Source organism: Festucalex cinctus, chromosome 8, assembly GCF_051991245.1.
Source record: "Festucalex cinctus isolate MCC-2025b chromosome 8, RoL_Fcin_1.0, whole genome shotgun sequence".
Lineage (NCBI taxonomy): Eukaryota > Metazoa > Chordata > Actinopteri > Syngnathiformes > Syngnathidae > Festucalex > Festucalex cinctus.
This window is the reverse complement of record NC_135418.1, coordinates 22,097,957-22,386,314: the sequence shown is the minus strand read 5'-3', so window position 1 is coordinate 22,386,314 and position 288,358 is coordinate 22,097,957. Positions and strand designations below refer to the sequence as shown.

Here is a 288,358-nt window from a genome sequence, read left to right as displayed (position 1 = left end):
AGGCGAGAGAGTGGTGCCTTTTAAAAAGCGCGCTGGACAAAATACAAATATTTGAAAATGTATTTCATGGCAATTATGTCAGGTTTCATGGCCTTGGCACAGCACTGAGGCGCAGCCTGGATGCCTTAATTTGTATAGAAATTGTAATCATTTGTTCATTTCAAGGTGAAAATTGCATTTTTTAATTTAAATTGTATCCTGCGTGATAGGCTATTATCTAGAAAAATTGTCTGTGTGTATGGCGCTCTGTGCCCCGCCGTCACGCCTGTTTGGAGCTCACTTCTCCTCAGAAAGGGCTTATACATGCGAATCTCCTGACTGAATGCTCCCAACTCACTCACTGGCGCGCTCATTTCCATTTGGGTTATTAATATTAATTAGCTGGAGAGCACGGAGGCTGCCATTTTGAATGGAGAGATTTTTATCTTTGCGCCGATTTGCTAGATTCACAACTTTACTTGGACTTTTTCTTTTCTGCTTTAGGGGGTGCTTATATGTAACATAACCACGGGCCATAAAATTAGGTACACCTGCACATTCTAGCTCATGTTCCTCTGAGGTGAGCAGGGCTTGACTGGCCATCCAGGGCAGATGCATACAGGGCAGATGCCAACCTCTTTTGGATGTGATGATGTTTAATTAATATTTTTCTCTATTTTACACCCAAGAGATAATATTTGTCAACTGTGGGCGTGAAGCCCTATGAGACTACTTTGTAACGGCTAAATAAATAAACATTATATTGCTGTATTGCTGTATCAATACTTAGGCCCACTGAATATATATATATATATATATATATATATATATATATATATATATATATATATATATATATATATATATATATTAGGGGTGTGAATTGCAGAGTACCTGGCGATTCGATCCGTATCACGATTCGATTCGATACCGATTAATCCCGATATGAATTTACAAGTCGATTGCTGCGACTGTTTACTCAAATTTAGAACATATATATAAAATAAATAAAAATATAAATATTTGTATGAAAATGTATTATTTATTGATCTGAAACGTCAGTCAGTGAGCCACTGTATTTAACAAACAGGTTGGAACCTTTTTCACGTTTGAACAGCATTGAAATTAAATGTTAAGGCTTCATGTTCCATTAATATAACATTGTTCCATGCTTAAAGTGTGAAAGTTAGACGTTTTGTTGAATATTTTTCCATCCAAAAAGGATGTTAAAAAATCGATTCGGCTGCCTATTGAATCGATTCAAGAATTGCGTGCTGTAGTGTTGCGATATATTGCCGAATCGATTTTTTAACACCCCTAATATATATATATATATATATATATATATATATATATATATATAACAGCTGTTCCTTATGTTATTGCAACTTAATTAAGTGTCTGTTGTCAACAGTGTTATTGTCCATATAAAGTGTCCAAATTCCACCCAAGTTAAGCATCATAACAACAATAAAGCCTATGTGCGAAATGAAATGGCATTAATCTGCGACAATGCCTCACTCTAAGCTCCCGCTTTATTTTTCCCTCCTCCCCACTTTTTACTTTTTACACGACAGATTATCTATGTGTAATACTTGAGAGGGTTAACCTTGAAATTCAAAACAGCCCGAATGTTTCCCGAAATAAGATTTACTTGGCCGTATGCAAAGGAGCAGCAAGCAGATATATATATGCGCGTCTGCGCCGGATCCTCGGAGGTGACGAGCACAAAGCCGAGGCTCAGGTACATGGCATATGCTGGCATAATTACAGGATTTGTGGGGGATTATTATACTGTAAGTGCTTTCATGGCGACAGCTGGGAGCTTTTTTTTTTTTTTTTTTTTTTTTTTGCCCCCCCTGCGACACGTAATCTCGGAGAATAAAACCAAGACCCCGGAGCATCTCTTAATCATTTCTTAGCATACCTGCACACGGCTGGAGACTCTCACTTGGGAAACGAGAATAGAATCAGCAACTACGAGAGGTCCGTTTGGGGCAAAACAGAAACACTTTTCGTGGAAATACAAATGTAGCTACATGACACTGAGCCAAAGTTTTTATTTGTCTACTTCCTGGTTCATGCTATTAGAAAACCATACAGTAATGGTATCAGTAAAAAGTCATGTCAGAATGAAACATTTTTTGCCACATTTTTTTTTTTGGTCCAATTTAATGGACATTGTGCTGCTCTGTTTGGTTTGTGCCTTGGGCAACCTGGAGGAGTAATCGTACAGACACAGAAAAACAAAATAACTAAGATGCTGAACTACTAGTCATGTTTAGCAAAAGATAAAGAATATATGTTACATATTTACAGGGTGTTCCAAAATGTTTGAGTCCATTTCGTAGGCCAATAATTTTGACAATTTTCGTTGGAATGACCTCAAATTTTCACATCTTGTGTAGAAATGTTTCAAGTTTTTGTGTGTGACATCGCGCTTACGCAAAACACAGGAAAGGAAGTTCTGAATGTGCTAAAAAACGCTTGGGCTGTAATTCCAAAACCTGACACTTGGTGTTGAACATTTATGAAAATCTGTCATAGAACCAACAAATATTTGTACTTTTCTTTGTAAATTTAACCAATAAAACTTGTGACCTTCAACATAAAGTGTATTTAGTTTCATTAAGATCCATCAAGTAGTTTCCCGAGATATTGGCATTTAGAATGGGGTCATCCATTTTGGAACACCCTGTATATATATATATGTTATACTGCCCCATGTGGTCAAGAGTAGCATAAATGAAAGAAAGTGTGGTAAATTGTGGGGTTAAAAAAACAACAAAAAACTGTATATAATTATGTCTTTACTGTATGTTATACAGTGCCTAATTGAAAAACATTCAAAAATAATGTTTGTTTTGGTTTTGTTTTATTTTTATTTTTTTGTTTGTCTCAGATTAACGCTATTTCCTCCTGATGTTCTGAGTTGTGAGCATGGTCACAGGACAAACTAAACTCATATGTCAAGGCGCCAGTGTATTTGATTTCTTTGACTATATTGAAGTGAGTTTGGCAAGACCACACCAGTCGCGGTGAGCTAATACTTTTGCACAGTGCTATTTTAATTATTTCTTTATTTTCATGTTCTTGCACTTCCTTCCCCGGGTGGTTTGTGTCCTCCACGGCATGGCTGTCAAGCAGGCGGCAGGTTACTTATCAAGCAGGGCCAGGTTCAGGGGCCCCAAATGAGATGAGAATCACATCTTTCCCCCTTGCACGGATCATTTCAGAGTGACTATGACCGCGCTGAGTCTCCGAGCGATAGAGCCCTCCTGGCCTCTCTGCCGAGGCTCAGGACTTTTTTTTTTTTTTTTTTTTTTCCTCCCCCATTTCCATCCCTGTGATGTAAACAAACCCATTACCGTCAGGGGCAGCGCACGGGGCCCCCGGACCTGAGGACGCAGCCCGCAGCTAAGCTACCGTGGCACTGAACCCCCCCAGCACGTCCCCTACCTTCTTCTATGACCGTATGTCCGCGTCAAGGCGGTAGAGGAGGAGTCAGGATGCCCGGGCACTTTTATCTAAAACCTCCCCAGAAGAGAAGCGAGGGGAAAAGGGCTCTTGTTGATCCTCGGCTCCTGTAGTCAATCAATTATTGGATCAAAGCGGGCGGCGGGCCAAAGCTCTCCGGCGCGGTGATGCCTGAGCCGCCACCTCGTCCACTTGGAGTGACAGGAGCTCGGCGGAGTTGGGGGGGGGGTGGACAAAACTCCACGGCTAATCTGCTCAGGCTAACTTTGAGGGGAAGGGATGAAGGCTGACGCAGGCGACAAACAATGCGCGGAATATACTCAAGGCTGATATGTCACAAGCAGCTCGTTTCTGTAAAGCTTGTCCTCATTCGGGTCACGGGTGAGCTCGCGCTATCCGTGCTGTTACACCCTGGATTGGTCGCCAGTCAATCGTAGGCCTCAAACAGGCATTCACGCTCACATGGACAATTTCAAGTACTGTACAGTGATTGAGTCGATCGAGAGAAAGCCTATGACAGAGTATCCAGAGAGGAACTGTAACCTCATTTGTTGATTGATTGAATTTTTATTTTTTATTTTATTTTTCTTCTTCTTCTTCTTCTTCTTCTTCTTCTCATTATTATTATTATTATTATTATTATTATTATTATTATTATTATTATTATTATTATTATTATTATTATTAATTCAATCTCTGGTCTAATAACCTTATTTATTGATTGATGTAATTTTTATTTTTCATTTTATTTATTATTATTATTATTATTATTATTATTATTAATTCAATATCTGGTGTAATAACCTTATTTATTGATTTATTTATTTTTTATTTTTCATTTTATTTATTATTATCATTATTATTATTATTATTATTATTATTATTATTAATTCACTCTCTGGTGTAATAACCTTATTTATTGTTTGATTTAATAATAATAATAATAATAATAATAATAATAATAATAATAATAATAATAATAATAATAATAATAATCATCATTATTATTATTATTCTTATTATTATTATTAATTCAATCTCTGGTGTAATAACCTTATTTAATGTTTGATTCAATTTTTATTTTTCATTTTTATTATTATTATTATTATCCATCCATCCATTTTCTTGACCGCTTATTCCTCACAAGGGTCGCGGGGGCTGCTGGCGCCTATCTCAGCTGGCTCTGGGCAGTAGGCGGGGGACACCCTGGACTGGTTGCCAACCAATTATTATTATTATTATTATTATTATTATTATTATTATTATTATTATTATTATTATTAATAATTCAATCTCTGGTGTAATAACCTTATTTATTGATTGATTGAATTATTTTTTATTTTATTATCTGTTCTCATTGCTGCTGGACATGTAAATTTCCCAGAGGGAGCCATCCCAAAGGGATCAATAAAGTCAAGTCTAAGTCTATGATGTTCTCAGATGAGATTGTGATCTACAGTGAAAGCAGGAAGCAGGTGGAGGAACATTTACAAAGGTCGGAGGCATATGCTGGAAAGCAGAGGAATGAAGAATAGCGCGAGTAAATATAAATATGCGTGAATGAGAAGGCCAGCGGCTATCACATGACCAAACCCAGAAAACAGGTGAGCTGTGATTGGTCCTTACCTGAGCCCTGAGCAGCTGCTATGTCATTTTCAGTCAATAGCAACAAGCAAAATCGCTGCCACCTGAGATGGATAAAAATGGGTGGATTATGCTGCTTTATTCATATTCCACAAACGCAATTTTAATCCCATTGCCGAGTTTAGACTAGTAGAACATAATATTAATTTTAACTTGACCACTCTTTTAAAATTTTATTTGACTTTCCATTCTAGCATTATTCTAATAAAGATGAAATGTTCTTTAAAAATATGTTTTTTTCAGAACCTTACAACTTTATAATTCTAACACTATGATTTATGTTTTAATGAAATTATGACTTCTTGTCAAATTATGCTTTTTTTCCATTGTTACATTAATCTTGCAAATTTTTGTCGCATTAGTTTCATTTTTTGAAAGATTTTTACTTGACAAATATGATTAGTTTTGTTGACAAAATTATATGTTTTATCATAATATAAAAACGTGATTTTTAAATTATTAATCTTTTTTTTTTAATTATTTTTTATATTATACAAGGTAACAAACTGTCGTATATGACTACTTTCCCCCAGAATATTACAACTGTTCTTGCAAATTTACATTTGTAATATTAAATTGTCATCTTTTAAAATTGCAACCTTTTTCCCCCATACGATGATATTTTCATGAAAATCACAGTTTTATTTTGGGATAATTGCACTTTTGTTTTTTTGGAAGAAAAAAAACAAAAAAAACAACAACTCTTAATTCTTGTAAAAAAAAAAAAATGCACTTTTTAATCATAGTGTATTATGATTTTTTTCCACCACATTACCATTTTATGTGTGTGATTTTACAATTACATTTTTATAAACTTAATACTTGCATTAACCTGTTGGCTCGGGCAAAGACCGCATGGGCAGGAATGCAGGTCCAGATGGTAGCCCTCGTGAATGTTATGGAAGTTATTCAAAATATGAACACTTGCAATGATTGATTGATTGATTGACCTGTTTGTCCTTTGCTCTCAACTGTTACTAATAACATAATGAATAGTATTTGGAGCAAATGTGTTATTTTGAAAGTGTGTTTCGAACTGGGAGCCCTTCACAGCACTCAAGTACCTCTCTTCCAAAACGGTTGGTGACCCCTGCTCTCAGGAAATGTAACTGAATTTTCAGTTGATGAGCAACAGAGGTTTATTTAAATACGTATTTCTTCTATTAGATTTCTCATCTCATATAAATTGCTGTTCATTCTTGTGATTGCCTTTGCTCTATTCCATTCAAAGTGCAAATGAACAATAACACTCTTTGAATTATTTCCCGCCATGTAAACATCTCTCACCCGGCAATCACGACCTGATTTGCCGTTTCGACTAATCAACACACGATTCTAATCACGATAATTAGATAACATACAGCTAAGCGCTCTTAAAGGATGATATGCGATGCGGGCAACAAGCAGCGGTGGCGATAAAATAAACACTAAGTGAGCTCAGATGTTGTACATGCAACATAAGACGTGTCGCGTTGACAGCCCAGCAGACAGATTTGTAGACAACATTCTTGTGGTTACACGCTGACTGACTTCCTACAGCTGCAAGCCACCGCGGAAGATGTTCTTGAACACACACCAAAACGCTGCGTGCGCTACATTTCCTTGTCGTCATTCATTTCGGTGAGTCACAAAATCACACACAATCCTCTGTTTTTTTCCATAAAGTGGAGCGCTGCGGCTAATTATACGACGTAACGATAATGGCAATATCGTGATATTAAAACTGCCACAATGTTGTCGTCATCATACTCACGATATTTAAAAGCTACACATCTGTTGAAACAAAAAAAGTCAGGTTGATTTCTATTTGTGCAGTTCTTGCACCATCTGGCTAATTTTTTAGTGCAGTTTATTTTTCATTAGGGATGTTTTGGCCCTTCTTTGTTTAAAATCACTAATTGTCAGATGAATGGGGATTGTAATATGCTTGTGAAGCGAGTCAATATGTGGAGGAACTGGTGAGTAAGTGCCTCAATATTAAATGTTATTAGAGAAAAGCAAACAATATATATTAGTACGAGCTAACTTTTTTCACAATATTGCGACCTTTTTTAAATATCACCAACCTCCCCACAATATCGTGATAATTATTGTATCATGAGCTTCATTTCGTGATAATATCATATCGTGATATTTGGATATCGTTACATCCCTAGTGGCTAATATATGTATAAATTTGGTTTTATGGCTTAATTTAGCTGTAGTTTGGAAATTACGGTAGAAATATTGCTCCATTTTCTGTTGGAATGGGTGATCGGTCGTAGTATATAAAATGCATCATTTAAGTGCATTTAAAAAAATAATATAAAATGACCATTTCATCGTTTTGAAGCAGACAGAAGAAAACAACATTTTGCAACAATTTGCAATTTAATTTGAATTGGGATCTTTATTTGATAACAGTTACGCCAGTGTTACAATAAACACACCCACAGGCTGAAGGTAGTAAATACCAATACAAGTTTTCCCACTAGTCTAATATTCATAGAGCAGAATAAATTATACCATGATAATATACACACGCGCACACACACATGCCGAACAGAAAGAGCAGGAACTCAGAAGCAACTAAACTGGTTAATTCAGCTCATTGGGGGAGGAATAAGACGCTTTAAATATCCAAATGTTTATTGAGTGTTAGAAATGAGTTTGATACACTAAAGACGACTCTAAATCTTTTTTTCTTGTCTTTTTCTTTTTTTTTTTTTTGAAGTATTCACAAGTTCACAGGTGATTCAGTGCGTATGAATCCAACGCCGCTCGGGTTTTGTTTGTTTGTTTTGTTGAGCGGAGGGTGCGTAAACATGAACATGGTCCAGTCCTGTCTGGCCAGCAGGTAAAAAGATCCGCCGAAGTGCTCCCGTTGGGGTCCATACGGAGCAGTACTTGGTCCTTTGGTTTTGGACCACATCTCCAGGGGAATTCATTCCAAAGTGTTTACACATTCTCCTTCCCGAAGCGGGATTGAAACGCAATTCAATACAAAGTCCAACAAAACCAACAGAAAGTCAACAAACGCCAAGGTGAAAGGTAAAGTTTTGTTTTAGTGTAAAACATAGTCTTTCGAAAAACAAAGAGACTGTACACGTTTGAAAAGTTTGACCCAAATAAAAGGAAATAAAATGACACGTGAGGAGAAACTGGATTTTCTTTTCATATTATGATGACATCAGGATGTATGAACATTCATTCATAAAAACAGCAAGTTAGTTATCCTAAGGGCTCGTCATATTATACTTACAGTTTTTAACTGATTTTTTTTTTTGTAATATTAAAAAAAAAAAAATCCATGATGTTCCAGTTGTATTTTAGTAAAATTGTGATTATTTATTATTATTTATAATTAGTTATTTATTATTTGTTTTGTACAATTACGTCTTTTTATTGTAATATTCCACTTTTGAATTGAATTTTTTTTTTTCAATTTTCGTTCTCAAATCCTTTTTAATGAGGTCAAAGTTGCAATGTAACGAGAAAAAAACTACAATCTTACAAAAATAAAATACGAAAAACACAAATAATTCCAAACTTCATGGACAGAAAAGTCGGAAGAGTCCAAGAAAACTTCATCGCAATGCTTCCGTAAATTATCATTATTTGCGTAATTTCAATGTTTTTTTTTCTCATGTTAAAATTTCATTTTTTTTTTTTGTTAAATTGCAAATTTATTTTCATGAAATTTTACTCTGATCCAAAATAGCAATTTCCCCCGTCTTTAATTACAGTAAATTACAACTTATTTTTCTGGTTGTATTTTTATGTAAAAATTACAACTTAAATTTTTGTTAAATATTGTCTTTATTTGAAATTTGACATTCATCAGTGTTTTCTCATGAAGAACAAAAAGAACTCGTTAAATAATTGAAATTTTTCTCGTAATATTCCACCATGATTGTTGTAAAAATGCAACTTTTTTTCTTCAGTCATTGCAACTTGACTTTGTTACTTCGTTGAATCGTAATTGTCAATTTCATCATCATAAAATGAGGTTGTGTAGTTTTTTCACAGTAAAAAGTGTTGGAATGCTTTTCAGTTGGAATGTTTTGGAAGGAATGCTTGTTTTGTGTGGGGCCAAGTGAAGGTGCCTAATTTCATACTAGCACGATTTAATCTGCTTTGAACGATGGCGGACGGGATTAAGACTAATGTGGTCAGGCTTCCATATTTCTAAACAAAATACATTCATGTCCCCAATTGTTCCCCCCCCCAAACAAAGCCACTCTTCCCTATGGACCACGGCTAAGGATGGAATGGAGGTTGGGGGAGTTTGAGAAGGATGATGGGGGGCTATTGGCCGCCGAAACACTGCTTAAAATTCCCTGCAGATTCCCTCCAGCCAGACTTCCCACAGAGTAACCAAGTGCTTTTAGAATGTCAAGATGGATATGAAGTCAGCAAGGTCAATTCGCCCCCATCTAAAAAAAAAATAAAATAAAATGGAACTCAGGGAGAAGTAGAGCAGGTTGGGGGGGGGCAAAACAATCCTCCTCCTCCTCATGGTGGAATCAAATAACATATTAACAACAATCATACAGCAACAATTATATTAACAAGATGAAAAAAAAGCAGAGAAAGTGGTTGAAATGGTATCGTTAACTACTATCCACATCAAAGTCAGTCAGCCCAGCGGCATGTTCATCCTCGGGGTGGTGGTGGTGGGGGGCTTCAGTAGGCCTGACCCGTCTCCACCTGCAGCAGTCCCAGCACGGCCGAGTGGTCGCCCAGCTTCATCCTCCTCTGGGTGGACAAACTCACGTTCTTCGCCAGGTAGTCCACGGCGGCTACGCACAAACACCACAACAAACTTTCAATGCACTCACTGGACCAGCAACCGTCTTCAAGGAATCAATCTTCAATCAATCGTCGCAAAATTTTAAATATAACGTTTCATCTAGATTCTGTAAAATAAGTTTCAATTTCATTTATTATTATTATTTATTTATTTATTTATTTTTTTTATAATTTTGTGGAGACTTAATGCTTGTAAATATATGACTCTTTCACCTAATTCCAGTGCACCTTTTTCCTTTGCATACATTTTTTCTTACAATTTCTTAAAATTATAATTAAAACTTTTTCAAAAAATTTTGGACAATGTTGTACTAGTTTTTACTGCTTTGTATCATTATGACTTATTTCTCATCAATGAACAAAATGTAGGTAATGTAAGTCCTCAAAATAGTACTTTTTTTCTTAAAATAAATTCAGATTTTAATTTTGTAAAATTATGATAATTTTTTCGCAGTTTTGTAAGATATACACATTTTATTACATTTTGTAAAATGTATTTTTTCTTTACTATTTTGTAACATTACTCGTAACAGTAACTCTAAACCTACAACTTTTTTAAAACTCAAAATATTGTAACTTTTTTCTTGTAAATTTTTATTTTATTTCCATAATATTGTGACTACTGAGTACTGTAAAATTTCAAAGTAATTATGGTAAATTAATTCTAATACTAATTCTTGTTTTTGCAATATTTTGTAAAAAGCTAAATGTCTTTTTTTTTTTATACGGTTTTGTAAACTGACGACTTAATTCTTGTGAATATACATCTTTTTTCCTCACCTTTTTTTTCTTGAATTTTATTATTTTATTTTCATATTTTCATAAATTATGAAAAAAAATGTTTTTTCACAAAATGGTCAAACCAAAATTTTGGCAAAATGTTGTAAAATTTGAAACATGTACTGACTTTCTTGCATACTTTTTCTAATAATTTAACAACTTTTGTCTTTTAATGTTTTAAAATGATGCTTTTTTTCCCTTCAATATAACAAATTTATTCTTGTAATTTTACAACTTTTTTTTAAAATCAGATTTTCCATCCATCCATTTTCTTGACCGCTTATTCCTCACAAGGGCCACGGTAAATCAGATTTTGTTTTATGGAAATGTACAACTTTATTTGGCTAAATTGTAATTTTTCCCTTCATTTTACGACTTAATCTAAAATTTTCTCATAACATTCTAATTTTGATTTTGGAAATGTTGATATCAGAACTTTATTGTCATTATATTCCAACTTTTTTTCTGGCACTTTTTGTCTGTAGATCTCCACAAACATATCTGTGATTGACGGACGACTATTTTGATACGTATATGCTAGCCATGTGAGTCATGTGACATATGTGAAGCTCTATTCACTTTCAGTGATTAATGTGAAATAAAGTGTCACAAAACAGAGTGAAAGATACTATTTTTAAAAAATGAATGTTGGCACGCTGCTGGCACAGAGCATGTGCCACCGCCTGGTAGAGCCTCCGTGCTGTCACTCAGCCCTCCCCCCCCACCCCCCACCTCCATGAATGTGCGAGCGCGCGTGCCAGTCTTCATTACACTTGGCATCTGCGATTTCATGCCCTCCACACTCGGCGCGGCCGATCATTTTCATCATCCGACGGCGGCTCCCCTTCCATTCATTAGCCGTCCACTGCGCTCAATCAGCGTCTTAATTAAGCCGCCATCAGCCCGCATCCGCCTGACGCCACGTGATGCGTCCGTGACGCAATGTGCGAGCGCCGAGAGGAAGTATAAACAAATGGCGCTCGGGGAGGCGTGCTGTTTTTTTTTTTTTTTACCTTGCTGAATGGCCGCGACAGCATCAGTCAATTATGCTAATCTAATAAAGCTAACTCTTTCCTGCCCCCAGGCTGTGCGTGTGTAAGATGGAGGCGAGAGGAAGAGGTGGGCAAGAGGACATGGCGGCCCCGAGGGCGTGCCGCTCTTTGAAGTGGCCCTCTTGCTCTTTCCCATCCAAGTGGAGAGGGATGTGACTCAGGCATCATGTGGGGCGGGGGCGGCGTTGGGGGGTCTTTATCAAGAGCACGTGTCTCGGACTCCATCGGCTAAGGTGCAAAGGTCAAGATGGTCTCTGGCATTTTCTCTTGTGTTCTATCATTATTTGGATTTTCTGAAAGGCATTTTCCAAGAATGGGGCACATATAAATATGTAATAAACCCCAGGCATTATTTATATTACACTTATTAGATATGCTTAAACGTCTTTGTAATATTTTAGAAGTGTACTTGAAGATCTTTAAAAAAAAAAAAATGCGATCAAAATGCACATAGTGTGTACTTAAATAGGGAATTTCGATATTGCGGATGTTTACTAAAGTAAATAGAGATGAGAATTTTCTTTTTTTGCATTTTTAAAATTAAATGTGATAGTTGTTGCTTTTTAAATCATCATACTAATTTTATATATTTTTGATAATGTATATTATATGTCTGCGATTGGCTGGCAACCAGTCCAGGATGTACCCCGCCTACTGCCCATAGCCAGCTGGGATAGGCTCCAGCACCCCCATGAACCTTGTGAGGAATAAGCAGTCAAGAAAGTGGATGGATGGATATATTATATGTATTTGTAAAAAAATATATATTTTAATTTCTTATAAAAACAATTTTTTGAGTTTTAGCATTTATTAATCGTTTATAATATTTAGTACATTTTGTATTTTTCTATTTGTTATATTATCTCTGCACTTTTAGTATATAATAAGGTAAGCTAGTATTTTATTTACTAATATTTAATAAATTATGTATTTCTATTTTAATATCTTATTTTGTATTTTTTAGTATTTTATTTTATATGTTCAATACAATTAAAATGGAAGTAATTTTAGCATTCAGTACTTTTAAAAATGTCATTTTTTTTTAGTGTTTAGCTGTTTTTATAAAGTGATATTTTGCATTCTTTTTATTTTTAGCGTATTTAATACATATTTTGTATTTAGCATTTTTAAAGCATTCAAGGTGTATTTGAGTATTTCTATTATTAATTATTAAAATAATTTTCTATTTTGTAATTTTAATATTTTTTAAATTATTTTTGATTATTGTATTTTGTATTTTTTAGCATAATGTTTAATATTTGGTTTTATTGTTAGTGTTTTTTTTGGGTCATTTTTATATTGTACGTATTATTTAATGTACCATTTGCACACTTCAAGAACCAAGACAAGGGCAGACAAAATTCTCTGACCCTCCATATCCTGGCCACCACCTCTTCTACCTCCTTCCCTCATGTCGGTGCTATTGAATTATGCACACAAAAGCCAGCGTTAGCATTAGCATTATTTAGCTTTTCTTTTTATTATTTTAGTATATGTTTTTTGGTATGATATTTACCATTTTTATAATTTTTGTATTTAACTTTGTAGTTTTAGCACCATACATAGCATTTGTTTTTCATATTTTAGGTCCTTGTTGCATATTTAAGATATTTGTAGTCTTTTCATTGGCCAGCAAATCAGAATGTCTTTGGTCGAGGTCACTTACTCTGGCCGTACTGGCTGTACTGGTAGCCGGCGGCGGCGGCGACGGGGTCCACGCTGTAGCTGGTGGCGCTGTAGGTGGGCGGGCAGTATGACTGCGACGAGGCCAGGCTGTCCACGCCCTTGATGGGGTCCGAGCGCTGGCTGCAGCTGGCCGAGATGGGGTTGGAGGCGTCCAGGCTGCCGTGCAGCGGCGAGATGGAGAAGTCGTGCTGCGGCTGCGAGGGCACCGCGCTCCCGTTGCTCAGGATGCTCATCACCTGGAGGGGGCGCCAAAAACAACCCTCACGTCAAAAGACAGATTTGTGTGAATTACTGTTAGCATTATTTTAAGAACTGATAAACCTAGTAATCTACTAAATTGATTATGATTCAGTTCTAATAATTGCTAGTAATTTGGACTCTTTCACACAAGTGCAGTGTGAAAAGGGTTTTAGGGCCTATCTCAGCTGACTTTGAGCGAGATGCAGGGCACTGGTCACTAGCCAATCACACGGCAATACTGTAGAAAGTCGCCATTGAAGCAGCCCATCTTTTTCTTCAGGACGGGTCGGTGGGCGGAGTTACTCGAACAAGAGCGACTGTTCCCATTAGCTGGCACTGTCATTGAGTGTTCCGATGAGGGACATTAGGGTCCCGGGGTGATAATAGACCCGCCGCCCCGCGCCAGACGGCCCCCGTACCGCGGCCCGAGGCCCGAGCCGGAGCCGACGGCACAACAAGCGCCGAGGGAGTCCCTAATCCCTCGCCCCCGAGCCCGCCGCCTCATGAATAGTAATGGACTTGGAACTGGTAAATGATCCCCTCAGATCCCCGCGCGGAGTCGGAAAGAGGCCCGCTGATACTGCAGGTTAGAGCTCGGCCCCGCAATACGAGCGAGCGTGCATTATTCCCACTGCATAAAGCTTCCAATTCAATATTCTAGATTATTGTAATAGCATGTGGCATTCGCCAGAGGAAGCGCTCGGAATGTGTTCAAATGGAAGAGATTACCGCCAGTTGTGCTTCACTCAATCACCTTGTTATGGATGCACAAGGAAAGAGGCGGGATGGGTTGGTGTGGGGGTGGTAGTGGTAATCGCCGCTTGTATAAAATTTTACTAAATAAATACAAAAAACATGTTAAATAATTAGCAAAAATAATAAAATAAGAAATGCTGGATATACTATATTAATTTAAAAAACAAAAAAAACAATAGCGGGGCGTTACAGTAAACACTAAAGCAGTAGAGGTAGAAATAATGTTAAAAAAAATAATAATTATGTTAAAAATCTATAAAAACTACAAAAAATATTTAATACAATGTAAAAATACTAGATAATCGAAAATGCACAAAAATACGAACCATTATCCTCTCGTGACACTAAATAAAGTACTAAAAATAGGGAGAAAGCTTGGAAAATTACAAAACTTAATTAAGCAAAATATTATATCAAAATGAAAATAAATAAATACATAAATAAATAAATAAATAAATACATAATTAAATAAAATGAGGAAACTGGGTTTGGTTTAAAGTAAAGTGGTTTAAAGTATATTAAATACTAAAATATATATATATATATATATATATATATATATATATATATATATATATATATATCATTTAAAAATAGCAATTAATTTCCTGCAATTTCAAGGAAAAAAATATCTATTGGGATATATAGGTTTGTTAAAATTATCTATCATTATTTTTTGGGGGAAATTTTATGTCTCACAAATACGAGTGGTAATGGTACAGTATCAGTACTGGTGACTATTCAAGAGTTGAGTACTCATACTAGTATTGGTCTGAAAGAAATATCAAACATCTCCAATATATATGCACATACAGTAGACACATTTATACACATACACATGTCATGCATTATATACACAAAAACATGTTAAATGTAGCAAAAAAATGAAAACAAAGTTTGAAAAAAAAACAGACTAAAATGCATATTAAAATGAAATAAAATCCAAGAAAAATCCTCAACACAATGCGTAACAGACAATGTTTGTATAGGAAAAGGAAAGAAGATGTTTAAAAAAAAAAAAAAAAAAAAAAAAAAAAGAGGTGATGGAAACCCCCAGACTTGTTGTCCCACACATGCTTCCCTCCTATAGCGAGCAGGCCTTCCTCACAACATCAGGTTCATGTTGAGTTTGGCTACGCTACGCCGACCTCCGACCCCTCGGCTGCTAAACCAATTAGGCCCTCGCGGAGGCCGTCGCCACGCAGACATGTGCGATCGAGCGAGCCAGCGCGGGAGGAATCGAGCCTTCCTATACATTCATCACATCCTTCGCGTCTCCGAAGCGCTCGCTCAAATTCCTGCATTCGTTTCCACGTGTTGGTCGTATGAAAGGAAGAGTCCCGTTATGAGACGCTTTGACAAAGTGTCCTGCAGGGTGAGTCCACTTTAGCTTTTAATTGAAGCTCGATTGCATCGCCTCTCTGATGAAGCGCAATGGCCAACAATCGCTGCAATTAATATTCACGCTCATAAAAGTTCTTCAAAAGAAAATGGATGCCTTATCTCAAGAAATGGCCGATGTCACACTTTTTTTTTGGTTTTTTTTGTTGCTATTTTAGTGAATCATGATGGGTCAGACAGTGCCGTCAGGACTTCTCCAAAAGAAAAAATTTGCCTTTAATCGTTTTATTTTTGCTGAAGCAGCAAAGATAAGCACTTTTTTTTTTTTTTTTTTTTTTACAGCACCCTTGTGCTAATTTTGGTTTAAAATACTAAGAAGGGGTATAGTTTTATGTTACTATGCTCTAACAAGAATTTAGTAGGATTTCCACCAAAAAGTAATCTGAACTATATCTTCTTTACTTGAAAGAGCTCTTTTATCAGCACAAAAATATTCACTCTTTCACTCCCAGCCATTTTCACAGAAACAATCCCGTTCGCTCCCGGCTGTTTTACTGGATTTTGACTGATTTTGCAAGGCCCACAGAATATTGTGTTCTATTGATATCAAAAGAAAGATTAAAGTCTCTTCTTTCATCTGGAAAAAAAAGTATGTTTCTATCTGTTTCCGTTTTGCAGCAATTAGCATTAGAAGAGAGCTAAGTTTCATCAGTTTTCACAAATCTATTCAAAATTGAAAGTAATTTAGCAGTTGAGAGGCTGCATCAAAGCCTTCTGTATGCTCTAGCATTAAAAAAACAAAAAAAACGTATAAATACGTCTTTGGGACACTCAAAACATTGTTTTTTTTAAACGTATTTACACGTTATTGGGAGCAAATGACCACCATTTCTAAAATTTTCTGGAATCCAAAAAAATAAAAAAAAATAAAAAAAATAAAAAAATAAAAAAATAAAAAATTTAGAGTAGTTATACCCACTTCAAGTAACTTTTTAATAAAATTGTAGCCAAGTATTGAGAGTTTGGGTTGCAAACTCACATCATGAAAATGCTTTTCGGCAGACATATATGTCAAATATTTCAACCTTTACCAAATCAACTTCTTGATATGTTTTGTTCACGTGCCACATTTTATGTATTCATTCATTTATTTATTTTTTGTCATCCTCTTCACACCGCCAAGCTCCTTCCTCTTCCTCAGCTGCTCGTTTTGTTGTTGGTGCAAATGCGAGAGCTGCTTGGGGAGATAATGCGAGCCAGGACTTTAGTTTAAAGGACAATGCTCCGGGCTGTTCCCTCTAACCCCTCCCTCCCCTACAGATAGATTACTTTAAAAATAATAACAAAAAAAAAAAGTAATTAATTCTCTCAAGTTGCGAGCCCCGCAGCCTGCGGAGAATTGTAAATTGATACAATGTGCATCCTTTCAGATAAATAAATGGCATACATAAAGAGCGCCTTTCATAGCTGCCTTCTCATGCCTGAAACAGTCACATCGTTTTTTTGTTTGTTTGTTTTTCAGTCTGTGTGGATGTTTGACGAGTTTCTCTTTGTGCATTGTTGTTTTGTGCCGTGTGGAAATTAACGCAAAAATAAACACATGCATTAATAACCCTTTCCGCAGTGAAATGTGTCGTTTTTGTCACGCCTGCAGCAGCGAGTGCATGTGAAGGTGTGAACGAAGGAGGGTAAGGGTGCTCGAGACGCGAAGAGAACGTGATATTGAAAAGAAACGTGCACATTTATTCTAGAGTGAAATCTACAGTTTTTTTTTTTTTTCAAGCACCTGCGGCAGTGAGTGTAAAAAAATAATAATAATATGCAAGAGTGGAAATATGAGGGAGAAGGAGGACGGGGCTGCTCGAGACACGAATAGAACATAATACCAAAATGAAAGATATGCAATGATACTATTTAAAGTTAAATCTGCAGCATTTCTTTCTCATATTCTAACACCTGCAGCAGTGTGCGAGTTAAAAAAAGGAAATGAGAAAATGAGATGCGAATGGAAAAAAGGTTTTCAAAAGAAAGACACTTTTTTCAAATACAATTCTGGAGTGGAATCTGCTGCTTTTTCCCCCCTTTGGAACATTGAGTGTTAAAAAGACGGGAAAGTAGCAATGCAAAAGGTCAATAGAAAGAAGGAATGGGTACTCGAGACGTGAAGAGAAATTGATATTGAAATGAAAAACTTCTGAATTCTGGAGTGAAATCTGCTGCGTATCCATCCACCCGTTCACAGCAGTGTGTGTGAAAAGGGGAAAGTGGAAATGTGAAGGTCTGCAGAAGGAGGGCAGGGGTGCTCGAGACGTGAATAGAAAGTGATATTGAAAAGAAAGACATGCAATAACACGATTGGAAATATCATTCTGGACTGAAATCTGCAGCTTTTCCTACCAATCAAACACCTGCAGCGGTGTGTTATAAAAAGGAGAGCAGAGAAGTGAATGTCTATAGTAGAAGGGAGCAGTGCCCGAGATGCGAATAGAATGTGATACTGAAACGAAAGACGTGCATTAATGTAATGCAAAACAGATTTATGGAGAAAATATTTAGCTTTTTTTTTTTTTAGCACCTACAGTAGACTGTAAAAGAAGGGAGGGAGGGAGGAAATGCGAAGGCCTATAGGAGGAGCAAGTGGGTACTCGAGATGCGAAGAGAAAGTGATATGAACTCATTTGCTCCCAATAACGTGTAAATATGCTTTTTTAAAATGTCTTAAGTGTCCCAAAGACGTATTTATCCGTTTTTTTATTTATTTTTATTTTTTTATGCTAAGTACACAGAAGGCTTTGATGCAGCCTCTCAACTGCAAAGAACGGTTGCAGAAATGGTAGTTATTACACAAACGGCCAGCAGGTGGCAGCAGAGCAAAGGAGATCAACCAAGGCCATGTAGAAAAAAAAGCTAAATTACTTACAATTTTAAATACATTTGTGAAAACTGATGAAACTTAGCTCTCTTCTAATGCTAATTGCTGCAAAACGGGAACAGATAGAAACATACTTTTTTTTCCTGATGAAAGAAAAGATTTTAATATTTCCATGCTTTTATAGCAATTGAACACAATATTCTGCGGGCCTTGCAAAATCAGTCAATATTCAGTAAAACAGCCGGGAGAGAACGGGATTTCTTCTGTGAAAATGGGATTGAATGAGTTAAAATGGAAAAACTTGCATTAATATGGTTGAAAATAGAATTCTAAAGTGAAATCTGTTGCCTTCCCTCCCATTCCCAAGTGAGTTTTAAAAGGAAGGAAAGTGGAAATGCAAAAGGCCTATAGAAGGAGGGCATGGATACTCGAGACGTGAAGAGAAAGTAATATTGAACTGAAAATTTCCTCAACTTATCAACTCATCTGAACGCCTGCACCAGTGTTTGTGAAATAGGTAAATAATAATAGGAAAGTGGAAATGTAAAGGCCTATGGAAGGAGCGCAGGGGTGCTCGAGATGCGAATGAAAATGATACTGAAATGAATGACTTGCAATAATACTTTTTAAAATTAAATCCTCGGGTGAAATCTGCAACTCATCCTCCCGTTTTAACACCCGCAGCAAGTGTGTGTAAACAAAAACGTGAAAGAATGGCGATAGAGGGAGGGCGGAGGTGCTCGAGACGTGAAGAGAATCTGATATTTGATTGGAAAAACTTGGAATAATACTGTTAAGAAGTGAATTCTGGAGGGAAACCTTCAACTTATCTTCCCTGCTGAACACGTGCCAGTGTACGAAAAACGAAAGAGGCAGCACAGGGGTGCTCGAGAAGTGAATAGAAATTGATGTGGAAAGATAAAACGGGCATTAATACAGTTAAAAAATATAATTCTGCAGATTTTTATTTTATTTTATTTTTTTTAATAACCGAATGTATGTAGAAAATGGAAGACGATAAATGTGAAGACAGCAGGAGTGCTCGAATAGAAAGCGATATTGAGTGCGAGGGAAGTGGAGGCTTTTTTTTGGGGGGGGGAGTACAAAGACTCCTGTAGGACTGCGCTGGCCTGAGGGCTCGCCTGCCTGGAGAGCTGATAGCGAGAGCCCCTCTGTTCCATCCAGCACAGCCGCAGCTCCACAAATACTCTTAATCTGCGCAAGACTGGATTAGTTCCTCTGTCACCGATAGCTGCGGCGCTCTGCCCAAATGAAATGCCCCCGAGACGTACCTTTAAGTTAGGCAGAGGTCAAAGGGGCCCAGACGGGAGGTGGGGGAAATAAAATGAGCGCTGGCAAAACGGGCGCGAGTTTATCTGAACGCCGCAGAATGTAGCATCTTTAGCAGATGGAGAACGATTAGTGGAGATCGGCGCGGATGACGCTTGAGTTGCAGATCAATATTGGGAAGGGCCCGGCCTCGGGGCGCGATTACAGCCGTGGCTCATCCTGGAAGTGTCTGACTTTGACAAGAGACAGCGAACTATATTCCTAAATGCGCACAAACAATCGGGAAAAGTGACATTATGGGATACATTGACCTTTCACACTCAAAATGTCCGACATTTGTATCAGTTTTTCTCATTGGGAAGCGTCAATGTTGCATTTTCGCACGCAGAAAAAGTAGAAAAAGCTTTTTAGAGTCCAATAATGAGCGCGATGTGGTAAATTTGTGTCATGCATTTTCAATACTAGACTTTAAAAACCTGATAATAATGTTAATAATAATAATAATAATAATAATAATAATAATAATAATAATAATAATAATAATAATATCTGCAGTTGGATGGCAACCAGTTCAGGGTGTACCCCGCCTACTGCCCCAAGCCAGCTGGGATAGGCTCCAGCACCCCCGCACCCCCGACCCTTGTGAGGAATAAGCAGTTAAGAAAATGGATGGATGGATGGATAATAATAATAATAATAATAATAATAATAATAATAATAATAATAATAATACATATTTTCTTTTTTTTATTTTGCAACATCTTGGACATTTTAAATCAGTATCATTATATTAATTAAAAGGAAAAATATAATTATTTTAAAATTATATTATAGTTTATTAAATGTGATTAAAATGTTAAATGTTTTATATATATATATATATATATATAAATTATATTCATATACATTTCAGATGACGTTCCATTATATGGTTCCTTGTTCTATAATATATATATTTATTTAAAAAAAGATTGCAATATATATTTATTTAATAATGTTGAAATCATGTTTGTTTGGTTTTTTTTTATGTAAAGTCATGTACTGTAAAATGTATATATGGGCATCCACTTTGTCTAAAGGACCGTTAATGTCGTGGGGTCAATCAGTGGAGCCGAGAGTTCAAACTAAACATGGTGATGCAGCATCTAGCTGATGTGCTGCAAGGAAATCAGCCCTGATTGTAAATGCTTTTAAAACTAGGTTAAAAACTTTTCTTCCCCAAACCCCTCCATACCTTTCATCTTTTAAACAGTTTTAAATCAATTTCACCGTATGTTTTTTTTTTATTTATAATTAATCATGCTAATTTTAGAAACCAATTTTTATTTCTTGACTTTACTTTTAAATATTTTGAAAGTCTTCTGTTATTATGTGTTTAAATGGTGTAAGTGTACGCTCTTTTAGCAATTTTACTAAGCTAATTTTCGTTTTCTCTGCTTTGCCTTTGAATGTCATTCGCTGTTGTGTTTGTGTTCCCTATTTGTGTGAAGCATATTGAGTTGCTTTAAAGTTACCAAATATGGTTCCTTTCTTGTTTATACAATGTCCAAAAGCTAGGCAGACTCACAAACCTTAAATACGATGCCCAATCGACCTTATCTAATAACTCCAACTATCTAGGAATCAAACCCCCCCCCACCCCCCCCACCCCCACCCTCTCACATGAGATGAGGGGGGCAGCCCAGCGGGCAGTCAGGCCCCTCATATGAGCAGACAAAATGACTATTTAAAAATAACAGCGATTGCATAAATTGAATTAAAGCGTTTTGGTCACGGTGGAGGTGGCGGCGGTGCGCGGGGGTGGGGGTTGGGTGGGGGGGGGCGCGACGGTGGCAGGCAGCAGATGATGGGCTTTGGCCCGCATGCCACCGCCTTAATTGACCGCGGCACATTAATAACAAGTGAAAAGTGTCTTCCACGAGGAATGAGAGGTAGTGGCATGGGGGTCTTTGAAGAATGCGGTGCTGGGGTGGGGTGCTAATTGTGTTCAATTAAGTGGCTGATTGGCACTGACAGAAAGTGGGCATTGACACAGAGGCGCAGATGAGGATGATTAGCAGACGCTGGAACAAGCTGTCACTCTTCACAACGCCTTTCCTGTGCTGTGTGCCTCACTGCCTCAGCTCTTCCACCTCTCCTCTCTCTCTCCCACCCGCACAAAAAAATAGGCAAATAGTAAAACTGATAATCATTCATAATCATCTTACTTCCATTTAAGTTAGCTTGGAGTCAAATTATGTATATTCTAGCGGTGTCAAAATTAATGCGTTAATTTTGACTTAATATAAAGTTCCTTTCATACAACTATTTTTTTTTAAACCACCAATTAGTGACTGCCCCTTACTTGGAAAGCCTTATTGGGGTAATTCCAGTCGCAACACAACAGACACATCCACGTCAAATTTTAGCAGTAATAAATTTAATAATAATGCACATATTTGTGGAGACTGGGGTCAAGTTATATTTTACAATTTAAAAAATGTGCAGAATTTCACCAGTTACTTCACATTAAAGATTAAATAGCTCTTAATATGAAAAGAAAAATGCACTGAGCGGTCACCGTCTAACAAATGCAATTATGCCATCTAGTGGCAGAATAATGAGCTCAACACAAATCAATATCACACTCGGTTTTTTTACAGTACAGTACATCTTTATAATTTTAATTCAATTTTACAAATTATTATGAAATTACTGTATCAATGACAAAAAGATGCAGCCATATTTCTATTAAACTTTTTTTTCCACTTTTATATTAACAAGAATATGAAACTTAGAAAAAAACGTAATTGTATATTTAAAACATATAAAATTTGCGATTAACTCATTCACTCCCAGCTATTTTCACTGAAGCAACTGGATTTTGACTGATTTTGCAAGGCCCACAGAATATTGTGTTTTATTGCTATAAAAAAATGGAACCTACCAAAAGAAAAACAAGAGTTTATTATTTAAAAAAAAAAAGGTATATTGTTATCTGTTTCCGTTTTGCAGCAATTAGCATTAGAGTATAGCTTTCTTTTTTCTTTTTTTTTGTTCACAAAACTGTCTAAAACTGGCAAAAACAGCTTGTTGCAGCATGACCCTGGCTGATCTCTTATACTCTGTTGCCACCTGCTGACCTTTTTTTGCAATAGCTACCATTGCTTTAAGTGACCTCTTCAAGTCAGAAGCTGCGTCAAAACATTCTGTGTGCTCTAGCATTAAAAAATAACCAAACAAACATAAATAACTTTTTGGTAGGGAAGGACAAAGTATTAAAAAACGTATTTACACGTTTTTGGGTTTGAATGAGTTAACTATTGAAGTCATGCAATTAATTACGATTAAAAACTGTACTCAGCTGACGGTATAAATGACATTTTCATTTAATCATATTTGACTAAAACAGGAAGAAATGTAGCTGCATTTAAAAAAAATACAATAAAAAATTATTTGTTTTGAAAATGTTTTTTGTTATTAGTAAATAGTATTAATGAATAATTAAATAATAAATAAAGAGAATGGTTTTCTAGTAGGTAGTAGCTGTTTCTTAATACAAATTATTATACACGAATGCACATACCGACCTGACCCCAAAACATTAAAATCAACCCCAGCCCACATTTTCATCAACTGTTCTCGTAATGCCGTAACATGTGAGCGAGCACAGCTGTCCACTAACCTCTTAAACACACCGCAGTACCAGCTATAAAGTCTCCGCCCCGCGCTAACCAGAGGTTAATACGTCGTCTATTGGACTGCAATTGGAGAATGTGAGTGGAGCAGTCGTCTATTCTTTGCTAGTGATATGCTTGAGTAACTATGGGATGGATTCAGCCACTGGGAACAAGAGAGGCCCCCTTTCAAAAGTGCCGGCACGCACACACACATGCACACAGACTTCTAAATTAAACGGCAGATTTTCTGATTCCAGGAGAGTGGTTTTGGCGTGTGTGTGTGTGAAAGTGAAGCGGATGGAGAAAAGGTTGGAGGAAGACGAGGAGGATGGGGAGAAGCAGCAGGAGGAGGGGTGGGCATGGTTTGTTTGCTAAAACCAGCAGGGGCCAGGCTTGGTGAAAAATGTCAGGTCAAATTGTTCTTGACAGTGTTAATATCTGCACCTCATAGCCATAATTACATGTAAATAAATAGTGAAATAGCTCTCAGCTGGAGACTGAGTGGGGAGCTAGCGCCCAGCCACAAAACCCAGCTGAGCTCCGGCCCAGTGGGCTCGTTTTATTGGCCGGCCCGTCGCTAGCGATGTGAATAAACTTCGGCGCAAAGGGGGGTCACCGCCATGAAAGTGTAGGTGAGAGAGGAGGGGGTAAAAAGTCAAAGTGGGGTATCAATCACATCAATGCACCTGTCAGAGTGGCATCTGGAACTAACAGGAAGCACATGCTGCATGCGCACACTCACACAACATCCGCGAGCTGGATGGCAGGTTCACGGTAAAAGCAAGCCTGTGGACATCCCATAATATCCTCTTGCTCACCTTTGAACCCCCAGAGGAAGGGAAAGGGGTCACCGCCAACGCTTCACCTGCCCACCAACCAGCCGAAGACAAGTGGAAGTTATTGGCTCTCAGTGGAAAAGACTTTCATTAAGTATATAAATAGTAGGTTCTTCTGCACATTTTTGTAAAATGGACTCCTCCCTGAGCTGTTGTCGTTTAATGGTGGATGGGTTTGTGAGCCATCTAGATGTGGGACCAGACAAAGACCCTCTCTGAAAATAAAACACTTGGGGCTTGATGGCGAACACCTGGTGCATGACTGAGTCTGTATCCATGTGGCCCGGCAGGGCACAACCTGATGAGACGACTTGAGTCAACAACCTTCCCATGGGCTCACCTCCTGTAGCAGACACCTACAGAGGCTGGTGAAGTGTGAGCTGGGCCTCAGCAGATGGCAGTCCGATTCCCGGCAACAGAATCTAGCTCTAGAGACATGGAATGTCAAATCTCTGGAAGGCAAAGAGCCTGAGCTGGAGAGTGAGGTCAACAGATTCCAACTAGACTGTGGTACTAGTTCAATTGAAAGGTTTTGGACTCTCTTACTCTCTGGAGTTGCCCCCAGTGAGAGGTGCAGAGCAGGTGTGGGCACCAGGACGATCCTTGGTAAAAGAAGCTAGCTCTAGAGATGTGGAATGTCAAATCTCTGGAAAGAAAAGAGCCTAAGCAGGAGTGTGTGGTCAAGAGATTCCAATCAGACCCCGGTACTAGACCTGTTGAGAGGTTTTGGACTCTCTTCCTCTCTGGAGTTGCCCCAAGTGAGAGGTGCAGAGCAGGTGTGGGCACCAGGACGGTTCCCTGTAAGAGAAGCTAGCTCTAGAGACATGGAATATCAAATCTCTGGACAGGAAAGAGCTTCAGCTGGAGTGTGAGGTTAAGCGATTCCAACTAGACTCTGGTACCAGTCCTCTTGAGAGAGTGTGGACTCTCTTCCTCTCGACAGTTGCCGCCAGTGAGAGGTACAGAGCAGGTGTGGGCACCAGGAAGATTCCCGGCAACATAAGCCAACTCTAGAGACATGGAAGGTCAAATCTCTGGAAAGAAAAGAGCTTGAGCTGGAGTGTGAGGTCAAGAGATTCTGTAGTGAGGTCAAGAAATTCCGTAGTTGGGTGATTGACTGTGGTTTTGTCATTGGCCTTGCACTTGCTTGTCTAGGATAGTCGGTTTCCTGGAAATGTCTTGCCAATTCTCCTGTCAGAAGGAACTTCAACTCCCAGCAACGGTAGAACTTAGACCACATCCCAGATGGGGGATATTGAGTCCAAATGGGCCATGTTATGTCCCATCATTGTTGTGGCAGCCAACTGGAACTATAAACATAAGGCAGTCGTGTCTGTTCTGGGGGCAATCCCCAAACCCTTTACACCGGTAGAGAGAGATGCCATCGAGCTCAAGAAGGAGTTCTATCGGAGCTTTTTCATCCATGGTAGGCAGTTGATGGGTACTGGCAGGCTAAGTGGACTAAAACTTTGGTGGTCGCTGTGGCAGAAACTCGGACATTGGAAGAAGAACAACTTCCAGATGGCTTTGGGGAAGTTCTCATCCACCACCTGGTGTCTTTGGATGGGGAAGTTGTGCCTTTGAAGAAGAAGAGGACTGGGGACTCTGAGAGGGGCTCTCCTCTCTCTGCGGTTGAAGTCGCCAAGGTGGTTTAAAAGTTCCTTGATGGATGAGATTTGGACTATAGATTTGGTCTATAAAATCGTAGTAAGGGTCTTGTTCGTGTAAAATGACGCCGGCAAAAGTCACCTTCAAGAGTACGCACGAGCCAGGCGAGAGCGCAGTATCACGGCGTCTATTTTAGATAGCATCCAAGTTTGTGCCTACACCGTAATAAAGGCAGCAGTAGCAGGCCCGTGCACCTTCTCGGCATCGCGGATGCGTGGGACACACAGCATGTGAATCAGTCGCAGTCATTTTGCTCCTTAAATCCCCATCTTCTAGGATTTACCCAAATTCATATTGGCTGCCTCGGCGAGATAAATGTAAATCACATTCCCCTTATATTTATTATTTATCGGGATGCGGCAGCTCACTTTCAGCGGGAAATATCTCGCACTCGCACACAAACACCCTTGCATTTAAATAGCATTTTTATTGTCCGCCTTAGCCTTTCATCTGGGCGCTGCCTCTCCAGGGGAGAGACGTTTTGGAGCTTGGGAGGAAGGTGGCGGTGGAGGTGGGTGAGCGGTGGAGAGGGGGTGGGGGCAATATTGAGCGCGCCACGACATGCAGCCAAATGGAGAGGAAGGGAAAGTTGTTAGGTGAGAAATAAGAGCATGAATGCACCGCGCCAACAGCGAAATATTTGGCAGAAACGGCTTCACTCGATTGCCGTGGAGACACGCAGAGAGCTATCATCCATCCATCCATCCATCCATCCATCCATCCATCCATCCATCCATTTTCTTAAAACCGCTTACTCGTTACAAGGGTCGCTGGGGAGCTGGAGCCTATCCCAGCTGGCTGTAGGCGGGGTACACCCTGAACTGGTTGCCAGCCAATCGCAGTGCAGAGAGCTAAATCTCCGATTATCAAATTAGTATAAATACTTCCAATAATACTCCACCAAGCCCAGAACAACACTTTTTTTTTTTTTTTTTTTGGAAGGATGGTGCGGCAAAGGTCAATAAAAATGATTTTGGGGAGGTGCAGATTTATTTACTTAGTTATGTATTTATTTATTTATTTATTTATTTATTCTTGTAATTATTTTATATTTTAGTGTTAAATGTTAATATTTAAAATATATAAGTATTGATTAAAATATTAATATTAATGTAAAAATTGCTGGCTTTTTTTGTTTTTAACATACTTGACGAAAAGTGAAAATAAAAACGGATATAAAAAATATAATTCAAAAATTAAACAGAAATATATATATATGTTATTAATTTTGACCAATTTCTGAATGCTAATAACTACGGCTGTTCCATACCACTTTTTTTTCAGACCGATACCAGTACGTGTATTCAACTTTTGAGTAGTCACCAATACCAATACCATCTACCGAGACCAGTAGGTCTTCTCATACATAAAATTTAATTACAGGTAATTTTAAGGAAAGGTCCAATATAGCATTTTTCCTTAAAATTGCCAAAAATCAATGGAAATTTTCTATAACCTTATATCCATTTATTCAAAAAATCAAAAAAAAAAATGTTCAGAACACACAAATAAATAAATAAAATAATCCAGTGGCCAAAAAAAGTCCCAATAAAAACATGTGGTTGTACAACTTCTTTTAACCGATACTGGTATCAGCCACCATTGTCAGTACACGATACCTTGAAATAAGGCCAGTTTCGCCCGATACAGATACCTGGTATCAGTGCTTGCCCATAATAATATGGATGCAAACGCAATTTGTTTTTTGTTTCAAATTAGCAATATTTGACCTTGGCGGAGTTCTCAGATGTGCTGCTACTGTCATGTTTAAAAATTGTTTTCAGTAGATTAATTGCATTTTGGTGAGGATCTAGACAAAGGTCAATATCAAGGATTTGAAGTTTCAATCATCTTTTCTTACAATTTCATTTATTTACCCTAATTTTTGGTGTTGATCCAAATTAGCAATGTTGAGGCCTTGGTGGAGGTCTACTCTCTACTAGGCATTGTTCTCGTTAAACGTGCTACTATTGATTGATACAGATGTACCATACAAGCCGTTACATCTACAAATGCGCACGCACTGCTTGTGTAGTAGTGCACATTAGTGATGTCACAGTCAGCGCAGGTTTCCTCAGAGTTCACAACTATTGCAAACACAACAGGCAGCAGCAATAATCTGTGCACAAACAGTATCGCCACTGGATATGATTTACAGTCGCTGGATTTTCTTGGCAGCTGCCAACAACGGGTGTCTTTTTTTAATTTATTTTTTTCAAACAGCAAGCCTCTTATGTCTTCTTTTTTTAAATCGTTGCCAAATTGAAACAGCATTTGTTTTAATGGGACTTCTAATTAACCACTATGTAGCGCAATCCCCGCGGTTCACGCACCCCCTTCTTGCTGAGCGAGCGGCGGCGCAGTGAATGCAGGCGGGCAATGTGCTCATCCCCTTTGATTTGTTGTCAGCGGCGGCTGCCAGCTGACACAGTGCCCGGTGAGAGGCTTAATGCCCAAGTTTTAATAGTGTGGGGGACTACACCAATCCCCCCCACACCACCACCCTGTCTCTCATTGGTATTCAGGTGCAGGGTGTCTTGTTAGAAGTGAGGCAGAATGAAGCCAGATTGTTCCGTATACTTCACCCCCTCTTCTTCTTTCCTCTCTCCATTTTTTTGGCAGCGACAAGAGCTCTTAAAAATAATTCATCCCATCTTTTTTTTTTTTTTTTTTTTTTTTTAAGAAGCGTCTTCGTAGGCTAATGGAGGAGAAGCAGCTCAGTTTGGAGTCTCCCCTGGCTTATCTCGCTCAGACAGTTGTGGGGAGTCGCTGGTGAGCACGGTGTCAGCGTGCGTTGGTGCGGTGCAGGCGGGCAGGCGGGCAGGCCCCGGGACACGGATCAAAGGGAGGCAGGGGTGAGAGCCGCACACTGCCTCTGATCCCGTGTATACGTGTGTGTGCGTGCGTGTGCGAAGGCCCTGCCCACTCACACAGCCCAAAGGCCCTCGACATACACATGCATACATCCCTGTCATTCCAAAACACTTTCATAAAACTAGGGGGGGAAAAGTTCCTTGTCGTCAAACTTTGTCAACTTGCTTCATCAAGACGGAAATGAAATCTCACGTCGCGACGGTGAAATGGCGGTGGAGGTTATTGAACTAGTAAGGACATCAGTGTAGATTTCATCAACGTCGGCCATATTGTGATTACGAGTGCGCTCGGTGAAACCACAATAATGTATCTCAAATCATCTTTCCCATTGAAATGAATGCAAATATATAGAAAATCAACGTGGTAAAATACCACACTGTACTTTATAAAACCATATAGAAATAACAATGAAATAAAAGGTAATGTATTTTAAAATATGTGATCATAATTAACTAATTCACTCCCCTTCGCTCCTGGCCGTTTTACTGGATTTTGACTGATTTTGCAAGGCCCACAGAATTTTGTGTTATATTACTATAAAAACATGTGACCTACCAAACGCAAGATTAGAGTCTCTTCTTTCTTTAGGAAAACAAAGTATATTTCTATCTGTTTCAGTTTTGCAGCAATTAGCATTAGAGTATAGCTAAGTTTCATTATTATTGAAAACAGTGGGGAAAAGCATGGCCCTGGTTGATCTCTTATACTCAGCTGCCACCTACTGGCCGTTTTCGTAATAACTACCATTGCTTCAAGCATTCTCTTCAGTTCAGAGGCTGCATCAAACCCTTCTTCATGCTCTAGCATAAAAGAAACAAAAAAACGTATAAATACGTCTTTGGGAGCAAACGAGTTAATTAATTGCGTTTCTTGGTGTGCGTGATTTGACCAATATTTCTCAGAGGATAACAAATTTGAGTATCAAATTGTTTGTGCTCAACGCTATGTTCAATGCTATTAGTTAGTCCGTATATGGCGTTTCCCACTATGTGTTAGCATTAAGCTAGTGTGGACTCAATGGCAAATTTATGTGGTTCTTTAAAATACACGTGTTTCTTTTTTTTTTTATGTTTAGTTTGAAAATAAACTTCAATTAGGAGTGGCATATATACCAGCTTGTCAGAATTTTTGGGGGAAAAAAACAACAAAAAAACGAATGATGGCGTGGAGCTTAAAAAACTTGTTAGACGTAAAAAAAATTAAAAAAAAAAAAGTTAAAAAAATACTTATTATTGTGTCGACATGAACAGATTTGATGACATATAAAATGGAACAACAGTTTTTTTTTAAATTATATATACAATAAATTGCAATCCTAATACCTTGTCTTTATCATAGGAAATAAATGATGTCGACAAATGCAAGTTGAAATTCCACTGAAATTTGCATGCTGAGCTGCACTGTCTTTGTTCACAGAATATGCATGTGGCTAGATTGCGCCATCAGATATCAAATTATCCCTGCATTTCATTATTATGTTTTTTGTGGTAAGTTTAGAAAAATTGTGTCAAGCTTTCAAAGAGGTGGGTCTAGCAAGACCTACGGTATTAGAAATAATAATAATAAGTTCATGCATCAAAATTGAGAGCCGTTTTCTTACGCTGAATTTCAAATATGCAGCAGTTGTTTGCTTCCATCTCCCAGCAGGTGTCCCTGCCAGTCAAAAATCAGGAATTTGACTTCCAGGAAAGCCACTTCACAAAATATGCGAAGTAGCCTCTAAATCTAAATGCTTAAAACTGTCTTTCGAAACAGTGCTCATTGTCAATAACTGGAGAAACATCTAGAAAGAAGAAGAATGAAAATTTGTTTGTGTGTCACGTAAGCGTGCCACAGCTAACCCAGTGCCTGCCCTCCAGCAACCAAACACATCTCCACAATAAAAACAGCTAGCACTTTTTTGGGGGATTGCTTTTCCGCCGGCCATAATGAGAGGGGAAAAAACGTGTGCTGTCGGGATAGGTTACGGGATTGGGATGGACGCGGGGCTCCTGTCGGCCCTTGCTAACGCTGCAGGATTCCATTACAGACTTGGCAGTGCGCCAGTGCGGCCCATTTGTGAGGAAGCAGAGATTTTTTTTTATTTTTTTTTGCAGTGAAGGGCCATATAGCTCACGCTTCGCAACACACAAGCGTATCTCCTTCGAACAGATGCAACAATACGAAAAGCTCATTTTCATTCTAATGAATTGCTCTTCATGTGTTTTCCCCATCAAGAGCTGCAAATCACGACGAGTGAACTCAATTTGCGACGTATGACAATATGTTTAATTGCAAGCCAGCTGCACTAACTGGCGGCGTGTTAGCGCGTTTGTTTGCGCGCTCGGCGGGACGCCGCAACCACCGGCGTGAACTTTGATTCCGCTGCCAGTGGGAACGTCTCGTTCCCATGCTGAGAGACTGATGGGAATGCCGCGCGGCCTTGCACACTAGCGTGGCATGACGCATCAAAACATCCAACAAAATACATCCCCAAAAATCCACATTTGAACACAGAAACGAAACAAGGTTGGAGCTCGGCAGAGCGCAGAGTTCTGCCAAGGTCGAGCAAACTTCATTTGAATCAATTTACCCGCACATCCTGCAAATGCATGAGGTGGTAATTGGTTAATTGAAACAAAGCTACATCTGTTGTCAATCATCTACTCAAAAAACATTGTTTACTTCCAAAGTTGTCAGTACATGAGTTATTATAACAAAGTAATGGCTACGTCTATTGCCAGTCATCAACTAAAAACTTTATTTCCTTTTTCCAAAAGTTGTGATTACTTGTGATAATGGCTACATCTATCGTCAAACATAAATGCAAAACTATGCGGGCATTTTATAAAGGTTGTTGGACCATGGGTTATTAAAAGAAAGTAATGGCTACACTTATTGTCAACTATCAGCGATATTTCACATTCATCTTCAAAGTTGTCAGTACATACAACAAAGCTGTCACTCATCTATCTATCTATCTATCTATCTATCTATCTATCTATCTATCTATCTATCTATCTATCTATCTATCTACCTATCCATCCATCCATCCATCCAGCTATCTGACTAGCTAGACAACTAACTAACTAACTAACTAACTAACTAACAAGTTGTTATCTGGCTTCTTAAAACAAATGAATGGATCAGCTTATATAAAATAAATTTTTAAAAAAAAGGTGATTTGACTGCAGCAGAGGAAATTATATATATATATATATTATTATTTTTTTTTTTTTTGAATTGTATTTTTTATATCCGTTTTTATTTTTACTTTTTGTCAAGTATGTTAAAAACACAAAAAAAGCCAGCAAGTTTTACATTAATATTAATATTTTATTTAATAGTTATGTATTTATAGATATATATATATATTTTTTTTTTACTGAATTTTTATTTATAGCTAAATAAAGTCCAAAACAAAAAATATACAAACACCAGTAATTGAATAATTCCATACTGGATAGGATATGTTTAATATCTAACCCATCCCAACAGAAGGCAACAACATTCAATATAATCCATTGATAAAGAAATAAATAAACATATATATATATATATATATATATATATATACTTTTTTTACGTGACTTGGGTGTTGCCGGTGTTTTTCTGCAGGTTTCGCACTGGGAGCATTAGCAGCTAAAGCCCCCTGCGCCACGATTAACAATCAAACACGCTGTGAGCCGCCGTGTTATCCTCCTCCGTCGCTCCAGCAGGAGAGAAAATCTCTTTTTTGTCACAAAATCCTTAATTCTTTCTTCTTCAAAAAACAGTAATACCAAGAATCTGCTTTGAGAAATATTTTAAAAGGAGGGTGGGGTGGCGGGGGGGCTCAAATAAAACACACGTGAACGACGGGGGTAATTGTGGACAAATGCGGCATTGAAATTCATTTTCAACTCTTTACGCACCATTTCAATCTTATTTTCTGCTTGTTAACCGCATCTTGTCGGTGAGGGTGGGCAAGGCTGGCCAGTCTTGATGGGTAATTGTGTATAATTCACTCCGTACACACGATTTGCATCATTTACAAATCATTTCTTTGCCACTCTGTGCCGCTTAGAGCCCCAACCTAAACTACGGCGCCCGAAGAGGTTAACGCCCGGAATTTTTATTTATTTATTTTTTTAAATGCAGGAAATGAGGGCTCGGAATGGATTTAAACAGTAAAAATAGAGAGCAACTTCTCTTCAAGTGCTTGGAAATAAAACCGAAAGGAAATAAGGGGGTTGGAAAAAAAAAGAAAAAAAAGAAACTGGATTCTTACGACTGCAGACAATTACACCAAGAAGATTACGGGTCTACATTTTTAAGCTCGAGCTAATTATTTCATCTCCGTGTGTTCTGGCTGCGACGCGCAGGATTTAGACGTCCCAGGAAAGTGGCTGTTTGGAGCGGCTCGAGCACTCGCTGACTACTATCAAGATGAATTTTAATTTGTTGATGTTAATCCAATTGTTTTACCAATGTAGCAATTTGGAGTCGCTGAAATAAATCCAGGCGCGCGTAAAAGCCCACATTGGTCGTTACGCCACCGAACATTTTAATTGCGCTCCAATGCAATGACGTAATCATTCTTACAAGTGAGGAGAGCGGGCGATGGAGTCGGACTGACCTGCGGGGAGAGCCCGTTGCCGACTGCGTTCATGTGGTTGCCGGACGCCGAAGGGCTCATGAAGGAGTCGGAGTAGCTGGAGAAGCTGTGGCGGTTGGACGACAGGCCGTACGCCGAGCTGCTGTCGCTCAGGCCCCCCTGGTGCATGGAGGACGGGGGCAAGGGCTGAGGTCTGTGCAAGGTACTGCCCTCTGGATGGGGGGGAAAAAAACAACAAGATTTCAAGTTAAGGACTAAGTAATCAAATGTAATGTAACACTATATTAATTATATGCATTTATTTTTTCAACAATCAAAACAAAAGGTTGGATTTACAGAGCTGTCAATAATTAGTTAAGTAAAACAAAGTAATAGCTACACCCACTATCAACCATGAGCTCAAAACTTTGTTACAATGTGGTCAATATTGATTACACCCTCGTCAATCATCAGCTCAAAAATTTCTGTTTATTTGTTGGTATTTGGTTTCTAAAATTAAAGTAACATGTGTATGTATTCTCAACCTCAGTCCGACGTTGTCAGTACTTGAATAAAACAAAGTAACGGCTCGACCTAATGTCAACCATCAGCACTAAACTTTACGTTCATTTGTTGGTACTGAGTAATGGCTACATCTATTGTCAATCATTATCTCAAAACTTTGCAAAATCTTTGTCTGAAATAATCGGCAGTGGGTTTAATAATACAAAGTAACATATAATGAATCTTTAGCTCAAAAGTTGTCAGTCTTTGATAAAACAAGGTAATGGCTTCACCTGTTATCATTCACCACTTCAAATTTGTTGGTCCTTGGTTCAGTAATACAAAGTAATGGCTGCACTTGAAATTGTGTTCTGTTTCGAAAGTTGTTTTAACTTTGTTTACTGAAAGAAAGGTAATATTTACATCTATTGTCAAATATGTTGCGTTAAACTGCGCCAGTACTTGGTTTAATAAAACAAAAGCAGTGACTATACCGACTGGTTCTCTTTCCAAAGTTGCCCGTGTTTGGTTCATTAAAACAAAGTAATGTCTGCACTGACTGTCGATTGTCGACAAAAGCTCGACTATAGCAGCAGAATGGACTCACCCTGCGATAGTGTGGTGCCGGGGTAGCTCGACTCTGGCAGTTGGTACGTGGGCAAAGTGGGCATGCCAGTGGGTGGGAATCCACCAGGAAGCAGGTGGTTGAAGGCAGCGAGCTGATTGGCCCCGGCCTGTTTACGCCATCTGGCCCGTCTGTTGCTGAACCACACCTGAAGGAGATGACAGGGGAAACGATGAGACTTGAATGCGGCGCTTTCACCTTAGACTTGTTAGCATGCGGTTAAAAATTGAAGGCTGGCCTAAATCAAATTGTTACCACTGAGGAAGACATTCCAAAAGTTCTCCATACTTCAATAAAACGATGGCTGTGCCTTTTGTCAATAATCAGTTCACAACTTTTAGTTCTATTCAATAGTTGTCGATACTTGGGTGAGTTAAACAAACTAATGGCTTCAATATCTGTCAATCTTCGGCTCAGAATTATGCAGCTCAATCTTTTCATAAATTTCCAATGTTGTCCGAATTTGACTTAATAAAATCTCGAGGGCAAAACTTTACCTTCATTATCCGAATTTGTTGGCGCTTGGTTGTATAATGCAAAATAATTGTTACACATATTGAAATTCAGCAGTTCAAAATATGACAAAGTTGTACTTCGGTCAGTAATACAAAGTAATGGCTACAGTGTCTGTCAAACAGTATCGCATAGCTTCTCATTCATTTTTAATTGGAACGAAGCCATGGCTAAACCTAATGTTAATTATTTCTTGATTATAATACAAAGTAATGGCTACACTGTTGGTATTTGGGTTAATAACACACAACAACTACACCTATTGTAATACATCAGCGCAAAACTTGACATTCTTTTTCAAGATTGTCAATTATCATCTCTTGGTCAATAATACAAAGTAATGGCGACACAGCTGGTATTTGGGTTAATAGTACAAAGTAACAACTACACATGTTGTGATTGATGAGCTCAAAACGTGGACATTCTTTTTCAATGTTGTCATTACGTTAATAATACAAAGTAATGGCTACAGTGTCTGTCAAACAATATCTCATAGCTTCTCATTCATTTTTAATTGAAACAGCCATGGCTAAACCTAATGTTAATTATTTCTTGACTATAATACAAAGTAATGGCTACACTGTTGGTATTTGGGTTAATAACACACAACAACTACACCTATTGTAATACATCAGCGCAAAACTTGACATTCTTTTTCAAGATTGTCAATTATCATCTCTTCGTCAATAATACAAAGTAATGGCGACACAGCTGGTATTTGGGTTATTAGTACAAAGTAACAACTACACCTGTTGTGATTAATGAGCTCAAAACTTGGAAAAAAAAATTTCAATGTTGTCATTACGTTAATAATACAAAGTAATGGCTACACTGGCTAAACTTCCCAGTCATTTTCTAGTTGTGTGTATGTTTTGTTGAATTTTCCAAAGTTGTCATTATTGCTCTGTGATTTATTCAAAGTATTCAAATTATTATTGAAAGTGACGGCTTGTCAAACTTTTGTTGCAAACTCGTGCATCCCTGTGGTTGGTGCCTGAGGGAAAAGATGGCAAAAATTTGCATCATTCGTCGAAATAGTTGCGCTATTTGAAATGTGTCTGCTGTTTAGGAAGCCAAAAAAGAAGCATCTCCAACTCTAGTCTAGACAGACAGCGCTCCTGAAATGAGCAGCACACAATATCAACTCCCTGAATGAATCGCCAAAAAAAAAAAAAAAAAAAAAAAAAAAGGAGGAGTTCTTTAGAAAGATTTACACATTTTAAAAAGGCTTCTGCTTCAACAAAACACGAATATAATCAGGGCTTGTGAAAGGAGCCAGCAACCTGTTCCATTTAGCCGAGACAAGGCCCGGCCTTCGCTGCGTGCTCGGGGGGGTTGAAGGACATTGATCTATGCCTCGCACAGGCAATTCATCAGAGTTTAATACACTGTCAGCGCAGTTCATCTACTGTTGTGTTTCAAACGGCCCGGCCCATTGTGAGCGCACATGAAAGAGGGGGACAAAAGCCCCTCCGTACGCCAACCAGAACAGTGGGCACAAAAGAGGGGGGCGTCCCTTTTTAAGCAGTCCTTCAACAGGGACACTTTCAAGGGGACTTACACTTGCAGCCTTTTTTTTTTTTTTTTTAATAAGAGGGGGTGCCTCTTTTTGTACACACAAACATACACATAAACTCGTAAAAAAAAAGGGCCTACACGGGATTTTAGCCACATTTGAATGTGTGAAAAAAGGGACCTTTAGAGAGGGGTGAAAGAAGCGAATTCAGTGAAATCTTCATCTGCTGTAGCCTCAATCAGTGGCTGCAAAACAAATGTGATGTGTGGCCGCAGTCAAGTGGCTCCTATAGGGATGAAATGGAGCGTGCTCGCAGGTCGGAACTATCCAAACTCCGACTGGGCCAGACAAACAGCTGCCTCACCCACCCCTGACTTCCACCACCCCACCCCCCCACCCCACCTTCTTCATCCCGCAGTGCCACTTCACCTCCGACCTCATCCTCTCACCCCGGCCCTCTTTTATGTTCACTTTAACTTCCTTCCCCCCCTTTTGTCATCCAAGAAGAGCGAGGAGGTGTTTCATCATTCGAGCCACAAAAACGCTTCAACATTTTCACTTTCGTTTTTCACTCCATGATGATAACGATGATGATGATGATGATGATGAGGCCCAGATTCTTTTGACATACATATTGGATGCACCTATTGTTTATGCTTGAACCCAAACCAGATAATATTAAATATTTATATTACAAATATTTTATCCTTATTATTATTATTATTATTATTATTATTATTATTATTATTATTATTATTATAATTATTATTATTATTTAATGATTATTTATTTATTTATTTATTTATTGGTTATTTTCCTTCTAATTAGGCATCTCACATAGCACTTGACTAGCATGACAGGTAATGTTATTTAATTTTAATTTTCAAAAAAAAATTGAAAAATGACTAAATGCATGTTTGTATTAATTTTGTATTTTATATTACTATTACTATTATTATTATTATGATTATTATTATTATGATTATTATTATTGTCGATGTATTTAGTATATTATACAATTATTAAACAACACTTAACTTTTACCCGAATAAAATGTACATACCATATAATATATATGTGAAAATGAAAGAGCAAGTACTGTATAGCCTACTTATATTGCTGTTTCTCAAACATTTATTTATTTATTATTATACAGCGGCTAACTTCTATAACTAGTTCAACAGAAAAAAGTGATTGGATAAAGGTGATTAAAAAAAAAAACATCTACAAATGATGTGAATTAAAATCCAAATGTTGTACTTTTGAATTTAGTGCCGTTATGCAATGTTTATGGCAGGTTAAAAAAAAATGCGTCTTACCTTTCCCCAATAGGGAGTGAAATTTGCAGAAAATTAAACATAATATATTTTTACATTATTATTATTGTCGTTCTATCAAGTTATACACAATATTATTCTTCGTTTTCCCATTTTGAAGCACTTTTTTTGGGTGTGAAAATGTAATGAGGTCCCATTAAAATGAAGTGATCAAATGCAGTTCCTTTTCAGCACCTAAAAGTTAACTCATTCACTGCCAATGACAACTATAGACGTCAAAAATCCAAGCAAACAGCCGGTGTTAATTTTGAAAAACAAATAAATAAATATAATTAAATTTAATTTTAATTAAAAAAAAAAAAAGAAATTTCAATTTAGTTTTAGTTATAGTCTTCTGACTAAATATAATTAAAGCCTTAGTCATAACTTAGTCACCTGATTGTATTTGAGTTTTAATCCAACCTTTAGTCGACAAAAATAAGGAGCAATTTTAAGTCGACTAAATTAACTTCTGGAAGTTGAGACCCAGTTTGCGGTCTCAGTAAGACCAAGACCGATCACGATGCACGATGGTAGCACTTAGCAATGAAATTGTTGTCATTGTTGTTATTAATAACAATGGGGATTAATAACTATGAATGAAAACAATGAATAACTAAAACAAAATTCAAATTTCTTGTCAAAATTTGCACTGGCTGTTTGCTTGGAATTTTGACGTCTATAGTCGTCATTGGCAGTGAATGAGTTAAATGTGGAAAAAAAAGGGCCAAAAGATGAGCATGTGTCACAGACTGACAGTACAAACCCACACATCCACACACAGCCCCGAGCCGAGGATTTGAGGCTGCTCTCTGGAACCTGATCACAAAGTCACCTTGGACCACAATTTCTCTGCTCGCCTCTCCCCAATCCGGTTTAATTCTTTGCAGCAGCACAGGGAGAGCTCACTCGCCACTCGCCGCATCTCTACCTGCACGACGGGCCTCCTTCTCAAAGTGCTAAGAGGGTTCCTGGCGTCTTTGCGCTCTGGACAAGGCAAAGACGGAGGACGGCTTCCAAGCTTAGCTCTTCTTCGGCAGGAAGTGCAAGAGAGGGAGGAAGACCAAAGGTGAAGGTTGATGTATGCAAACCTTGCTCACATGCTTTGGATACGGTGCGAGTATGCCTCACTTTTGAATGCGGTGCAAAAGTGCAAGACTCATTGGACACACTGGTTGCGGTTTTGTCTGTGGATCAGTATACACTTGTTTTCACCTATTGTGGGTGACATGGAACAACCAGCCCACAATAAATGGAGGTTCGTTGTACTTGTCTGGTTGCTAAATACAATTTAACGTTCACGACAGCAGTTAATACAAGGGGGACATAATGTCTGCCGCAACGCTAACTGTGTTCATGTGAAGAGACTTGTGATGTCACCAAACAACGAAAAGCATTTTGGCAGACTTCCTGTGTGTGCTACAGTCTCATATTGTTGTTGTGATTTTTATTTTCCACAGTTTTTTGCCATGTAACAACTCCCACATCATACTTCTGATTTACACTGTTCAAATTTCAGCTTGCTTCAAAAATTCACTCCTCTCGGGGTATATATCGTCTGATTCCACAATACTTACAGTGTTTGCACAATTTAACGTTAAATATAAACTTCTTCCCATTCATTTTGGGACATTGAACTATTTCTAAGTGTCACTTTCAACGCTCACTTCCTTGCAGATAACTTATCATCGTTACCAGGTGTTTGATACTGCTCATTGGCACAGTTGGTAAAGTGCATTGTCCAGTAACCAGGAGGTCATCATTCCATAATTTATCTCGCAATTTACTTCATAAGCATTCCACATGCATTCAAATCTTAGCATTCAGCTTTCAGCATTCCCGCGCAATTTCTCCAGTAATTGCACTTACTCTAGTTTACTTTATTGCTGGGATCATCTGGCAAAGGTTAAATACATGTACTGTATATATGTAAGCAAGAACAAAAAATTGGATCAGGTCATTTTTGGCAGCTTTTGAAGACATTTTATGTAAAACAAAAGACATTGTAGACGTTCAGCATTTTCTGCAGATGCTTCGTCTTGGTCTCCTGCAATAAGGCTTCGCTAACGACCTGAACCAGAAGGAAGTGCTTCATCCGGTATTGCCAAATGAGGATGTTGGTTGGCCTAAACCAACATATTTAACGCATGTAAAGCGCGTGTAATAATGTTGAATGTTACTGAAAGTTCCTGTATAAAGTAAATACGTACATTTCTTGTCAATTTAATGTATCACTGAGAAGAGCGTTGTTATAAATACTGCCATATTTTAATCATTAAAAAGCTTTTTTTTTTTTTTTTTTTTTTAAAGGATGCTACTATAACTGGCATCTTAATCCCGACATGACTGAGCCACAAAAATATATCAATTTAAAGCCTCCAGTGGTACAGAGTTGAGTTGTGCTAGCTACCAGCTAGCTTGAGAGCTAACGGGTAATAATAACTAAGCAATTGCCCCTTGTAACCACTAACGTGAACGGAGGCGCTGAAGTTCTTATAGGCCTATAGTTGGGGACTCATGCGGGACGTCTACCAGTTGAGTTTAAAAAAAATAAAACTGAAATAGTGAAAAAAAAAATGTTGCTATCATGCTATCAACACCACTATTCAGTACTATGTACTTCTCAGTCTTTGCAGATGTTTTCAGAAAATATCTTCAAACGCGTTTAATGTACTTAGAATCTAATCTCTGAATTCACTATCCAAAGATTGCTTTTGCAGTTACTAAAGGTTTTATGATGGTAACAGTGCTCGTGTGGGCAAGGCCTTAGCCTCCGATTCAAATCAAAACATTTGCTTTTCAATCGTCCATTCACCCTCCGCCAAAAGGATCGATTGATGGCAAGCTGCCTCCGTGTCTCCTTTGATATCCTCACTGATCTCAGATCGTCTTCGCGGCGCGCTATAGCGAGCCGTTCGTCTTCAATAGACGGATCACGCGTCCTCCCCTGTAAATTCCCCGTTCAGCCGATCCTCCATGAAGGATGCTGTCAAAAGAAGGCAAGTACACGCCGGATGTGTGACGCCTCTCACGAGCCAATTTGCGACATGTTGCTCCAGATGAATAGCGAGAGGCGAGATAATGACAAAACAAAATATCCAGCCCGAACGTACGGGTGGGGTGACGCAACCAGCCTCAACACACAAACACTCCTTCAGACTCCTACCACGCAATATCACTCTTGCTCACCCGCTTTTCCTCATCCCTCCCGCCCCCTCCCGTCTTCTCTCCCTTCCTCTCGCTGCCTTCCAGACTGCTGGCACTATGCTAATTAAAGTAGCTAGGAGTATGAATTTGAGAGGAGAGTGGGATTAAATTGATAAGTATCAGGAGTACAGAAGCACTGTACCAAAGTCATTTAAATTCTAATAATAAGAAAGTGTTAGAACATTCACTCTGACGCACGGCAACAATTTCTCCCAACCACAATCTACATAAATCCTATTTGTGCCTTTATGAAACATAAACCCCACACTGGCGGGAATACAGTTTGCCTGTTGGGTTCGGCTGCCGCCACTCGGCTCCTTTGTGATCTTCTCTCTGTTGCCGCTGGTGGGCGATTGATAGTGAAACAATCGCGACTTTGTTACACATCCCTCTTGGTTTATGTTGCATGTGAATTCACGGATGAGTCTGAGCTGTAAAGCTGCGTTTTAGGAACACAAAGGATGGAGACGGACTTATTAAATTAATCAATCAAGAGTTGGATAGACGTCTTACAAAGACTTCCCTGAAAGAGTAGAAGCTGTTGAAAAAGGGAAGAATAACTCACTTGCCACCATTTTCACATCCTACAGGTGTTCAATGTGACCTGATGTCCTTTGAACCATTTTACATATGTGTGCTGAAATGCATTACGTGTTAAATGCCCAAGTGTCCCAATAATTTTGTCAATATGTATGTGTGAGGACAGTATAACCCCCCCCCCAAACCCACCCCTTCTAGACAGTAGACCAAGTGGTGAACACGAGCCGCAGATAAAATGAGAAAATCCACCCCCCGCCTCAAAAATTGATTTTCATGCTTCGTAAAAGCCGATGCTTATAACTTATTAGATTCCACTAAGTATAATGGCGACATGCAGAATGTTTATTGGTAAGGAAAGAGGATCTCGTGACGCACTCGGCGGGCGTGTGGAGTTTGCAGAGTCGCGCGAGTCTGAACTGGCTCGGTCTCAATAGAAAAGTTTTTTTTTTATTTTTCTTAAATTCACATTGCAAAGAAGGCAGCAAACTGTATTTTCTTGTCAATACACAACGATTAATTGACTTTTATTTCAAAAGCTAAAATTAACCTGATAGGCCACTTCTCTTTAACTTGGTACCAGTCACTCAAGTCCATCACTCAAGCACTTAATTCCGATGTTAAACACGCTAGCAGTGTTAATCTTAATAAATTATAGCATTTAGCCTACAATGGGGCGGCCATATTGGCCAAAACATTAGGTACACCAAAGAATCTCATCTGTGGACGTCTCCAATGGGGCGTCCATTTTGGCCAAAATAATAGGTACACCCCAGATTCTCGTCTGTGGACGTCTCCAATGGGGCGTCCATTTTGGCCAAAATAATAGGTACACCCCAGATTCTCGTCTGTGGACATCTCCAATGGGGCATCCATATCGGCCAAAACATTCGGTAGGCTACACCCCAGATTCTCACCTGTGGAATTTGAACGTCTCCAATGGGGCGGCCATATTGGCCACAACATTAGGAACACACCAGATACTTGTCTGTAGGCATCCACCTTTCCAATTTGCAAGAATCAGCACAACCATTCAAAATTTATCTGGGAATTTTGTAGTTCTTCTGCTTTCTATTGGCGGTTGTCTCGGTGATTGATTATGAATTGTGCTATTCAATGTGTTTTGATGGGGCACCAAATTTTGCCAAACCGCTTATTTTGAGCCTTAAAATATATATAAAACGGCTATTAAGTAAGCTTCTGATGCATTTTTAGCAACCTAAAATTTAGTTTATCAGAAGACAAAACGCCTCCAATTATATGAGATTTTCGTAATACCCATGCATGGAGACATGGAAGTTGATATCGGAGGGAGAAGATACTGCAGGAGGAAGAATTCCCTCCCACTGCGGCGGGCCTTCAACAGCTCGCATGGATCATATCCCACAATTTGTCAACGGGGGTCATAAAATGCGCTGGCGAAGGAGCGCTGGTAGCTGCCGCTTAAAACGACAGCGGGGGATGATAAAGATGGATGGGAGGGGAGACAGGGGGGTCTTAAAATGACAGGCCGGGGTGGACATAAGGGAGTATGCTCCCGTTTATGAGGTGGTGAGTTTGTGTTGCAAGTCAAAGCCCAGTGTCGGAATCCCAGAATATATTGACAGCTCAGGCCTCCCTAGTCGCACTGTATGTACTTCCTGTGCTGAAGGGCCTCCATGATCATCAGTATAAAAGTAGTAATGTATGCAGCACTGTTGAAATTTTGTATTCTTTATTAACTCATTCACTCCCAGCCATTTTCGCTGTTTTACTGGATTTTGACTGATTTTGCAAGGCCCACAGAATATTGTGCTCTATTGCTATAAAAGCGTGGAACCTATCAAAAGAAAGATTAGCAATTAGCATTAGAAGAGAGCTAAGTTTCATCAGTTTTCACAAATCTATTTAAAATTGTAAGTAATTTAGCTTTTTTTCTACATGGCCCTGGTTGATCTCCTTTGCTCTTCTGCCACCTGCTGGCCGTTTGTGTAATAACTACCATTTATGCAACCGTTCTTTGCAGTTGAGAGGCTGTATCAAAGCCTAATGTATGCTCTAGCATTAAAAAAAACAAAAAAAAACAACAAAAAACGTCTAAATACGTCTTTGGGACACTTAAAACATAAAAAAACCGTATTTATACGTTATTGGGAGCAAACGAGTTAAAGGTTTAATTAATTGTGACGTGATTAAGAGCTGGATTAACGTAAGAAATGCACCATAAGCCACTGTTAGCATGTTTGACAACCAGCAGACAACATTCTGGGTTCAAATATGACTTCACACGCGCATTGTTTTTGGTCTGAGCCGAACCCGAACAACTTTGGGCGCCAACGACATCTGGAGGATGCGTCATTGCAGCTGTGCAGGAGAAGAGTGCCTTTTCAGGCCAAAGGGTCTCCTGTCTTCTCCCATCATTTGGGCACCTTTGCAGAGGCCCAGCTGGTGCCTTGCTTCAATATGAAACACACATGTGCTTTCCATCAAAATTCACGTGTAAACAACCAGAAGCGTAGCGCCGGGCAAAAGTCGAACCAGGGCTCTGAGACTTCAGTTCCCTTGAGGCATTTAGACATGAAAATAATCTGTTGAATTTAAGTTTTGAATTGAAGATGTAGTCATCATTCATACACTCAATGGAAATGTCAGTGTAAGAGGGAAAAACAGAAAAAAAAATGCAGTGGTCTGACAAAATTATTTTTAAAAGACTTTTCAAGTCGATTATGAGGTCCATTTCATGAACACCCCCTGAATGCACTGCAAATATTTTTACTACACGGCAAAAATTCTAATATTAAAATTTCAGGGGAAAATTTGGGGGAGTTAATTTTAACTCCCAAAGTGTAATTCTAACATTTTCAGATTTAAATGCCATCCAGACAGTTTAGGTGTTACTTCAGAGTTGCTTATATAGTGTTAATTAGTACGATTTAATAATTAAATTCCCCCTTTGCACCTGCACATTTCCAGTTTGAGAGAGATGAGTCAGTGCCAGGACAGCCATTTTCCTCTTTCATTATTTTCACATGGTCAAAGGAATTCAATTCAAACTTACTAAAATGCTTACAAATTGATGTTGTCAACCGCTGTATGTACAAGAATACGTGTATTGAAAGGCGTTGTTGCCAAAAATGAACAGCAAATTTGACCATACGTGTAGCTAGCTAGCTGCTGGTAAGCTAGCACGCTAGGGTAAAATTAGCCCTGTTAGCTAATCGTTACCAGCGTAGTAGTTTTTAATGTAAACAAGCAAATTACAGGAGGAATATCACTTAAAACAAAACCTGTACAGTTTCTGAAGGACATGATACTATTTTGTGCCATAAAGCTATAGTATCAAATAACAACATGGAAATTGGGCTATGTATGATTAGCAGCCAAGTAAATATGCCCAAAAAGATACTGGAAGTCTGCCATTTTGTTTTCAAATTGCCATTTTAGAGTAATTTGTGAAATTGCTGTGGGTCCTGAAATTTGTTCTGGGTATTGTCTGATTGCTACCAAATTTGAATTGTGTGTACTAAACAGATGGGTGCGGCTAAACTGTCAAACTTTTGAGGTTTTTTTGTTTTTTTTTATAGCGCGTGGGCGTCGCATGGCGGCGAAGTTTGATGACTCTCCGTAAGATGCTTAAATCTAATAAGTCAACTCCACAAGGCCAGAGCAAACCTCGTGTGTGTGATGAAAGTCCACGCCTGCAAGACATCATGAAATGTATGACGTACAGATGCAGATCCGCATTGTGTCCTCAATTTCTTCTTCTTCTTCTTCTTTTTTTTTTTTTATAACCAATGAGTGATTTCCAGTGGAGCAGCTGTGCCCCGCACATGGACATTATGTCACTCTCACGATTAAAACAGGAAAACCAACAAACGCCATCTCATGCAATACACGGAGATGGACAAAGACATGTGCGCAAGCGGTTATTCCAGCGGATGAACACTTAGCATGCGCTAACACACTTAAAGGGGTTCAGATAGAGTGTGAATGACTGCGGTAAGAGGAGAGGGCTGCCCCAGAAAGCCCCCAACCGCCCTCTCCGCCCCAGCCGGTGGCTGATTGATTAATGTTGTCGGGGCACGGGGGTCCCTGGAGAGGATGAGAAACCCCGCGTGATATGTGGAAGGTTTTACAAGCAGCGGCGAGCTTGAAAGTGATGGGATGAGATCGTGGCCAAAGGGCCGGAATGAGAAATCCATCAGGAATGCATTGACTTTCTCTCCTCTCATCTCGCCAACTTTGGGAGAACAGCTGCCGCTATAACTCTACTGTAAATATTTTCCCTCGCTGACACACAGCTGCGTGGCACCCAAGCAGGCAGGCGGGCAGCTCGCAGGCTCTTTATCCAATTGCACTACAATACTGGAGGCTGCTGATAAGCATGGGAACTTCTGTGCAATGCAGTCTAAACTATAGTCCAACAACAATGCATTTGTACGGATTAACGAGTCATCAAACTACATCTATATCCATAAAGAGAGAATTAATTTAGGTGTGGAACATCAGACATTAGCCAGCATTTTAAAGTCATTTTAGCTTAAAATTACAACCGGTACAATAGTCTGTAAAATCGCTGCCATGGCGACCACAGCTCATCGGTCAATGTTATTGTCAATTAGACGCTCTGAATTCAATTTTTATAGCTGCAGGAATTTGTATATGATATTTTATAATAAGTAAAATAGCACTATATTAAAAACTAGTGTGTTAATTTTGAGTTAATTTAAAATTCCTTTAATGCCACATTTTTTTAATGCACAATTAATTACCACCCCTTACTTGGACCTGAACTGGACGAATTCCAGTAGCAACGCAGCAGACACTTCCATGTCAAAATTTAGCAGTAATAAATTCAATAATAATGCATATATTTATGGAGACTGGGGTCAAGTTTTATTTTACAATTTAAAAAATGTGCAAAATTTCACGTTACTTCGTGTCAAGTTAGCTGTTAGCATGAAAAGAAAAATGCCCGAGTTGTCACGTCTTACAAATGTAATTATGCCATCTAGTGGCAGAAAAATGACCTCAACACCAATCAATATCACACTCGTTTTTTGTTTTTTGTTTTTTTAAATAACTTAATTTAATGAATTATTGTATTAATCACTAATAGATGCAGCCATATTTCTATTAGTTTAACATGTTTTCCACTTTTATGTTAACAGGAGTGCAGTATGGAACTTGTGAAAAATGTATTGTACATTTAGAACAGATATAAAATTTGAGATTAATCGTGAGTTAACTATTGAAGTCATGCAATTAATTACGATTAAAAATTGTAATTACCCTACAAAAAACAAATACAGGTAGTACTTTCTCGCAAAGGATAAAGAATATATGCCTATGCGTAGTGTTATGTTGTCTGTGTACATGTGATAGACGGTGATGATGATAACTAAATATGAGAAATAAAAAGATAAATATGCTTATAATTAGGTTTATCTATAATCTTTGTGTGGTTAAGGTTCGGGTTAGAATTTTGTACATTGTGACTGTGAGTGATGAAGGCTATTGATCAACCTGTGGTGCCATTATGATTATATAGAATGGCTCCACTGATGCCACCTTTAACTACCATTTTCTGTGAAACATAATCAAAAGAACAAATCAATATTGTTGTTAATTATTGTCTTCTACCTGCACCCTGGCCTCTGTCAGTTTGGTCCTCTGGGCCAGCTCCTCCCGGGTGTAAATGTCCGGGTAATGCGTCCTCTCAAAGGCCTTTTCCAGCTCCTCCAGCTGCTCGGCGGTGAAGGTGGTGCGACTGCGCCTCTGCTTGCGCTTCAGTGGCAAGTCGGGCTCGGAATCCACGTCGGAGCCGTCGTCTGTGCGGCTACCTGAAGAAAAGGACAAGAATGTGAAAGTGTTTTAGGTATGGTAAGATTTTTAAGCGATCACTTTTGGAAGGTCTTCACAGAATATTAGCTACTGTAATGACCTCGCATGTGGGAAAGGAGAGTCACGGTAGCCATTTTTGGACAAACAGTAATGTACATGATGAACAGAGTGTACATTCACGAGGGAACTGTTGTCAGCCACAGATATTGACATGCAGACTTGCAGACATGCAACACCAACAGGCCCCGCCTCTTAAAGGCACATTATCTTTACATTATGTATCTGTGTGCCCTATCAATCAACTTTATAAGAGTCGCTCTTAAGACAATCTAATGTTGTGATAATTTATTACCAAAAATAGTAACACAATTTCTCTTTATAACAGTGAAGGTAACTCGGTTTCAAAAGCAAAAATGGTTTCTTCCACTTTTTTTCCACCTGCCAAGGTCGGATTTGTGAGCATATAACTTGATTGATTCGAAAATAACTGCTTTCAAAATTGTCGTCTTACTACAGATTGCCCTTGTTGTTGGTTGTGAATGGAAGTGGGCGGGGGCGTATCTATGCTAGTGGGATAGAGGGCCACGGACCACCCTGGAAAAAAACTACTTGCTTTGTATAAGCCATTTTCGGGAGCTAAAAAGTTAATATTTTGTCCAGAATGAATTTGATAACTTCATTATTCTTCTTGTACAATTAACTCATTCACTGCCAATGACGACTATAGACGTCAAAAATCCAAGCAAACAGCCAGTGCAAATTTTGACAAGAAATTTGAGTTTAGTTTTAGTTATTCATAGTTTTCATTCATAGTTTTTAATCATTGTTTTTATTAATAACAACGATGACAACAATTTCATTGCTAAGTGCTACCATCGTGCGTAGAACGGATTCCTGTTGCTGTCATGTTGCTGGGCTCTCAGTGTGTTTTCCTTGTCTCACAGTGCCTGATTAATGAGAGGGGCGTGTCCCCTGCACCACACCTGCAGGGCATCACCTATTAGGCCTTCATAAGGACTGGGACTCCTTGCAGCCACTGTCGGGTCGTTGCGCCGTCTGCTCACAGCCATCGTCTAGTGTTCCTACTGTTTTTCGCCTTCGCTAATTATTATTATAGTCCAAGATTCTCGATTTTCATCTACGTAAGTTTTGCTACGTCTCTTTTTCTTCCCACTTTTATGTGGCGTGTTTCATAGCTATAGTAAGTTGTTGCTTTCTTGTGTTTGCGGTTTGTAGCCTTCGGGTCTTTTTGTGTTGTGTTAATTTCCCTCCTTGCAATTTGCAAGCACCTTTTGTTAACCTTTTTCCTGGCTGTGTCCAGCGCTTTATGTTCATATTCACGTGTTTTGGTGAATAAAACCTCCCGCTTACTCCTGTGTTCTGTGATTCTGGGATCCACTCTCCGGTCGCACTGGAACCTTAACAGATGCCCTACAACACAGGCGGTCTTGATCTTACTGAGACCACATACTGGGTCTCTGCCTCCAAAAGTCAATTTTAGGTACTATAATTGCTCTTTATTTTTGTTGACTAAAATTGGATTCAAACTAAAATACAATCAGGTGACTGAGTTATGACTAAGACTTTAATTAAATTTAGTCAGAAGACTAACTAAAACTAATTTAAAGTTTCTTTTTTTTTTTTTTTATTAAAATTTTCAATTGTCTTCTTTTTTTTCTTTTCTTTTTTTTTTTTCTTTTTTTTTTTCTTTTTCCAAAATTAACACTGGCCGTTTGCTTGGATTTTTTACGTATATAGTTGTCATTGGCAGTGAATGAGTTAATAATTTTAAAAACTTTTTTTTTACACTTGCTGTCGACTGAAGATGACATCACCTGTGTTGAGGAAGTCGGTAACGACCAATCATGGCTTACCTGTTTTCTGGGTTTGGTCAGTAAAATGAGCCATGATTGGTTACCTACTTCCTCAACACAGGTGATGTCATCTTCAGTCGACAGCAAGTGTAAAAATTAGTATTTAAAGGTATTAATTGTACATGAAAAATAATAAAATTGCCAAATTAATTCTGGACAAAAAAATTTGCTTTAATATATAATAATATTTTAATAATACTATAAAATATACTATATATTACTATACTATATATTACTGTATAAATATTACTATAAAATATTACTTTTTGCTGCTGAAAATGGCTCAATGAGTCAAGTATCCCTTTAGGACAGGGATGTCCAAACTTTTTCCTCTGAGGGCCACATCCGGAAAAATCAAAGGATGCAAGGGCTGCTTTAAAAAATGTTCAACTTTAGTTCGTTAAATTGCACCATAATCAGTCAAGCGATTGTTTATATATTGCAGTTAGTTTGATAACATGCATTGTAAAATGAGATGAGATAAATATTTTAAACATTAAAGTTCATTAATTAATCTGATTTGGAGAAACAATTTTTGCGTCTAAAAATGAATTACCAACTATTCACCTCAGTGTTAGGATGATAAATGTTCCCATTTTACTTGTAAATAGTTCAATTGAATCATTTCATAGAAAATCTATAATGAATTTAATACTAGTAGTGGTAGCCTCAACCAACTGTACAAATAATATTTTTAGCATGAGCCGCGGGCCGCTGAAAAATGGTTGGCGGGCCACAAATGGCCCCCGGGCCATAGTTTGGACACCCCTGCTTTAGGAGAAAGCCCTGATATAGCAGTTTTTTTCTATATACGTGCTACATATGTCGATTTTAGTGAGCTAAAGCATACATTAAGAAGAATGTCAATGTTCTGTATGCGGCCCAGAGGTAAAAGTCCCCCCTCCATTTCAGGGATTTTCTCGCCTATGATAAACGGGGGGGTTCACTATATACAGCTGTGAAAGTATTATCTTAATCTGTGACTATTTATTTGATATAGCAGAAGCTCTGATATACAATCCTGCCTCAGAGAGGGAGGGTGGGGGGAGGTGGAGAGGAAGTTAAGGCGGAGTGCCGTGCCGTAGCTGGGTAGTCTGGGTTAATCTGCGCGGGCCACCTTGCTGCTCCTCGCCTCTGCTTGGCCCAGGGCACGCCGCTTATACACAGCCGCAGTGTGTGTGTTAACAATATCGCGGCAAAGCCATTCAGCCCGACGCTTGTGTTTGCGTCTGCTGTCATTAAGTGAATTAGAACACATTTTACACGACTTTTCAGGCATTCAGCTAAGCCGACTTTTTTTTTTTTTTTTTGCTCGAGGAACGGAGATACGGCACAAAGCGGCACAATCCGGGCCCGACAGGGACGTTTTTTGACAGCAAAACGCGCATTACCATCACACATTACCATTAGAACTGAATTTAGAAAATTGCATCATTTTCACCTCCTCTGCACGTCTATTCAGACTACATGGCCCCTTTCATTTCATGTCACCAAATTCTTATTTTCATAATTTCCTCATTGAGACAGTGACAAGGCGGCGCTGACGTGCCAGTGTTGCTGCAGGCCTTGTTGGATTGCATCACGCACAGTCCAGAAAAGTGTGGGAGAGGGAAAATAAAAGAGAAGATGAGCAAGAGGAGCCACCAGAATCCCGCCCGTGACGACATTCAGCGCAAATCAAAGCCGCAATGGTCACCGAGCTTCTTCCGAACCCATTGTTTCCGTTTGCGGCATCTTTCAGCAGAAGTGGACAAAAGAATGCTCCGACGTAGCCAAGGAAAAACAACTGTGAGAACAAAAGAGCAACAGAGCTGGCAGAGTCTCAAGGCCGGCTCCAGAGTTTAATTAAACAAGGAATTAGGGGATTATATGGAGACTATCATCACAGGCCACTCCACCAACATTTTTTTTGGTCCCCCCTGAGCTCGCGCTCGACGATTCTCTGCGGATTACAACGTGGCCGCCGGACATGAGGCCGCATTCATTAAATCAATTCTTGCGTCTTATCCGTTTTAATAAAGATTGATTCTTGGAGCGCGCGCCGCCCTTGAACATACAAAAGTTGAATATGTACATACGGCGCGTATCCTTTTGTTGGTTTTCATGAGGATGCGTACAACCGCCGTCCCGCTAAGTTGCCGTGACGACACTTGAGACCGGGCCCGGATGGCTTTCCAAAGTCACCCCCGCCGTCGACGCGGACTCGAGGGGACGCCGAGAAAGACGGCCAAGTCTCCTTACATCTTTTCCTTTGTCCTTTGCGAGACTTTACTTTGCGGGGAACCTGCTGCGGCCCCCGGTGTCACATTCAGCCTGCCACCGGGCTAATGACTGATAACCCGCGACAGCTGATAGCATGTACGGCGGCTCTCCAGTAAGCCCTTCAGAGCCAACACATCTGCTCTTAAACATGAAGCACAAGCGCAAGGTCAACAGGCCTGCCTGTAATGAGGACGGGGGAACGGGAACATGCTACACACGCACACCATGAATGCAGCGCCCAGCTGGGACTGCATGTGAAAGGAAGAACGGGACTGTGAAAAGTGAAAACAATTCCGTTGACCCAAATTTCAAGTTTGTCTTTTGAGAATCACTTGAGCAGTTTTTTTTTTTCAATAAAAAGCATGTAAATGTTGCTAGTTTGGTAAGGTCCCGCCCACGTAAAGTTGTCAGGAGATCAGAGGAAGGATCAAAGAAATTAAATATGAAACAAAATGAAATGGAGCACCAACCAGACACCACCTAGCACCCACAGTCACAAAAAACAGAATCTTTCAACAACCCCAGAAACATCTCAATTCCAACAAATTAGGGAGAACTCAAGAGACCAGAGGAAAGACTAAAGAAAGGAAGGAAATATAGATGAAGGGTGAGATCCCAGTTTGGTGTTTTGTCTGTAAACGACCCCATTTTTTTTCCCCCTTGGAGTTCTACAACTGCCGGGTTTTGGTTGAGAATTGTTGGAGTGCTTTTTTGGTTGCTTTGTCTTTTGGCACAGTAGGACATCATCCAGTGAAAATAACTAAAATGTGTTTTTTTGTGTGCTGTGTCGAGCCTTGGCTGACATCTTCGCTGTAGATTAGCTGGAGTAATGTATGCGCTCCATAAGAGATTTTGTTTGTTTGTTGGGCAGCGCAGGATGTCAGTGAAATATATCAGTCGTAATGAAGGTTTTGCATGCGCTCCCACGATGCTAATGTTTGTTTTTAAGGGAACAGGACATCACAGTCCAATGAATAGCATGTACAATATGTCCAAATTTTGCTCGTTGGGTTTTATCTGAAAAACAACTAAAGCTATGGTTACCGTCTGTTTTTTATTTATTTTTTTTTATTTTTTTTAATAAATTCATGAAAATGTTCGGATTTCATTGCGCGACAAATGGGTGACTGAGTGCACCGTGTTTCCCCACCTGGTAGACCGCGGACTACTCTCAAGTCACGTCAGTTTTTGTTGTTGCTCAAAAATGTGGAACTTTGCCGCTCGGTAGGTTACGGGTTCAAAATGTGTTGTCATTTTGTTCTCGAACTGTCAAGACTTGGTGCAGATCTTAAGTGCTTAAGTTTGCTTTTGAGAGATCAAAACTGGTCAATGAAAATATTGTCTACTGTCATGGTTTGGGTTGGGTTTTTGTTATGGTTTTTTTGTTGATCACTTCAGTTGTTTTCCTTGTTTGTCAGCGTCTCATTTAGTGTGATCACGTTCACCTGTGCTTGTCATCCCACACCCTTGTGTTCAGCCAATCAGTTCCCTCACCCACGTGTGTCTTGTCCAGGTGTCACTTGTCGTGTAATTAGTTTGTGTGTATTTAGTCACCTGTTTTCAGTTCGCTTCTTGTTGGTCCATTGTCGAGTCCACGTTTTGCAGTTTCTCCCGTCTTGCCTTGTTATTTGAGTGCTTTGATTTAGGATGTTTTTTTTTTTTTTTGTCGTTTCCTGTCTGCACCTTGTGCACCACCTTATTTTTACATAAGTAATAAAACCCTTTTTTGTTTGTACATTGCCTCTGCCTCCCCTCCACTTGGGTCCTCAATTCCCCGAAAACCCTGACAGTCTACAAGTTCATTCAAACTTTTTTTTTTTTTTGCATGGTGTTTCTGTTGAAAATACAAAATTGTCTTGGAGGTACATCATTTCATGTGATAGCGATGTATTACCCCACCCCCAACAAAAAGGGAGCTCACAAAACACTCAGGGAGCGCATACGTCCTCCAAATTTTTAAATGCTTTCCTCTACGAGTGTGCAATTGGCTATGACTCTAAACCCAGCTCAAAAGTTCAAATCATGGTTAGCACTGTTTCACTCCAGTCCTGTAGGAGGCGGTAATGTGCATGACGATACATTATTAGTTGCACTAATATTTCTTCAATGAGCCCATGTCGTACAAATACATTTGCATGTAATCAAGCACACAACAAAAATATAAACATCATTTCCTTGGTGGAGGTAACAACAGACATTGGCAATGATCAGGCTGCTGTTTGTATCCCTTTCAGCGTGTTTAGCAGCTAATGACAACATTTCAAAATCATGTTCTGTTCCCTCTCTCCCTCAATAAATCACAACGAGCAAACAACACACCCACAGGGGTGTCGACACCAATCGGTTAATGGTCCGCTCTGCAACAAAAAAGGTACATACTGATTAGGCTTTCGCATAATGCAACCGCTCGAAGGGTTCATGGGATATTGATAAACCTCTCTCGCGTCTGTCGTTACTTACATAAAGTCCAATTAGAATCTAATTATGCGCCATCCAGTGGGCATGATTACTGCACAGCGCTCTTCTCCGGGGGGCCCCTGAAGCTTTACCCCGCCCTCCCCAACCTCCGCCAAACATTGATTTTAAATCCTGGTCAGCGCTTTGTTTGGCTAAGTGCTTGATTAAGACGGAGAATGAGTAGACGTTACATTGATTAAGAATGTCAGGATAGAGGAAGTAGATCACATGTACTGTGATCAAGCGAGGAAATGGATGAAAATATATGCCAATTGAAACAGAAGTATTTACTTAAAATTGCATCAAGTCTGTTCTTTCTTTACAAAAAACAAAGGAAAAACGTTGCGTACTCTCCAAAACACGACGTTTTTGTGTTTCATTTCCCGGTTCCAGCAAGAACCGTTCATCAAAGCCTGTTTAAAAGGATCATTTCCAAAACTTCAGGCAGAAATAAAATGAGGTCGTCGACGTGCAGGATTGCATTTTTCTGAGCTTAATTAGGATTCCTGCGGACAAAACAATGGACGCAAACCAGCTCAGTGATATGACGTGGTCTGCCATGTTGACTTTTAATGTGGCTTTAAAGCAACAGTTGGAGCCTTTTCGAAAACACTGGCCTTGCTCGTTCATATAGTTTGAAGGCGAGCTTGAGGTAACCCCGTAGGCAGTATTGTGACCCGTTTTGGGCTTTTTCATGGTTCTGATCAAGTCATTTCAAAATAAGATACTGCCTACGGGCTACAGGAGCCCCCAAAGTGTTCTCACCCTCCAGATGGGATCCTCCTCACCCTCCATCACAATATTAGAAGGAAGCGCAGTTCCCAAACTGTGTCACCCAAAACGGAACATTATTAATTTTGTAGACTTCTTTATTTTCTCGCATCGGCTCTCATCCGTACAGGTGTAGAGACCATGAGCAGGAACTTTCCCCGGAAACTACGAAATTTCACAAAATCATCTATAATGATTAAAAATGACCACTTACAATAATTTAGGAGTTGCTTTGACGGCTATTGCATTCGACATTTTGAAGAATCATACAGCCAATAATAGATTAATTTAAAACTGATTGAATTTCATATATCAATTTTTCTTTAATTTTGGAAAACTTTATTTGCTGTAGAAAACAATAGGCACCATTTACTTGTTTAAGTTTTTATTTAAGATTTTAAGACTTGCTAACGGCCCTTTTAAAGCTGTCTAAAAAAATGTCTATTACCTCAGAAAAAAACAACTCCAATATTTTGCAATCTTAAAACTTGTTAAACAAAAACGCTTAAGAAAAATCTGCAAAGAGTTGAACATTGTATTATTATTATTTTTTTATATTATATTTTTTTTAGGGATGTTCGATACCACTTTTTTTTCAGACCGATACTGATACCGATACTCAGACTCTCAGTACTCACCGATACCGATACCAACTGCCGATACCAGTAGTACATTTTGACAAATAAAAAAAATCACTAAAAGATATTTTTAAAACAAATATATTTCCTTTAATTTTGACAAAAAAACAGCACAGTCACTCTTCAACAGTCTTAACGCTCAAAATAAAACACAAAAATGCTCTTTTAGTTTAAGATTCACAATTTTGAAGTATGTCCAAACCGGTGAAGTTTTGGTGAAACACTGCTGCAAGCTAGCACCAGTTACAGGCAAGGAGGACTCACTTAACCTCTTCCCCCTCTGCCATCGGTCGCTTGTAATCGTCTGCGTCACGAGTACTCGAGTACTTGAAAAAAGGCTGGTATCGGCCCGATACGATACCTGGTATCGGCACACGCCCATCCCAATTTTTTTTTTTATATTAATATTTTTCCTTTTAGAGAAAATGAATATTGGCCTCCTTGACTACTGATAATCAGTATCAGCTATGAAAAATCTCCCATCTAAATTAGACAAAAAACAGCCCATCAAGGGAAAATTGAACTACACTTTAAACGGAGCAAAGTTCCAGTTAGTTTTGATCAAATCGACCTTCCAATTGAATAATGAGCTTATTTGATTACTTCAAATGTTGCCAAATGAACCTCACCAAAGCGGAAATGTACTACAAAACAGACCCTAGAATGCTCGGATGAGAAAACCCCAAAATGTTCTAGCTACTTTTCCTTAAAATGCACATTTTGCTCATAACAATAATGAAAGTCAACAATATTTTCTAAGCAGACCAGAAAATAAACTAGACTTTGATCCAAACCTAGCTTCTGCCATGTGCGTTTCATTTCTATTCTCTGATACACCTGTGAATCCAAAACTCCACGCTCGCCAAATATATCAGCCGCACCTTTAGCGCGCTATCCGAGACGCGGGGACAAAAACAGACAGGGCTTTGGCAGTGCGGCATTAGCTCATAATGGCTCATTTTGAAAAGCATATTAGTTCCAGCATAATTACGACGAGGCCTTGCGCTCTCTGTGTGCGTTTGTATGTGTGCGCGCGCGCGTGTATGCGCGTGTTGCAGGCATTCACAGGACCAGCCTGTGAGCTCCGAGTCACACTAGTTGACTGTGACTGACAGCAGATTTAGCTCAAAATGTTGTTTTCTTCCCCCCTTTGCATCCCACAGGACAAAAATAACACGCCGTCTTTTCTCCCCCTTTTTATGTTGACTTGTTTATTTTTGTGCCTACCTTTTGTCGTGCCTGATACCGCAATTATACTTTTTGTCAGTCATGGGGGGGTGAATATCAAAAGGCCTAATTATGCAAACAGGCCCCAGATAAGCGATGGGATCTGCTATCTGTGACATGCATCTGTCTCTGTGCTGTCTCTGCTGCTCCAGGCCTGCATATAAACAGGCCTGCCTGTCCTCGGGACTGCGTGCGATTCAAGCGCACAACACTGTGGGATGTTTCGGGGGCGTGGAGTTGGGGAGGCGGCGGGTGGCGGCGGGGGCGCAGCGACATCAAATAACTTCACAACTTCCCCCAATTTGCATTTTCGGAGAGAACGGCATCGCCGGCGAAGGCGCGTCATCCCAAAGGGGGTGCCGAGTGAAGGGGACGGCACGATGAGTCGCAGATAGCGACTTTGCGCGAGATCGCCGATAAAAACGCGACACTTTGAAAGACAATTTTCGCCATGAAGAACCACCCGCGGTTATCTTTCACCGGGAGGGAAAACAACAACAACAACAACAAAACTCTCTGTACTGTATTGTATTAAAAGTGTTGGAGTTAAGTTGAAGCAACTTTGTGAACACACATGCAATAGGTCAAAAGTCATGATAGAAAGAAACCATTTTAAAAAAAAAAACGTAGAAGGGCCAAAACATGCCTTGTCAAAATTGAACTACACTAAAAAACTAGCCACCAGAGGGTGCAGTCTTTTTTTTTTAACAGATGTGCTGCTTTTAATATGCAGAAAAACGCCGACAATATATTGTGGCAGTTTTAATATTGCGGTATCACGATATTGCCGTTATCGTCACATCCCTATTTGTCACATGACTTCTTAGAATCACTGATTGTTTGATTCTTAAATCAAGATGACTTGACTTGGCAGGTTTCAAAGTCCTCTCAACCATTGATTGAGTCACAGCACATATCTATAAATAAGTAAATAAATAAATAAATAAATAAATAAATTGACAAATAAATAAATAAATAAATAAATAAATAAATAGTCATTGCAGACCAAACTAAAATGTCACAAAAGTAAAAACAAAAACAAAAAATGTACTACATAGCGCAATTCAGTGTTTTGCTGGTCATTATACATCACTGGCATAGATAAATAAACAAAGATAGACTGGTGACTAAACAATAAAGCAAAAGAACAGTGGAAAATACTACATAAGCAACTACACTAAGTGCAAATTCTAGAGAAATTGCGTGGGAATGCTAATAGCTTACTGCTAAGATTTCAATGCATGTGGAATGCTTTTGAAGTAACTTGAGAGATAAATTATGAAATTATGACCTCCTGGTTACTGGACAATGCACTTTACCAAATGTGCCACCGAGCAGTATCAGACACCTGGTAATGATGATAAGTTATACGTATGGAATTGGGCGTGGAAAGTGATACTTAGAAAAAGTTCAATGTCTGTCCCATTGAAAATGAATGGGGAAAAGTTAAACGTTAAATTGTGCAAATACTGTAAGTAATGTCGATATATACACCCCGGGAGGCGTGAATTTTTTAAGCAAGTTGAAATTTGAACAATGTAAATTAGAAGTATTATGTGGGAGTTATGTGGCAAAAAAGTGCGGAGAATAAAATGCTTCAGCATTCCCACAACTATAGTAAATGCAATTTCTGGAAAAATTGTGCGGGAATGCTGCCCACAAAAAAAAAAAAAAAAAAAAAGACCAACATTTGGACTTTTTGCAGCAAAAATGTCTCAACCTTTCTTCTGTGCAACATTCGTTCCTCCGTCCTAAAGAAGAGGAAGAAGAACGATGGGAGCCTCTCTAATCTTCTCACAACAAACAATTAGCCAGCCCCCTATTTTGGGGTTTGGGATGGGGCGGGGGCTTTTATTTGGAGCGCACTGAGCAGCCGGAGCGATACTCTTTTATGGCTCTTGTCATCGGTTAGAAGGCGCGGCGCGTCCGTGAGAGCGCACGCTAGCCGTTGGCCCTCGCCCCCCGTCCGCGGGGGCCTCCCTGCCTTTTCAGCCCGCAGAGACAAGCTCCTCGGGGGGCCATTACAGCATGAATAGGTGCCTGACAGGCCTGTGCAGCACCGCGGGGCATCCATAAACGCTGACATATTGACTCCCCATGCCTGGGCGCTGCCCAAGTGTGAAAACGTGACGGCCTGGAAGGGTGGTGGGATTCTCGCTTCCTTTCATGTACAACCCAACTTCAAGTAGTTGAGGAGGAAAATTGCTGTTTGTACACAGCGAGGCCATTGTAAGCAACTAAGTCTTTGCTTTTGTTACATCAACACTCCACTCACACTGCATTGTGACTTCTGAGTCATTTTCCTCATTGTGTTCCACTCATGCATTTATTCATGTTTGCCTCATATTTTGTTAGGTTGTAAAAATGTGCATTGTTGTCACAAACTGAATTCATCCATTGTGCGATGGAGAAATGCGTATTCTACTCTATTCACTATTCTAAATAAGCAGTGGATAAACTCAAATAAAATTGTATTTTTTTAATATGATTTGCATTCATCAGATTACAGGAGAGTATCACATGCAGCCAATACAAAAGTGTTTTCGCATCTTGAAGCCACTCCCCCCTTCAACATTCCTACAGAGATGGTGCACAGTCCTTCAAAAATGGAAGCTAAAGGCTCATTTAAAGAGATCATTCAAACATGATGATCATCAAACTTACATTAAACTGTATTGCATTGCATTATGTTACTTTATGTTACGCTGTGCCACATTATGTTACGTTATGTTAACATTACGCTACATTACGTTACGCTACATCAAGTTACGTTACATTACACTGCATTACATAGCACCAGGTCACGCCACATTGTGGTACGCTTAGGTTACATTAAACAGATGCTGAAGTGATTTTAGGATACAGTAGCATTTTCTTTATTAAATAATTGTTTTTGTAGGGAGAATTTTTTTTAATTTTGTTAATTAAGCAAAATAAAATAAAATCTAGTGGCACTGAGCACCATGACTGCATGGTGCTCAGTCCAGGTAACCTCATACATGCATGAGACACCGTAATATTTGCTTCATAAGTACTACAAAATGTTAAAAAAAAAAAAAAAAAATCTAATATTTTTTTTAAGCACATTTTGTCTTATTTTGCATCTTTTGGTCCTAAAACATGCCCAAATTATTTTTTCTGTATAATTAAAATAATGCAGTTTTCCTAAAAGACCATAATAATAATTGTAATGAAATAATGCCAAAAATAATGCACATTTCCTGAATGTTGGCTTTTTTATTTAAAACCTTATTCATTTTTTTTTGGTAAGCATTTTTAAAAGTTATCTATCTATCTATCTATCTATATATCTATCTATCTATCTATCTATCCATCTATCTATCTATCTATCTATCATCTGTAATACTGAAAGTGTTGTTTTTTGGGGGGGGTTTTCGTTTGAAAGAATGCCACTGCTCAGGCTCAAAGTATTTGCTAATTGAGGTCAGAGTGAAAATAGTGAAATTAAGAGAGCCTTGGTGGTCTCTTGGCAAAAAGCTCTTCTTAGGTTAAAAAAAAAAAAAAAAAAAATCAAACAGACATGTCTCAAGGCTGTGCCAAAGACAGATTAAGCACATATAGAGGAATGCACACTGGACATCTTTGTTGTGTGTGTATGTGCCTGAAGAAGGTATTCTCATTTTCTGGACAGTGAATTTTTGCGGGGGAAAAAAAAGTTTGACTGTGAGGAATTCAACACAGCATCGCATGCTCATAAAACTGGAAGAATAAATGTAAACGAATGGCTTGAAGACGGACACATAAAGAAAAGTGTATGACTACAGCATTCCCAACAAAAGAGCTTATTTGCTGGCTGCAAATAGACATGGCACAGTAAGCGAGCCCCGCGTATTCCCCAGGGAGGCAATGAGTGACGATGAGCCCATTAATAAGCCCATTAGTTTGGGAAAATCAGGGGGACAAAACATTGCAAAGTTGTTGGACCATTTGAACACATTTGTGATTGGCAACACTCACGGGGGGGTGCTGAACATGTTTGCAGGCTTTTTGTAGCGCGCGCGGCCAATTAAAACAAATGAATATGGTGGCCCATCAGGAGCATAAAATGGGAAATGTTCTGGCGCTAAGTAGCATAGGCTAATGGGCATTTTTAAAGACTAGCGGAGCATGGTGGCAGCGGTGTGTGCTAAACCTAATTATTGTTGCACATTATGCGGCCCTCTTCCCGTTTTGTAATAAAATTAGCCCCAAAACGCCTTTTGTCTGGTTTGCAATGCAGCTCGGCGGTGAGCAGTCAAGACTTTGACAAGCCACGGCGGCGAGGTGAATCGCTAGCAAAGTGCGCCGTCTTTTCAATAAATTACGTGCCTCCTGACCGGCTCATCTGATTTAACATGGACATCATAAAAGCCGGCGTGGCGTCGACTAATTTCGCCAAAGCTACCGTTTTGCCGGAATAACGACAGCTTAATCAGCACGACAAACGCGCATTTGTGCCAGAGGTCCTGCTTATTATTGTTTATTATTACTACTAGAGAAGATTCCCTTAGACAGGCGGGGAAATCCAATGCCAGCGTCTTTTGATGTGCCACGCGTTACACCGAAACAGCCGTTTTCACGAGAACAAATGTCGTACAAATTAAATAGACCTCTCTGTCTGTCAAGCGCCGCTCATCATTAAAAGTCAAACATGAACCTTCCTGCTTCCTATTTTTTGGAGTCGAAAAGTTTACAGTCATCTTCCCAGCAGGGAAGATCATCTCCGTACCTCAAAGGAAAAAAAAAAACCCAGAGAGGCTTTTGTGGTCGCTCGACGTCAACTGTCAGCCGCCAAGCACGTCTGATAAATAACTCATTGGTCGGGATGACTGTGATTTACGGAATTACACGGTGAATTAAATCATGTTTACGACTGAAATTGCTCGGTTGGCTGCGATGGAGGCGCAGACAAAAGATGGAACGCTTTGTGCCTGCTAGCAGGACCGTAAGATAATATTGTACATTGTTTGATGTTGTGAACGCTCTCTGTGTTTTTAAACAATAGTCGCTATTGTCTGTAATGGTCACGAGGTATCAGTTATGCGTTTTCTTAATGCAGTCTGATAACGTGCGTACACCTGCTGGATCATTTTTGCTCCAACTGTCATTAACGGAACACTACGATAAAAATAGATGTTAGCATGATGCGAGCTATCACCATTAGCCTTACTGTCATGGGCGATTCTCGGATCAGACGTTTAAGGATAATGAAAGTTTTGGCGCCGCAGCACATTCCGTAGGTATGGAGTTAGAATCATGCCAAAACTCCGTAAACACAGAAAAAGTGATCTACGTACACAAAACCTGATCTACGTACACAAAACGTAGATCAGGTTTTGTGCACGTAGATCAGGTTTTGTGTACGTACATCACATTTTTTGTGTTGGCATGATTCTAACTCCATACATAGGGGGGCAATATGGCTGACACAAATAGAAAAATAGGATTTTCAGTGACATTCAGTCAGTTAGCTAGTCAGTAGCTTTAATATTAACAAATTAGCAGTTAGCATTGAAGTTCAAAAGGGGCAGTGGTACTGTCAACCTACCAGTAATGTTTACTAGCTAGCTAGCTAGCTAACTACCAGACGTCACGTTTTGGCTAGGACAGTCATGATTTGAGCCTTGGATTCCGCATCGTGACGGATTTCGCTAAAGTCATTGTTTTGTTTTTGTTTGTTTGCTTTTTTTGTTTTTTAGAAAAAGTGATTACGTTAACATGTCGTCAATATTTGAGTTAAGATCAAAACTATGGTTTCTGAAAGATTTGGAGTAACTCTGTACATTGTAATGTGATCAACTCCACCGTCTACATCGCAACGCAAAGAGCGTAATGATGCTAATAGATGTAATTTCCGCTTTGTATATTCTCCCATCAATTAAAAAAAAAAAATTACATGCCACTCAACAATACACCAGCAGACAAATGACATTTTCGGTTAAAAACAGTATCACATAAAGCGGACAAGTGACAGTTTTGGTTAAAAGCACTTGTAAAGCCGACACTTTCAGTACCGTGTAAACACACTCTCAGAGTGTTCCCTCTCCCATTAAAAGCCCATCTTCCCCTTCACATGTCTCTCCTGGTGAATCAGCCGTGAGAGGTAAATAAATGGCCTTTGGGGAGGCGCCGGCCTTCTTGTCAAGACACATATCCACTCGAGAGCCGCTCGTTGTCAACTCATTCCTCTGGGCCATTTCCTCCGCTCACTCCAGTCTAATAATGGAGCCGGGCCTCCGCCATTGCAGTGGAGGTAATACTCCCCAATCAAGATTCATTACAAGGATCAAATGTGCGAGCGTGATGCCCACTGCAAGTGACACAAGACTGAAGAAATAAGCCCGCTCCCTTGCTGCAAATTGGATTGCCAATACGGCCCACAGATGTTGGGAAAAAGTGGAGAGAAAGACAATGGGGCAGAAAATAAGCCACCGTAATGACTCCACTTGGTAAACTAACACAGTATTGATCGCCTTCTTCTTCTTGTTTGTTTAGAAAAGCTTCATCCCCGCTAATAGCTGTCTGAGAGTGTAATCTCTCTCTTGTCCTCCCCCCCCCCCCCCCCCACATTATGTGGCTCTTTTCAGAGTGGCGGTCCAGTGCGACGCTGGGCTAACGCGGCAATGGGAGCGCCCGCCGACTGTTTGCTAATGTTGACACCTGCCAGAACCGGCCCGCTCTATTCGCCAAAGCCTCCGACGGGATGCCCCCCCCCCCCTACAACCCCACTCCGCCAGCCCTCTTTAGCCAGATTAAGTGCAGGGTTGCCGGGGTCACAAATCAGCGGACTCCCTCTGAAGTTGGGAGGCGCCGAGCCAGAGAGCGAGAGGACTGAAAGGGAACGCTGCAGAGGGGAGGGACAGGAGGAGGGGAAAGGGATCAAGACTGACAGTCTATTGTCCACTCAAAAGGACGCGAAGAATGTATCCTCTTGGCTGCTGGCCCCCTTCAAAAGTATATCAACACAGGAGCCCCTTTGAGCACAATGCATGTTTCGTGAGGACCTACTTTTTAGTTTCTGTGTTTGTTTTTACCAAATACATTACAAGGGAATGAAATACAAACTTTTTATGTGAACTCTAGCATAATTGTGGATGGAAAATTCTGTTTCGGTGATGATATTTTTTGTTGTTGTGTTTATTTAGTAGAATTACACAAAACCATAAAGAAGGGCCCACATAGGACTACGGACTAACTAACCAGATGTATGACAAAAATGCAATTTTAGAAATGCACAAAATTTGTGTATATCTGCAAAATTCTGGATATATTTCATTTTCCACGATATGTCTCAATGCATGTATAAAATATCCATTATGGTACCCCATTTTTTAACCGTTACATTGAAAGCGTCTTGATTGCTTTCTATCGTTTTCTTTTCTTTTTTTTCTTTTTTTTTATCATTTTTGTGTGTTGATCAGAGGCAGATATAAGTTTTACTTCTTTCTCTCACCTCTCATTTCTTTTTTTTTAAAGAATGAAATAAAAGTTTTGAATTGAAAAAATAAAATAAAATACATCCAAATAACCACATAATGTTTTGTTATTTTTTTCCCCAGTGAAAAGGACTCTCTTGCACAAACATGACTACAATATTAAAGGACGGCACAAAACTTTAGAAAAACGAACCAACTCTTTTTTTTTTTTTTTTCCCCCCACAAAAATGAACTCACTCAAAATTTTAATCTTATTGAACAGTTCAGAAAAATAGTAAATTAGGTGGTGTAAGCGCAACTAAGCCAAGTCTGCCATCTGGTGGTGAATGGTAATATTACAACATAAAACTACAGTTGATGCATATTTGCAGTTTGGCACCCACAATTTGCATATTTTAAGGTAAAAAAAATATATATATATTTTGATTTTTTTTTTCTTTTTTTCGGGGATCCCCCGCCCCCCATCTATCCACCGTATTTTGAGGAAAAAAATGTTCTCTATTTTTGGGGATGAAAATGAATCAAGCGCTCACTCAACGTTGGGCCCACGGGCCACTAGTTGCCCATCCCTGGTATAGCATAAAGCAGTTTTGTTTAAAAATAAAAAATAAAAACTTTTTTGACAAAAAACAAACAAACTTTTATGTAAAAATAAAATGGAATTGCATAAGCAGACTAAGGTAGACAAAAAAATAAAAATAAAAACAGCATAGCATGACGCTAACAAAAGGCTTTTTTGCTCAGTCAAGATGACAACATTTTTGTGGGGAATAAAAATGCGGACAGCAGACAACATTTTCAATCAAAACTTTCATGCAAAGCAGACAACATTATCAGTAAAAACAGTGATGCATAAAGAAGACAAAAGACATTTTTTCCATGAAAAATGGCACGTGAAGCAGACCAGCATCATTTTTTGCTTAAAATGATGTCATGTAAAGCAAACTGAATCCATTATTCATTTTTTCAATATTAAAAATGTTTTTGGGTTTGTTTGTTTTTTGGTCATTTTTTTCTGCCAGTTACAGACAGTTGTGTGATATTTTTTAACACATTGTTGGTTATCTAACATTATAGCTTTTTACAGCAATTTCTACACCCGTATTGTGAGTTTGCAAATAATATGATGCACTAATTGCTTTTATGTCACAGTATATTTTCTTTTTTTGCGATTGTATATTGAAGCAGATAAAGAAAAAAAATCAGCATGGCTTGAAAAGACAGTACCCTTCTCCCTCCTGCTCTTCCTTTGCAGATGTACATTAATGCAAAAAAAAAAAAAAAAAACAGAAAGAGAAGCAGAGTGTTCTGAAGCTAAAGCAGAAGCGGCCTGAGTCCTTTTTCAAAAAGTGCTGCTGTCCAGCCTTATCGTGTCAGTTTGAAGGCCCCCATTCAAAAGTATTCATGCATCTGCCTTTGAGGCACAATGGCCGCTAGTTTATAAACTGTCTGCCCCGGCAGCCAAAGGCTTTGGTTCCTATTGTTTTGGTCCCCTTAATAAACTTTTCGGAGGAGTTCATCAACTCGCCTGAATAGCAAGTTTCAAGACAGAAAATAACAGAAAGGCCTTTTCTCTCCTCCCCTCCTCTTTCTCTCCTCCCGCCGCGGAACAATAGCGAGAGGAGGCTGTCAGACATCACACAAGCCTTTTTTTTTTTTTTTCACTCTCTCTTTCCACGCCGCAATACAAGAAAAAGTATTCACCCACAAAAGGAAGGAGAATGAAACTTGGAATGGCGAAGGAAGACAATGCTACTCCTGTGTTTTTTTCCACACAAACTGCTCAAGAAAGTAAACACTTTTTTTTTTCTTTTTTTTATGTGTAATTTGGGAGACTTATTACTAGGATTTGTATAGATATGGAAAATCAAACCCCATCATACTCCAACAAATAAAATCACAAGTGGTCAACCAATCCTGCTCACCTGAAAGTTTGCATTGTGCAATATTTTTTTTTCTTTTTTTAAAATCCTGCTTACTATAACGTTTACACTGTGCAAAAACTGAAACCTGCAATACTTGAACAGTCAAATGTCTGCTTCTTTGCACATTACAGAATATACATATTATTTTTTGACTAACTAACTAGTCTAGAAGTCCTTTTTGTCCAACATTGCCTTCAATATTTTGTCTTTTTTATCTTTTATATTTTTGTATGAATAGAGGGAGGCTAGCAAAGTAAGAATTTTGTTGCTCAGTGCTACAGTTTTTTGTTTTTTTAACTGACAAACATCTGAAATCAAACATTTGCTGCCATGCCATGCCCACACAAAAACTAAAATTCCTCACAATTAAGCCATCAGTTGTACATATATGTAAATATTTTAAATTTAGTAGCAATTGGACAAATTCTGGGACAAAATCATTTTTGAAAGACGTATGAAAAAGGTCAAAATGGCGCACAAAATGCCTGCTTCAAATGAAAATGAAAAAGAAAAACGATATATTGTTAATGTTGAGTATTGCCTGAAATAAATGAACAAAATTGTAAAAAATAATAATAATAATAATTGTAAAAAAAAAAAAATGACTTCCTGTGTCTTCTCAGTGTCTTTTTTTTTGTGTGGGTCTAATCATGATAGACATGCCGACCAAATTCCATGCTGCTAAATTAAAATGGCTTCTAGGGCTGAATTTTCAAAAAATGTCTTTTATTCAGCCTTAGAATTCTAACTACAAAAAAACAAACAAACAAAAAACAAACAAAAAAAGCATTGTGAGTGTAAAAAGTGACCTAAAATGACACTTGTTGTCAGTTCCAATGACAGCATGCAATAAAGTGTAATTTTGGCTGTAAGCCATTAATCCTCTGTTACACCTTTAAAGTATGTGGCCAATTTTTAAAGTCTTTAATAGTCATCTGCTTTAATTAATTTCATAGTCAATTAAAGCAAAGGCTCCACTGCATGCACGCTGCCCTGCTCGCCTGCTGGCGGCCGGACAGCCGTAATTGATGTAATAGCCGGTAAAGCGGGCGAGAAAAGCTTGGAAATAAAAGCCCACTGTGGTCCAATTCAACAACATCCCCACCCCACCCATCCTCCCTCCATTCCCCTCCACCATCTGACCCAAAAATGCCTTATTGGCTGCCCCCGGACCAGGCCGCCTACTGTTTCCCACCGATGCTCCCAGCGCGCTTTAACACCCTAATTAGATGTGACAAGTTCAACGAGCCGGTTTTCGCGGGAGGAAAAGCCGCTCAGGTTATGATTTCCGAGTCGGAGCCACAAGGGATCGTGTGGACAGCTGATTCCTGTCAGCCTCATTCATCTTCTCACAGCCAATTAAACATCAACGCTAACAAAGCGGGCGGCGATTAAACGCCTCCGAGGAGGCGAGATGGAAGGCTTGGCGGCGGGGAAGCTGGCTGAATCATACTCTGAGCTGTTTCGAATATTGTGTCCCTCTCGTGGGGCCTCCGAAAGCGACCCAAAATATTAGAAACAGATCTCAGTGGGTTGCTGTATTTGCAAACTAGGACCACAATAGCAAACATGTTGATGAACGAACAGCTTTATGACAGTGTCGATCAAAATACAACAGTACAGTCAAATCTCGGTTTTCGAACATAATCCGTTCCAGAAGGCTGTTCTAAAAGCGATTTGTTCGAAATCCGAAACAATTTTTCCCATTATCATTAATGTAAATAATTTTAATCCGTTCCAAGTCTAAAAAAAAAAAAAATCCAAGTTTTTTTTTTTTTTTTTTTACTATTTTACACCATAAACTGCACTGTATACTGTTTACCATAAATAGAAAAGGGTAGAAATAGACACTGTATTATTTAGATATCCTATCTAAAATGATGAACAAACAAAACAAAATGCAAACATTTCTTTTTTTAAATTCAATAGTTCTGCTACTTTCCTCTTATCTTCACCAGCTTTACCACTTGCACTTGCTTTCTTTGGACCCACGATTAGGGGCTAATACACGATGCAAAACTAAAAAAAAAAAAAAAGATTTGTGTAAATAACAATGAACAGGTCTGCTCCAAACGAACTTTGAACACGAATGTGTTATGGAGGAAGCATCCTGGGCATTCGAGTTAGCTCGGCTCCCGAGTGAGTCGCGTTCAGGTACGCTCGGCTTTTTTCAGTTTGGTTGAGAGACGAATTTTTGGATGAGTTCTGAGACATAAAATTCTCGAATTTTCTGGTTGAAAACCGATTTGGTTGAGAACAGGAGCGTTGGAAAACCAAGGTTTGACTGTATTATCTTTATAAAAGTCTTGCTTTGTATATCTCAGTCGATACTGCAAGTGTGTGTTTATTATTGCATCAGTGGCTGATAAAAATGACATGCACTACTCTTCTGTGGCCACCAGAGGCGCTGTTGATTCCATTTCAACGAGTATGTGATCTGAAGAAGAGCATCACGTCACCGCTAGGCTAATTGCTACACGGCATTTAATGTTTATGGTTAATGTTTTGCATGTGTGATAAACATGTTCTACCATTAAAATTGTTGTTTTTCAACCTTCTTGTTACATTCAGAGTCAAAGTTTAAAGTAGGAAAATGATTTTAGCATGTAAAAATACAAATTGATGCAAGTGTCTTTGCTGGCCTTATCTTGCTTTGATTTGCATGTTATATTGTTTGTTTGTTTGTTGAACATATAAACATAAACAAGTAGCAGAAAAAATAAACTTGTTCAATCATTAGTGATAGTTTACATGTTCAAAGGTAGTATGAAGAAGTTGAATATATTAAATACATAGTGACACAAAGGAGGCCGGAATTTCTAATTTACATTAGTGAATGATTTTAGTAATCGGCTGCAATGCACGGGTGAAGGGAGGGCAGACTTGACATGTCTGTACCAGAATAAAGTTGTAATTGCACATCCACTACAGTAGGTGGCACAATGTTAATAAAGTTATTCAGCAGATTTTTTTTTCCTTTGTTTATGGTGATAAAATGTCATGCAGAGGTGTACTGATAATTTTATAGACAAATGATACTATAATTGCAGCGGTTGTTGCATTAAACACACATGAGGTCACCCTGAACCATTAATGTTTTTGACCATTATAAAACAAAAACAAACCATCCTATGTCACAATTTGGTAAATTTAATATTTATAAAATAGCTCAGTCCACACGTGTGTTGTTTTATTTTATTATTATTTCTTCTTCTTTTTTTTTTTTTAATAAACAAATTATTGATTAATCTAAAGTGCTGAAAATGGCTTTCCATTTAGTGCCCATCCCTAACAGGTACTGAGGCAATGATTGTAATAAATTGAATATCCTTTCAGTGTTTTTATTATTAAATTCTTCCACCTGTTGGCAGCAACGTTTCCCCTCACAGTTCTGTGGTTCTGGGTTTGAATCTTGCCTCAGGCCTTCCTGTGTGGAGTTTGCACGTTTCTCCAAAAACATCTTACGTTCCAAAAACATGCGTGTTAGGTTCAATGAAGGCTCTAAATTGTCTACAGGTGTGAATTGGAGTGTTTGTTTGTCTATATGTGCACCTACGATTGGCTGGTGGGTGTAACGAGGACAAATGATAGAAAAGGAATATCACAATATACAGGACTGTCTCAGAAAATTATAATATTCTGATAAAGTCCATTATTTTCTATAATGCTATTAACTCATTCACTGCCATTGACGGAAAAAGACGTCAAATGATGCATTTTTTTCTGGTCTGGCAATGAATATGTTAATTAATAACTAAGAAAAAAAAAATCTAAGTGGCCTTTGCCGCTTTCTATTTTTCTGTATGTGGCCCTCAGAGGAAAAAGTTTGGACACCCCTGCTGTACATTATATCAACAATTTATAATTGCTTCATTGATTTTTACCATGTTTAACTCATTCACTGCCATTGACGGAAAAAGACGTCAAATGATGCATTTTTTTTTCTGGTCTGGCAATGAATGTGTTAAATAAGCAAAAATGCCATACATTCTGGATTCATTACAAATCAACTGAAATGTTGCAAGCCTTTTATTATTTTTAATATTGCTGATTATGGCTTACAGTTTAAGAAAACTCAAACATCCTATCTCAAAATTAGAATATTTTCTCAGACCAAGTAAAAAAAAAAATGCCATAATCAGTAATATTAAAACAATAAAAGGCTTGCAATATTTCAGTTGATTTGTAATGAAACAAGAACGTATGACATTTTTGCTGATTTAATTGCATTACAGAAAATAATGGACTTTATCACAATATTCTAATTTTCTGAGACAGTCCTCTAAAAAAGCAGGTTGGGAAGTTGATCTTGCATCTAGTGAAAATTGGAAGGGAAATCAAACACAGACGACCTATGTTGTTTTGTGACAGGATACCTGGAGGGGGCGTCACTTCCTGTTTAATTTGTCTCACATGGCGTGAAGACCCTCCATCCAGACTGTGCCAATTGAATTGTGGTCGACAAATAAAACGATTTTTTTTTTTTTTTAAAGATCACAGGCTGGTGACATCACACGAACGCGCCTTGTCACGCTCTTCGGGAGCAGGAAGTGTTAACCTTCAAGTGCTTCCCGACAATACGCCATCACAAGCCACCTCCCCTCCCCGTCCACGAGGGGAGAAATTGAATCCCTTTAAGTTATTAAGCAGGAAAGGATTATAAAAGGCTCTTTATAGAAATGAGCTAGAAATCCCCATGTCTTCCTCTGTGTACACTTTTTAAATTTCCCACAAGAAGCCAGGGAGGGAAGATTGGCCTTTTTCAAGAGGAGAAACCACAAGAGATGGGGGGGGACCTTTTTTTTTTTCTCCTTCTTCTTCTTCTTGTCGTCGTCCCACGTGGTAAGCGCGCCACTTTAATTAATAGACAGCCTTGAGAGGTATCACTGTCAGCCGGGATAATGGCGGCAGAGTGTTTGAGCCCCCATGAATATTTGTGATGTGATCAAAGTCAAATGGCAGCGCAGAAGGAATCTAAGCCTGCTCCCTCCCTTTTATTTATTTTTCAGATATATATTTCTGGCGACGCTTAAGCCGCTGACACTGAAATGTCACTCTGGGTTCGGTTACAGCCACCCCCTCCTCTCGCTAGTGCGCCTTTCATTTTTATGCTTTGCTGGACCCAAAAACAGTGTTTTCACAAATAGCTGTCATGACGCATGTGTACATCACAAAATGAAATCCCGTCCATAAAAAGTCCATCCTCCAAGGGTCATATTTTTAAATTTTATGACAAAAATGTGATGCAACCATCTAACAAACATTTGTAGTTTTTTGTAATCTCTGAGCGATTTGAATCGATTTAAGAATCAAATCAGACGAGGGGCCAAATTAAAGGCACTTATGGGCCCTTCTTTGGCCCGCATGCCCTATTTTGAATTCCTTTTTTATGATGTCCATCCATCCATTTTCTTGACCGCTTATTCCTCACAAGGGTCGCGGGGGGTGCTGGCGCCTATCTCAGCTGGCTCTGGGCAGTAGGCGGGGGACACCCTGGACTGGTTGCCAGCCAATCGCAGCTTTTTTATGATGTCAATTTTAGAAACAACAACAACAAAATATATAGCATCTTTTATCACGTTGAAACTGCGCAAAGAGTTAAACAATTAGCAGAAGGACTTGCTGGATGTTGACATGCAATTTATTTTTTTATTTTTTTTATTTTACATTTAAAGCTGTAATAAGAGACATATGGCCAAACTACAACCTTGACCCAGACAGTAGAAAGTGGGGGAAAACATTTTTTGCTTCTGGAACGGAAATATCTTCATTCATGAGACATTATAAAGAGAAAGGTTGTATAGGCTAATATAATACTTTTATAAAGCGGATATTTTTTTTTTCATTCAATACTGGACAGGCCAGTTATTCTTATTATTACGGATGGGCGTGTACCGATACCAGGTATCGGTATCGGGCCGATACCGGCCCTTTTTCAAGTACTTGAGTACTCGTGACGCAGACGAGTACAAGCGACCGACGGCAGAGGGGGAAGACGTTAAGTGAGTCCTCCTTGCCTGTAACTGGCGCTAGCTTGCAGCAGTTTTTCACCAAAACTTCACCGGTTTGGAAATACTTCCAAATTGTGAATCTTAAACTAAAAGAGCATTTTTGTGTTTTATTTTGAGCGGTAAGACTATTGAAGAGTGACTGTGCTGTTTTTTTGTAAAAATTAAAGGAAATATATTTGTTTAAAAATATCTTTTAGTGATTTTTTTTTAATTTGTCAAAATGTACTACTGGTATCGGCAATTGGTATCGGTATCGGTGAGTACTGAGGGTCTGAGTATCGGTATCGGTCTGAAAAAAAGTGGTATCGAACATCCCTTAAAAAAATATAATATAATATAAAAAAAAAATAATAATACAATATTCAACTCTTTGTAGATTTTTCTTAAGCGTTTTTGTTTAACAAGTTTTAAGATTGCAAAATATTGTAGGTTTTTTTTTCTGAGGCAATAGACATTTTTTTTAGACAGCTTTAAAAGGGCCGTTAGCATGTCTTAAAAGGTTAAATAAAAACTACTAAAACAAGTAAATAGTGCCTATTGTTTCCTACAGCAAATCAAGTTTCAGCAAATCAGCAAAATATCTATTAGTGATTTTCATTTGTCAAAATGTACTACTGTTATCGGCAGTCGGTATCGGTGAGTACTGAGGGTCTGAGTATTGGTATCGGTCTGAAAAAAAGTGGTATAATAATAATAATAATAATAATAATACGATGATGATGACGAGGTGGTTGTTGCAGGCATGGTGCGCCGTAAATTCCAGTGAGAAGTGTCTTGAGTGGCTGGGGGGGCCAGGGGAGGTTAATCCGAGTTTAATGCAGTGAAGCGCAGCGCGGGGTCTTCGCTATGATGGGTATGTTATCTCTGCCCACCATTTGGGTGCTGCTCTCCCCTCTCCCTTCCCCAGCCAAGCCAAATAGCTCGCACGGATGGAGTTGTGCTCTCTCCCTCTCTCTCTTTCTGTCTTCTTCTCTCTCTCCTTCCTCCGCGCCCGAGGAAAGAAAACGTTATTAATAGCTAAATAACTCGCCCATACTTTCACTGAATCTCTCTCACACACTGTTCCAGATGGATTTGTTTGAAGTGCGCTCCAGTCGCCCCCCCCCTCACCAAAACCCCTGCATGGCCCCCATGCAGTCTCCCCACCACATCAACCCTTCTCCATTCATTCAACGAAGCTTTACAGCCGATATATCGCCGCATGTGTACATTTAGGGGAAGCGTAAAAAGGATGACCCGCGATCAAATAATACTTTGTTTGTGGCCCCTTCTCCCGCCCCCAATGAAATTTCAATCGGGCTGATGTGCTCCCCGCTCCAACCCTCGCACCTCTCTGTCACTTCTCCTCCCTCAAACTGGGGAATAATCCCACCTGGCATGTGTTTAATTAGACTGGGGACCTCTGCTAATCCCGCGATTTGCTCGAGTGTCCATCGCCTGTCGCTGCCTGCCTCTCTGGCGTGTGTGACACATGTGCATCAGGAAGAAGGAGGGGGGGGGGAAAATGCATGGTGCACGACAATCATATAATTAACATATTATTCGTGTTTGTTGAAATTATATTTTGTAGTTCAATTGTATTTATTTCTAATGTATTTGTATTTTATGTGCACTTTTATAATCATTGCTTTATAAGAGGGAACATTTTCGTTACAAATAAAGAACGGCAAAGATGAGGGGAAAAAAGTCAAATTTTCATCAGTCATTTTTTTTTTTTTTTTTTTTTTTTTTTTTTTTTTTACAAATCAACTTATAGTTAAATAAGACATATAGTTCCATGCATGCATAAATATTTTTTTTTACCATGATATGCACGCTAAAGAATATAATTAAATAAAAATATGCCATTAAATATCTTCGGACCAAGCAAATATATATTTTTGACGGAAAAAAAGATGATAATATAACGATAATGAAAATACAATAATAATAAAATAATAATAATAGAGTTTTATTTTATTAATTTTAATTTAATTTCAGTTCTTTTTTCAAATTTCATTTATTTAGTGTGTTTTTCAATGCACAAAGCTAATCTTAACCAATGTACGTTAAACAAAAAATTAAAAAAAATAAAATACAAAATTTTATCAAATACACAGCTCTGATTTGTGATATCTACATAATTACTGCAATTATCAGTGCTGCAAATGTGACCAAAAATATTCATTGAATTGTAAATATTTGTGTTATTTTTTATGAGGATCAACACAATAATTAAAACTATTTTATTTTATTTTATTTTATTTTATTTTATTTTATTTTATTTTATTTTATTTTATTTTATTTTATTTTATTTTATTTTATTTTATTAAAAGTATAAACAGTGGGCCCCTATATCATTTTCAAATAGTTAAATCTTTTTTTGGTTTTTTTTTTTTGTTTTGGTTTTTTTTACAGCTCACCTTTTTATCTTTTGTTGTCAATAATCTGCACTGCTGCTCCATGAATATGATTAAAATATTCATTATACACAGATTTGGGTACATTTTTTTTAAACCATTAAAACAAAACTAGACTAAAATACATTCTTACAATTAAAAAGGCCTATTTTGTGTTTGTGTTGTAAAATTGATTATCATAGCATGACATTTTTTTCTGCATTGTAAAATGTGTATTTCTTGCTTTACATTATTATTATTAGCATTATTAGTATTAGTATTACTATTTGAGGGAATTATCATTTTAAAATTGGCGTACAACATGGCCCCCAAACCACATTTTTCACACCTTCTCATTAATTTAACAGAAAAAGACACGACCACAACATGGTTAGCAGTTTGAGCCGCCATTTTTAATGAACTCTAGATTAGTGCCGGGATAAATCCGTCATGTAACCTCCAAAACACGCACAATAAAATAAACAACCCGATAAATAAATAAGAAGGACTTAAAATCTGGATAAAAAAAAAGAAAAAAGCGAGAGCGAGGAGTGTATGAAAAAAAAAAAAAAGAAAAAACCTCATGAATGTTTGCGCCCAGGGCGAGCCATGCACGACGCGAGCTGTGCTGTGAGATGAAAGTGAAAAGAAATAAAAGGCTGCGTTTAATCTGCTTGAGAGGCTCTCGAAGTCGTGGAAGGGGGCCGCGCCGCGCGCCGCCAGAGTGAGCGGCTGATTGGGGATAAATAGGCTCGCGAGCGTGCCTGCGAGCTATTACAGCCGCTGTGAACACGTCGTCACCTATTCAGACGAGCAACCGGCTCCGCTGCTCCCCGCTAATAAGTATTAACATTATTATGACGGTGATTATTATTAAAAGCTAACCGGATGGATGGCGCTCGTCTTTGCCTGTGCTTTTTATAGCCACCTCATTCTCGTTTGATTTAAAAAAAAAAAAAAAACACAACGGCGACAAATAGCAGCCAAGGGAATTATGGGATGGTTTTGGGGGATACACGTGTGGACACTTGAGCAGATTCTTTTTTTTTTTCTTGTAAAGGGGGAAAGGGAAAAAAAGACAAATGGAGAGAGCGTTTTCACGCTATCAAGTGATTCCATTATATGAAATTACAAAACTATCTAGCAGCGGGGCGTGCTGAATTATTCATCTTCTTTTTATAGGTCCCCCTTGCCCTTTCGTCCGAAGTTTCCTGGCGTTTGTTGCAAAGGAGAATGGACCTGCCAGCGCGGTTCTGCTTGTCCACCATTTTGCTTTTGAAAAAAAATAAAAAAAATGACAATGGAAGCGAGGCTTGTTGAGGTTCATCTTCAAGTTGAAAGGGGAATGTAGCTGCATGGCCTTTATTAGTATTTGTGGCAGAATGAAATCCGATCCCGCAACGCGAAGGATGCAAGTGCACGTTTTTGGTTTGCGTAATTACGCACGAGTGGCCAAACTGAAATCATTGAAAATAAAGAGAAAAAAAACCTTTGACGCCATAAAATTAAGCATTACATGAAAAGATTTTATTGGCGTATCAAATTCGAAATTGTATAGAATACTTTTATATTTTTGTATTTTGTATTATTCTAATTGCATATGCTCAATAAAAATACTTAGAAGTAATGTCTATATTACATTTTCATTGTCTTATTTTTCAAAATATTGTCCAGCCTACATTTAAATTGAATTCCTATGCGTTTACGTTCCAGGTCCAAATTACGCACGAGTGACCAATAAATCCGGTCTAGTTATGTATAAATTATGCATTATCATTTTCCATATATAGTTAACTATTTTCCCTTACTGATGGCCAAAATAAATAAGTAAATAAATAAATTATTATTATTATCATTAATAATAATAATAATAATAATAATAATAATAATAATAATAATAATAATAATAATAATAATAATAATAACAATAATAATAATAATAATAATAATTTTTATTATTATTATTATTATTATTATTATTATTATTATTATTATTATTATTATTTAATTCCAATGCGCAGATGTTCCGGGTGCAAATTTTGATTTTCTTGCCCATGCAAGAAAAAAATAAATAAATAATATATATATGTAATCGTTGCCAAAACAAAGTTCTTTTTTTTTTTTTTTTTTTTTTTACAGTACGTTTTAATATGCGTAGTGAGCTTTGGTGCACATTAATAATAAGAAGCATCCTACTTGTGTATAAGTATTTCCGGTTGCACATTTTAAAAAGTGATAAACTGACGTAATTTTCTACTCATTTGCTCGAAAATATTCAAAACCAAAGTATTTTTTAAAGCGGATTTTTTTGAACGTGTTTTCCACTCAATTATTAAAAATATTTTTTTGTATCCGTTGGCTTTGATAAATCTCCATTCGATTCAACTACAAAATATAATAAAATATAAAATTAGGATACAAAAAATGTGCACAATATTCAATTATAATAAATAATATTCTTAAATGATTGCCTGCAAAATCTACCATTACAGTTTAGGATGAAGTTACAAAATATAAAATGTGCGTCCTGCAAATTTGACAAATCAATTGGCAATGGAAGCATTTAACGAGCAACTAAGCATACATTGATTTCACGCAAAAGTAACAAGTGGTGAAAACGTGACCGTGGGTCAGCAGCCGTTTAGGGGAGGGGTGGGAGGGGGTTAAAGGGGGGTTGGGGAGGTGTCAAAGCATCACACCCAGCTTGTCAATGGCTGAACGTATATGTGAGTGAAATGAGTCGCAATTGGCCAACCCCAAATGAATTTCCCTCCGCTAAATACCTTTCCTGCCAAGACTCTCAAAAATAATGCAGTGAATGAATTAAAGTCCCACGAGGACTCCCGGGAGGAAGTGCGAAGTGCATGTGGACATATTTGGGCAAATGTTCCCTGCATCCGTGCCGGCGGGAGGCTGACAAGACATGCAAGTATGGCATATATGCAGAGAAGCCATTAAGGGCCCATAAGGTTGCTAACTTACATTTATCACCGAGGATGCCATCGATGCTATGCTTTGTTTTCTTTTCTCCGTCTTCATCCTTCTTATCACAGTCATCCTCGTCATCTTTTTTGCCAAATCGGGCCCTCAAAACGCGGCTGATGGAGCTCACTAATGGCAACAAGAAGGCAAATGGGTGATTAGCCCTTCGAAGCCACAACACAACCATTAAAAGGACACTGCAGAAAAGTCAAGCATATTTTGCAGCCATGATTTTTCTTTTCTCCTCTCTTTTTTTTTCCAAGTAGTTATGACGACAAGCGATGCTGCACTAGGCTTCCTATGATAAGGTTATTAAAAAAGAAGAATTGCGGCTTACCAGATGAAGCCTCACCTGAAGGAACTGTGCTTCTGTCGCACACCCCGTCCTTCAGCAGCTTATCCCGGATCTCCCAGCTGAACATGCCCGGGTTCTCGCGCTTGTACTCCTCGATCCGCTTCTCCACGTCGGGAGTGGCCACCTGCTGCAAGTTGCATGCACAGGAGGAGGGGGATCGGGGGGGGGCGTTTTAATTGGAGCATTTCATGGTGGGGCATATTCAATCGATTCATCTAGGGATGAAAACACAAGTAATGCGCTCGGATTTTTTTCAAATTCAAGTGAAGAATGATACAGATGTCTATCATTCCAATAAATGAAAAATATATAGTACACACATATTCGTAACGCCTTTATATATAATTAAATTGTGCTGGTATGACCAGTGACTATTATGATGCAATTATGACTTTTGTTATGACATCAATATTTGACCAAATACAAACCATTAAAGATCAATTAATATTAATGCAATCAAATACGACAATAGTGGACCTTCTGATTGAATCCATATTTTTTTTAAATAACAAATTTTTACAACAAAGTGCTCAGTATGATGCAGCATTTGATTGTGGACGCAGCCTACAGTCAATATTTAATTATATGACTGCAAATGTATATTAAGTAAAAAAAAAAAATGTAAATAGTTGTGTGCATATGCACCTGTGCATATACATAAATGCTGATTTTTTTATGTTTTTTTTTTGTTTTTTTTTGTATCATTGTACATATATAGTGTGAATAAGAGCCTGGTACAAAGGGTCTCTACAGGATGCAACAATACTGGTCATCATAATTAAAATAATAATAATAATGATAATAATAATAATAATAATAATAATGATAATAATAATAATAATAATAATAATAATAATAATGATAATAATAATAATAATTTCACTATAAGGCATTCTACTGAATATAAATCCCATTGGAGTGCAGAAGTATTATATTAAGTACAATTAAAATATATAAATGAATATTTCTACCAATATATATATATATAATATAACTGCATGTTCATGTCGAATAAATATTAACAGTCTGTTAAAGATTCTTGCAAATTTTGTTGTAGTACCTAATGTTATGGACGCTCTCAACAAATGAATTATAAAAGCAAATGAAATATGTGGAAACTATATTACAAAATGAGTGATGTTCAAGGTTTTTTTTTTGCCTCATTTACTGCACGAATAAAAATAAAAAAAATAATATAAGACAATTATTGTCCCTATGTTGTTGTTATTGCAGTGGATGGCACTGAAGCGCGCAGGTGTACCTAATATTGTGTCCGCACCCCCCACACTCCCCTCCCACCCCGAAAGACACACTCACTCACCCTGGGCTTGCTGCCCCCGATGGCCCCCGGGCGGATGGATCCGGTCTCCTGGTAGCGGCAGAGGATTTTGGACACGCAACCGTGCGAGACGCGCAGTTGTCGCGAGATGACGCACGGCCGGATGCCGTGGTGGGCCATCTCCACGATTTTGTGGCGGATGTGGTTGGGCAGGGGCCTCCCGTTGATGAACACGCCGCCCAGCTGGTTGACCCGACCCTGGCCCAGTGGGGTGGACACTGCAAAACATCATTATTATTATTATTATTATTATTATTATTATTATTATTATTATTATTATTATTATTATTATTATTATTATTATTATTATTATTGTTATTATTATTATTGACGCCGATAATAATAATAATAATAATAATAATAATAATAATAATAATAATAATAATAAGTAGAGATGTTCGATGCACTTTTTTTTCAGAACGATACCGATACTCAGACCCTCAGTACTCACCGATACCGATACCAACTGCCGATACCAGTAGTACATTTTGACAAATAAAAAAAATCACTAAAAGATATTTGTAAACAAATATATTTCCTTTAATTTTGACCAAAAAAAACAAAAAAACAGCACAGTCACTCTTCAAGTCTTAACGCTCAAAACAAAACACAAAAGTGCTCTTTTAGTTTAAGATTCACAATTTTGAAGTATTTCCAAGTATTATTATTATTATTATTATTATTATTATTATTATTATTATTATTATTATTATTTTTATTTTTATTTTTATTTTTATTTTTATTTTTTAAATTTGACGCCCAAATTGAGCGTGTCGCGCAACACGCACGCGCTCCAATTCCACGAGTGGAGAGCTATAGTGAAGAGGCCGCCACTTTGCCACCTTGATTATTCCTAGTCATGCTGTCCAAATATTGATGTGATCCTCACAACGTTCCTCCCGTGGATTATTTGCCATTTGCTGGGCTGCGGCCCTCTCCAGAAAATCCACCGACAACTCGCAAAGCCAGACGCGCGCGCGTGCTTCTCTCTTTCTCTCTTATGTGCATGTGTTTTCTTTCGCCACTTGAGCACGAGCGCGGCCCTAATGGGAAAACGGTTGCCATAAATCCATGCAAATATAAAAAAAAGAAAGTGGTCTTCAGATTCATCCTCCTCATCGTGCCGCAGATCCTGCAGACGGCTCGAGTGCGCGTGGGGACTTGTCGCCAAATTAACAATTAGATTGCCTCTTTTGGCGGCGGCCGGCAGTAATGTGTCTCTTTTAATGTTATTAAAACACACACTTGTGGTATTGGGGATATATGACTGGAAAAATATGACCATTTGTGGTTAGTTAAAATGCATGCTCGTTTTTTTTTTGAGTAAATTAACAAGCAGTAAGCGAAATATATTTTAGCTTTAGTTTTAAAAAGATGCATGTTGCACGTGAAATAATAATCCTAAAAGTAAAAACACGTGACGTCATGTATAAAAAAAATGTGATCCTCTCACGAAATTTGTGTAAACATTACAAAATAGGCCTACTTTAAACCGATTATAATTGACCCATTTTTTTTTCATTTTAATAAATAAATGTTTTTTTTAATTGATAAACAACCAAAATGCACACAGTTTGTTTGTTTATTTGTTTGTTTGTTTTGGCGAAACATGGGCTACTTGTTTATCATTAATAATTAAAAACCTCATGCTCTTAAAAAAAAACAAAAAACAAAACGAGAGAACTTTAAGTACTGTACAGAGAAGGACCACTTTGTGGTCATTTAAACAAAAAAGCACTATAACTGGGTAAAAAACAACAACAACAACAGCATTTTGGGTCAAATAATGGACTGATGCGCTAATGTGGGAATTTGACCCAGAACGCAACCTTTTTTTCGCCCCCCACAAAACAACCCAAGCTAATTGGTCGGTCCAATTTTTGACCCAGTTTTAAGGGTAAATTGTTTGACAAAAAAAAAAGATATTCGCATTAACAGCCTACAATAAATTTTTGAAGAAAGAAAAAAAAAGCTTAAAAAAAATCTGTCAATTTTATAATTTTATATCACAGCTATTAAGGCGTGACCTTCGTACGTGAAAAAATATTTCAAACATATTGAAACATTATTTGTTCACATTTTTTTATTATTATTATTTTACATTACAAACATGTTACCTTCATGCATTTTTCTCGACCAATTAAAAAAATCTCAACTTCCGCTCACCTTCCAGGGGGAAGCCGGTCCGTGGGTAGTTCTGTCCCGGCGTGGGTCGCATCATCCGAGGCACTGTTCCGGGTAAAGTAGCCATCCTGCAGCTACTTGCTCAGCAGCACCAGCACACAAAACAAACAACAGGAAGGATCTCGAAGCTGCTCTCACAAAGTCCAAAATGCTGGGAATGTCTTAAGTTTAAAAAATAATAATCAAAATACAAATATGGAGCGAAATTCCAATCCCAGGTGGATAAACTGGACGAGGTTCACATAAGAGATGGGAGGGGTTAAGTCATTAAAAGTGATGCTCTACATATACACACACACACAAAACAAAACAAAAAAAAACAACACTGGTGGTATATTTACAAAATAATATAATAAGTGAAGAAAGCAAATGGGGAGATTGGCACTCTTGTTCCCTTGGTGCATTTGGCGTGAGTGTAATGTCTGCCGGCTGCGTGGAAGTAGTTGAAGTGGGCAAGTTTGGTGCACACGTCGTGGGAGGAGACAGACGCGAGCTCCCATAGGCTCGCCTGGCCTTCTTCCTCTTCAGCCTGCACGCGCGGCCACCAATCACAGGGCCCAGTCGGACTTTTTAATGCACTGCTGCCACCGCCATCCTCATCATCATCATCATCATCATCTTCATCCCCAGCAGCATCCTGATCCTCCATCACAAGAGCCTGGCAAACAACAAGCAAGTGTATGTCTGCTGATATATCAATTAAATGTTGACCCTAAAAAATCAATTGCCCTCATAAAATGTTGTATAATAAAACATTTTTTTCCCGAATATATTGAAACAATGTTTAATGCCAAATATCGAGTATTAGTCGGTGTTCATTCTTATAACACCAATTGCATTGTGAAGGTAAGAAAATAATCATATTTTGTTGACAAAAATAAACGCTAAAACATTATTTAAAATGCCCATTTCATATACGTGATTTTTATGTATACAATGTGAATGTGTAAAATCTGCATTTTAGTGCAATGTCAAAATTGTGCAAATTCTGCTTTTTGACCTGTCAACTACATTGAGACCGATTTCCAAATCTAATTATTATTCAATAAGGAAATGGATAATTGCAACATTTTGTGAGCTGCAATAGACAACAGGTTGACTTTTTCCCTGGAGAGTAATTGCATAGTTGAATATATACATATATAATTTTGTTGTGTGTGCGTGCGTGCCACTATTTCGAGACGCCGTGTTGTGTGTGTGTGTGTGTGTGTGTGTGTGTGTGTGTGTGTCAATTGCCGTTGCAGGCACTCCTGGTGGAGGGCAAATTTCCACAAAACATTTTTAGCCAGCGACAATTAGGGGAGTGTGCTGGGGGTGAAATGGCGATTTCACATATGCGCATGCAGCGTGAGGCGAGTGGGGAGGACGGAGAAGCCCCGTCCTGACCCTCCAAACTTTGTTGCCCGAAGACAGAAGGGGGGGCGAGGGGCTGTTAAGCCAAGCATCAATCATGTGACAAGCATACAACAGCGCTGTCATGGCGAGTTAATGTTGCTTTTACAGGGAATCAACAGGTAGATATTGTTCAAACAGACATGCTTTTTTTCTATGCAAGTATCACTTGTCATAAAAGTGCAAAATAAATAAATAAATAAATACATAAATAAACAAATAAATAAAAGCTTACGCTATTTTATTTCAAATGTAAAACTCGATCTTAAATGATCAGCTTAGTTTGAAGTGTACATTCTATTTTTATAGAAATAATGAGTTCCATTTCAGGGTCGTCATTACACTTTTTTTTTTGCCATCATTTGTATTAGTCGGTGGGCTAAAGAACAATTAATTGCTCCTCAACTAGCAGATAGAAGGTACAATAATACATTTGTGCTCCAACTAAACAGTGTCAAATTTCATACAGTGTAAATTTGTGAGTATTGTAAGATGGGGGTCACCATTATTTCAGTATACGCTATAATTATTCTGCCAAGGTTGCGAAACACTGTTTAATATTGGCTAGTGCTGTCAAACCATTACAATTTTTAATCTGATTAATCACACTTTTTAATTTTGATTAATCGCGATTAGTCAGCTAAATTACTTGTGTATTGACGTAATATAAAATAAATACAAAATACCATAATATTTTGACATGAAAGAATTTTATTATCTGAATGTATTTGCAAACATTGAGTAAAATGCATGTACGCAATTGCATGCATGTGTGTATTACTCAAAATGTAACAGCATCATATCAATTGGGTGCAATTCAGCAATTATGAATTAATTAAACACAAATTACTTTTGTTTTATCTAAAGTCCAGTCGGGGTGTTTTTTAAAGCGAAATTTACCACCGACTGGAGTCACCCCGCTCATTTTGGAACAACAGGCGTAGGAAATGGTGCATTGACCTAATCACTGACCTGCGCAGCCTTCAATGTAACCATCCACGGTTACGTTCAAGGCTCAAGTGCGGTAAAAAAAAAAAAAAAAATAGTGCGATTAATCTGCGTTAATACGTGATTAATGCGATATTTTTCTGTGATTAACTCATTCACTGCCAATGACGACTATAGACGTCAAAAATAAAATTAAATAAAAATTTTAATTAAAAAAAAAGAAATTTCAATTTAGTTTTAGTTATAGTCTTCTGACTAAATATAATTAAAGCCTTAGTCATAACTTAGTCACCTGATTGTATTTGAGTTTTAATCCAACTTTAGTCGAAAAAAATAAAGAGCAATTTTAGTCGACTAAATTGACTTCTGGAGGTCGAGACCCAGTTTGTGGTCTCAGTAAGACCAAGACCAATCACTATGCATGATGGTAGCACTTAGTAATGAAATTGTTGTCATTGTTGTTATTAATAACAATTGGGATTAATAACTCTGAATGAAAACAATGAATAACTAAAACTAAATTCAAATTTCTTGTCAAAATTTGCACTGGCTGTTTGCTTGGATTTTTGATGTCTATAGTCGTCATTGGCAGTGAATGAGTTAATTAATCTATTAACGCTTTAACTTTGACAGCCCTAATATTGGCATACATTCTGTTTTTTGAAATATTGACTTATCTGGCCCCTATTTTTGTGCCCGTGACGCAAAGCGCAGTCTATTTGTGCCGTTGTGGGAGTGAACACAGCCTTGCTTTCTTGCCCCTCTCATAGCCTTTAAAATCAGTGGACCAGAGGCGCACAGTCTAACCTTGCGGAAGAAGAAAAAGACTCACGTGATTTCATGCAGAAGATTGAAGTGTGCAAAGTAGGCTGTTTGTAATGAACTGCAAGCAGAGCTCCACATAATGTTAAGTTGGCCAGGGTGATCACAAATCACTCACTTCCAATGCAATTGTTTTTATCCATGTGTGCATCTGCTATGCCCTGGCCAAGGAGGGTGATTTAAAAAATAATAATAAAGATGATCATAATTATAACGTGTTCATGTAATTGAGTGAAGTACAATGACATCCACCACGCGCATCTGTGGAGCTCAGAATCTCGAAATTCACCAAAATTGTGTTCCATCATCTGCGCCACAACTTTGACCTACACCAAGCTGGTCTAATGACCAAATTGTCAGGAGCATTAGTGGCATTTAAAAAAAAAAAAAGCTTAGTCTGCCAGAAGGCCCAGCATGGCGCAGTGTAGTCTTTAACAGTGGTTCTCAATCGCGGTCCTCGAGTACCCACAGCCAACACAGGTGTGTTAATTGTTCAGTTAATCAGCAAGCGCTGCATGAAGCCTGATAACAATCCTCAGCTGTGTTGGCTATAGGGAGAAATGGAAAACAGTCTGGATAGGCGTACTCGAGGAGACGAGGACCGTGGTTGAGAACCAGTGGTCTATAATATAATATAATATAATATAATATAATATAATATAATATAATATAATATAATATAATATAATATAATATAATATAATATAATATAATATATCCTCCTGACTACCAGGAAAAAAAATATTGTCCAATCATGTTTATTTTGATATTCTCCAAACTTTGTGAAGTAACTGTAATGCTGCAAAAAAAAAAATTGAAAAAAAAAAGTTTTTTATTTTTAAGCTATGATGTGTCCACTACAGAGGACATTTTTTAAAACTTAAATGCTAGGCTCAAATACAGTTAAAATAATTCAAACAATATTTCAATGTGTTGTTAAGAGTCTTATAGAAAACACGCTAACATGCTACTCTACTGCAGCTCCACAATTCAGTAGAAAGAACATAGTTGTTAGTCTTTTAACATTTTAGCAATTTTCTTCAAACATGTAGCATTTAGAAAATGAAAAAAATCCAAATTAGTTTATAGTATACATGCCATTATTTTTCTACACATGCCATCTGTAACAAATACATAAAAAAAAAAAAAAAAAGTTCCAATTCATTTTATATTTTATAAGAACATGTTGAAAAAAGTGGACACAAAAACTTACTTGGGCCATACAACAGCAAATGAGAGCATTTGATCTAATCCATCATCCCATTCTAAAATCCTCAGAGGAAAAAGCCCTCAAACATAAACCCTTAAATGCTAATAACATGATAATTAGCATTTGTTTGGTCGTATTTTTTCCCCAGCCCTCGAAGGACTGATTCTCAATTATGAAGCGTCCAAAACCAGAATTAGGAGTGTTTTTGTTCCAACTCTTGAATTGAAACAGTCAACAAATGTGGACAGTTTGCCTTCAGATTTCCTGGAATAACACATTGAAGTAATTACTTAAAAAAAAAAAAAAAAAAAAAAAAAAAAGAGAGAGAGAGAGCTTGTATTCAGCTTTGTGATTATAACGGGAAGGAAGGGCGGGGTGCACCCGTATTATACACTTCACACTTTGTTAGCAATGTTCCTTTCAAGCTCATCAATTCCTCAAGCATTTCTGGGGTTTGGAGTTCCTTGTAGTGGAATTGCGTCCACTAGTGGCCGACTGAGGGGTTGTTTTTTTTTCTTTCCTCTTTTTCATCTTCCTCCCTCATGTGAGCACACAAACACTCTGAAATCTTATCTCCATCTTCAAACACTTCCGTCTTCTCCTTTGCGTCACGGCAAATTAGCAAAGTTTCTTTTTATGATTGTAGGTGTCATGTTTTATCTTCATATTGTTCAGTACAAAGCAAAGAAGAAGAAAGACACGCCATGAAAAGATGTTGCTTGGCTTTGTCTCGTTCGAGAGCAGATACAAAATGGAAGAGAGATTGTTTCAGTTTCTTAACTGTTATACAAATGGGAAAAGGTGACCGCAGTTAATATGAAAATGTAAAAACTATAGATGTTGTATTCACCATGACGCTTGACTGGGGGAAGATTACTGCGTGTGCTTCTGAGGTGAGTCTCTTCACATAAACATAAACATGGCTCACTTTGAGGTGTACATTTTATATTCATATCATCTTACTCTTGTTCGCTACTTACCAGCAAGGAGATAAATATGACACAATAATTAGTTTGGAAAAAAAAAATAGCCAAGGGCTCAACAATTAATTTCATTCAAATCAACATTTCAGTGTAGTAGAATGCAAAGGCTGCAATTTGAATTTTATTTCTTTAAAAAATGTCTTGAAAAGTTCAGCGCTTAAGTGCAGTCCGCATGTTTACGCGCCACTGCTTCACGAGACGTGAAAAGTTGACGAGATAAAGCCACAGATTTGTTTGCGTAACCGTTGTAATCCGATTTATGACTTACTGACTTATGTTTGCGCCACACTTGTTCAGTTGAATTTGTTTGTTTCATTTGACTTCCCCTTTAAATGAATTGAGGGATTGTGAGATTGGCTGATTTTAGTGCATATCAAAATGGAACAAACTTTACAGGGTTAACTTTGAAGTGTGACTTTCCACTTTGTCACCATCAATAGTCGACTTGCAAGGGAAGGGAAAGAGCTAATTAGTCCTCCACATTGACAAGAAGAGATGGAGATGTGCTTAAAATATCAACTTGTAGCATTCCTTTAATAAGAGTGCTAACTGTGATAAATTGGCGTTGTTAAAAGAGGAAGTTGCGACCAAAAGAAGGCAGGTTTTTTGGTGCTAGAGCGCTAACAACCATGCGATTGCAATGGCCAGACTTGTATGCACATGTTGAGCTTTAAAAAAAAAAAAAAAAAAAAAAAAAAAAACACCGTTTCCTCTACATCCTTGTTAACTTGTTGAGACATCTTCACATCTGCTTGGAATTATCCATCGCTTCCTTGTTGGAAATATTTTATCACGACAGAGGGGAGGGGAGGACGGCGGCGGGGAGAAGGAGAAATGTCACTTTGGTTCGTAATTGAATGAAAGGAGACAAGATGGGAGTCGCGCAGGTGTGACGAGGGGCCTAATGAGGAAAGCGATGACACGGACATTCCTCATTTGGAACACGTTAGCCTGTAGCGCTTGAGGTCGGTTGGGGTCAAAGAAAGGTTCAATCACACGATACTGACCAACCACCATATTGCCACCACCTGCACAACACATTGACAAACGCAAACGCTCTAACAATACTCTAATGTCGACTTATACGGCACATTTGTTAGCCTGCGCTAATCTAACGTATATCAGTGACAACACTACAAAATACACAACACTTTGTCTGTCAGTTTTTCTGAGTTTCTTGTCGATCATTACACATCAACAAAAAGGTTGCGTCTGTTATTGACAAAATGCCCCCTTCTGGCAAAAATGGGCATGGCTGACCATTACAATTTGGGGGAAGTGGTTTGTTTGTGTTGAATAATTTCCTGTATACAGTCATTTATGTAACATATGTTCAAGAACGTGTACCTTGTGGCATCCATGTGTGGCCATTATGCTTGGATTTTTGCTATTTGCGGCAGGGCTCGGCTCTTACCCGAATAGCAGGCGCTCATTTTAAATGCAGCTTCAGTAAACTAGTTGAAACAGACTCAACAGCGCCTCTAGTGGTTGCATCTAAAACGTGCATTTATCTGGTTCAAGTCAAGTCAACCGTAAATATTTTTGGACAATAATATGTTATAAGTTGACCTCGCTCGTCTAAACATGACATTCTGATGACTTGTGAAGCAAAATCAGGCCGTTTTTATCCATCTGAGGGGGCGGCCATTTTGCCACTTGCTGTAGACTGAAGATGACATCGATGTTGCCCACGGCAATGACCAATCACAGCTCACCTGTTTTCTGAAGCTGAGCTGTGATTGGTCGTTGCCTGATCCCTGAGCAACATTGATGTCATCATCAGTCGACAGCAAATCACAAAATGGCCGCCCCCTGAGATGGATAAAAGCAGCTGGATTTTGCTACTTAACTCATATTCCACTAGCGCAATGCTAACCAGAATACCATATTTAGACCAGTGAGGTTGCATAGAACATATTATTGTCCAAAAAAAAATAAAATGGTGGTCGACTTCCCTTTTAATAAAATGAATAGATTATTGTGCTAATACCTAATCAGTATTTTTGTTGATACAGTCTGTGTGGATGACTGGATGGGTGCAGGTGGACCGTGCCGTGATGCACGGCAGAGTCGGGTGACACATCCTGTCGCAGTTCATTATATGTGTCCATGTCCTCACGAGCAGACCATGTGCGGCACTCAGTGACGTGAGATGGAGGATAACGGTTGGGGGGGGTAAATCAAGGCTGATCTGCACTGGGAGGCAGCTGGAACCCAAGATGCTCCGACAAAATGATGCTCGGAGCAGCCAATCAGAGTTGGCCAGTGTAAGAGTTTCTCTCATGTGAAAGCTGGAAGGAACTAGTTGCTAACAAGCGGAAAATACGAGGCACATGACAAAGAACTGATGATGATGATGGGCTCCTCTCGCTCCAAAAGAGCAACAATACCCTTTTATTCCTCAAAAAACAATATGTTGTCAAACCTGTTTATCTGTGTTGACATTCTTATCACCCTAGAGCAGTGCTCAACTGTTGTTGTTTTTTTCTGCGACCGTCGCAGATTCAAAAACAGACATTTATTTGAAATGTATTTATATAAGAAGAGTCAAGTTTGATTCATAGTCTGATCTTGTGTCTTTGATGATTCGCCTCGCTATAACATTTTGAAATGGTGAGCCGCCGAGAATGACCCAAAGATAAGACGGCTCCAGCTGTGTCCTCAAATGGACCTAAGGAGACGGACAAACAAACAACTGGTTGTGCCATATAAAATAAAGAGCGTATAGGGAAAAGTTAACCATGTGCCACCACTGCATAAAATGTGGTTGGAAGGTCTTACTGTACCAGTTGTTGACAAGGTCTTTGTTTTCAGTGGCAAACTGTATAGGCGGAAAAAAAAAATCTAATATTGTAAATTCAATTTGGCTATATGCTAATAATATAAAGTTTAGCATTTGATATCCACTGTAAAAGTGAACCTTTTCATTGGGAAAATCGCACCTTTCATTTCAATTCTTATGATTGCGCCCAAGAAATATGACCTGCTGTGAATGAACCACATTTGTAGCCACCAATGAGAGAAAGAAGAGAGATTCCTTTATAACTCCCCACTCATTTGGTGCGATTGGTTTTCCACTTCAAAACTGACTAGAGTACAGTGGAAATCTACAAAAACCATGCCAGATTGAACTGATCACCCGGGTCAAGACACACTAACAAACAAAATCAATTCTCAGCGTGTGGCAGTTAGTGTAAGATTATTTTTTTGTATGAGAGCGCTAATGTTAGCATGTGTGTTAAATATTCTCATTTTTTTTAAGCCATGTATCTTCAAATGTTTCAATGATGGTATCTTAACTTGCATAAGTGAGCCAACTTATCATTTATTGTCAATACAGGTATTGTTTTTCTGATTTTGTGTAATCAAAACAGCCCTATAGTTTTGTTTAATGCCAATAAACAATGCTAAACGCTAACGTGTTCATGTTGTGTTTTTAAAACAACCCCCCCCAAAACCCCAATTGCCTTCTGAAAGTCCGCTAGCTTAAAGCTAGCACACCATACAAAATGCCAATGCAAAATGCTGATATGTGATTTCCATTCATTTTTAGGCTTACTTCAGTCTACTGATTGGTATACAGAGAATGGAAAGTTCCGTTCTGATACTGTTCGGCTCAGTCAAAGCTGATCAGGATTGCCTTTCAACATTTCTAAACAGGATGTTGATAGCTATACTGGCTATGTTAGCAGTTAAATACCATATCAACGAGACGGTGTATAATTTCAACACATTTCCTCAAGAAAATAATGTCAAAATAATGCAATGACAAGAAATGCACTCAATGATACCCTTCACTTTGACTGATAACAGAGTTGCAAACGGAATAAAAACGCATCAACTAATGTCCTATAACTATAACCATGTCCTGATAGTTCACAAACTGCCACATTTGAACTTCCAAATTGTTTGGTTTTACAGTTTCACAAAGACCACATTCTATTAAACCTGATGAAAACAGTAAGAGCTAAATGTGACATCCTGGTAGCGCCTATAAATTTTTTTATTTTTTTTAGCAATGAACCCTTTGACTCGGTTATAACTTTACTCTTTCACAAAAAAACGTGTGACTAACTATGTCAAAAGAGCGGTTTGCAGTGGTGAGGCCCAGGAAGTAGACACTGCGTCTCATAATTGCAAGAATGCTAAGTAGACTGTGTCAAACTACTCGTGATCACGTTAGAAAACACAATATTCAAGCTACAATGTGAAAGAAATTGACCGAAAAAAAAATTCATAAAAACAACTTCTATAATATCATAAAATTAGTCGTCAAAATGCATGGCTTGACTTGTGCATATATTAGGCTGACCAAATTTTCAGGAAAAATCTAATATACAATAAATTTTCCCCAGGCACTATTAATAACAAATTTGATCACTACTAGTAAATCTGTTGACCAGTGGTTGTGCCATTACTGTGGCAAATGCTAAATGCTATGTTGGTTTTCAGTTCAACAGCACTAAACAACACAATGCACTCACTACTACTACTCTTAAAATGTCTGGGTAAAAAAAAAAAAACCAACAAAAAAATTGACCCAACTCTCTTGGTTGTTTTGTGTAAAACAACAAAATTTTCTGTACATAACAAACCAAAGTTGAGTCAAATTGACCCAAGTTAGTTGGTTGGTCCAACATTAGGGTGCATTATCCAACCTTTTTTTGTTTTTGTAAACTAGCTCCACTCTATTGGCAGCCATGATGTTAGTGAGCGTAATATACATCACAGGGATCACCAATAAACTCAAATTAATCAAATTAAAAGCTATTAACCACCTTGCCAGATCAACATTGTCTAGATGTCATCACAGTGCAAATAATAAATCTGTAGCGCATTGCTAACAATATTTTTTTTGTAGCATGTTTTCAAGCTTTTCAGCTAATTCGACCATGGGGGTTACAGACCATTAAAAATATGCATTTGTGATCTTTTTATGAAAATGAAAAAGGAAGCCAAGACGCTATTGCAACTCTCCAATTTGCATGTCAGACTGCAAATGTAAAGAAAATACTTTGCTGAGTTTTACTGGGGGTTGCTGGCAACATTTTATTACAGCAGCTAGTGTAACAATCCATTTTACGCGTCCAAGAATGTGCCTGCGTGTGTGTGTGTCATGTGACAGGACCAAAATGTTTGGGTATCACGCTCTGATGTGCATGCCAAATCCACTTGTCCTCTTACACAAGCTAGCAGTGTACTGCTCGGCTAGCAGGGGTCCGAGCAGAACGCCGCCGGGATGGAGGTCGTAACCTACCGCAGACAGACTTTGGTCCTCTCGCTGATAACGCAGCCGCTGTAAGTTTCAATTCCACCTATGTATGCCAAAGTTGTGAATACATTATACAGTGGCAAGTCGGAAGCCATGTATAGAAACCAGGCTAAGCTATTCAACTCAAATGAAAGGTTTTACACCTGAGTCAAGGTTTCAAATCAGTCAAACTTGGGTAACAGTTTCAAACAAGAGTATGAGTTTCAAAACAAGGTTGAGGGTTTAAAACGTGGCCCACTATTCACCAGCCAGGACGAAAACCATACTGCTTCTTCTGAATCGACTTCCTGATGTAGCTTCACTCTGCTCCAAAACTCCATAGACTTTACCAGAGGCTTACGAGTGTGATCCCTCTGTAGTTGGAAAACACCCTCCGATCTCCATTCTTAAAAAATAGGGACCGCCACCCCACACTTAATTACAGCGTTACATGCGCTAGATGTGCTTAGCATTTAGTATCGCTTCTCCCTTTATCAGAACGATACCTAGCGAGAAGGTTGTCAAGTTGGCAGCAGTTGACATGTAGGATAAACTTAGTAGCTCAATAATATTAAAATGTTGAGTGAGTTGATTTATGTGTGTAAAAAAACAAACAAAAAAAAAACACAAAATTCGTTTTTGCACTTAACTTTGGTTTGCTGTTCAGCAGTTTTATGCTGTAGTATGTGGTTACCGGTGTTTCGTTATTTGCTTTATACCCTTTGATTTTGAATAATTGATACATGTAATACGAAAAATGAAATACAGTATATTAAGAGGACGTATTTTGCACTTATGTACGTATTTTGTCCATATTAACTCATTCACTAACCAGCCCAGTTAAAGTGAATTTTTGACGTCTTTATCCGTCAGTGGCACTGAATGAGTTAAGAATTGCATTTTTGTCATCTGGTAAAGAAGTGTGTGGTTCCGTGTGGCTGCCTAGTAGTACTGATTAAAAATTGTGACCCTCTCCATCACTTACGCATATCCCATCACTGATCTATAATGGAAGCAAAATAAGTGGTAAAAGTGTCACAATTGTCAGATGAGCGAGGTGGCCCGCCATATTTTTGCCACTTTGTTTTATTGACTGCGTGAGAGCACATGCTTGTCCATTCCCAAGAAAACAGTACATTTTTGCTTTCATCCCGCGGCTGCAAGAGTACACAATTTTTAGCGTGCGGGAAGAAGAAGTCTCTTTGTTAATGAAGATAAAAGTAATGCTTCCATTTTGCATGCTATTACAATTAGTCTCACCACAACCATCTGAAAGATCTTTCCAGAGAAGGGAGATCACTTGACCGGCCCCCCGCCTGTGACCAAATCCCGGCTTTCCATTAGGTGCTTCCTGCGAGCAGAACATCTATCAAGCGCTCGAGATGGACACAGATACTTAACAAAAAACAAAAAAAAAGCAGAGGGCATTACAAAGAGCTCACTGAAGACGAGTCACCCAGCGCGTGTGATTGAAAAGAGCTTTTCTTCTTGCCAAGTTGGATGGAGAATTATATACATTATATAAAAACATGTATGAACATAAATATATTTTCCTTCAAATCTTTCTGTGGCCTCTTTTGGCCATGTACAGACATTGATATTATGCTTTTTTTTTAAATCTGTTTTTGCTTGTTTTGTTGCATGTTTGTGTAAAATACTCATAAATATGTATTTTTTTTTTAAACTTTTACATTCCAGTTTGATTGTACAATGTGCAATTTGGAAAGAAAATGTCTATATAAAACATCATTTTAACAAACAACTTTATTTGGTGGAATAAAAACAAACAAACAAACAATAGATTACCAAATTTTACTTTTTCCATAGCCTAAAAATGCCCAGCACAGTACAATACAAAATTATTGTAAATTAATATTTATTAAAAAAAAAAAGAAAGAAAGAAAGAAAATGCTTGAAACTATTTGAAAGGTTGTAAAAAAAAAAAAAAAAAAAAAAAAAAACATTTTTCAAAATGCATTATTCAAAATCACTTTTTTTTTTTTTTACCTTTTGGTGCTTGGGTGAATACATCTGGTTGCATTCTGATCGATATTCATACTTCGATTTACAAAAGAAAAACTGCACAGTCCAGTAAATAATAATGAATTGAAAAAAAATGTAATTTTCATGGGTTTCAATTGGTCAAAAGCAGCCATAGTCAAGGCAAAGTGTACAATTTGATGTAAATGTGACATTATTGGTGCGTTTAACGCTGAATTTGGAACTTTCAGAATCAGACAAAAAAAAAAACAGCCTTGGATCAAAGATTATTTACATTTGTGTTAACACAATTTTTTTTTTTTTAAGTTAGAGGTGGACAGAAGGCTGATGCACAAATGCTCATGATAAAGATAAAAAAAATAAATAAATAAATTTTAGTATTAGATGTTTATTAGAAAGAAAAAAAAACTCTCACTCATCTTTCATTCAAAAATGCTTCGCATTTTGTGATTTTTTTGGTCAAGTCAAAACAAGCATCAAGAAAAGGCACATCCGTGTATACTCGCATCTACTCCATGTCATGAAAGCGTTCAGTGTTCCTCGGTGGGTTCACCAATTCTCCCGTTTGCGATGGAAAGTAATCAATTCCTCACATGGCACGGATTGATGAGAATATCACAATGACACTCAGTGGTGAGACTTTTACACTCTTTGGCGAAAATGAGAGAACCCCCCTTCTTTGGATATTCATGGAGTGAGAGCATCATGCCCACTGATTTTTCTTTGATAATTTGCCTTAGAAAATGTGTGGTGACAAGTAAGAAGCTTTGATAAATAGCTGATTACCAAGGGAAGCTAATTTTTGGGAGCCTGTCGGATCCTTACTAATGTTACTAGCAGCTGTGATAGGGACTCGCGAGACCAGTGGGAACTTTTTCAATCAGTTTGCATCACTTTGTATTATGATGGTATTATAAATGAATATCAAAACAAATGTTTATTATTATCAGAAGAGCCTTTGTGACTATTTTGTTCGTAAAAGTGTGGTATTAACAGGTAAACCTTTTGTTGTCTGCCTATATCCCAAAGTGTGTCGTTCTGGATTTTGCCAGATTGTGATGTAACAAGCTATTTTGCGTAATTGCAGATTGGGTGAAGATCTAACAATTTTATGTGAGGACTATAGGGAAGCACAATCATGAGTCATAGTCAAAAGGTATAAGCAGAGCTGCAGTGTTATTTATTTATTTATTTATTTATTTTAGGTCAAAACGGTTAACATGACATAACAGTGCAATTAGTAAAACGATCAGTGAAAAAGATGAGCACCATTGTGTGCCTCTAATTTGATTTACTCGAAACCACTGTGTCTGAGGAAATACAACCAAAGACACAAGGTGTGACCGACAAGTCGTCAATTATTTGCTGTGCACTCGCAGGCTCACTTATAGCGACCTTGTGCTTGTTATCTTGCGCTTCAGGAGCTGTCCTGTATCTATTGTATCCACAACAAGAAAATGATCAGTGGATTAAAAACAGAAAAGGGCGTTCTGTGCTAATACAGTGTAAGTCTTAATGTTACCTTGAAAGGGAGTTATAAATGCTTAAAAGATGACCAGTCTTGAAACAAATTCTCTTCAGACATACAGGAAGTAGTGTGAAAAGTGTGACACCGTCATTATTGTTTCAACAATGCCATCAGTCAGAAAAAAAGACCCAAAAAAAAAATTATTGTTAGCTGAAAAACTGATCTCAATTCAGCAAGCATCATAGTATTAACTTTGCTTTTTTTCACACTACTGTTTGACTTTTTTTTTTTTTTTTTTTTTGGCTTTTTGTGGCCTTTTTATTTAAATGATATTTCAATTCACAGAGGATGAAAGGAATAACTTTATATTACATTTTCATTTCACTTTTATATTAGGGGGGCTAATTTTGCCACTTGTTGTTGACTGAAAATGATATTAGAGTTGCTCAGGGTTCAGGTAACAGCCAATTATGGTTCAGCTTCAGAAAACAGGTGAGCTCATTTAAAATCCTCTATTTGTACATCAGAAAGTCATCACCGCACCATGCTATCGAGGTTTAGACTGTTTTCTTGTTTTTATATTTACTGTTAACTGCAGTTTACTTGTTTTTACATTTAGAATTAACACGAGCTATATCTGCAACACAAATCACCTTCACAGTAGCCCTCCTGTTGTGTTTGTTAACATTGTTCATGGGTCAGTGTGACCCGTTCTAATGATTAATCATCAAAAAATATTACATAACACAATGCAATAAATGTTTTTAATATTTAGAAAAAGGAAAATGATGAAACAAAGGCCAGAAGGGTTGAACCTTTTGTTTTTTTCCTAGAAAAACCCACAGCATAATAATTGGGTTTTAAACCTTCAACATCAGAATATTTGATTGATTTCATGTTTCACTAGTAACAGCGATTAACTTCTTATATAGCTGTTAAGATGGCTACTTATTTAAAACTTGGCTAATTTGCATTGTTTCTTGTGGGAAATGTTTGAAAATTGGAACAAATTAGGAGGTCGAATTTGTACTGACCAAGTTTGTGAATAAAAGCAACTCTGTTATATCATTAAAGCGGAAGTCAACCCCCCAAAACATTTTTTTTTAAACAATAATATGTTCTACGCAGCCCCACTGGTGTAAATATGGTATTCTGGTTAATGTTGTGTTAGTGGGAAAAAATAGTTTTGCAGCATAATCCAGTCGTTTTTATCCATCTCAGGGGGCGGCCATTTTGCTACTTGCTGTCGACTGAAGATGACGTCAATGTTGCTCAGGTCTCTGGTAACAACCAATCAAAGCTCAGCTTCAGAAAACAGGTGAGCTCTGATTGGTCGTTGCCTGAGTTCTGAGTCGACGACAAGTGGCGAAATGGCCGCCACCTGAGCTGGATTTTGCTTCATAACTCATATTCCACAAATGTAATATTAATTTGAATGTCCTGTTTAAACTAGTGATGTCCCTTATATTATTGGCAAGAAATGTTTAATGTTGACTTCCACTTCAAGTTTTAGGAGAGTTCACCCGAAGGTCCATCCATTCATTTTCTTGACCGCTTATTCCTCACAAGGGTCGCGGGGGCTGCTGGCGCCTATCTCAGCTGGCTCTGGGCAGTAGGCGGGGGACACCCCGGACCGGTTGCCAGCCAATCGCAGGGCACACAGAGACGAACAACCATCCACACTCACACGCACACCTAGGGACAATTCGGAGCGCCCGATTAACCTGCCATGCATGTCTTTGGAATGTGGGAGGAGACCGGAGTACCCGGAGAAGACCCACGCGGGCACGGGGAGAACATGCAAACTCCACCCAGGAAGGTCCGAGCCTGGACTCGAACCGGAGACCTCAGAACTGGGAAGCGGACGTGCTTACCACTCGACTACCGTGCCGCCAGTTCACCCGAAAGTAAATAAGTAAATAAATATAATGTAGTTTATCACATCTTATATAACAAGATGCATCATCACAACATCAATCTGTCACAGATTATTTTTTTTCATCAAAGAAGCAAAGGAATATTTTTCCAGACGTCAATGACGTGACAGAGCCAAAGGGGTTACAGCAGGAACTGTGCTTTTTTTCCGAGTAAAATATCTGGTCATCTGAGCGTCCCTAACTGAGCTGTCACAGGCGATTAGCGTAGGAACAACTCGTTTTGGTATCCCAAAGAGCATGGGGTGCTCACGAGAGAGCGCCGACCACAACTGGAATCAATGTCACCGTTCAGATCATCACGCATTGCAGATTCACCATGTAAGATGCATTTGGTGTGCTGCTTGGCCGTCTAAGGCCTCCATTCATTCGCAGATTCTTTCCACAGAAACCTAGCCTAAAAACGACATTTTCCTCAGGAAACTTCAGCCCTGCCTTGTGGGCCCACAGCGTTGTGTGTGTCACGATGTTTGTCTGGCCCGCCAAAGCTCCACCCAAAACGCTTCACTCTTGTTAAACTCGCCTTGTAATCTGGTTATTGCTTTCGGTTAAACTTGTGGGTAGTACTGTGCTAAAGTAAGGCAATTAGACGTTTTCTAAATAATGCAAAGTGCGGTTAGCAGCGCTGGTCATTTGGATATTTCGCCATTTTGTTATGGTTTGTCGAAGAATCGCTGTGTCCAGATGGAAATGGTGCGTTGAAAAGACAGAAGGCCTCCTCCTATGTTGATATATTTCCTGAGAAATCAATTAGAGAGTTTGGATGTAATTGCAGAGGAACCGATTGATTGACACATCTATGATCACTGTAATTTGGACAAGCAACGGTGGTTTCATGTTAACAATTGGCTCTTCACATCATTGAGAGGCAAACAATAATGGAACAATGAGATTTAACAGTTACACAGCCTGAATTTACACTGCAGGTCCAAGTGCTCAATTCCAATTTAATGCCTATATCTGATTTTTATTATTATTATTTTTTAAGTATAGGGCTGTGTATGGTGACAGATAAACAACGTGTATGCACAATTTTCCACTTTGGTGTGTGATTTCTGATGTCTGCCAGGTGTGAGTGAATCTAGGATGTAAACTTTAGAAGGAATCAGATGATCAAAAAAACATTAAAAAAACAAAACAAAAAACAATCTAACTTTGACTATGTGGCCTTATCGAAGAATTGCCGCCCCAGGATTCCAAGTTATTTCAAGTTCTTGGTTCAGTTTCTGGGTGGCACGGTGGATGAATGGTTAGCACGTCCGTCTCCCAATTATGAGGTCTTGGGTTCGAGTCCAGGCTCCGGTCCTCATGGGTGGAGTTTGCATGTTCTCCCCGTGCCTGCGTGGGTCTTCTCCGGGCACTCCGGTCTCCTTCCACATTCCAAAGACATGCTTGGCAGGTTAATTGGGCGCTCTGAATTGTCCCTAGGTGTGCTTGTGAGTGTGGATGGCTCTGCTGTTGACTGGCAACCAGTCCAGGGTGTATCCCGCCTGCTGGGATAGGCTCCAGCACCCCCCGCAACGTTTGTGAGGAATGAGCGGTTAAGAAAATGGATGGATGGTTCAGTTTCTAATGCTACAAATGACATCTGCCAAGTATAGTAACTCAAGTTCTGGGGTCATCTCAGGAAGACAGGGAAATGAAAACACCATGAAGGTGACAGAAGCACAAAATTCAAAGTTTTTTTTATTTTACCATCCTGCTTGGCTATGTTTTATTTTAAAAATATATCTACAGTCTGCATGTATGGAGACAGCAAGATAGTTTTAGAATTACAAAAAGGGCCCCATCTCTTTTTGTATCTAGGATGACCTCTCCTCTGAAGAAAAAAAATTGTTTTGTCTCCACATACACACACACACACACACACAGATGTAGAAAAACAAGCTTTATACAACAGAAGTGTGAAATCAGCATGTTCCAAGACCGCAGGGGTTGCTGAGCTCGCTGTGGGCACAAGTGTCAACAACAAGCACGGCGGTGACCCCTCCATTCACTTTCGTCGGCCTTCTGAAAAAAAAGAAAGAAAAAAAAAAAAGAAATACACCGAGTTGCTATAGGAAGTGATTTAAAATAATAGGTGCAAGTGATATGAGGCAACACCAGAGGAATAGAAATAACTGAAATGGTTGATGTTATACATGGAATATATTCCTCGGGGTACTCGATTATAAATCCATCTATTTCTTTGCTTCTTCTAGTTTGTTTACGTGCCTGCCATGAACACAACTCGCTCCGCTAGACCACGAGCATTTCTTTTTAACAACACGTTGACACTTTACAGGCAATTGCCTTCAACAATTGAGAAGAATATCTTAATGGGTGTGATGTACACAAAATTTGGCCTCTGCATTTAACTCATCACAGTTGTGAATGTATCATACACTTTGCTACTGGCACACACACACTTGAGCAAGGGGCTGCTAAAGCACCCGAGCAGAGTTGAGTTGAAGATTTCAGCTTGATGAACAGAACCACATCCTCTGCAAAAAGCAGATTGATTAAACTCAAATTATTGAATATTAACTATTAAAAGAGCAATACCGTGTTGATTTTATCATATTTATTTACGCATTTTGTACTGGCTCGGTCAGGCCAGCGTTAAAGTTCGGGTGGGCTGACTGGGTCAGTACAAATTTGTTGAACTATGGGAGCTCCACAAACGGGTTTGGGGATTACCACCACGACGGCCGCCTTCGTTCGGCCGCCTCAACAATGGAGACACAGAACATGGCCCATTCTGACTCGATGTTCCTACCTCCACAGGGATGCGGTCGAAGTTCTGCCGGACATGGGAGTTGAAACTATTTCTGACAGTTGTGCATTAAATATTTGAGAATTATAATAAAAACAAAAGTTGGAATTAATGTAATATTTCAGTATGGGCTTGGACTTTTTTTTTTTTTTTTTTTATGTAATGCTTCAACACAGTACATTTTACAATTAGCCTTTTTAATGCGTAATAAGCATTTCTTAACCCGCTGTAAATAATGTTGCATGGGTTGTAAATAACATAGCCACATATGTGTGTAAAAAGAATGCTTTGGTTTACCATTTTAATGGCAGTTAATTTAATGGCAAATATGTCCCTGTGTTTGGCTCATACATTTGTAAAACTGACTAATTTTAATGTCTCATGCGCCATGAACCATGAACGTCACTCGTCATAGTGGTCAGTGGTCATAATTGGGGGAATAAAAAAAATAAAAAATAAATAAAATAAGCGCAGTAGACTTTCTCGCGTAAGCGTCTTCTCACGAATCATTAGGTAATGCCGCCACCTATCGGAAAACAAGTGTGCCGTATGGTCTATTCCTGATTTGGATTAATAGTTCATTATTTTTACTCAATAACCGTCATTTGTAAACCCAGCTTTACAAATGGAGTGTTTTTCTCCTCTCTCTCTCTCTCTCTCTCTCTCTCTCTCTCTCTCTCTCTTTTTTTTTTTTTTTTTTTTTTTTTAAACAGTTCACAATAACCAAAAGAACGCTACGTTAGTGCTCCATCAAAGACATACAGTCACATACAGTAGAATTTGTCTTTTACGATATTTTTGTGTACAAAACGGAACTAAAGCTAGGTCTAACTGGCCACAAATTGACGTTATACAAAAGGAAGAGGGTAAAAAATAAAATAAAATAAAAAAATCACGTAGAAGAAGGGGGATAGAGTGACATAAACTGGCAACCCGGCCCCACGGCTACTGCGCACAGACGTTAGCTTCCTCCTTTGCGTCTTTATGTTTTGCACCTGACGAGCTGCAACCTCAGTCATGGCCGGAAAGAGAGCCTTGGTCATCCTGTCCAAGGGTGCAGAGGAGATGGAGACTGTTATCCCGGTGGACATCATGCGAAGAGCCGGGGTTTGTGCTACTTTGATTTTTAGCGGTTAGCAAGCTAACGCTCGCATTGTGGAAGTTTTCTCATTGTGCAGTAGCTGCACTTGTCGCCACAAATAAGCACGCAATGTACCGTTTTGAACGTTTTGTCTCATGTATTCCTGGTTACGTGTTGATTTTTTTAATGCGTAAATGCCACCAGCGTTTTGTTTTTTTATCCGCTTAGTATGACGGTCAAGCAAAATGTCAAAGTTGAACGACACGCTGCAGCCATTTTATAGCTGTCAAAATAAAAGTCCAAGTTACCGTCCATGTAGTATGACAAACAAATAAACGAATGACTGCCATAAATGTTATAATGCCTCAGAGCCATGTATACTAGACTGTACATTACTGTTATGAAGTGAGTGCATATGCCAAATAATACCACTTATGCCAATTTTTTTTTGTATCTATAACAATGCTTTGACGTTTGTGTATGCCTCAACTATGATAATGCCATGACATCAGCATAGGCATATGCCACATTTTCTTATACCAGTCAGTGTATGCTACATACTGTAATATTGACATGAAGTCAGTGTATGCCATGTGCCGTAATAATGCCATGAAGTTGAACACAAACTGTAATTGGCAGAAAGTCTTTTTATGCATGTGAATGAACTGAAGCCATTGAGATACCATTTGATGACGTTTGAACATTGCAGATTACAGTGACGGTGGCAGGGCTGACGGGTAAAGAGCCGGTGCAGTGCAGCCGAAATGTCACGATTTGTCCCGATGCAAGTCTGGAGGATGCCAGAAAACAGGTTGGACTGAGCGATTTCTTTCAAGAAAATATGTCCAGTCTTTGAATCCTCGTGAGTCCTTTTTTTGTGATGTCTCCGTTAGGGCCCCTTTGATGTGGTTCTTCTTCCTGGGGGAATGCCAGGGGCGCAAAACCTGGCAGAGGTGAGAAATTGACAGAATATTCATATTCAGTGAAATGTGCAATATTTTCAGAGCTATTTTTTTTAATTATTATTTTTTAACAAATTGGCTTTTGAAATTTGACTAACTGATGCAAAACAAACATGGAATGCCGAAAAGCACTATTTTTGGCAGGGCAACAAAATTTATGTGAGAACTTGTGATTTTTGTTATCAAGAAAACCTTTGCTAAATGTCTCTTATGAGCTTTTGTTGTAATGTGCAAGCAAATGTACCTTTTACTTGTACTAGTTAAAATGAACAAGAAACTGAAGAAACACAGGTGGTCTCTGTATTTTTTCCACAGCTCTTCAGGACGTGACCACATTTCTTTTAAGGGATACTTTACTTATTTAGCCATTTTTTTTGCCAGCCAAACATTAATATTTTGCCTATAAATTTGATATTTTCATTATTTTTCATGTACAATTAGTACACATTTTGCAACTTGCTGTCGACTGAAAATGACATCACAAGGGCTCACGTAACCAATCACAGCTCAGCTTGTGAATGTCACATGACCAAACCTAGAAAACAAGGTGAGCTGTGATTGGTTACCTGAGCCCTTGTGATGTAATTTTCAGTCGACAGCAAGTTGCAAAGTATTTTTAAAGGTACTAACTGTACGTAAAAAATAATGAATGTATCAAATTATAGACAAAAATAGTAACTTTTTATTGCTATAATGGGCTATTGAATACAGACAAATGGTAACACCAATGTGGACCACACTAGTTTTGCATTGTGAGAGAGGCCAAGCCATAGTGTTACTTTCACTTTTAACTGCCAATAAAAAGTCATTTCAAATGTAAACCAAAAAAAAACAAACTATCAATTATTTTAACCTAACAACACCAAGAGTCCACAAGATGGCGCCAAAGTAATACATTATTGCTTTGGCCTGAACACAAAAACAGTGAATAGATCAGATTCTCAGCAAAAATGTTTCAATACAATAAATAAATATGCCAATTAACAAATGCCGAATTCACTATACTGCAGGTTCTGCTTTAGCTTCATCGTGCATCTGATTCCCCAACTCTCTCATCATGCTCTCGCTCTCTTGCAGTCTCCTGCTGTGAGCGAGGTGCTGAAGGACCAAGATGGCAGGAAAGGCCTTATTGCGGCCATCTGTGCAGGTGCGGTCAACAAAAACAGGCGGACGTTTCTCTCGTGTTAACGTTTTGCACATGCCCCACCAGTTTGTTGTAGCTTTTAAAGTCCTTCTGAAATCTGCTGGTTTGATGACAAAATTAGCTGCATTTGGCCTGAACACAATGGATGGATCAATGAAATCAAGCAGTCTACCAGTGTAGGGTATTATTCAGGGCTAGGACTAGACTAGTTTTGTTTTTTGTTTTTGTTTTTTTAAATGAAACAAAAATAGACAAAACAGTTTTCATGAACAAAATACATCACAATGGGCGGAACTCCTTGAATATGAAGACACGTGACTTTAATTTGACCGCGTGTTGAGAGAAAGAGGACACTGGAAGGACATGATGACAAGGGACTGCAGCGACCATTATGGCAAAGTAGATTGAAGGATGTCCTAGAAAATGGCCGCAACACTCACAGGAATTGGCAGTTTAATGAAGCTGCCAGTAAGAGGGTCCCTTGCCAGCATGTGATCCTGACTTTAAAGATGTTCTATTTATTTATTTATTTTTCAGTGTGACCAATGATATTTATGCATAAAAATTGCATATAATGTATGCGATTAGTGTTATGATAAACGCTCATCTGTAATGGCCGTTTGGGTGGAAGGATCGGCCGTAATGAAAGTCGTTTGCAGTCTGCAGTCCTGCCAGGAGAAAGTGTAATAATTAGACTGCATGGGACGGCCGCCAAGGGGCACAATCAATAACTTTCTATTTATTAACAGTTTTTTGATGAGCTCACTGCAGTGTTTGGCCTTTGCAGCCTTGCAGTCTGTGTCTTTGGCCACTCCCTTTTTTTTTCTTTTTTTACTTCTCATTGTGGTGCATTGTTTTGGAACAGAAACCGTATAATAAAAATAATAATACCATATTTTATGTGCCTTTCATTTAACTCAAGGTAATCTTAAGGGGTTAAAAAAAAGTATTAAATTTATACATTTACACTTTTTTATTTTTTGTATTTTAAAATAATACATTTTGTTTCATCCTAAAGGAACTTGCATAATTATAGCGTTTCAAATAATTTTATTTGTCTTAATATTTTTTATTTGTTTTTTTACATTTAAACATGTTCTTCTTTTTTAATTGTTCGTAATATTTTAAATGTGTAAACATTTTCTCATTTTGTACCAAAAAATAAATGATCATCCTACTGCACAGTGCACAAGCTGCACTCCAAATTTTTGCCAACATAAATATTGTTTCGTCCAAAAGGAACTTAAATAATTATAGTGTTTTCTATATATATTTTATTAATTGGTCAAAAGATTTTTAAATTCTTAAACATTTTCCTGTTTTGTACCAAAAACTAAATAATTGTTTGAATAATCGTGATTTCAATTATTGCCAAGATAATTGTGATTATGATTTTTTTTTTTTTTCCATAATTTACAAATTTCCAGTTGTTTACTTTGGAGGTTTGACCATTTAAATTCTTCCATCAGTACTTTTCCTTTTGCCTGCAAGCTTGCATCCAAATGGCATTCGGATGAAGCACTGGGCCGACGCACATAACACAAATGGCCGATGAGTCATTTTACGACAGAACAACATTAATGAACCCTAACAGCTTTGCTTCCTCTCCCGCCGCAGGTCCCACAGCTCTTTTGGCGCATGGCATCGGCTACGGCAGCACTGTGACCACACATCCGGCTATGAAGGACAAGATGATGGCTGGAGGTGAGATCAAAATCGACAAACCTAATTTCCAAATGGTTAGCGAAAGGGCAGCTAATGATGTTCATGTTTTGCCACAGGATATAATGATGCGCTCAAACAACTAGAAAATTAGAAAGCTTGTTGTTACTCCCTGGGAGGGGCTAATAGATTAGCATCAGCAAGGTGCTATAAGAATCTACGTGACTCTTACTCATTTGTGGTGGTTGATTTTCCACCAGACCAAATTGAATGCATTGGTTAGAAATTGTAAAGTTTTATCAAAAAAGTTGCCAACTTTGATCATTTTTGAACTTTCACTACCTGATCCGAATGCAGCGTAGTTAATAGAATAATGATCTGTAAACAACAGCAGGTGGTGCTGTCATACAGGTGAACTACTCAAAGGTGAATGCAGTTGCAGGATTTTGACAGAACACACTAGTAAGAAACTAGGTCAATCGCATTGGCATGTGCCCACCCTTTTCATTGTGCTGGTCTCAGCCTGTTGCACGAGTCTCTCCCTTCATCCTCATCACAAGTATTTTGCGCTCTCGTCTCTTTTTAGATCACTATAAATATTCCGAGGCTCGAGTGCAGAAGGATGGCCATTACATCACCAGCCGTGGGCCCGGAACCAGTTTCGAATTCGCCCTGACGATCGTAGAGGAGCTTCTGGGGGCTGAGGTTGCCGCTCAAGTCAAGGCTCCGCTCGTTATGAAAGAATGACTGTAGCCGCTTCACATCCGCTCACGGGCCGTAAAACGCTAGGTACGCCCGCGCAATCTGGCGCCATCACAAAATTCTGGCTTTTTAACTACATTTTCACATCCAGTTTCATTACCGGATTTACCCAATAATGTGGTCAATGAGTGAAGCGTGCTCCTTTGTTTGAACTTAAAATCAATCTCAGTTGTTCGTTCACCGTGAACTGTAAGCTTCAATAAAGTCAATGCTACAGCAATTTGTGTCGGGTTGCTCAAGTAATCCATTCACTATATAATTGTCTTGAGGTAAAGACAAAAATCCCGGAAAAGCAATTTTTTTTTGGGGGGGGGGGGGGGGGTTGTGATGGAATCAGAATGATGGGTGCCAAAATTGTGGGCAACTTTGATCATATGAAACTATACTTGAGTTCAGTGTCTTGATAATAGAACCCCAGTCAACGTGGTCCTCATAAACTATCCTGGTTAGTTGATGCAGATCCCTCCACAGCAACGACAACCGCACAACGATGTTACTAATACCTTTATAGCTGTCTAGAGCAAGAGAAAAAAAGTGAGCTCTGACTCAGAGCAGAAATGACATCATCAAGCTAATTGCTTGTCTTCACATCTATATTTCGCATAAAAAGTGTACCGTTGATGATTTGAGCTTAATGAATCATATGTTGTCAAATTTTAAAAACAGTTAATCACTTATGTCCTCACGTTTTGTTTCGCAATTGCCCTCTGCACACTGGCGGTCATCTCGCCTTGAGTTGTATATCGCTTGCATTGACCCACTGGCTGTTGACGCCTAAATATAGGCTGCAGAATGCAATGTATTGTGGGGCACCACTGAGAAACGCGGGAAGCGGAATCCGAATAGACTGACGTGGCAGCCCGACCAATCGCGAGCCTCGCTGCGGCTGCAGTCGTTCTCCCAGTAGCCAATGACTGCTCGCCCGCAGCCTTAATGGGGCGGGGCTTTTCATAACGCGTGGTAGTTGTGTCAAGAGAGCGACACAAACCAGACGCTGCTCCTCACAGGGGGCACACAGATATAAAGGGAAGATTTTCGTCAAAGGTAAACACGTTTAACAAATTTCATCCGTGTGCTGAATGTATTCGCGCTATGTGTGTGCAATGTGCTTTGCTCCGCTGTAACACTGCTTGTGTCAAACGCTTGAATTTACGCCACGTTAATCACGGCAGCCCAAACAGTCATGCCACTGTTCGGCTACTGTAAACAAGTAACACGCGTGTTTAAGCCATAAAAACGACGACTGTTGTTCTGTGATCCAGTTTTGTTCTACCATTGCGTGATTAGCTTACCGTGTGGTTTCAAGTGGCCCCATCGTCATGGTTTGACATCCTCTGCTCAGATCAAAATGTGGGCAGACGGAGCGTAAACGGGAAGCCCGAGGTGGCGTCCACGTCCGTGAAACTAAAGGCGCTCTCGACGTGATGATGCCCCCCTCTCCCCCATCCGCCGTGTGGTACCGCGGGGGAGAGTTGTCGTGCAGATGCGAGCAGACGCTGAGAGATGTCAGCTCCGGGATTTTTCCTTTCTCCGGACTGCAGAGAGGCCAGGTGACCAATTCAAACGTCACCTTGACAACGGGACAACGCGCCGTCCACGTTGTGCACCAAAACATAATTGCAGGAAATCCAAAGTGTTCAGTAAAACTGGGGATGACTGTTAGTTATATGGATAAGGTTCAAAGCATGTTGTGTTCCAGGAATGGTACTAGGGGTGTGCTCAAAAAATCGATACGGCAATATATCGTTGCGGGCCTCATCACAATACACGTATCGATACGCAGACGTCAGAATCGATATTGCTCGTTAACTTTAAATCGGCAGTTCACGTTTGCCTTTGTGGTTTGCATTGTACTTAAAAGATAAAAATCAGCAGCGTCTTTGAAGTTAATTGCCTTCAATTAATGCAAAAATAGCTCACCGGTGATTGGACACTGTGTCTTGCTAAGAAAAATGAAAGAAGAGGAGGAATGTCAACATTTATTTATTTCTAAACTTAACGTGGCTCGTGTCTCAGTGTACCAATCTTCCTACATTTTGTTTTAAAAACAAAACAAAACAAAATAAAATGTGTCTTATGTGGGATACATATGTATCGCGATACCTATCGTATCGTGAGGTTGGCGGCAATACCCAGCCCTAAATGGTACCACAAAAGATATTTCAAATCTAAACTGTATATGTTTTCACCTGAAAGTCTTCCAGCATAGCTCCGGTGTCAGCCATCTTGATGTCATCCATATGGAAAGATTTCATGTCTTTTTTTTTAATTTTTTTTATTTTATTTTTTATAAAGTGGCGAATGCCCTTTACATTCAAGAACGTGAGCAACATGGCTTTGACTTTGGACGTTCTTCGGCCTTGTTAACTTCAGGCTACACTGAAGTCTGTGGCATTTGGTCCGCGGGTCGTACTCGAAGATCCATGACACATCGCTGGTGATGAGTCTTCCAAACTAGTCTGCTCTCATTGGTTCGTCATCACTCTACTCAATGCTTGATGGCCGAACAAAGACATGTCCAGAATATACTGTAAAAGTGTAAAAAATAAAGTGTAATGTTATCTGTAATAACAATTCAATGGCTGCAGGGAGCTGAGGTGACTAATTACATACTATTTATATTAGTTTAGTTTTGAAATAAGGTAAATCCCCATAACGTTCACGGTTACAAAATCTACAATACACACAGTTGTTGTTCAAATGCCATGTTGTGATGTAAGCATGTTTTAAAATTGTTATTCAGCTAATCATGAGCTTACCAAACGTAAATTCAACAGCTTCTGTGAGCATTGTGGGACAATCAGCTTGTCCTTTTTTTTTTTTTTTTTTTTTTTTTAAATGAAAACTTAAGCATGAATAAGCCTTAGTTGTTATTTTTATTTAAGACCTCACTCACAGGAAATGTAAGTTATCTTTTGCGGTTTGAGCTGCTGAAAACCACCCTTAGTCACTATGAGGAGTGTTTCACTGAGACACTGCACTGTATTTCCTCAGATGTTACGCGAGCGAGGTAGATTACTTGGAAGGGAGACGCGATGCTTGGTTGTGTGTTACATTTGAACAGATAAGTTCATTTAAAACAGATGTGGTGGAAATTCAGGCATACTGTAGCTATTATAATCATTGAGGGAATGGGTATTTTATTTTTCGGTTGCTCGGGTAAATGGCACAAATGTACTCGTTTGTGAAATTGATAGCGCAATGCTAGCTGTTATGTTTTGATAAATGGCTCAAAAACAACCCAACCAAACACACATACCTGTGAGATAATAATAACGATTCTCTGTTCGTTCTTTAAACTTGAAGTCAACAGTAGTTGATATACCTTTTCTGCTAAAACCAAAAGTATCCTGTCGTCCATTGTTCAGAAACCATTTTGAAATGGTTTAAAGTGGACCAGAACATCCTTTACACTTAACTGCAAAGTTCAAGGTGTCTCATTAGGGGAAAGTCCTTATTTTTTGTACAGATGAAGACTATTTGTCTCAGATTCTTTGTACTTATTTTTACTCCTATTTACTGAAAAAAATCGAATTGAATCGGGTTTGTGCTGTTTTGCGTTGCTTATTAGTTATTAAACTGCCTTTACTAAGGCAAAGATATGTGGTTGTAAATTCACAATTTATTTCTCATTGTTTGATTGTGAACTTCAACTGAGGATGATAATAAACAGCCTGAAGCCTCACTTAAAAAAAAAAAAACAAAAAAAAAAACAAAATTCCATTGTGCTGCTTGTTGTGAAGTGAGTTGGTTAATTGTGTCAAATCAATCGAAATGCTGATTGGCTACAACAGCTGCACAAGGTCCACCTGTGTTCCCTGCAATGGAGCTGTGCCCCATATTGACAAAAAACTAGAATAATAGTTTTCAGTTGGATATTTCTGTAATATTAACAATTTGGTACTGTTGCACACAACATGTTCGAATTATTCTGCTTGAGCAGACGTACAGGGAAGAGCTGGAGGCTTGACTCCCTATTTCTGGATGGGGGGGGGGGGGGGGGGGTGTAAAAGTCAATGTGACTGAGTCATGGCTTTGGCTAATGATGCAATTAGAGCAGCACTTGGCGTTTCCTGATTAGATCACCTACTTTCGTAGGCCCGCACACGAGGAAGCGAGGGCTCGCTCCGTTCAGCGAATGCATTTCAAAAGGTAATTGGCAATTCACAAGCGAATGGGATTTCATCAAACGTCAACATTTTTATTGTCATCCGCCATAAATTGGTTACTGACATTTTAGTACCTTGCCGTTCTCTCAGAAGGGTTATGCACTGTCTTCAACCCACGTGGCATGCCACTCATTGGCCGTTTTGAGAATATTTTCAGAACAGCTTTTATTTGTTTTTTTTTTAGTAGCTGACGGGTTTTTTTTAGTAGCTGACGTCAAGTTACACTTCTTTAGACGGCAAACTATTTGCGACTGATTACAGCCAGGTAGTGCAATTAATTTTTACCTCAATCGTGTCAAGACATGAGATTGGATAATGATGAATTGTGTCCACCTTTTTAGTGTTCTAACGAAAGCTCTGCGTGCAAGTCGGCCGTAGGTGATGTCTTGTTGATGTTCTTCATAAAACCAGCAAAAGTTCATAGTTTCAAATAATTTGTTGTCAAAAGATGTGCCTCTGTTCTGAAAGATAGCCAAAAAGGTACACATTGAATTGAACATTAAAATCTCTGGCAAAGAGATTATTGATCTGTTTGTTGGACTTTAAACAAACAAACAAAAAAAACTATAGTTTATTCACAAAATCCCAAATTGATCCAACAGAGCCTTTGGTGATTGCTCACGAGGGACATTAGGCTTTTAGTACTAACTCAGCTGCTTGTGGATTTAGTGCAGACTATGGAGATAAAAGTGACAGGTACTAAGCAAACAAAACTGAAGTGGCTGGTGTAATAATGTATCCATAACTTCTTGAACAACCCAGAAGTGCATCAAATTCTCGCCAACACCATGACCTTGTAGACCTACAAGTAGATTCGCCACATTGACCGATCGATCCCTCACACTGACTTGTGGTCTTGTCGAAAGCAGCAAGGTTGCATTTTGCTAGGAATAGGTCATTGGAAATAAGTAAAATCAGAAGGATCTGTCTGTAGGAGGGATTGGCAGAATTGAGTACAACAAAGTGGAATTCACATTTATTATTTTTGATCTGCTCACAATATATGAAAATCTGCAACAGAGAAACAATATACATATTTTGTAGTTTTACCCCTCCTACACACTTTGAACACATTTAAAATCTAAATTTTTGAAACACATCACTTAAATATTTAAACAACTAAAAATGATCTGAAGCAATCATGGCAACAACTATTGAGTGATGTAATCCGTTAGCATGTGGTGTCGGACACAACAAGGATTGACTATTTACAGCACTAAAAGGCACAATAACCTATAATAACAGGTGCAACAAATGGAGAGACAGAAATCCAGGAAGCTGTAGGAGCAGGCAGCCATTTTGTTTTCAACAATTTGATTGTTTGTAGGGAGTCATGTATGAGACCTGTGTTAGTGTTTCATTATTTGTTGTTCAGGAATTTGTGCGGTGGTTGTCCTCTTAATGGTTTGTTATTGGAAAGTCATCTAATTTCCCTTGAACCGTACATTCCAAGGGGGTTGTCGGTTCACGACGGTACCGACATTTCGAGGTTGTGCGCAATAAACATGTTTGTGTAACGGCACAAAGCAAGCAAGTTACCACCTACGACCTTGAACTTTTTTTTTCACACTAATACTGAATTTGCTTTAGAGTAGTTTACTAACAGACTATGGCATGTTCCAACTTGCGTACAAACTTTGCCAACTTAAACTCCCATTGTGCTAAATGTTACAAAAGACTCAATAAAAAAAAGCATCTAGTCGTACATAACTTCAGAGGTTCGACTGTTTTCTTTTAGGAAGTTTCCGCACTGCGTACTGCAGCACTTGTCATGTTTGCTCTGTAGGCAGGGATTGTGTGTGATGTGGTAATGACGTTTACCACGCTTGACACATGGTGGTATCAATCATACTTAAGGAAAAGACGTATCCATTTGAGGTGCAGTCTGCAAGTGTTTTTATTTATTCAAGTGGACAACATAACCAGTGATTCATTGAGTGTTTGAGAATCATCTGTATTTTAGTTTTGTCTTTGACGTCAAAGTGTGTAAACTGTTAACTTGAAACATTGACAGTACAGTTAATGAAGGCTTTACGGTGGCGAGAGTTTGACCCTGGAACTTGCCCTTTTTCCACGTAACCGAATCTGCCCTGATACTGATCCTGCAGATCAGAGCGTACCGAATTGTGCGCGTATCTCTATCCCCTTCATGACCTTGAACAACCTTCGAGCACAAAACCATGAAAGGGTTTCCTGAAAAACACGTTTCTAATTAAAATAGCAGTTCTGTCACTTCAGTATTGTGGAGGACGACAACTGGATCTCAAGGCTCGATTACCTTTCGTTAAGCATCTTTGTGCTGCGTCATGGAGACGACGACGTCATACAGTACATCCCACTAGTATTCCTTTTGAATGTGTAGTTACAGGGGTGTATTTTGGAAGACTCATTTAAAAAAATAAACTGGTTATTTAAAAAAAAAAAAAGGAATTACTTGTCATAATAGAAAGCAATTGCAGATAAAACTTCATTACGCTGATTGATTTTGTAGAAAAAGGCACGCTTTGGCTGTATTGTTATTCTGTTCTAGTCATGCATTTTTCTGGAGCAGGAATGATGAGTCAACGCACTGTGGGCTGTTTTTAACTCTGATAAACATCTGGGAAGTGGCTGTAAATCTTGTACACATTCAAATGAATATTAGTACAGATTAGGGGTATGAATTGCCTAGTACCTGACGATTCGATTCGTATCACGATTCACAGGTCACGATTCGATTCGATACCGATTAATCCCGATACGAATTTATAACTCGATTGTTGCGATTTTTTTTCATTCAAATTGAGAAAATACTAATCAGCAAGCTTGTAGAGTGTAAGATTTATATGAAAATGTATTATTTATTTATCTGAAATTTCAGTCTTATAGAGGTTGTAATCTGTTTCATGTTTGAACAGCATTAAAATAAAATATTAAGGCTTAATGTTCCGTTCATATAACATTCTTCCATGCTCAAGGTGTGAATCCTTAAAAAAAAAAAAAAAAAAAAAAAAAAAAAAAATCGATTCTGCCGATTATTGAATCGATTCGAGAATCGCGCGATGTAGTATCGCGATATATCGCCGAATCGATTTTTTTTTAACACCCCTAGTACAGATGTATCTTGTGCCTCTTAAACCACCAACCCATGTTTCTAATTGCCATAGAAGTGAGTGGGATACGTATTGTGCTAATTAGTTTCTAGCTTTTGTAAGTGCCTCTTCTTTGATGCACAAACACACTGCTCTTAGTGATAATGGCAGAGAACTAATGCTCAAATGTCTGGTAATATCTTGTTCGAGTCGATGCTGACGCGGCTCGTTTTCACAAGAGGAAGTTCTTTGAATGCAAGGGCAGAAACTTGAGTGTTGAGGGCAAATGTGTCAAACCTGTTCCTGCAATAATTCCTTTTTTTTTTTTTTTTTTTCCCCCACACTCCCATACAAATCAGCAATACATGGGAATTGCAGGTGTAGTGATCTTGGATGTTGCTGGAAAATAAGACAACATCTCTCTAATTTAGTGCTTAGCTTTTTGAACAATTTCTAATTGAAGTATCCTGGACGTTATTGATATGTGACTTTGATATGTTGCATAATACAGGGAAATGGTTGTTTGAGTGTGGAACAAAAATATAACATACCAGAGCAATCAATCAGAAGTAGGGCTGTAATGATGGTATTTATTTATTTTTTAACGGCAAAACCACGTCATCCCCTACCAACTCCTAGAATTTGTACCTCCAATGGGATACAGCTACTGTATATGGGCTACCAGACATTGCTAACAAAACTTAATGTCAAAGCTGTGGCGACTTCTAATTTTGCAAAGTACAGAAGAGAGGAAGAAGCAAACTTGTCTACTTACAACCAATACTCCTCAAATTGAGGACTGAGATTGAGGCCCGTCTCGGCCGAAGCCAGAGGGCAGACATCTTACGTTGCCACGGTTATTGACGATTTCTGTTTTGTTTTGTTTTTCTTTCTGAAAACACTGTGGTCATTGTGTGTTTTACGCTAGGATCCCTGTTTGGAGTAATGAGAGCCTTTCAAAGAGATGGACTTGGCTTTAACTTGTTGATGGTTCTGACAACATGATTAAGACAAATTTTTGAGTAGCACCCAGAGATACGTTATGAGAGAAAATTAAGTCTTTTTCTTAGCAATGAAACGTACATGCAGTGCTTCTCCCAGACTTATTGGTACAACCGTATGTCATACTCGGTGGAATTTTTGAAAGGCAGAGAATAATGTGAAAACACCACAGAGAAGTCAGTGTATTCAAGTTAGGCGGGCTTAGTGAGTGGCAACATAAAATGGCCGCCGGTGGCTTTACTTCTCCCAACGGCGAATATGCGGCATTGTTAGCATGATTCCAGGCCTGTCCCTTCTGTATTTCCTTTCACACAAACAATGTGCTTTTATACAACTTTGGAAATTGGGAAAACCGCAGGTTTACTTTTAATCTACCTTTCTCTGTACTTCTTTTTTTTCCACACCACACTTAACAGTGACAAAAAGTGGAAAAAAAAGATGTTTTTGACAGGCAGTGTGGAATGGGGTATGATCAGGCTAGCATTTCCAGTCCAGTCTGTAGATGGGTATTGATGTAACTTTTGCGACGTAGTCACAAATGAAAACATGTTTTTCTTCTCATTTATGTGTCGTATGAAGATACTCATACTGTATTACTGTGGCTGGTTCACCAACGGCAAGGTGCTAAAAAATGCTTTGTTAGGGATTGGGAAATTTTGGGACCATTTTATGGATACAGAACTGAACCCAATCTAACAGTTGTTGGACATGAAATGTTCATAATACATTGTGGGTGCAATACCATCAATTTGTATATTAAAAAAAGTCCTATTAATTAAACAATACATGTTTTTCCACTGGGGCCTTGTTCATGCTTGTCAACTTTGAGGCACTTTTGGTAAAAGTGAATTTAGCCCCACAAGCTTCTCTCTTTGCTCTACTGCCCACTTCTTGTTCTTCAGTCAGTTTTACTGAAAGCATACTTACTCCAGTGCTGACTGTGCATAGGGAGGTGTGTCTGCGTGCCTGCGTGTGTGTGAGGAGGGAGGGGCATTTCCTCAGCTCGCACATTTATTCGTGTTTCTCCTTTCACCTCTTTCTTTCTTACTCATTGTTCCGCATCCTTGTCATGTGTCACTTGTTTCCATCTTGCTCATGTCAGATGCTCACATGCTCTTCACACTCGGGCACACAATTTCAGTCACACGGCATCATCATACGCCGCATCCGCTAGAGTTGTGTCATTTCACCTCCCGATCTTCTCTCCGTCTCCCCGATCAGTGTTTGGGAATTCTCGGCCGGTGCTGCTCCATCGCTAGCAACTGTATTTTGCATTTATTCCTCGCTTCCCCTCACTGCGTCAGGAATCCGCTGCAGACTGAGGTGGGTTTATTTTTATTTTTTATTTTTTTGGAAAGCATCGTTTCTGTCTGAGGCTGCATGCAGCCGGTGTCGCTCTCTTGCTCTGTCTACTCTATCTCTCTGTCTTCCTCTTTCATCCCTCTCTTGCTTTCTCACCTAAGTCTGTCAATGAGAGTCAGGATGCTCCCGCTTTCCCTTGTTACATCTGTACGCAGCACTGGCGCACAAAAAAAGCAAATCCGAGTTGCTCTTCTCGCGCTATCTGAGTGTCTCTGTGGATGACAGTCCGCTTGATAGTGCTGCTGCATTGAAAACTGTCTTTGCATACCTTATTAAGCTGGTATGTACTTATTAGCTTCTCTCCATTACGCGCCGCTGACTGATTATCTACCATGTTTTATGCATGCTCTACCGTTTGAATCCTTTCCAGAGACTGGACTTGTAGGCTTGATTAAACCTCCAAAATAGACAAAATTAAAGTCCACATGTTGAAACATCTGCATTCAAGCAAGAAGGCATGATTCCTTTTCACCTCAGCTGCCCTGCTGATACTGCTGCTGCTGCTGCTGCTGCAGTTTTATCTGATGCGGTTGCCAGCAACACCCAGGAGTGAAGCCCAAACTATTGCCTGTGAGAGTGAGACCGTCATTTTTGCTGGGACGAATGTGTTGCTGTGATGCTCTTTTGAAAAATATCAGTGAGGCTAATTGTTGCAGGAAAGTGTGTGTGCATGTCTTCGTCTGTCCGTCCCTGTATGTGCATCTTTACTTGTGTATATTCAAGTGTATGCCTGTCAGCCTGCTTCCACAGAATGGGCTTTGATCCAAACAGAACGCAAAGGAGAGGCAGGCTGCAGAGGTTCTGTTTGGTGCAGTCAGCAACAGTATGTCCAAGAAGAGAATATTGCGAGGCTACAAAATAGTTTTAGGTGCTCATTGAGTTTGGAGGCGCGGTTAAGGTTAGGCAAAAGGGTTAGTATCAGGTTTAGGTGTTAGTTGGGAGATAGGATGAGGCATTGGTGTTAGATGTCATGGCAGAGAGGTTAACCAAACACGCTGCGAACTCTTGGTTTTCTGGAGTTAAGCGGTTAATGTTAACACAAAACCAAAATGCACTTGAAGGGGTAGTAGAAAGATAATTCTGGTATTGTGACGTTTGGGTATCGTTCCATCTCTATTCACGGGCCGGCCCAGTCGTTATCCCCTGCGAAAAGTGTGGCCCCACTGTGTAGTTGATTTGCTATATAGGATAATTTCCCGATGCTTACTGGCAGTAAATACGTGTGTAACTTTGGTCCTCATATTAGTCGCTTCGTTTTTCAGCTGAGTAGATCTGACGTAACATAATTTGTTTGCGAGGAACAGCTTTAGGTGCGCATCAGAGTTCGGACGGTAATACTTGATCCAGTAAACTAATCGTACCAAAGACAACCAAACCTCAAGTGTGAGCGCACCCTGACGGTTTCAATAGTTACTGTTTATTCCCCGCAATGAGTAATCAACACAAAGAGGATGCAGGATCTTTGCCTGGCCATTTCCGACCACTTGTACAGATTAGTAATAGGTTTTGAAAATAGCATTGGGTCCACTCTAAACAGACATTTTGTTGTTGTTTTTTGGAACTTGTCACAGGCGTTTGGATATGCAACCTTCGAGGAAGTCTGTAATTGCACATAATCGTCATCTCTTGTTCTTTTAGGAACACATTTTCAATGCAAAGTTACACCCTTTGCTCACTGACATTGGGCTAATCGAATGTGTAGTGGGCCAAAAACCAAGTCAGCAAACATAGGGAATCATTTTACTTTCCTCTTCAGTGGTTAAACCTTTCTATTGGATGCCTCTGAAATCAGTAAAATGTAAACATCATGCATAATTCTCTTGGCTTCATGAGTCAGTATATTGTTTGTTAACTCATTGACTCCAAGCCATTTTCACAGAAGTATTTTTTCTTTTCTCTTTTTCAACATGGCCATGGTTGATCTCTCTACTCTGCTGCCAACTGCTGGCCGTTTGTGTAATAACTACCATTTCTTCAACTGTTCTTTGCAGTTGAGAGGCTTCATCAAAGCCTTCTGTATGCTCTAGCATAAAAAAAAAAACAAACAACAAAAAAACATAAAAAACGTATAAATACGTCTTTGGGACACTTAAAACATTTAAAATAGAACGAATTCATACGTTTTTGGGAGCAAATGAGTTAATGTTCAGTTTTTGTTTGTCTTGCCAGCGCCCGTATAAACTCTAAATCCTCACGCAGTGAACGTCAAGTCTCTTATATGAAACGTCTAAAAATGAGGCTAGAGTCAAGTGCAAGCTGTTAGCGTCATTAGCCGAAGTTCCCTCAGATTGTCAAGTGACGAGCGTAACCGAAACGCATCCGCCGAGGTTGAATGCTCGAGCGGCAGAATCACTGGGGTGAGAGGCTGACACTGACTGGCCACTGGCATCTTTTGACATTTTCACTCATCTCGACGCTACGCTAATGTAGGTCCTGACACTCTTTATGGCTTTGGTCTGCTGGATGCTCGAGCGGGGGTGTTTCCTAAACTGAGCTCAGTAATCATTCTGCTGTTGAGATTTAGTGGCCTGTTTAGCTTCATTAGCCTGGTTTTGAGTTCCCATGCGGCGTCACAGTCTCACCACACATGCACACTGGAACCATATTTTGTCACACTTTAATTTGACTGGTGGGCTTTCTACCTTCACATATTTAAGATTTGTCCTTCCTAATAGTCCTAATATACCTGACGAGAATATTCTGAAATGAAGTAATGTTGTGGTGCAAAGGTGTGCTAGACGCGTACTGTAGTACTTACTACTGTTTTAAATTTGGTGTCACTTAAAAGTGAAAGTGTGATACTGACTAAAGATTGTAAGCTTATTTGACAGTTTCTGTTGGAAGATGCAAGATGGGCCCTCTGAGACAACATTGTGCACTTTTACAACACTAGAAGGACACTTTGGTTCATTTAGGCAACAGCTTGCTAAAAACAGGATGTTTTTTTTTTTTGCATTTTTTTTTTTTTTTTTTTTTTTTTAAGTTTTGCATAGATTCAACTTAAGTTTTTTTTTTTTTTTTTATTGTTCAGCGTGCAAGGATGAATGGGCATGAGGCTATGATGATAGTTTTAGCTGTTTTAGTTTAATAGTTTTGAAATCAATGAATCATTGTTTATTAATCGTGATTTCAGTCTCAATGAAAATAGTCGTCAGTTGTGGGGGTTTTTTTTTTCTCCCCCCATCATCGTCGAGCCCTAGTTTTTGTGTTAAAAAAAACAGCTCAAAAGTGTATAGACCTTGGCCACTGTCAAGAATAATTGTTTAATGTTATTATTAGTGATGCACAATATGAAAAATTTCAACCAATACCGATAACCGATAATTTCCTGCTTTGTATGGTCGATATCGGTACCGATAACCGATAATTTTTTTTTTTTTTTTTTTTTTTTTTTTTTTTTTTAGGATTCACACCTTAAGCATGGAAGAATGTTATATGAACAGAACATTAAGCCTTAATATTTTATTTCAATGCTGTTCAAACATGAAACAAATTACAACCTCTATAAGACTGAAATTTCAGATAAATAATACATTTTCATATAAATCTTACACTCTACAAGCTTACTGATTAGTATTTTCTAAATTTGAATGAAAAAAAATCGCAACAATCGACTTATAAATTCGTATCGGGATTAATCGGTATCGAATCGAATCGTGACCTGTGAATCGTGATACGAATCGAATCGTCAGGTACTAGGCAATTCACACCCCTAATATTTAATATAGTCTCCATATAATCTGCAATTTGGATATTCAGGAATGGCAAAACTGATGTCTTAGTAGCTCTTATTATAACAGCAAACAAGTGTATCGCTTTCAAATGTGTATTTATTTTTTTCTATATGAAATGGCTAACAGATAATTGACAAAATAAAATTACAAAATAAAATTAATAAAGAACTACAATTGGTTTATCTGGAAAAACAAAACATTCATGTATGTATGTATTAAGCAGTAGGAATGCATTTATTCAACCCTGTGCAATAGTGCATGAGGATGAGGTTGGTGAACGGTAGGTAAAATTATATGCATTGACATTTGTCAACCTTAATTAAAAAAAATGAAATCAAGTAAATGGACAAAAGTGCATACAAGTTTACAGAATTACTGGTATTGCAGCAACCCTTGTGGGTGCGTGGCTGGTCATTTCCCGTGGTTTGGACGGGCCATGAAGGCAACACAGACTTAAAATTACTGTTTAGTGGATAAGTAAGAAAAATCTAAATAAAGCATGTGGAAGGAGTAAAACTAGGGATTTTTTTTTTTTGTTCATAATGGTTTCTCTATCGCAGAATTTTCACCTATTGCAAGTGGGTCTGGAACATATGCCAGCGCCACACTTTTGCTGCATAAGCAATTGACAGAGGCAACGGTTCATGGTTACAGCAGCGCTCCTAGCAATGTTTCACATTCTCACATTCCTGCTGTTGGTCTCACATTTTTATCAAGGTTAATGTAACAGCACAGATGGCTTTGGCAGTCCATGGCATGACCTGGACACGTTGCCCAGACACGGTGGATCTGGAAGTAAATTCTGAAGCTACGGTTACCCCAGGGTGCCATAAATCAGTCAACAAGCGCATTTATCTTCAACAATGATTGGCTTTGACACGTACTGTGGGCAGGCCCACGGCATGTATGAAGACATGAATAAACAGCACGATGTTAACCCTTCATGCCTCAGGAAACCTGGCGCCCGCCATTCTCATGCTCGGCCGCACAGGCACTAAGGGGGCTTCTGGAGGTAGTCTGATGTAACATAGGTCTGTGTGTACAAAAGAGCACGTGATTGTCAGATCTATTATATATGTCCTATAGAAAATCAGAATGTGGCCGGCCTGCTTCGATTCATATACTACCACCCAGTCATTGTGCGGCGCATGTGGCTATTAAATTTGTCCTACTTTTGACAGAAGGTTTGGTGTTTTTATCCACTGCCCTGTTGGCACTGTTTGAGGCTAATATTCCACTTTAACACTATAGCGCACGACAAATACATGCTAGTAACCAGCTGCTAGACAGCATGAAACTTTTCTGTTGCTCTGTTCCATATGAAGAACATTTCTGCCAATGCCAATCAATAAATAGTCTGACTTAGAGAGACGTGTTAGAAAAGAGCAGCTGCACAAGTCTCGTGTAAGTGTGAGAAACTAGCGGCCTTGCTAATTCAAGCGTGAGCGAGTCAAACTGCCACGCACACACGTATGCTGGATGTGTTCAGATGAATGGAAGGAAGCGTGTGCAGTTGCTGCTTCTGAACTGGAGGATTTCTTCTGGCGTCTGCAAGATATCCAAAGGTTGGAGCATCATGATATGAACAGCATGAGTGCGAGTGGACAATGGATCGTAGTCGCTATATAAGTAAAGCTAATATTTTATGGCAAATCTGCATTTTATGTATAAATGTTGTTTAGCAGGAAACACAAGGTCAATTTGCTATCCATTCTGGGAATCTGGACGATGATTTCTTCATATCTAGAATAGGTGTGTGTGGGGAATATATAACAATAATGTAACAGTAAAATAAATGTAATAAAAATAATATAACAGTATATCATCATCAGTATTATTGTCAACGTTGCTTACAGTATGCCTCAAAGTAAAAATGAATGGATCCACTGATTGGCTGCGAAGTAGGAGGAAGTGATGGAAGTCCTCATTCTTTGAATCAGAATGCATAACTGCAAAAGAAGAGTAAGAAATAGACGTAATTCTGCTAATTTTTCTTGTTAACTCATTTGCTCCCAATAACGTGTAAATACGTTTTTTTATGTTCTACATGTCCCAAAGACGTATTTATACGTTTTTTTTATTTTTATTTTTTTTTTTTTTTATGCTAGACCTATAGAAGGCTTTGATGCAGCCTCTCAACTGCAAAGAACGGTTGCAGAAATGGTAGTTATTACAGAAACGGCCAGCAGGTGGCAGCAGAGCAAAGGAGATCAACCAGGGCCATGTAGAAAAAAAAACTCACAATTTTGAATAGATTTGTGAAAACTGATGAAACTTAGCTCTCTTCTAATGCTAATTGCTGCAAAACGGAAACAGATAGAAGCATACTTTTTTTTTTTTTTCCTGATGAAAGATGAGACTTTAATCTTTCTTTTGATAGTTTCCATGTTTTTATAGCAATAGAACACAATATTCTGTGGGCCTTGTAAAATCAGTCAAAATCCAGTAAAACAGCCGGGAGCGAACGGGACTGCTTCTGTGAAAATGGCTGGGAGTGAATGAGTTAAATATTGCTGTCGAATGTGGTTGAATGATGTTTTGCAGATCTTTTATGAAGTAATTTGAAATATAAATAAGTTGGTGTTGTTAGAACAGATTTTTGTGTGAATTTATGTGCTATTTTCCCCAGGAAATGCTGCTAAAATTCCAAAAGGAGGCATTCACATTCCGAGGTGCCACTGTCTCCATATCCTTGTGCAATTCAATAGACGTTGGGCGGAAAACTAAGCACAAACTTTACCATGCACTTTTCAAACACCTAAGTAAAACAAGGGCAAATGTGAGTTTTAAAGTGGAATGCTCGTCTGATTATTAATGTTGGTGGGTGAGCACAACACTCAGGATGCAATCCCATCTATTGAATGTCCATCTACTTTGTGTAATGCACAGCATGTTCTGTGTGTGCGTGTTGGCCATCCTTGATAAAATGACCACTTTGAGTGGGCAAAGTAGCATGGACTGTGTGAGTGAGGAGTTCTGTTAGTGGGCTGATGTACAATATTGTAATTTGCTAGTTAATCACATCACTTTTCATGCTGTTTTACTGTGCCAGGGCCGAACCAGGCTGCAGTTGTCCAGTGCACTGAATGTGGTTGTCTGCAGTGTTTTGCATATAGGAGCCACAAATCCCTTAAATCTAAAAAAATGTGGACATGTCATGATACTTGGTTGAAACTAGAGACTTCAGAGAGTCGCAAACACTTCTCGATGTCATTTCAGCCAGCATCAAGTACTTTGGGCCATCGTTCGCAAGTCTTGCATTAAAACGTCACCACTTTTTGAAGGAACCATGTCATGTTATTTTTATTGGTCATTTAGTCTATTTTTACTACTTTTTTTTTTTTTTTCCTCTTCGATGATGGTTTTATATTTCTGCTGCAGTGTGCTAATGTGCTCTCTTGGTGGACTGCCGCATTTTCCTCTCTCCGCAGTGATATCAATGGCCTGCAAAAGCCCTTAAAGCCATAAAGGCTGGCCTGTTCAATTCCACTTCAGTCTTTCTGGATGTCCATGTCTTTTGTGCAAGTGTGATTTATGCACGTATCGGACGGTGTTTTCTGTTGAAGCGCCAGTTTGTTATGCTGGGATGGGCTATAACTCTGCACAAGAGCTAAAGAAAGCGGACACAGCGAGTGCTGATTCATCTTCCTGCTGTCAGCGATACGAGCGTCTTGGGATCGTTCATCTCGTATTGCATCATAACCAGGAAATTGTGCGCTACAATTCATGCCGGTATTTCATGGATTATTATGCGCACAAGTTGGCCTTTAGTTTTTTTTTTTTTTGTGGTGTTCAAATTGAGCGTGCTTTTGTCCAATTGTCAGATTTTTTTTTTTTTTTTTTTTTTTTTAAAGCATAAAAAAGATGATATTCTTGTGACGTCAACACTGGAACACAACATGTCCTATGCAGACTCAGAAGGTCACATTTTCAAGAGGACGCCGCAGCACCTGAATGCATGGTGTGTGTGCGTGTGTGTGTGTGTGTGTGTGCACACTCCCCAGACACTTCATCAGGTATTTTTAACGGCTTTTTTTTGCCGAATCAGAGCTGTTGTAATTGTAGATCTCACCTTTTGCACAGAACCTAATCAAGTGATGTCCACAATGGGTGTGTGCTTTGACTCAGCTGTGGCATCCTGCAGTCAGATCAAATGTCAAGTTTAAACTTGCGCCCTGATCCCGTGGCATTACAGAATACAATAATAACCCCAAATTGACGGCCAGTAATAATGTTTACAATTGCTGTGATACATTAGTCACAAACCCCAAATACTGATTTTAGGGATACTTGACTCATTTAGACATTTTCAGCAATATGAAGTATTTTGTCGAATGACCTTGTGAATGTCATTACTTTTCATGTACAATTAAATCCTTTAAAAACACATTTTGCCACTTGCTATCGACTGAAAATCACACCATATGTGCTTTAAGGTGTGAAAGTTAGACGTTTTGTTGAATATTTTTCCATCAAAAATGGACATTAAAAAAATCAATTCGGCTGCCAATTGAATCGATTGGAGAATTGCGTGCTGTAGTATCGCGATATATTGCCGAATCGATTTTTTTTTAACACCCCTAGTAACACCAATCATCATGGCTCAGTTTCAGAATGTCACATGACCAAACCAGAAAACTGGTGCATTGAATTGGTTGTTACCTGAGCGCTGAGCACCCGTGATGTCATTTTGATGTCAGTTGCAAAATGGGATTTCAAAGTTAATTGTACATGAGAAATTCTGAAGTTATCAAACTAATTCTAGACAAACTATTCACTTTTCATTGCTGAAAATGGCTCAATGAGTCCGGTATCCCTTTAATGTCTGGCTCATGGGATACAAAATATATATTCCGAGACTTTTACGGATGAAGTTGTGATCTGTTTTCATCGGCGCTCATTTGTTGGCAGGATCACACCAAAACAAGGACCAAGGAAGAACCCATTTGTAGCTCTGTATCTCTTTAGAGGTGGTACCAGACCTGTAACAGGCAAGACAGTACCCAGTGAAAATTAGACTCATTTCCCGTAAACAGCGTCTTGTGAGTTCGTGAACCACGGTTCGACTCTAGTTAATTGTGCGGCGTTTGTAATCTTGACACCTTTTATGTTGGGATGACTGTAAACCAAGGACCCCCTGTAGGTGTCTTTTAAGTAGGAAGGCAGGATTAGTACTTTGTCATACATTTTTTTCCCCCCCACCGTCGCTACTTGTGAAAGCAATGGCTTTACAACTTCAGAGAGCGGCGCAAAACAACAAACTGAGGATTAGAGAGGCACTGCCGTGGATTTCTATGTTAGCATGTTTGACTTTGATCCTAAAAATGAATATCCCGGATCGTGACGATGAAACGGGCAAGCTGCCGTTGCCCGACTGAACTCCCGTGTAGGATATCCCTGGCAAATATTCGTCTGTTCGCCCGTCTCCCTTCTTCTGCAGCCATCTGCTTGGATCACTGCGTGTTTACCGCTGCTGCCAACATACTACACAACTCCGTATGGTGCTTTCCGGGCCAGCACTGCCTGCCTGCCTGCCTGCCTCGCTCACGTAAGCCCCGTCTCAAGAGGGAACTCACTCAGGCTGGGTGTGGGTGGATTTAGGGATGGGAAGCGTGTGAAGAGCAGCCTTTTGTGACTCAATTTTGCATTTGGTTTTGAAGAGAGAGAGGTGTATGAGATGATCTGTGTGTCTGTGTTGCCTTGTAACTGTGTCAACCAGGCATTGTTTCGCTTGCTCGCTCATTATTACTGTGATCGTTCAAGCATACTGAGGGACGTTGCTAATATTTCTGCTGTGAAATGCGTAATCAGTTGTTCACTTAAAATGGCCTTCTCGTACTGAAATACAGTTAACCATGTCCAATGTTTATAGTTGAAAATGGTGGGTCAACTTCAAACTTAGGGTTTTAAACCTGGGTTAGGATTTCATACATAGGTTAGATTTTGGAATGAGTTTAAAGACTAATTTCGGGACCAAATTAAGAGTTTGGGTTTCAAATTTTGTTTTAAAGCAACGATTAGGTTTTCAAGATGTTTGGATTCCAAACAGTGTTTGACAAACACTAACACTAAGTGAGGGTTTGAAACGTATTAATGTTAAAAGCCTAGGTTAGGGTTTCAAACACGCATTTATTGGGTTTAGGTACGGATTGAAGCCTGGATTAGCAGTTTAAACGTTTTTTTCTTTCTAAAATTTTGATAAGATATGTAAATATGAATTTTAATCAAATGTTAGCTGTTAGGATTAGAATTTTAAGTCAGGGTTAGAATTTTAAATTGTTTAAAGACAGAGTTGACATTTCAAGCCTTGTTTAAGATGTTAAAGCATTAAGATTTCAAGACAAGGTTAGAACATTATAGTTTCATGTCTCAGGTTTTCAAACAAGAGATTTATAGTATGCTATTTTGTGGCATGTCAACATACTTAATAGTCTCAGTTCTTTTAACTTGAAGTTACGATCATAATGGTTTGATAAATGCATTAGTGCAATCCTGCAGTTGTACTCCAATATCATCTCCTGTCTTCACATTTTTCTTTGTACATTGTGTCTTTTTGTCAGTTTGCAGCTTTCAATTTAAGAAAGTACACCCTGGCCCTTTAGAGCGGTAAATCTGAGCCTTCCAAGTTGGGCCAGGATAAGTGTGCATTGTACCGCAGTGCTGCAGTCCCAGTAGGAGCAGCAGCAGCAGCAGCATCCTGTCCAGCTCTGCAGCTCTCACTCCAGGCATCTGTGCTGCAATGCTAGACAACATGCCACAGTCTCAGCAGGCCTTGGGCACCATCTCAATAAATGAAAACACCTGATAAGATACTATCACTATTTTGCGAAGTTTTGCGAAGTTTTCAGACGTCTTAGTTCATTAACGAAATACCCATGTAGACACCATACAAAGTAGTACAGTTTAGCAGCGGCCTTGAGGTACAACTAGTGATACGAGTCTTGCATCTGGCTGATTTTGCTCTGACTTTAGTGCACATATTTGAGATACAAGCGCTGTATGGTGGCAGTCAACTCACTTCACAACAAGCAGCACTTTAGCAGATAGTGAACATTGCTTTAAAAAAAAAAAGAGGCTTCAAACGGTTTGTTTCCTCACCCATTTGACATTTACTGTCAAACTAAACTTAAAACAAGAAGAATTAGATGTGTAATTGAAGATGGCATTTTTCTTTCCCATTACATCAGCAAACTCGCATTCAAATGAATGAAGGCGGCTGCTGTTTACGCTTTGGATTTCGTCATGGTGATCACGTGACTGGATGATGGTGCCGCCCAGGTCTTGTTTAAAAAAAAAATAAAAAAAAATAAATAAAAATTAAAAAAAAATCAGGGAGTACGATGCTGGATAAATTTGCACTTTTATTCTTTATACTAGAGCTGTCAAACAATTATTTTTTTAATCAGATTAATCACATTTCTACATTTAATGTTATGAGAACAACAACATTTTTTGATCCACTGCACACACTCTCATCCTCCTCTTTTTCTAATCAGTAAGAAAAAAAAAATGACCCCAACATTTTGACATGAACAAATATTCTGATTGTCATACACAAACATTTATTAATGCGGTCAAAATTAATAGTGTGATTAATTTGCATTAATACATGATTAATGCGATAATTTTTTGGGATTAATTCATGAGAACACTTTAATTTTGTCAGCACTACTTTGTACACACTTCCTAATCAAATACTGGGAAATTAATTTTCAGTGATGTACCTTATTTCTTTAATGTCACTAAACGAATCAAATCGCTCATGAAAAACATTGCTGTTGTGGTATTATGACTTCTAAACAATGCATGTAGACACATTATATAACAGTATTCACGGGCATAAATTTATTCTGTTTTATATACGGCTAACATTACTGCAGCTTACTGATGATGGATGGATGGATGGATATTGAATTCACCGCATAGACATTAAATATTGTATCAGTCCTATGTGTGACAACAAACAAGCACGAGCTTTTCCACAAGGTTACACTACAACATTTTGTTTTTGATGTTTGTGGAGTGTTTCTGCCAAAATTCTGACCCCCCCCCAACAACTTTTCTACAAAGCGATGGGCCCCTTCTGCCAGAGAGCTTGCTTTGATTTATGCCAACACAACCCACTCCCACTCCTGATGCCTTGACACTGACGGATGACTTTGTAGTCTTTGTAGTAAATCAGCTCGCGGGTCTTTTATCCATCAGGGTCACGCCATCATCATCGCCACCATCATCACCTGATGGCTGGGCTGGCCGCCGTCCCTTTTTGTGCTCTGATTGAAATGAATGGGAAGGGGACGTTAAACGAGTCCTTGGGAACGCAGGACGACTTATCGGGAGAAATTGATGGGAGGGAAAAGTCACCTTTGGTGTTGTCGTTATCGTTATGAGCCAAGACTCGGGTGAGCTCAGTCACCGGTGAAATGAGGTAGCGCAAGGTGCTCATCCCACCGCTTTGTCCGGGTGACAGATGCTTCTCTACTTTGTCCTCTGCTGTTAGCATAAAGAAAGGTGAGCTGACCCTGATGAAAATTTATGTGTACAACGGTTGAACTTATAAACTCCAAAGCAACCCTTGTGACCTCAAAAAGCGTCATGTTTGAAAATCAAAATTTTCCATTGCTGATATTATGGAGCATAGGGACAGAGTCCTACCATGAATATGAAAGAAAAATGAGTAATAATTACCTTTACTGTATTTTCCCCCTTTTTATTAATTTCATGGATCCCACGAGTGCGCACAAAAAAAAAAAAAACTATTCAGAGAAAGAAAAGCAAACAAGCTTAATCATTGTGATAGTCCTCAACCCAAAAACATAACCGAAGCTAAAAATTAAACTCCAAAAATAAAAGAACACACAAAGTGTAACATTGGGGGGCGGAAAAAACAAAAATTAAATTTAAAATTATATTTCTATCTCTGTTAAGCAAATGCTCCACTTCCTATTCCTATACTGAGTTTGTTTTTTGTTACAGTTATCTTTTCTAAACTATATTGATAATAAATCCTATTTTAAAATATTTTAGACATTAATTTGGTATTGTTATAGTTTTAAAAATAAACATTTAACCCAACAATAACATGGCATTCAAAAAAAGGTGTACAGTTCTTTTCAGAAAGTCCAAACATTCATGGGTGTAATTTTTAAAAATAACTCAAATTTTTTCCAACCAAAGTTGAACTGTCCTCCAGAACATATGGACAAAAATAAAACAAATGCAGCAGGTCTTCCTCTTCCTCCCCACGGAAGCTGCAGTGAGGGTCATTTACCTTTTTTCCTTTTTTTTTTTGTTTTGTTATTTTATATATATAAAAAAATAAGATGAAATATTTAAAATAATACTTGCATAAAATTGGAACATTGAATTAATTAGTCTTCCCAAAATAAGATGGGTCTGTGGGGGAAAAGTAGTGCATAAATACCCTTTATATTTTAGGTCTGTTTAAGCGTTCAAAGCGCTCGCAGGACAAAGCAGAAAAATAAATAAATCGGCTGAATGGCGGCCCGCATCTCAAAAATTTCCAAGTGGAGGGTCTCTTGTATCTCAGGGGACCACCACGATGGTGTGAAAATAAGTAGAAACCTAACAAAATAAAGCAAAACCGCCCATAATAGTTTCACTCAGTAACTTCCTCCTTTGCGTCCCAGAGTTGATGTTTTGAGTCGAGTGCCTTACCTAACCCAACACGATCTGCTGTAAGCAGCCAGACACTTCACCCTCGGTGAGGCCACCCTCTCAGCAGCACTGACCTGCTTCTCGGGCCGACACTGAATTATTTATAGAATTGTGTCACCCAAAAGCAGCTGTATTTGTCTCTCACGCACGTTGCAACCATCAAATCAGAGGAACTAATCAATATAGTGACGAATGTATGCAATTCCTTGTTGTTGCTTCATGTGTGTGTTTTTTTTGTTTTTGTTGCTGCAATTATTGCAATTAATAGATGCTTTATTAGATGGGATCATCTTTAGCCTGTGTTAGATTTTCATGGTGTGTATGAGTGCCATTTATAATCCAGGCTGGTACTGACTCGTACTATAGATGCACAGCCAAAGTTGATGTATGGTTTTTCTACTCTGAGCTGCAGTGTGAGGAGAGGCCTCCATCTAGTGGCAGAAATGTGTATCTGCTTGGTTTTTCATCTTGGTCATTCATGGTGAATATATTTATTCATCATGAGGTAAACAAATGGATTGTAACTGTTTTATGCTGGGAGGAGTTTGTTACCTTTTACATTCTGCACCGTCTCCACTCAACCAACTTTGCTTTTTGCAAAGTAGCCTAATAAGTAAGACTTGTCAGTCTTTTGTAGAATGTTCATCCAAAATAAAATAAATAAATAAAACTGAATTTGATTTCAGGCTTGATTCCACTTAATTGAAGATGCAAGCTCTGACCTTTTTTCTCTGGCTTCTCTCTCCCTGGCAGAGGCCCACGTCGGCGCTAGACCGTCCCTCGTGGTTGCGGTGAAAGAACACCACCCCTGGCAGGCTGGCCGCGCTCCCTTCCTCCTGCCTCCATGTATCCTGAATCGACAACAGACTCCCCCGCTCGCCTCTCCCTTCGACAGACGGGTTCGCCCGGAATGATCTACAGGTGAGTCCGGAGAGGTACACTTTTACGATGACTGTGTTTTTATGTAAGGTCGTCCACTGATGTTGGACGAAATGGCTTACAATAAAGCCATGTCTGAACTAGGTTACATGCGTTTTGTGTTTTCACTCCTCTTGTAGTGCCTCGTATAGATGTCTGGCAAAGATTGACTGTCGTAAAAATAGAAAGAAGAAAAAGTAGTAACAGAAGAAGGAATTGAAGCTGTAAAGCTAACGGCTATCTTTTGTGGTAAATACATACAGTACAGTTTTAAACACTTCAGCTTATTATTATCATGGTGAAGCATTATACAAACATTCAACATAAACAGTTCTCTATTTGTGTCTGATAACAATGCCAACTTCAGGTAGCTTCCTAATTTCGTTATATTTCCCTTTCATGTAATAATCACCGAGTCGGGCAAACTCTGTTAAACGCACCCATAAGGCTTTTTTGCCATTGTAAATATTAACAGTTTAGTTGTTGGCACCAACCATTTTTCCTATCAGTTTGGGAATGAAAGTCAATTTTAACACACCAACCACCACAGCTAATTGCTCATGATATTTGAAAGAAATCCAACAACTGGACCTTTTTTGGCTTTGACCATTTAATAAAGGAGGAAAAAACAACTTCTGTGCTGGTATGTGAGTAGCCTACTGAATGTGTGAAACCCTGCATAACAGACAGCGATGAAGCTTGCAATGTAACGCGGTGGCTTTGCTTGCTTCTTTCGCTCCGATCATGATGATGCAATAATTCAAATTTGACATATTTGGTGCAGTTGCTGTTATTTATGCTGAGTGCGAATCCATTACATCAAGAAATGGGATTCAACTGTCAGAAAGGGCTTTTTCAATTAAAAACAAACAGCAAATGTGTTAGGTGCACATTGCTTAAATGTATAGTTGTTGACTGTGGGTTAGTGTTACATAAATATACTTTGTTAGCTAAAGAGTCCACTAGCATTAGTGTTTGTTTGTTTACGCAGCACTGTGGACTCACTTTGTTTGTCAAGATTAACCTGCACTCTCTTATTTGAACAGCAAGTGGCGCCATTGTTTAGTGATAGTTGACAGGGATATTTTGTTACCTTATGATTATTATTATTATTATTTTTGTAGTGTAGTCTTCTGTATTTCTGCTTGTATCAACTTTGCATGCTTTATCCCAGCACCGTTCAATCACAGACTCATGTTGCCACCATTACTAACCTCTTTCCTTCCGTGCTTACATTAACCAGCACCTCAATTTCTGCTTTTGTCTCCTGATGCCTTCAGTGCTCGCTATGGAAGTCCAAAAAGACAGCTGCAGTTCTACAGGTATTGGTCTTTCTTCTGTATCTATCCTTCACCCCTGCTACTTCACGTACATTTACATTCCTAAGGTGAATTTCCCAGTCCTTTATTATGTACTTTTTGCACTCTCAATGCATAGATCCAATCGGGCTGATCTTGGATTCAGTCTGAAATTTTTCCACAAAACCTTTTTGACGTAACATTAAACGCGTCATGGTTATGAGCAAGAAAGTGTTGAGTTTTACTTTAGAAATTAAATTTTTCTTTGGCACCATCTGGTGACTTTAATAATATAACTATTGTACTTCTTCAGTACTGCAGTATCTGTGCCTACTAGTGATTTTGTGACAGCTTAAGGTTGTTTGAAAGCGCTATATAAATAAAGATGACTTGACTTTAAAAGGCTGGGCCTGGCCTTTTAAGGGAAGCATCAGGCATCAATGAATGAGAGTATTAATTTGTCTGGCTGGTAATTGGCTAAACGTGTTGAACAACTCGGTGACAGCCGTGGCAAATGGTAAGTCGTGTGAATATGCGCTTGTTTATTTCATTACCTTCACTCAATAAAATGATTGAACATGCACAAGGAGCTGTGCCAATCCTTTGGGTGGGGGAACAATTCTCTCGAACTAGTGGTGGTAGGCTATATTAACTCATTGCTCCCAATAACGTATAAATATGTTTTTGTTTTTAATGTTCTAAGTGTCCCAAAGACGTGTTTATACGTTTTTTTGTTGTTGTTTTTTTTATGCTAGAGCATACAGAAGGCTTTGATGCAGCCTCTCAACTGCAAAGAACGGTTGCAGAAATGGTAGTTATTACACAAACGGCCAGCAGGTGGCAGCAGAGCAAAAGAGATCAACCAGGGCCATGTAGAAAAAAAGCTCAATTACTTACAATTTTAAATAGATTTGTGGAAAACTGATGAAACTTAGCTCTCTTCTAATGCTAATTGCTGCAAAACGGAAACAGAAACATACTTCTTTTTTTTTTTTCCTGATGAAAGACGAGACTTTAATCTTTCTTTTGATAGGTTCCATGCTTTTATAGCAAAAGAACGCAATATTCTGTGGGCCTTGCAAATTCAGTCAAAATCCAGTAAAACAGCCGGGAGCGAACGGGATTGCTTCTGTGAAAATGGCTTGGGAGTGAATGAGTTAAATTGGCTAACATAACAGTGTAGCTAACATTTTACCATGGACCATGTATGTCATTTCATTTGTACATTTCAACAGGCACAGTACACTTTGATGATAATGATAACCATGGTGATTTACATGATCACAAACGTACATCATTCATTGTCATTCGCATTCTAAAAATCTCTCAGTGAATAATCTGCGATGCAGTGCAAGAAGTGAACCTCGATATACAGTAGCGACTGCTCACATTCTGCTGATCTGAGTGCTAAGAAGCGCAGATGATGTCACAAACTCATAATGATTTCTGGCTTGGCGCCTTGCACTTTTCTGTCCTTTTTTTATTTCATTTTTTTTAAGTGCAAAATTGTCTGACTCGCTGCTGCCTCTTCCTCTACATGAGGCCGGTCGATACAGCCTCGTTATCTCCGTCGCTCCAACAAGCCTGGCTTGCTAATGTTTGCTTAATCTGATAACGTAGTGTTTGTGTTGTGCTTACGGCATCATAATTAACGTCCCATGCCTTACATTAACATTAACCTCAATGTTATTCCGGATGAGGAAGACGCACCGCTCAGTCTGTATCGGGGGGGAACATACATAAATACTTGGTCTTAACAGCTGTGGTATTTCTTTTATCCAGTTGTGTTAAAATAGAAGGACTTTTCCTCTCTTGTACTGTGTCTTTGGTGAGGTCTTTAGAAATACAAGCAAGGGCTGTGCAATTAATCAAAATTCCATTACGGTTTCAATTATTACACTCCATGATTAGAACATTTTCATAATTGTAAAAAAACAATTATTAATACTAATTTTCAGTTGTTTTGAGGCATGCACACACGAGTTCCTCCGAATTTTTTGGCCGATCATCGATCAGCAACCGAGTTTGCACAAAACGATAGCGGATCACCAATTTGATCAGAATATTGAGTAATGTATCTATTTGAGACGTTTCATATTTACTCTACAGTCGACTGCCAGCATTTGAGAGGTATCGGAACTGGCCCGGCCTAACGATAGTGAAAACTATGTATAATTGACACCAATTGAAATCCATGGAGCAAATAATAAACGATAAAAATGAATATAACATCATGTACTGTCTTATTTTGCCCAACTGGAAAGAAAGAGGAGGAGCGTGTGCAGTGGATCAAAAAAAAAATGTTGAAATGTCCTCATAAAATTAAATGGTGAAAGAATTAACACACAACAGCGGACAAATAATGTTGATTAAAAAGCCTTTTTAATAAGCAATTAATCAAAATCCTAAGATGTGATTCATCTGACTAAAAAAATGTAATCGTTTGACAGCTCTAGTATAAAGTCTAATAGTGAGCATATTTAAGTTCAAAATCTGCACTTAGATCTATTGAAATTACTTAAATATTACAATAGTTCTATGGCAATTTATAAGTGTGCACCAAGTAAACTCCAATGCATTATGTATGTTTATTAGTGTTGTTCCGATACCGGTATTGGTATCGGTATCGGTGACTACTAACAAGTAACATGCCAATACCATTAATTCCAAGGCTAATATAGGACAACGTTCACTGATATGTGACATGTTCACTGCATACTGATCTAAGATATCCTATTGGCCCTTGAATGCTTTAAACCAATGGCAGGGCAGCTTTTTCATGTTGAGAAAAAAAAAAACCTGAGGTATCGGTATGGTATCGGCATCGGCCGATACTTCAAAGCTTGGTATCAGAATCGGTATCAGGAGGCAAAAAACGGTATCGGAACAACTAATGTTTATACAAGGAAACCATACTTGAATTTGTACATTTGCACCTTTTTATTTTTATTTTTTTTAAGAACTACTTTTATACATTTTGTTTGGCCCAAAAGGTACTTACATGTTTAGTTTTTTATTTGTCATAATATTTAAAATTTTCTTTTTTTTTCTTATCTTGTACCAATAAAAAATTGTTCGAATAATCATGATTACCAAATTAATCTTGATTACGATTTTTTTTTTCATAATCAAGCAGCCCTAATACAAACTCATTCAAACTTTTCATATTATTCACTACTGTTTATGCAACATCTATATGCGCATGTTGCCAAGAATCGTACAAAGCCCGGAGGTGAACCCATGACCCCTGAACTGTGAGGTGAATGTGCTAAGCAGTCATCAAGGCACTTAAACCATATCTCAAGGCACGACTAATTGCTAATTGAATTGGGGCTTGTAGTCGATGTGATCCAAACAAACTGTATGTGACCCAGACGTGAAGATATGTATGCGTGGTTTTCACACGGTTAGGTTGTGATTTGTGGTTTGTCCGTCCCTAGCTAGTACATGTCTTCATACAAGCGTGGCGGGTGGTTGCTCAGCATTTCTGTTTGTCTGTTTTCAACATGCGCTCAAGCCTGCGTAGCTGATTATCGCGCCGCCCTAAGTAGTCTTTCCTGTGCAACAACAATCAGAGGCTTTTAGCGCAAAAAGCTTTGGTGAATAATTCAGTGCTGATATTATTTGCTGAGGCTAGCAGAATCAGGACCGAGCCTCTAAACGCCGTAAATGGATTTCTTCCACGAGATCTGCCCCGGGGAGGGGATGAGGCGAGGTGTTGCTTGCGGTGGTAGATGGTGGTCCGAGTGGCGAGGGGAGGAAAGGGATGCGCTCCCTTACTCGCTAATTGGTTTAGACGTTTCCAAGTAAGACACTCCCAGTTTGGGTGGACCCACTTGGTTCGGTCTGCAGTGCAGTGTGGCTTTATAAGCGCCGGCACGCACCGTTCGACCTTGCTCATGAGCCGACCCCAAAGAAACCGGGTGAGTTTGTGGAAAATCTGTTGCCGCCGGCGGCCAACGTTTGTTAGCATGTGCGAAAAGTCAACTTTCTAAGTGTGGAGCGTGCATGCTGCCTAGTTTTCAAGTCAACTTCTTAAGTTTGTCCACATGGTGAAAACTTGAATAAATGTGAGAGGTTCTTTATGATGTCGTCACGTGATCGTTCCTTATCACAGAATTAACATATCCAGCGCTTGGACACTTTTTTTTTTTTAATAGTATGATTAGGATAGTCCATGTTATATTGGTAGCCATGTATATCTGAAACTTAAAAAATAATTGATTTCCACCTTAACTGTACTTGTCAACTGTTTTAATCCATGGCAGACAATGTTTCATAGCACCCTTTTTTAAATTATGAACTTGAATATGGTATGTGATTTAATCGGAATGCTCAGCCAAGTTCTAAAATATACACGTCCAGAGCTTGTAGAGTAATTGATTGAGTTGCTTGTTCTGTACGTGTTCATTAAAATTCCAGTAGTGGTGCGTACATGCTGTTCCCTTGCACTGGCGTAATCAACACAGTGCTGCCCTCTGTTGATTTACGGAAAGTGTTGGATTCTGCTTGAGGATTACAGAGATTAAGAGATGTTAAAACACAATGGTCTTTGGAGCTTTTACATTGTCAAATGTCATATTTGGTGAAGAAACAAACACAATTGTTATTTTGACTTCTGCTGGTGTTTGTTTATTCAAATCAAATTGTGGTTTTCCCTTTTGTTGTCCACAACGAGTCGGGTTGTGTTTTCGCTTGTTGCATGCCTGGATGGCTTAAATGGCATGTGTCCTGTTTCTTGAGCACTTGAATGCTGCCTATCAGTGTCACCCTGCCCGTGGCGCACCTGTCGGGGGAGGGAGAGGCGGGGGCGGAGTGGGTTGTGGGCCCAGTGTTGATTACAGGATGCATGGCCATTGTACAGTCCGGAGCACGAGAGATCTTTTCTAAATGGAGCTGGTGGACCCTTCGTTGCATCTCTGTAGCGTCTTCATAGTTTGTCAAGGAGGCAAAAGTGGGAGGGAGGGGTTGGCATGTTTACAGGAGGCTATGTCGGTAGCCCCCAGGGGGTTCCCAGCACGCTCAAGTCCGGTGGTCACTGTCCTGCTGAAAACCTGCAGATCCCCAAACCCTCAGCGCCGAGCAGCGGCGTTCGCAAGAGCAACAGCAGCAGCAGCGGAAGGATGCTGTCCATGACGTACAGCGAGAGCATCCGGAGCGGGATCAACCGCTACCACTCGGACCAGGGGCTCAACCAGCCCCCGAGCAGGCCCACCGACCAGGGCGAGCTGCAGAAGCTGCGGGAGCAGAGGATCGCAGCTCAAGTCAAGAACATGGAAGACTTCTTGAAGATGAACGGCCTGACCTTGGAAGAGTGTGTGTCCTATCAGACAGGCATGAAGTACAGGTAAGAGCGCCGTATTGAGGGCCTGCCAAGTATATGCGTGGAGGAGGTCAGATATTTGAGGCCTGGCTGCACGTCCATGTGTGAGGAGATGGTAGGATTTGGTTTAAAATCCAATTTCTGTTTTGTTTGTTTTTTGGGGGTCTTCTGGTCTAGTCTTATGGAGTCTGGTTTCATTTCACCATTGGCTAGTTGCATATTTGCCGAAAAACCAGTAGGTATGTCTGTAGAAATTATGCAGCACATAGCTAGAGTAGTGGCTTATTGTGTAAATCTATTGTATCAGTTATTTTGACTGAAGCAACCCCCTTTGTGCCTGGCTGTTTTACTGGATTTTGACTGATTTTGCAAGGCCCACAGAATATTGTGGTCTAGTGCTATAAAAACATGGAACCTACCAAAATGAAGATTAAAGTCTCTTCTTTCATCAGGAAAAAAAAAATATTTTTATCTGTTTTCATTTTGCAGCAGTTAGCATATAGCTAAGCTTCAACATTCACATTCTAGGTGAAAACACAGGGGAAAAAAACAGCTTGTTACAACATGGCCCTGGCTGATCTCTTATACTCTGCTGCCACCTGCTGGCCATTTTTTGTAATAACTACCATTGCTTTAAGCCACTTATTCATTTCAGAAGCTGCATCAAAGCCTTCTGTATGCTCGTGCATAAAAAAGACAAAATAACGTATAACTACGTTTTTGGGAGTGTGTGCCATCTGATTCTAATGCCACGGTTGGATCTGGGCGATTTGAGGCTCGTTTGTGAGCTACAATGCCATCAAGATTGCTTTGAGGTGTACTTAAGGTTGTAACTTTGCCACGTGAGGAAATACCATTTGTCTTGGAACACCACATTAATATCTTTCCCTTCAATTTTCTTCATACTGTTTTAGTACAACTTTGTTTGCCAAACTCACTTGCTGTTCGTGCTGAAATCACGCCGCCACAATCTCTCCTATTGGATGTGCCAGGATGTCATCACAGTGCATCGCCACCCAAATTGAACATGCCACACCGCCAGCCGCTGCGGCACGATGCTGCGCTTGTGACAGTTACATACTCTGCAGTTTTATACTTTCATGTATTATGGCAACCGTGAATGCTCGAACCACCACTCTGGCTGTGACTTCCTGTTTAGAGAGTTAGAGCAGAGCCTCAAAAAAATGGCACAAATCTCACTCACGCTGGACTGTACAGAAAATTCTGCCGCCAATTTTATAATCAACATTCTTGAACCATGCACCAGAATGAAAAAATGCTGTTTAGTCAATGGAGCAGGCTAAGCTGGTGTCTTACACTAAAATCTGTCAATATGCATATTGCAACTCATGTCAGTCATGACTGCTGCTACTGCACAGAAGCTGGTTTATCTTTCACGTTTTTTTTTTCTTTCTTTTTTTAAGACGAATATACTGCGTCATTATGTTAGTGGGAATATAAATAATTTACTCTACTACTAGTCTACTCTCATTCACTTACTCTGATCATTTATTTATCAAGACAAACTGTACACTTGCGGGCCACAACATTAGGAACATCACATTTTCATGATTGTTTACAACAGTCTTTCAGAGACATATATATATATATATATATATATATTTTTTTTTTTAGGACTAAAAACCTGTGGGCCACCAACTTTAAACTGTCTTAAACTGACTTTGAACTATGAAATTTGTTGTCTGCAGCCATTCCGATAGGGGATGTTAGCGTCTTCTCTATGCTCCTTGCCAGTGTTTCCATTTTTTTCATTTCACAAAAAATTCAGCTTCTAAATTACTTGCAAACTAGTCTTAGTTTATTGTGGACTACCTGACCAATACCAGTTCTGCCTGGACCACATCTTAAGAAACTCATTGATAAAACTCTGCTGCATCTTGTTGATGGAAACATAAATCAAGCGCAGTTCTTCACACCCGTCAACTACCTACAGCAATAAACATATTGATAATTTGATGTAAGGATGAACATGGAGCTTATTCTGAAATAAGATGGCATCTGGCTGATCAGTATAATGAGAACAGTATCATATAATTGTGGATCAGCTACATACACAAGTTTAACCAAGCAGATACGATTGCAAATAGTGACACAGTGTATTGCTACACGACACGCAACAACCACTATCATAAACACTGCAACGTCTACAGTGCCGTTTTAAGAAGTCACAATTTTCATTATGGCTAACCAGACAGTTTGATTTGCGTGGGGCCAGACGGGAAGCAGCGCGTCTCCACTTTGAGCTACGTACAGTATATGGAGAGTGAAGTATGGATCTACATAGCTACTTCCACTAATGGACGTGGTAATGACCCCCATTTGGCTTCTCATGCGAGCATACTATAGTTATGTTTTACCATAACCGTTTCTCCGTATTCAGTAAGACTGTTTTTATGGACTCATTATGAAACTGTTTTACTTACCGTGTGACAGTGGTTTGTTTTGTCTTATGACTGTACATACAGTATATGCAGATGCCTTAATTATATTTGACACCAGGGGGCAGAAGAGCATGGTCCATACTTGGCTTGATGTCATACATTTATTTGATAAAAGATGCAGGCAGGTGCTCTTTGATGCTGCTATGTATGCTTCACAGTTCTGAGTGTGTATAGTTGTTTGTGCCTGAAATTGGCTAGCAACCAGTCCAGGGGGTTTCTCTTACCAAAAATCAGCTGGGATAGTCTCCAGCTTACCCTGTGGACAACAATTGAAAGAATTGATCATTTGAGGTCAATCTTTGGCAGTGTTCTGCCAGTAGTAGCTAGAAGCCACTAGAGGGGGTTCATGTTCCGATTAAGCACTTTGGATTGACATTGAACAGATGGAGGCCCAGTCAGGAAAATGTCGAAAACATCACGATGGATAGCATCGATTAGGAGTGCAGACGTTCTGGAGCATATCCCAGCTGAGTTTTGGCACACAAAAAAAAAATGTAGGGTACACCCTGAACCAGTTACCAGTTGATGGCACAAACTTTGTGCCTTGCCATCAAGGTTAAACAACTATTCATATTCCCATTCAGACCAATGGAGCATTTTAGTCTTTTGATAGTCATTTGACTGTCAAAACAACAATATAAAGATTATAGCAACACTGTTTTTAATTGCCACAACAATAAACTAAATGCATTTGAAAATAAAATGCTTTGGAATACAACATGCCTGAACAGATTACCTGCATATTATATGTACTATACTGACTTATGTCCTTTAACACATTTTGCCATTTCCTTGTGTTAAAGCATCCAAAAGTGGGTTACAGTTTAAATGTTTTGCACAGACCTGATAAATAGCCAACAAATCAACAACTGGAAAAATATTATTCTCATTTCTTGGTGTGAGTGTAGAAGGTTTCCCGTTATTACTTATTCTTTTCTTTTTCTGCAAACTCAACTCAAGTGAAAACCCCACATACAGTATTTTCCATTATTGAAAAATCACGTGCCAAGAAACCATGATGAAGTAAGTTGAGGAGCTTCATGGACAAAACGAGTACTTTGGCGCCATCCTGTGACATCTATTGGAAACGAACCCTTTTGGGGCAGTGAGTCAATTTCTCACGGATGTTCCTTATTTGCAACAGGGCTCGATTCTTACCACTGGATTTAATACATCTCTAGTGACGCATGCTAAAAAGTTGCAATTTTTTTGTCACTCTCAGCAGTTGTTGTTTATCTGCAGGCAATCCCTCTCATGAGGACTAATTTTAGCCACAGCTGTATACAGTGCAGCGCTGCTGCTTCAACGTTACCACATACCCCCATGCCTTGCAGTTGTCCCGTCTATCACGTCTTTGCCTCACAAGCGGGAGGTGATCTTTGGGTGTTTGTGAGTCGGCTCGGGTTCCCCATTGAGATTTTTCTGTCTGGATTAATCTGACAGCTTGTCAAAATCTTCAAGTCTGAAAGCCTTGTTGGCTCAAGAAGTGGGAAGTGGCACGGATTACTTTTTGTTTTTTCTTATATTTGTTCATGTGTGACAATTCCAGCAGATGCTGTTCACATCCTTTTGTAATACTTAATCCTCTGATTTAAAAAAAAATAAATAAAAAAATAAAATAAAAATTAGGCACAATTTGGCATATTGTTAAAACAATGTGACAAGTGCACAATTTTCATGATTTTTTTTGTTGTTTCTCATGAATTTAGTCAGAATTATATATTATATAAAAAAAATAAGTTCACCCATTTGTGTGAAGATGCAATATGTTAAAATGGAGTGCCAAAAGGAATGAATTAGCTTACATAATTACATTACATAAGTACAGAGGGCTTCCCTGTCCTTTTTTTTTTTTGCTTGTCTCAGCTCTCTTGCTCTGTTAGTTGTGTCATCGGGGACAGCAGCAAAGACGAAGTCCTCCTGAGCTCTGCTGCACGCGTCTGTAGGGAGATCTCACGTGCTCTCCGGAGAGATGGGAATCGAGGCGATGGCTGCTCACAGATGTGACCGGCGTGTTTCCCTTGCATCATATTAGGAGTTCCCAGATTTACTCAAACATAGAGGCACGCTATTTGGTATTTTTGGTCCAGGCTTTTCATCGGTACTGTTTATCCCTGTTTGTCACTTCCTCTCTTTCCCCGTGCGCTGATTGGCTAGCTAACAGCCAATCACGGTGATCAAATTCCCAGATGCCAGACGCCGATTCACCATGTCGAATTTGCTGGAAACGTCCCCATGAAGTATTCCAACTTGATCTGACGTTCCGACAATAATTTATACGCTGATCAGACGGCAAATGCCATCGGCCCAATGCTGTCCAACTCCCAAAGTCGGCCTTAACATACATGCTGACTACACACAAGGTTTTTTTTTATTTTTTTTTTATGCTGTATAGATTTATACCCATTAACTAGTGTTGTTCCGATACCGATACTGGCATCGGTAGAGGTGCCGATACTGCATTAAAACAGTGGTATCGGTATCGGTGACTACTCACAAGTAACATGCCAATACCATTAATTCCAACGCTACTATAGGACTTTGGATGCAGCATCTTGTGTCTTGCTCGTGCACGACATTCACTGGTATGTGACATGTTCACTGCATGCCGATCTAAGATATCCTATTGGCCCTTGAATGCTCTGAACCAATAGCAGGACAGCTTTTTCATGTTGAGGGAAAAAAAACTTGAGTATCGGTGTAGTATCGGTATCGGCCGATACTGCAAAGCTGGGTATTGGTATCGGTATCAGGAGCCAAAAAACGGTATCGGATCAACACTACCATTAACGAAGAGGTTTCATAAAACGTTGCCAATCCTGTATGTACCGGGGTTGCAAAATGACAAATGTGAATTATTTAATGAGTATTTCAGGTTCAAGCATTTGAAAGTGCAGGATAATATAACAGCAGCTTTTGGGAAGGGGTAGTACAAAAGTGATGATGAAATTATTTATATATTTTCTTTGCTTTTTGCTGAAATGATTGTCCTGGCAGATATTAGGAATGCTTAGCCGGCACTTCAGGATACATTAGAACATCTGTCAGTCATTGCTGTCAATCTGTCAGACTTCACGTCACTTTCTTTTAACTCCCTTAGACCCATTCACCATGTCACTCCACATGCAGGCACACACACCCACTTCTGCCGTTGTCCCATCCCCCACCGCCGAGATTCCATCTTGCCGGGGTTCCTCAAATCCTGACTAATGCCCTTCAATTATACTGCGAGAAAGTCTAAGTTAAAGCTTCGGTTGGACAGCTGGCAGACGCTCACACATGATAGGGCTTTAATCCGGAGTATGTGCTGCACTAGTAATCACCTTCTGCCACCCTTGATGTCCTGGCCCATTACCCCTGCCGAGGCTTTCTTCGGAATGATACGGAGATACAGGGTAGGCTCAGAGAGTATTAACTGAAGCAGGTGAAATGCACCATATGCATGAAAAAAGAAAATGGCATGTTATGTCCATCCATCCATTTTCTACAGTTATTCTCCTTTAAGTCATGCTCCTTTTTGTGTGTGCACTTTTGGCCAAAAAAAAGATTTTCACAACTACTATAAGTGACTCGGTAATGCAGTTCTCTGGGTACACCATCAAACAAAAATGTCACCAAGCATATATTGAAACAATGATGATCGAGAGAGAGAGAACATGCCGCTCTTGTCAACTTTTCATAGGTAGATGACATCACACTTTTAGCCCCGCCCCACTTCCGGCCCTGCCCATATGTTCATATTTGGGCATACTTGCGATACAGGCCCTACCCATATTTGGACTTCCTATGACATAACTTCCTGGTTTCCGCCCCCTTGCCAAAGGATGAGCTTAACTCTGACTTGCCCTCCTCCATGTCCATATTTTGACTTCCTATGACAGCGCCCTTCCAATTCCCGCCATTTTTTTTTGTATAAATTTAGATATGTTTTGTGTAACGTGTTAATTTGTGACCCAAAATGGCGGTAACCAGAAGTGTCGTGTGAATGACAAGTGGATAGCTAAACGAAGATACATTGTTGTTGTAAATCATATTTTTCCAGACCAATGAAGTGACAGCAACTTTTCATGCCAACTCGTGACAAGAGCGACAACATCAAATTTTGTTGCTTATTTATGTTTGTATTTTTTTCCGTTTGTGTCAACGTTCCATTATGACGCCGTGGGGTGCTCTTTGCATCAGTCCCGCTCTCGCTGTTGTAAAACTGATTCAAAGAGCCAGTGCCTATTTTTAGAGATAATGCTGCTGTTGTGCTGAAGGATGACTACTCGTGACAGTCCTCCCTCTGTGGTCAGAGTGCCTTCTAAACGCCCTGTCAATTAAAGCGTCCGTTCGCTCTTCGCTTGCCGCTTTGTCGCTCGCACGGGAAAAAGGGGGTGGGGATGGTTTACGCTCGTCGGCACTGTACCTCCTCTTGCATCCCGGACAATCATGTTTTCCAGTTGGCCTCATTATCATTGATTTGTCGAACTGAGTCTGGACGCACAGTGTAAAAGAAAAAAATGTGTAGCGTACATAGCCGTTTGAGTTCTCCATATAATTGTGCTTTTCTCATATTGTTTTGTCATACATTGCATGAACTTAAACTTGTATATCAAGACACCTTTTACAGTCTTTGTAGTGTATTATTGTCTGGAAGATTTTTCTCAGAAAAGAGTGCAGTTGGTACAAAAGATACAATAGTGTGTGGCTGTAGTTGTGATCAAAGAAACGTGTGTGCACACGCTCGTGTGTACATACATACACAGTCCTTTCCCTTCTCTTCCTCCTCCGCACTGTGAATAAAACGGGGCCCTATCGGTGCTCTGCATTCGATCACATGATTGTCTGAAGATAACCACCAAACAGGCACTTAGAGTAATTCAAAACAAAGTACATGTGGGAGGAGACCGTTTGTTTTATTGACTGAGATTTGTTTAGTATCATTTTCTAATCCTCCGAAAAATTACAATTGCGCCTTGATAGCATTTGCAGTTTTTGTTCATTTGTTGCTCGCGTGCACGCTTATGAAATGAGTTGTGCGATGTCCTTGTGGGAATTCTGAGTCACCTGAAGCACGTGTGGCTAATTAGCAACCTAACACATGCACTCAAAGCGCTTATGTAAAGATCAAAATAGCATGTTTTGAATATTCTCGTGTCAAACCACAAATTAATTCCATGTTTCCTGCAGCACTCCAAAGCATCATATTACTTTGTGTGAAATAATTTCCCAGTAGTGGTGTTGGGAAAATATATTTTATTAAAATGTGCCGAATGCTGTCTGGATTATATAAGCGAAAATATTAGTTTTATTTGGGAAGATGTTTTGAGAAGATTTTATTGTTATGGGGTGGCATGGCTCAGTGGTAGAGAGGTGATAGCACTAGTTCCCAAACTTGTTTTTATTTTCCGCAGGTGGCTATTCCGCCGTAGTTCCAGTAAATATCTATCAGTGTGAGTGGCAAATAACTGACCCTTTGACGGTCGTGCACCTTCTGTCTCTGATTGGTTGTTTTTCATCAGGCATGGTGGTTTCTGAAAAATCTAATTAGATGTACAAGATGAGGCGAGAGGGCTATTATTCCCCCTTCCATTTTATTGTTTACCTCTGTGACTTTTTTTCTTTTAAGACATGGAATTTGGGATCTGCTTATGCAACTTGTTAGAAATAGATCATATTTGAAAAATATTGGATATCGGTATTTAACTTATTTGCTCCCAAAAATGTATAAATATGTTCTATTTTTAATGTCTTAAGTCCCAAAGACATTTATACGTTGTTTTTAATGTTTCTTAATGCTATTGCATACAGAAGGCTTTGATGCAGTCTCTCAGCTGCAAAGAACGGTTGAAGCTAGCGGTAGTTATTACACAAACGGCCAGCAGGTGGCAGCAGAGCAAAGGAGATCAACCAGGACCATGTTGAAAAAAAGCTCAATTACTCAAAATTCTAAATACATTTGTGAATAATGATGAAACTTAGCTATATTGTAATGCTAATTGCAGCGAAACGGAAACGGATAGAAATATACTTTTCTTCTTCTTTTTTTTTCCTGATGAAAGAAGAACTTCAATTTTTCTTGTGGTAGGTTCTATGTTTTTATAGCAATAGAACGCAATATTATGTGAGCCTTCAATAATCCAGTCAAACAGCTGGGAGAGAAGGGGGAGTGAATGAGTTAACTGGAATTAGGCACTGGCACATCCTTTCAAAAAAAAAAAAAATCAACAAAATTTTAAATCCTTCCAAATACAGACATACTGTTTTAAATCAGAATGTATGCCAAAACTGTACCTGTGCAGCCTTTTGCTCTTGTCCATGGCCTTTCACCCCCTACAACTATCATTAAATCCCCTTCATGCGACACCTCCCAAGGCCTGGAGCTGAGCGGAATGGAACCTGGCATCACATTTACCGCCGTGGAGTCTGTGCGCCGAGCTCTGATGCTTAACAGCCTTGAGAGTGAATGTTTTTGTTCTGCATAATGTGATGCTGCCTGTTGATACAGTCCCTCATCAGTATGATGTATGGCAGCCCGCTTATTACTTGAAGGTAACGTAGAGATAGACCGATAAGGTTTTTTCGGGCCCGATACAGATACCAATTATTAGTAGTGAAGGATGCCGATAACCGATATTTGGAGCCGATATTCATTTTCACTAAAAAGGGACATCAAAATTTGGAAAAAATACAAACGCCAGCTCTTATCTTTTTTTTTTTTTTTTTTTTTTTTTTTTAAAGCATATGTTTATTGAGCAACTTTTAGGGTTAGTAAAATATTTTTACGAGTTTTTTTTTTTCTACACGAAATAAAAGTCTTCCAAAATTTAAAAATATCCAAATTATTAAATTTTTACTTATCTCAGTTTTAATTTCAACCAAAAACAGAAGGTGCAGAGAGTTCCCAGGGTCGACAAAAATGAAAATAAAAACTTTTTTAAAACATTTACATTTAAATTAGTTTCCTGAAGTTAACACTTAAAAAAAAAAAAAAATGGATCTATTATCGGCCATATGATTCGTCAAAATGGCCGATGCCGATATTTCTCAAAATGCTAAATATCGGCGCCGATAATCGGTCTATCCCTAGTAAGCGTCACGGGAACATGCCTCTCTGGAGTGCTGCTTCTCTCCCCTCTGCATACTGTGTTGATTCCAAATCCGATTTCAATCGAATTAAAGCCGCCCTACCGGGTGCGATTTAAGGTCAGGTGACACCAAAAATAAAAGGTCATAGCGCCAAGAATAGAGCTGTCAGTTAGCAACAGTCTGTCTGCCGCATTCCATTGATAGAGGTGGCCTTATGAGCGCTTCAGTCGCCACATCTGCTCCTGATGGCATCCCGTTTAATTATCTGCTTGCCACACGAGCTGCCCCACTCAGATAAGCTCGAGTATTACATTACTGGGAGCGCGCAGCTCATCCCACTCGTCACGTCAATCTGCAGCTTCTGTTGCATCGAGCCCAATTACGGCGCTTGCTTTCGAAATGCAGCCGTTGTCGTATTCTAACAATTTAAAGGGGGTCAGCAACATTCGATCCCTATTGTTTTTCAGATCAATTTGTATTTGGCTCATAGCAAAGTTATGGAGTACTTTGTTTTCTAGCATTTTATATACCCCCAGTGCTTCATAGGCCTGGTGGGCTAAAATTAAGCAATTTATTTTGGGATGCTCTGTATTTCAGTTTTGTAATAAGAGGTACAAAATGATTACAATTTGTCACCGTCCTCTGCTTTTCAAAAGTGCTGCTTTCATTAACGCGTTTCTTCACTGGTTTATCATGGATTTGCTAAGTAAAGTTCATATTTACACTTCAATCAGATAATGCAGAGCTGCATTCTTTTTCTTTGCATTCTGCTTTGACTTTTGAACCCTATTCAAGCCAAATAGATTTCTGAGAATGCGGTTCCTTTCAAAATCCATCGAATTCATTCAGTCAATTAAAGCCGCAGTTCATATGCATGTATTTCTGAGCACAGTTTATCCAATTTGATATTATCTCGTCACGCAGTGACCTCGGTCAAACAGCGACTCATTTCTGTCTGTCACCCTCCTGCTTTTGGCGTATATTGTTACAGATAATGTTACATAATGAATATTTTATGGGCAGTTGAACAGTCCCTCGTGATGGGGCTGACTAGGGCGAGCCTTTTCTTTGGACTGGACACGGTTTGTGTTCGGGCTCACTGCAGGGCAACACAAACACAAAAAGTGTGCATGAAAATAACGCGGCGGCTTTTCTTCGTGGCGCTCTCGTCCACACAACAGATTTCAATGCCTTGCCTTCTCACGCTGCCTTGACTGTTCCTCCTCGTAGTGCTCTTCATATCCCTCCCACCACATTCCCTCCTCCCCCTCTCTCTCTCTCTTCCCTCTCCCATGTCTTGCCTATGTGCACCGTGCCGCTTCACAATCGGCACAAGGCGGGCAGACGTAAGTTGAATCGAGGCGACGGCGGGAGAGGTGACGATGAGGTCAAGCGGGAGAATGAATTTGCAGCAGCCGGCCCGACTGTCAAGGTGGACTCGGCTGATGTGAAGATCTGTATTTGTCTCCTGGTTTGGATCTTGAAACTGCCTCTCATGAGCATCTGATTAAATGCCAGAAGGCGACGTGCGGAGGAATCGAGGAATCATGTCTTTACTTTATTCATACTTTGTATAGTTTTTATCTGCACTCCCATCCTTGTGCCTGAGGAATATCGTGAGCTTGTCAGTCCATTTATCAAGTGGGAAGTGATTTTCTAACACAAGCAAGGCGTGTGACACCTGCCCCAGGGACGAGGCCACCTTTTACAACCAAACACCCTCACGGACCAAAGGAGCCTCACGCTCTTTTCATCACACCATTTGTGGAAAAACTTCTTTTGATTATCGGGTAGTGTCCAATCCAGGATGCAGGTCTCGCTGGTGTGCACCGACCACCGCGGCGGGGTGAGCCGCACCACGGAGGACCGGCTCAACCGGCAGAACGCCAACAGCCCCGGCACGGGCACGCGGAGCAAATTCCGAGCCGTGGCCATGGTGGCTCGAAGTCTTGGTCAGCTCTCTGTTCAGAGTGTGCCCTCTTCCAGCGAACAAAGCATGAGGACCGGCATGAAGTATAGGTAGGGCATGTTTGGTCCGACTATCCTTTGCTGGGAGTCCAGGACTGTCTTTTGCAATTTTGTCCGTCAAAACTGCGGTTGATGGCAGTCATGGTCATCAAAGGTGCTGCCGTAGGAATAGTCAGCAAATGGTTCTCCGTGATCATGACCAAAATAATTTTGACAGAAGCCAATTATTAGTACTTAATGTTTAGTGTTGTTGTCACAGTTGGAGGCAAATTGTCACTTGTGATTTAAGAGTACTTTTTTAGTAGCATTTCTTTAATGCAAAGAAACATTAACATCCCAATTCCATTTTTTTTCTCTCACATAATTGTGGGTCAACTTGATGGATGCTACGTTTGAAGTCGAATGACAGAATATATGTTTGTGTATACAACTCCTAAAACAAATTTTTTTTAATAAAAAAAAAAAAAAAAAAAATTAAAAAAAGAAAGAAAAAAACAACTCCTAAAACAAGAGAAATCGCTTCTGTTCTATTCACTCGAGCCTTTAAAGCTAATGCACAAGTAAGCAGTCCTGTTCAAATGCTTCAATTGTGTCAGTAAATACAAGGACACACTATTTTTAAAAGGATACAGTTTATTGCGGTCCTAACATATTGCAGACATTTTATGTTATGTACGGCGCACGGCATAAAACTGAGAAGAAGGCATTCTCATTACTGTACTGATTTATCTCTATGCCCTAAAAGTGTCTCACGTACAAATATTTACTATAATTCTGACTTTACTACTGCATTAGGTTGGTGATGATAGACTATAACACATTTGTACTTGACATGTAAATTCTGGTTGCCGCGATAGCAATGGTGTCCAAACTCGGTCCTCAAGGGCCAGAGTCCTGCAGGTTTTGAATGTTTCCCTGTTCCAACGCAGCTGGTTCCAATGAACAAGATCGTTACCATGCTTATGCAGAGCTGGCTGATGAGCTTCAGGTGTGTGAGAAACATCCAAAACCTGCAGGACTCCGGCCCTCGAGGACCGAGTTTGGATACCACTACGGTATAGGAAGTGAAATGACGACAGCAGATATCATATTAGTTGATTCTCGAGCATGTTTTATCCAATCAGAAGCTTGGAAAATCAGCATCAGCTGACGCCTCCATTTCTTGATGCACATTCTAATCGATATCAGCGCTGCTCTATATGGAGCTTGGGTGACGTGAATTCATCGATTAATCATTTAACATGTTCAGTTGTTGAATACAGATTAAAATGAGCAAAATGACACATTTTAACAGTTGATCTGCTCTCCCATCGACACACCAACGCTGATGACAGTTTCCAAAAGGCTTCATTCCTGGACAGTTTTCTAAAAGCTCAATTTATTACAGACAAAAAACAATGTTCACATAAAAATGTTTTTCCATGTATATGTGGAGATGGCCTAGTTGACTAAACCCTTATAACATGAACTCATTTGCTCCCAATAATCTGTAAATACGTTTTTTTTTTCATGTTTTGTGTCCCAAAGACGTATTTATGCGTTTTTGTTGTTTTTTTTATGCTAGAGCATACAGAAGGCTTTGATACAGCCTCTCAACTGCAAAGAACGGTTGCAGAAATGGTAGTTATTACACAAACGGCCAGCGGGTGGCAGCAGAGCAAAAGATCAACCAGGGCCATGTAGAAAAAAAGCTAAATTACTTACTCTTTTGAGTAGATTTGTGAAAACTGATGAAACTTAGCTCTCTTCTCATGCTAATTGCTACAAAACGGAAACAGATAGAAACATACTTATTTTTCCTGATGAAAGAAGAGACTTTAATCTTTCTTTTGATAGGTTTCATGCTTTTATAGCAATAGAACACAATATTCTGTGGGCCTTGCAATATCAGTCAAAATCCAGTAAAACAGCCGGGAGCGAACGGGATTGCTTCTGTGAAAATGGCTGGCAGTGAATGAGTTAATTGGTTCCTCAAAGGAAAATGTAATAGTCTTTGTGGTATTTGGAAGTAGTGTCTTAAATCATCAATTTATTCCACCAGATGGCAGAATGTATAGTTAATGTACGTATTCAGACAACATAAGTCATCATGGCTTCCTGCAAGTATATCATCTTTGTGTTTAACTGAACGGGCCCTGATCTTGCATTTGTTAAATTGGACAATCATCATACTTCAGTATACATACTTTACATGACGTTTTGTTTGTATAGATGTTTTAGCTCAAATTGAGAAAAAAACTGGAGCAGAGTATATTACTGTATGTGTACCTAATGATGTTGCTCTATATACTCTTGTTAATGGTCGTCTTAAGTTATTTTATAGATGCCGTGCATTTTAATTGGAACAAAATATTTAATTGGCTGCTCTCTAGAGGATGTACATTAGTCATCCTCACTAGCCCTGCTGAAGACACATCACACTCCTTTGCATCTGATGTGCTCGGGGCAACGATGCCATGTTGGCACAATCTAATTATTCAAGCTAATGATATTGAATGAGTAGAACCGCGCCGGCCCTCGAGGGTGTTGTCCGCTGTTTGTGCTCTTTTGCTTCCGCTCTTTTGTCCAAAGTACACAACGCGCTCCGTGTTTGCGCGCCGGGCTCGGAGTTGAATGCATCGCGGTCTTGTGTAGGCAGCGCTCAAGGTTGCATGCGCGCTGGGGGTGCAGCGCAGTGCTCATAAGAATGAAAGAGCAAGGATGGGATTGAAAAAAAGAGCGTAGGCACGATGCTTTAGAGTCATCTGTGGTTTTTATTAGTCAATTCATGTCTCAGGAGGAGTTGCCTTTAACTCGGCTGTGCATTCTTGGTTTGTCCTCGAGCACAGAAGACAATCGTGAGACCCTGCTTATTTGCAGTTCTTCTAAATTTGGGTATGGGTATTCATTTTTTTGTGGGGGAAGCCTATCCTCCATTATTAAACGTGGTAAAAATCAATGAAGCAATTATAAGTTGTTGATATAATGTACAGCAGGGGTGTCCAAACTTTTTCCTCTGAGGGCCACAGACAGAAAAATAGAAAGCTGCAAGGGCCACTTTGATTTTTGATTTTGATTTTTTAAAGTTATTTATTAACACATTCATTGCCAGACCAGCAAAAAAAATGCATCATTTGACGTCTTTTTCCGTCAATGGCAGTGAATGAGTTAACTGGAAAAAAATCACCTATAGTCTAATCTAAAAAAAATATTGCTTTGGTGCCAAGGAAATACAGTGCAACTTAAGTTTTTGTAAGTCCAAGATTTGTAGGATTCAGTTTTGGCAGACTTGTTTCATCAACATTTAGTTTGGCTTTTTTGCACACCTGCTCATTTTCAAACAAAAAACGCATGACTCGGCCATTAATTTTCTGGATTTGATGCGCCACGAGGGCTCTTTTATCAACAAGCCTCTCGGTACTTGGGCAACATGGCTGTAACGCATCCTGTCAAAAGACAGGCCTTCAAAATGAAAGCACACCAATACAATAAAACATTTTCACAAAGCTTTCTTTGCCCCCATGGTTGTTTATTTACTAGTCACAGTCATTAAACAAGCGCAAGATTTTTGAATGTGACGTGTAACTAACATGGTGCCAAGGAAAGAGTGGCGAAAATGTGTTATCATACTAGCATGCTTTTGTTTTGAAGGACAAGTTGCGTTACTATTGCCTCAACTGGCCCAAGTGTTGCCAAGCAGACAGGGAGGGTTGCTGAATACGCTTGCATTGTGGAATACACCTTATCTTCTGTTGAAACCTTTTTACACAATACGACAGATATAAGTGTCAGCCAAAGTACAAAAATGGCTCCCACCTCAACGTTTTCTGTAGGCCATTAAGAATCTTCGATAAAGTTGAAAGTGTTTACACTTATGTTTACTTAGGGTGAGGATTATATAAAAGTATTTATTCTCTATAAAATGCATTTTTAATATTTTTTGTTGTCTGTAATGGATTAATCAGAGTCACATTATTTTTCATGGGATATAATGTTTTCATTAGTGTTGTTCCGATACCGTTTTTTGGCCCCCGATGCCGATACCCAGCTTTGCAGTATTGGCCGATACCGATACCGAAGGTTTTTTTTTTTCCTCAACATGAAAAAGCTGTCCTGCCATTGGTTGAGAGCATTCAAGGGCCAATAGGATATCTTAGATCGGCATGCAGTAAACATGTCAAATATCAGTGAATGTCGTGCACGAGCAAGACACAAGATGCTGCATCCAAAATCCTATATTAGCGTTGGAATTAATGGTATCGGCATGTTACTTGTGAGCACGTACCGATACCGATACCACTGCTTTAATGCAGTATCGGCGCCTCTGCCGATACCAGTATCGGTATCGGAACAACACTAGTTTTCATACAGTTTTTGGTCAGACTTCCTGGAACGGATTGATCACGAAAACCATTGTACACTGGTCCTTGTGGCATCTACAGGAAGACCTTTACAGACCTTTTTGGGTGGTTTTGTAGCAGGGCTCAGTTCCTATCCTCAAAAAAAAAAACAGCGGTGGTTCACCACACACTTCTGCACGCTAATCCAAACTGTATAATAGCTGTGTGAAATTCAGATGTGCCTCATTTGCATAAGGTCCTCTCCGTCGTTTCCCCAGCGTGGCAGCCTTGAGCGCTCTTGATCGTGACTGTCAGGCTGCATTTACGGGCGCAGGCTAGCTCGGAAGAGGACCTCCCCTGCAGGGTTGAGGGGGGAAATATCAAAGTGAATGTCTTCTCAGGCTCGGAGGAGGCGTCCTCCCCGCAGACAGTAACGTTCAGTAATGTGACGCTGGCTCTTCTTGGCGTACGGGCTAAAGACATGCAGATCTGCTGCCCACATTTCTCCTGCAGAACTAAATAAATGCCCTCAAGTCGGGGCTGAATTAATGATGCACACAAAATGGTTTATGATTATGTAAAGTGGTCCTGCTCGGGCGATGGGAAGATCTCTGTGAAATTGTTCCTGTGATGGCCCTGCGGTTTGTTGCGACGCTCTCAACTCGTGTTCCAGTCTGACAGACCTTTTTGAAGGCATGGCACACTTGTACAAGAGTGTCTCTCCAAATACAAGAGGTGACCCACAGCACTCTGTACCTGATTCACATTCGTTATTATGTCAGATGATATTATTCATGTCGTTCGCCTTTGTTTTTCCACAATTGAACACCCTAAAAACTCAGCCAAGATCGAAAGTTGACATTATTTGCTTGGGTGTCAGACGATTACAAATTTTAATCGCATGACTTCAATAGTTAACGCACGATTAATCGCATGTTTTATACCTGTTTTAAATGTACAATAAAATATTTTTTAGAAATTTTCATTCTCAACATAAAAGTGGAAAAATTTCTAAACTCGTATAAATAAGGCTGCATCTTTTAGTCATTGATACAGTAATTTCAGAATAATTCATAAAATTGAGTGGTAATTAAAAAGTTAAACTGTAATGTAAAAAAAAAAGTTTGATTTGTGTTGGTCATATTTCTGCCACTAGATGGCATAATTGCATTTAAGACGGTGACAGCTCGGTGCATTTTTCTTTTCATCACAGTTATCTAATCTTTAACATAAAGTAACTTGTGAAATTCTGCACATTTTTAAAATTGTAAAATATACCTTGACCCCAGTCTCCACAAATATATGCATTATTATTAAATTCATTACTGCTAGGGCGGCACGGTGAGGGAGTGGTTATCACGTCCGCCTCCCAGGACTGAGGACGCAAGTTCGAGTCCAGGCTCCAGCCTTCCTGGGTTGAGTTTTGCATGTTCTCCCCGTGCCTGCGTGGGTCTTCTCCGGGTACTCCGGTCTCCTCCCACGGCAGGTTAATTGGACGCTCCGAATTGTCCCTAGGTGTGCTTTGAAGTGTGAGTGGTTGTTCGTCTCTGTGTGCCCTGCGATTGGCTGGCGACCAGTTCAGGGTGTACCCCGGCTACTGCCTGAAGCCGGCTGGGATAGGCTCCAGCACCCCCACGACCCTTGTGAGGAACAAGCGGTTAAGAAGATGGATGGATGGATGGATGGATTATTACTGCTAAATTTTGATGTTGACATGCCTGCTACATTGCGACTGGAATTCCCCCAGTAAAGGCTTACTAAGAAAGGGGCGGTCATTAACATTAAAATAATTTTAAATTAATGCACTAATTTTGACACCCCTACTATTTTAAAACCCAAATGTTGTTCATTTAAACATAGACATCTAACTCCAAGCGTTTCAGAGAACATTATTAAGGAAGCAGTAGAGTCAAATTAAATATACAATAGCACAAATTAGGCCACAATGAGTCTCCACTTGTTGAGAATCATTGCTCTAATGTGCTTGTCATCCAAACGCCTGTTTTTATACCCAGTGTTTATGACAATCATAGTTATGAGAGAAAACATCTCCACTGGTTACTGTAAACACTTCACTGAATACGTGCTACGAGGCTCATTAGTGTGAGCGGTGCACACACGCACCACAAATGTCCTGATTCTGCCATTTGTTGTTGTGAATGGGACGGTTTGGAGTGTGTAACATGGCTTGACACATTTGTAGCTTTTTAGGGCAATAAATTTGGAAGGAAATGTAAAACCGGGACACTAGATTTGCACGTCTGCCTCGCAATTTTTGTGCAAATGTACAGTATAAATTGTTGTGTAAGGTCTAAAATGATTTTGAAATTGCTTGAATCTGATATCAGAAAATACAAGTCCAGTAAAGCAGACCAAGTTGACAGTCAATCACAACTACTAAACTGGAAGTGTCACGTGCCGTATGCTAGCTTTAGATTACAAACAAAAAGAAACTCACCTCTTCATGTACTTGAGAGTGGGGGGGGGGGGGGGGGGGGGATAAATGAAGGTGCTATCTGTCTCTATTATTAACTTCTGTTGCTGAGAATGACTACTTACACAAAGGCAGCGTGGTGGCGACGAAAAGCTGGTGGTGTGAGATTTTGGCCATGGCGAGTGTGGGTGCATGCTGGGACATTTTCCTCGTCATCAAGGCTTTCCGCCTGCGCTCCCACTGCTGAACGCACAGGCCACGCTGATGTAAACACGCCGTGACTCTACAATCCACACTGCTCATTTCAAACCCCCACTTAGATGCCATCTTAAAATGTGCACACCATGTTCACCATCTGCTTGCTCTGGGCATGTGACGTGACGTCATGTGTAAACTACTTCTACAATCTACATACATTGATTTTGTTCCGGTAAGAATACGATTATTGTGGAATATTTTTGTTAGGTTGTATTTCCATCAAATAGTTTCCCCTACTGTTGAATTACTGATGGTGGAAAAAAATAAAAGTCTCTCCCTAAATAGATGGTTTGATAAGTCCTTCCAAATTTAAATTAGGGTTCCATATCATGCACCCCCACGTATACACTTTTACAGTTGCGTAAATGATAAACAACTGATATGAGGATATCATACCTGCATGTGACTGAAACTAGTAGTAGTGTTACAATGAAATGGAAAACTGAGACAGCTGTTTATTCTTTTCCTCACTGTGTGTTGTGTGTGTTTGTGTATTCGCTGTATTCTTTAATGCATAACAAATAGCCTCCATTTATTGACACGTCTGTACAAAGCCAATGAGGGGCAAGCTGTTTATTGTCTTCGTATTGCTCTCTGTATTCCCAACAGTTTGTCCTATGGTTTGGGGCTGTTGACACTGCCCTTTCTTCCATCATGCCATGCTAATGGTTTGGAGATTTCTACATAATAGTGCTAATTTGTATAATAAAATGACGCCAGCAGCATATTGCAATATTTTTCGTCCCATGTCAGAACGGACCCTCTTCAGTCCTCATGGAATGTACCGGAAAAAGCTCAATTAAGACAACATGAAATGCACATTAGGAAGCTGATTTTATAAGCAATGGTACCGGGTAATACAAACATCTATCAACAGATGTAAAGGTTCGAAATTAGCCTCACTTGCCAAGTTGCCAGCACATGGTGAAGCTCCAAGCATTAGAACAAAAGGCTCTAAGTCAGAATGCAATTTTAAATGGTACTATCATACATTAAAAGCACAAGGTTGTCTTAAACGACTGTACTAGCCAGAACATAGCTAGCCTTATTGGTATACTAACCGATCTACCATAACCAAAACAAATACCCTCTTAATAACCAGAATGTAGCTTGTAGTAGAAAACAGTCTTTACACCAAGATGTAGTTAGCACGACTGTTAATTCCACGACTAAAAGAGCTCAAATCGACTGTGAAAATAGTTAGTTGCCAACAGAAATATTAACGGAGGCTATACCAAAGCCTGAATTTGGCTAAAATGGTGGACAGAATGTTGATAGCATTAGCATTGTGTTGTATAAGTGGCCTAGGCAATGGCTAAACTTTGCTAGAATGTCTACTAGCGCCCTAAAAATATGTACAACTTTCATTAATGATTTCTCACAGCATTACTTCTAATGTTGCCCTCAAGTCCACGTGTTCCTTTGTCTTTGTCTCCACCAACTGTTGCTCCATTCCTGTTCACGTTACTCCTCTGTCTATTCAATTACTTAAACTTGAATGGAGGAATAAGCGCCTGTAGCCAGCACAGAAGCTGCGGGCATTCTGCGTTGCTGTGTTGAAGCCACATCTGAGACTGTATTAATAGTTGTGCTCCGCGAGAATCTCTCAACACGTTCCTCCTTCTGGCTTTGTTTGCTCATTCATCACTCTTGACGTGTCATCTCCCCTGACTTAAGTTCAGGCGCTTGCCATTTTTTAACATGCATACCTAGAAATGACCAAAATAAACACATGGGTGCTGAGTACCATCTCTGGCATCCCCACCGCGGGTTTCGCGTGCCTGTAAGAACTCGACTGGGATCTTCCATCACGCTGCTGTTTGCTGTCAAGCTAGCCGGTTTTAATATGGTAGTCAATGCTAGCTACTCCTCTGCTAATAGCGCCTTAGAAGAAACCCAGCATTTTGGACGCAGTGTGTCCAAAGTAATTACAATAGTCCCCTTTTTTTCCACCATTGTGATTTGTCAGCAAGTCGGCATGCCGACTGTCCATGTCCTGATCACAGACTTTGTCCCCAGTGCCACTTTTGGTGCCGCCGTCCTTTTTACCGAGTCTGTCTCCTTCATTATTGATGAGGCCACGAGAGCGATGACTTGACTGTTATGATTCACTTGTGCTGAGGCTCAGCAGGAACTTGAGCCCTGTCTGCTGGCAGGGCAGGGTTGGGGGGGCATGCCGGAGGGTCTGTTGAAGGTCTTTGAGCACAAATATTGAACATCATGATGTGCTGACAAAGGGACAACCTTGGCGTTGTTTGACAAGCTTCATATTCTGATGATGGGTGCTTGAAAATGCTCGTGTTGTTTTGTTGTTGTTGTTGTTGTTTGTTTTATGTTGCTTTTTCTAGGTTAAAAAATGGCAATTAACAGTAATGTTGACCTGGCTGACTCTTTCCACCATTTATTGAAACAAGGTTATCCTATAGTATATTACTCCATTGGCTGCAGTCAGCGATTATTATTTTTATTGTAAATAATCAGCACAGGTCTTATGTCGACCATGTTTGTCTATGCTTCTATTGTAATTTAGAGTTACAACAGTTTTTTTATGTTTGTGTTGTTTGGGCAGATGCATATACTGTAAATATACATCATCAATAAGTATATTTCGATGACATTAATTTTGAAATTAACGGGTTTACTCTATTAGCTTATTTTCTTGCATTGGCATCCCTTATCTAAAACGGTGGGGGTGGGTTGGTTAATCCACATTTTGGATATGATCGGAATACAGATATCACATTCCACGTGTTTTGTAAATAATCATTGATAGTTTTATGTCCATAAGATAATCTTTAATGGAAGGGAAATTGTTCACAACATTTGATAAGAACCTTATCAATCTGTGCCTTGAGAGGTGCTGTTTTTTTAGGTTAGCAACCGCTACATTTTTCTTCTTTTAAATCCATATCTGAATTTTAGTATGTACATACTGAGAAATAGAGTGCCAACCTTGTTTTTGTGATCTGAAAAAGGTGGCATGCACTGTATTTCTTAAGCAGTTGGCTCATCCTGTTCATTTTTTTTTAACGTCTGCTAGGGCGCTCTTGTTCACTATTTGATGGTATTTTCAATGCCAGCTTTAGTCATAATTTCAAAATGCCTTTCAGAGTATTATTTCATACATTTTCCCAAATAAGATGAGTCAATTTTCTCAAGTATAGTTTTTTTTTTTTTTCACCCCGTAAATAATCTTATGCTAATACCGCTGCATTAGAAGGTTTACTGTGGAATCTGTTTTAAGTAACAGAACATGCATTTGCATTTAACAACAAAAACAAGATTTTTGAATCCAGCATGAAATTGATTTTATAGTGAATGCACAATAATGTGTATTCTTAAGTGCTTCAGAAGACAATCTACGGCTTTTTTTTTTTTTTTTTTTTTTAGCTGGAGAATACACAAAAATTTCATGGAGCAAATAGCTGTCAAAATAAGCATCTCAGTCCATCGTCTCAAACATGTTGCAAAAACAATTATGGCCCCTATAATCTGCTTTTGGTTCCCTTTTGATTGTGACGCCGAGTGCAGCGTCCTCAGGGGGTGTTTTCCACATTGAAATCAAAGGAAGCTAATTAAAGATTAGCCATGCTTTGCCAAAGGGGATCGCCTTAACCTCGTCACCGCACGCACCGCAAAGGTTTGCCGTCCCTCCGGATGCTTTTGTCCCTCTTCTCTGGATTAACCGCTGTCAGCTGCTAAATGTGACGTGGTCGGATAAGATAACCAAGTCGGACTTGGATACGTTTTTGCGTACGCAATGGAAAACACATTAAACAAATGCGTATAGACATATGATGGAGCACAAAACTCACTTAAAAAAGCGCTGCTGTCTGTCTTCCATTCTACTACTTGTTTCCATCCGCTCTTTCCATACAGGCTGTGTTAGAAAAGCTATACAGTAGTAGATTTCCTCCCCCACAAATCATTTCGACTCCTGCACACGTTACATCATCCCTGATGAAACTTTTTTTTTTTTTTTTTTCATCTTTTGCCTGCTTATCTTTTATGAAAAGGTTTACCAGAGGCAGCACACTTGCTTGTATTGATCTAAATGACTCTTGAAATCACCATTTCAATGTGTTACAAACGTACAGTTGGCTGTCGTCGTCTGGAGAAGTCGTCTGCATGGACCGAGATAGGCTTTAGCTTCGGGGAGCTCACCGAGCTTCTGTATTATGTTTGTTTGGCTGAGCCATCCATATGTGTGCCTTACAATTTCGCACTCTGTCAAGTCCGCCTTCAAATCCATGCCTCGACTTCGCTGACCGTGATCGAAGATGGGCTCTTTTCAAAGTAGTCAAACTGCTGTTCATGTATTTCATAATCAAAGCTTTGAATTTAGATGCGCTGGAGTGCAAAAAAATAATCTATCATTGTCATTTTTAGTGCAGCATTAACATGAGCGCTGTGTGTTGTGTCTCGACAGAAACCTTGGGAAGTCGGGTCTGCGCGTGTCCTGCCTTGGATTAGGTAAGAGCCAAACCGCGAGAGACGGGTTGCGGTGACCTGGATGCGTTGTGTAACCGAGTCATGGCGGGAACTCGGAGTGCTTTCTCATCCAAGTGGCGACAAAAGATGGTTATTATTTCCAAGACTCCAGTCACAAGTTGTACAAAAGGGCTGAAGGAGATTTGAGATTTGCCATTTTTTTCATGCTTATTGCTTGGTGTGCTGGAGCGCTGTCACGATCGAATATTGTGATTGGTGTTTATTTTCTACTTCATATTGGTATAGTGATTTAAGAAAAAAAAAGAAGGAGACTGATTTTACCGGTTTGTTCATTGTTTTCCAAAGTACCGTAATAGCAAATATTTGTAACTGTCTTATTTTGATTAAACACAGAAGATAATCTTTTTTTTTTCATGAAGGATTACAGAAATCAGCGAACTATTACTGTTGATGTGCTGAAATCGGATGATTTGGACAATATTAAATTAAAAAAATGGCTCCAAACGATTACTTGATTATTAAAATAGTTGATTAATTTGATAATTGATTACTTGTTGACTAATCAATGAATTTTCACAGCTCTAATGTGCTGCTTAGCTTTATGAAGTATAACATTTTGTAGATTTTTGAACAAATATTCTTACGTTAAAGTGTAGTCCGTTTTTAATCCAAATGAAATTTCATTATTGGATTCCAATGGTCACACAGTAGATTACCATAATCCATCACAGTTACGAGGTTTCGTCATGGAGTCCATGGCTTTGTTTTGACACAAATAAGGATTTGCAATCGTATGATCGTCACCCCGATTGTATTTTAATCTTTACAAACTCCACTCCACAGGATAATCTCAGATTATTTTATAGAGTCACCCGAGAATCAAACCGTTACTGACTTTAATCGGGTCCCGGATGTTGGTGGGCGTAGCACGCTTAATCATCTGCTTCCTTTCTCTGTCATTCTCAGGAACATGGGTGACGTTTGGCGGGCAGATTACAGATGAGGTGAGTTGATCAAATGGAGCCTTCATTTATGTGTCGAATGAGAAAGTACGTTTATTAGCAACGTGGGTGGTGTCCGTGATCTTTCATCTGTCCGCTCCCTGTTTTTGCTTTTCCTTTGCCCCTTTTTGCTTTCTCAACAGATGGCAGAGCAGCTGATGACTCTGGCGTACGAAAACGGCATCAATCTGTTTGACACGGCCGAGGTCTACGCTGCGGGGAAGTGAGTGTGCGCCTTTCGCGTCCTTTCAAAAGCCGCAGCCACGTGACTGATTATGAAGTCGGCAGGGCAATATTGCTGCCCCATCAGAAAGTGGCCTCGATCTCGCTGATTCACCCCAGTCGGACATTGTTACCATCTCGTGGTATGCGCTGCTGCTGCTGCTGCTGCTTTTTTTTTTTTTTTTTTTTATGATAAAGTTGTCCCTGTTTCAAAACAAACACATTAGGCTTACCGGTGCTGTAGAAGTTTTCAGCAAAAAAAAAAAAAGTCATTTGACATGAATGCAAGTGGATTTGTTTATCCTGCAGTGCAAGACTAGGAGAAAAAAAAATCCCACTGTCATTGTCAACTGTTTTTACTGGGGCACGACAGAGTTCAGAAATAAGCAAAGACTTGCAAATGGCCTCAATTTGAGCACCGTTTTTCTTGCAGTGCTATTATTAAGGCCCTAATCTCGATGTAATAATATCTAACATTTTTTTTTCCCCCTCTCCTATGGATTAATCTTCTTGCAACACGGCTGCTTTGATGTCATCTGAAGGATTAACATTTCTAAATGTTTTTTTTTCCCTCAAGAATCATCTAGTTTGAGTACAGAAAACTCACATTGTCTGTTTTTACCCGCCGTGTCATTGTTAACCTCCATAAAACAAGCCCTCGTTCATGCACCAACAAAATGTGCGAGGCACGTGCAAATGTTTGCCGCACAGCTGAGTATGTGGCGTTGCACAGGTGTTAATCCTGACAGCTTCCACTCGCGAAAGCAGCATGGAGGAGATTATGTTGCACACATGACACGCACACACAGCACCACGGGGTGGCAAAAGCGCTTGCAGTTGCAGTTTTTTTTTGTTTTTTTTTGTTTTTTGTTTTTCTTACACTGTAATTGTAAGTGTAGTTTTGCATGTTTTTCCACATTTTTTCCCCACAAAACATTCACCGAAAATAGCGTAGCGGGATGAGTTTTTTGTTTCTGAGAAATGTGAATTAATACGCATAATCACACAAATAATAAACACTCGCTCCGCTCAGCTGGCTGGGGCTGCTGTTATCAGCAAACACATGTGGCGCTTTTTTCTTTTTTTTTTTCTTTTTTTTTATTAATATTTTTTTTATTAGCTTCAGATGTGTCATAATTGCGTGATATTGTGTGCGGAGCCAGCGACAAATTGGAAGCGCAATTGCAGAGAAGTGTGAAAGCAATAAGATATTATAAATACATGGATAATACATTTTTTTTTCTCTGTTTTTCTGTAGGAAGTCAGAAGATATTATGTGAATACAAACCTAATTAATGGAGGAATACTGAAGACTATATAGCTTGTGTTTGGGCCCCACAAATAAGTAATTCCAGGGAAGGAGCACAGGGTTGCATTGCGTGGGTGCCAGCAGATGCATACGCACACGCGCACGCACGTACACACAATTTGTGCTCGATGTTGCACTGTCTGACATTGAACCATCGGCCATATTGTCTCCTCTCACGCATAAACACACAAAGAGGAAGTGATGTATATCTTATTATACTAACCAGTCCCATTCAAACTCAGCAGAAAGAAAGCACACACCTCCTGACATTAAAAGTCCCTCAGATGAACAACGAATAAGTTTGTGTTGTTCTAGTAGGCTTTTCCTGGCATTTTTTTATGCCTTCTTGCAGAAGCCTGAAAAATTTATGCAAACAGTGGCTGTTGTTGTGGACATGTTCTTTGCAAATATTTCTCTGATGTGGAGACTGGAGACCCACGGCTAATAAATCTAATATTTTATGGCTAAGTTTAGCAGTTGTGGCCTTAAATCAGGTGCTCTTGTAGTCCAGAAATTACGGTAATGTATTCCTTCATGATAAGATTTTACTTTGGATTGGTGACTATTGTCCACAAGGTGGCACTACTTTTTTTTTCATTCAAAGCATGCAGCAAAATTTCATACAATTTGCTACAAAATTGTACTTTTTTTTTTTTTTTAATTAATTAAGATAAGAACAAATAATACTTAAATGATTTCTTAAGGGTTAAATCGTGTCGTGTCTTGTGTGCTTGGCAGGGCTGAGGTGGTGCTGGGGAGCATCATAAAAAAGAAAGGATGGAGGTAGGAGATGCACTTTAATATTTTTTTTTCTTTTCTCATTTCCGTCTCACCAGCCTACCTCTAATCTTGTCATCTATTCTCGCTCATATTGGGAATGCGGTTTTGTTGTGTGAACTGCAAGCATAAGGTAGGACGACGAATGATAAATGCCCACACGGCCGCGTGCCTCCCTTTAAAGACATTGAATAATAAAGCGACTTGGAGGGGTCGTGGCTTCTACTCTGCCCGACCAGGTTACCGCTTTGTCAATGTATCCGCGCCTCCGCCTTCTCATTCATGTGTGCTGGCACTGTGGCCGCATGTGACACTCAAAAGGATGAGGTAGAAAAAAGGCGCAGGACTCTTGGTCCGTCTTCAGTGATCGCCCACTCGCACCGAGCAGGCCGTATAACTTTTCGTGCTGTAACACATACGCGTTTCATTCTCCGCTGTTGCAGACGCTCCAGTCTGGTGATAACGACAAAGATCTTTTGGGGAGGAAAGTAAGTTTGAGAAAGCGTCTTTCGTTTGTCACTGAGGCTCCTGATAGTGTCATCCATATTGTTGTCTCTCGCTGCTGGGTCGCATTTCCAAGATATTGGATGACACAATGGACTGTTGTGTTTTAAACTCTCGTTGCAGAGCCGAGACCGAAAGAGGTTTATCTCGAAAACATATTATAGAAGGTGAGTATTGTACTGAAGATGGTCCCAACGTAAAAGGTTTTGAGGTTACAAAAGGAACACAATGAACTAGTATGTGCTGTGCAATGCCGTAAAAATATTGGTGACCAAAAAAACTGTGGAAAAATAAATGCGTAGCTATATACTGTTTTTAATTTGAATGTTTTACATTTATGTCTTAGAATGCATCTCTCCAATAAAAGATGATTCCATGCGTAGTTTGATTCATGCGTGTATGATACGATTCAAGAATGATACATTTTCATGTGGAACAATTCGGTTTCATTCAGTTGGGATTAAAATTCTGGAAGGTACAGCTAACCTTTGTCATGATTATTGATATGTAACATGTAAAATCTCTCTAAAGCCCAAACTATTCCAGTTAATTAAATTTCAAAGGAGCAACTAAATATCAGCAACCTCAAACCAGTTTTGTACTGGTTTCTGCTAAATGACTACCTGAACAATCACAGTTGAATTGAATCACAACTTAAAAGAATGGGGAAAAAAAATGGATTGTGAGGTTCGAAACAAAACAAAGGTATCAAAGGATTCATGATCTTCATTTTTTTTTTTCCAATAAAGGTCCTAATTGCTTTGCTTAATAATGCCCATGTTGTCATTTGTGTTTTTTTCAATTATAGCTAAAGAATAATCATTTTTATTTCAAAGCTGAAGTCACTATAAAAATGTTTCATATTTATTTTATGTAGAAAATGGAAATATATCACAAATTGTCATAAAAAATAGCACATTTTAACATAAAAAAAAATGGAGGCGTTGGGGTGTAATCAAGTTAAAATTGTTGGCATGTTGCTTTCCAAACAGAACATTTAATGAAGCTGATCGACAACATGAGGTTGATCAGATTGTTTGACGCTAGAATTTACCCTCAAGAAATGCTTAAAAAAAAACAAAAAAAAAACAAAAGCAAGTTGACCGTATGTCAATCTGTGTTACGACTTCTAATTTGCAGGTTTAAAAGCTTCGCTGGAGCGACTACAGTTAGACTACGTTGACGTAGTATTTGCAAACAGACCGGACCCCAACACGCCAATGGAAGGTAACGCCATGAACACTTAAACATGTTTTGCTAATGCTAATGCTGCCTCTTTCACACTGTGGTCGTGAATCTCCGACATGGGCAAAGCCAAAATAGCAATTTTGTATTATGGGTCATGTTGTCTTGCTGCTTTCTCGTCCGCAGTGGGCTGTAGTGGCTGGAGACCTTTTAGAAATGGCAGAGTGCAAAATGTTTGTTTGTGTGTGGTGGGTGGGGGGCGGGGGGGGGGGGGGATCAGCTGGCCGCTCGCTCTCCATCTGCTCCTGTCAAGAGTTTCTCTTTGGGAATGAGTTCAGTCAGGGGTCGTCCGTCTGCCTCCACTTCGCTGCTTCGCCGGTCTTCCACCACTCTGGCGAGATTAGAGTCAGAAATCACTGCTGAAGTTCAATTAAGTTCAAGAAATAGGACTTCAGAAAGTCGTTTGTCTTTGTGAATTACAAAAGAAAAAAATAGATATGAAAAGATATTTTAAAAGAAAATATATCATAGAGGTCAACTAAATAATAATACAAATAATAATAATGATGATGAGGAATAATAGTAGTAATAAGAACTTGAAATGTTTATTTTTCTTCAATTCCCCCATTCTATTTTTTTTGTAATTTTTTTTTTGCTGTAAAAAATACTTATTTGTCTCATAAAATTTAAAGGCGACATTAGTTAAATGGCATGATTTGTCGAAGTCATCTTTTAGTTAACTTTCCTCGATTGTGAATTACTAGGATGGTGGAACTGGATAGATGAGAATCTACACAGGCATGAGCAAAAAAAAAAAAACAAAAAAAAATGCAATCACATTGGTGTTTTTAACTGATTATTAAGTTTAAATATTACTACAGTTAATGTTTCACAAATAGGCAGATAGCAAAACACTTAGCTGTTTAATTTCACATTTGTTTGGTGGGTAGACAAAATTTAATTTATATTTTACTAAAAATAAAACTTTTTTTTCTTTCCCCCCCCCCCCCCCCCCCCCCCCCCCCCCCCCCCCCCAGTCGAGACCCAATAAAGGTATTTTGACAATTTGACACAACACAGAGTATTCTTAAAACGGAAGTCAACCCAAAAATGTTCTATACAATAATATGTTGTTTGTGCACCCACTAGTCTATACATGATATTCTGATTAATATTGTTTGTGGGCCTTTGGAACGATATTATAACAATCAAAATCGACCAGTTTTTGTCCATCTCAGGGGGTGGCCATTTTGCCACTGTTAACTGAAAATGACATCACAGTTGCTCAGGTAACAACCAATCACAGCTCAGTTTCTGAAAACAAGTGAGCTGTGATTGGTCGTTGCCTGAGCAACTGTGATGTCATTTTCAGTCGACAGCAAGTGGCAAAATGGCCGCCCCCTGAGATAGACAAAAATGGGTGGATTTTGCTGCTGAATTCATATTCCACACAAACACAATATTAATCAGAATGCAGAACATATTAGCTTGATTTCCTCTTTAACACTTCTTCCAAATTTGAATGAAGAAAGGTTTCATTAAAATGAATATAATTATGAATTACAAGTGACTAGCAGACAGCAGTGACAAGCATAACATTTTTTTTTTCTTTGTCTCTTGTGTGCAGAAACGGTTCGAGCAATGACCCATGTGATCAATCAGGGCATGGCCATGTACTGGGGGACGTCCCGCTGGAGCCCCATGGAAATAATGGTGGGACTCGCAGCTCAATCCTGCAAATTTGTGGACACGTGTCGGCATTGTGACGCGTCTTGTTTCTTTATATTTCCCTTGAAGGAAGCGTATTCCGTGGCACGACAATTCAACCAGATCCCTCCCATTTGCGAGCAGGCCGAGTATCACATGTTTCAGAGAGAGAAGGTGGAGGTGCAGCTACCTGAACTTTTCCATAAAATAGGTAAGACTTTTTTTTTTTTTTTGGTCTACCCGGACTGGCTGTCCGGTCATGATGATGACGTTCTCTTGTCGTGCAGGTGTGGGGGCCATGACGTGGTCGCCGCTGGCCTGCGGGATCATCTCAGGGAAATATGACGGAAGGGTGCCCCCGTACTCTCGGGCCTCTCTGAAGGTAGCCACGTCTCCCCCACCGTTTTGGTGTTTTTGGTGTGGTCCCCTCGTGCTGTGCTGGTGTCCACCTCCTGGCGCGGTTTTCCCCGCCTCTGGTTGTCGCTCCTTGCAGTTTCTCTGTTCATCGTGTCGTCACATGAGTACAGTGGCATGTTCCCTCACTTTGCATTTCGATGTTGTGCGCTTTCATTTCCTGTGTGGAATGCGCATCGTCGTGCTCGGCTCGGTCAATGTTTGTGGCGCTGTTATTCGTGCTCATCGGAATTTGAAGTTGGCGTAAGGTTCAAGTTACAGTAGTGAACATATCATAGGCAACAGTCGCACGTGTTTAAAAACAGGCCCTGGTGACACGAAGAGGCGAAGGCGGCCGCGGTGTGAGCAGGGCGGTGTTTTTGAGCAGGTGTGCTGTGTTCCGACAGGGTTACCAGTGGTTGAAGGACAAGATCTTGAGCGAGGAGGGTCGGCGTCAGCAGGCGAAGTTGAAAGAGCTGCAGGCGATCGGCGGAGCGGCCTGGCTGCACTCTGCCCAACTCGCCATCGGTACGCAGACGCATTCTGCTGCTCTCTCTCTTTCTGTCTGTCTGTCCGTCCCCTCCGGCTCCGAAAGGGCCCGCGTCGTCGTTTTTGTCCGTGTTGTCTCCCTGCGTGCTTGTTTGAGGCCAAGGTAGGGTTTCATCATATCGTAACTATCCACAAGGGGGTCCCGGATTTGTATTTTATTTGTTTGTAAGATAGTAAGTCGGTACCTCGTTCTTCTATTTCGTTTAAGTCACTTTTTTTTTTTTTTTTTTTTTTTTTTTGGATCAGGTTTAATGTTAAAAAAAAGAAAATGCTGTTTATTTTGAGCTGACCTTATTATGGGCGCCTCATGGTTGTTATACAGCTCTTATGCTACACAGGTGTGAGTTCCTGGCATGTAACCCGAATTTCTACACTAGTCCATCGTTAACTTGCGCTACTAGGTCAGTAAGTTAAGTCATAAATGCCAGCACACTAAATCTAGTATTTGTATGAAAACCATTTCTAGGCCTTAACTGAATACAGGGCTGTGCAGTTAAATCAAAATTCAATCACAATTTCTATTGGCATAATCATAAATAAAAAGATTATTATTTAATTTATATATTTGTACCTTTTTTCTTTAAAAATGTTATAATTTAATAAATCTTGTTTGGTTCAAAAGGAACTTGCGTAATTATATTGTTGTTTCAAAGAAATTTATTTGCCTTAATATTTTTTTTACATGTTTGTTTACCAAAAAAATAAATAAATGATTGTCTTAATTGTGATTTCAATTATTACCAAATAAATCGTGATTAATATTTTCTTCGTCATCGACCAGCCCTAACTGAGTGTACATTCTTGTGCTGCATAAACACTTTAGAAGAGTCCAGTTGCCTCCATTCGATAATTGCAGATTATCGTGACCTGGATGACTAAAAATCTACACACATTAACTCATTCACTGCCATTGATGGGGAAAAAAAGACGTCAAATGATGCATTTTTGCTAGGCTGGCAGTGAATGTGTTAAAAAAAAAAATGATTGCAATTATTTAAATTTAATTATTTTTTTTAATTAAGTTTAATTTATTATACTCATTAAACACATATTTATTAAATTTAGTTAATTAAATTTAATTTTGAAATAAATTAATGACTTTAGTAATATTCTATTTCGCTAATGGTTACATTTTTTTTTTTTAAATTAAATAAATATTAACGGTATCTCTCTGGATCAGTAGTAATGTAAGCCATGTGAAAGTTCTGCAATATTCTTTTGAATCCATTAGAAGTATTAGCCCTGCGATTGGTTGGCAACCAGTCCAGGGTGTCCCCCGCCTACTGCCCAGAGCCAGCTGAGATAGGCGCCAGCAGCCCCCGCGACCCTTGTGAGGAATAAGCGGTCAAGAAAATGGATGGATGGATAGAAGTATTATAACTATCAACATATGGCTTGTAAGTGCTTCTGCAGCGTGTTCATATATATGCAAAGTCGCACAGTATTGCTTGGTGTCGACATGCATTTGGCAGTTTCTGGAGTCAGCAGCAGGATCGCGTGCAACACATAAATCCCACCAGTGGATCCATATTGAGTCCCCAGCAAAGTGAGACTCAGCAAAAAATGTCAAAACAGGCGTCAATCCTACAAATGCTGTTACAGCACCACGACTAGTCAACGCTCGACTTCCCGCTCATATCGCCGCGTACATTTTTCACGCTGGCAGGAAGACGACGGCGTTTATGGATTAACTTTCACGGCCCATTAACGCACGCACTCGTCTCTCCCAATTACCATAAATCATCCTCGGGGCAGTCCTAGCGGTGAAGCGTGCGGCGATTTATGTCCTCCAGGTGATCATCTACATCACTGTGACACGCCATTATTGAATATTAACCACACAACAATGACTTCCTGCGCACCCCGCTGCTTGGGCTGCACCCTGGGGTGCTCCAATCCCAACCACGGCGACTTCCCCCATCAATATTAATGTTTAATCCTTATTTTAATTTTGACATCTTTATCCTCTAAGATTTATAAGTTGCACTTTCTGGCTAGCAGCTATGTGTCTGTAGATATATTTTTTTTATCTAGATGAATGGATGTCCAAGCTCATCTATCCAAATATGGCCAATATAATATTTTTCCACAGATCAATTTTTATATGATTCGCCCCTACATGCTCTGTTATTTTGACATCTTAGAGCTCAACTGTCTTGAGAAATGTCGCATAACTCCGCCTCTTCTTCATTCCACGGGAGCATTATGTCGCCTCCAGATTGAAAGTATGGATGTTTTTTTTTTCGTTTTTTTTTTCCAAACAAATAAGCATGAAAATTATATATTTAAGAATCAGTTTGTAAAATGAAATTGTAATATTTCAGTACTGAAGGTACAGTAAGTTTGCGTGCAGATTCACTTCTTCCTATTACACTGCTGCTTGGTTTTATTGATTGCATAATAGCTCAAAGAACCCTTGAAATAGACGAGATAACCAACTTGAACGATGCATTGTTCATTGTGTGTTTTTGTTATCTTGAAAAATAACTGGTTTTGGTTATGTGAAGATTCCGCCAGTATGAGCAGTACAGAAAATTAATGTTACACCTTCAATTCACTGTCAGTAACATCTGTATCATAACTCAGCATTTTCTGCTTTTTTTTTTTTTTTTTTTTTTGGGATAGGGTCAATGGTATGAAGGACCAAAACTGCCAAAATTCTAAATAAATAAATAAATAAATAAGTAAAAAATGACTAAAGGTGAAAATAAAAATTAATATAAAAAATATATAATTTGAAAATTATATCCACAAAAATAAATATCAATGGAACTTAATCCGTATTTATTTTCACTTTTAGTCTTTTTTTAAATTTATTTAATCATTTATTTATATATTTAGTCATTTATTTATTTAGTCATTTATTTATCCATCCATCCATCCATTTTCTTGACCGCTTATTCCTCACAAGGGTCGCGGGGGGTGCTGGAGCCGATCTCAGCTGGCTCTGGGCAGTAGGCGGGGGACACCCTGGACTGGTTGCCAGCCAATCGCAGTCATTTATTTAGTCATTTATTAATTTTGAATTTTGGCAGTTTTGGGCAGTACTGCCAAGTTGAAATGTTATTCAAATGAGGGGGTGGTCCTAAGCGTGTCTTGGGTTGGACTTTGCAAACTACTTCCTCATTCGCCGAGCCGCTCACTCGACCAATGACAGGCAGTTTGCAACGGCGGAGTCAAAACCAAGTCACGCTGAGGACCGCCCCCTCATTTGAATAACATTTTGACTTGGCAGTATGGCCCAAAACTGCCAAAATTCAAAATAAATAAATGACTAAATAAATAAATAAATGACCAAAAGTGAAAATAAAAACGGATTTATTTCCATTTATGTTTATTTTTTTTATATATAATTTTTAAGTTATATATTTGTTATCCATCCATTTTTATTTTCACTTTTAGTCATTTATTTATTTTGAATTTTGGCAGTTTTGGTCCTCCATACAATGGTGGGGGGGGGGGGAATTTGAGGACAAATGAACTTTCAAGCATTGCCATTACAAAACGATCAAATACTGTACTGGCCATTCTCGACACTCCGATTTTTGCCTCTGGTGTTTCGCAACATGCGCTAGGTTGTTTATTTTGAAGCCGTTTGTGTCATCACTGTCCACTGGTCTCCTGCAGCGTGGTGCCTACGTAACGAGGGGGTGAGCTCTGTCCTTTTAGGGGCGTCCAACACTGACCAACTGATGGAGAACATAGGAGCCATTCAGGTGAGCTTCATTATGTGTACGTGTGTGTTCGTTTTTGCTGCATTATGGGTCCATATTCCCGGTTTTAACTATCATTGTGGGGACCGACTTGTCCTTGTGGGGACAGACCTCTTTTTGAGGACTTGGTTTTAGAGTTTAGGTTTGAATTGGATTTTGGTTAGGGTAAGAGGCTAGGAAATGCATCATGTCAGTGGAATGTCCCCACTAAGATAGTAAGACAAGCGTGTGTGTGTGTGCATCCAGGAGGCACATGAGCCTCCGGGTCACTTTTCCGCCGCATGCTCCACTACCCTACCGTGCCACCGCTGCCTCCTAATAAGGTCAACACAGGAACACATCACTGGCCACGGGGGAGGGGTCGTGGGGGGGGGGGGGGGCTTAAGGGCACCGCCCCCTCCCGCTGATAAAGACGCACCCGATGGATGTTTCCGGCGGGTAGCGTAGGGGAGGTGCATCCTCGTCCTCATTTCCACACCGCATTAGAGTTTTCCCATTTTGAAATGTTAGGCTCACATTTCCACAGGGCTCTGCAGTGTTCCTTGAAAAAGACGCTTTCCTGTGAGGGGAATTAAGTTTTTTGTTTACATATACAGTCGCCTCCAAAAGTATTGGAACGGCAATATCAGGTCATTTGTTTTTGTTGTATACTGAAGATATTTGGGTTTCAGATGAAAAGGTGAAAGGTTTAACTTCATGATCTTTACATCTAAATGTGTTAAACTCAAAACGGAGAAAATATTTCTTGGCTAATGCCGATTATTACTTGTCAAGGAAACCAATAAGTGATATTTTGAGCTGATATTTGTTTGCATTAAAAGTAGAGCTTGTTAAACAATTTTTTTAATCATACCTAAAAATTTTGATTAATTAATCATTTTGATTAAAAAAGGCTTTTTATCAACAAATTTGAAGAGCACCTGTTTTGTGTTCATTCTTTTGACATTGAATCTTATGAAATGAGGACATATTCAACATTTTTTGATCCACTGCACACTCATCCTCCTCTTTTTGTAATCAGTTAATTACTTGCATAATTTAAAATAAAAAAAAATAAAAATATGACCCCAGTTGTTAGACATGAACAAATATTCTGAATGTCATATGCAAAGATTTATTAAATCAACACCTTCTTTAAAAAAAATAATAATAATAATAATCGCCAGTCATTTTTTCAGGAAACAAAAAATGGAATCATTTGCATCATGAGGAAATGATTTGGGCAAAATAATTTTTACCAAATAAAAATGACTTAGGCAATTATTTTAAAGGTGACGAAATGCTTTATTTTAATGCATTTAGTTATGTTTATTGCTCAAACACAACCTGTGCATAACCGTCTGCTGTCAAGCTAAAGGCTCATCTGTGGTCAAAATTAGTAGTAATAATAACAATAATATAAATAAAGTTGAGTGATTAATGATTAATGTGATTTTTTTTTTAATTAATCAATGAGTTAACACTTTTTTAACAGCACTAATTAAAAGTCAAATTTTGAGCAATTTAAACTACGGGCATGAAAATGACCGGCTCCACATATGTGATGGTACACACGGTGATGTGCTAACTATTCTTCCTCCAATATGGTCTTCAGGTTCTCCCCAAGCTGTCGTCGTCCATCACGCACGAGGTGGACAGCATCCTGGGCAACAAGCCGTACAGTAAAAAGGACTACCGCTCCTAACGCCCGGTAGCCGCAGCGCGTCCCGCCTTTTTGCCTGATCCTCCGTTTGCTTGAGCTTCAACTGAGCGAGAAGCCCCCGAACCCGCTCCCTCCCTCAACCTCAACCCTCCTGGCGCATGAGTGTGGCCGCACCGAAAGGCCACCAGGGGGCTCCCTCGCTCACATTTCCAGGGATATAAGAAAAAAAGGGAAAAAAACTGGCGTCTCTCGAGAGCTTTGCGAACCAGACGCTTAATAGGAAAATGAGTGGGGAAGAAGAAAAAACCATAATAATAAGCACACGCTAGCTTGGGTGCGCAGGTGTTATTCTGCCACGTCCAGCAAGCTGACGGTCATACATGAAGAACACGTGTTCTCGTGTTATCCTCCATGTCGTCTTGTGTTTGTGTCTTTGTCTGACAACAATCAGCACTTTAGTAATGGTCAGTGTCGCTACCCAACCGCATCGTTAGCCCGCACACATTGCACTATACAAGAAGTGGCCTCCTGCTAGTTTCCACAACTTGATATCCTCCAGCTTTACCGTTTTTTTTTATTTCACAACTGCAACACAACTGCTGCCTTTTTTTAATACCCCCCGAGGCTCCTCCAACATCCTCATATGCATAGCATTTGTCTTTAGCTTTAACATTAGCTTGAGCTGTAAAATTTAGCTCAAGGAAGCAGTTAGCTTTCACGTTAACGTTAGCTGAATGAAGTGAATTTGTTGGCTTTTGTTCGCTATCAGATGTTAACGTGTCTTTAGTTTTTATCTTTAGCTTCAGTGTTCACTTTAGCTTTAACATTAGCATGAGCTATAAAATTTAGCTCAAGGAAGCAGTTAGCTTTAGCGTTAACGTTAGCTGAATGAAGTGAATTTGTTGGCTCTTGTTCACTATCAGATGTTAACGTGTGTCTTTAGTTTTTATCTTTAGCTTCAGTGTTCACTTTAGCTTTAACATTAGCTTGAGCTGTAAAATTTAGCTCAAGGAAGCAGTTAGCTTTAGCGTTAACGTTAGCTGAATGAAGTGAATTTGTTGGCTCTTGTTCACTATCAGATGTTAACGTGTGTCTTTAGTTTTTATCTTTAGCTTCAGTGTTCATTTTAGCTTTAACATTAACTTGAGCTGTAAAATTTAGCTCAAGGAAGCAGTTAGCTTTAGCGTTAACGTTAGCTGAATGAAGTGAATTTGTTGGCTCTTGTTCACTATCAGATGTTAACGTGTGTCTTTAGTTTTTATCTTTACCTTCAGTGTTCATTTTAGCTTTAACATTAACTTGAGCTGTAAAATTTAGCTCAAGGAAGCAGTTAGCTTTAGCGTTAACGTTAGCTGAATGAAGTGAATTTGTTGGCTCTTGTTCACGATCAGATGTTAACGTACAGTATGTGTCTCTAGTTTTTATCTTTAGCTTCAGTGTTCACTTTAGCTTTAACATTAGCTTTAGCTCGAGAACCAGACATCTTGGCTCCTGTCCGCTATCATGGTGTTATAATGTGCCCATGTCTTTTAGATTTCACCAATAGCTAGCTAAAGGAAGTGGCCATCTTGGCTTCTGTTTGCCATTTGTGGGTGTTAACATGCCGCCGTCTTGAGCTTTAACCGCTTTAGCTTTAATGTTAGCTAAAGGAAGTGGACATGTTGGTTCTTGTTCAAAGAGTGTTAAAAGGACAACAAACTGTCCAGCTGTAGTCAAAGCACATTACTTTGATTAATTGTGGAATTAAATTGAATAATTAATCACGCCGCATTCTTGTGAATTTGCATACTCGAAGTGAAAAGACGCAAAACTGGCCTCTGTAGTTGTGTACTAGTAGATGTGATGTGTGAAATGTATTTTATTTTTTATAAAGAAGATTGGCCAATGCACACTTAAAGTACAGCAAACTTTTGACATATTGGGTTTAGTTCCCCTTTAATGGATCATGTCAGTGTTAACATTCCTGCGTCTGTAGTTTTAACGTTAGCTTTAGCTTTCACAATTAACACCATCTTTAGCGTTGGAGTAAGCAGACGTTTTTTACTGTTAGTGTTACACTTTAGCATACTTTGATGGTTTAACCATGTTATCTCTCATTCAGCATCGCAGAGGGTTAACGTGTCAGTGTCTTTACTTTAATTTTAACATTAACGTTGGCTCATTTTCGGTATCAGGTGTTGGTGTGCTTGTGTTTTTAATTTGAACCTTTATTGTTCGTCATCCGAAAGTCTTGCCGCGCCTGAATCTTTAGCTTTCGTGTTAGCTTGTGGTACTGATCATTTTTGCTCGTTATCCCTTTTGAGCGAAAGGAAACACTCTCTAGTTTGCCATCAAAGCTTGAACGTTTGTACGAGAAAGCAACCATATAAGGATATTTGCACACACTTAACTTTAGCTCGAGGAAGTGACAGTCTTTGTTCTTGTTTTCTTGGCCTGAGATTATTTTGAGTGTTTTGCCTATTGTGGCATACATCAGATGCATCATCACCTGTCACGTTGTTTTTAGCGTGTACGGAACACAAATAATACTTTTATTTCGATCACGTTGACATTTAGCATTTTAGTGACAGTGCTTAAGGTGTCAATGTGAGCCAAAAAGGGAATTGCTCAATTCAATTGTGAACAATTGTGACTTTTTCTCAGTTTGAAAAAATGAACAAAAAACATGCGTGTCATATGCATATGTGCTGTCAATTTAAGAACTGGAGGATCCCCGGGGGGTACACTGGGGCCATTTAAGATTTACCATATCTAGTTTTAGTTGAAAGTGCGACCTTGGCATGAACACGTTGCTATGGCAACAGTTTGTATGAGGGATGGACTTATTTATTTATTTGTTTTTCCCGTGACAGCAGCTCAGGGAAGCGAGTCGGTCTTTTTGGAGTGAAAACATGTCATGAAGTGCGTGAGTGTGAGGACATTTTTTTATTTTGGGCGCAAACCAACCAAATCAACTCCGACTAATGCTGGTGATGGAGAAAATGTTACAATAATCGTAAAACAGGAAATGGAATTCAAAAGGATGCATGCGTCATCCTGACTTCTTAGTACAATATAAGCCGTTAAACACATTTGCATATGCAAAGTGCAACCTTGGTTAAAGAAACAAAACAAAAAAATCATGCAGCACTCGTAACATCCACATTTACAATAATTTTTGGACTTGACAATCGTCAACACCCCGCCCATTTGGGGGAGCCGCAACCCCCAGTTCATGAGCTCTTCTTGGCTTGAGAGCACAAGTGGAGTCTCAATTATCTGTTAAGTTTAAGCAGAAAAGTGGAAGGCTCTTGATAATTTTGTGCGTGTATGTGTGTTTAGTTTGCTGTGTACTCAATCAGTTGCTTTAGTGGGAGGTCGCACAAGATGTCTCACCGTCGCCATGGTGGAGGTGACTTCAGCAAAAGAAGAGAATCTATTTTTATGTTTTCGCCTGTAACAATTCATCATGATTCATCATCTTGGCTGCATATCCCCCCCCCCCCCCTCCTTTCTGGATAAGACTGACCAGTTGTGTTGTGATTATGGAGAAAAACGGCTGAGAGAGACAAAGATCTCGTGTACATAATGAGACCAGTGTATATATTATATATACATTATATTCCAGTAGTGATCGCCTCTGCCTTTTTCTTTGTTTTGATTCTTTTTTTTTTTTAAACTGTTCTTTTGCAGGCGTTGCTAACTGCACTGTGCTTGAATCTGAATTCTAGACAAGGATGTACAGCTTCATCATCATTAAAAAAAAAAAAAAAAAAAGAAATCATGAAGAATGGCAAATGAAAAATGTGTGTGTGTGTGTGTGTCTTTGTATATATTTGTAGGAACAGTATAGTAACTGTTTGTACAAAACAGGAACTATTTGTTTATTACCACAGGCAGACTAAAGTACATAATGTTCAGTTAAGGACCTTTTTGTTCCATTCTCATAGTATGGCAATTGAAAATGTCTCATTAAAAGCATTTTAAACACATTTAAAAACACGGAAAATGTTTTCATCAGGTTTTTAAAACTTTCTTAAAAAAAATAAATACAACCATGGTTTTGTAATCATATTTCACAAAAATAATACAAAATTCTCGTAGCAGTCTTATGAAGAGTACTTATGACAAAATAAGTTTTTTTTTCAGAATTATTTTTACTCTAATCACTTTCATGTTTTCATGAAAAAAATTACTCACCCCAAAAGAGGCCCTTTTTTTCTTTTCTTTTTTTAAAAGCTCAGTTACATCTTCCAAAATACACAATTTTCAGAGTATCAGCATTACATTGTGAAAAATACAGTTGTCATAATAAGACTCTTAATGTCTTCCATGGTTTATTTTTATTCTCACTTTTTTTCATACTCAACTGCAATGTTTAAATTAGTTTTATTTCATCAAATAGTTTTTTTTTCCCAAAAAAATGTATTCTTGTGATACTTAGTTTTCATTGTTTATTTTTTTCTTCGTGTGGTCCCAGCATTCCACTAATATCAGCACATGAAACAATTAGAACTGACAGAATAACATTTGAGTGGTTGAAAATGAGGACATGAGGTGAAAAGTTGCATAGTAACTGCAAATAAGGACAACACATGGCAGCACATTTCAGTACAAAATATTATTCTATTTACAACCGCTGCAAAAGGTATTTAAGGAGCAAAATATTAAACACAAAATACCAAAGTGCAGTTTATATATATATATATATATATATATATACATATACATATATATATATATATTTTTTTTTGTTCCACTTGTTAAAGCCCATGTCCCAGAGTGGAATCTCATCAGTCTTTCCATGTAAAACTGCCACTTGAGTGGGGGCGCTATAACGAGTTTTCATGCGTTGAAACGCTTCCCGTGCTGTTCCCCAGAGCGAGATGTGGCGGTCCTCCTGAGGATATACACAGAAGTGAGAGGATGAGTGCAGCACATGTGAAGAAAATGACCTTTGGGAAGAATGGAGCTGACCTTCCCGACAGGAGAATCCGAGCCACATGTGTGTGCAGCTGCAGCGGCCGTTGCGCGGATTGCAGCGAGCGTCGTGCTGGCATTCGCAGCTCTGCGTGCAGTCGGGCCCGAAGCGATCCTCTCGGCATTCTGTCACAAGTTTAAAACTCACTCAGCGTGGAAGTCACGGATGACAGAATCAGTCAACTTTCTCTTCTGCATGTTTGTGAACATTCTCGTTCATCCAAGTTTGAAGAAAGTTACTTAAAACGGCGGGGGGGGGGAATAAAAAAAATTAAAATATATGAAAATAGTAAGGAAAATTACTTTTGAACATTTTCCATGTTTATAAATGTTTTATTTTTAAGTTAAAAAAATACAATTACAATTCAGTCATATTAAATGTTTATCAGTGTTGTTTTAATTAAAAGAATTCTTTTTAAAAGCTTTATTTGTTTGTTTTTTAATGACCATGTATATTATGGTGTTGTTTTTTTGTTTTTTTTAAACAACCATATAGATAAGGCGTTTTTTTTTTCTTTTAAAAATAACTATGTATATTAAGGCGTTTTTTTCAAGACCATGTACAGTAAGGTGTTTAAAAAAAAAAAACGTTTTAATGACCATGTGTAGTAATGCGTTTAAAAAAAAAAAAAAAGACTATGTATAGTAAGGCGTTTTTGTTTTTTGTTTTTTTTAAACAACCACATAGTTAAGGTGTGTGGTTTTTTTCTTTTAAAAACAACTATGTATATTAAGGCGTTTTTTTTTCCAAGACCATGTACAGTAAGGTGTTTAAAAAAAAAAAAAAACCTATGTATAGTAAGGCGTTTTTTTTTTTTTTTTTTTTAAACAACCACATAGTTAAGGTGTGTGTTTTTTTTTTCTTTTAAAAACAACTATGTATATTAAGGCGTTTTTTTTTTCAAGACCATGTACAGTAAGGTGTTTAAAAAAATAAAAAAAAACTATGTATAGTAAGCCATTTTTTTCTTTTGTTTGTTTTTTTTTTTTTAAACGACCATGCACAGTAAGGCATTTTTTTAATGACCATGTGTAGTAATGCGTAAAAAAAAAAAAAAAAAAAGACACTGTATAGTAAGGCGTTTTTTGTTTTTGTTTTTTTTAAACAACCATATAGTTAAGGTGTGTGTGTTTTTTTTCTTTTAAAAACAACTATGTATATTAAGGCGTTTTTTTTTCAAGAAAAAAAAAGACTGTATAGTAAGGCATTTTTTTAAATGACCATGTATAGTAAGGCTTTTTTTTTTTTTTTTAATGACCATGTATAGTAAGCCGTTTTTGTTTTTTGTTTTTTTTTGTTTTTTTTAAACGACCATGCACAGTAAGGCATTTTTTTAATGACCATGTGTAGTAATGCGTTAAAAAAAAAAAGAAAAAAAAAAGACTATGTATAGTAAGGCATTTTTTAAATGACCATGTATAGTAAGGCTATTTTTTTTTTTTTTTTAATAACCATATAGGTAAGGCGTTTTTTTTTTTCTTTTAAAAAAACTATGTATAGTAAGGCGTTTTTTTTCAAGACCATGTACAGTAAGGCGTTTAAAAAAAATATATATATATATATATATATATATATATATATATATATATATATATATATATATATATATATATATATATGTATGGTTAGCCGTTTTTTTTTTTAATGACCATGTATAGTAAGGCGTTTTTAGAAGAAAAGAAAAAAAGACTGTGTATAGTAAGGCATTTTTTTAAATGACCTAGTATAGTAAGGTGTTTTTTTTTTTTTTTTTTTTTTTTTTTTTTAAATGACCATGCACAGTAAGGCATTTTTTAATGACCATGTGTAGTAATGCGTTAAAAAAAAAAAAAAAAAGACACTGTATAGTAAGGCGTTTTTTGTTTTTGTTTTTTTTAAACAACCATATAGTTAAGGTGTGTGTGTTTTTTTTCTTTTAAAAACAACTATGTATATTAAGGCGTGTTTTTTTTCAAGAAAAAAAAAAGACTATGTATAGTAAGGCATTTTTTTAAATGACCATGTATAGTAAGGCTTTTTTTTTTTATTTTTTTTAATGACCATGCACAGTAAGGCATTTTTTTAATGACCATGTGTAGTAATGCGTTAAAAAAAAAAAGAAAAAAAAAAAGACTATGTATAGTAAGGCATTTTTTAAATGACCATGTATAGTAAGGCTTTTTTTTAATTTTTTTTTAATAACCATATAGGTAAGGCGTTTTTTTTTTTCTTTTAAAAAAACTATGTATAGTAAGGCGTTTTTTTCCAAGACCATGTACAGTAAGGCGTTTAAAAAAAAAAACAAATATATATATATATATATATATATATATATATATATATATATATATATATATATGTATGGTTAGCCGTTTTTTTTTTTAATGACCATGTATAGTAAGGCGTTTTTAGAAGAAAAAAAAAAAAGACTGTGTATAGTAAGGCATTTTTTTAAATGACCTAGTATAGTAAGGCGTTTTTTTTTTTTTTTTTTTTTTTTTTAAATGACCATGCACAGTAAGGCATTTTTTTAATGACCATGTATAGTAAGGCATTTTTAGAGAGAGAAAAAAAAAAAAAAAAGACTATGTATCGTAAGCCATTTTTTTTGTTTTGTTTTGTCTTTTTTTAAACGACCATGCACAGTAAGGCATTTTTTAATGACCATGTGTAGTAATGCGTTAAAAAAAAAAAAAAAAAAAAGACTATGTATAGTAAGGCATTTTTTAAATGACCATGTATAGTAAGGCGTTTAAAAAAAAAAAAAATATGGTAAGCCGTTTTTTTTTTTTTTTTTTTTTAAATGACCATGCACAGTAAGGCATTTTTTAATGACCATGTATAGTAAGGCGTTTTTAGAGAAAAAAAAAAGAAAAAAAAAAGACTGTATAGTAAGGCATTTTTTTAAATGACCATGTATGCGGACTCAGTAACAGGGTTAGGTGTCACTAATACTCTGGCGTGACGACCGGGGCCTCTCCCCACCGGGCTCGGTGTTCTGGTGTTCCGCCTTCTCCCCTGGTGCTTCCTCCTCTGCTTCCCCCCTCCCGCCGCTGTGCAAATCTCGCGCGGCTGGAGGTGGGGTGGGCACATCTTCCCTCTCTGCGCTGCTGCCCGGTGCCGGTTTCCGGGGGGGGGTGGGGGGTTCTCGCGGGGGGCCGGGTTCGCGGGGGGGGGTGGCGGCCGTCGGGGGGGGGCGGCTTGTTTGGGGGGGGGGTGGAGGTATGGGTGGGTGGGGGGTTGGGTGCTGGGGGTCGGGGTGTGTTCGGGGGTTTGGGGGTCGGGGGTGGTGGGGCCTGGGTCGTGGTGGATGGCGGGTTTGGGTGGGGTGCGGGGGGGTCGTGGGGGGATGGGGGCTGGGGACCGGTGGGGCGCTGTGGGGGCCCGCTGGGCCTCGTTCTGCGGCCTTGGGCTCGGGGGTGTGGGCCGGGGCTGGGGCGGGGGTGTTCCGGGTGTCTGGGTCGGCTCGCCGACCGGTGTCCGCTCGGGTGGCTTGGGGGGTGGCCTTGGTGCTGCCGCGGCCTGGGGATTCCGGGGGGGGGGGGGTGCTCGCTTTGCTGGACCGCGGTTGACGGCTTCTTTCTTTGGTGGTGGTCCTTATGCATGCCAGATCCGTCGCACCAGCATCTACTGAAACTCAACAGAAGTACCCTCTCCCTCCCACAGCCCCTTGAATCAGTTGGTGCTGGTGTCTGTGGTTCTCACTTTGCTTTATCTATCCTTCCCTCCTTCCTCTCTTTAGTTTTTCCTCTGGTCACTTGAGATCTTAATTTATTAGAAGTATGAGGTTTCTGGGGTTGGCATAAGACTCCGGTTTTGTAACCACGCAGGAGGGGTCTTGTTGGTGCTGGACTTCACTTTGATGGATTGGATGTACTGGCTTCTATTGATCTCATTCTGCCTTATCGATCCTTCCCTCCTTCCTCTCTTTAGTTTTTCCTCTGGGCTCTTGAGATCTCGCTAAATTTGCTGGAATTTAGAGGCTTCCGGGGTTGGCGTAAGACTTTGATTTTGTAATCATGGGGAAGGCAGGAAGTGTTTGGTCGGTGCTGGATGTCACTTTGATTTACCCTTCTTTTCTCTTTATTTCTTTTTTTTTCTGACCTTTTCTCTGGTCTCCTGACCATTTAAATCTCACGACTCTGGCAAGATTCTGAAGTACCTGGTTAAGGCGAAGGGTAATGGGATATTTATAAGGTTTTAGGTGAATGAATGAGTATAAATTTATACGTATTTGCACGCACGCACACGCACGCAAACGCACGCAAACGCACACACGCAAACGCACGCACGCACGCAAACGCACGCACGCACGCAAACGCACGCACGCAAACGCACGCACGCAAACGCACGCACACATACACACAAAAAAAAAAAAAAAAAAAAAAAAAAAAAAAAAAAAAAAAAAGAGCAATGATGACAAGACGTTGAATCGGTAAGACTACCGAATGAACAATTCTGAGCTCTTCAAAAAAAAAAAAAAAAAAAAAAAAAAAAAAAAAAAAAAAGACTATGTATAGTAAGGCATTTTTTAAATGACCATGTATAGTAAGGCGTTTAAAAAAAAAAAAAATATGGTAAGCCGTTTTTTTTTTTTTTTTTTTTTAAATGACCATGCACAGTAAGGCATTTTTTAATGACCATGTATAGTAAGGCGTTTTTAGAGAAAAAAAAAAGAAAAAAAAAAGACTGTATAGTAAGGCATTTTTTTAAATGACCATGTATAGTAAGGCGTTTTTTTTTTTTTGTTGTTTTTTTTTTTTTTTTTTAATGTCCATGTATAGTAAGGCGTTTGGAAAAAAAAAAAAAAAAGATTATGTATAGTAAGGTGTTTGTTTGGTTTGTTTTTTTTAAACGACCATGTATATTAAGGCGGGGGTTTTTTTGTTTGTTTGTTTTAATGACCATGTACAGTAAGGCTTTTTTTGTTTTGTTTTTAAATGACCATGTATGACCAAGACGTTTTAAAAAAAAAACAAAAAAAAACTATAAGCCGTTTTTTTTTTTTAAACGACCATTTTTTATTTTTTTTTAACAGTATGTACAGTATAATATAGCTTTGTTTTTTATGGCGTCTGTTTGAAAAAAAACCAAGATATATACATATATATATATATATATATATATATATATATATATATATATATATATTATTTTATTTTTTTTATTTTATTTTTTTTTTTTTTTAAGTACAACGAACGAGCAAATGAATGAAAATGAAAGACAGGCTAAAGAAATGTGTTGCAGTGCCTTTAGTAGAATCAATCAAGTGTGATCTCACCGAGGTCACATCTGCGCCCGGTCCTTCCAGCCGCACAGATACACCTTCCTGTGACGGGGTCACATGGTGCATCGCCCTCGCAATCGCACGCACTCGCACAGCCGTTCCCGTATGTGCCATCTTCACACACTGACCACAAACAATCACGACAGGGATGATCCACAAAAGGGCAAGTTTTGAATTGTGTAGTGTGACAAGACTCAACCTTTTTGGCAGCGAGCGCCATGATGCCCGGCGGGACAAACGCATTGACCGGTCGCCGGCTGGCAGGAAGCTCCGGCCTCGCAGTCGCACTGCAGCTGACACAGCGCCCCGTACAGACCCAATGGACACGCTGAGGAATGCAATACACTTTACGTGCCTCATTTTTACACTTTTGCATGTGGCATCTGTAAAGCTTTGTCATTAATGTTGGTTATGTGAAACTCTTCTTTGTTTGTGTGTAACAGTGTACATGTATTATATCAAAAATTATATCCGAATATAAATGGAAATAAAAAAAGACCAAATATATATATATTATTATATTATATTTTTATATCCGTTTTTGTTTACACTTTTAGTCATTTAGTCGTTCATTAAAAAATAAATAATGCATATAAATAATTTTGAATTTTGGCCGTTTTGGTCCTCGATACCCCCTGGTGGGCTGACCGCGAATAGCAACAATCTGCTTCTAATTTGCCTTTATTTTTTCAATTAAATAAATTTGGGGGGGAAAAAAGAAATGACTCCATTTGTAACATTACTTTAATTTATATACTTAAATTAAAATTACTTACTTACTTAATTATTATTGTAGCTCTAATTGGGACCTGCTAGCATCTGAAGTTTAGTAAAGGAGTGTTGTTGTATTGTGTTATTTTCTCACCGTGTTGACACACATGCCCGTAATATCCCGGCGCACAGTGACAGGCGCCGCTCACTCTGTCACACGTGCCGTTATTTTGGCACTGGCACGTCTGCTGGCAGTCGGCGCCATACGTACCCGCCGGGCATGCTGGGACGAAAGAAAAACAAAGAGAAGAAGAATGAAGAATGTGACGTGAGGGTTCATTCTAGATGATTTGTGAGTGTGCGATATGTTACCGAGGTCGCAGTGTTGTCCGGTCCATCCCAGGCCGCACGTGCACTTGCCGGTCACTGAGTGGCACGCTGCATCGTTACTGCAGTTGCAACGACTTCCGCAGTCTGAGCCGAACCAGCCCGGAGGACAATCTGACGCGCAAAACACAAACACACACACATTTACACACATTTAGTGCTGTAAAAATCAATATTTTTTTTCTGTTTTCTGAATAATTTTCCCCGTTTTGACAGAAAAAAAAAATTCTTAAAAAAAACAACAGAAATAAAAAACAAAAATAACAGAAAAACATTTTACAAAATAAAAAAATACACAAAAAAAACCCATAATTTTCCCTTGTTTTTCTTTTTTTTAATGGCGGAAAAATTATTTAACAAACAGAAATAATAAAAAACAAAAACAAAAACAGAAATGCAATTTACAAAATAAAAAAATACACAAAAAAACAAATTGAAAAAAAATTGTCAGAATTTTTTTTTTCAAGTGAATTCAAAACTCTTCCGTAGTTTTTACAAATAAAGCAAAGCTGTTTTAACAGTTTTTAAACACCTTTTTTGTTTAGATTATTTATGTCCTGCGTCATAAAAACAAGCAGGTTATATATATATATATATATATATATATATATATATATATATATATATATATATATATATATCCATCCATTTTCTTGACCGCTTATTCCTCACAAGGGTCGCGGGGGCTGCTGGCGCCTATCTCAGCTGGCTCTGGGCAGTAGGCAGGGGACACCCTGGACTGGTTGCCAACCAATCGCAGATATATATATATATGTATATATATATATATATATATATATATATATATATATATATATATATATATATATATATATATATATATATATATATATATATATATACAGATGTATATATATATATATAAATTAGCGTTTAAAAAAAAATTTTGTAAAAAAAAATATCCTATATAAGAGGGGTACTCACCGTATGCGCAGTGCTCTCCTCTCCGTCCAGGCGGGCACACGCAGCGACCGGTCACCGGGTGGTTCCGGCCTCCGTCTCCACAACGGGCCACCTGAGCGCAGTCGGCGCCGTAGCGGCCGTCGGGACACGCTGTTTACATGGCAAGCAACCATAAGTTACATGCCACCTCTTCATCATGACACACCTGTTGTCGCATTATTCTTGTCGTGTTCTTTCAGAACTCACTGATGTTGCAGCGAGCGCCGATAAATCCTCTGGGACATTCGCAGGTGCCGCTGGACGGTGAGCACGCGCCGCCGTTTTCACACTCGCACTCCCGCTCGCAGTTCGGACCGTAACGACCCGCTCCACATGCTGAACACACAAAAACAGATTACACACATATACATTGTCTTGAGATACAAAATAAGAAAAATAGTACTAATCAAATAGATTTAAATCAACAGGTGTATCCTGTCATGGCCACCAGGGGGGTGTATAATATTTACATAAATACATGAACTCTTCTAAATTCAGTAATCTGCAGCAACATTAGCTTAGCATTGATTGTCATGAGATTTACTTTGGTCACATTTGGGCCCGTGGAAGCCCGGAGCACAGTAGCACGATCCCGACACCGGGTGGCACAGTTGGTTGGTTTGGGAGCACTGGCAAACCTGGTTGCAATTAGGGCCGAAGGTTCCAGGGAGGCAAGCTGACATCAGAGAGAGAAAGCCACAAGTTGCCATGTACGAGTATTTGTTCAGTGCGGCCTCCAGGAGAGACCGATGGTGAGAACTCACTTTGCTCGCAGCCGTTGCCGGTGAGTCCCGCCGGGCAGCCGCACTCCCCCGACACGTGATGGCAGGAAGTGCCCGGAGAACATCTGCAGCGCCGCGTGCAGCCCGGCCCAAAAGAACCTGGCAGACAGACTGCAAATAACAACATTGTTAGCAGAATATTTTTTATTTTTTTAATGTAACACATACTGTCAAGTCAAGACCTGCAACATTTAAAATACACAGAAGAAAGAATGAGAAGACACAAGGATTTGATTACTCGCGAGGAGAAGCTGACAGAGAGTTGTGCGCAGATCACAAGCTCCCAGCCCCTTCTGACACAACTCCCTACTTCTCCTCTTTTATTTGGGATTCCCTAACAGACACAATAGGCCATACACTTGCCTCTAAGGGAAATAGGAAATAACAGCAATGTGATAAGCAACTCCAGCAGTCGTAAAATACAGAGGACATCCTTTAACCATAAACTTTTACAACCACTAATCCTGGAAATCTGTTGTTCTTCATTCCCGCATTCCAGGTGTCTTCAGGTTGAATACACATGCAGCAGCTACAAACTCATAGTGAAATACTGAATACACAGTGAAATACTAAATACATAGTTTACAACTAACTCTAGGTAATGAAAGAGAAAATATGAAATAACATATACATAATAACCCTAACATTCCCCCCTGTTTATTATATATTTGCTCAAAGTCTCATATCACCTATGAGTTACTTCAATTAGATTTTCAACTGCAGGATCATATTTATGAAAACAAATACATTTACACTCAGAGGTAATGTTAATCTTTAGTCATAGTCGGCTGGATCTGAAAATAACTCAAGCATATCATAATGTATATTATCCAATGTTTAAAATCCAGTGTACGCAATGTCCAATGTTTCTGTATGTAATTCTCAGCATTAATAATTCAACCAGCTGTCTCTCTCCCTCTTCAAGATGGCCACAAAAACAAACATCAAAATCAAAAAGACAGCCCCAACTGTCTGATCGCATCTTACTCTCCATTTGATTCAGGAAAGGGACTCGTCTCCTTGAATTGTCCCTTCTGACACATAATGCACCGTAGACAGGCCCTGGACTTCACAGCGGTTGGGGGAACTTTGAGGGTAGCAAACAATGTGCTCCCAAAGTCTTCACTGACTTACTTGGTCAGACTTTTCACAGCGAGTCAAGCTGCTTGTTTCTCCTCTGACCTCACTTCAGTCAGGCTTCGCTCCGCAACCTGGCAAGCTGTTAGTCAATGGTACCTGTTTTGTGCCATGTGATAGGTGAATCTAGGAGAGTCGTTCAGCGATCTTCACAACCTTCGGGGCCAACAACACTTACAAGGGCCTTCCCACCTTAGGCTGGACCTTTAATCAAAGTCAGTCACTACCCTTGATGGGAGGCTTGCCTTCCTGCTGAGATAGAGAGTCATCTGGCATTTGATTAAACATTTTCACTTCCTTATCATTTAAACAATCTTCTCATATAGTCACTTGAATAAATTTCTTTCATCTGTACGGCTTAACAGGTTATTACAATAGGCAAATTTAAATGGTCTACCAGACGAAATTTCAAACGAGCTTAACTGTCTTGTTCCTTTTACAATTTCCCAAATTACTTAATCATCAATTATCTTATCTCCATGCTTTGATCATGTATTTTTCTCTCTTTTCTCTTTTCCCTTAACAATGTAACATATAAAGTAACTTTCATTCATTACTCCAAATAACTAGTACGTCATATAGAGACATGATCTGTTCACACAATGCTTCTGCCATAATAACAACATCCAGTTGTTTTTCTGGAACAATTTCAACTCACTGTTAAATTTTTTAAGACCATCAATCAGTACTTGTTAATATTGACATTGTCTTACTTTTTGTTCAATTCCATAAAATCCATAGCCACTAACAGAAATCCCAGAATATTAGAAACACCAATTCCATGTATAACAAAATTCTAAAACAAAATTCCAAAAACATAAAAACTTAAAAAAATAAAAATATAAAATTTACATGCGGTATTGCAGCATTGTTACCAACTCCCCCCTTTTGAGACATCTTTATGGCTCACAACTCAAAATCATTGTCCAAGCCACTTCATATAATCTTATGCTGTATGCAATTTAAAATAATTTCACAATATTTACAAAAGGTTTTCATTTTTCCTTTTTTTTTTCTTTTCCACTACAGTGTTCCCTCGTATATCAGTGGGTTAACCTTCATACAGTCATTTTCCTCTTCCAAAAAATTACACAGTTGTACAAAAATCCACAAAATCAGCACCTTTTTTTCCTTTTTTAACAACTATGGAATTTAAAAACAATTGGGACCCTGTAGCCTTCATCGCTCTGGCCCTAATTTGCGAAAGAACACTGTAGTTTACATGTCTTGGACGGATAGAATTTTATAGTCTACCCATAGCATAGTAGTCTGGCATTTCTTCAAAACTAATTGTATCATACTACATCTTGTATTGTTTACAACCATATAATCAAGTTTAAATGTAACACATCTTTCCCAAAGCCATATGTAGTTAATAATAAAGCCACCATGAATATCAATCATCTTGTAAACAATTAATATAAAATACTGGCTTAAATTCTACTTCATGCATTCTAAACAAAACTCATAACCATGTCAGCAATCAATTATCTGTTCAAATGGCCTTCCAATATCTTCGTGAAGCCACTACTATCATTGTTCAATTTAAATCACAAACTGCATTTTTCACATTCATCTATCTATTCAAATTTGTCAAACATTGTCGTTGTTATCAGTATCTCAATTCAATTTCAGTAGTAACATTGCTTGCATAATTATCCACCCAATTCATGTATAATTGCACAGCCGAATCAACCTGTGGGTGTTTTCGTTTTAAAACAGCATAAATCACAAACATCAAAAGTTCATAACAGGTCACAATTTCACTCAGGAATTTAAGATATCATTTTGTAATTTGTTTCAAATCTTAGGACCGACAAAATAACTTTGTTTATCATTGGGTCTCCATCATAACCACTTTACAATCAAAACATCTAAACAACATCTAAATATTACACCCTTGTTGCACAAAAGTGTAATACACCTTTATTTACATCAATCTCCAATTTCTTCTTTCTTTTAAGTTGTTGCTGGTTTTCATTTCACAGCTCAATTTTCTATCATGCCATAAAAGAATTTTGTCCATGCAAGTCAAAATCTGACTTTCCAATGTACCCAAACAATTTCTAATTGCTTGAGAGGGTATTGTGGGACATTCACAATATCCTTGTAGTAATAATATATATATATATGTATCATATATATATATATATATATATATATATATATATATATATATATATATATGTATGTATATTTCCCTTCCAGTGCAAATTTAGACCAGAATATACAATTTGGGTGTACTGTTATAGTACTTATTCATTCCTCAAATTTTCATCAAGAATCCAAATGATCTAATAATGTATTTCCAGTTCGTATGTTTAGTATTTTCAATCAGCACACCTGCCCTTTGCGAGTCCTTAATCACTAGTCTAATTTATCTCCAATTCAGCATTTTACTCAAATAAATCATCTTTAGCATAGATGATATCTGATCTGTTTGCTTACTTACATGTTGTCAAGAAACCCAACATCAGAATGAATGAATGAATGAATGAATGAATTCATAAGGAAGCAGGTTAAACAGTTCTTCCTATTTAGTTTTAAAGAAAAACAAAAGTTCTGTCATCTCTATTTGTTCTGCCATAATTGTTATATGCAGTGTCACTGTATCAAACTCATCATCAGTTTACAGGTAGTCAATCAACTGTGACACTCGTAGGTGTGGCATTGTTTTCGTTCTCACATTTATGCTCAGAGTGACATAGCTTATCATCTCCCTTCTTTACAATCAGTTCCCTCACTTTTTGTAGTAAGGCGTCAGCTACCATTTAAGAATTTATTTAGGATATAGACTACGTCGTAAAAATGCAAAGATCCTACACCTTTCACATAGCGATATCCCTTTTTCTACTCAGCTTATCTTTTTATTACCATGTTGCCATCTAATGTAGACACCAAGACTAGGTCTAATCCAATTTAATATAATTCTGCTTACTGGTTTCGTTTCATCTTTGTTTCTTATGTTCACCTTGTTCAAATAAATGGCCGTTTTTCCACCAACAACAATTACCAGGGTAATAAAAATTCCTCATGGGGCATCCAAGTACTATCTCGGCAGCAGGGTCTCGCTAACCTAGGGTGGTTACTTTGAGGGGTCAGTATTTTTACAGCAGCTCGTCTCAATCAAACTCATTTAAATTAATTACAGAGAACTCTAAAACACTGTAAAAACACAATTCTAAATTCCCTGCTGAACTTTTACAACAACAAAAACTCACTTTACCCAGAACTCAAAGATCCTGGGCTTGTTGGTGGAAAAGCAACTATTAATAATTGTGCTCCTTTAAGAACATTCAAATTCAATTATAAATGCCATTTTTCTCTTCTTAATCAAATACAAATCTCAGCTATTTATTTATTTTAAATAACTCACCACTAATAAAAGGTTTGCCTTCTAAACCATTTTAATAATCTTTTCCCTTCAATGCCTATTTTACGTATCAGGTTCTGGTGAGGGAGAATTTGTTAGATTTCACAGTCAATCACAGCAGGAGCTAAATCAGAATTCAATTAGGAAAACATTCCTCCGTGTAACTAATCTTTTATACAAACTTTAGGACTATATTCAAAACAACATTGTAAAGGCTCTTTCTTACAATTTTATGTTGTTCTCTCATCTGGATCTGCATAAGTCAAACCAAATCTATTAGTAAATGTAAACACCACAGTAATGAATTTTTAGAACATTTAACTCCTAGTAAGTATTTTCAAATTCAGTCAATAAGGTTTAAATTATTTCCTGTCTTACTCTGTTAGAAGGTCATGAAGTCATTGCATTTCACTATAGAAGCTTCTACTATCAGTGTGATATCAAGGCCTTCCCCATTTGGCCATTTGACAAATGGTGCCTCTACACACTTTACAATATAGTCATAGCTGAAAACTATCATTACTTACTTAATTCAAAGTTTCAAATTTCTTTAAACTAGTATTTAGTAGACTAGATTTGCATTATTTATCAAATAATCTATATCATTTGCCTTAACTTTATACACTCATTAGAGGGTTCATTACCATAATTTAAACATACTCTTCTAACCAAAGTCTGTAATCAAGAATTGTTCTGCCTCTTTACAGATAGGAATGTTCCACTTCAATCATAAATCTTTCACAGCAAGGAGAGACTTGTTAAATCCTTGTTCACAAAAAGTGGAGGAGAGTCACGCTCTCTGTAGGGTCAGACTGCACCACCCCACTTCATGTCTTGTGCCAAATGTTTCTAATTTAATTACTCAGCCTTATTGTCATTTGTCTTCTGTGTAAACTTTTATTCGTACATTTTCATAGGCACAGTATAGTTTCAGTTTAAAAGTGACTTTTCTGTGGCCTGTTAGCTATCCTCTCTTTTGGAGCGCTTTTATTTTATTTTATTTTATAGCTTTTGCTTTTCCCTCAGAATGAGGTGTTTTATATCCATAAATACCTTAGAGGTCAATTCTTATCTCTGCGTCTGAGTCGTAATTTTACCACTCCCTGTCAATCTTTTAACTTATCTGGAAATCTATCCATTTTATTTAATTTTATCAACATTCAAACGTACAACCAACTATCAGAGATCCACAGCCACCTAATGTAGTGAGGTAGCATAATATTAGGTATATAAAAAAATGAATGTGTTTATTGCTTAACATTAAATCATTCCTCCACTACATTTCAAAAATAGTGATATTTGAAATCCGACTCAATATCTGTACCACTTAGTTATTTTCCCAATAATAACCAAAAATCTTCTCAGTTATTAAATTCAGTTATAACACCTTCTTCTTCCGAAAGTTATTGATTTTTATTTTTATTTTTTTTTTTAAAGAATCATTCACCTAAATAATCATCACAACTACACATTTTGCCTGTCATCTGATCACAATTTTTAATTGTCATTTAAACCTAGAATATAAATTGTATAATTGTGTAATCAATTACTTACATTGCTTCCTATCACTGTCAATTTTCCATAGAAAATCATATTATTTCATATATATGACTAACACAGCAGTCCTTTACCGTTTTTTCTTTTCTAACTCCTCTAATCATTTTAAACTATCTATTTTATACTTTTGAGGGTAATTTCTTAACTCAGTGTCCTCTAACATTACACTTCCTTCCTGTCTTATCATCATCATCTACACCACCACAACTTGTTCTAAACACTTCACAAATCCCACTTACAATCATCCACTAATTCATCTTCTCTTTGTCCAGTTGTTCTAATTCTACCATAATCAATTCTACTTTCGTGTTTCTCTCTTACTTTTATCATTTCCCATGCTCAAATCAATCCAACAAAAAGGATTTTTTTTTTTTCTGTCAGAAGTTCAACAACTTGTCATCAATCACCTACTTAACTCACTCTCAAACAATTAGCTTTACCATCCAAAAACAAAAATACACAATTTTCACCTGAGGACCGGGTGATGACCCCTTCTGGGACCACTTTTTGGTCCACGCACCTCATATTTGATACAGACCAAAATTTCTCAATTTCACCGTTTTGACATAGTTATGTTAGACAGGATCTAACAACCCCTTATACACAATTTAAACCCTTTTAGCCGTCATCTTTAGACAATATGACACACAGACACATACAAGAGCTCACAGAGACAAACACAATGAGAAGCCACACACATATACTTTTACAGACAATACACGTATGCCTCGATATTAGGCTGTTAAAGCTTCAACTTTCCTTTTCATTTTATTCCTTATTTCATATTGTAGTGGATTACCATTATTATTGTTATTATTTTTACTATTGTAAATTAAGCTGGCCAGCAAAAGTATATCTTGTAATCCACATATTTAAATGCTATATTTTAGATGGATCTAATTTTTCTATGAACATCCAATCCTTACTGGATAGTTCATCTTGTAGCTCACTTTTACTGTTTATTTTCCCCCATTTTATATGAATTTGGTTCAGTCCGTGAACCTAGAGTTTCCTAGGGACTGATGTTCAAATAACAGGGTGACAATAAATTTCTCACTGTGGTAATTCTCAAGCTTCTACCCAACAGGGCGGAGAATTCTTGCCTTTGCTTCCACAATGAGTTGTCACTTACAATCCTGTTTGTTTAAAATGAAGTAAGTATCAAGTGACACTACACTTCCATTCACTTCACACACTCACACAAGGCCTTTTCCAGCATTACACGGAATTTAAGTACGTACACGACTCCGCCATCGTCTCTTTACACGGACGTTACTGGGCTCCGTTCCCTTTACTTGCCATTGACTAGTATTCACAAGGTTTTTCCTCTTTACACGGACGTTACTGGGCTCCGTTCCCTTCACTTCACGGACGTTACCGGGCTCCGTTCCCTTCACTTGCCATTGACTAGTATTCACAAGGTTTTACTCACTATTGCGTCTGTACCTTCGCGCAATCTTTTTCACTCACACTTTCCCCCGGAAAGTAAACTTTTTCTCACCTAGATGTCTTCTCGTCCTTTGGATTCCCGTCAGCCTTCCAGATCCCAGTCACAGAGACGAAAATCCAGTCCCAGAAAAGGGTAGTATTTGCCGTGGCCACGGTCTTCCTGGAGGTCGACTCTGCAACTGGAATCCTTTAGGCGTCTTGGGATCCGGCTCTAAAGGACCAAATTAGTGTCAAGTCAAGACCTGCAACATTTAAAATACACAGAAGAAAGAATGAGAAGACACAAGGATTTGATTACTCGCGAGGAGAAGCTGACAGAGAGTTGTGCGCAGATCACAAGCTCCCAGCCCCTTCTGACACAACTCCCTACTTCTCCTCTTTTATTTGGGATTCCCTAACAGACACAATAGGCCATACACTTGCCTCTAAGGGAAATAGGAAATAACAGCAATGTGATAAGCAACTCCAGCAGTCGTAAAATACAGAGGACATCCTTTAACCATAAACTTTTACAACCACTAATCCTGGAAATCTGTTGTTCTTCATTCCCGCATTCCAGGTGTCTTCAGGTTGAATACACATGCAGCAGCTACAAACTCATAGTGAAATACTGAATACACAGTGAAATACTAAATACATAGTTTACAACTAACTCTAGGTAATGAAAGAGAAAATATGAAATAACATATACATAATAACCCTAACACATACAAAATAAAAGTTGGGCTTTTCCTTATTTTTATTTAAAAAAAATTAAATACATTTACTTGTCATTTTCCATACTTTAAAGAAAGCATTTAAATTAAAAATATGAAAAAGATTAAACATGAGGTTTGTCATTGTGAATGTACTTTCATTTTTAAATGCATTATTTACAATTAAATTAACTTATAAAAGACACTTTTACTCATTTTTCTTAATTAAAAAAATTAAATATGCATTTAATTAATTAAAAACCATAAAATAAAAACATACAATTAAATTATATTATTATTACTATTATTAGAAGTAATAGTAGTAATAGTATTTTAAACTTTTTTTTTTTTTGCGTCGTAGTAAAAACGTGAAAATTCAAATACAGAGTGCAGCTTTAATTTTTTTTTAAAATAATTACATCTATTTCATAGGTTAAAAAAAATGCTGTTTATTTGTTTTCATGTTTTCCAAATAGAATGTTTAAACCTCTAAAATTACAGTACTGTTTTCTTTCTTTCTTTCTTTTTTTTTTTTAACTGTATAATGAATTAAAATACATTTATTTATAACATCAAATATATACACATATATTTTCTTTTAATACAATGGAATACAGTGGACATAAAAGTCAGTGTTGGCTCATGCTAAGGAAGTGAAAAGGAGTCAGGAAAAGCCTACTAGAACAGCTGAACTTTATTTGAAGTTAATCCAGGGCACTTTTGATGGTGGCAGGTGTGCACTGCCTATTTAACATGAGCTTGAATTTGATTGGCTAATTTTGAATGCAACCACATCCCCAGTTATGGGAGGGTGTGTACACTTTTGCAATCACTTTGTCCCAGTTGTTTACTTGCACTCTTGAAAAAAAAATTTCAAAGTATTATTTATTTATATTTTTTTCAAATGTGATGTACTGGTTTCAGGTTAAGTTAATGTAATGAATCATTTCAGACTCCTTTTTGATATTACAAAAACCTTGCATATGAACAGGGGTGTGTAGACTTTCTATCCACCATAATTGAAAAAAGTCTACATGCTGTTCCTAACGTGCATATCTGTCACGACTTGTAAGACTTCTTCATGTGCAGTACCTTTGTCACAGTGTTTTCCTCTCCACCCGGGTGGGCACTGACAATCGCCCGTCACGTGGTGGCACGACGCCCCGCGAGCGCACTGGCACCTTTCCTCGCACCCGAGCCCAAATGTGCCCAGCTCACATGCTGGAAATGCAAGTGAGAGTCACAAAAGACACAAACGCAAAATAAAGTGTTGGTCGGACGCTCACGTTTGTGGCAGCGTTCTCCCGTCCATCCGCCGGCGCAGCTGCAGCTTCCCGTCCGTCCGTCGCACCGGCCGCCGTTCTCACACTCGCACTTGCGCTGGCAGTCGGACCCGAAGCGTCCCGCCGCGCACTCTGGGTGGAAAAAACACCACGCCAAAGACGGTGATGACAAAGCGCAGGCAGCATTTTGCTGCTGAGGGCTGCAAAATGTTCCCAGATCGGAATTTGCACTTGGACTTAAAGTGTGGAGAATTTTCTGGAATGTCAACACACACAAGCGAAGGATACAACAACTTTTTGGATGTGAAATGTAGCTTGCTATTTATTCATTTATTTATTTTTTTTATTCATGACTCTGCGATTGGCTGGCAACCAGTTCATTGTGTACCCCACCTGCTGCCCATAGCCAGCTGAGATAGGCTCCAGCACCCCTCGCGACCCTTGTGAGGAATAAGCGGTCAAGAAAGGCTACCTGAGGTCATTGTTTTAAATATCTCTTTACGTGCAATTTTCATTTATATTTATTTCTTAATTTCTTTGGGGGGGTTTTAAACTCACTTTTGATTTTATTTACAGTCTTTGTTGTTTTAAAAATATTTTTGTTTTTGTATTATTCATTTGTTTAATGGTACTTTTGTTTTGAATTGATTTTTAGTTGTTTTAAAATATTACTTTTCGATATATTGTTTCATTTTTATCTTTTTAATGTTTTCGTTTTTAAATATCTGTTTTTATTTCTATTTATTTATTACATTTATTTTTGATTTGTATTAATTTGTTGTACTATTATTTTATTATTGATTGAGTCATATTAACTTGTTTTAATTTAAACATATTTTTAACTTTAGGGTTTTTTTTTATATGTTAAATATATTATTCTTGTATTCATTTCTTTTTATTTTCATTAATTCTATTACCGGTAATTTTATTTTTGAATTCATTTATTTATAGTATTTTATTTCAGTCATGATATTTATTAGTTATATACCCACAACTCTAGTGAGGATTAAGCGGTTAGAAAAATGGATATTATTTTGTAAATTCTCTTCATTTTTTTATTTGAATGTGTTAATGTGTGTCTAAACCAATAAAAATGCATAAAAACACATAATTTGGATGATGTCAAGAGTTCTGGTTCATAATTGGATCCTAGCTAACCAATCACAATCGCAAGTTGATTTGCATGATGTTCATGTAAAAATACATATAACCCCCCCCCCGCAAAAAAACAAAACAAACAAGTTCCATGTTGTTCTTATGTGGGAAAAATTGTCAAAAAAAATGTCAAAAAATTTTGAAAAAAAAAATAAAAAAATGTGGGTCTGAAGGGATTAATTTGCTTTACATGATTTCTTATTGGAAAAACTGCCTTGTAATTTCCACTGTATTTTTTTTGGTCCACCCCCCAACACGTTCCAGTTAAATAAGTAGCAACAGATATTAAAAAGTGTAATAAGCAACAACTGCTCGTAAATTTTAACTGCGCAAGAACACACACACAGAGCGAAGTAATGAGCTGATCCGGGAGGAGGTTCTGGCGGTTGTTGCGGAGAGCAACCGCACTTGTTGGACGTCGAAAGTTCATCCAGTGGACTGGATGGCGGCCAAACATCCCAAAACAAAATGGAAATAAATCTCACATCTATTTGGAGACTTCCTCTTACCCGATTCGCAGGCGGTTCCGGTCCAGCCGCTGGAACAGGAACACTTTCCGCTGCTTTTATCGCACGTTCCTCCGTTCTGACACAAGCAGCGGTGCCGACAGTCGGCGCCGTGGAACCCCGCCGGGCATTCTGGGGAGAAAGCGCCCAGCTGTTACTGAACTGCAGTTGTGGGAAGGAAAAAAAATACGAGGCAGCGCCCTCTGATGGTGAAGCCTTTTTTTTTTTTTTTTTAATAATCATTCGATATTCTGGTCGTCACGTTGGCGCACTCACCTTGTGCGCAGTCGGGTCCGCTCCAGCCCGGCGTGCACGAGCACAGCCCGCTGGCCGGGTGGCAGACGCCGTCGTTACGGCAACCGCAGGTCAGGTTACAGCCGTCGCCGTAGAAGCCGTTTGGGCATGCTGCCAATGAGAAGGAGAAGGAAGATGGTTACCTCCTCATTATCGCTGATCATCAAAAGTAACAAGTCCAATTTAGTAAGTGACACACCTGATATGATTGGATGGATTCACACAATAGCATTACCTTTTATTGTTCCACATTTTATTAAGTTCCAGCCATGAACAGAAAGATTTTTTTTCATCAAAATTCTACGCAAAATACCACAGAATGAAAACTTGATTTTTTATTTATTTATTTATTTTTTATTTTTTGCAGATTCATTCAAAATTATCACTTGCAAACATTTTTTATGGACAATACCTAACACTAGTCGCAAAGTAAGAAAGGGTTTTTTAAATACAATGATAATAATAATAATAATAATAATAATAATAATAATAATAATAATAATAATAATAATAATAATAATAAATTACAAAAATAAATCAAACATTTTTAAAACCCAAAAAAGGCATTCACCTTACTTTAAATTTTTGGTCACAGCTCTATCCCAGGATTAATTAAATATTTTTTTCTTCAATTTTTTTTTCCAAATTATTGCAAATATACTTAAAAAAAACAAAAAATGTTGAAAGTTGTTTATGTGAAATCCTTTTTCCGAAAGTGATTTGTATTCATTTGTTGTACTATTTTATTATTGATTGAGTCATATTAACTCTTTTTAATTTAAATATATTTTTAACTTCAGTTTTTTTTATATGTCAAATATCATATTATTTTTTTATTCATTTATTTTTATTTTTATTAATTCTATTAATTTGAATTCATTTATCTATAGTATTCTATTTCATTAATGATATTTTTATTTTAGTTTATCTTTTTCTTTTATTTTGAAAATCTCTGATTTTCTTAATTTATTTGCAATATATTGCTAATTTACTAAAAAAAAAAAAAAAAAAAAAAAAATGTTGAAAATTGTTTCGTTTGTGAAAAATTTATTCCCAAAGTGATGAGATTTATATTTTCTCTCAAATTACCACAAAAATAACCCATACCAGTGAAGACAACTTTCTTTTTGTTGCAAATGTATGTAAAAATAAAACACTTCAAATCGGAAAATCTTCACCAATACTCAAAGTTTTTATAATTCATAGGACATTTCTGGAAAAACGTTTTTTTTTTCTGAAATGTTTTTTTTCTCCAAGACTAAAATGTGTGTGTTGAAAAATATTCATCTGTCTCCACTTTATCTTTTATGTTACATTTGCATAACAAAATTGATTGAATAATATTTTCTCTCGAAAACAGGCTACTACATTAAATACCCAGTAGCAACAAAGGGACAATACATTTTTTAGCTATTAAAAAAATAAAAGGTAATGTTAAAAATAAAGGACTTGCAAATTACTGTAGTTTGAAAATTATTAAAACCTATTCAACTCCCATTACTTTTTTTTTCCCGCATTTTGTTACATGTGTATATGTAATATAATATGTGATATGTCTTCACTCACTTTGGTTGCAAAATGGTCCAATCCAGCCACTGGGACACGAACACAGCCCGCTGACGGCATCGCATCGACCTCCATTATGACACACGCATTTCTTCTGACAGTCCAGTCCAAAGAAGCCCTGAGGACACGCTGAGACAAATCATGATTGACATGTCCGCTCTGCACACGTCAAGTTGTAAATCTGCGAGACGTGATTGTCTCTTACGCTTCTCGCAGAAGGTTCCGGTCCATCCCACCCGGCAGGTGCAAGCACCGCTCACGTGGTCGCACAACGCCTGATTGTCGCACTGACATCGCTGACGACAAGCCGGACCAAACGTTCCCGCTGGACACTCTGACAAATACACAACATAAATTGATTAGAATTTAATTAACATATATTGTATATATATTTTTAGGAATGCTTAAAATAATACTCAGGTTAATCTTTATTACTGCGCAAGATAATTGTTAATAACCTACAGCAAAATGCAAAACATAAATACGGACCAGGATTATTTTGATTTGATTTTAGATTTTATAGTTAGTTTTTATTTTATTGTGATATTTGTTTTTTAAATTCAGTTAGTTTGAATTACTTTTTTTTACTTTTCCGAAATTGTTTTGATTGTGTTTAGTTTTAGTATTTGTTTTAATTTTCTTAGTTTTAATTTTTTAAGTATTTTTTTCTAATATATGGAGTATTTGTTGAGTGCAAGATAAAAAATGGTTTAACAAATTATTGTGAAATAAAGACCCCAGAAATTGTTTATAACCTACGGCAAAATGCTAAACAAACATGAACCAGGATTTTTTATTTTTTTTTATTTTAGATTTTATAGTTAGTTTTTATTATTTTATTTTTATTTATAGTTATTTATTTATTTATATTTTATTATTTATTATTGTTCTGACTTTTGTTTTTCAAATTATAATTTTTAATTACTTTTTTTTTTACTTTTCTGAAAATGGTTTGTTTGAGTTTAGCTTTAGTATTAGCTTTAGTTTTTAGTTTTTTTTTTCGTTTTTTTTTTTTAGTATTTTCTTTCTAATATATGGAGTATTTGTTGAGTGAAAGATGAAAAATGTTTTGTTTTTGTTTTTTGTTTTTGTTTTAAAAAAGGTCACAAATTATTGTGAAATAAAGACCCAAAAAGTTGATGCATTATATTAATTGACAAAGATGAAGGACATTTTTGATATACCGCAATTATATTTACTTTTAGTTAATTTTATAAACATAAGATGTAGTTTCAGTTAGTTTATTTATTTTTTTAAGCATTTCCATTTTTATTTTATTTGGTTAACAAAAACATTCTTCAATTTAGCTGTAGTTCTTACCTTAGTTTCTATTAACTATAACCTTGATACGGACATACATGCAAGATTGTGCAGCGACCATATGGAATGCTAATTGCAGGAAAACAAGAACAGATAACAACTGAAAATGTTTGCTGGCTGACTCCAAATTAAACTGCATCACAAGACTGTTAATGTGCCTCTGTAGGTGCTGATGTTTGGGTTAGCAACAGTTTTAACTGGACTTACTCTCATGGCAACGAGTCCCGGTGTAACCGGCCTGGCAGTTGCACCGGCCCGTCACCACGTCACAGCTGCCGTCTCCATTTTGACAGTCGCAGCTCTCGGCGCAGTCCGTCCCCCAGTGGCCCGCGTCGCACGCTGGCACAACAGAAAATCGGTGTCAAGAACTTCTTGCGATTGATTGTATTTTTATGGTTTTGTGGAGGACGTGTTACCTTTTCTGCAGTTGTGGCCAGTCAAGCCGGGAGCACAGGCACACCGCCCGCTCACCGCGTCGCAACGAGCGTTGTTCTCGCACACGCATTTCATCTGGCAACCCGCACCGAAGCGGCCGATTGGGCACGCTGAGGAGAGAACATGACAATGCGCGTCACATGACAGCTTTGTTGGTGTGGATGTCGCTTGACGTCACATTCTTAGAAAATGAAAATCTTTAAACGTCTTCGGCTACATAAACGACCTTCCAGCCAATATTAAAATTATATAACTGAAATAAAAATAATATATAAGTAAATATAAAGTTAACTAAGTAATTTGTTAAGTTGTTTGTTTCTTTGTAATAAAATTCATTGAAACACTTGAAAACATGAAGAAAACATACACATGCTTAAGGAATCATCTTAAAATAAGTATGATTTCAATTACATTCTTTCGCTTTATATATTTTGAAAACTATTATTTTATATTGCAACAGTTTTTTTAATTGAAATTTGTAAATGCACAGAAAAATATTGTGCTGAAATAAATCATGTTTTTAAAAATACTGTATTTAAAATAGCTTTATTATTTTGTTGCATATAAAATAAATCAAGGTCTTAGCATATTTTACAAACATGAATAATATAATTATCTACAATAATGGTATACATATGTGATGATATACTGTAAATTGATTCAAGTATAGAAACCCCACAAAAGTTCAAAAATAAATGTATATTTCTGGGATTTCTTTTTGCATTATTGTTGATTGTTAAACACTATTTGACCAAATACAGCCAAATAAACTGTAATCATGCTTAATAAAACAGGTCAAGTCAAGTCAAGTCTTGACTTTTAAAGCAGGGGTGTCAAAATCATTTTAATTCAGGGCCCACTTTCACCCAAAATATGGGTCTAATAATATATGGCCTAATAATATAGAAATATCAACAGGTCAAAATATTTCTTTTTTTTTTTGTTGTGCAAAAAATTACAAGTACATTTTAAAAATATCTGACATTTGGTATAAAAAATGAGGGCAAAAGCTTTGCATCCAATCCTGAGTAACATACTTCAGAATATCATTTAAGTTGCGTTCAATGCTCCCTCCAGTGGACACAATTAGCACCAACAGTTAATTTTAGTGAAAAACTGCAGTTTTGTTTTGTCTTCTTGGGCCAGATTGGACCCCATGATGGGCCAGTTCTGGCCCACGGGCCATATGTTTGATAACACTTTTTTAAATAGCTCAAGCATAGAGCTTCAGAATTTTGTGCTGTAACCTGTTAATAAATACAGGGAGTAATTTGGATGTACTGTACTGTAATTGTATCCTTTTTTGCATTTCCATGAGTGTTGCGTAAAAAACGGTACGGCACTCACAGTCGCGGCAGAGCGTTCCCATGAAGCCAGCGGCACAGTGACACGAGCCGTCGCGTTTATCGCACACGCCGCCATTCTCACAAACGGGGCAGCTCTCGGCACAGCCCACCCCCCAAAAACCCTCCGGACACACTGAAAAAGGTTTATTATTATTATTATTATGTATTATTCTTGTTTCAAATGTGACATCGTAGAGTTCAATTTGATCGGCTTACCGTTCTCACAATGCGGCCCGGAAATGCCGGCAGGACACCTGCACTGTCCCGACACTTTGTCACAGGGGGCGCCAGTGCAGTTACAAGTATGCACGCAGCCGGGTCCGAAGATTCCTTCGGGGCAGTCTAACAGACGGAAAACGACATTTAGAGGTGTGAAATAACTGCTATTATACTTTTGCACTTTCCTTGACTATTCTTGTCAACACTCAATCGAAAGTGCGGACCTACCCACCTTGTTCACAGCTGTCGCCATGACGACCCGGCGGGCACTTTCGTTGGCACTCCCCGCTCACGTGGTCACATGACACCCCGGCCGGGCACGCGCACGTCTTCTCGCAGCCGCCGCCGTACGTTCCCGGGCTGCATTCTGCAGTCGGGGAAACACAGCTGCTCACATGAGGAGGCAAGTACAGTACGACCTCACCTTCATTGCAGGCGTCGCCTCGGTAACCGGGTTTGCACACACACGTGCCGTAACGACGGTGACAGTCCGCAGTGTTGCGTTGGATGCACTGACACTCCTCGGAACAGCCGGCACCAAAAGTCCACTTTGGACATGCTGGAGGAGGAAAAATTTAAATCACAATTAACTCATTCACTCCCAGCCATTTTTACAGAAGCAGTCCCGAAAGAAATCAAAAGAAAGATTAAAGTCTCTTCTTTCATCAGGAAAAAAAAAGTATGTTTCTATCTGTTTCCGTTTTGCAGCAATTAGGATTAGAAGAGAGCTAAGTTTCATCAGTTTTCACAAATCTATTTAAAATTGTAAGTAAATGAGCTTTTTTTCTAGATGGCCCTGGTTGATCTCCTTTGCTCTGCTGCCACCTGCTGGCCGTTTGTGTAATAACTACCATTTCTGCAACCGTTCTTTGCAGTTGAGAGGCTGCATCAAAGCCTTCTGTATGCTCTAGCATAAAAAACAAACAAACGTATAAATACGTCTTTGGGACACTTAGAACATAAAAAAACGTATTTATACGTTATTGGGAGTAAATGAGTTAAAATCAAGTATTATAAATCTAATTTTCAGATGAAGTTGGTCTTACGGAGGTGGCAGAAGCGTCCGTAGAGTCCGGGGTCACACAGGCAGGCTCCATAAGTGCGATGACAGCGTCCGTTATTGGCGCAATTGCATTTTTTACGACACTGTTTGCCGTAGAAGCCTTTGGGACAGCCTGCACACAGAAACAAAAGCATCGAATTGTGTTTTGCCGTAGTGGCGCATTAACGAAGGCGCAACTCACCATCCTGGCACAGATCCCCGCTGACGCCCGGCGGGCAGCGACAGCTCCCGGTGACGGGATCGCAGCTGGCGCCGTTCTTACACTTACAGGGGAAGGAGCAGTTTTGACCAAAATAGTCTTCGGGGCACGCTGTGGAAGGCGAAAACACAAACAGAGGTTCTCACCGGAACATTTCAATTAAAGTCACAGTGTGTAATATTTAGCACCATCTTGTGATGAACTAATAATTCATTCAATTTAACACAATAAAGTCAAACGTGTCATATTGAATACAATACTTTTTTTTTGCATTAAAAACCCCGACGTATATGATCTGAACACATTTATTGAACGGATAATCCATTAGAGGGCAGTATCACCCAGCTGACGGCTTTTCCAGAGACCTTGCAAGATTGCCCTAATTGAGAAAGGAGACACACCAATACTTATTAATAATAAGAAATTATGTGTCTGATTTTTGGAAATACTAATATGTTTGATGCGTTTGTTTTGTTGTGACCTGATGTATCAAATATGACACAAAAAAAAAGTCATATGTAGAAGCTGATTTTCGAAAAATTAAAAAAAAGTTTGTTCAAATGGACCAATCCAAATGTTTTCTCATGTATTTCAGGGTTCAGGCTTTATTTAAAAACCCACTACCGATTTCAATAATATGCAAAAAAACAAAAAAAACAAAAAACAAAAACTGTTCCATCACATCAGTATACATTTTTTTTAATATAGTGGTAGGTCTACATGGCTGGAGCCTCCACTTACAAGAGGCTAATGGGTTGACCACCTTTTAAAAGCTTCTTTTTTTTTTTTTTTTTTTTTTTTTTTTTTTTTTACTAGCTTCTCCTGCTAGCTGATATTGTTAGCCACTCCTACCTATGGCTCTGATTAACTCCCGCTAGCCGCTCGTTAGCTGCAACCGGCTAAATCTGGTTCGCACTGGCTGCCAAGTCTTCGTCGCTTGCTGAGACGCTCGTTCGCTCACACAAAATAAAAATTGGTGGTAGGTTTGTGAAGTATGGTCCCTCTGAGCCACCGTAGCGTGCATGCGCTTTGCATTCTATGATATAGCGACATCTAGTGGTCACTTATTACACACTGTCACTTTAACACATTCACTGCCAGCCCAGCAAAAATGCATCATTTGACGTCTTTTTCCGTCATTGGCAGTGAATGAGTTAAAGGTCAATTTTTTTGCAATCATAATAAAATGCATAATTGTACTCATATATGTGTGTGTGTGTGTGTGTGTGTGTTTTCTCACTCTGGTTGCAGATTATTCCCGTCCACCCGTCGGGACAATCGCAGCCGTCCTTCCAGGCGTTGCACTTTCCTCCGTTGGAGCAGTCGTCACACGTCAGACTGCAGTCGTTGCCGAAAGTGTCGTCCAAACACACTGCAAGCCGCCAATGAACGGACTTCAGCAAAGTCGCGACATTTGAACTTCCGCTGACACTTTGGAGATGTTAAACGGCAACACAAAATACATCCTTTGACTTCCTGCTGCTGCCGCTGTCAGGGTGCGTTCGCGTCAGCATTCCTTTTGTGCGAGGCGGCTTAAGTGTGTACCGACAATCCGGGAGCAAAAGGTACGCTAATTGAAACTGAAATTGTAATTTTCTGCTTTTCCTCTTACTTTGTGGACATTTTTTGGCAATTTTAAAAACTTTTTAATCAACCTTCTCTTTTTTTCTGTCAACTTGAAAATTCTGACTCTTTTTTTTTTTTTTTAATATTTAATTATTCATTTTTTATTTACTTGTTAATTCATGTAAATAATATTCAACCTGAAAAAAAAAAGTACATATGTAGAAACATATTAACTCATTCACTCCCAGCCATTTTCACAGAAGCAGTCCCGTTCGCTCCCAGCTGTTTTACTGAATTTTGACTGATTTTGCAAGGCCCACAGAATATTGTGTTCAATTGCTATAAAAACATGGACCCTATCAAACGAAAGATTAAAGTCTCTTCTGTCATCAGGAAAAAAAAAAAAAAAGTATGTTTCTATCTGGTTCCGTTTTGCAGCAATTAGCATTAGAAGAGAGCTAAGTTTCATCAGTTTTCACAAATCTATTTAAAATTGTAAGTAATTGAGCTTTTTTTCTTGATGGCCCTGCTTGATCTCCTTTGCTCTGCTGCCACCTGTTTGTGTAGTAACTACCATTTCTGCAACCGTTCTTTGCAGCTGAGAGGCTGCATCAAAGCTTTCTGTATGCTCTAGCATTTAAAAACAAAAAAAACAAAAAAAAACCGTATAAATACGTCTTTGGGACACTTAAAACATTAAAAAAAAACGTATTTACACGTTATTGGGAGTAAATGAGAATGAGTTAATAATTACTTGATTTAAATATATAATAGAAGCATCTCCTCTCATTGCCCAATACTTGACATGACAGAAGTTATGGATTATCAAACAATAACTTGAAGAATACGCACCAAACTTCTCAGCGAGGTTACTCTCGGCCCTCAGCTCACCCTCGTCGTCCTCGTAGTCGTCGTAGCGCTCAAGAGGTTGACTGTGGTCCTGCAGCAAGGTGAGCTGGGGTCGAATCGGAGGCAGTTCGCCGGCGCCTCCGCTGTACGAGGCCTCGACCGTGTTGTCCAGAACTGCGGCGGAGGACGGGTTTCGGTCGTGATTGGCGCTGGCGCTCGCCCGCGCTTTGGTAGAAAGTACTCACGGATGCAGGAGAAGCGATCCTCGTCCAGACGGAAGCCTCGTCGGCAGAAGCACTGGTACGAGCCGGCGTTGTTCTGACACGTGTGATCGCAACCGCCGTTAGCTGACAGACACTCGTTGATATCTGAACAAGAGAGAAAACAGCACCTGAAAAGTCTTGAAGTTCACTCAGATCATCGTCTCAAAGTGAGACTGAAACTAAAAGTGAGAAAGTGTGTTTGGTAAATGTGCGGAATCGTAAACATACCGTCACAGCTGCACCCGTCCGAGCTGAGGCGGTAGCCCGCTGAGCAGTAGCACTCGTAGCCCCCGGGATAGTTGGCGCAGTTCTGCTGGCAGCAGGAGCGACGCTGGCCGCACTCGTCCACGTCTGCCAAACGCAACACGAGCACCCAGACCAAACTTTACGATCCGTTTCCTTGAGGCACTTGGAATAATGCAAATCGCGCAGTTTTGAAAAGCCAAATGTGGGTCACGCGAACGAGGGAGGGGAAGTGACAAAATGCTGATGATAGAAAAACATAGGAATAGCTTTTGGAAGAAAGACGCATTTATTATCATACTCGATATCAAATCTGGAATTAAGTTTCTTGTTAAAGCTCCAAAACTAATTTTAAACTGTTGCTTTGCAAACAATACAGAATTATTTTTCTTCGTCAGAGCGGAAAGCCGACTGATTTTGAATGACATCCAAGCCAGGGTGGTCCAGGTGGCTGAGGTCATATAAAAGTAAAACTTTTCTTCAATGGCGCTAGTATTGATGGAGTGAAGTAATGCATTGTTTGAGTACTCAAATCCGATACCAAGTACATATACCACTCGTTCTTTGGATACATCAAATTTACCAATATAGCATTTTCCTTCAAATTTAAGGAATTAAAGGCAATTTTCCATTCTTCTAATTTCTAACTTGTAGTTCCTGATCGTAAAACGGCCACAAGAGAGCACGGTATCTGCAGCCGTTGCGTGTACTGATACCATGAAATAAGTCCGGGTATCGTCCAAATACGATACCTGGTATCGGTACTTACTCACTCATCCCTAATTACGGAATAACAATCTCAGTAATGAATGCTAAATATAAACTGCTTTCTAAGAGCATGCATTTGAACCTTTAACTCATCCACTCCCAAAAACGTATTTATACGTTTTTTTAAGGCTTTTTATTTTATTTTATTTTATTTTATTTATTTTTTTAATGCAAGAGCATACAGAAGGCTTTGGCGCAGCTTCTGACATGAAGAGGTGGCTTAAAACAATAGTAGTTACTACAAAAAATGGCCACCAGGTGGCGACAGAGTGAGCTCAGCAACAAGCTCTTTTTGATAGTGTTTTCACCAGGAATGTGAATATCAATTAATCTATTCTAATTGCTACAAAACGGAAACATACACAAATATATATTTTTTTTTTCCTGATGAAAGAAAAGACTCGAATGTTCCTTTTTGTAGGTTCCATGTTTTGATAGCAATAGAACTCAATATTCTGTGGGGCTTTTAAAATCAGTCAAAATCCAGTAAAACAGCTGGAAGCAAAGGGGGTTGCTTCAGTGAAAATGGCCGGGAGTGAAAAAAAAAATGAAAATAAATACAGACGACCCTTGTTGTTCAGCGCCAACGGATTCACATATTTGCTGATTTTTTGGTCAATAATTTCTAATATTTTCTCGTTTTCCCAATTTCCCTCAATTTTTTGTGAAAAACATATATTTATAATTTTTTATAAGCATTGTTTTTTTAAAGACTTTTTTTTTTTTTTTTTTTTTGAAAATGGAGTTATTTATTTTCCCCTCGCATGCATTTTAATGGGTATTCATTTTTCGCAGATTTTCATTTTTTTGCGTGCCGGCACGTAGATTTAATTTACTGAATATCCTACGGATGAGCGAGTACCGATACCAGGTATCGTATCGGGCTGATACCCAGCCTTGTTTCAAGGTATTGGTACTCTTGTGACTGTTTTACTATCAGGAGGCAAAAATTGGAAAAATTGAAAAATTGCCATGAATTTCATGCATTTTTAAGGCAAATTCTATATGAGGATATATACAGTAGGTCTTTCTTTAAAATGATTTGTCATTGTGTTTGTACTAGTGGTATTGGTATATGGTATTGGTACTCAAGAGTTGAGCACTTGTACTGGTATCGGTCTGAAAAAAAAAAAGTGGTATCGAACATACCTAGAATATCGACATGCATTTTTTGCCACGTCTTACCAACACAAGTTTTAAGGTCATCGTGGAGGCGGTAACCTTGGTTACAGGTGCAAACCGGGCCGCTGTTGGAATGCTGGCAGCGGTGCGAGCACCCGCCATTGTTGTTCTCGCAGCTGTTCACGATCTCCATCTCGATTCCTTTCAAAATAGGCATTAACGTCACGGCGGGGACGTTTACGTGGGCGATCACGTGACGGCAAAACTCACTGTAGCACTGTTTGCCGTCCGATCCCAGCTCGTAGGCGGCGTTGCAAACGCAGGCGAAGGAGCCTGGCGTGTTGCGGCAGCCGTGAGCGCAGTTGGCCTTTTCCGTCTGACACTCGTCAATATCTAACAAACAAACAAGGAAAAGTTGTTGCTACTTGTTTCGGTTTCTTAGAATGAAATCAGAAATCTTAGCTGCTTTAAAGTTTTCTGATTTTTACCTTCGCACGTGCGTCCGTCCTCGGCCAGAATGAAGCCCGCCCTGCAGTCGCAGTGCACGTTGCCGCCGTCGGCCCGACAATGATGCATGCAGCCTCCGTTGCGCTCGGCGCAGGGATTCTGCACTGTCAAGACACACGGGAAACATCGGCTGGTGAATGTAAACGATCCAAAAAATGCCCAGTAACTGAGTGTCATTATGTAATTTTGGCTGCCATATATTAGGGATGTAACGATATCCAAATATTACGATACGATATTATCACGAAATGAAGCTCACAATATGATAATTATCACGATATTGTGGGGAGGTTGGCGATATTTAAAAAAGGTCACAAAAAAAATGAGCTTATACTGAAAAAAGCACAATATTGTGATTTTGTACATAACAGCAAAACATATAAATTACCTCCAATATCTAATAACACTTAATATTGAGGCACTTACTCACCTAATACAAGCCCACATTTTCCTCCACCTATTGACTTTCTTCACAGGTATATTACGTTCCCCTTCATCACACAATTAGTGATTTTAAACATAGAAGGGCCAAAACATCTCTATTGAAAATTAAACTGCACTAAATAAAACTAGCCAACAGAGGGTGCTAGAACTGCACGAACCTGACTTTTGTAACATATGCGTAGCTTTTAAATATCGTGAACATGACGACAACGATATTGTGGCAGTTTGAATATCACAATATCGCCATTATCGTTACATCCCTACCATGTATATTTACTTTTACATTTTCTTCTCATAGGCCGTGAGTGTAGTCCTGATGAATTCTTCTTTCCGGGTTTGGACACTTACATTTGCAATGCTTGCCATCCTCTGTCAGCTCGTAGTCGGGCTTGCAGCGGCACTGGAAGTGAGCGGCAGACTGCTGGATGCAGTAGTGCTCACAGCCACCGTTGCTGAGGGCGCAAGAGTGCACGGCTACAAGGCAAAAACAAAAAAAAACAGTTTCTACAATTAGCGTACTGGATGAGTTCAGATGAAAACAAAAATCCTGCAGCAGCTTGAAACCTAAGCCACTAACAACTAAACAGAACAACAACTTCTGTTCAACAAAGCTTTGCTACCGGCGGTTTCACTGGATTGTGACTGATTTTGCAAGGCCCACAAAATAGTGTGCTCTATTGCTATAAAAACATGGAACCTACCAAAAGAAAGATTAGAATCTCTTCTTTCATCAGGAAAAAAAATGATATTTGTATCTGTTTCCATTTTGTAGCAATTACCATTAGAATATAACTAAGTTTCAGCATTATTCACAAATCTGTTTAAAACTGTGGGGAAAACAGCTTGTTGCAACATGGCCTGGTTGATCTCTTATACTCGGCTGCCAGCTGCTGGCCGTTTTTGTAATAACTACCATTGCTTCAACTGTTCTCTTCGGTTCAGAGGCTGCATCAAAGTTTTCTATATACTCTAGCATAAAAACAAAAACAAAAAAACAAAAAAAACGCATAAATATGTCTTTGGGGCACTGCTAATATTTAAAATACAACATATATATACGTGTTTGGGAGCAAATGAGTTAATGAGCATTTGTTGGAGTTGCGTAACCAACAGCCTCGTTGAAGTTAATTGCCTTCAATTAACTTGTTTTTTACTTCTTCTGCTAGTGCAGGTGGAAGGTGGGAGATGAATGAGACGCATATGCCTCACAACAACTGTGGTCTGCTCTAAAAGTAGCTCACCAGTGATGGGACACTGACTTGCTGAGAAGATTTAAAAGAAGAAAGATGTAAAAAAAAAAAAAAAAAAAAAAATTAACTTGTCATGGTACACATTTCTTAATTTGCCAAATATTCTATATTTTGTTTTAAAATGTAGCTGTTTTTATTACAGACAAATGACCAAGATTAATGGACCAAAAGAAAAATCTGCAATAGAGTGAATCCCCAAAATAAGTTAAATGCGTAGTGAGTGAGCACTCTACACTTTTTTGTGTTTTTCAGTCAACAAATGGGCAAAATGGCCGTCCCGTGAGATAACAACAGGTGGATTTTTCTGCTTAACTCACATTCCACAAATGCAATATTAATCAGAATGCCATGTTTTAGGCCAGTGTGGATGCATAGAACATATTTTAATGTAAAGGGCATTTTTTGGTTGACTTCCCAGTTATCAGAGTGATGTTCGCTGACTTATGCCTTTATGAATTTGATTGTATTGAAAGTTGACATCACAATTATCGCAGCGATAGCTGGCTTGACATCCCTTTGATGCTGCTTACGTGCCATCAGCGCAAATGAGGCAACAATCACGGCTCGACGTCCAAATCGTACTCTGATGAGTACATGAGCAGCTCAATCATCTCGCCAGGCTGGACTCAATCACTTTGAGCGAAAACAAGACGGCAGACTTCGTGCTTCAGTCAGGATCCATCTGTCAAAGGCGCACGGCAAACCTCACAGAGATTTCCGGTTTAAACATTTTGCGCGTGTGGCACCGAACTGGAAAGGATAAGCAAAGCTGAGATCGAATTCATTCAAGCACATCTGTAGTTTTGCAGCCGCTGGAATGCTTTTGCCCTTTAACCAGCCCTGCGTGTGATCGTGCTGTGAGGAAAAAAAAAAAATAAAAAAAACGGCAAGAAGTTCTCCATTTATTTGTGAGCATACTTTGCATTTTTTCCTGAAGGGCATCTGCACAGCTTTACCGCGTCAGTCTGCGAAATCTCACGGAAGGGCTTCACCTGGGAGTCGCGCCACACGCTGATTATCGGCGCAATCAGACTCGCGGGGATAGCGGCGGCGACGGTGAAGATCTACAAATGCTGGCCGAGACCGCTGCTGATTGTTGAAGCATGTCTGCATCGGGAAACAAAGCATATGCTCTGAATGGTTTCATACAAGAAAGAGGCTGGGTTCGATCCTTAATCACAGGTGCTCTTCAAGCCAATTTTGGAACAAACATCGGCGGATGGATTGCGTCCAGCTGTCATCGGCGAGCAGGAGCGCTTCCCGCCGCTTGGATGCTAAACTGATTTGGACGCTTTCGCGCTGTGTGATTTCACGGCCAACGTCTACTTGAATTCATTTCAAGATCAGCTGCCAAGTAATGCAGTTTCGGCTCCGCAATCTGTTCGCATTTGCAGATTTGATGCAATTCAATGCATCAATTTAAGTTTGTGGTGGAGTAGTGGTTAGTATGTTTGCAATGGCTTGAAACTCAGCTCAGGCCTTCCTTTGTGGAGCTTGCATGCTTTTCTTTATGTACCTCGGCCTCCATGTTGTGCTAATTGAAGACTAATTGTCCATAGGTGTGACTATGAGTGTGAATGGTTGTTCATCGACGCAAAATGTGTTCAACGAGTGGCTTGCAACCAGTCCAGGTGAAACCTTCTTCCCGGCAAGGCAGTTTTATGGTAACTCATAGTTTTGAATTTGGATTTAAAAGCATTTACACATCTTAACTTCTGTTGGCAGTTTAAATGCTGATGCACCATGTTTGCTTTGACCTCTGGGCTCCACGAAGTCTGCTGACGGTTTATATTCCATGGTATTTCTCAATGTATTCAGGACCAAATCCGGTTTTTCCAAACAAACCAATTTAACTTATCATCTCATAAACAATAATGATGTACATTATAAAATAAACCTACAGCTGTCGCTTTCTGTAGGCTTAAAAAGCAGGATTGAAGAGAATTCGACAAATGATCAGCAAAAACTAGGCTGTGCTGAAATACTTCCTGTTTTGTTTTTCTTCTTTCAAATTTACACTCTCAAACCAAATCAGAGTGTTGCCCTCTAGTGGTCAATAGTGGAATTACACCCAATATAGATGTGAATTACACCAAAATAGAGTTATTTAATGAACCAAAAAAAGTTTGTTAAATAGTGCGTACCTGCAATGGAGAGGCGTTTATTGTATTTGCCTATTTGGCATATGGTGACAAATATGTATTTATTATTGTTATACTCTAATTTTAATATTTTATCATTCCCATTTTGTGAAAATCATTCAATACAGCGGTATAATTTTTTTTTGCCTCTTTGTGGCATGGCTACCCATCTTTCAAAAAGCCTGAGTTGAATTACAGGACCTTGCAAAAGTATTCATCCCCCTTTAGACTTGAAGTTGTAATTGCAGCAAAAGAGGGTTCAACAAAGTATTAATTCAAGGGGGTGAATACTTTTTCATATCCTACTTTTTAGTTTCTTTTAGTTGTAAAACAAGTTTGAAATAAGATATCCATTTTATTTCACTTCATGATTCACATAATAAAATTTCAATAAAATAGTGCCAAAATATTGAAAAACTCAAGGGCGATGAATACTTTTGCTCGGCACTGTATCTCTACTACAAAAAAAAATAAAATAATTATTCTGTACCAAATGGATGGCATGAGAAGAAACCAAAGTTGTGATGCCATGCCGGTACATTCAAGAGCGTCATGCACTTACGAAGGCAGGTGCGTCCATCCACATGCAGGCGGGATCCCATCTGGCACTCGCAGTAGTAGGAGCCTCTGGTGTTAACGCATCTGTGCTGGCAGCCGCCATTGTGGACCTGGCATTCATCAATATCTGCGGTGAAGGAGGATGACGGTGAGTTTCGGCCGGGATATCAGAAATCAGCGCAGTGTGACTAAAACCCGGCATTCTAATTTCCAGTTGAGCCGCTGGGATGGACGGACGGCTTCCGACGAGATTTGGGAGCTCGTCGAGGAGATGAAGGATGAGCAGGCCAAGTAAAAAAGCAAATCAAGCACAACAAATCCCGCCATGTGGTAGCAACTATTGTACAGTTACATTCTTTCCCCGTGCGGGTGAAGCCAACACATGGAAGCATACACATTCCGCTTAACCACACCAGGATATTGGAAGCAAAATAAAAAGAAGTGTTTGTCATGTGATGGAAGTAGCGTTGAGCCAAACATGACCGCAATTAGTTTCCTAAACATGTCTTGAATTAAAGGTCAAAGACGGATCAATTGCTAGTCATGTCAGATTGACCTCCAACTCTCCAACGTAACTAAAATCAGTGGAAATTGAACTAAACAATGTGACGGGAGACGTTGCCAGTGAGCAGCTTGTGGCTGTCTGCAAACGCAGGTAACACATCATCATAAACCACTACACACTCCAGGTGCTATCTGCAACCACAAACTATGTCGAGAATTCAGTAGTGGAAAGCATTATGACCTTACACATAATTATATTCATTTTTATTAGTAATCTGGTGTCGATTACTGTCTAGTGCTGTTGTAAAGTGGTGGAAAAAACTGGCTTGAAAAGTGTTTTTGTCACACTGTGTGGGACAATGTGGCGAGTGGACAAGAGCATCTGGACCTCATCGAGCACATGTGTCTGTCCTCATGTTCACACAGTGCACAGGAGGACACGCTGCGGCCACAACATTAGGTACACCGGCGCAATGACGTTTCTCACCAAACACAAGCCAGCTACTTTACAGTTTATTTTTGTTTTTTTTGTGGACGGTATTTACTTGTCTGAAGTCTGTGTAAAGTCATTCAATTGTCTTGGTAAAGTCATTCGAACGTATTAGTAAAGTCATTTGAACGTATTGGTAAAAAAGACTAAATGCTAAAAATGGAACTCACACATTGTGGCATTACCCCGTGGCATTAAAGGAAAATAAATACCCTGAAGTATTATGGAAAAAAATGCTATTAGTACGTTCATTTTGAGTTAATTTAAAGATCCTTTAATGCCACTATTTTTTTTTTTTTTAAGCTCGTGATTAATGACCGCCCCTGACTTGGAAAGCCTGTACTAGGGCAGCATACACGTCCACGTCAAAATTTAGCTGTAATAAATGGAATAATAATACATATATTTGCGGAGACTAGTATCAGTCTTTTACAATTTTAAAAATGTGCAGAATTTCACAAGGTACTTCATGATAAAGATTAGATAGCTCTTAATATGAAAAGAAAATGCACTGAGCCGTCATCAACGTCTTACAAATGCAATTATGCCATCTAGTGGCAGAAAAATTACCTCAACACAAATCAATATCACACTCAATTTTTACAGTACAGTACATCTTTTAAATTTTAACGAAATTTTATGAATTATTATGAAATTACTGTATCAATGACTAAAAGATGCAGCCATATTTCTATTAGTTTTTTCCACTTTCATGTTAACAAGAGTATGAAAATACTTTATTGTACATTTAAAAGAGATGTAAAATTTGCAATTAATCATGAGTTAACTATTGGAGTCATGCGATTAATTACAATTAAACATTTTAATTGCCTGTTCACCCCCAGTTTTTAGCATTTGCTCCACATTTTAACAATACGTTTGAACGGCATAGCCCAGTCGACATCACAAATACATACAGCCTCGCAATGCAGAGGTTAGAAGGTAAAAAGCAACATTTAAGTGAGATTAATTTACAAGATAATACCATTAACAACAAACAATAACTACTCGTTAATGTTCACTTTGTGCAAAGTTGTGAAAATAATAATAATATATATATATATATATATATATATATATATATATATATATATATATATATATATATATGCTAAAATAACACTAATCTATTACATGCACATCAGGTTAAATGACTGTTCTTCCTTCTGTGCTAACAACTCAAGCTGTGTTTTCAATCATGCAAACTCAACACACGGATTTTACTGACACTAAAAACATCGCCAGTCACGGCTAAACGAGCAAAAGGGGAATAAGATCGTCTCGCTTGTTTCCAGTAATAGCGTTGGACCACAGACGTGATCTTTGATTTGACCCGTCTCCTTCTCGTCATGTCCCGCGTACGATACAGTTTGTTGCGCATAAAGGGGTCTTTAAAACTCGTGTTTCTGTGTCTTCTGCGGCCAAACGTCAGCCTCGCTCCATGTGCGGCAGCTGGCAGTAGTCGCTCCAGCACTTTTTTTTTTTTCCTTTTCCGTGCGTGCTGCACGCTGCGCTTTGGTTCGGGGAAAAACAAGTCCCGCTAACCACAAGGGTTGACGGCACTCTGCCCGCACACACAACACACTTGTCAATGTTGTGTTTATTATGTGTAGAAGAAATGAAAAATACGACTGAATAGCATTTGATGTATTTCCATGATCAAAAAGATGCTTATCGTTATTTAAAACATACTTTTTTTCCTGAGCGATGCTGTCATTTTAGAAGATATTCAGTGACGATCGCATGTTTTCAATGCATATTCATGGTATGTCAAAATCTCTGAAGATTCCCAGACTGCTCCGATTGCCCAATCTGGAATTTGGCCAGGAAGTCCTCACTTACCTGCAGCCCTGTGAGGCAGGTTGTAGCCGTGGTAACCATAGAAACAATGCGGCCTATAGCAAAGCCGCCTATAGAAACCGTAGGGGTAGTTTGCCGCAGATGCAAAAAACGTTTCCAGGAGCATCAGGAGGAAAATCCACCATCCTGATGCCAAAACCATGTTGGGGTTTTATCCCTCGGGGAGTATAAATATACAATTAATCAAATTTCCAAACGAAGTGAAAACACCAGTTGGAAGAATGGGGAAATCATTATGAAAAATGGAGCGTGCGGAATGCCGGTGGGGTTATCTCTCATTGAGTCTAGACTGCCTCTGGAGTTTTGTGTCCTTCCATCTTCCTCTCACACTCTCGCCCTCCCAAAGCTCCAGTGTGTCCGTCACGCAAGAGACCCGCCCCCCTCACGATCGGCTCTTGCACCAAGCAACTTCAACTCCTGACACTTAACTTACTGTTGTACTGTAACTCCAGCAAAAATTGAGATGCATATTGAATTTTCACTTTAATATTGTGCTTTGTACATAAGAGCAATGCATATAAACCACCTACAATCTCTAATAACAATATTGTGGCACTTACTTGGTAATGCAAGGACATATTGATCGCTTCACAAGCAAATTAGGATCCCCTTCATCTGACAATTAGAATAGATTTTAAACATAGAAGGCCAAAACATCCATAATGAAAATTTAATTGCACTAACTCATTGACTGCCATTGACGGAAAATGACGTCAAATAATGCATTTTTGCTGGGCTGGCAGTGAATGTGTTAAACACAATGTGCCAATATATTTTGTGATTATATTGCAGCATCCTTTTTTCCTTTTTTCTTTTTTAAGGCAAATTTTGCTTAAAAATCCATCAATTTTGGTTACATCTCATCTTAACTCATTGACTGCCATGGACGGAAAAAGACGTCAAATATTGCATTTTTGCTGGGCTGGCAGTGAATGTGCTAATAAACTAGCCACTAGAGGGTGCTAGAACTGCACAAATGTAAATCAACCTGACTTTTTTAACAGATGTGTTCCTTCTAAATATTGTGAACATAACAACAACAATATTGTGGCAGTTTTAATATCACGATATCACAATATTGCCCTTATCGTGGCATCCCTAATTGCTACTGTCCTGCTATGCTGTTGTCTACGTCTCTCAATCGGTTGCTCTTTTCAGGCTTCCGTGTAGCCCTCAAACAACTGGAGACAGCACAAACTGAGCAAAATGTGACCTATAGCGAGAACGAAGCACAGGCAGGGTGAAAGAATAACAAAGTGAAACAACAGCGTCCTATGCAAATACCCTTGGAAGCATGGACTGAGAATGTGATAAAGCGTGATAGCGGTATGCACACAAAAAAAAAAAAAAAAAAAAAAAAAAAGTGTGACAGCAATTTTCACCTCGAAAGAAAAAAAAACTGGAAAAGAAGGGTAACCAAGGGTAACAGAAATTTGTGACACCAAAGCTTGGAAAAGAGTGAGAGCGTGACTTGAACGAGATATTTTATACTTTCGGTATGCGTGTTTTTAGGAGGGAAACCAGCAACCAGGTGTTGAGAAGAGAACATATGACGAGCCAATACATTTCTCTCTTTGATGCTGACATGTATAAGGAAAAGAATGTGGGCTTTAAAATTCGCCAGAAATCCTATTCCATAGTTCCAATCCAAACATCTGAGAGAGGAATGAGACCGCCTGCGTCTCGTAAGGTCAATACGCAGACATATTAGCCGGGCCAAAAGAGCACTTCTAGCAAACAGATCACAGAGCCAATGTGAACCACCGCATCGCCTGACAGGATAGCTTCACACTTCTGTGCTGCACTGTGATTGGCCAGTCTGCATTTTTGGGGGTGTGGTTAAGCGAAAGGTGGATTTTGAAATCTACAGTGGTCTTTACACTAACACACAGCCGCAGCTAGCTGTTAGTTCAGCTGCGGGAACGCTGGCATAGCATCAGTCGCACAAACACGCGCGTGCTCACGTCGGTGCGAGCCGTAAAGATTATTCGGCGTGACGACTGAAATGTTAAACTCATGGCAGCATGATGGAATCCATGCAAACATGATAAAAAACTGACCAGGTGGCACAACCTTCGCTGAAGTTTCCCCGAAGAAAAGTTGATTTGTTGGTTGGCAGGTTAATAATCCCTACATGTGTTGCTAACATTTGCAATTTGAAGTTCCAATAAAGTGAATATAAATATGCCTTCTAAATTTGAAACACCACAGAGAATAGTGTTGTTGACCACCATGCCAATGGATGATTAAAAAAAAGTGCCACGTACATAAAATAAGGCTTGAAAATCGTGAAATATCAAACCCTCGTCTCCGCTCTCAATTGATGTTGACGTGTTCGTTGAATGCGTGAAACTTCATCCCACTGAAAAATGGATGTTACTTCATCTGGAATATAGTGTACATGTTCGAGCCAACGAAAACATATCAACCTAAAGCCTCCAGTGGCTGAAATATACCCCACTATGCCATGATGAGAGGCGCTAGCCACCAGCTAGCTTGCAAGCTAACAGGCTTCAGCCTAGCAATAATCACTGAGCGCCGTTTTAGCCACACCCAAAAACTCAGTACTACAGTTTCCAGTCTTTTCTCATTTGTTTAAGGATTTGTCTTCAAACATGTACAATGTATTTAGAAACTTCTCTCTTATCTCTCTAGTGTCCTGAAAGCAAACTAGCCTTATAGTTGTTTTCTTCCGATGGCTCCGATTTCCATCTGTGACAACAATGTTCCCATCCACCCTTAATTTTAATTACCATGGCTTGGATAAGATCTCTCAATCGTCCTCCAGCCGACTATTACTGATAATTTGGTCTGATCAAACCAACCACGCGCTGGCATGCTTTCGTCGCTAACATCAAACTGTGGCAGAGAATGAAAGGGAAGACATGTCGGGGAAACGTTTTGGGTTTTGTCGTGAGCAGAAATTTGGAGGAAGAACACAGCGTATTGATACATTCAGACTCTCTGGTGGTGATTTTGCCGATAAACCATCCCAAAAAGACATCATCGGGATTGTTTTTTTCATCTTTGGTAGAAGTAAAGAGATTATGAACCTTTTACCCTCAAGGCCATTTTCGTTCTCATAAAATGAAAAAGGAAAATTAAATCTGGAATGTATGCCAGACATGGCTCATTTGAAGGAGCTAAACCATTCAATGAGCTATATAATCTCAAGGACAAGTTTCGAAGGACCCCTGAAAATGGCCAAATCGACCCTAAAATGGAGGCTTCAAACTAAAATGGCAGATCAGTTGGTTTTACGTTTTGAGTTTAAAGTTAAGCTGTTTTCATTTATTTTTGTAAGTCTGTCAACCACACTAAATTGATTTGGTTTCAGCCTTTTAAATTATTAGGATAACAAATTTTACATGACATGAAATTTGGTAGGCATATCTATCATGGGCAGCAAAGTTTGATGACTCAGCATAAAAGACAAAACTCAGGTCAAAGCTGGAGCAAATTGGATGTACTACTTTCCAGTAGTGCTTACTGTACACTCACCTTGGCAGGTTTTGCCATCTTGGTTCAGTTTGAGTCCAGCAGGACAGCGGCAATAGAAACTTCCAATGGTGTTGCAACACAGTGATTCACATCCGCCGTTGGTCTCCTCACATTCGTTCACATCTGAGAGGATGAATGAAATGATGGGGTTAATAATATCCTGCTCGCTAAAAATTGCAAGCAGATAAGCCACAGTGAGTTTTTTTTTTAGGGTTGCGCCAATGTCAAGCGATGATTATAACCGCTACTGGAAATCATGAGCAACGATTCCAATATTAACACAAAATTACCAATGAAAGGAAATAAGACGCTTGTAAATGTTGTTTCTGTCACGTCTGTGAAGTTCATTGCAAAAGCGCCCTTCCAAAAATCACGAGTATTTTCAGTCATTTTGCTCTCCACCAGCTAAAATATCATGCCAGACTTGTCATCAAGTCCAACAGATCATATCTTTGCCTTCCAGACAGCCCATAATAACAGTCTCGATTCAGCCTCCGACGCTGAAGCATGCGCCACCGATGCACATGGCAAATTACAACTAAAGACAGGAACCTTTATTAAAAAAAAAAAAAAAAAAGTCTTTTGAATGGGTAGACTTGATGACACTCGGCGGGGTTATCAAAAGGGGATCTTGGACGGAATCCTGGTGCGCATGGAGTCAATCAGGAGGCAGCTTACACTCGCTAACAATTAGCATGAACATTTTCTCAAAGCCAAAAACAAAAAAGGGGACCAAATTAGCCGCCAGCTGGCTAGTGGAGTTATTCCTTCAGTTAACAACATCTGGAAGTTTAAAAAAAAAAAAAAAAAAGTATAATTATTTCCAGCTAAATATATCACAGTTCTATATAAAAGCTTGATTTAAAGGTACAGTTTGTAATTGAGACAAGCAGTTGCATCCTATCATCATCTAGAACTTTTTTCTTTTCTTTTCTTATCTTTTGCTTTTCTTCTTTATTTTTGTGTTGCCACTACACACATTGAGTCCAGTCATTGACTTAGTTACTGCAAATAAAGTTCCTCACATTTCCCTTCCTATCCGTCTCCCCGCCTTGTTTCTCCGCCATTGGGTCCATCCACCACATCCTCGCACCAACAGTCATAACAGTTTGCCCATCTTTGTTTTGGATGCTCACAGAACTGAAATCTTCAGAGATTTGTTGACATCAGGCATGTTGACTGCTCAAAGTTTTGTTTGACTTTTGGGGCATTTGTTTCCACCCAGATCCTTTAGTTTCAAACTAAACCACTTCAGATTGCACGATACAGTGAAACCGTGCATGTTAGAGGTTCGACAGTAAATTCATAGATGTTAAGAGGAACTTATCTATTAGTTGTTGAAAAACTCACCTAGTCGCTGATTTTAACTACAGTGGACTCCTGCCAAGAAAATATGGACTTTGGATTTAATCTAATTTAATTAATCGTGAACCGTGGCCCCTATCCACAATATTATTTTGGCACCGTGTTGTGGTACCTTGGTGACAAGGAAGTATGTTGAAGTGAGTTGAGGAGTTTCACTTTGACAAGATTAATGCTTTGCTGCCCTCTTGATGCATCTATAAACAATTACAATATGTCAATTACATTTCAGATTTGTGCTACTCAGGAGTCTAGCAAGGCTTCACTTCTTCTCGCAAACCAGTGAGCATTGGTCTCAAACATCATTAGGAGTAAGCGCTTACTGCTGCTGTGTCTTCGTCGTAATGAAGAAACAAAGCAAACACACGCCTGAGAAACGGCTACAAACGTGCATTTCCCCATATCGTACGCTGTGTTCTGGAAAAGAATGAAAAATAAATACGCTGGGCAAAAAGATGTGATTGCACGGGAACTTTCCCCTCCTGCAAGCTGAGAGGGTTTACATTCCAGCGCTGCATTGTGCGACTTCCTGCGATAAGGAGCAACGCCGCTGTTCTCGGGAGGATCACGCTAATGTCCCGATTGACCACGAGTGGCTAAGAAAGAGTTCGCTGAAACCTCCGGAGGAGATATCATCTCGGGAGCCGCCGGCCGGAAAATTGCTGCATTCATGCGGGATTAGGAGGATTGTATTGTTGTATGGGAAGGTGGAGTGGGGGGGGCATGGATAGCTCCAACCTGTTTCCTCTTAAGGGTCTGTTGCCAGTGTTGTATTTCATTTTGGCGTGATCACAGATTTAGCAAGATGCCCAAACGTCTTATTTCCAGACACATTTTGCGGCAAAAGCAGTTGACCACAAATGTACTCGGTTGTGTAATTTTACACTTAATGAGTGGGCAGGCACCCCAGAGACCCAAATATATTTGTATACAAGCCATTAAAAGGTCACTTTTTCATAATCTGCCCTCGTTAAGAAGCAAACCGTCTGCTTAATATGAGAAAAAATACACTTGTTCTTAGTGTAAATTTACTAGAAAAAAGTGAAATTATCTGCCATTGCATTAAGATAATTTTACTTACTTAGATTTCTTGAAATAAGAAAAATGTGTAGCGCTATATTAATCTTAAAATGAGCTTAAAACACTTATTCCAAGTAACAAAACAAGCAATTCAATCTTAAAATAAGCCTTAAACACCATTTTTAAATTCATTTGGTTTGACTCAGCCTGGGATCGAACCCACAACATCTTAAGATTTACAAACTAAGTGAGAAATGAGACAAATAATCTTAAAACAACATTAATAATCTTAGAAATTCTGCTCTTGTATAGTAAATAATTCTCATAACAAGAGCAATAAGACTATAGGGCTTGATATAAGTGTTTAAGTCTTGGTTAGATAGCTTAAATTGTCAGTGTGTGAAGTGCAGCTGGAAATCGGATTCTCAGGAAGCACATCTTCACGTCTGACCTGCTGAGCAAGCGACCCCACAAATTGTTCAAATTCAACCGACGCGATTCCTGACATTCCTAGCAGCTTCGCCTCGAGTGCTGAAGTGGTTAAATAAATACATCATTGAATAGACTTCACAAAAAGAGCACATGGATGTCAACTCCTGTCTGGATAAGAAAGATGTTAATGACATAAAGCAGAAGCAGCCTCATAAGAGGTTTGATCTGGTCTGGAATCGACTCATGATTTTGTCCCCTTACTTTAATTAAACATTGCCCCCTGCTGCTACATTAACAAACATGCAGAGCGGAGGCTGTTCTTCAGAAATTTTTAGTAGCTTTTTAGAATAGATATTATTATGTATTGTCACTGTCAGGGGAATAATTAAAATCAATTAGTCATCTATCTCACAATTATCATTTCTTACTAAAATATAAGAAAAAAATCTAAGCACACAATTACTGAAAATATTCACATGTTTGGGATTATGTCTATATTGTGATCTAGTAGTACTGATATTATTCACTTTTGGATATTAAACTAGTTTATTGTGTATATTGCAATTATGTGTAGGGGGTTATTTATTAGGGAAATCTGTGGGGCTGGGGACAAATTCAGAGCTCAGATTTGTTGGTAAAAGCAGTTTTAAAGCAAAAATGTATCTCTACTTTATATGTAAATAAATAAAATGTTTTAATTAGGGGTATCAAAATTAATGTGTTAATTTTCTTTAACGCCTTTTATTTTTTTAACGCGCGATTAATTACTGCCCCTTACTTGGAAAACCTGTACTGGGGAAATTCCAGTTGCAACAAGGCAGACACGTCCACGTCAAGATTTTGCAGTAATAAATGTAATAATATCTGTGGAGAATGGAGTCAAGTTGCATTTTACAATTTTAAAAATGCGCAGAATTTCACAAGTGAGATCTTTAATTTGAAAAGAAAAATGCACTGAGCTGTCACCAATGTCGTACAAATGCAATTATGCCATCTCGTGGCATAAAAATGACAACACAAATCAATATCACACTAGTTTTTAACAGTACAGTACATTTTAACATTTTAACTCAATTTTATGAATTATTATGAAATTACTGTATTAATGACTAAAAGATGTAGCCATATTTCTATGACTGGTAGTTTAACATTTTTTTCCACTTTTATTTTAACAAGAGTATAAAAACTTCGGAAGAACAAATACAAAATTTGCGAATAATCGTGAGTTAACTATTGGAATCATGCGATTAATTACAATTAAAAATTGTAATTACCTGACATCTCTAGTTTTAATTCAACCGTGTTAAAATGATGGAAATCTATCGCATATCCAAGACAGCATACCTTCCAAGTTAAATGTAATGTTGCACTTTTTGTACAATTTCCTCATAAATTCCAATGAGATCATGTTGTGTATTTAGCGGTAATGACAACGTCAACACTTGCTGGCTCTTTCCACTCACTGTTCTTAATGACAGCAAACTATTTATCATGCGGAATTGTAAATCGCAATCCCATTGATGCAGTTTTAAGTGCCTCATTGGTGCAATTTCATTCCTGACACTTTGTAATTGCGGGATGAGCTGTTGCTAAATGTTGCTAACCAGATTCATCATTTAAAACAAAATATTCCTAATATCACTTTATATAAAGAGTTTTTGTATACGGACAATTTAAGGGCACCCGTGAGGAGATGGTGAGTCGTTTTTTTTTTTTTTTGTATGTTGTTGTTGTTGTTGAGACTTACCGTTAAGTAGAGTAGGAAATTTGGAACTTTGTGCTGGAGCTCCACGAGGTTTGCCAACTAAGCACTCAGCTATCAGGTCACTCGGATAAGCAAAGAATTCAAACAGTCGCATTTGTGCAAGTCTCGTTCCCAACACATAAGCGGTTTTGTTCAACAGTGAGAAGCACTGAGAAGCTGCTAAGCAATTTAATGACAAATTTTGCTACATGGTTTGTATGTAGCCTCTACTTAGTTCTTGATGATGCAATATTTTGACTCCACTTAAGCTGCAAAGGGCTGTTTTACCCTCAGTCTCCACTAGGGTGAAAGTTATCTGCTGACCCCTTACTAAATTCTAGCCCCAACTTAACCTGATACAATTTTGGAAATTGTGTCACCTGTATCTCAAGGCAACACAACATATTGTCGTTCTTAACTCTTCATACTATTTCCCCAGAATCAAGTGTACAAACGTCATATGTAGATGTTTTTATGTAAAAAGCGTATTTTCCGTTCCTAACAAGCAGCTGTCGTTACCTCATGTCATTTTTTTTCCCCCCTTCCTTTTTAATTCCGATACAGCTGGACACCTTTAATCCTCCACACACGGGCAAGGTCACATCACCTCTAAGAATCGAGGAGGTGATGTGACACTTGTGTGTGTGAGAAAAAGTGTATGCCCTTTAAAAAAAAAAGAAAAAAAGATTCCCAAAAGATTCCTGACTTCTCGCGCTCATTTTCACGGTCAGTGAAAGTTAAAGAAGCAAGCGCCTGTGCAAATCACATTTTATGATGCAGAGTTGAACAAATGCCTGAGGACCTCGGGGGGGAAATTGCCCTCTGACCTGTTGCGTGCGCTGCGTCTGCACTTTACCTGTTGGGACCCGCTGCGACGGGATTCTGACCCTGAGACGCGCAAACACATGGAAGCCAGAAGGAATCCAAAAATGATTTGTTGTCAACCTGTCTTCACCCGTGCGCCAGTCGCATGCATGAGATATACTGCGGCGGATATTTTGGACGGAAATGGGCCCGAGGCCATTTCAGCAGCAAAATACAAGACGGTCAGGGCAGAAATTGGCATTTTAACTCATTCACTCCCAGCCATTTTCACAGAAGCAGTCCCGTTCGCTCCCGGCTGTTTTACTGGATTTTGACTGATTTTGCAAGGCCCACAGAATATTGTGTTCTATTGCTATAAAAGCATGGAACCCATCAAAAAGATTAAAGTCTCTTCTTTCATCAGGAAAAAAAAGTATGTTTCTATCTGTTTCCGTTTTGCAGCAATTAGCATTAGAAGAGAGCTAAGTTTCATCAGTTTTCACAAATCTATTTAAAATTGTAAGTAATTGAGCTTTTTTTCTAGATGGCCCTGGTTGATCTCCTTTACTCTGCTGCCACCTGTTGGCCGTTTGTGTAATAACTACCATTTCTGCAACCGTTCTTTGCAGTTAAGAGGCTGCATCAAAGCCTTCTGTATGCTCTAGCATTAAAAAAACCCAAAAAAAAACATATAAATAAGTCTTTGGGACACTTAGAACATTAAAAAAAAACGTATTTATACGTTATTGGGAGTAAATGAGTTAAAAGGGGAAGTCAACCCGAAAAAACGTTTTTGACAATAATATGCAGCGAAATCCACACGCTTTTATCCATCTCAGGGGGCGGCCATTTTGCCATTTGCTGTCGACTAAAGATGACATCAATGTTGCTGAGGGCTCAGGCAACGACCAATCACAGCTCAACTTGAGAAAACAGGTAAGCTGTGATTGGTCGTTGAATGAGCCCTGAACAACTGTGATGTCATCTTCAGTCGACAGCAAGTGGCAAAATGGCGGCCCCCTGAGATGGAGAAAAACGGCTGGATTTTGCTTCGTCACTCTTATTCCGCAAATATAATATTAATCAGAATGTCATGTTTAGAATCAGGTCACATGAAACATATTTTTGTCAATAAATGTTTAAGGTTGACTTCCACTTTTGCAGTCTTATTATAAACTCAGCCTTAAACTGCTAAAATGCTTTGATTCCTGTTTATATCACAACTCTTAAAAAAAAAAAAAAAAGCGCTTCAAAATGAAACTGGTGTTTTAGAAGTTGTGACGATCTGTCTCATTACATTTCCATCAGATTAGCATCTGCTTTTCACGGCTCGCGAAATGTCAGAAGCGAAGAATGAGCGTTGCCCCGAGGTGACCTTCCCGTGCCGGGATTACACGGCAGATAACGACGTATAGGTGAAGTGTTGGGCTTGAGGAGCTAATCAGGACAACAGATGACGACATCAGACGACCATACGGACGTTTCCAGTCGCCCTGGCTGATGATATTTTGCAAACTGCTGTCACGTCTGATCTGCGCATACTTGAAGGCCCGGACGCCTGCAGCATGACCGGGAGCGGCCTTTCATCACGGACGGAGACTAATGAGACAGGGCGGGAGCCCAGCGCACAATTATGTCAGATTAGGCTGCTCGGCAGGAAAGAGCAGCAGGTAGAAAGGCAAACCACGCCTTCAGAGCACAAAGTGGTTGTCTATTATTAGAATCTCATGCCACAAGACGGCGTGCCACAGGGTTTCAAGTTGGGGACACTAAACATTTGACCGGAAATTTAAAGTCACGTACATATCGCATCGAAGCACACAAAATTAGAACGCCATTACATCTGACGATTCTCTTTCATCTTTTTCCAGGTCATTTCTTTCTTAGGGCACTGAATTGATTAGGGATGTAACAATGTTCAATCATCACAATACGATATTATTACGATAGGAAGGTCAAGATATGATAATTATCACGATATTGTGGGGAGATTGGCGATACCTGTGTTGAAAAAACAATGTACAAAAAAAACAAAATAAACAATGAGATCATACTGAAAAAAAACACATTATTGTATTTATGTACATTACAACAATGCATATAAACAACCTACAATCTCTAATAACACTTTATATTGAGGCACTTACTTGCTAGTGCACTTGACTTGGTTCACAAGCATATTACGTGCCCCTTCATCTGACCATTAGTGTGGATTTTAAACATAGAAGGGCCAAAACATGCCTTATGAAAATTAAACGGCACTAACAAAGTAACCACCAGAGGGTGCTAGAACTACACAAATGGAAATCAACCTGACCTTTTTTTTAACAGATGTTCTGCTTTTAATATTGTGACATGACGACAACGATATATTGTGGCAGTTTTAATATCACGATATTGCCGCTATCGTTACATCCCAAGAATTGATCACAACTGGACTGTTCTGGTTGTATTAGAAGACGTTTCGCCTCTCAGCGGAGCAAAGGTTATTTTACTTAACGAAAACTAACAAAATAAGTAAAGCTAAAATGTAAATAACATTTTTTGTTTACAAAATAAAATTTGACGTTTACAGAACTAACTAATATGTAGTGAAAATGTCTATCGTTTGGTAATTAATTTAATACATGAGCCTATGGGGATGATATATTTATTTCGATATTGACCGGAATAAGGATGGTTGAAAGTGTGTCGCACAGAACTGACATCATCTAGCAGCAGCCAATAAAAAAGCACCTTCAGATGACGTCACTCCTATGCGACAATTTAGCACTTTTGACTTTTGGCTACAATGGCTCGGCTCGCCTGCTTTTTTATTTAACTCAGCCGAAATGCAACGCTAGGTAAGAAATGCGTTAGTTGTACCGTGGTGTTTATTAAATATTGCACACAAGTAAAACAGATTTTTTTTTAAATCAAAAACTGAACTAAAATTAAGCATTTTTTTAAATGACTAAAACTAATAAAAACAAACAGAAATGCCCTGAAAACTAATTAAAACTACCTTTAAAAAATAAAATAAAATATAATAATAATAATAATAAATAATAATAATAAAGCTAAAACTAACTCAAATGAAAATACCAAAACTATAATAACACTGCAACTGAGCGGGCTACATCACGTCATGTGCATAAGTAAGATGGAAGAGCATATTTTGTGTAACCTTTTCCCCAAAAAACAAAATCCTGTTGTAAAATGTTTGATGTAAAGACTTAGAAAGGCAACCAGGTGGAGAACGAGACTGCGAAAGAAAACGCCGCCTCCGAGCTGACTTACACTACATCTTTGTGGCCTGTTTCCCTTCAGCTGTCTTGCTAGTCACGCTGCACTGCCCGCTAACAATATGCAGATTAAAGATCTTAATGGCCAAAACAGACAAGAGGTCAGTGACTGAACGGTCCATTGACGCTGCGATTTACAACAATTGTGCTCGCCAAATGAGAACAGTTACGAGCGAGTGACATTAATTCTCACCCTGACCTTGTCCGGTTTTCACCCCCTGTTTGTGCGCTTATAATTAGAAACCCCAAACGTCGTAACTCAAGCTAAGTTAAGTCGAAAAACAGATGTCTCGGCTGGGGCCTGTTAAACCCATTCCGACGATCCACAATGCTTCAGGACTATCCTGTTATCAGCGTTTTTGTTCTTTTTTACTGATTAAAAATAAATAAAAGCTTCTCAAGCACTCGCATATTACAAAGCTGGAAAGCTTCACAAGTCTACCAAGATTTACATGCTCACATTGAATCCTGCGTATCAGAGCAAAAATGAAAGCACACACTTTAGAATATTCCCCACCTGATCCACATTTGATGCAAGACAGGAAACATTTCTTTGCAATAAGCACTTAAGAACTGGATATTCATCATAATGGCAACGAAATAGCACTTAACAACTGGCAATGATCAGATATTGGAAGAAGATGCACATGTGGCTTTGATTTTCCGCCAAATCCTTAGTCAAGTGCTAGGCTAGCTCAGCATGAAGGTTCCACAAATGTTTTTCTTGATCCCAAGTAAAGACAATTTGAGAAGACGTGGGGGTGGGGAATTATTTTTACAATGAGGAGGCATACTGATGGCATGGATCTCATTACATTCCTTAGTGGTCCTAAATGGGACATAAACATAAAAAAACTGGATTAGCTAAATGTTTGATTGCGCATTCAAACAGAATCACACTTCATTTTGCATTCTGGGAGGAGTAGATGACAATTGGATTTCTTAAACTTGAGACAGATTTTGTTGGCTAATTTTGGATCTAACAGGAAGGGGCAAACCTGCAGGCAAGGCGGTGCCAGCATCGCCCAGGTATTCTAAATAACCGAAAATGGCTGACTGGGAAACAATCACAAGAAGGAGTCATGCCATGACAAAACTCTGCATTTGGTTGTGTCTGAGTCATTTCAGCACATGGTAGCAATTTTAAATGCAACGTTGCCCAGGATGGGCGAATTAACCCAAAACAAATGAATAAAAATGGCTTCTGGGCAGTTACTGGCTTTCCCAATATTATCGAAACAAGATTTCTTTTAAAATATGTCTCTGTGGTGTTTGTCTTCCACTATAACTTCCAATTCCATCACTTCACAACTTAATTTTGCACTTGTGGTGCTCTCCCAAATGGTCCTAGCCACACATCTACCCTGTATACAAACACAATGCAGCTCAGCCTCTTTAACGTAATAATTCGGACTGTTCAAACTGTTACTGTTCAATTTTTCTGCACAAAGAAGCACTTTTTTGTCATGACGAGGGTCATGCAAGGGTTATGTTTGGGTCATGACCGTGAGGTCAAGTGTCTGTTTTGAACTGATGTAACCAGCATCTAGTTTCAACTGGTGTTAAGCTATGTGATGTCAGAAGCTAGATGATGTCAGGAATCTTTAATCTCTTTATCTGGTCAACAGCCAATCAGATTATTCCATGTCAGTCCTGTTACCCACATGTCTAGCCACAACCAATCAGATCGATTTGCTGTCTATATAAGCCTGTCTGAGAAGGGTGTGTTTTTGTCGGATTGTTACCTCTGTTCCTCTGTGCAACTCTCGTTGTTTCTCATCTAGTCAAGTTTGTTCCACGATTCTCGATGTGAATAAATAGTCGAAATTTTATTTGTGTCTGCGTTTTTGGGATCCAACCTCAGCACATAACAATTTTAATGTGTTCTTAGCTGTCCTGGGTCACTTGCAAGGCGCTACCTAAATCCAAACTACTACAATAAACCACTTAATCATTGCATCCATTTGGAATCTGTCATCGTTAGCGTTGGAATTCCTGACAGCTTTAGTGACATCCCGGCGGCCTTTTGCCCGGTTCACCGGTTCATCTCTCCCCGTGGACCACAAAAGAGATGCTATCCGGCGTTCCTGATGTGAGGTCACGTTGACCTTGACGCGTCACCTTTGACCGGCCGACATCTAATCAGCTCATCCTTGAGGTACGAGTGGATGTTTCAAGAGATTCTTCCGCCCTGGAAAGACCGAGATGGGCGACCTGAAAGACACATGCCTTCGGCCACAAAAACACATGCCTGATGAAGATTCGTGTTGGGGAGAACTACGTGAAGCATTGCAAGACCAGTCGGTCCGTCTGCATTGTTGAGTGGTGGGCTGGTTTCAACAGGTTCAGGAACAATTTGACTGAGGCGAGACCACTACTAAACCCTAATCAGGTAGGACGTCTATTACAGGTTGAACAAGGAAACGTGAAATCAAATTCCCTGATGAAAGCTACTGTATATGTACACACGATCATTCTGTCTTAATAATGCATAGTGCTAATGCTGTTTGCCTTTTTGTTTTTGCAGCTTCCAGTTAGTCAGTCAATGGAACCAAGGATCGTTTTTCAGTACATTACTTTTGAGGACAAACAGGAAAAACCCATAAATCCTTTCTGAGATACAAATGGAATGTTCTCTCAACATCAGCAGTGTAACGTCTCAATCGAAAAGTACCCCCATTTGCAATAAAAATGTCAGTCAGCAGCCCATGTGAAATATAAACAGTTAAAAAAAAAAGGCATTCCATAAATCTGAACCCATAAAAGTAAGTCTAGCCAAGAGGTAATTCAGTCCCATAGTCACTAAAGCTTGAAAGATAGTGCGCTATTGTGGGAATGACCCCGGTAACGGGCCGAAAAAAATGATTCAGACAGACATAAATGGCATCATCAGGAAACGCAAACCTGTCCAAGCTGCAGCTATGAGAATCATATCAGGTTACATAGTCTGTCATGACTGTAAATGTCTGCTATCAAATTTGGTACGATTGCCTCATATTCACGTCCCATAACATTCAAAACGATAAATCTGTTTTACGTTTTGAAGCACTTTTAGCTCATTTTCCCTTGGGAACGTGATGGTAGACTAGATTCGTAGCATTATACAGCTTATGGGTCTGAGATCTAAAAGCTTTGGAAAAGGTTGACCTCCACTCCCGACCGTCCAAAACAGCACTTATGTAGTGATGACAGGTCGCATACACAGAACCGTTTTTACACTGTTCTTAATGGACTTAACTTTTAAATTGATGCAAAAATAATGATTCCAAGCACCTTTGGCTGGAGAATGTCAAACTAACATGGAATATTTGAGAAGTTTGCTCGATTAAAGTAGTAGTAGTAGTTTTGGACTGGACTGATTCATCTTTGTGTGAACTTGATGTCCTATCATCCCACCAAAAACATGTCTCTATACTAGAATAGACTCTTAATTGTCCACAAGTCAAGCGTGAGTGTGAATGGTCATCAGTCAATCACAGGGCACATATAAACAAACCACTATTCACACTCACATTCACTTCGACTCGAATAGCTAACAATATCGTAGCTAAATGCTACCAAGGTAGCAACATTGTTTTTTAGGTGCTTTCAAAGATGACTGTATCAATAGGTGTCAAACCATGTATTTTGGTTAGAAATAAGTCACACGAACTAAAGAAGCATGTATTCATTATCTGAGAGTAGCATTTGCGTTGCTGCGCTTCGCTAACTAGCTTCAATAGCGGTAAAACATCAAAAGGAAATCGGAACCTTCTGTAAGAAATGACAGTGAAATGTAGACTGTGAAGATGCTCATATGAGAATTTGAGAACACTTTAAAATGACATGATGTACGACGTATGTGTGATTGCTTCCTAATGCTAAAAAAAAAAAAAGAAAAAAAAACTCGAGTCGTTTCAAATGATCTCAAGACAATCTGCTGTGCAGATGAATGAAAGCATTTAGGTTCGGAAAGATGAGTCGTTTAATCCTTTAAAAGAAGCGGGATTTGTTGCCTTTGAAAACGTTTTACAAAACCCACCAACTCCCCGTCATCACTTCACCGCAGCCTTAAAGCGCAAAGCGGTAATTATGGCATTATACTGCACATCACTTTGACACAATGGCAGACTCACACAACTACTGAAAGCAGCAGACTAATCGCCCCCTTTGAAAACACATGGACACGCACGGCATATATTACAAACAAGGAAGAACCACATTAAAAAAAAAAAAAAGCTGTGAAAGGTGAGTGAATGACGACTGGAGGCTTCGAAGTGCTGTGTGCTGACGTTTTTAGCGTGACAGGCAGCGAAGCACAGTGGGCAACAGCTGCGACCCAAAAGCATAAATATTCCTAACTGTGAGTAATGAATACTGAAATCAAAATGATCTTGTGAAATCCCGCTTTAATTTAAACCTATGTAGGTGGCACTACGGAGCCATTTTTCTGTTATCATGTATGGCGACTTAGTGTCTCAAAAATACGATCGTTTGCGGAGGAGAATAATAATAATAATAATAATAATAATAATAATAATAATAATAATAAGAAGAAGAAGAAGAAGAAGAAGAAGAAGAAGAAGAAGAAGAAGAAGAAGAAGAAGAAGAAGAAGAAGAAGAAGAAGAATTCCTTCAAAAACAATAGGGCCTCGCAGCGGCACCGCCACCGGTGCCGCCGCTGCTCGGGCCCTAACTAGAGCTGCGAGCAGCTATAAAGGGCCTTCGCAACCCGGGCCACGTTGGGGTACTTGCACATCTGGGTACTGGCATGTTGGGGTACTGTGAAATAGGAAACTGTCTAAATTGTAAATGTTTTTGCCATGCTTTGTGTTTGCAACGTTTCATGGAAAGTCCAAAAAGGATGCACAATTAACAAAATAAAATCAAAATGGCTTGGCACATGGCTATAGAATACTTTTTTGTTAGTCTTAGACGTATCCCAATTTTTACAAATCTAGCTGAATCATACAATCGCAAAAGCTTCATAAAAATGTCTAGAGGGCGCTATTGAGCCATGTATTGCAAATTGCACAAGAAATCTCTAAAATATTAATGTTCATGACAAGTCTGATGTGTGTGCAAAGTTTCATGAGTTTTCTCACATGTTTAAACCAAAAAACAAAACAAAAAAAAAGCAGCATTTTACTTGGCAAACAATGCATCGCTATGGCAACGGCGTGCGACAAAATAAAAAACTTTGGATGAGTTTGCATCTTAAACATCTTAAGATGAAACATACCAAGTTTGAAGACGGTCGGATAAATTTTGTAGGAGGAGTTTGTTAAAATATGACCCCTAAAAAAGGCCACAAAAAATGGTTACAAATCCCAACGTAAATCAAAATGGCGGACTTCCTGTTTGGTTGAGCATATGATTCCAAGAGACTTTTTTGTACGTCGTGGGCTCTTGTGTATCCCTCCAAATTATCATAGCGCTATGTGAAACGTACAACCGGGAATGCTTTGTTAACACAACGTAGATACGTACGTTAATTTTATCTTCTGCCATCTAGTGAAAGAACTTTTAAGCACACCGTTTGGCAATCACTCACTTAGCTTTTCTGCTCAAGTGAAGTCACAAACAGGACAGCCACGTGCTTGTCCCTGATGCCTCCGAGTCACCAAGATGCCAGCCATAGAACAGTATAACCGGCAGAAGTGTTCACAGACTAAATAGCCTGTACAGCAGACGTGTGTTTACTGGAAAAAGAGCGACCATCTTCTATATCCCACCTCCGCCATATGCTGTGTCACATTAAAGAGGAAACATCAGCGTAGACGCGCGTTCCCGTGCATAATGAAGCTTGAAGTAATCAGAAGCAACTCAGCTCGGCTTAGGATCGCATAAACGGGCTGTCAGCGGCGGATTGCCGGAGCTTGATCACGAGCGACTTAACAAGCACGGTGGGGGTGAATGTTTGCGGTATGGTGTCATGAAGACACATCTGCTGCACCGCGGAGTTCTTGAGAAAATACAGCAAGGTGGATTTGTCGCCTCAATGTGATCCTCGTGCGTACGAGCGTGCTGGGGGTGGTGGGTGGGGGGTATCGTTCTAGGACGGTGTCGACACTTGCAGGAATTTCCTGTCGTGTGGTGCGCTATCGGGGGAAAAACAACAGGGACCTCCGCTGTTTCAGTTCAGCAGCTGAAATTCAACAAAGGGGTCTCTGCAGATAAAATGTTTGTTCTGCTGGTCAAGAAGCCAAAAATGCTGAGGTGCCAAGAATCTCATTCACATGGAGAAAAAGGTCATCCATCCAGTTTCTAGTGAGCTGGAGCATCACCTAGTTGAGTTTGGACGACAGTTGGGGTACACCCTGGACTGGTCATCATCCAATCACAGGACAGACTTGACTGTTAGATTCTCATTGGTGGGATGGAAAAGGATCTCGACTCTGGAAAACCTTCAAGTGTGTGATTCAATCCAAAAACATACACGGTAGGTTCAGTGAAGACTCAAAACCGTCCATAGACTTCGATTTCACTTCTCAGCAACTTGAAGTCATATTTTGCAACTGGTTGCCCGACTAAAAAGTTCTGTAAGGTGAATGTAGAAATGAGTACTTAAAGGCTGACTATCATACAATAAAACATGTAACCGTAAATAAGAAACCTTTCATATTCTTCTATGTCTGTATGAATACTACAGTGAGGAATTTAAGACACGTCTATCTACCTTGTCTGTTTTTGATGTATGGACTTGACTATTATCCAGAAAAAAAAACAAGGAAAACAACTTTACCACTGTGAACCTGTTGATCTTCTGGATGCAAACGGTTCTCACTTCATCATTTTGTCAAGGTGTTATAATCAACACGCTTTGAGTTGATCTTTCACCGCCAGCTTCTCATTAGTGGGATAGAAAAAGACTCGTGAATGTGCGCAACATGTGATAAAGTGCAGCGGAATTTCAACTCTGGAACACCTTAAAGCATGAGATTGTATTAAAAAAAAATGGATGTTAGGTTCACTGAACACTCGCCTACATTGGCCGTGAAGGTGTGAATGTGAGACTAGTTTGTCTACTTGTATATGTGTATGTTTGTAGGTCTACAGTTAAAAAAAAAGTTTCATCATGCTGACCGAACAAATTATTTAAAAAATATTATTCATTTCTATGTGAAAATTAAATCCAAATAATTGTTGACTAGGGAAGTTCTAATGCATTCAAATTCAATTAACTCAGTGAATCCCAACCATTTTCATTGAAGAAACCCCCTTTTGACAGAGTTTGCAAGGCCCACAGAATATTGTGTTCTATTGCTATTAAAAAAAAAAAGTAACGTACAAAAAGAAAGATTAGTCTCTTCTTTCAGCAGGAAAAAAATGATATTTGTATCTGTTTCCATTTTGCAGCCATTAGCATTAGAATATAGCTAAGTTTCATAAATATTCACATTCCTGGTGAAAACACTGACAAAAAGAGCTTGTTGCAACATGGCCCTGGCTGATCTCTTATACTCGACTGCCACCTGCTAGCCGCTTTTTTAATAACTACCATTGCTTTAAGCCACCGCTTAATGTCAGACGCTGGATCAAAGCCTTCTGTATGCTCGTGCATAAAAAAAAAAATAATAAATAAAAAAAAACACAAAACACGTATTTGGGAGTGAATGACAAAGTATTAAAAACGTTTTTACACGTTTTTGGGCTTAAATGAGTTAATTTAAAAAAAGAAAAGAAAAAAACAGTTCACCACTCACCATACTGGCAGCTGGGCCCGTTGAACCCTGCAGGACAGTCGCAAAGCTGGGTGGATCCCTCTCGACACTGGCCGCCATTGAAGCACACGCCGTAGCTACACACAGCTGCACCACAAAACAAACAAACAAACACAGGTAAGTGAAACACCTGCCTGATGTCACCACATCCGCAAATCTGCTGCTATCAGGGTCTTATCATCGGCCTGTTGACTCCTGACCGCAGCAGGACTTTGAGACTCCTCCAGAATCTCAACACTTGGCTCCAACTGTAACGTTTCCATTCCAACACCCCAAATAAATGGTAGCAACAAACTGGATTACTTCCAAACGAAAGAGTCTTGCTTCCCACGAGGAGATTAGATATGAACTGAACTTTTAGATGAATGTCAATGACCCAGTGGTAATGTTAACATTCTGCGATATGAACTGGAGGTGTGCTAAGCCCTCCAATCAGATTGTCAAACAGTACCTTGCCATTATTACATTCAAAAAGCAGTCCATCAGGAAATATCCGTCCATCCATCTTGCAAAACACTGGTCATGATTAGGGCTTATTATCTGGAACGATCATCCTGCGCTTTTGGGTGTGTAAACATGGATTTGTCCTCCCTGACCTACTCTAAAAATGCTCGGGCCGACAATCGGAAAGTTTTAAAGCGAGGTACACAAACACTGATCATCAAAATGGCGTACATTTCCTCCCTTCTCATGCTAACAGATGAGCAATAAAACAGTTAGCATAGCTTATTCGGTTAATTTTTCAATCTGTCTTCTTCTTTGTGTTTTCTAGCAGTCTGGCTGTCCTGTGGCACCATGCTGCCTCTCACAGGTCAATCTTGGTACTATGACAGACCACGTGTGGGATCTCTTGACTTTTTAAAAATTGGCCAGGATGTTAAAAACCGCCACTTCTAATTCATGGCATTTCCTAGATATAATCACCACCTCAGGCTAAATTGGAGAAATTACTATGTAATGTAAATTGTTCGGACTGCTTTAATTACACTCAGACATCTATATAACTCAATTTAGATTTAGAGACATCTGTTTCTCTGCAAAGGGAGTATAAACGGTGCTTTAGGGTATTAAAAACACACGTTGGATGAGGTGTATTCGCAGCCAGGATTTAGGGGTATCATGTCAGCCGTGGGGAATGACATCCACCGCACAAAGGAAGGGGACACGACGTGGAGGTCTCTAACAAGCGCAATTGAGTGCAGACTTCGCGAGGCTCCACAGAGGCCGACGCTCCAGCCAAAACATCCGTATTTCTTCGGGCGTCAGGCAACGGCTCAGCAAATCGGGACCCTCCAGGCGGCCAGCAGAACTCACACACAGGAGATTCTTTCACCTTCTTGCTTGATATACAACAACCTGGGTTGTTCAATCGAACTTCAGGGGTTCGGTGAATCAGTCTGAAGGGTTTGGTGGACGTCAAAGAAAGCACCTGACTCATATGATTTCTGATGACACGCCCCACTTGACCATCATTGGGTGCAGGAAATCAAATTGCTTGGTCTATCTGCAGGGAATTTGGCGCGCTCAGTAGTCAACGTGATTGTTGTGATGGTACGTCGTGTGATGTCTTTATTATTTTAATCCCTTCATACTGGTCGAGCAAAAAAAAAAAAAATGAAAGCGGTGAGACGAATATGTGCAATATGAATTCACAAGTATAACGGGACGTGTGGTGTTCCACAGGGTTCAATTCTCGGGCTTTTGCTGTTTTTATTGTATCTTATCCACCTTAAGAAAATAGCGGTGGTTGTTTTAAATATAGATGTCATGAGTTGAGTTCATGGGAGTCAGCATCCTAACTAAGTTGAGCAATTTTAGTCCAGCACAAATAACGATCTAGCAAAACTAAAAGCAACACTTTCTGAAGATGAAATAAAAGAACGCAGGGCCAAATTTAAGGTGAAAAATGGGAAAATCCAAAATATGAAAAAAAAATATTGAAGAAAAAAAAAAAAGAATTTGCATATATGCAAATCTGCGGGTGCTTAACTTTGAATATGCAGGAGTAAACTGTAGTTTTAAGTTGTTACATCACCATTCACCACTAGATGGCAGACGTGTCTTAGTTGCACTTACACTGGGTCTTATATTGCCATATACAGTACAACAGTGTAAATTGGTCTAATAATCAGATAATACAGATTTTAAATGATATACAGGACAAACTGTCTCAATAAAATTATGCGTGAATTTTTTTTTTTATTATTAACTCTTTGACAAAAAAATATAAAAAAAACAACAACACCAACAGTGCCAGCCGATTTCGAGCATTTTCACTCATCTTTCAAGGCAAATAAAAATATTGTGCGCTACGACTACATAAACATAAAAGAAAGTATGTTTCTACCTTATTCCGTTCTTTAGTAATCACATTTGAAAATAGGTAATTTGAGTGACATTGAAATGATACATTTTTTTGCACAACACTAACTTAGATATTATCAATATTTTTGTTTATTGATGCTCTGTGAATTAGATTTAATGTGACAAAGGCTTTGATCATTCACGTCATCCTTGAAAACATTCAATTTCATCACATCAGTCACGTTTCATTGTAATTTCATATACCGTGAGCTCATTGAAAAAAGATACAATGCTGCCATCTGCTGGCCATAGTTAGTGGGTATTTTTGATTCCACAACCCATTGAACAGGCAGTGCTGCACAAGACGTTGCACTGCCCATTGAGAGAGAGAGAAGAAAAAAAAAGAAACTTAGTAAACGTCAATTAACGTTTATGGCGGCATTCATTAGGATTTTAGCATACGTCATTAAACGTTTTTGGCGGTCGAAGAGTTAAAGAGTAAACTATTATCAAAAATGAAATGTGCACATATTTTCACTTATGTACATATTTTGTCCATATTAAAAATACCCTTTTTGTTATACATCTGGGTAGGAAGTTTGTCATCCTATGTGGCCCTCCATTAGCAATGGTGAAAAATTGCGGCCCACTCCAGTATGTAAATTGCTCATCTCTGCTTTCGAGTGATGAAACTAGCACACATGTTCTTGGAATATGGGTGAAATGCCACGTAAACAAACATATGGCGAACATGCAAACTCCATACAGGAGGGTCAGAGCCAAGATTGAGACGTGCTAACCACTCGGTCATGGAGGAAGTGCGCACTTAACTTGCTTGAAGGTTGACTGGTTGCCAGCCAAACGCAAGCCACACATGGACAAGCATTCACGCTCACATTCACACCTATGGGCAATTTAGCCTTCGTTTATCCTACCATGGATATCTTTGGAATGTGGGAGAGAAGCCAGCAACTACTCTTGGGCTTTTTTTTTTTTGGGTTGCTCCCCCATCCTGAGTAGTCCCCGCTGATTAATCTCCCTTGAATTAAAAACCTAAATGTGGCATTCAGAGTGGCATAAAACTCACTCTCATCCGTCACAGGGAAAGTCTACACTTGACTACAAAGACACTTTCTGCGAGAGGATTAGCGGCGTCCGCAAGAGAGCGCAGGGCAGACAAAGCGGGGGCAGCGACTCGTGCTGAGCAAACTGAAAAGCCCGAAGCAGGTGTCGCTCTTCCAGCTCACCGAGGGGATGACCACATCGTCACAGTGGCAGCCCGGTGTTTGTTTAGGCTCCGTCGACCTGTTGAACCCTCGGAGAGCGGGCCAGACAGCGGGGGCCCGTTTTTTGAAGCTCAGTTTGTCCTTGTCCCCGCACGCATTTTTAAACTGTGAATGGCTCATTACATCAAATAAGGTGGAGACAGGTTAAAAAATGTATAGCTAAAATTAAGGATGAACAGTTTTGCTCATTACAGCTCATTTGCTCCCAAAAACGTATAAATACGTTCTATTTTAAATGTTTTAAGTGTCCCAAAGACCTATTTATATGTTTTTTTGTTTTATGCTAGAGCATACAGAAGACTTTGATGCAGCCTCTCAACTGCAAATAACGGTTGAAGAAATTGTAGTTATTACTCAAACAACCAGCAGGTGGCAACAGAGCAAAGGAGATCAAGCAGTATAAATATTACCAGTGTCCCAAAGATATATTTAGAGTTTTTTTTTTTTTTTTTTTTTTTTTTTAAACTAGAGTATATAGAAGGCTTTGACGCAGCCTCTGAACTGAAGAGAAAAGTTGAAGCAATGGTAGTTATTACAAAAACGGCCAGCAGGTGGCAACAGAGTATAAGAGATCAACCAGGGCCATGTTGCAACAAGCTGTTTTCCCCACAATTCTAAACAGATTTGTGAATAATGATGAAACTTAGCTCTCTTCTAATGCTAATTGCTGCAAAACGGAAACAGATAGAAATCTACTTTTTTTCCTGATGAAAGAAGAGGCTTTAATTCTTCTTTTGGTATGTTCCATGTTTTTATAGCAAGAGAACACAATATTCTGTGGGCCTTGCAAAATCAGTCAAAATGCAGTAAAACAGCCGGGAGTGAATGGGATTGCTTCTGAATTATATAGATTTGAGAATTTGACCTCTATATTAAAATCAAAGCACATTCTTTTCTTCATCTAATCAGATTCATGATATGTTTAATGTTTATTTTTCATAAATTCCACTCACGCAAATTTGTATGCATCTGGGTCGGCGCCCATGAGCTCCGACATACTGTTCTATGACACCCACATAAAGACCACCCATGGCTGCACACGGTACCATTTCCTTTGTTCGCACCACTCGACCTGTTTTGCATGTTCCACCTCTGCCAGCTCGGTCCCGCCACAAAGGGAGGCCAGTTCCCATTCAGCATTTAACCAGGAGGACAAACCGGAGGAGCCATTGTCCCTGACCCTCGGCCCCCCCCCCCTGGCACAATCACCACCACAAAGCTATTGTTGCCAGCATTCAACGTAACCGATTTCTTCCACTCCTGACTGACCCCGTTCGTACTATCCCGGGCCCGTGGCTCCGGGCCGAGGCAATTCATGGACGCTTTAGAACTCTCAAGTGGAGGAAGTCGCCATCGCAGAGTCAAGAGCTCTTCACTCTTTGTCAGAAGCACATCGAGCCATTGAGATGATTGGAGTCGTCTCGGAGACACACAAGAGTCACATTGGAGATGTATAGAAGGGGGGTGCACATGCTTAAATAGAAAGAAAGAGACAGGTCTACAGATCTCAAGGCTAGTACTGACTGATGCATAAAATAATACATTATTTTTTATATAAGACCTATATTTTATTATATTTTATTAATATTTCTATTAGCACTAAACCATCTGGTTTGGAACAAATGAGTATTAGGCCACATTAAAATAGGGGGGGGGGGGGGGGGGGTCTAAATGGAGGGAAATAAAGTCATAACATTATTATATATAGCGTTTTCAAACAGCCTTAGCTGTCACAAAGCGCTTTGCACAAACTAACAACAAAACAGATTACACCGACTGAAAAAAAAATATCAAAAAATCATGTAATACAGTTCTTATAAGACATAAAATTTACATTCATATTTCAGCAAGTTACATTTTATTTAGATTTCTTTTAAGTCGTAATGTTACGGAAAAAAAAATTAAAGACTGAAGTTGTATATTTTGTGTATTAATCGCACAAGAATAAAATGATATACTATATTTAAATGTACTTTATGTGCAAATAAGTAAATGTAAAAAAAATAATAATAATATACCAAATTAATATGATTACGCATGTTTTAAAACTAGTTTATTTGTGATAAGATTTGAGTTAGCAAGAAGTCAGAGTTGCAAAAAAAATTGTAATGTCAGACGAATAAATTAGTAATATTTCAATGTTTTCTTGTAAGATTGAAGTTGTATTTTTCTTCCAAAATATGCAGTAATATACTACGATAACAATGAAAGTAGAGCTGGGAAAATTAATCGATTAATCAACAATCGATTTTCAAATTAATCGACAACTATTTCAATAATCGCATAATCATTTGGAGTCGTTTTTTTTTTAAATAGTCAAAATGCCCTGATTTCATCTCAACAGTAATTATTAAATGATTTTTTGTAGTCCTTCACAAAAGAAGACTGATTATCTTCTGTATTTAATCGAAATAAGAGATTTGAAAACATCTCTTTTTACTTTGGAAAGCAATAATTGAGCGGTAACATAATCAGTTGGCGAGTACAAAATCAATCCCCCTTTTTTTTAATCACAATATGAATATGAAATAAACAACAATCACTGGTTTATAAACAGTATACAAGGGAAAATATGTTTTTGTAATGCACTTTAATGCAAAAATAAAAAAGGTATCCGATTAATTAATTGAATTATTGATAGAATAATCAATTCTAAAAATATTTGATCCTGTGAAAACTTCTCTTAAGTGAAGTATGAAGGATGGATTGGATAATATCAGCAATATTATGATGGAAAAATTGGGACTGAACAAGAAAATTTTTAACGAGGTTTTCCTGATAACATTATGTTATTCCAGGAAAAAAAATCACAATTTCTTTTATAAATCTTTATTGTCGTAAAAAAAAAAAAAAATTCATTACTTTTACTAGAGGGTGTAAGTGTAACCCTAAGACAGGGAACCTACATTTAGGCAACTCCAATGGAGTCAAAGATAAAGAGGGGGAAAAAAAAATAAAATAAAATAAATAAATAAATAAATAAATAAATAAAATAAAAAAAGATAAAGAGGGAAAATGGTAAGCTAATGACAGATGTTACTATGTGACCTTCAGCCACTTCCCAGCCTTTATGTCTGCTGGACCTAACAACGTGATTAGACCCTCAACTGCCTCTCAATAACAGCACGTCATTTGCCTAATTAGCTCGCACGGATGGTTTCGGAGTACACACACACACAGAAGGAAGAAAATGTCTCAACACGAGGTGGGAGGATTAAACAACGCCAGCTAGCATTTATCCGGGCTCAGCGGCTCGGAGAAAAGAGCAATTCTTTTGTCCCATCTCCGAGTGCTGAAACATATTTGGTTACGGAGATAATAGCCTGTTTGGAAGGGCAGCCATTGTCCCGCGAAAAGAGGAGATAACTCCTCGTGTCTACTCGACAACGGGAGACAACAGGGAAGTCCCGACTCCCAAGGAATGTCTTTTTAAGATCATCCGTTGATGACTGTTTTAAAAAGCGAGGGAAAGTTGGCTTGACGTTTGATGTTTGATATTCACTCCTACCGTTTATGTTAGGGAGCGTCTACAAATTTCATTACTCAGGGTGACATATCATTAAATCACCATAATATCATATGTATATATATATATATATATATATATATATATATATATATATATATATATATATATATAGATATAGATATATATATATAGCACTTACTTGCAAATGCGTCCCGACACATATTGACTCTGTTCACAAGTACATTACGTTCACCTTCATCTGACCATTAGTGTAATTTTTAAACATAGAAGGGACAAAATATGCCTTGTGAAAATTTTTTAAAAAAATTAAAATTAATTAAAAAAAAAAAAAAAAAAAAAAAATAACCTAGCCACCAGAGGGTGCTATAACTACACAGATGGAAATTAACTCGACTTTTTTAACGGGATACTTGACTTATTTAGCCATTTTTGGCAGTCAAACATTAATATTTTGTCTATAATTAATTTGATACTTTCATTATTTTTCCCGTACAATTAGTACCTTTAAAAACACATTTTGCAACTTGCTGTCGACTGAAAATGACATCACAAGGGCTCAGGTAACCAATCATAGCTCAGCTTGTGAATGTCACATGACCAAACCTAGAAAACAGCTGAGCTGTGATTGGTTACCTGAGCCCTTGTGATCTCATTTTCAGTCGACAGCAAGTTGCAAAATGTGTTTTTAAAGGTACTAATTGTACGTGAAAAATAATGAATGTATCAAATTAATTATAGACAACATATTAACTTTTTATTGCTATAATGGGCTAAATAAGTGAAGTATCTCTTTAACTCATTTACTCCCAATGACGTATAAATACGTTTTTGTTTTTTTTTTATGTATTGCCGTCATTACAACCCTACTGTTTCGCGGCTTTCTGACATAAGAACAGAGTAGCCTGTTTTGGATTCAATCATGGCGTGGCATCACAGCTGTGCATTAACATGAGCGAGTTCACATCTGGAGGTGGCGACTCTTTTTCCAAAGCGTGGTTGAACAGTGTACTTACGATAAAGGCAACCGGCTTCTCCGTTGAGTTGAGACCATCCGGAGCAGCACTTGTAGACGGTGTGATAATCCTGCCGGTACACTTGTCTGTACGCAGTGTAGTACGCCGTCCTGTCAGCAATGAAAAACACACACAAGCACTCATCTGACGCATAATAGTCAAGAATGATACGGGTATGTACAGTTAATAATGAAGAGTCGTTTTTCACTGGTTTTGTTAGGCACACAATTCCCAGACACGTCTTTGGAGAACGGTGTACTTTTTGGGAGCCCTCTCATTGTCGCACTTCACGGTCATTAGGCCTCGTGACAACTTTGTTTACAGCAAGTAATTGCAGCCCTCAGCGGCCTTCAAAGCAAGGAGTGAGCAACTCTGACGTGGGATGACTCAGGAACTGTGTTACCATAAAGGCTCTCAGTGGAATGTTGACTATGGAGACTGTTGGGTGTTTAATAGCTGGTTGCGTTGAGTGGGGATGCTGTGAGTGCGTGCGTGTACACCTTAAGTATAAGACAGCTGTCATTAGAGGACAAGCCCGGGAGAGAAAAGGTGATATGGGAAAAAGCCAAGATGAAGGGAGCAGGAATTATGGTATTGTGCTGCTAGGAAAGGATCAAACCAAACATGACTGGTGGACAAAAGTTAAATGCATCCATTTAAAGTGTATCTACATGGCGTCCCTTGCAGGAGCAAACAAAATGGAGGGAGGCGGGGGCGAGTCTATGATTGAAACACAATAGGTGACTCGGACTGATTCAGATACAGTCATTTTTATAGTGCAAGGCTGTACAAGGTCATGACATCGTGCTTAAATTTAATTCATGGACAATTTAATTTATAGTAAAAAGAACCACATTTTTATTAATGGATATGTTAATTATCTATCACATTAAATTTGACAACATAATTTAAAGTAGATTGTCGATTTTATTTATGATTAATTTAATCAAAATCAATTAATTAACTAATTACTTAATAAAATAAGTGTATAATAATAATAATAATAATAATAATAATAATAATAATTTTATATTTACACCATTTTAATTCATCTTAATTTTTATTAAATGTTTACAATTAATTTTAATTATGATTAGTTAACCAATTATTTAATAAACTAAAAACAGTGTAAAAAATGTAAAGTACATAATATTGTTGGCGTTGGGCAGAAAAATCTCTTAATCGATCTTTTTACACGATACCTAAATTTATATCGGACATCATATTGGATTTATATTGGTCAGTATCAGGTTGTGAAAGAAAATATGAAATGGACCACATTTAGAAATTTAGATGCCAGTGAGATGTTACATTGTTTATTTTAATAATCTTTATTTTACTCACGATAAAGCAAATAACTAATTAGTTACAGAAATAAATTAATTAAAAAGGTAAATAATAATGAATAAATGCACTATTTGATAGGGGAAGTCAAACACCCAAAATATTGCTCACAATAATATGTTCTATGCAGCCCCACTGGTCTAAATATGATATTCTGGTTAAAATTGTGCAATATGAGTTAAGCAGCAAAATCCAGCCATTTTTACAATTACAATTGTGGAATAAGAGTTATAGCCATCTCAGGGAGCGGCCATTTTGCCACTTGCTGTCGACTGAAGATGACATCACAGTTGCTCAGGTCTCAGGTAACAACCAATTACAGCTCAGCTTCAGAAAATAAGTGAGCTGTGATTGGTTGAATGAGCACTGAGCAACTGTGATGTCATCTTCAGTCGACAGCAAATGGCAAAATGGCCGCCCCCTGAAATGGCTATAACTCTTATTCCACAATTGTAATATTAATCCGAATGTCATGTTTAGACTAGTGAGCTCACATATAACATATTATTGTCAAGAAATGTTTATGGTTGATTTCCACTTTAATCAAATGTCTTGGGGAAAAATGCTGGCCGGATGAAAGAACCGACTGAGCCACACTCTGCCCACCTGCGGTCTCAAAAAATAAATCCACGCGACTTGCTCACCTCCTCTCGTACCCGACGCACCACGTCTGCCCGGCGCAGCCCTGCTTCCACACTTTGACCATGCGTGTGAAAGCCTGAACGCACGGTTGCCTCTGAGCCACCAGCATCATCTCACGCTCCATACAAACGTTGGGCCTGTGAGAAAAGTGGGGAGAAAGCGTTAAGGTGTCGAAATATTCTGCTCAGGTGAACAGGTAAAGGTGGACTTGAAGAACACGGCAGCCAAGATGGACCGACGAGCTTGAGTACGTGTTTTGTTTAAGTGATTGCTTTTGATGTTTGTTTGTTGTTTTTTTTTTTAGCTAAACAGACTTTGAGACATCTACAAAGTTGATCTTGCACACATGAGGTAGCGCTGCACTGTCAGTGACAACTCAAACTTTCAGTTGCAGCATTTTTTTTCCTGCACACACAGCAAGTAGGACAGGTGGCGCTCTAAAGTGAGACAGTCGGGTAGTTTTAAAATAGCAGCAAAGGCCAACAAGGATGACTTTGTTGGGGGTTAAGGACCCCAAAAACAAAAGTTCTACAATTTGGAGTTAAACTATTATTGCACGAGATGTCAACAATTCTTGTGTCTTCAAAACAGTTGTTGCTTTGCTCCAGATACAGAAAATAAGTTAGTCATTGATAGGCAGATGTAATGATAGCCATAGAAGAGGAACTGTGATGCAATAAAACTTCTGACTGAGCAAAATAATATTTATATTATTAAGTATATTTATATCTGTTTCTGTTTTTCAGCAATTAGTATTAGAATATAGCTAAGTTTCATCATTATTCACATTCCTGGTGAAAAGAATAGGGAAAAAGAGCTTTTTGCAACATGGCCTGGTTGATCTCTTATACTCTGCTGCCACCTCTTGGCCCGGTTTTGTAATAACTACCATTGCTTCAAGCCTTCTCTTCATTTCCGAGGCTGCATCAAAGCCGTCTGTATGCTCTAGCTAGCATAAAACAACATAAAAAAAAAACCCACACGCATAAATACGTCTTTGGGAGCAAATGAGCTAATAATCAATCAAATACAAATACTACTAATTTTGTTAAATGTATTTTATTGGTATGTTTTAGTGACAATACATCAATAAACTAATGACTTAATTATCTAAATAAATGCATTTTAATCAAGATTTATTTTCTATGTAAAACAAAAAAGTACAAAATATTAGATGACTTTTGACAATGTAAATGCTCTGTGAACATTCGCTGCCTTGTGCTGACTTAACAAAAAAAGTGCCTTATTATTAATGTGGTGTGACTAACAAGAACTGAACTATCTATCTATGATTGGTTGATTTTTCTCGGGCACGGTGGTTTCTTGTATGTCAAATTATAGAAGCGAGTGTTGAGCCCCCCCCCCTCCAGATTATCATTATCATTGCATAATGACTGCTTTAACATAGATGACAAAATGTGATTATTTGTATTTATTTATTTACTTACTTATTTGTTTATTTATTTATTTATTTATTTTTTTGGGGGGGGGCGTTGACAACTGACAAATGTTTATATATTAACATGCAAAAATTTAACAATAAATGAACGTTATGAGTGCAACACACATTTAGTGTACATCACTTCCAACCAATTATTGGGTGCACGATACAAAACCCAGCAGTGGGAGAGCAAGTTACGACCAATCATCATCATCATAACTCTCACATAAAGGTAGAAGAAATCATGTGAATTTTACAGCGCGTTTGCCGCAATTCACGACTGGAACCTGTTGCGCATCATGCAAAACACAAACGCGGAAATACATCAAACTTACTGGTTACTCACATGTGCGACTGAAGGCTGTTGGAGTTGTCATGCCGGTAGACTTGTGCCCCTTGAACAAATAAGGACAAAAGTAACACGAACACACTTTCCATAATCCTCATTTCTAGTTTTAAACACGTGATTCGCTCGCACCCGCGATCATAAGTAAAAAAATAAATTTAAAAAATCACTAATTAACGCTACAAAAATATAGAAAAATAGGCACGTGAGGTGGTGTTCTGCGTGGAAATGAGCCAATTATTCCAAAGATGTCATTCGTGACAGAGCCAATCTCGCTCTCCCTGCGTGTGTGCGTCACGTACTGCCAGAAATCACCCAGAAAAACAGAAGCTCATCCACACTTGCTCCCTGCAGATGTTTCACTTGGGGAAGGGGGGTTGGAGGAGGCACCCTCCATTCACTTGGTAATGTGTGCATCCACGCACGCGCACACAAACTCCCTGCAGCACTTAAAATGTATGGCAAAAACACGTTTATTTACTTAGAAAACAGCTATGTGTTTAAAGGGATTGGATTTTTATTTTTTATTTTTAAGTGTACCCTTACACAAGTGTAATATCAAAAATATAAACCAAATTTGTAAGTCAGTGATTCACACCTGGTGGGCCGTTGCCATTTTGGGTGGCATTAAAAAAATGACATATTTGTAATTATATTCAGAGTTTTCTAAACATTACAGAGGTGTACCAACTTCGCACATAAAACATACAATATTGGATAAGCATCAGCTAATGTTACTTACGCTCACAGTGCGGTTCACCGTTTGGCTAGCAGACGCCACGTCATAGCTAGCTAACAATATGCTTTGGGCAGTATGTCAAGCTCATCTGAAATGACTATAAATATAATTTTCAAAAAGCAAAAACATCAAATAATCATCAAAGACAGTAAAGTTACACAAAATGTGATGGTTTCTTTTTCTTTCACAAATGTAGAAACAAAATACTGACATGAATTAAACAAAAATCCCTCACATAGCCTATTTATGTTACAAATACAATCAACAAAAACAACACTTGAAGTGATGTTATCAGTTGCATTGGATTCTGGGGGTCACGTGAAGTCCTTTAATGGCTAGTGAGCGGGGTGGAGGGGGAACAGCTGACTGGTTGCGGTCAAGGGGTCGGCGATGCCGCTGTTCTAATAAACAGAACTTTCAATGCTCACATGTGTGCTCATGACCCACAAACAGTTTCGGGGTCAGTGCTGAAAGGCCTTTGGAGGAGGACACAGCATTGGCTACATGACATTCGGATTAGGACATAAAAAACAGCGAATGACGGCTATTTATACGAACTGAAAGGTGCATCCATGTACCCTATCAGGGTTCATTTTTAGTTTCTGGGCCATGGCTGCTGGATCACATGCTTCTATTGACAAAAATGATTGAACACACTGTAACTTGTAGGTGTCAATATGCAAAGAATAAACATTCGGCCCAACTGCAAGGATATTTGTTTTTGACAGGAGCTCTTTTGGCAAGTTACACAAAAACAAAAGGCAATTCACAAAAAAGTTCACAAAATACATGTTTGCAATAAGTGGTGAGTGTTCAGACATGTTGAGCCCACCCAAAAATAAAATTAAATAAATAAAAGAATAACAATAAAAAATATTTACAACATACTGTATACCGGGGGTTCTCAAACTGGGGTCCACAAGTCCTTGGTGGTCCGCTAAAATAATTTACAATAAATGATGCCAATCATTTAAAAAAAAAAACAAAAAAAAACATCCAGTATATGGGAAAAGGCCAACAAACATACTAAACCATTTATGCCTCACTACTTTTACTTTCAGCCAAGTCAATGCTCTGATATGATTATATTAATCCATCCATCCATTTTCTTGACCGCTTATTCCTCACAAGGGACGCGGGGGCTGCTGGCGCCTATCTCAGCTGGCTCTGGGCAGTAGGCGGGGGACACCCCGGACCGGTTGCCAGCCAATCGCAGGGCACACAGAGACGAACAACCATCCACACTCACACGCACATCTAGGGACAATTCGGAGCGCCCAATTAACCTGCCATGCATGTCTTTGGAATGTGGGAGGAGACCGGAGTACCCGGAGAAGACCCACGCGGGCACGGGGAGAACATGCAAACTACACCCAGGAAGGTCCGAGCCTGGACTCGAACCGGAGACCTCAGAACTGGGAAGCGGACGTGCTAACCACTCGCCTACCGTGCCGACTGATTATATTAATTTTTAGTTTAAAGTATAAAATATGTGTCATTCTCGGAATAAAGTATTTTTTTCCAATTCACTTGTTAAAATGCGGCTTTCTTGTAAGTTTGATTTCCATCACAACTCAATTTTTTGTTCTTCGAAAGATTAAAAAAAAAAAAAAGTTTTAAACTTATTTTCCGCTTACAAAAATACAACTATTCTCAGTTGTTTGGCTCCCTCTTGTGTCACTTCGGGGTATAACAGCTATCTGCCTGCACTGGAGGCGGAGCCACTGACGTCAAAGTAATTTTATCCGCGGCCGCGCTGTGCAACGCGAACCTTGAACTCTACAACCATGCAGTGCGTAATAACAGCGCGACTCCTCTCGCCACGCAAGTCACATTTTATAGCAAGCGCGCTGTGCAACAACCTATTCGTTAAGTTTGTGTCTCGGCGAAACATGTCGACGACGCGACCGATTACTTTGCTCGGCACCATGGCCTTCGGAGGCCGTGCAGACGCCAAGCAGAGTCTGGAGATGGCCAAGACCTTCCTGGAGCGCGGACACAAACAGCTGGACACAGCCTTCATGTACATGGACGGAAAGTCAGAGGCCATCATCGGGGGCATGAACCTCCCCAAAACTGGTTGAGTAGATATTGATTCAAAATGTACTGCTCACTTACTTTACAATAGACAGCAAAAACAAGCAAAATGGAGTACTGAATGTGCTATATGAATAAACGAAAAATTGATCCAGTTACTAACTAAATGACTTGTGTTTGTGTCTTTCTCTGAATCCAGTCAGCATCGCCACCAAGGCAAACCCGTGGGACGGCAAGACGTTGAAACCAGAGAGTGTGCGCTCTCAACTGGAAACCTCCCTGAAACGTTTGCAGACCGACTGCGTGGACCTTTTCTACCTGCACGCCCCTGATCACCTCAACCCAATCGTGGACACCCTGCGGGCTTGCGACGAGCTCCACAAAGAGGCAAGGAAAAACCTTTTTGTTTGGTAAAGAAGTATCATGAGTACGTGTGCACCTAATGAGTAGTTTCAAAATGTCTCCCGTAGGGGAAATTCAAGGAGTTTGGACTGTCCAACTTTGCATCATGGGAAGTGGCTGAAATTGTGTGCCTGTGCAGACAGAATAACTGGATTGTGCCCACGGTGTATCAGGTAATTCGATTTGTTTTGTACATGAGGTGAGGGAGGCTTTTTTTTATTTACACGTGCATTTTCCCACTTAACTATTGTTTCCAAATATATCTAAATCAGGTAGTTAGCACTTCTTTGCAGAGTATGTGAGGGTGGACTGTACCGACTTTTTTTTTTTTTTTTGTCCACCAAGTGGTGCTTTTTGTTCCAACTTTGACAATTTTGTGCATGGGGCCTTGCTACCAAAAGTACCTTTTTTTTTTTGTGTATGTTAAAAGGTATGGTATTGCATTCACTTGGTTTAGGGGGGGAGAGAGACAAAAAAAAAAAAACTGTTCTGACTAATTTTTTGGGGAGCTTTATTTTTTTTTTAGTAACTTTTTGTTCTGTTTTTTGGAATAATTTTTTTTCTGTTTTTTATTTTTTTTTAAATGTTTTTTGGAGTAATTTTCCCCCTTGTTTTTGGGAGTATTTTTTTATGACAGGATTTTTTTTTTTTTTTAGAAAACCAGAAAAAAAAAAAATACTAAAAAAAAAAAAAAAAAAAAAAAAACAAAGCTCCCAAAAAATTAATCGGAAAGTTTTTTGTTTTAAGTGAATGCAACATGCCTCCGTAAAAACGTCCACATGCTAAACTACTTTTTAATAAAAGTGTTCAAATAAACTAAGTCCTGCGTTTTCACAGGGGATGTACAATGCCACGACAAGACAGGTGGAGACAGAGTTGCTGCCATGTTTGAGGTACTTTGGGTTGAAGTTCTACGCGTACAACCCTCTCGCAGGTACACGACTTATTACAAAGGACTCCGACATTACTGTTTCACATAGTCCATATTTCTCACTTATTTTTTTAACTCATGAAACAAGTTTTTTTTTTTCTTTCTCCAAAATAACTTGGGAACAGATAATGGAGCTAATGTTTATATTGTCTAATGCTAGGTGGCCTTCTGACTGGGAAGTATCACTATGAGGACAAAGACGCATCTCAGCCCGCAGGGAGATTCTTTGGGAACAACTGGGCTGCAACGTACAGGGACAGGTGACTTTCTATTTCAGTCTGGCCCAAACTTCACTTTTTCTTTTGTCAGACCTGTTGCCAGTTTAAAAGGAAAAATTTGGTTGTAATTCAGAATAACTTGACTTTCTGTTGTCCTCCGTTTTGTGTGTAGGTACTGGAAGCAGAGTCACTTCCAAGCCATAGAAGTGGTCCAAAAGGCCTTGGAGGTGGCATACGGCCCGACGCCGCCCACCCTGCTGTCGGCCGCCATCCGTTGGATGTACCACCACTCCCAGCTTAAGGTGCCGCAGACGCCACATGGATCAAAATAACGGAGGATTGAGTAATTGTAACGTGTCTTGCTTGTTTGAAGGGCGACCTCGGCGACGGCGTCATCATCGGCATGTCCAGGGTGGAGCAGCTCAGGCAGAATCTGGCCGCCACGGAGGAAGGTCCTCTGGATGAGAGGGTGGTGAAGGCCTTCGGGGACGCTTGGAACCTGGTCGCTCACGAGTGTCCCAACTATTTCCGATAAGATGCCACGCAGTGAAAAGTTACGGATGTTGGGCTTTTGGGTGAAATTTTCGGATGGACTGAAAATGCAGTATATCACCCCAAAGCCCAACATCCCTAACTTGTGAAGTTTTTTTTTTTTTTGATAAATGAATAATGACCTTCAGAGGACTTTATAAAGGTTCCCCCTTCTATTCTAATCAAGCCTCGTTTTAATTTGCACACACGTTCTGTTCTCCTTCCTTTTCCCTTTCACTCTAATTATATTGTATCGTAAGATGAATTGTACTGAACACACAAAGTTTAGTTTTCTAACATGGATGACATTTCAATGCAACTAACTTTGTTGTAGTTGGCTCTCCAAATCAAGTACTTTGGAGCATTTTTTCATTCCAGAGCTAAAAAGTCAAGTTGAAGGATCATGAGAGTAAATGTTTTGGGGATGAAAAAAAAAAATTGTTCCATACGATTAAAAAATCCTGATGTGATACTTAAAAATAAAAACATGATGGAAAAAACAACAAAAAACCTACACAATCTTCTTTCACTCTCCATCCTCCTCCTCTTCATCATCTTCTTTGTCATTCTCTTCGTTGTCCTGCATTGGCTCTTCCTCGTCCTCCAAGATCTCAAACGCGCCCGTTTCAGAGCTCCACATGCATTTGATTGTCACTCGGAACTCTGCCATCTCGATACCCAACAATTTCTGTCAAACATTTTAATGAAATGAAATAAATGTCTAAGCAAATAAATTTGTCATGAACTACAGCAATATCAGTGCTATTTCGTTTCACTAGCCAATCTTTGGCATTTCTCATTATGCAAAAGCATTAAGCTAGCAGATTCTATTTTGCATTTAAACTATAACTGGGAATGGTAAACGGCTTGAAGCAAGCATTTGGCCTCTCTGAGGAATTGTTCACAATAGGCTGCTTGCTAAAAAGTTTGCTGCCTCCATCTAGGAGTAACTCCAATTATTCCTGAGTGAATGCTCATATTTTGAAAAACTCCTAAAATGGGTTACTTGCTATTTGAGGTACCAGCATATTATTGTAACTATTATTTAACAGTAATAAATACACGTTTTAACCATTATTTAACAATAATAAATAGATGTTTGTTTGACTAGCAATATATAAATAGATAAAAAATTAATACTTTTTTTTTCTAATAAAATCAATCTCACATGAACTCACCAAAATACGAGCCTGTTCAGGCGTGAGGACATCGCCGCTCTTGCAGACCGTGTAGTCCTTCAGTAGCGTAACCACACCTTGTATATAATAAAAAAAAAAAAAAAAAAATATATATATATATATATATATATATATGTATATAAGAAATTGCTGTAATCAGTTAGTCTCTGTTATTTGTTCTATGTTGAGATCCGTACCCTTCTTGAGTGCAGTTGGGAGGCCCAGCTGCCTCAGCTGAGGCTCCATGGAGTGCGTGAACTGCTCCAAAGGACCCTCGTCCAGAGTCACGTCCATCTGAGCAAGATTTCCAGACCGAGCGTAATCCATCTCTCTGTAATGACTGAAATACCTTTGAGGGGGGGAAAAAAAACAAAAAAACACAAACTTACAATCGACATTAAAATTAGTCTACCTTCATTAGTACTATATATTCATTTAAAGTATTTTGTCCCCATTATTTACTACACTAGTAACATGGGAAAAAAATATTGATTAGTAAAATCTATTTTTTTTACTAGTATTTTTTTTTTTCTGCACTCAATGGAGTATCATGAAAAGCCATAGGCTGGGAGGAACTGACCACATATTAAATTAATACCCAATTGTGTGCTTACTCACTCTTGCACCTCCTCCTTGGTTTTATTCGTGAAAAGCACGCCAACTTCACCACGAAGGTGCTTGCTGACCTGCAAAGATGACAGGAGGGCGCAACCATGATGGTGAGCTGTCAATCAAGAATTGAAACGTTAATATGACTTATTTCTTCCACTGATGAGTCTTACCTGACATAAGTTGTCCCTGTATTCATCCGTTTCTCCTTTCCCGATGGCAACTATCATGACTTTGTTTTTACCAAAAAAGAATCTGTGGGGGATAGAAAAAAAAAAAAAGTCACCTTTACAAAAAGCAATTTCAATGTTATTTATCTATTAGATAAGTATTTACAACTGAAACAAATTTACCTGCTGTGTTTCCAGGCTGTCCTGATGTCTTTCAGTTTATTATTCCTCATGTTAGCCACAGAGAAGATAAACAAATATTTGTAGGTGTCGACACATTTCCGTAACTAGAGGAAAAACGTAAAGCTAATTTAGACATAGCAGCGAACATGCAGCACAGAATATACAATTGTGCAAAAAATTACCTCCTCTATTAGTTTCTGTTTGGACTCGAGTCCCTTCTTGGCTGTTTTAGTTAAAGAAACTGTGGGAAAATCAAGTGAATGTCATTGAGTGAACCAGAGCATTCTACAATTAGCATGCTACAGTCCCTTATATTCACACTGACACGTCATTTAATTCGCTTACAAACAAACACTGCGAGTATTTGGAGCAAGTTTAAACATTTAACAACAAACATGTTAATTGTTCTTACTTTTCTTGTCCCTCTTCGACTTGGGCATGGTTGCTTCCCAGACGCGCACGTGAAGTAAAAGGACCCCAAATGTTTCTTCAACCGTGAGGCTTGCCCACAGGATGCCTGACTGAAAATATATGGGAATTTTATTTAAACTTATTTTATTATTATTAGTAAACAAACATACAATTACAAACAATATAGGCAGGGAATTGGAATTATTCGCGTCAACGCGACATGCCGGCAACTGCCTGAGCGAAAATGAATAAATACTGTATTTTCACTAACACATTCAAGCGCCAGGGGGAGCTCAACTACACACATGCACAGACATGGACGCATGGTGTGTACTTGTTTTAAATTATTAAAATTTAATTTAATTTTGACTACATATTGATTTATTAGCCGTGACTTCCAAAAAGACATAATTGCTGTACGGTAAAATTCTTAATTGACAATAAAAAAAAAAAAAAAAGACGCATAACATTTTCATCTAACCACTGTTTTTTTGTTTTGTTTTGTTTTTATCCAAAAATCCAAGTATCCAAGCCAACATAAGAAAATGTAAAATAAATAAATAAATAAATGTACTTTAACAATCCCGATGGTAAACGTTGAACTGTTATCTATTTTAATCTTTTTTGTGACATTCAAAATTAAATCAAAATAAAAAAATACAAAAAACATTTCACAATCATGTAGCCAATACAATAGGGAATGTGACAATCAATTCTGTCAACAAATTAGATTTTTAAGGTAAATTAAAAATATAAATTAAAATATAATAATTTTAAAAAATTGAAGTGTATTTTTTACAGCCAAATAATTGCAAGTACTAGAGTAAAAGTGTAAAAAAAAAAAGAAAGTTGTTGTTCTGAACTTAAATTATAAAGTAAAATAAATAAAAAAAAAATTTTGTTTTTTTTGTTAAACTTAAAATAAAAGCTAATTACGTGTAATACTATTAATTGCACGGTGTATGGAAACTGACTAATAACAACAATAATAAATAATAATGATTATTATTAATAATAATAATAATAGAATTATAATAATAATAATAATAAGCGAGTTAACATAAAACTAGACGGATTTCTATTTCAAAAATAATTTTATCCGAAACGATGAGTATCCGTGTCCGTGTCCCAAGGCATCAGACAGGAAGTGACCCGAGAGTGTGATGGAGGAGAAGGGGGTGTGGCTTGGATCTGTGCGGGTGTGTGTATGGCCATAGACTGTATATTTTTTCCTAGCCGCGTGCAACATGATCCTTGCACGCCGCTCAGAGGAGATTATAAGACGGCTTCTGCGGTGCCGTGGTGACCGCTTCTAGCGCACGGCACACGGCTTAAGGAGGAGAATGTGGTCGGTACTTGTGTGACGACTAATCGTACAAACAGGAGGAGCATGACGGGGAGTCGTCGAGCTTGTCTGCGTCAAAAGTGTCGACCCTCCGCTGGATGGTGATGATGATGATGCTGCTGCCATCTGTGCCTCTTATTTGACTTTTCCCCCCCTTCGACATGAGCTCGCTATTCTTCCCCGATGCTGCACCCGCTCCGGCGGGCCACGTGCCCCCGGCGGGCACCAGCGCCCTGCGGAACGACCTGGGCTCCAACATCCACGTCCTCAAGACGCTCAACCTGCGCTTCCGCTGCTTCCTGGCCAAGGTCCACGAACTGGAGCGGCGGAACCGGCTGCTGGAGAGCCAGCTGCAGCAAGCCCTGCAGAGGCCGCACTACCGCGGGCTTTACGGCCGCGACGTGGCCGTGCAGACGGACGGCGGGGCCGGGTCCAGGCTGCCCGGCACCATCTGGTCCTTCACCCATGTGCGCAAGCAAGGTGAGCGCCTGGAGACGCTGCGCGGGCCCGGCGTGTCGTGGACGCACCCGGACGGGGTCGGCGTGCAGATAGACACCATCACGCCGGAACTGAGGGCGCTCTACAACGTGCTGGCTAAAGTGAAGCGGGAGAGGGACGAGTATAAGCGGAGGTGAGTTGATACTGACAGTAAATGCTCGTCATTACCAAAGTATATGAGTTTAATGTGCTCTCTATCGAGCTGCGGGAAGAGATAGCTCATGATCCAAAGCATACCACATCATTTTTGTCTATGGAGAGGAGTCAGTGGGTGCGTTATCCACTCAAGTATAGTAAACATTTCCCTCAAATTGATGCATACATCTCCCCTCGAGAAATGCTTACACTCAAAACAAATAGTTACAGCTTATGATCCAAAGCATACCACATCATGTATCTATTATGTGTTTCATAACCATCACAATAGCACTTTTTCTTACATGTGTTTGGGAGATTTTTACTTTGTTATGATATAAAACCGACCGTGGCCCTAATTCCACAAAGGTATGTTTAATTAGTGCAAAACGCAACACTTCTCATCACCATGGCAACACCGTGCTTTGGTTCAGCTGGAACTGGAGCGTGGACAAGGGAGGGATATATGAACACTTCCTAATACTAGCCAGTGTAAGCACAAAACATTTCGCTTTTTTTTTTCCCAGGAAAAGCCTACTAGAACAGCTGAACTTTATTCAAGGTTAATCAGAGGGACTAAAATGGTGGCAGATTTGTGCTGACTCACATTTAACACGAGCTTCAATGTGATTGGTGAATTCTAAGCACATTCACCATCCCACTTATAAGAGGGTGTGTGCACTTTTGCAAGCACCTTACAGCAGTTTGTTAGAAAAGGATATATCGGTATTTTTTTATATCACAAAAAGGGATGTCTAGAATATCCATATAGTATCAACGTACTACTATCTACTGTATCTATTATCCATCCATGTATTTAGTATTATCTATCCACATATCTAGTATGTATCTATCCATTTGTTTTGGTCACATGATCATATTAAGCAAGGTGAGCAGGTTGTTTTTGTCCATCCTCGTGATGGTGTGATTGACAGCAAAAATGCATTTGGGACACTATCGGGTGATCTCTGTCGTCCATTTGAAATCAAAACAAGACATGACTCCTAAATGTGGACTTGTTCTCCGTCACCCATTAAGAATTTCCTTTCCGTATGAGCGCCCCCGGCTGACCCTCCGGCGGCACCTGCGACCCATTTGGCACGGGCCTGCCGGGAAGCGGGCCAAAGGGGCCTCGTGTCCGTGCTTGTGCGTGTTTGCCGCCGTGATTCAAACACTGAGGCATTTTCAACAGTTGTGTGAGGTCAGCGATGACCAACGCTGACTTCCCAAGTAAGACCTTGAGTCACTGACACATAATGTGAGCAGAAGCCCCCCTCCTTCTTTTTTCCCCCTTATGGGAAACTGAATATCCTGTCTAGACCACGCCCTGTGTTCCACACAATTTTCTTACTGATAATGACCAAAAATGTTAGCCTGCTGGTGCAAATATTTTGAGCTGTGAAGAAATTTAAACGCCTCCCTCAAATAGATGACTAGCTTTTTCCTTTCAGGACAAAAGTAAAAAAATAAATAACTCACTTCATAGATGTGATTGGTCATGCATGGAGATTAAAGCGTTAACTGTGGAACCCATTCAACCTCTTGCTAACCAACACAGCAGCACATACTGAAGCACATAAATGGCCTCTCTGTAAACAGAGAACTGAAAACCAAGTGATTCTTTAATCGAAGGACCGTATTTCCTTATACAGTGACTGTTTCTCTAATGTATGCACTATGCAGTTAGGACACTTTCAAATAGATGGGGGGAAAAAAAAGCAGTAATTTAACTCACTTGCTCTGATGTTAACCAAAACAACAGTGCCAATCAACATATGTAAAACAGTCTCAGCTGCCTAAAGAAAGAACAGGAAGTACCATATTTCCTCAAATATTGTTCGCCCTTCAAATGAATGTCATGTCTCATTAAGAAAATAAACACCTCCCTCAAATAGATAACATCAATTTTACCATCACCCCCCAAAATGTAGTTAGCAATCCTGGTCTCAATTCAGAGACCCTTTAATCACTTATGAACATGAACAACATAGAATTTTGTTGCTACCCAAAGAACAGAAAATTATAAAATGTCATAATATACACGACATTAAAAATAAACACCTCCCACAAATAAACACCTTGATTATCTTAATCCATAAAATGAATCCATCCCAGCCCTCCCCAAAACACCAAAAATTACTAGTTTTTGATTTTTTTTTTCTTTTTTTTTTTTAAAAGAAATCACTCAACAGTATATACGCCACATTTAATTAATACGTAGTTATGCCTACCATTTTACCCCAGCTATATAGCCCTTTATTTTGTTGTCAATCCAATTTGACTCGACATATTGTAATATTCCAGTAGTAGTGTTTAATATTATTCCACATTTGTTTTTCATTCCATAGAGTTGAGCAGCAAGAGTCTTGCCACTTTCCAGGAGTCAACAATATGTCTTCTCTGCTTTGTTACTTCACTGCTCGTTTTGTCCCGTCGCCTAAATCTTCTTTACTGCCGTCACGTTTCAGCCTTCAGTCCAGAGAGTCCCCGCCACCCCCTCCCATCCCATCCCAATCCCACGGCGGCCCCTCTGCTCCCAGCTCTTTGTGCTCAGCCATTCCTTCCTCCTTCACCACACTTCCACCCCTCCCCTAAATCCCGTGTCATGCGGGCTTGCTTTGTAAAGCATCCTCGGTCCGATTGCCTCATCCCCGCCCCGATGATTTATGAAAGCTTTGCTAGGTAAAGGATGGCGGTAGACTATTGTCCGCCTGGACCGTTTCAGACTTGCATTCGTGAGGTGACGTATGAGCTTGTTTACTTTTTGTCGCCTGGTAGAAAACGTGAAGCATAAAATTAGGTACGCAAGCAGAATCTCAAATCGGGTTTTCATCATTCACATTGGATGACGTAGGGAAAAAAGCTGAGCAATTTAGCACTGCCCCTCCGTCTTGGGATTCCTAGAAGGAATTCATCAAAATATAAGCCATGGAATTCACATAAAATGGCTGCTTCAAACCTCATGTCATCTCATCATGTCAGCTCATTGACGCAAACGTTCACACATTGACATTAATAAGCCTGTTTGAATGCCTCCCTCTCTGCAGTTCAGTAAATAAACACCCCGCCCGGGCAACTATATGAGGAAATATGGTATGTTTATTATTATAGTTGTAGTCGAATATACACAAAAATAGGAGGGAAAAAAAGCTCAGTAGAAAAGCGTTTTTTTTTTTTAATGCTGGTCATTCTGCATTTGGCTACATGCTACTAGGAATGTAATGATAAGGACAATATTGTGATATCGTGATATTAAAAGTGCCACAATATCGTCGTCATGCTCACAATACTGTTAAAAAGGTCAGGTTGATTTCCATTTGTGCAGTTTTAGCACCCTCTGGTGGCTAGTTTATTAGTGCAATATAATTTCATTAGAGATATTTTGGCCTTCTATGTTTAAAATCTATGCTAATTGTCAGATGAAGGGGAACATAATATGCTTGTGAATGTGTGGAGGAACTTTTAATGTGTGCGTTCATTAACAAGTAAGCGCCTCAATATTATTAGAGATTGTAGGTGGTATATATGCATTGTACAAAAACACAATATTGTGCTTTTTTTGGTATGAGTTACACAATATTGTGACCATTTTTTTTTTTTTTTTTTTTTTTTTTTTTTTACATTGACACCCCCGACTATATCGTGATAATATCGTATTGTGATGTGTGGATATGGTTACATCCCTACATGCTACTATTAGTTAGCATCTCCCTCATCAAATTTAGCTATGAATGGAATTGATTACATTATACTGAGCAGCCAGGACAGGGACTGCATATTTCATTTTGTTACGTCGACACTGTGTGCTCGCGCACGTGTTCTCTCACAGTAGCTGTAGAGTTGTAACCCACATGTTTTTTTTCGAGGGCTGACAACAAAGCCGCAGATTTACAACTGTCATACGCAAAGGCATTGCGCTAACGTACGGCACTTAAGCCAAAAAAAAACAATGACACAAAAGTGTCCGTGGACTGGCTTCGTAAATCATCTAGCTTGGCACGCGCTGGTGGGTGGCAAAAAGGAAGATGTGTGAGGAGAATGAGTGATAAATTTGCACGTTTGTTGACATCATTGTGAAATGTCACTCTTTGGGGTCAATAATTTAAGACGGCACATGGGTGCGTTTGAAAGAGTCTTGACACCGGAAAAGACTGTTACATGACATTTAACAGCAACTTTGGTTTCTTCAATCCAATTTTGTATTCAAGTCGTAAAAGACTATCACGTAGCATACACGAAGGCAGTAGTAAAGTACAGGAGTTATTTGTATAAAAGACACTCTTTATGGCCAGGAATATAAAACAACCACATGGAAAACAGTTGTAGAAAAAAAAAAATCCTTACCTTCACTTCTTTGACAAATCAGTGGTACGTTAGAAGGCAGGAGGAACAACAAATCTGTGTAACCACCTGTTAGCAATTCATACAAATTAATATGGCTTCCTGAGAGCATAAGTGTCGTAAGCGATTTTTTTTTTTCTCCCCCACATAGACTATGCTGTAATGTAATGTCTATTGATTTTCAAGGGTTAGCAATATTTTATTTTTCGGGACGTGACTATTTTTAGTTATGTCTGAGGAAAAAATCCAATTGCTTTTATCGTGGACTACATGGCTGATGTACTAAGGCCAATTTGGTGTGATCTAAAAAAAAAATTTAAAAAAAGTTCAGTCTTTCTTTTTGTATAGTAAAATGTTCAGTTTTCTACCAGACATACTTTTTATCCAATCATCAGAGCTTTCTGTGGCTAATATCATACATATATAACTTTTGTCAAAAATACTGTACTAAAGCATTTGTCCTGCTGTGTTAAAAAAAAAAAAAAAAAAAAAGTGTGAGATGGTAAAATGTCGGAACTATAGTGTCTGCCCGCCACTTGCCTCTAGGGTGTTTTCTGCCTGCATGAATTATTAAACAAGGCTGATTTTAGCTGCGTATGTGTGGATCAATAGGGGAGAATTGAGCAAAGAAACTCATTTCCGTTCTTTCGAGAGGTTAAAGTTCAGCATCTTTGGAAAAACAGCCGGCCGACTGATTACACGGCGAAGTGGTCTAAATCTGACGTAGGTGCCACCCTGCCAATAATCCAGGCAGTTCTATTCAGGAAAGGGATTTTCTCTAAGCCTTCGCGGCTTCGCCTCACATTGGCGGCTCCCACCTCCGTCCCAGCTGGGACTGGAGCACTTCCTGCCTGGTACAAAGCCGAGCTCAGGTCTCGGAAAGACTTCCTATTGTTCCTACTTTCAGTTTGTTATAAAAGTAAACAACTGCATTCAGTGACAGAACAGTCTTACTGTGCAGTAAGTACTTGCATACTCTTGTACTTTATAAAACATATAGATAGTAATGACATTATCAAATAAAATTGAGTCACATTTTGCATCAATTCAATGGCAATGGCCCACCTTGTTTCTCGATAAGACCGGAGTCACAGTTTTTCTGTTGCAGTGAGTCAATTGTCTTAGCTGCGAGCCTTAGTTGAGTTTCCCGTTGTCCTGTGAATGTGTGAAAGGTTAAACCTCCCAAATAAGCTTACCTGTCTGCTGTACTGACCTGCACTAGAACCACATGTTGTGCCATTAACATGCTTATCTCGGCCAATGTAGTAGTTAAGTTCGTTCGTGCATAAACACTGTTATTCCTTGTAGTCTTAACTCTGATAGACAAATTAATGTCGCCACACACAAAGTTATCTCGGTTTTCACAATCACAGATGATTCTAAATGCCATGAGAGTTCATCCAATCACTCAGTTGAAGTCAGTTGCTAACCAAAACAGTAGAACATCCTCAGTCCTTTAGATGAAATCAAGACGAGAGTCCATACTACTTGCCTGGCGGTATTGGAGGGAAAAGAAAAAAAAAGAAAGAAAAAAAAAAAAACGAACTACTGAGCCTATTTGAATTCTGTTGCTAACCAAAACAACAGCACATAAACAGTCTCAGATGAATCAAAGCGTTTCAACAAGATCCCTCCAGTGCTAAAAACATTTCATCAACTCAGTTCCTAGACATGATCATTCGCCCAGGGACATGGACATGATCGAGTCAGCTGCTGAGCCCATTTGAAGTCAGTTGCTAACCAAAACAGTAGAACATCCTCAGTCTTTTTAGATGAAATCAAGACTAGAGTCCATACAAGTTGCCTGGGCGGTATTGAAAAAACAAACTAGCTTAGTTCTTCGACACTATTTTTCACACGGGGACATAAAAAGTTAACTACTGAGCCTATTTGAATTCTGTTGCTAACCAAAACAACAGCACATAAACAGTCTCAGATGAATCAAAGCGTTTCAACAAGATCCCTGCAGTACTAAAAACATTTCATCAACTCAGTTCCTAGACATGATCATTCGCCCAGGGACATGGACATGATCGAGTCAGCTGCTGAGCCCATTTGAAGGCTGTTGCTAACCAAAACAGTACACCCAACACGGCATGTAAATGCTAAAAGATTGCACAATGACAAATTGGCTGCGAAAGCTATCTACTCCCTCCATTATAAGCATTTTTTAAAATGAGCACAAATCTTACTGAGAATTTTAGCTGATATTTTCTGGCATATTTTTTGACCATTAAAATTTTATGTATACAGTACCACTCGTAATCTTTGACATGTATAAACAGCTTGGCATCAATTATTCCGGTGTAAACAAGAAGAAATATGTTGTCTGTGCTGTATGAAAAGCCGTTACTGAGTTGTTAAAAAAATGTTTATTTTTTTGTTTTTTGTTAACTTCAGCTAAATCCAGCAAGTAAGTCCTTAATTATTTGACTTCATTCAGTACACCGTGTTCAGACGTGTTGGCGCGTGAAAGCTGTTGATCCCCTCGTAAGCGGTTGCAAATGTTGACTCTACATGCTGTCTCTTGAACTATTCTATTATAAAAGTGTTTTTCCGCGAGAGATGCTGCTGTGCAAGGCGTGGCCATGATTGTATTTGCCAAGTGCGTAATGTCATTGCAAGATCGTGTGTATGTGTGAGAGAGAGTCTCCGCAGGCTTTACATGCAATCTTGATTAGGTTTTGCTTCAAATGACAGCAGATGTTCTTCTTCGCCTCGGGGGTGTTTGCAGAAAAGGATGAAGTGCATTCACCCTCATAATGATTATTGTTATAAGTTGTGACAAGAAAAATCCTTTCAAATGAAATGACTGGCAGCTCATGAGTTGAATGTAACGTTATGGGACTTGTGGTTCATTGTTGGCTTTCGGGCAAAAACATGGGATATAGTTTAACTATTATTATCATATGCATTCATTTTCTATAACGCTTTTCCTCATAAAGGTTGCGGGTAAGCTGGAGACGTTAGGAAGTGGTGAAGAGGTGGCGTATACGGTTTTTCCATTGCAATGCATCAGCAAACACTACCCCCACGGTGCCGCCACTGTAAAAATATTTTTCACCAAAGGGATATAAAACATCACAAAAAACTACGTATTAGGGCCACATAAATATATATATATATATATATATATATATATATATATATATATATATATTTCTTTTTAGAGAGCAGGTGCAATATTCCGAGAACAAAACTTGCAAATTTGCCACTTTCTAAAGTGGCAAATTTGGAAGAAAAAAAAAATCGGAAATTTGCGAGTATAGAAAGTGGCAAATTTGCCACTTTCTAAAGTGGCAAATTTGCGAGAAAAAAAATTCATGAATTTGCGAGTTTAGAAAATTTGCAACTTTTTGAAGTGGCAAACTTGCGAGTTTATAAAATGGAAAATTTGCGAGTTTAAGTTGCAGATTTGCAAGAAAAAAAAAGAAACTTATGAGAAATACACGTACGACATGAATTTTTGTGAGTTTTTTTTCTCTGAAAATTGCCCCCACCCTCTAACAAATATTTATACGTGACCCTAATATGCTGTCATAAAAAACAAACTTTATGCTCTGAAACTGAAGTACAATAATTAACTGCAGTATTAATGTCTCAAATATACATACTCAAATAACATCAATATTAAAGCTAAGTTTTGAGTGACACTGATTGATTATTGTGGTTGTAGCTCACAGTGATGTTTGTGCGTGCCGCGGGAAATTATCCAATTTCTCGTAAGTTGTTAGGGAAATTATTATTTAATTACTAATGTAACATTGCCAGCGACGTATAGTAACAGCAGAACAATTAAATGCGCATCCACTAGGTGGCAAAAGGTAAATAATTACCTACTATCCATTTTGTGTGACATTTTTGTTTGGTGGCCTTGGTTCAATAAAAGGTTGGGAAACAGGTGTACCTAATAAAGTAGCCAAATCCTCCTCATAGACACATGCTTTACTTTGTGATAGATTCACATAACTGCGGTCAGGAGAAGCAAACACTGAATGGAGTTGTCGTTGCCATGTGAAGTCATCCGCAGGTGTGTGTGTGTGTGTCACACAAAAGATGTTTGTGTAGTAACTGTGTTATTTGCCCGTACACACCCATGAGATTTACGCCAGACATGAACATCTTTATCTTCTATTCTCGCGCCCGGGCTGAATGCGGCCCGGACACGCAGGCCTCTTCCTGTTTGCACTTTAAATCTGAAAGAACATCGTAAATTCCTGTCAAAGGAAGCAAACAAAACAACACACCTTCCATTTCTCAAACGTGATCATTCATATTGTAGCACGATAATGCACTCATAAGTGCAACAATTGTAGTCTTAGAAGGCATATATACATCGTTTCCAGGTTTTAAAAGTTATACGTGATAGTTTACTTTAATTACAGCTAACTGTTGCCTGTAAATAAACCATTAGCTCGTTAGTTTGTGGTATTCACGTCCCTACAACGATGATGACTCAATAGCAGTTTAAAAGGGTGTGTTGGAGATAATTACCCATGCGCACACACCTTACTGGACTTGTTTTAGCGTACTCAAGTGCTCACTTGCTAACAATCACAGTCACCTCAGGGCCAAAAATGTTTTGTGTGCGTGTTTTTTTTTTTCTTGTTTTTTTTAAATAATAAAAATAAAAAGTAGGGGCTTTGCTAGTTTGATTGGTGGAGTCTGATTGTTTATTATTTTTTATTTAATTTTATTATGGTTTTTATCTATCCAATTACTGTAGTAGTAGATGTTAACATCTTTTTTTTTTTATTAAATAAAAAAAAATACTACTAACATAATATTTTGAGTTTTTCCCACATTGAAAGTCAACATAATAGTTGTAGTTTTTCCAAGCGGTATGATGACTAATTATGTTATGACACTGTTTTTTTTGTTTTTTAACCTGCTTTCCATACTGGGAAGGTGAAAAATGTGTGAGTCACAACACGTGGAAAACTACATGCCCACTCACCACTTATTTTTGTTTCAATTTAACATTAAGTGTAAACATAAGTGAAGTTTTTTTCAACTCACCATTGTAACATTGGGTAAGTTCTACTTTCTCAGGCTCAGTTTGTGGTATAAATGTGTGACATCACCTCCAAGTTGCTGGCTGGTCTCTTTCATCAGACAACATTCCTGGGAAATGACATTGTGAAATTATGACACACCTATTCAACCAAAGCGCAGTTAAGACATGCAATTGTAAGTAATTATTGTCAATTCAATTATTCCATGATCATAAGTAATGTTCCAGTGATCTCAGTAGAGACTAAAATACCCGGGGCACCTGTGTACCATCATGTTGTATAATTCGGTAATCCATGTTTTTTTTTTTCTTCTTCTTTTTAATTCTTTTACATTTCCATGGCACCAATCACACTGCTATGGTCCCGAAAGTGTCAGTAAAGGACCTTAGGAAAATTGGGAATTAAAGTTAAAGTAATAATGTCAAAAACAGACCCTACTCTAATGTTGGGCTCCCAGTACTTGCATCCATATACTGTGATTCGTCTTCCCTTAACCCTCCTCCCAATGCTCGATGTATCATTTCTGCTTGCCGTCTAGACTCTGTGAAGGAACATAAAGCTGAAATGTGCACATCCTGTGCACGTGATTGACTGAGCCGACATACACATTGGATGCAGGCCAGTGGTCTTCACGGACACCAGATAATGACAGGGATCCCCCCCCCCCCCTCCAAGCCAGATGAGGGGTCCCTGGACATTCTCATCCATCCCATTAGTGCACGTCTCTCCGAGGATGTTAGAGATTACACAGAGTCTTGACACTTAATCAATGACCCACTTTTTGTCAGGGAAAGCCTTGCATAGCTTCCCGTGTGCGTCACAGAAGGCCGACAATCGGCACTGCAAAGGACAAGACACCTCGTCGCATGTGGTTGTTACAATAGCCGACATCAAATTGTGCTATTGAGCCATGCTTGTTATCATATAACACTTCGTCTGCATCATGACATTGGAATGATGACATGTTTTCCATGACATTTGCTTGAGTGGATGTGCTCTTTTATTGTTTTTCAATTAAATTATTTGAAATGTATTTTATTTGTATTATTATTATTATTATTATTATTTTGTTGTGTTTTTTTTTTTAGTAAAATCACTTGATTGTAGAGTCTGACCAACTATTCAGCCAGCCAATTTAGTTAACATTTTTATGTATTGTAATTTTCATTTGTATTTGTTGACTAAAGTCACTTGATAGTTTTTGGAAGTTTTCCATGCTAAGAATAAAAAAAAAACAAAAACAAAAAACAAAAAAACAAAAAAAACACTTATTGCTTAGAATTAAAATTGTTACTTTTTTTCACTCACTTTTTTTTTTTTTTTTTTCTGTCTCGGCATTTACGATATATAGCGTACACCCTAGAATTAGAAGTTATATGTATTTAATGCGTTTATACTAGTGTCTTTCCATATGCTTTATGCTTAAAACAGGGAGTTGTCTAAAAGAATGATTCATAACCACACCTGTCTGTGTGTGTGCTCATAAATAGGTGCTTCATTGTCTTTTGTGTTAATAAGGACATCAATGAAAGAATCATATACTTAACTTTATGTAAAGTACCGGAAGGTAAACGCTCAGCATTTTGATTGTGACAAAACACGACTGACCTTTTATGGTTCAGACCATCACGGCAAGTGCAAAATAAAAAGCAGCACGCCTAAGAACATCGGTTTTGAATGTGCTCGCTTTGCCAAGATGTGCGCGTATCCTCCTGTGGGAAAACTATCGAGAGCAATTGTTAATCGGACTCCACACGCACATATGACAGGGGGAGTTTTTGTACTGCTGGAATGTTGCTGCCGGCCAGATAAGTCTGTGGAAAAAATTATTTTCCACATTAGAAACAAATTTTTTTAAAAACCCTTTGGCACACTCTGTCATGCTGTTAATGATGCAGCTCATAGTGACTCAGAAAAATTGAGCTACTGTACATTTAAAAGGATAAATGATCAAGATTTTGTCAACCAAAGACATTCAAAAAATCTGTGACTTAAAATTAGGTCACACCTTAAATTAATATATAAAAGAAAACTATAAAACTCAAGTTGAAATATTGCAGTTGGAGTTGAATCGCGTACTTATTTGCAGCCATTTATGAGGTGCGGAACCATATTTTTGTGATCAAAATGACACTTTTGTACGCTCCATCATGAAAGAGCCGTCATGTTTATTCAAACAGCGTATCATTAGCATTATTGAAATTATGTTTATTTTAAAAAGATGGGGGGTAAAAATAAAAAATAAATAATACATACTGTATATAAAAACCACTACATCAGCATAAATCAAAATCGTAAAATAATATATAAATATATTTTAACATTGTATATTGTACTGTATTAATTTTTGGATATGTTTTAAATTGTTTTTTGTTTTTTTTAAACGCTCAGCTCAATTACTCCCTGACAAAATACAATATAACGTTCTATACAGTATGTCTGTACATATTAATTAGAAATGACTAAATATTTAAAGTTAAAAGAAATAAGCATAATTGAAGTCTGTTTTACGCGTGTATTTTTTTTACATTGAAAACAGACAATTTCTTTTTTTCTTTATAGTTCTCTATGTCATTGTGGTTTATATTATCCTGCCAAATGCATGTGTGGTTCTATTTTAATTGTCACCAAGCACAGCGGTAGCACCAAGATGTTGATTGAGTGGAGGCAAGTTACAGTGAATATGAGCTGCGGTCGGTAAGACGGGCTCCGAGCATCCTGCTGATCTTTGTCCTTGTAAGGAGACTCCACATAGACAAGTACTGCTGATAGGGTGACGGACTACTCAACAAACTTTGTTCAGATGTTGCAGGTCATTTTAACCTTTGACAACAACAAGGTAGGAGAAGTTGCAGCAGGCCAGAAACTTGTGGTATAATTTCCTAGAACTAAAACGGTCCATTGGTCGTCTTGCATAGCGATCCGATGTGACTGTAATATTCAGAAAAACTGACTGCACTATCCCTTCAATCCAATGGGATGAAGTGTGACAAGAGCCTGTATGATGACTTCAGGAAGTTTGGACAGTATAAGCAGTATTAGCCCTTTTAACAACACTATGAGATTTCTTAGTACATTTGTTCCTGGAAATTTCAGCTTTCTGTGGACACGGTTGTGTTGTGTTCACACAGAATATTGAAGTCCCTGAAGGCTTATGTAGCACATAAATCTTCCAGAAACCAAATTGAGCAGCAGTTCTCACTCTCATATCACGCAATAGTCCTCCAAAATTCAGAGCTCGGGGCTAAAATTCCTATAGTCAAACTCTATAGTGCATGATTGATAGATGACATTCAGAACAGCCTAAAAGTTATTGCCACAGGTTGCCTTCCCTTCTGTCCGTTGATCGTTTCAACTGCATTCGTTTGGGATCACAGACAGGATTCAAAAACAACATGTTGCCTTTGTTGTCTTGTGATGTTGTCATGAACTCTGCAGACCTTATCCAAAGTCCTGGGGCAGATTAAGGGAGGGAGGGTGGCAGTTTGTGTGGGCTCAGTAAAGCAACACTAAGCAGTTTTGTTTTGTTTTTTTGGAAGAAGAAGAAGAAGAAGAAGAACTCTTCACAACACCCTGCCAAGGAAGATTTCTCCTTAATTAGACAAAGCACATTGAAATGGGAACAAGGCAAATGTCTGTTGAGAAAGTGAATAGCAGCCACTGACGCATCTTGTGTGGCCAAAAGTGACTTCCCAGCGTGTTGTCGTCGTCTCTCCATGGTGAAAAGACTCTTGTTTTGTCTCAGAATTCAGTGGTGGTCTTCAGAACATCCAGTGGTATTTTTAAATGGATAATAGTCGATAGATAGTTTATTATAATTACATTAGTGATGTTAAAAATGATGTTAGAATTTGTAGAGATACAATACAAATTGTTGAGTTCATACAATTTATATCTGCCACAATGGCCGATAGACGGAAAGTCAGAAAAATAACACTAGAAGGGTTATAAAACACCATTTATATACTACTTTTTAATTAATTATAAAATTCATTCTAACCTTCCTGGGTTCTATAGCTCATGATCACGTGTGACCCAGTGCACACCGCTGGCTTAATGAAGCCTTTGACCATTCTCAGCCTCCACATCGCCGCGTGTGACTCAGCCTGTGCGCTCACATCACACAGCGTTGTAATATGATGCAGTCCACTGCCTAAAGTCACAAGTATGCTGCAGGGTTTGGCCACCGTGCTGCAGTTGATGAGTGATAGGAGGTGTCAAGGCAGGGGAGAAGAGACAAGCGCGGCCAATTTTAGCACGCAGCCACCATGAGGTCTGCAATGTTATTTTTAGATAGAGTATAACTGTCGGTCAATGTCTCAGTGCATCGTAAAGAATGGACTGCAGTTTGAAAGAAACCTGCTGCCCTCAAAGCATCACAGCGAGCTGTAGCACTTTGTTGTCAATGTAACTTCTAGCGTAAAACAAAATGTAAACCCAAACCAAATTATTTCTGCAAAAAACAGCTATGAGCTAATATCTCGAATAAGCTAATAATATAATTGGCACAATTCAATTTCTTATCGTTGAGCTAGCACAAAAGGAATTGGGTGTGTTTATAGCTCAAGTATCCCCATGCAGATGCTCACACGTTAAAGACCCTTTAACAGTTGTTGTGAAAACACCTAAATCTCCTTCAGTGAGGCAGCTGGGTGTGTCAAAGGTATTGTGTAATCAGAGACAGCATTATCAACCAGACATTACCTCTGTCTCGTCGCCCTCGGGGGACCCGGCCCTGGATTGTGAGTGACCCACCTTTGTATTGTGTTCACAGATGGGAAGAGGAGCTGTCCAAACGTGAGCATCTGGAGTCTGCGGTTGAATCCCTGCACCAGGTTGGAAAAGAAATGTTTATTCCACAAGCATATCTATGCACGACATTCAGGAGTTTGTGATAAAACACTGTTACGCTGGGAATAATATAAGAAACAGACCTCCATACAACTTGAACTATGAACAAAGAAAAAAACAACAACATCATTTTAAGTTTGTTTAGTTTAAGTTTCCTCCTGGTTGATGAAGACTGACACTTGCATTACCCAAATGCTAACATTCTTGCTAACAAGATGAGGCAGTCAACATAAACCAACAATTCCTTCTTATCAAAATAACACAAATCCAAGTTAAATGCTAAAGTTCTTCACATTATGGCAAGAATGAGACAGTCAACATAAACCAACAAGTCCTATCATAATACCTATCAAATTCCTATCATACCTATCATATCATAAGTTAGCTATCAGGCTACCTCATAGTTCTTGAAGATTGATGCAAGATAAACTAAAAAATACCGGACTCTACAATTACATTTCTGTCATGACTTAAACTGCAAAAAGTAAATACAGTAGTAGTAGTAGTAGTAGTTGTAAGTTTAAAAAAAAATAAAAATAAAAAATAAAAAAATAAAAATGACACCTACCATACGTGAAAATAATTAGTGGCATTTTTTTTAGAAAGTCTGTCCGTGTTTTAGCTAGCGAACTTCTTCCTAGTTGAGAAAGAATTACTTGGATTAGCCAAACGCTAACATTCTGGGTTGACAAAAAGTGAAAATTAATTCCTTCATCAAAAGTACACAAATGTTAGCTCGCAGGCTGACTACTCATTCAGGGAGAATAATACAAGTTCACCCAAATGCTAATATAATTTATGCTGACAAAAACAAACATTCCTGAATGAAAAATCCCCAAATTGTTGGCATGTCTGTCATTATGTAAGCTAGCAGGGTACATTTTGCTTTATGGAGAGTAACGCTAGTGAAATGTAACATATTCTGTCTTCGTATATCATTGTGCCACCCTTCCATTACGTTTCATGGAAATGCCGAAAAATCATATAGCCTAGTAAACACACCTGGAGGCAAAGATCCAGGTCATGATGATGCAGTTACCAGTTAGCATTTTGACCTCTTTCTGCGTTAGTTTGCTTCAATCGATTGTGCATGTTTGGATTAGCGGTCAGCAAAAACAGGTGGAGTGGCGTCCTACGGGGGCATTAACCTTTTAGCACACGGGAGGATTTGTTGCTTTCCTGGAGACCTGGTAAAATACATTCAGTGCAATGACTCCAATGGTAGAAAATTGTGGATTCAGCCCCAACATGACCTGTTGTTCGACGGTTGGCTTTAGTCCCTGTTCAAATCCTTCCGAGATTTGAACCCTAAACCTCAACACTTGAAGCAGAAGTGCTTATGAGTCAGCCACACTGCCTAACACAAAAACATATACCGTAATCAACGCGTAAAGTCAATGTAATCATTGTTAATATATAATTTATTATGCCTTGTTTATCTCATTTTGATTCTCTGATATCCGCTCAGTGCGCTAAAGAATCATCGGAGATTCAGGATGACCTGAACGACAAAGTGGAGAGACTAAAGGCAGAACTGGTGGTCTTCAAGAGCCTCATGAGCGACGTAAGTATCCCACTATCTGATTGAACCGTCACACCCGTACTTCTGTTGTTATTGTTCCCACACACACAGCCCTAAACTGGGAAACCCTTCCCGTCCTCAGAAGAATGTGGAGGCAGAAATCCAAGAAATGTTCCATTGAAAGAAGTGATGTAGATCTCCAAAGCCTTTTTCCTGTTCTGTGTAGTGCTTGTATTGTTCCTTGCCAGCTGTGCTCCTCTGTGATTGAAGTATCGCAGTGGGCTGCTCCCAGCGTCTGCTTGCTCAGGGATAAATAGGCTTAAAAGCTTTTGTTGTTCATCCTGCTTGTTTTAAATCGCAGACTTTTATTCTTTCAGTCATTTTTAAAACAATATTTTTTTTGTGCTTTACCTCTTCCTATATGTCCAAATCCAGAGACAGGTAAGTAAGTGGTCGTGCTGTGGTAGAGGTCTTGTATGAACTGATTCTTAGACGTGGTCACAATCAATGGTGGTCGTGTTTGAGATGTTCTGACTGTATTCAAAGAACTAATCCAATTAACTTTGTACAAATTGTGTCGTCTGGTGTGACCAACCAAATCTCTTCCAATCCAAATGTTTGGAGTCACATTACAAATCAAGACAAAAAAAATAAAAAATCTAAACTAAAATTAAATGTGCAAGCAGTGATCGGACGCTCACCAAATTCACAGTACATATTTACAGAAACAACCAAATGCACAGTGGAAAAAGTGCCATAGTGAATGATTAGTAACCTTTGAATCGTCCTCTTTTAAATGAAGTTCACACAAGTGTTTCCCTCTGCCTGTAGCAAATGTCTGACCTGGATTCCAAGATTCAGGAGAAAGCCCGGAGGGTGGACATGGACATCTGCAGACGCATCGATATCACGGCGAAGCTGTGCGACGTAGCGCAGCAGCGCAACTCAGAGGACATGTCCAAGATGTTCAATGCCAGCCCGGCCAGGCCGCTTCCAGAGAGGGTGAGTCTCAGGCACCAGGTAGCGCCTAAGGACCACATAAGCAGTCTGCAGGCCTGTTCTTAACAGCTCACAGGGGATGGGACATATTGTTAATTCTTCAGAAAATTGTAGAAGTGGTCATTTGAGTATATTAATACTTGTAGAGGTTTATAGAAATTTTAGCAAACAACTGTTAGCATTGTATCAATTATCTTCAAAAATTGTACCCGACCACAGCAAAACATGTTGATTCCTTATCAATATGCTTCAGTGCATTTGTACAAACGTTGCTATCTTGCTATAATGTTAGAATACCAACTGTTGGCTAGTTAGTATTTTGTCAATTCTCAATGGAAATCCAATAAGCCTACAGGCCAAGATGTAAAATACTCAGCATGTTTTCTACTCTGGCTAGCATCTAAACTGTTAGCATTTTAGCAAAGCAACACCTAGGATACATGTAGAGATGTTTATTCATGTTTTTGTTTTTAGCAGGGTGCCTCGGCGAGCTGCAAAAAGAAAGAGCGTAAGGGGGCGTCCGACGAGGATGTTTCCGAGATGGAAGCAGAGCCAAGCCCCATGGACGAGGACACGCTCAACATCACGGATGAGATGAAGCGCATGCTAAACCAGTTGTAAGTGTGACTTTTACACCACCACGCCCACCACAGCCGAGGGATAACCTCTGCACCAAGACTTTGTGGTGGCTTTGTGATAGCAGCTGCTGTAGTTGTTGACTATACGTAGTCATTCAACTCTCTCTAGTGTTCCCATTGAGTACTGCACCTTCACTTCAATCTGTCAATCAGTTTCTTTTGTCTTAATAAAATTATTTTATAATTAGGTAAGGTCATTTGATTCACTTCATTTTTTTGATTGAAGACTGCTGTGGTCTAATCAATGCTAACGAACCAGGGCTCTCAGTTTTGAATTGGCTTTTCTAACACTACCTTTTACTAATCACTAACATTTATGTTTCTTTTTTACGTAACCTTTCATTACTAGTTTTCTCTTCTTCCTTTTCCCCCCCGTCTGTCTCTCTCCATCTTATACAGGCACTGTTCAGATAACTCCTCTGTTGCCAGGCGCGAGACGTTCGACCTGGACGACGACTGCGACAGTCTGACGTGGGAGGAGAACGAGGAGACGCTGCTGCTGTGGGAAGACTTTGCCAACTACAACGTGCCGTGCGGCATCATGACGACGGCAGCGGCGGCAGTACCGTCAAGTGCCAACGCACTCCCGAATGATGGCGGCGGGGAGGGCGCAGAACCAGTGAGTCCTCTCCATGTTGTAGAAAGATAGACTGTGGGTGATTGGTCAGCCTCAACTTGCTGCTGTTCTTTCCAAGGACTCCCACGACAGAAGTCTCGGCTGCCTCATTGACGAAACAGAGTCGCTCTTTAAGAACAGAGAGAAGGAGTACCAGAAGACCATCGGGCAGATTGAGGTGCAGTGCTACTCATAAATCCAGCTTGTGCTTTTTTTGCTCGTTCTAGAACGCGCTAAGATGCTCAGGCGATAGATGCTACAAGATGGCGCCAAAGCACTATATGAAGCTCCACACGTCACTCAACCAAAATCGTGGCAAACAGATGCTTTTATATTAGACAGAGCTCATTGTACAAATTAGAATAGGTTAAAATAAAATGGGCAACTGCGAGTAGCAAAACGTGATTATGTAGGGAACACGATAATTTATTATTATTTTTTATATTAGGGAACCCCCAAGACTTGTAGTGATTAACGAGATATTTCTTTCTCTGATGGGTTCAGATGGAGCTGGCCACGGCCAAGAGTGACATGAACCGCCACCTGCACGAGTACATGGAGATGTGTAGCATGAAACGAGGCCTGGACGTACAGATGGAGACTTGCCGGCGCATGATCAAAGGCGGCAGGAGCTCGCCGTCGTTTAGTTCGGCGGCCAGCAGCGACTCAGGGAACACCGACGACATCCAGGACGAGATCTCGGATAAGGACGTCGACGCCGACGTCCCCGTCAGTTGATAACCGCTCGGGGACGTGGCCATGTGTGACAATAACCCCAAAAAGAAAACAAAAATGCTCACTGAGGTCAGCTCAGAATTTTGGTGCTTCTGGAACAATTTTGTTGAATCGGTGGTGAGGGTTGTCAGAGAAAGGGGTGCTCTTTTCCACTCTGGAGATTTTAATATGTGCCCTATGGAATGCAGTTCAAGTAACCGCTACTGAGGTCGCTGTTAGTTCATCAGGATTACGCCAAAACAACACAATTTCCGTCAAACTATTTTTGAAAATCTGACAACATTGTACCATGTCACGCCGTCCATAATATTTTGCACTGTATGACAAAAGCAAATATAAGTAAAATGGTACTCACCCTTTGAAGAGTGACATAAGAAGAAGGAAAAGAAAAGTGTTAAGGGTTTGTGGGGTCAATATTTTAAATGGGACACAGCATGATGGTTTTAGTAGTGAGCACGTCTGCCTCACAGTTAACAAGTCGAATCTCAGTTCGGCTCCTCCTGTTTTGTTTGCTTGTTCGCTCCATGAAGGCATTCATTTGCTATAGGAAGTCAATCACATTAGGGCCATTAAAAACTCAGAATTGTGCATGGGTGTGAATGTGAGGTTTGTATATATTTGTTTGGCTGGCGACCAGTCCAGGGTGCTCCCAACCTTTCACCCACAGTCAACTGGGATATGCTTCAGATTACCTACAATCTAATGAGGGAATGTGCATGGATTAAATGGATGAATGCTTAACTAATGTAATAAATAAATATATAAAAATAGTAAAGGAAAACTACTCACCATTTGAAAAGGCCCAAGTGACAAAAATGGAGAGAAAACAGGAGGAACTGTGATGTTTTTGGAGATACTGCTGAATTTAGAAAGCATAATGTTTTGTTGGAGATATTGCAGATATGACTGCAGTAATAAAGATGACTTACTTGATGGATGGACTTGAGGTAACTTGTGAATAGACTTGTCCAATTTGAAATGACTTAGGATAGCTTGAGACTTGGGCAAGTGTGAACTAAGTACTAATAAACGACTACAGTTGTCTTCCACTTTTAGACGTTACAGTCCATTTGCATTGGGAGCCAAACAGATCCAACTGAGACATATGTAGGATTGTCCAGTTCTGGGGGTACATTTTGACTGCCAGAATGTTTTGCTGTTGAAAAGAGGGAAAAGAGCACAGCCTTTGTTTTTTGTTTTTGTTTTTTGTTTTTTAAATGCGTCAGTGCACTACTGAAGTTCTATGCAATGGAGCTGGCCTTGCATATAGATGAGCTTCTTTCCTTCTCACCTAATACCAATACGATTAGCCTTCTCTCAGCAAAGCAGGTGTCTTTTCTACCGCGCAGATGCTTTTCTTCAGGTTTATCTGTGTGTCTTTCAGTAGCATTTAAAACATTCAGCATTTGTCCTCCTCCTTCAAGAGTATCTGCCTTATATCCACAAGCAAACAGGAAGCACGTTGTTTGCATCCTGATGTAAAAAGCCCGTCTTTAGCCTTGTGCAGCACACTGATACATGACTCTAAAAAGGAACGAAAATCCCATGACACAAATTCAGAATATGATTAAAACCAAACGAAGCCCATGAACCTCTAAAGCAAAAACCAAAGGACATATTTTGAGGTCCCGTCCAAAACCACCTTCATGTTTTCTTCCTAAAGTTGCTTTTGTGTGTGTGTTATCAAAACATTGCAACATCACAGATTATGTGTACAGTACATTGCATACCCCAGAGGCCTTTTTAGCTGTAACAGTGGACTCTACAAAGTGAACAACATTGGTTGACCTCGTTTTCATCCCAAAACTCCAACTATTAAACCACAAATAGAAGTCAATTAAAGACTATGGTATAAGACAAAGACAGAGAATGAGAAGCAAAACTACTAATTTTTTGGAGTTTGGTTTGACTTTTGAGGAATTTAATTGAATTCCAAAATTGTACAACTTTCGCGTGGTTCCACTTTAGTGTCCACTAAACATTACAACACTGTTTGTTTTTAAGTGCAAACGCTGCTAGTTTAACATCAAGATGATACAACGCATGGAGGCAGATGTGATGTTTCCATGGCCTGTATGCATTCTAATGTATGAACTGAAATTACTTCCAATTAAGCAGAATGTTAACATGTTTTTTTTTTTTTCCAAGCATGTTTTTATTGGGGAGAAAGGAGTATTTTTTTCCAGTATATTTTAGAAACGTGTGATGTTTATTCAAAATAGCGACAATGCTAATCAAAGATTTTTTTTTTATATGTTTTTATTAATTTTGCCATAATTTGACGAGAATGTAAATTGCTAAAGGTGAGAACTGTCGTGGATTATGTTGAGACAAGAGTGAGCATCATTCGCAGTAAATCATATTTTGTATATGTTACGATATGCATGTACGAGTACGTTATCCATTGGGAGCATTTTTGGTTTCTATGTTTATTAAAAACCAGCCTGCTTTGTAACAAGGCTGTTGATTTATGGAGTTTTGCATTCAAGCTGTGTAAATGCGTCGCTGTTTAAATGTTTAAAAGCAGGGATGCGTGCTTAACGTGCAAGGATGTGAATATTTCATACTAAAAAAATATTTTATACTATACTTTTTTAAAATGGTTGTTAGTATGTGCCCATCAGCTTGTTTTTAATTAATATCTCCTTGCCTTGAGGGAACATCTCGGTGTTCCTTTAAACTTAGCTTCCATCCATTTGCTCTTTTTTTCTTCTTCTTTATTAAAGTATTAACATTGATGTGGGTTTGGGGGAGAAATATTGAATGTAACTCAATGTCGGGGTAAACTGAATAAACAGTGAGGGGGGGAAATTCTTTTGACTCGTGTCTTATTGTATGAATACTGAAATACGCATCAAAATGGCTTCCTCATTCCTCCGGTACCTAAATATTCTTGTAATACAAGAACACGGAGAAGTAACTGCTGTAGTAGAATAAATGTAATTTAAAAAAAATTAAAAATAAAAGCCTACTCACCCTTTGAAGGCACGGAGATGGAGCAGGAATGTGTTTGGTGAGCTATACAGTCACCTAGTGGCACTTTTTAAGTAATCCCCAACCTGTGGTGTGTGCGCAGCCCCAGATTTATTTAAATGATTCACAATCATTATACCACCATGTTAAACAGACTAAGTAGGCTACAAATGTTATGCTTCGATGAGAAGAATTTAAAGATTTATTATGCATCTTAATTACAAAACATTTTCACCGCTCTACCTCAAGGAACATCATTCGTTTGGAAACTGCCACTTTACCGTACTTCTTCTGCAGCCCCTTAAGGGCGACAGGATCGGCCGATTTCAGGACGCCGTCGTCTCGGGGGTCCCAAAGCGGTGTGCAGAAGGACATGGGATCCGAAAGCAGTTGTAAGGCGTCGGATACGTCGCCGCTGGTCTTCAGCAAGGCTTTCACTACGGACACCAAGTCCTAGCGGGTACAATTAGAAAAACATCAGCAACTCAAGCGAGCTCCAATATATCCACACGGTGGCCATTTTCTGTTATGAATGGCAACAGGTAGATACCCAAGTTTCTTGTACCTTCATTTAACTGTTCTGTCACTAAACACACCTCTGGCAACCTTTATTGTGTAATGTATTTGTGCATAAAATGTTCTGACAAATGAAGGGATAATTGGATAATTTCCCACAGGACACCTGATGAGCTCTGACAGAACATGCCACAGCTGGTTGGGAAACACTTTGCTAAATATCTACACAATGATATCTGTAAGAAATAATCATTTCAAGCATTTAAAAATTGATACAATGCACCTGGTTCGTCTGCTTCATCAATTCTCTGATATGCTGCTTGTACTCCTCAAGCTCAACTTCCTCTGGTGAGACGTCATCTTCTTCCTGATCCTCGCCATCGAGTTGAGCTTTGGACGCCACCCCGACAGTGCTGCTTGGTCCTGCAGGTAGGCAGCCCTCTGGCGGGGTCTCCCATTTGTCGGGTTCTTGATCAGGGAGGCTGGGGTCAACCCGGGCTGGAGAAACCGCCACGGAGGCCAGTGGTTCCACCGGTGCAGTTTGGTACGGCGTTTGGAAACCATCCTCACCACACTGAGGGATGGAGAGAGGATTTGTGATTTTTCTTGGCGCAAGCGGACGATCCTGTCGCTGCTGAGCCCGGGCATTTACTGAGAATTACTTACGTAGTCTTTGACTCAAATGTTCTAAACTTGTCGGTAAGCATTATCCAAGTAACGTTGATAGCCACCAAAGGTGTATGAAGTGAATCTATTCATCTACCTCACTGCCACTGTCGCTGCTCGCAAACTCTTTTGTGGCCATCTCAACATATCCCAGCTCCCTCTTCTTCTTCCTCTTTGCCTGCTGTGGCTCAGCCTCATCTGAAAACAAGAAAATTGGGGGGAATGAACGCAAGGAACTTGCATCTAGAACTCGCATCTACTTTTAAGTGCTTCGATATATTCGTCGGCAAAGTGAGGGATATTCAGCTTTGAGGTGAAATGACAGGATGAACCTAAATTTCACTAGAAACATTAGAGTAGGTAAATTCAATTTGACCTTTTCAAAACTCGAATGCACGTGCAATTATTCAAAGTTTACTTTTTGTAAAACTTGCTGTTCTCTACCAAAAAGTTGAACAGGAAAATTTACAATAGATGTTTGAGCCACACATTGACCAATACATTTCCAATGATGTCCACTTCTATGCCTTTCTGCGACTCTTCCAGTCTTTCTCTAACTCTGCTACAAATGCTAAAATTTCAATTTCAAATTGAGGGTGTCTTACTCAGCAGGTTGACATGAGATGGACCTGCTTGTGGTGTGGAAGGAGGCTGCTGGGCATCCTCTTGTTGACTCTGAGCTACTTCTACTTCCATTTCCTTGTCTTCGTCCTCTTGTGCTGCTGTTTCTTCGTCGTCTTCTTCGGCTGCTGCTGAGCTCTCTCCTTTTGCTCTCTTAGAAGGTGGCTCTTCCTCTTTGTTCTCTTCTTGAAAAGATGACAAGGCTGACTTGGTTCGCTTGGGAGTGCGAGGGGAGGATAGCAGTTGCCTGACAGAAGCTAATGAAGGCGATGGCGACGCCGCCGAACGGAGCTTTTTGGTGTACAATTCTTCCTCCTCAGAATCTTCAAACTGTATGTGCCTTACTTGTCGCGTCGAGTACCGCGCTGAGCGACGAAGAACACGCAAAGGCTGCACTTCATCATCATCACTTGTCGAGCTGCTGCTTTCGGACTCCGTTTGGGCTGGTTGTGTGCTTTTGGGTGCCTTTTCAGTCTGAGGCGATGCCTTTGCTTGCGACTGGTCTGAATCTGAGTCGGTGTCCTCCACAGGCCTCAGGGAATCGCACGTTTCGGCTTCAGCAGTCGCCGCTTGTTGGATTGGTGGGTTCAAGATTTTCTTCTCTCGCTGGAGAGCTTGGGCATCACCTGAAGGTCCTTTTTCAGCTGCAAAGAGCAGGTCAATCTGTAGACACACAAGGGACCACATTCATGACGAGTTCTACAAACTCCTTGTGTGTAGAATCAAGTATACATAAGTGTTATCCATAAAGAATCCCTTAAAGTTTTGCTCCATTTGAAGCATGATTTGAGTCCACTTCACACCTAAAGTCTTGTATGCTTGGCTAGTGCAAGTGTTTTATTGCATACTGAAGATTGGTACACCTCCACTCATCTGACACGTTTGGTTCATGTAAACTTGTTAGACAATTAATCCGATAGCTCATATTGTCGTTACAACGCGCCTAATTTAATATTAGTTCAAACAAACACCTGAGAGATGGTTGCATTGGTGAATGGCTGAACGTGCGTACCCGGAAGTTCTAAGTGATGAAAGCTATTTTGACGTGGTTACAGTGACATTCACCATTTGTGGTCTTAATTGAAGAGATGCTAACAATTACTAAACAACACACAAAGTGTACATAGTTTTTTTGACATAAAATGTTTTTGTTTTTCACAATGTCATCCACAGAACTACACAAACGCCATTACTTTCTGGATGGTCAAGAATGCAGAGGCAAATCTACCGTCAAGGCAAGGTGGTATAATTCCATCGGTTATGGCTGAAAATGTGAAATCATACCTGTGTTATATCATCAGCAGAGTTAGTATGTGGAGGGTCTTCTGGATTAGAAGTCTGAAGAGGGTCTTCGGGCTTAGAGTTAGTCTGAGGAAGAGCAACATTTTCTTCACAGGACGGCTTGTCTGTCACTTCATCTTTCTCGTTGTCCTGCACCCAAGGAGATAGCATATTGGAATAACAGTCAGGTCTCTGGTCCATGCTTTAATATTAATTTTCTTTCACTGCCTATGAAGAGGCAACAGCTCCCATTCACTTTGAATGAGGTCTCCAGCCTAAGATGAGGCTTTTATCAGGGAATCAGATGCCATTGATATTATTTGCACTATTATTGTTTCGACATGAAGCCTAATTGAATGAGGGACAATGAAAAAGATTGACTTTATGTTAAATATTTTTTTTGTTATTTGATATCACATCACTGAACAGGAAACATACCAATCAAGGTGAAAAATAATCTTCTATTAGGGTTCATATTTTTATATCAGACTCCAGCTGTGACTCACCAGTCATAACATGCATTACACTGCAAAGTCTATTGAGTGTAGTGATTTACCGCCCTCTATTGTTCACAGAAAAGAAGACGTGTTTAAATGACCTGGGCGCCTTCTCTAGCTGCTTCCGCCTCCTGGACGTCTTTTGTCTGTTTCTTTTCCAGGTGACTTTTGTAACGGGCTTTCATTGCCTGCCAACTGTGAGTGGTCACGTGCTCCTTCTCCATCTGTTGCCAGAGACGGTTGCCCTTAATTTCAAACTTTCGCCGGCTGACATAATTCAGGATGGCGACATCTTCGCCAGGGGTGTACGCCTGCCTGCCTGATGAGAAGCAAAAGGATTTGATCGCGAGATGCGCCATGTTGCGTCACTCACGAAATTAGTATATTTTTCAAAGACACTTTTTATTTCTTTTTTTTAGTGGGCCGCAATTGGGATATACCTCCTGAATTACCAGTAGGGTTCCGGTTGCCCCCAAATCTTGGAGAACTCATCAGGACCGTGGCAGCTTTCATTCTGTAGTCCTCGAGGTTCAGTTGCTCACCTTTCTTCACGCAGTCGTCGATATACTTGATTGACACATACCTAAAAAAATAAAATAAAAAATAATAGAGCTCAGAAAAACATCCAAGATTTAAATTGCCTACATACAACTAAACTAGTTGGTGCATTGTAGTAAGAATGTAATGCACGTTCAGTCAGCATCGTACCAACTGTTTTTCATACAAATATGTACTGAAATTATAGCTGGTGGCAGACTTTTGCAGGTAGTTTTCTTCTAAACCCACCCGCCATAGGCCTTGTGGAGTACAGGTGTCTGCAAACTTTTTACATTCACCGTACACTTACTGGGGTGCTGTGCTCTCACTAACAGTGCCTATTTCCACAGGGTCAATCAGCAAAATGGATCCCGGCTTCTGGACATTGCACATGATGCCTCCCCCGGCTTTGATGAGAGGTTGGAGCTCTTTCTTGGTGGGACCCGGTCGTAGATAGAAGGACATGGGCTCTCCTTCCTCAGTCATGAAGAGAACCGGCGAGATGTCGCACTGGACGATGATGTCTTGCCCTTCGGACGCCATCTTGGGAAACACGAACAGCCAAATGAAGAAGCTCTGGTGGTATTATTAACGCTGTATCTGCCATTCAAAAAGAAGAATAAGTTTAAGACCATGAAGTTTTGTTGCTCCATACAGATCTCCAGTGGTTGTCCTGTGGCAAAATTTTAGCCTGTGTGTATGAGCTGAGAGAGGAACTAAAAGCCTCTCTAACAAATCAATGGCACGTTGATGCCGAGTTGCTTTTAAGCGAACAGTGGTGCGTGAGACTGGCGTAGCCTACCTGGCAGATATATGTCTGATATCAACATTTGAATGATGTGAACACACAGACAAGGAGGAAATGAAAATCTGCTCAAGTAGTAGAAATGGCAACTTGTCAACAGCGCCACACTATGTAAGATAATCAGTAAATATCTGCAAACTCTTGAGCACAGGTTGGCATTTTATTTGCCATCACTTGACACCGACAAAGGGAGGTTAGAAATCCATACAGCTCAAATGTAGTCAGAAAGGACATAACTTTGCAGGAAATCAGAGTTTTAATCAAGCAATACAGTTAACATAAGTGGAAATATGTATATTTACTAAGCAAATCAATTTGTGATTAATGCTCGCTCCTAAATCTTCTACCTGCGCCCCTGAAACTTCAGGTTAGGGGGTACGAGCCAGTACCACTGTGCTCTTAATAAATAAATAAATAAATAAATCAATAATAGTCGGAGCCCTGAATTTATGTCAGTTATTTTTCTTCTAAAATTAGATACTTGTAGATCACCGTGCTATATTATAGCCTAGTCTAGTTCCATTATATTTATCCTTGACTACAAAAGACGAACACTAACGTAACATAACAACACCAATTTCGAATGACGTTTTTGACGCCAACTTTGCACATCACTACGTTTCGGTGACACGCCACGAACTTACCATCGTGTTTATCTGTCGTTTCCCGCTCTACAGGACCATCACAAACACTTCCGGGTGTGCCGTCTTCTTTGTGTTCTTTTTATTCTTCTTCCTGGAATCCTCGTATTGTATACGACTAACGACACCATTACTGCCCCCTCATGTATTACCTTGGCAACAACATTAATTATTTGAAATACGGTACAGCACAGGTAAATGGACTTTAGACTACTGTCACAAACTGGCTTATAAAACAAGTAAACTATTCCCCCCCAAAAAATAAATTATAAAAATATGTTATTGGTGTGATGTTTCCATATGTGAATGTTGTAATGTAAAGGCATTTTATAGTGCATTTCATACACATAGTTAACTAAATGTCAAAGCTTTGTGGTCTTATGGCCGTCACTATGGGAATGATTCTGTATGTGTAAACTACATCACCACTGCATTGTCTCTCCCCCTCATTTTGAATATGGGCAGATGAAACACACTACCGGCATCAATGAATGTTTCTAACGTTTATTTAAAATAAATAAATAAATAAATAAAAGAGTGAAATGCCTTGAACGTGTCGACTTAGAAGATCATCATTCTAACCACATGCTGTTGTTATTTGTGTCTGTCCATCAGTCAGTGTTTAGTTTGGCTCTGGGAGAGAGTTAACCAGTCCTGCAGAGGGAGATATGACTCAACTTTTCTGAGGAGAAAACACATGAAGACTTTCTTCAAGAACGCATTAAAAAAAAGAAGCAGACCCTGGCCCTGAGAGTGTAAAACGAGTTACAACAACAAGTACAAGTGTAAAACATTCCCGCATCCACAGCTTTATTTACATATTAACTAAAATTATTAACTAGCAGACAGTTGGGAATTTAGTACGCCCATCTTGAGCTTTATTGACATGAAAAGGACACTGCAATCCAAGCATCAGAGCTCCAGGCAGCTATGAAAGATTGAAAACTGTATCCGCTCCATTTGAGGACAACACTCAACGTAGTTAAAATTAAGTAGTGGTAGTCGTAGTAATAATAGTTGTAGTGCACCCACAGAGAGGATCAGAGTGGGCTGTAATCCTCTGAGAGGCGTCATAGGAGCGTGAGGTGGAGGTCACGTATGTGGTCCAAAAATTTCACTCAGATAAGATGCATGGCTTTAGAAGAGTGGGCTGGCAGCCAGAACAACTGGTTCTTCGGCAAACAGCAAGCTCCACAGCAGGCTCACGCTTTTATGACTTTGAAGGGTTGTCCTGCTAAAGCATGCTACAATGCTAACAATGGAACCATTAACAACAAAATTAACATTTCTTTGTACGTTTGTTAGCAAGCTAGCAGGCTACTTCCTGGCAAACGGCGGATGACGTGAGATGATGGGCCGTAAAGCGGCAAAGCAGTAAACCAAGTAAATACATTTCTCAAAATAAAGTGACAAAATTGTGGAGTGTCACAGTTGTGTTTGTTTTCTCGTATGTCTGTTAGCTAGGTTACTTTCTTGTTCACGGGGATAACAGTGACAGAAAGACAACAGATGTTTTTGCCAGTTTTGATTCTGTGGCAACTCAAATAGCCCTAATGTAAAATAAAAGTCACAAAATTGTGGAGCACCACATTGGTGTTCGTTTGCTTCTTCTTTATGAGGTAGCAGGCTATTTCCTGCTTCAATAAAAGTGGTAAAATCATGGAGAGTCATATTTTTGTTAGGTTTAATGTACTAGCAGGCTTCATATATCACTGAAAGTAAAAAAAAAAAAAAAAGAGAGAGAGAAAGAATCATAGGCTACCAGTTTTGAGTCTCTGCTGAGGTATATCACAACATTATCTTTATATAGGCCTATACCTTCTTGTTATACTAGTATTACAGTCAAAAATGTTATAAATGGGAAACAAAAACGAGGCCGGTAAAACAAAAAACGTATATGATATTTTATATAGTCTCAAGATGTCATGAATTTTCACTTTATCGCGGTTGGGTGTGGAACCTAACTCCCATGATGGAGAGGGGTTCACTGAACAGTATTGAGTTTCTCTGTTTATGATTTTATGGCCGTTACTTGACCAGTTACCCAAGAGTACTCACACATAAAGTTGAGACACTTTGGTACTTTTTTAAAATTTTATTTTATGTATACGTGTTATCTTGGTGGTCGTATTAAACCATAAAGAGGCTTAGAAGAATTCCTGTGGTTTTCCATGCAAAGGCCAAAAGAAACAGATTGTTGAGAGGCCCGGTGGGCAGGTGTATTATTTCAGGAATGAACCTCGCAAAACAAAGGACTGGAATTCCTTTTTGACACTAAAACAAAAGGCTGCGATAAACAAAAAATAAAGATGCCCGTTCTTTGTTACGGAACTTCCCGGGCAAAATCTCCCACTCTATCTTTGGAGTGGGATGGATATGGATGGCGCAGAGATGATTTGGCACATCGCCCCTGAGGAATCTTGGCAGCGCTCGGTCAGCAGAGACCAGGTTGTAACAAAGTGAGGATATGCTGAGTCGACACATTTATAGAACCACCACCAGCCGCCACCAACATCATCCTCATCCATCCAAGAGGACCATCCGGGCCCCCGAGCGTGAATTCCCCGCCGTCTCCTGCCAATTCCAAAGGGTTATTTTCCTCTGCTCTGTTTTCTCACGCCGCCATATTATCTCCCATGTGACATCTTGAAAGCGCTCCCCCGAAAAAAAAAAAAAAAAAAAAATCAAGAAAAACTACTGTTTGGCACAAAATGACACACATCAAACATCGGCATTTGGGAATAACATGAGCGTCAAATAGGAGGATGATGGAATTCTTCAGTCTTCATTCCCATACTTGTAATCCCGTGAGAGCTGATGCGATTTTGCCTTCCAAAGACAACACTGCTCACTTAAGAGAGGTATTCATTTGACCTTTGCAGAATATTGTGACCCTCTTCGTGTATCTTGATAATATGATGAAAGGTGGGAAAATGTGGTGGTGAATACAGAATAGGAAATGGAAAATATTGCAACATCAGGAAATGGTTGGCTCACCTTCCTACCATCCCACGCCAAAGGCTGAGTCATTTTACTTTATATATTACTTTTAATTAGTTTTATTTAAAAGTGTTTTGTTTTATTTTAATTCAGCTGTGTGTAGTCTTTCTAAATATTGGTTTCATGTTTTATGTACATTTCTCTTATTTTAGCTTTATTATGTCTTATGGTGTTCCACAGGGTTCAATTTTAGAGCTTTTTTTTTTTTTTTTTTTTTTAAAGCATTAGAGTTGAGAATGTTTAAAAGCAGGATGCATAGTCAACTTACGCCAATATGTACAACACATCTGATTGATTTTACTGTACTTTAGTTTTATTTTGTCTCATTGTACAGCAGTTAAATTATTGTTACACATTATCAAAGGGTGAGTAACTTTACTTGAATATAACGACGTAAAACTAAAATAAATAGCAGTCAAAATGTTGTACTTGCAAAACTGTTGAGAATGGTAAAATGTAGAGCATCTGTATAAAGGTGAGTCATTTCAGTTTAATTTGTCTTGTTAAAAAATTAATAAAGAATTATTAATCATACTCGAAGGATGCTAAAACATGATTTAAAATATTGCCTGTATGGTTAATAAAATCTTATTGACCCGAGAATGGAAAATTATCATATCTTCTTCACATGCTGTCAACGTGTGTTGATGGCATTTTAATGTAGTCATTTAAATGGAACATGGTTAAAAAAAAAATATATATATATCTATAATGATAAGTTTCTGTGGAAACTCATGAGTGTGGTCTTGTTGAAATGACCTCCCAGCTAATGTGAACGTCCTCCGTTCGACCCCGTCGGCCGTCATGCGATCCACCCCGAACGCTTCTACCTCACCTCTTTAGACGGCGCGTTACAAACCAGCGGAACAAAAGGGGGTGATTACATCAACATATAAATGTAGTTTTGAACTCCACAAAAAAAAGGGAGTGTTGCAATCGCATCGGCAAGGGTGTGCGTGTGTGTGCGTTTGCTAAGAGCCGCTGATGTCACCGCCGCCGTAAAACACGATTCCAAGAGTTGAGGCTCTTTGGAAATGTTTTGGTGCCTCTGAAGCAATTTCCCACAGCAGGCGCACGTGTAAAAGTTAGAAAATATCTTGATTTATTTACATCAACCAATCAGATCCCTTTACATGTCTTTCTATCTTAAAGACAACATCACAATGATCGATTGATAAGGCACGAGTGGAACTCTGCATTGGCACGTGAGGCAAAATAATTTGAAACAAAAACAAAACTTGCATCCATACAAAGATAATAACAACCAATTGGGAGTACAAACAATATGTTTTAAATACTGTATGTACAGTGGAACCTCCAAAGTTGACAGCCCGGGAGCTTTCATTATGTGCGGCTCAACCAAAAGGCCTTTTCACACTGCGCTTAGTTTTCTTGGAGCTGGACAGAGCCCCGTGGCAAGCTTCCACATATTTGGAAGAGGTTACGGATCAGCAAAGCAGCAAGCAATATGGAGTCTTTTGCCACAGGTGAGTC

General features: G+C 38.9%; 8 protein-coding genes across 23 annotated transcripts; 4 read left to right on the top strand and 4 right to left on the bottom strand.

Annotated features, from left to right (window-relative positions):
- Positions 1 to 9,577: 9,577 nt before the first annotated feature.
- On the bottom strand, positions 9,578 to 81,783 carry pax7a (paired box 7a). Of its 3 annotated transcripts, none has more exons than XM_077529964.1 (9): positions 81,363 to 81,783; positions 79,179 to 79,414; positions 77,840 to 77,984; positions 77,503 to 77,631; positions 47,341 to 47,540; positions 34,612 to 34,777; positions 33,543 to 33,733; positions 13,390 to 13,645; positions 9,578 to 9,881 (listed from the first exon to the last, which is right to left on the bottom strand). In XM_077529964.1, the coding sequence occupies exons 1-9, from the start codon at positions 81,445 to 81,447 to the stop codon at positions 9,766 to 9,768; spliced, it is 1,524 nt and encodes a 507-aa protein (XP_077386090.1). In that variant the 5' UTR covers positions 81,448 to 81,783; the 3' UTR covers positions 9,578 to 9,765. The 3 variants fall into 3 exon arrangements, with proteins under 3 accessions (XP_077386090.1, XP_077386091.1, XP_077386092.1); XM_077529965.1 differs by having other exon boundaries at positions 77,855 to 77,984; XM_077529966.1 differs by lacking the exon at positions 77,503 to 77,631.
- A 19,104-nt stretch (positions 81,784 to 100,887) lies between these two features.
- Positions 100,888 to 105,975, top strand: park7 (parkinson protein 7). Its single transcript, XM_077530628.1, has 6 exons — positions 100,888 to 101,251; positions 101,935 to 102,036; positions 102,119 to 102,178; positions 103,265 to 103,334; positions 104,949 to 105,035; positions 105,580 to 105,975. Exons 1-6 carry the CDS (start codon positions 101,162 to 101,164, stop codon positions 105,738 to 105,740), a joined length of 570 nt encoding a protein of 189 aa, XP_077386754.1. The 5' UTR covers positions 100,888 to 101,161; the 3' UTR covers positions 105,741 to 105,975.
- Positions 105,976 to 106,721: 746 nt separating this feature from the next.
- kcnab2a (potassium voltage-gated channel subfamily A regulatory beta subunit 2a) lies at positions 106,722 to 176,657 on the top strand. Of its 8 annotated transcripts, XM_077528754.1 has the most exons (16): positions 106,722 to 106,799; positions 129,525 to 129,692; positions 130,970 to 131,011; positions 159,252 to 159,295; positions 160,241 to 160,278; positions 160,419 to 160,498; positions 162,545 to 162,589; positions 163,027 to 163,071; positions 163,211 to 163,254; positions 164,228 to 164,314; positions 165,900 to 165,985; positions 166,070 to 166,190; positions 166,267 to 166,361; positions 166,780 to 166,900; positions 170,549 to 170,637; positions 172,229 to 176,657. In XM_077528754.1, exons 2-16 carry the CDS (start codon positions 129,616 to 129,618, stop codon positions 172,316 to 172,318), a joined length of 1,104 nt encoding a protein of 367 aa, XP_077384880.1. In that variant the 5' UTR covers positions 106,722 to 106,799; positions 129,525 to 129,615; the 3' UTR covers positions 172,319 to 176,657. The 8 variants fall into 8 exon arrangements, with proteins under 8 accessions (XP_077384880.1, XP_077384882.1, XP_077384876.1 ...); XM_077528756.1 differs by lacking the exon at positions 130,970 to 131,011; XM_077528750.1 differs by lacking the exon at positions 172,229 to 176,657 and having other exon boundaries at positions 170,549 to 170,988.
- A 27-nt stretch (positions 176,658 to 176,684) lies between these two features.
- On the bottom strand, positions 176,685 to 247,499 carry megf6b (multiple EGF-like-domains 6b). The gene is made up of 38 exons (XM_077528747.1): positions 247,224 to 247,499; positions 245,439 to 245,573; positions 243,451 to 243,560; positions 235,340 to 235,444; positions 219,009 to 219,131; positions 212,658 to 212,780; positions 209,053 to 209,178; positions 208,242 to 208,364; positions 208,024 to 208,146; positions 207,817 to 207,954; positions 205,849 to 205,971; positions 205,603 to 205,725; positions 205,361 to 205,531; positions 204,183 to 204,314; positions 202,925 to 203,053; positions 202,727 to 202,855; positions 202,105 to 202,239; positions 201,913 to 202,047; positions 201,678 to 201,803; positions 201,463 to 201,594; positions 200,097 to 200,225; positions 199,888 to 200,019; positions 198,566 to 198,694; positions 198,361 to 198,489; positions 196,777 to 196,905; positions 196,504 to 196,632; positions 194,843 to 194,971; positions 194,649 to 194,777; positions 185,328 to 185,456; positions 185,108 to 185,239; positions 184,771 to 184,899; positions 184,546 to 184,674; positions 183,586 to 183,714; positions 183,368 to 183,496; positions 182,702 to 182,830; positions 182,497 to 182,625; positions 177,233 to 177,361; positions 176,685 to 177,155 (listed from the first exon to the last, which is right to left on the bottom strand). Exons 1-38 carry the CDS (start codon positions 247,322 to 247,324, stop codon positions 177,088 to 177,090), a joined length of 4,809 nt encoding a protein of 1,602 aa, XP_077384873.1. The 5' UTR covers positions 247,325 to 247,499; the 3' UTR covers positions 176,685 to 177,087.
- Positions 247,500 to 249,715: 2,216 nt separating this feature from the next.
- akr7a3 (aldo-keto reductase family 7, member A3 (aflatoxin aldehyde reductase)) lies at positions 249,716 to 252,835 on the top strand. Its single transcript, XM_077528516.1, has 7 exons — positions 249,716 to 250,041; positions 250,199 to 250,386; positions 250,470 to 250,574; positions 251,239 to 251,335; positions 251,493 to 251,592; positions 251,723 to 251,852; positions 251,924 to 252,835. Exons 1-7 carry the CDS (start codon positions 249,750 to 249,752, stop codon positions 252,083 to 252,085), a joined length of 1,074 nt encoding a protein of 357 aa, XP_077384642.1. The 5' UTR covers positions 249,716 to 249,749; the 3' UTR covers positions 252,086 to 252,835.
- Positions 252,347 to 254,777, bottom strand: mrto4 (MRT4 homolog, ribosome maturation factor). The gene is made up of 8 exons (XM_077528517.1): positions 254,634 to 254,777; positions 254,404 to 254,462; positions 254,222 to 254,325; positions 254,042 to 254,123; positions 253,878 to 253,945; positions 253,457 to 253,608; positions 253,260 to 253,336; positions 252,347 to 252,769 (listed from the first exon to the last, which is right to left on the bottom strand). The coding sequence occupies exons 1-8, from the start codon at positions 254,659 to 254,661 to the stop codon at positions 252,608 to 252,610; spliced, it is 732 nt and encodes a 243-aa protein (XP_077384643.1). The 5' UTR covers positions 254,662 to 254,777; the 3' UTR covers positions 252,347 to 252,607.
- A 1,025-nt stretch (positions 254,778 to 255,802) lies between these two features.
- On the top strand, positions 255,803 to 278,121 carry iffo2b (intermediate filament family orphan 2b). 4 transcript variants are annotated; one of them, XM_077528515.1, is made up of 8 exons: positions 255,803 to 256,608; positions 270,741 to 270,801; positions 272,286 to 272,381; positions 273,171 to 273,341; positions 273,816 to 273,955; positions 274,406 to 274,595; positions 274,672 to 274,770; positions 275,097 to 278,121. In XM_077528515.1, exons 1-8 carry the CDS (start codon positions 256,139 to 256,141, stop codon positions 275,328 to 275,330), a joined length of 1,461 nt encoding a protein of 486 aa, XP_077384641.1. In that variant the 5' UTR covers positions 255,803 to 256,138; the 3' UTR covers positions 275,331 to 278,121. The 4 variants fall into 4 exon arrangements, with proteins under 4 accessions (XP_077384641.1, XP_077384640.1, XP_077384639.1 ...); XM_077528514.1 differs by having other exon boundaries at positions 273,813 to 273,955; XM_077528513.1 differs by having other exon boundaries at positions 255,805 to 256,608; positions 274,376 to 274,595.
- Positions 278,122 to 278,389: 268 nt separating this feature from the next.
- terf2ip (telomeric repeat binding factor 2, interacting protein) lies at positions 278,390 to 283,932 on the bottom strand. Of its 4 annotated transcripts, none has more exons than XM_077528511.1 (9): positions 283,868 to 283,932; positions 282,729 to 283,018; positions 282,322 to 282,464; positions 281,983 to 282,200; positions 281,388 to 281,534; positions 280,088 to 280,766; positions 279,580 to 279,680; positions 279,100 to 279,390; positions 278,390 to 278,753 (listed from the first exon to the last, which is right to left on the bottom strand). In XM_077528511.1, the coding sequence occupies exons 2-9, from the start codon at positions 282,959 to 282,961 to the stop codon at positions 278,532 to 278,534; spliced, it is 2,034 nt and encodes a 677-aa protein (XP_077384637.1). In that variant the 5' UTR covers positions 282,962 to 283,018; positions 283,868 to 283,932; the 3' UTR covers positions 278,390 to 278,531. The 4 variants fall into 4 exon arrangements, with proteins under 4 accessions (XP_077384637.1, XP_077384635.1, XP_077384633.1 ...); XM_077528509.1 differs by having other exon boundaries at positions 282,729 to 282,961; positions 283,868 to 283,930; XM_077528507.1 differs by lacking the exon at positions 283,868 to 283,932 and adding an exon at positions 283,051 to 283,086 and having other exon boundaries at positions 282,729 to 282,961.
- Positions 283,933 to 288,358: the final 4,426 nt, after the last annotated feature.

Excerpts from the sequence above, each read along its gene's own strand:
- pax7a (XM_077529964.1), bottom strand. The coding sequence starts at position 81,447 with ATGGCTACTTTACCCGGAACAGTGCCTCGGATGATGCGACCCACGCCG. Across the intron at positions 33,734-34,611 it reads CGGCACCACACTATCGCAGG|AGGGCAGTACCTTGCACAGA; the intron begins GTGAGTCCATTC and ends CCCCCCATCCAG. Across the intron at positions 13,646-33,542 it reads GCAACGGGCTCTCCCCGCAG|GTGATGAGCATCCTGAGCAA; the intron begins GTCAGTCCGACT and ends CGCCCCCTCCAG.
- park7 (XM_077530628.1), top strand. The coding sequence starts at position 101,162 with ATGGCCGGAAAGAGAGCCTTGGTCATCCTGTCCAAGGGTGCAGAGGAG. Across the intron at positions 101,252-101,934 it reads ACATCATGCGAAGAGCCGGG|ATTACAGTGACGGTGGCAGG; the intron begins GTTTGTGCTACT and ends TGAACATTGCAG. Across the intron at positions 105,036-105,579 it reads GGACAAGATGATGGCTGGAG|ATCACTATAAATATTCCGAG; the intron begins GTGAGATCAAAA and ends GTCTCTTTTTAG.
- kcnab2a (XM_077528748.1), top strand. The coding sequence starts at position 147,651 with ATGCAGGTCTCGCTGGTGTGCACCGACCACCGCGGCGGGGTGAGCCGC. Across the intron at positions 165,986-166,069 it reads GGAGCCCCATGGAAATAATG|GAAGCGTATTCCGTGGCACG; the intron begins GTGGGACTCGCA and ends TTTCCCTTGAAG. Across the intron at positions 166,191-166,266 it reads TGAACTTTTCCATAAAATAG|GTGTGGGGGCCATGACGTGG; the intron begins GTAAGACTTTTT and ends CTTGTCGTGCAG.
- megf6b (XM_077528747.1), bottom strand. The coding sequence starts at position 247,324 with ATGAGGATTATGGAAAGTGTGTTCGTGTTACTTTTGTCCTTATTTGTT. Across the intron at positions 202,856-202,924 it reads CGGGGATCTGTGCCAGGATG|GCTGTCCCAAAGGCTTCTAC; the intron begins GTGAGTTGCGCC and ends TTCTGTGTGCAG. Across the intron at positions 182,626-182,701 it reads TGGCGCTCGCTGCCAAAAAG|TGTGTGAAGATGGCACATAC; the intron begins GTTGAGTCTTGT and ends GTTTGTGGTCAG.
- akr7a3 (XM_077528516.1), top strand. The coding sequence starts at position 249,750 with ATGCAGTGCGTAATAACAGCGCGACTCCTCTCGCCACGCAAGTCACAT. Across the intron at positions 250,387-250,469 it reads GCGACGAGCTCCACAAAGAG|GGGAAATTCAAGGAGTTTGG; the intron begins GCAAGGAAAAAC and ends TGTCTCCCGTAG. Across the intron at positions 251,853-251,923 it reads ACCACCACTCCCAGCTTAAG|GGCGACCTCGGCGACGGCGT; the intron begins GTGCCGCAGACG and ends GCTTGTTTGAAG.
- mrto4 (XM_077528517.1), bottom strand. The coding sequence starts at position 254,661 with ATGCCCAAGTCGAAGAGGGACAAGAAAA. Across the intron at positions 253,609-253,877 it reads ACCAAGGAGGAGGTGCAAGA|GTATTTCAGTCATTACAGAG; the intron begins GTGAGTAAGCAC and ends CCCCCCTCAAAG. Across the intron at positions 252,770-253,259 it reads CTGAACAGGCTCGTATTTTG|AAATTGTTGGGTATCGAGAT; the intron begins GTGAGTTCATGT and ends AATGTTTGACAG.
- iffo2b (XM_077528512.1), top strand. The coding sequence starts at position 256,139 with ATGAGCTCGCTATTCTTCCCCGATGCTGCACCCGCTCCGGCGGGCCAC. Across the intron at positions 270,802-272,285 it reads CGGTTGAATCCCTGCACCAG|TGCGCTAAAGAATCATCGGA; the intron begins GTTGGAAAAGAA and ends ATATCCGCTCAG. Across the intron at positions 273,956-274,375 it reads AAGCGCATGCTAAACCAGTT|GCACTGTTCAGATAACTCCT; the intron begins GTAAGTGTGACT and ends CATCTTATACAG.
- terf2ip (XM_077528507.1), bottom strand. The coding sequence starts at position 283,071 with ATGGAGCAACAAAACTTCATG. Across the intron at positions 282,201-282,321 it reads CCCTACTGGTAATTCAGGAG|GCAGGCAGGCGTACACCCCT; the intron begins GTATATCCCAAT and ends GCTTCTCATCAG. Across the intron at positions 281,535-281,982 it reads CAGCTAGAGAAGGCGCCCAG|GACAACGAGAAAGATGAAGT; the intron begins GTCATTTAAACA and ends CCTTGGGTGCAG.